This window comes from Stomoxys calcitrans, chromosome 1 (genome assembly GCF_963082655.1).
Source record: "Stomoxys calcitrans chromosome 1, idStoCalc2.1, whole genome shotgun sequence".
Lineage (NCBI taxonomy): Eukaryota > Metazoa > Arthropoda > Insecta > Diptera > Muscidae > Stomoxys > Stomoxys calcitrans.
Window position 1 is genome coordinate 147,359,501 of NC_081552.1, and position 288,358 is coordinate 147,647,858.

The following is a 288,358-nucleotide window of genomic DNA, read 5'->3' on the forward strand; positions in this document are numbered from 1 at the left end:
TCAGCCAATTATTTGTTTTGATTGGTACAAGTATATTTCAAATTCCAAATCCGTCACGGAAAAAAAAAACATTGAGGCACAAATCACTATTGGGTTTTAAAGTGAGTCACTTTTTTATTGAAGCTTGCCGATCGATAGGCTGGTCGAGATTTTCCATTTACTCATTCTGCGCAATCGCCCAATGTGAATTATATACAACCTAATAATTAAATGTGCGAGTGTGCTACTAATATGCTTTGTGACGGTAATCAAAACAGCTGACTTGCACTAACAGCAACAAAAATCAAACAAAATCCCATCAAACCGGCATTTGAGCTCAAGCTCCAATCGACCACCTACCAAATAAAATGCCAATTATTACCCGAGTAAACGCAAGCAGCAAGCAGACAGAGGGGCAAATAAGCAACGATAGGCAGGCCACACAAATCATGCAGGTAAGTACTTCACTGACACCCGGGTTCATGGATGTGCTGGAATTAGTGAGCTTGTGCTAAACGTAAACCTGTCTGCGAAGCACTGTGTGAGAGTTTCATTTAGCCCGGCTTTGTTGACTATGAAAAGATATCTGCTGTTGGTAATGGAGTGTTAGTGAGGTTTGTCGGAGAAAAATATTTGAGCCATGGCCCAAACGCTCGACTCACTAGCTGAAGCGAACTCAGTTTCGATTCAAGACCTGTACGGTGCGGTTCAACACCACGGTTACTTTAGAGAGTTTAATCACCTACACACGTAACGATACGAATTTGCATTTTTTATAGTTGTTTTTTCGGTGTACTATTGCCTTTTTCGGTGTTTGTTTCTATTTTCTGTTATTTCATTGTTTATTGGTAAATTTGCTTTAAAGGTAGGTAGCAAAGTAGAGTGAGTGAGTGACTACTTTGTCTAAAAATGTGCGTCCGTGTCTGAATCCGAGTCTGTCCCAAAGACGCTGTTGTTACCGTTTTCGAAAGTTAACGTGTCCGGATTTAAAAATTTCGCGCCACCATGCTATCGACTACGAATGATTAATTCCAATTTTTACTACATTTTGTCAACCATTTCATTTAGAAATTTATTCCGAAATAAAAAAGAGGAAAACCCCACAACAGAAATAATTTAATTGAGATCAAGCGAAAAGGTTTACAAAAGCCAAAGGAAAATACGCGGCAAAAGTTACAATTGTTTCCATAGAAAAGTAAGAAAAAGTTAACGTGCCTGATTTGTATCATCAACAACAATTCGGACCGACACTACCAGCAGCCACAGCCATTTATCTTTCCCCCGCTTCATTAGCATTCAATGAATTATAGTTAACTGTTTCTTTGCGCTGAAAACAAGGTGAGTAAAAGATTCATTCACACGGAATTCGTAATGACTCGAACAGTTCCTAATGTACGTATGTACATTGGAATGTATGGGGGTTCATGTGCGCATGCGTATGCACGTATGCCAAAAGCATCGCATAATTTCTATGTCAAACATTTCGGCTTGATGCGGTGGAGTCATACAATTCGGCCATAGATTCAGGAAATGGTCCAATGATGTATGCAGCAACATTTTATTCTGATTTGGCGTTAAGCAACAAAAGAAAACGAAGAAGATTGATTAACCAGTTTTATAGCTAGCGTTTTATTGTGAGTCAAGCATTGTGGCTGCCCTTGTTGTTATTCTTGGATATAATTTAAATTTTGGACGAGTTATAATGTCGTGCTATGTACGGCAAACGTAGGGGCGAATGAGGAGGTGAACTATGCAAACTTTCCCGATTTATGGCGCCTTAAAGTTATATCATCACTTAAAATATTGTTGATGGAGAGTTATTGAAGCGCTCTTCTTGCTAAGACCAAGAATCAATTAAGATTTTAACGTGGTTGTGATAAGAAAAACACTTTTTAACTCGTTTTTATCCTGATCCCAACGATAAGAGTTAATATGTTTTTATCCATCAGCACTATGGTTAAGTGGCACAATTTACAAGCCAAAAGTCGGGATGCGCAAAATCCAGGGACAAGAGTTGTGAAGTATACTGTTCGATGTTTTCAAGGAAGTATGATGTAGAACTGGCAAACTGTCGATATTAGCAACATTTGATATTTTCGATATTTCTAATAATATTCGTGATAGAATCGATAGTGTTAAAGTTGTAGTTCCCAACTTTCTCCATTTTCTATATCTGCTCGGGATTACAGCGCATTGTGGGAGTCATACTCCCTTTGCCTTTGTCTTATCTCCATTTACTGACAAACCCATTTTCGTCGATTCACTTTCGATACTTTCAAAGGCTGCAATTGGTCCTTCTGTTGACCGACCCATAATATCAATGTCGCCGGGATAGGCGAGTAGCATATGGCCTTTTGTGAATCGTGTACCATGCCTTTTCACACCTGCATCTCGTATAATCTTCTTCAGCATGGTATTAAAGAGATCACATGATACGCTGTCTCCCTGTCTGAAACCTCATTTGGTAATGAACGGCTCGTAGAGGTTCTTTCCTATTTTAATTGAGGAGCGTGTATAAAAAAGCGTCATCCTGCGAAGTCGTTTCAGTTTTGCAGGAATTCCAAACTCAGCCATGGCTTGAAGTACCATAGAACGCATATAGCTGTCGAAGGCGGCTTTGTAGTCAACTAAGAGACAATAGGTGTCGATTTGTCCTTCTCGGGTCTTTTCCAGGATTTGGTGCAGTATAAATATCTGGTCTATGGTGGACTTACCAGGTCTAATGCCACACTGATAGGACACAATTATGTCGTTGGCATTAGGATTTAATCTTTCACACGATACGCTCGATAGTATCTTGTATGCGATGGACTGCACATACAGTCATGTCCCCTTTCTCGTAAACAGGATTATAGTATGCTGTATCAACAAGTTACCTCTGGATGCTGGAGCTAGTCAGAGAAATTTATTTAATCTGGAATTGAGAGACTGAAACTCTTTTGAATTTGGTTGTATATGTTTTATTTGCTGGATGGAGTCTTAAAGATAAAAGGTGAGGGGGTGTGTTTCGGGGGTACGGTTGCTGAAGGTCGGTTTGCGAGCGGGCACACCCTAACACACGTTGGGCACTGGGGTTCGACAGCCAGTAGGTGACCTATTGCACACCCCCAATACTCGGATGGGCACTGATGGGTGGCTAGAAGGCACACCCTAATGTACGACACTTCACTCGAGCCAGGAGGACACTCTGTTAACACTAGGTACTGGGCGACGAATGGGCGCAGTCTAATATGTTTGAGGCAGTAAGGCACTCTTAGTTCACTCTTCTCACCACGTCTGCAATGATTCCGGCTCCTTCCTTGACTCTCGAGTATTCGTTGCGACTCCCTATTGTATGCATACATCCTGTACTTCGCAATGTACTTGTTTTGAAAAACAACTTGTTTCGAATAACATGTTATTTTTCCCAAACTTGAAAACAAGTAATTCACCAATTTTAAGTAATTCTTCTCCAATTTTAAGTAAACAACTCCCTGTTTTGCTGTTGCAAATAATTTTAGCGAAAACAACCCCCTGTGTTGTTGCAACTTGTACCCAAAAATTGTTAACAACTTTCGATGTCAACAAGTCATTATGTTTTGTTGTTGTTTGCTCACCGGCCGTTGAGGAGAAAACCTACCTTAGTGCTATAGTTTGTTAATCGGCAAACTGGGCTAACTTAACTCTCGTCATATACCTTGATTAACTAATAGCTAATATTCAATATTTTGCTCTTGTGTGGGCGAAAACAGAGCCTGCTGACTTTTGTCGTCACAATGCTGAGATTTCATCATCGGATATGCGTTCTTCTCGCCAAATTGTGCAGACAAGCTGATGCATTCGCTTTATCAGCATGTCGCCTCCGGTATTAAACAATTCAGCCGGCAACCCATTTGCTCCTGCTGCCTTGTTATTTTTCAGCGGGGTTACTACTACGTGGACCTCGTTTTGACTAGGTAGTACAAATTCTATACCAACAACAGGGATTGGTTTTGCGCTATACTCATGGTCATCATCATCGGATACCATCAGCTGGGAAAGGTTTTCTTTCCATATCTTCAGCACACTATCTGTATCAGTTGCCAGATTTCGTTCTTTGTCTTTGCTGTGCCTGTACCAAATCCATCGGTTTGATGTTTATTTCTTTGGTATAATTTTCGCACTTCATTCTGGCTCCTGAATATCTAGATTCGATTTCCTTTTTCTTCTTGCGGAAGAGACGTTTCTCCTCTCTTGCTACTGACTGTAATGTTGGCCTTTATCTCGCATTCTTGACTTCAGTAGCTTTTTTGCAATCCTGATCTTACCATGGGTTCTTTGGGGGAGGCTTTTGGTATCCAAGTACGGATGTGGCGGCTCTTTCCATGGAGTGCGCAATGGTTTCATACACTATCGGGACGAAGAGTTCTTCCCTCAAGGCATAGGGTAGGCGAGTGGAGTATGCCGTTGCCACCTACACTAAGCCGAGTGCAAGTGTCGCCAGGCCCTGATGATGTATCGCCGGTTGAATTACAAGCTGTGTCTGATAGACAGGTTCCCTGACTTAGGTAGATGTACTCTGCTTGTATCAGAATGTCATATATACCTGTGGGATGAAGGGACACAAAGGTTATTTTCATTCCGAAAGCATGAAAACCCTATCTCACGAAGGCGAAAGATTTTCGTCCTATCAGTCTGTCATTCCTTATGCTGAAGACTCTTGAGAGGTTGATAGAAACATATCTTAGGGCAAAGATCACTGGAGATCGGCTGTAGCGGCAGCAGCATGCATATGGTAAAGGCAAATCCACTGAAACAGCACTTCAAGACCTAGTCGGATACATAAAGGTTTCTCTCACTACCGAGGAGTAAACAATGGTAGCATTTCTTGACATTGGAGTTGCTTTTAATAATGTAAAACCCACGTCAATCATGAGTTGGAGTTTCTAGGCATCAACTCTACCATAAAAAAGTTTATTAACAACTTACTTACTAAAAGATGCATTACGGCAGGCTTGGGATCTATGGATCTAAAAAAATTGATCAGCAGAGCAACACCTCAAGGAGGTGTACTGTCTCCTCTACTTTGAAGTATAGCCATTGACAATATATTATTGTCTCTGGAAGAAAAAGGCGTATGCTGATGACGTGGCAACTGCGGTTAGGGGAAAGTTTCCCAGCACTCTAAGAGATATACTCTTCGTGCAACAGCGAAGTGGGCTTCCGAAAGTGGTCTAGGTATAAATCCGTGCAAGACAGAAGTAGTTCTTTAAAGCATGAGATACAAGTTGCCAACAGTGGAACCTGTCTCCTTGGGAGGAGAGAATGTTCCATGACAGAAAACGCAAAACATCTGGTGTTTTGCTGGACAGGAAATTGAACTTCAAGTCCAACATTTTGGAAAGGGCAAGAAAGGCAACTCTTGCTTCATACACCTGCAAAAGTTGGGGGATTAGACCGCGTGTCATGCATTGGGTATATACTGCAGTTGTCAGACATATAATGCTATATGATGTTGTGGTCTGGTGGATTGCGGTTCAAAAGTCCACCTACTGCTCAATACTTAACCGGATCCAAAGGATGGCTTGTTTGTGCATCACAGCCACCCTGAGGACGACACCATCGGATGCACTTATTTAATGCTACATCTTATGTCTCTGGACATTGTGGCTACCCAAATTGCAGCGACCACTGCCGTGAGGTTAAGGGAGCTTTTTAATTGGTGATGTGGCGGCTACGGACACTTTGTTATCCTTGATACAATATCCGAAGTTCCAGGTAGTGAGGAATACAGCCTACCTGAGCCGTTTTTTGATAAAAATTACTGTACCACTATCGATATCCCTTGTATGAGAAGATACATAGACTTCTATAAGGATGGTTCCAAACGTAACGACCAGGTGGGCTTTGGGGCGTCTAAAGATCTAGAACTGGTCATATCGGAAAGGTTACCTGACCACTGCAGTGTGTATCAAGCGGTGATCCGTGCAATTAAGGAAGTGAAATGGCGAAGAAATAATGTCATTACGACGATTGACATAAATATCTTCTCATACAGCCAGGCAGCCATTAAATCCCAGGAGAACGTATTTCTGAACACAAAAACCGTCTTGACTGTCGCAGATCTCTCAACGATATGGCTGAGCAGTTCAAAATTCACCTGTTCTGGGATATCCCAGGGAATTGTAAAGCGAACGAGCTTGCTAGACTAGGATCTACCCTACACATTCCAGGGATACTGGAATCTGTGGTTATGCCTCTACGACATGTAAGATAAGTTTTCAGGACCAGGCCCGAAGGACAACGAATGATAGATAGGTCCCAAAGAGGGTGCTGTGAGCATTCCAAACTATGGCCTAATCTAGACTTGAAGAGGTAGACGTCGCAGTCATTGTGTCCGTCATGACAGGAAAACATCCTGACTGAATGAAGGTCACCAGCAACGACTTTTGCAGAAGCTGTGAGGACTTCGAAGAAGAAGAGACAATAGAACACCTTCTGCGTATGTATGTCTCGCACTAGCAGTCACAAGGAGTTCCACATTAGGAGCTCATTTCTTTGAGAACCTGTCTGGTTTATCGGATGTGAACATTCGCAAGTTATTGGGCTTTTTAAAGGAATCTGGATGGTTCAGCCGTAGGGACTAGAAGGCATATTCCTTCTTCTATTCCTAAACCTAACCTAACCGAACCTAAGACGATTGCGAACCTTTGCTGCAATAAGGTAATGATCCGAATCGATTTTTCCTCGGATCTATCGTAAATCTAACATGCTGGTTGAATGCCTTCCATCTATCACAGCATGATCTATTGATTTCTCGTGTTTTGATCGGGTGACTGTCATGTGGTCGTGTGAATCCTTGCAATGTGGTTCTGCTAACTACCGTATTCTTTGCCGCGGCAAAGTCTATTAGCCTCAATCCAGTATCGGAAGTTTCTTCGTTTAGGTTGGGGCGCAAATAAGGCTGATGTTGAAGAATTTGGCTTTTATGCGGATTGTGGCAAGGTGTTCCAGTCTCGGACTAACCACATATCTACAACTTAATTCATGCCTTGTTTCCTGGCAGCTATTATATAGAGTGTCACCTCTCGGTTCTGTTGTGAAGCACTTCCCGAGCCATCGCGCTTCCTGTATGGCAGTAATGTCTGCCCTGTATTTATCCAATACATCCACCAGTGTGTATACTGCATCGCTCTATAAAGTATACCGACATTTCAGGTGCAGATGCTCAAATCATGGTCCTTAAACGTTTGCGAGGGTCATTATATCCGTTTTTAATCTTCTTCGTTTTTTCAAGTTTTCCGGGTAATAGGCTACTAACCCGACTCCCCAACCCACCTTTTTATCGTTCTACAGGTGAACTCGTAGCAAGCTCAGTACCTTTAACATTCCGTTACCCAGGTGAAACCCCGGAGAGGTTTGTGTCCATATTTGAGATGAAGGCAGACCAAGTTAAGCCTGAATTTTTCCAAGTCAAAACTAATCAAAACCATTGGTTGGTTTCCAGCAACCCCAAGTCACCTGATTCGAACGGTACTTGAAATACCCAACAAGGACAAGGACGATTGAAAAATTTATGATTAGAACACATTCACTATCGGATCGCTAGTTTTTTGTCCAATTTTATAAATAGTGCAACTTTGCAGATAGGACAAATTTCAATCGATATTCAGCCAAATCTAAAATATCGATATTGCCAGCTCCAATATGATGTCCAATAACATTACAAATTGTTATCCCTGTCAGGTTAGGCGCCCTCGTAGACGAGTTGGTAGCGTGCTTGGATTACCAGTGCAGGGGTCGTGGGTTCGATTCTCGCGAGAAGCCTTGGTGTCGCTACTGTGGTATCATAATGGACTTAAAATTGTCTAAGTGAGTCTGTAAAAGGACTGCCAATCTTGCCTTACCTAACCTAATCAGGTTAGGGGTCCTATAGGATACACCTTTGGGCCCTAAATGGGCATAATTTGGAGCTAAAATACGAATTTGAAGTGCATATCATAAATAAGCAGTTTAGCTTAATGTAGAATTTTAAAGACGCGCCACTTCTGTAAATACTCCACAAATTTTGACGGAAATTTTGCACGTGATTTTTTGGTATCACTTCCAACAACTGTGCTAAGTATGGTTCAAATTGGCTCATAACCTGATATAGCTGTCATATAAACAGAAGGCGCAATTCTTATCCGATTTGGCTGAAATTTTGCATGATGTGTTTCGTCACAACTTCCAACAACTGTGCCAAGGATGGTTCAAATTAGTCCATAACCTGATATAGCTGCCATATAAACCGATCTTGAAAATTGACTTCTGGAGCCACTAGAGGACGCAATTCTTATCCGATTTGGCTGATATTTTGCACGAGATGTTTTGTTATGATTTTCTACCGTTGTGCCAAGTATGGGTTAAATCCTGTCCAATTTTGCTGAAATTTTGCATGACGTGTTTCGTTATGGCTTTCAATAACTGCAATTTATGGTTCAAATCGGTTTATAACCTGATGTAGCTGCAACATAAACCGATCTGGGATCTTCACTTTTTGCGCCTCTATAGGGTGCAATTATTATCTGATTTGGGTGAAATTTGTACAACATGACCTTAAACATACGTGTCAAATATGGTCTGAATCGATCTACAGCCTATGGTCTGAATCGATCTACAGCCTAAAAAAGCGTGCTAAGTTCGGCCGGGCCGAATCTTTCCACGGTATCTCTTCTTAGGCAAACAAAGGATAAAAGAATATTGAATATTAGAGACCCTAGTAGAAGTCATTGTGCAAGATTTCAGCCAAATCTAGTAAGAATTGCGCACTTTAGGGGCTGAAGAAGAAGCAGTTGTACAGAATTTCAGCCGAATAGGATAAGAATTGTGCCCTCTAGTGGCTCAAGAAGTCAAGACCCGAGATCGATTTATATGGTAGCTATATCAGGTTATATACCGATTTGAACCATTCTCAGCACAGTTGTTGTAAGTCATAACAAAGCGCGTCGTGCAAAATTTCAGCTAAATTGGATAGCAATTGCTCCCTATTGAGGATCAAGAAGTCAAGACCCCAGATCGGTTTATATGGCAACTATATCAGGTTATGGATCGATTTGAACTATTCCTAGCACAATTTTTGAAAGTCATAACAAAACACCCCATGCTAAACTTCAGCCAAATCGGATAATAATGTCCTCTAGTGGCTCAAGAAGTCAAGACCCCAGATCGGTTTATATGGCAGCTATGTCAGGCTATGGACCGATTTGGACCATACGAGGCACAGATTTTGGAAGTCATAACAAAACACCTCCTGCTAAAGTTCAACCAAAATTGTGCCCTCTAGAGGCTCAAGAAGTCAAGACCCGAGATCGTGGACCGATATAGCCCATTTACAATCCCAACTGACCTACACTTATAAGAAGTATTTGTGCAAAATTTCAAGCGGCTAGCTTCACTCCTTCGAAATTTAGCGTGCTTTCGACGGAAAGACGGACGGACGGACATGGCTAGTTCGACTGGGGTCTTAGACACATGTTTCGAGGAGTTACAAACAGAATGACGAAATTAGTATACCCCTATCCTATGGTGGAGGGTATAAAGACGTTGTTGGGCTTTAGTTATCCTTTGGGCGATTTGATGTTTGTCGTGTTTGAGCGAAATAATAAGTCTGAGTTTTTCCGAATATAAACTTTTTCTTAGACTTTAAATATATTTTAATTCAATCTAGAAACAACGAACTAAAATTTAGAAAATTTTAAAATTTGTATGTGTAGGTAATGTCTAAATCTGATTGGATTTTTAAGAATTTTTTTTTTTCAATCCAATGCGTATCGCTACTTCAAATAAAACACGTCAAGCAAACATTTTGACCATAACCATAAAAGGATATGCGAACTATGTGAGAGGGATTTAGATTTGAACCGATTTTTTTTGAAATATAGCATAAGTTGGGAAGTCAATTAAAACGCCTCATGAACAATTTTGTAAATAACGGAACAAAATCATGGCTACTGAATCCACTTAAGCGCTTATGGATTGAATCCCAACTAAATAAGGTTCTTGTTTGCGCTAAAAAGTGACAAAATATGTACCGACAGACGGACATAGAAAAATCAAATTTAGAAGTGATTTTACGCCGCTCTGTACACAATGAGTGGGTATTTACCCAATAAATATTTTTTTTATAGCCACCACCATAGGATGGAGGTATACTAATCTAGTCATTCCGTGCGTAACACCTCGAAATATTGATCTACGACCCATAAAGTATATATATTCTGAATCATCTCGACTTTCTGAGTCGATGTAGCCATGTCCGTCTGATAGCGGTCGAATACGTAAAGCTAATCGCTGAAATTTTGAACATATACTTACTATTGATGTAGGTCGTTGAGCATTTCAAATGGGCCATTCGGTTTAGATTTGGATATAGCTCCCATATACACCGATCTCTCGATTTGATTTCTTGAGCCCTTACAAGCCGCAATTTTTGTCCGATTTGGTTAAAATGTTGTACAAAGTATTCTGTTATGACTTCCAACAACTGTGCCAAGTACGGTTCTAATCGCTTCATTACGAAGCTTTTATTGTTGCTGGTTTGACACAAGTTTGGCATGGGGAAAAACATTATGCCCTACAACTAAATTTAGTTCCTAAGATATGGCTCGACCGAACTTACCATGCTTTTTCCTGTTGGTTATTTATTTGGGAGTTTATATTTTATACCCACCACCGAAGAATGGGGGTATATTCATTTTGTCATTTCATTTGCAACACATCCAAGTATCCATTTCCGACCCTATAAAGTATATATATATATTCTTGATCGCCGTAAAAATCTAAGACGATCTAGCCATGTCCGTCCGTCCGTCTGTCTGTTGAAATCACGCTACAGGCTCTAAAAATAAATATAATTAGTTAGTTACGGTTAAGTTCGAAGATGGGCTATATCGGACTATATCTTGATATAGCCACCATATAGACCGATCTGCTGATTTAAGGACTTAGGTCCATTAAAGTCGCGCTCATTATCCGATTTCGCTGAAATGTGGCACAATATGTTGCAGAAATCATGATCCACTAACCAGTCAAAGTGTTTTGAACAATAACACACACTTAACTTTTATGAGTTATTTTCTATGCTATTCTTTGAATAGGAAACGTTGAATATGATTTCGAGCTGGAAGATGTTCAAAAAATCTTTTTAACTACAGTCATAGAAGTGAGGACATAAACATTTTAGATTAAGTATTACAAGAGTGCGAATTTGTGGTGTGGTTTACTATTAGCTGTAACATATTATAAGACTGTAGACCCAGAAGAACCTTGAAGGCTTGGAAATGTTTAGTCTTTTAGCCTGAGAAATAAGTTTTCTGATATCAGCAAACACTCTTTGCTGTTTTATAATAACATTTCAACGTTTTGAACTTCCAGACAATAGTTAACGCATTTCCTACATATTTATGCACATTTGTGATGATCATGTGTGCCAAATTTCGAGAAAATCGGTTAACAAATGACCATTTTATTGCAGTATTACTGCAAATCGGACGAACGTATATATGGGAGCTTTATCCAAATCTGAAGCGTTTTTTTTTTTTCAATTTCAATAGGCTTCGTCTCTAGGACAAAAAACACGCCCGTACCAAATTTGAAGACGATCGGATGAAAATTGCGACCTGTAGTTTGTACACAAATTAACATGGACAGACGGACAGACAGACACACAGACGGATATAGCTAAATCAACTCAGAAAGTGATTCTGAGACGATCGGTATACTTATCAATGGGTCTATCTTTCTTCCTTTTGGGTGTTACAAACTAATTCACTAAGTTATAATACCCTGTACCACAGTAGTGGTGTAGGGTATAAAAATACCGGCATTAATCTGAATGAAAATACAGATTTCTACAGATCCTATAGCCCGGAATATCAACTTAGGCGGCAACTCTTGGACGGCGATGATATTCTCTTCGTAGACACTTTTGATTGCTAAACAACAATCGAAATTCTTTTCTAGTCCGTTAAAGCAAAAAACAAGTACCACTTGAAACACATTTCAAAGTATTTTTTAAGAACACAAACCTATGTTCCCTGAACAAACAACATTCTCCAATAGCCATTGAGTTGAGAACTAACAAGAATTCTTGTTTTTTTTTTGTCGTCAATTACTTATCAGCAAAAACCTAGTTGTAACAGAAACAAAAAAAAAAAGATCAGCTGAAAAAAATGCGAATTATTCCGACATTACCACTAAAATCTGTCATTAAAATCAGAGCACAATCGCAGCCAATTCGCTTGATTGATTGATAGTTTAATTAATGGACATTTTCAAACAAAATGAGACATGGTGGACATGTGTATGTGGAGTTAAGACAATTGCACATATGTGCCGGATTGGTATTGTTTAGGGCGTTACTTTTCAAATCATTTGATCCCGGATCAAGAACAACCATTTGACCAAGGTAGCTTTGAAAAAAAAATGTTTCCGTACAACGGCAATCCCCTATCGAGCATTGTGACCGACTATTAAAAAGCGATCATTGAGATTATGAACTCAACGTTTCGGAGCGAAATGCTTTTAAAAATGTTAATTTTTCAACATGTTTGAAATAGTTTGAGTTTGTTGCTAAACTCCAGAAGCAGGGACAGGGTAAGTTGCTAGCTTGTAGTCGGACTTGTAATTCTAAAACTGCAACAATTTTCTTTCCACCGACTTGATGGCAATGGTTTGGTCAATTGAAAAGTTGCTTGTCGAAATATCCGTCTGACAGGTGTTATAAATTATTTGGTGCTAGATGTAGAACGTGCAAGTGCTACTACCATGTTGGACAGTTTCACAATAGAGATGTCTTGACCAAAAACTGTCAGAGAGCGTTGCAGGCGTTTTGATACTCGTGCAGAATTGTTCCGTGTTACAGTTTCACATAGTATTTGCATGTCACATCCGGCTATTGATGAATAATGGTCATGTTGTAATTAGTGGCGTGCAATTAAATTAGCATGTCTACATTTGAATGTAATAATATCTTAGTTACATGTCCATTCTGATTTTATATCTCGCAGAAATTAAGTAGTAGGTATAACTCCTACTATTGTTTCAAAAACACGAAACTCCAAATGTTCCATTTCAAGCACTAACGTATAAAGCCTTCCGTATTGCCTCCAGTTACAAGTTCATTTAATCGTTAGAATCTGCTATGAATCTATATTAACAACTAAAAGGTCAAACACTAGAGGTTGCCCGGTCAAACGCATAAAGCTAGGCGCTTGAAATTTTGCACAGAAACATCTTATTAACGCAGGTCGTTGGGGTTTGTAAATGTGCCATATCGGTTCAGATTAAGATATACATCTACGGTCCAAAAAATAGCAGCACAGAACAGAAAAACCTTTTAACTGAACTGACATTTTATGTCAGTTTATGTTTTACTCTTTAATAAAAGTAAAGAGTTTTACGTGTTCTCAATAACGCCCTAAAATGTGTTAATTATACCCACCACCGTCGGATATATTCATTTAGTCATTCCGTTTGCAACACATGGACATATCAATTTCCGACCCTACAAAATATATATATTTCGGATCATCGTAAAATTTAATGACGATTTAACGATGTCCGTGTGTCTGTACGTCAATCCGTCCGTCTGTGGTAATCACTCTAGAGCCTTCAAAAATTGAGATATTGAGCTAAAATTCGGCACAGATACGTATTTTTGATGCACGCTGGTTAAGTTCTTGAACGGACATAGCTGCTATATAGACCTATTTTCCGATAAAGGGCCTAATGCCCATAAATGCTTCACTTTCCTCCGATGTCCCTGAAATTTGAAACAGTGAGTAGTTTTAGGCCTCCCGATGTCTGACCCAAATATGGTCTATATCGAACTATATTTATATATAGCTGCGGCTATATTTATATACCGAACTGCCGATAAAAGGTCTGAAGCCCATAAAAGCTTTATTTATTATCCGATATCGCTGAAATTTGAAAAAGTGAGTAGTTTTACGGCTCCTAACATAGGACCCAAATATGGTTCAGATCGGACTATAATTAAATATAGCTGCCGTATAGACCGATCTCCCGATTAAAGGTCTGAAGTCCATAAAAGCTTTATTTTTTAAAAGAGGGTTATCTTCAGCCTTCTGATAATTAACCTAAATATGGATCAAATCGGACTATATTTGGGCATAGCTGCCATATAGACCGATCTCCAGATAAAGGGTCTAAAACCCATAAAAGCTTTATTTTTAACCGATTTCGCTGAAATTATAAACAGTAAGTATTTTTAGGCCTCCCGACATCGGACCCAAATATGGTCCATATCGGACTATATTTAGATATAGCTGCCATATAGACCGATCTGCCGATTAAGGGTCTGAAGCCCATAAAAGCTCTATTTATTACCCCATTTCGTTGAAATTTTTAATAGTGGGTAGTTTTAGTCCTCCCGACATCCGTCCCAAATATGGTTTGGATCGGACTTTATTTAGATATAGCTGCCATACAGACCGATATAAAGGGTCTGAAGCGGTCTGAAGCGAATAAAAGCTCTATTTTTTATCCGATTTCGCTGAAGTTTGAAACAGTAAGTAGTTTTAGGCCAACCTCCATCCGACCCAAATATGGTAAAGATCGGACTGTATTTAGATATAGCTGTCATATAGACCGATGTGCCGATTAAGGGTCTGAAGCTAATAAAAGCTTTATTTATTACCCGATTGTGTTGAAATTTGAAATACAAAATTCAACAGTCACTTATATTTCCGGCCGATACGGGATGACTATGAGCACCACACAGGCTGGAACTTTGAGCTCCGTTATCACGGTAAGCTTAGCTGAAAGCTACCGGGCGCGTCCACAGGTTGCGGATGGTGGAAAGCTCCGTTTTTATGCGGAGTAGCTGCAAATGCGGCCGCGGGCAGTCAGCGATTTTCGGGAGGAGAGTCTCAGTGAGGAGTCAGATAGCACTGGCTCTTAATTAAATACTGAGTGCCAATGATACTCGAGATGACAAGGCGAGTTATTGGCGCCTTCAAATAACCAATGGCCAATATCAGCTGTCAGCAATCTGTTCCCAGGTTAGGGGCGGCTGGCAGCTGGCGGCGAGCGTCGGATCTTGGAACAAGCGGCTCGCCACAACGAGGGATACATGCAATCCCACAAAACCCATGCGGTTGGGGCGCTAGGCCACTAACCCGCCCCCGGAAAACATAGAACTACTATGAAAAACAAAGGAATAGTAAAAACGGACCCCCCAACTTTGACGACCCATGCAAACGAAAAAACGACCATGATTTGCGGATCTGCACCTGGAATGTCCGCACTCTTTAAAGAAAAGGTGCAGTATACGCGCTGGCGGATGTATCAGAGAAGTACAAGGCAGATACAACCGCCTTACAGGAAGTGCGATGGACTGGGAATGGCGTCACTACAACACCAGACGGTGACGAACTATACTATAGCTGCCATAACACGAAGCATGAATTTGGCTGCGGATTTGTGGTTAGTCGAAGACTGAAACACCTTGTCTCCAGCTTTACTCCGGTGGATGAGAGGCTAGCCACAATCCGCATAAAAGCCAAATTCTTCAACATCAGTCTTATTTCTGCCCATGCCTCGACGGAAGACAAAGACGAGCAGACCAAGGATATTTTCTACGAGCGCCTAGAGAGAGAATATGACCGCTGCCCCGCCCATGATATTAAAATCGTTCTGGGAAACTTTAATGCGAAAATAGGGAAGAAAGACATTTTTGGTCCAACAGTCGGAAAGTTTAGCCTCCACGAGATAACGTCAAGTAATGGGTTGAGGCTGATAGATTTCGCCGCGGCAAAAAACATGGTAGTTAGTAGCACCAGATTTCAACATAAATATATCCACAAAGCCACATGGCTGTCACCCGATCAAAACACAGGAAACCAAATTGATCACGTTGTGATAGATGGAAGACATTCATCCAGCGTGTTAGATGTACGATCGATTCGTGGAGCGAATATAAATTCGGATCATTACCTTGTTGTAGCAAAGGTTCGCACTCGTTTGAACATGGCGAGGAAAGTACCATCTGACCCTGCACGGAAGCTGGACATTGAAAAGCTGCAAACACAACAAATGGAAGCGGCATACTCCACTCAACTGACCCAACTGCTTCATGAAATCACTCCTTGTTCCGATGATATAATGGCGCAGTGGCAAACTATTGCCCACTCCATGGAATGTGCCGCGAAATCCGTACTTGTTTACCGGAAGCCTCCTCCAAAAAACCCATGGTTCGACCAAGATGCTACTAAAGCCAAGAATGCGGCATATAGAGCAACCCTGCAATCAGTAGCAACGCCCCAGATGAAGGAGAGGTATCGGGAGAAAAGGACAGAGGAGAAACGTCTATTACGCAGAAAGAAAAAGTAAATGGAAAGACGTGAGTGTGACCGAATTGAGATGTACAGGTGTCAGAATGAAGTCCGAAAATTCTACCAAAGAATTAAAAGTCAAACCGATGGCTTTGGTGCAGGCACATCCTCCTGCAGAGACAAAAAAGGAAATCTGGTAACTGACACAGACAACATGCTGAGGATATGGAAAGAATATTTTAGCCAACTGCTAGTGTTCGATGTTGGCGGCGAAGAGGACACCGCAGAACCAATCCCTGATGATGGTATAGAATGTTTACCTCCTAGTTAGAATGAGGTCCAAGTAGCAGTAACCCGGCTAAAGAACAACAAGGCAACAGGAGCCGACGATTTACCCGCTGAACTATTTATGACCGGAGGCAACACGCTGATAAGGCATATGCATCAGCTTATCTGCGCAATCTGGCTAAAAGAACGGATACCCGATTATTGGAACCTCAGCATACTATGTCCCGTACACAAGAAAGGAGACAAGACGGAATGTTCCAACTACAGAGGAATAAGTCTCCTCCCCATCGCATACAAGATACTCTCGAGCGTACTGTGTGAAAGATTAAAACCTAAAGTCAATAAGATAATTGGGCCCTATCAATGCGGCTTTAGACCAGGTAAATCCACCTTAGACCAGATATTCACACTGCGCCAAATCCTGGAAAAGACACGAGAAGGACAAATTAACACCTACCATCACTTTGTTGACTACAAACCCGCCTTCGATACTCCTTTACGTTCAAAGGTATTTCAAGCCATGTCTGAGTTTGGTATCCCTGCAAAAATAATAAGACTCTGCAGGATGGCACTTCTTCTGCAGGATGACACTTGCTGATACGCGTTTCTCAGTAAGTCTCCAAACGAGGTTTTAGACAAGGAGACAGCCTATCGTGTGATCTCTTTAATATCCTGCTGGAGAAAATTATACGAGAAGCAGATGTGAATAGATATGGCACACTTATCACAAGAGAGCACATGCTACTCGCCTATGCCGACGATATCGATATCATATGTCGGTCACCGGAAGTAGTAACTGCAGAAAATGGAGAAAGTTGAATGACACCAGTTTTGAGATAAAGCGAAGAATAATACTGGCAAACACATGCTACTTTGGACTAAGTAAGCAGTTTAGAAACAAGGCCACCTCTCGACAGAAGAAGACTACACTTTACGGACACTGATACTACCCGTGCTGTTATATGGTTCTGAAGCATGGGTACTTGTGAAAGCAGATGAGGCAGTATATGGACCAGTTTGCGTTAACGAAGAATATAGGCGACGTATGAACCACGAGCCGTATGAGCTGTATGACGACGATAGCATATTTACACGCATCAAAATGCAACGGCTGCGTTGGCTAGGTCATGTTGTCAGAATGGATGAAGAAGCTCCTGCAAAGAAGTCTTTTAAAGGCAAACACGGTGGTACACGCAAACCGGGAAGACCAAAAGCCCGATGGAAAGATCAAGTTGTGGGAGACACCTCGAAGCTTGGTGTCAGAGATTTTAGAATGAGCGCAGAAGATCGAGGCGCTTGGAACGCTATTCTACGTTTGGCTAGTGGAACAAATATTCTGTCATAGCCAATTAAAGTAAAGTAAAGTAAGACTTTTATTTATTAGACCACTCAATGTCCGTGTCGAATTTGGGTGCATAAGTTGTCCAATTTTCGACGGATTGTGACGAAAGGGGGTTAACATATATACCCCAGGTGGTGGGTATCAAAAGTTCGGACCGGCCGAACTTAATGCAATTTTACTTGTTTCTGAATTACGGGCGGCCAAAATAATAGCAGTTTTAGTAAATATTGACAAAAAAATTCAAACAACTCATTTTATCTATCTTTTTTTGTTCGAATGTAATCAAATATATTAGTTGTTATAAGCTGGTTATAAGCTGTTATTTTATTGGACAACTTATGCTGCGTAAGACTTCTTCACAAATACGTTCCAGTGAATCTACTACATTTAAGTATAGTTTGTTCGGATGTTTTGCCAGGACCAGGAATATCACGTCAAAACTTATAATTGCTATTATTGGGTTATACTGTGGCCATATCATTTTCGACATCGCACTACAAATTTTCTGTTGAACTAAGATCCGACAGCCATGCAGGTCATTCTTTAAGATCATTATTATTTCCTTTAAACCACCTTATTGCGAAAAGATCGGTGTACTTCGGGTCATAGTCTTCTTTGCACTTAGGGCATACAATTTATTATCACATAATGATCTGCGAATAACTTCCACGCCTTTGGATGGACAAACACTGTATTTAATTATGGTCATAGTCAGTTAGGGATAGCGGGAGCTTAAAAATACTTTTACTTTTTTCTTCTGCCGCTTAGCTGTATGGAGGTATATGATTTTTCATCTCTTGTTTTCATCTTAGTTTTTTGTATAAAAAATTTTGACTTTTTTGTCCAACGACCAAAGTTTTAAGCGGCCTACTTTCGAAAAATTATAATAATATTATTTACAAAAATAACACACGAGTTACTCTCTAACTCTTTTTATTCAATTTAGATTGAAAATAATGAAATGTAAACGATATTTTCCTTATTTTATATTTCACTGCTATTATTTTAACTGTCTTAATATTGCGACATTTTTTAAATAATCATAATAACTCCAACACTTTCAACAAATATACCAATATTATTTCTTATTAAATAAGGCAACCGGATTACAGAAAGTCCGCGTAATGGAATAAAATCAATAAGTATTTATATATTGCCGCACTGCTATTATTTTGACCGCAACTGTAGCTCTCATATAATCCAATCGCCCGATTTGACATATTTAGCCCCTGAACGCCGCATTTGTTATGCTGAAATTTTGCATGTATTGTTCTGTTACGACGTCCAATAATCATGCCACGGTTGAATTCGGTTTTTAACCTGATATAGCTCCCACATAACACCATCTCCCGATTTGACATCTTGAGCCTCTGGAAGCCGTTATTTTTGTCCGATTTAGCTAAAATCAAGCTTGAAGTGTTCTGTTATGACTTCCAACTGTGCTAGGTATGTTACAAATCGGTTTAAAACCTGATTTAGCTCACATATAAACCGATCTTTAGAATTCACGTTTGGGCCCCCTGGGAGCCACAAGTTTTGTCCGATTTGGCTATAATTTTGCAAGTGGTGGTATCTGTTACGACTTCCAATCGGATTTTAACCTAAAGAAGCTCCCAAACTTCCAAACCGATCTCTCAATTACCCTGATTCGGTCCCTTTAAGCTTTAATTCTTGCCTGGATTGGCAGAAATTTGGTACGGTGGGGTAAAATTATGCCTTTTAACAAATTTTATTTTGTGTCAATTTTGTGGTGGTGGTTTGCACAATATTCGGATTACCGAATTAGTTGTACGTGCACCATCTCTTCAACCTAACCTAGCATAAAGGTAAAATTACAATCATTAGGTTCTCTGATGACACTATTTGATGGAACAAGCGCATTAAGTAAAGAGAAAATGTTCACAAAATCCTCACCCAGAGAAATGTGTTAGTAAAAGCAGCAGAAATGTCAACTGTAACAGCAAAACATCGCTGAAAATGGAACAGGAGTATTTTTTTTTTAATAGCAAACATTTTCTACTGTTTTCAAATGATACAAACTTGGGAGTAAAATAGGAATATACCGAATTGATTTTAGATCAGCAGACAGTGTTTGCTGATATCAGAAAACTTATTTTTCTGAGTGCCCCTTTGCAATTCACGATCTTAATCTTCTAATCTTATCTGGATAACTTTCTTGCACAGATAGTCATCAGTAGCTTGCTGGAGGTGGGTATTCTTTGTGTGAAAAGTAGGTTCACTTATTTGGACATTTATTAAACTCAACTAGGAGTCGTTAAGATTACTCCGAAATGCCTCTTTATTGGAAATGATTTTGGACTATTTCAATTAAAAAGAGATCGTCGGCAATTTGAACGAGTTACTGGAGTTTTAGAGTGATATGGAAGATGCGACTATTGTCAGATATGAGTACGAAAGAAATGCGATACTATTTCCTAAACAACCTTACGAATTAGCAAATCGTGGTAGTTGAAGCAACATTTTTTAATATCCACCACCGCACAAGGTATATTAATTGTGGCATTCTGTTTATATCATATATTCCCGATCACCTTTTATTGCATGGGAAAAGTTAGAAGATATATTTAGATATGGCCCCCATATAGCCCGATCTCCCGATTTGAAAACAAAAGCTCATAAATGTCGTATTCTTCGTTCAAATTTTAAAGAATAAATTGTATACAACTCCTCGAGGTCCATCTTGTATCCCTTAAAGGACTTACAGTTGAACCTCGTTTATCGGGGCCTCCAATAACCGGTTACTCCGGAGTAATCTTCTGAGATTCCCCTTTTTATTTTGAGTTAAAGTTGAGTATCAAAACACATTCAGTCTGTAATTGAAAGTTAACCGGTAAAGGTGTTTGTACGAAAAAGGAGCCAACAACAAAAGAGAACGTAAAGTTCTTTCAATGCAGGGAAAAATATATACAATAAATATATATCTCTGTTGGTTCGTTATCTAAAAAATATGATGTAGGCAAAAAAACTTGACAAGATTTATTAAAAACTAATTACCCAGGCATGCTCCGCTGAGCCCTCTTTTACAATACACAAAACAAAAATTGCATTAAATTTGACAATTAAACTTCTAGGTTTCATCGTAGCATCTTGCCTTCAAAGATTTGTATACAGTATTGCTAAAAAGAAATTTGTTGGTAAAATCAACAACAAATTTTTGGAATAACAAAAGATAGTCTACTGGAACTATTTTTTCTTTTAACGGCAAATATTGTCTGCTGTTTTAATTTGTTAAATGTCATAAATACTTTGAGAAGTTCTATACATTTTACCTTATTTTTTATTTTTTTGAGTTTCAAAACTAAATTTTATCAAATTTTCGAAAGCAAAATATCTAGAAAAATCATATTTAAGTTTTAACCCAAAAATTTACGTCTAAAACTGTAACAAATTTACATAAATATGTAGGAAATGCTTTAACTATTATCTAGAAGTTCAAAAAGTTGAAACTGTTTCCTGCAGTATTAACTTTATTTATATATATATAAATTATAAATTTTATTAAAAAATCAGCAAATTACTTCTAAATTACTTTGCTTAAAACCAAAATGTTATGATCGAGTTAAAGGGCAGTTTATTAATATTTTAAGGAGAGGTCAGATACATTACTTTATATGACCAATGTCAGTTCGTACTCTACTCCTAAACCCCTATTATTTGGTACCAAGTTTAACGGTCCTTGAGATAATTGGCCCAAAACGTTAGATATCAAATTCGTACATCGCTCTCAAATATATTGAATTCAAACGCCATAATGTCATAATCAGCTTACATGTCCGCTAAGCCCTTTTGGGGTTAAGCCTCTCTGAATGATGAATCCATAGTTTAATGTTTGGTTTACACCATACTTCTAAACCCCTCTAAATTGAATGCTACTTTATGATGATCGTTGGTTGTAAATGCTTGGATGACCCCAGGCACATGACGCCATATTTCTATGTTAGATTTACTATACCTTCCATTTCAGGCACTTTATTGCTTTGATCACACCTTTCGTCGCACTACCTCTAACAACACCAAAGGCGACCTACCACATATCCTATTTTTCATCACAGAATCATTATTCACTGTGAACATTTCAAGAAAATGGATTACGTCGTCTTTATAGACATACAAACAAAAAAAAAAATGTTTTACATAATAAAGATATGGGCCCATTAAGAATTGCAAAATACTGCATCTTCTTCCCTACTTCTTTAAACTTTCCACCAACTAGTTCATAGTATAGCCTCAAAATTAGTTACTTTGACTGAGCAGAATCATTCATAACCGGCTATCTTTTTATACACACCACCATAGGATGGGCCTATACAAATCTAGTCATTGAAATTCGTAACACCTCGAAATATTCGTCTAAGATCCCATAAAATATATATATTGTTTGTCGTCTCGTCGGTCTGAATCACGATAGAGGTCGAACGCGTAAAGCTAGCCGCTTAAAATTTTGCATACTTTATATCGATGTAGATCGTTGGGGATTGCAAATGGGCCATATGGGTTCAGATTTAGATATAGCTCTCATACAAACCGATCTCCAGATTTGACTTCTTGAGCCCCTGGAAGCTGCAATTTTTGTCCGATTTGGGTGAAATTTTGCATGTAGTGTTCCGTTATGACTTCCAATAACTGTGCCAAGTATGGTCCAAAGTCATTGTGTAAAATTTCAGCCAATTCAAGGAAGAATTGTGCCCTTTAGGGTCTCAGGAAGTAATATAGAGATATTGGTTTATATGGGGGCTATATCAGGCTATGGATCGATTGCCACCATATTTGACACGCATGTTGAAGGTCACGGGGGAAGCCGTTCTACTAAATTTCTGCCAAATCGGGTAATTATTACGCCCTCTGGAGGCTCAAGAAGTCAAGTTCACAGATCGGTTTATATGGCAGCTATATCACGTTATGAAACGATTTAAAACATATTTGGCACAGTCATTGGAAGTATAATAATAACAATACACCTCGTGCAAAATTTCAGCCGAATAGGATAAGAATTGCGCTATCTAGTCGATCAAGAAGTCAAGACCCGAGATCGGTTTATATGGCAGCTATATCAGGTTATGCACCGATTTCAACCATACTTAGCACATTTGTCAAAAGTCATAATATAAGACCTCGTGCAAGATTTCAGCCAAATCGAATAAGAATAGTGCCCTCTAGTGGCTCAAGAAGTCAAGACCCGAGATCGATTTATATGGCAGCTATACCAGGTTATGCACCGATTTCAACCATACTTAGCACATTTGTCGAAAGTCATAATATAAGACCTCGTGCAAGATTTCAGCCAAATCGAATAAGAATAGTGCCCTCTAGTGGCTCAAGAAGTCAAGACCGGAGATCGATTTATATGGCAGCTATATCAGGTTATGCACCGATTTCAACCATACTTAGCTCATTTGTCGAAAGTCATAATATAAGACCTCGTGCAAGATTTCAGCTAAATCGAATAAGAATAGTGCCCTCTAGTGGCTCAAGAAGTCAAGACCCGAGATCGGTTTATATGGCACCTATACCAAAACATGGACCGATATAGCCCATTTACAATCCCAACCGACCTACACAAATAAGAAGTATTTGTGCAAAATTTCAAGCGGATAGCTCTTTTTCTTCGAAAGTTAGCGTGCTTTCGACAGACAGACGGACGGACGGCCAGACGGAAGGACATGGCTAAATCGGCCTAAAATGTAACAACGAACAAGAATATATATACCTTATGGGATCTTAGTCGAATATTTCGAGGAGTTGCAAACAGAATGACGAAATTAGTATACCCCCATCATGGTGGAGGGTATAAAAAAAACAAAGATGAACAAAAACAATTAATATAGGTATAGCTGTTATATACACCCAAAAAAAGTGAACCCCAAATGAATGAAAAAAAATGAACTAAATGGTAATAAAATTGACTAGAGAACGGGTAGATATAACACTTTGAAAATTTTGAATGGTCATAGCGGAGCTGTTAATGAAATATTGCGCAAAATCAATTCTTCATTTGTGGCTCGATTTTCAAATTTTCAATTTGCTGAAATGGAAAATTCTGAATTTTTCAGATAAAACTGTTAAAAAAAATAAAACTTACCCGAAATTTTCAATAAAATACCTAAATACCCATTTCGGGCAGAGATGGTTTCAAAATCGTCTTTCCTTAGTAAGATGGATGTGGATGACTCTAAAATTATTGTAAATTGCAACAAATTTTTAGGAAGCCTGTCTCGCAAACATTATTAGTTGAAAATCCTCTAGACCTGAGGAGATGCTGTAGACATAAGCGGACCTTTTGGTAGGAATTTTTGAGAACTTTCCTCCAGTTATATTGGAAATCGGACCCCAAGATTTAGGTTAGGTTACACATAATCCCGCTAACTTTCTACCCGTTGTCAAACGCCAAATTTTTTAATAGTTCTTTCGATTGTAACCCAATGTAAAGCTCAAGCATAATGAAATTTACTGGATACATTAAATTGCGGATGACGTTCCTGTTTTTTATACCCTCCACCATAAGATGGGGGGTATACTAATTTCGTCATTCTGTTTGTAACTACTCGAAATATTCGTCTGAGACCCCATAAAGTATATATATTCTTGATCGTCGTGACATTTTATGTCGATCTAGCCATCTCCGTCCGCCCGTCCGTCCGTCTGTCTTGTCGCTTGAAATTTTGGACAAATACTTCTTATTAGTGTAGGTCGGTTGGTATTGTAAATGGGCCGTATCGGTCCATGTTTTGATATAGCTGCCATATAAACCGATCTTGGGTCTTGAGGGCGCAATTCTTATCCGATTTGAATGAATTTTGGCACTAAGTGTTTTGTTCTGATATCCTGATATATATGTGTTAAGTATGGTTCAAATCGGTTCATAACCTGATATAGCTGCCATATAAACCGATCTTGGGTCTTGATTTCTTGAGCCTCTAGAGTGTGCAATTCTTGTCCGATTGGAATGAAATTTTGCACGACGTGTTTTGTTATAATATCCAACAACTGTGCTAAGTATGGTTCAAATCGGTTCATAACCTGATATAGCTGTCATATAAACCGATCTTGGGTCTTGACTTCTAGAGCCTCTAGAGTGCGCAATTCTTTTCCGATTGGAATGAAATTTTGCACGACGTGTTTTGTCATGATATCCAACAACTATGCCAAGAATGGTTCAAATCGGTCCATAACCTGATATAGCAGTCATATAAACCGATCTTGGGTCTTGACTTCTTGAGCCTCTAGAGGGCGCAATTCTTATCCGATTGGAATGAATTTTGGCACGACGTGTTTTGTTATGATATACAACAACTGTGCCAAGTATGGTTCAAATCGGTTTATAACCTGATATAGCTGTCATATAAACCGATCTGGGATCTTGACTTCTTGACCTCTAGAGGTCGCAATTATTATCCGATTTGCCTGAAATTTTGTACGACGGATTCTTTCATGACCATCAACATATGTGTTTATTATGGTCCAAATCGGTCTATAGCCCGATACAGCTCCCATATAAATCGATCTCTCTATTTTACTTCTTGAGCCCCCAAAGGGCGCAATTCTTATTCGAATTGGCTGACATTTTTCACAGGCCTCCAACATATAATTTAATTGTGGTCCAAACCGGACCATATCTTGATACCGCTCTAATAGCAGAGCAAATCTTTTCTTATATCCTGTTTTGCCTAAGAAGAGATGCCGGAAAAAAAACTCGACAAATGCGATCCATGGTGGAGGGTATATAAGATTCGGCCCGGCCGAACTTAGCACGCTTTTACTTGTTTTATAATATTTGAGAGTGTTCTAGCCAAAATTTCTTCTTTTTTAGAGCCTTCATCAACTTTGGATAATATAAGACGCTTTTCTTTTTCCATTTTGTTTTTGTCTGTCGTCCGATCACTTCACAACTTATTTCAAACTGACATTTTTACTTTTTTGTTCATAATTTTCAAGTCAGTCATCAGGGCACTTCAAAAATTATTTTACTTTACACACCACTGTTTTGTTTGTTTTTGAAGTTGCAAAGCAAACATAAAGCCTTGCTGGGGCTATACGAGACACTTAATAATCAATATTAAATGAGTTTCGTTTCGTTCTAAATTTTTTTGTGTGTGAACTTAAATAAAAACAAGTAAAAAGTCGTTAAGTTCAGCCGGGCCGAACTTTGGATACTCACCACCTAGGGTATATATGTAAACAACCTTTCATCAAAATCCGGTAAAAATTGCATACCTTATGTCCCATAGCAATTATATCGAAATATGTTCCGATTTGGACCAAATACTAACAAGTACAAGTCATTGTACAATTGTGTATAACAAAATATTGGTCTTTTTAGTAGCTATATCTGAAAATAAACCGATCTGAACCAAATACAACATGGATGTCGAAAAGCCTAACATAAGTCACTGTGTCAAATTTCGGTTAAATCGAATTATAGGTGCTCCTTTTTTGGGGCCAAGACTGTAAATCGAGATATTGGTCTATATGGCGCTATATGCAAATCTTGATCGATGTAGACCAAATTGCAGAAATATGTGGATAGGCTTAACTTAACTCCCTGCCCCGAATTTCGGCAACATCGGACAATAAATGCGCTTTTTATGGCCCCAAGACCCAGAACCGAGAGATCGGTCTATATGGCAGCTATATCCAAATCTGGACCGATCTGTGCCATATTGCAGATGTAAGTCAAGTCGCATAACTCAACTTACTGTCCCAAATTTCGGCGACATCGGCCAATAAATACGCTATTTATGGCCCTAAAACCGAGAGATCGGTCTATATGGCAGTTATATCCAAATCTGGACCGATCCGTGCCATTTTGTAGAAGAATGTCAAGGGACTTAACCTAACACACTCTCCCAAATTTTGGCGACATCGGACAATAAATGCGCTTTTTATGGGCCAAAAACCTTAAATCGAAGGATCGGTCGATATGGCAGCTATATCCAAATCTGATCCGATCTGTGCCAAATTAAAGAATGATTTTGAAGGGCCTGACACAACTAATTGCCCCAAATTTCAGCTTAATCGGATAATAAATGTGGCTTTTATAGCCTAAGACCCTAAATCGGAGGTCTATATGACAGCTATATCCAAATCAGGACCCATCTGGGCCAAATTGACGAGGGATGTCGTAGGGTCTAACACAACTCATTGTCCCAAATTTCAGCATAATCGGATAATAAATCTGGCTTTTATTGGTCTAAGATGGGGGCTATATCAAGATATTGTCCGATATAGCCCATCTTCGAAAACAACCTGCTTAAGGACAAAAAAAGAATTTGTGCAAAGATTCAGCTCAATATCTCTATTTTTAAAAACTGTAGCGTGATTTCAACAGACAGACGGATGGACATGTCAAGATCGTCTTAGATTTTTACGCTGATCAAGAATATATATACTTTATAGGGTCGAAAATGGATATTTCGATGTGTTGCAAACGGAATGACAAAATGAATATACCCCCATCCTTTGGTGGTGGGTATAAAAAAATGGCATAAGAATCGTTAAAGAGAGATTAGTTTGTGTGAGATTTCCAACTTGCGCTTTGAAAACAACTCCTTAGAGATAAGTATTCCTTTTAAAGCAATTCGTTATTGGCAGGTTAATACAGGTGAACAAATTTAAATTTTTATTCGTTACAGAGAACAATTCATTCAAGTTCGTTATAGAGAAGATCGACCAGTGAACCAACAATTTACCAGTGAAAAGCGTATTAAAAATTTTAAAAAGGAGTATAATTTTGCGTAGAAGAAGCACTAACTTCGAGTTTTTTTTAATTATTGAAAGAGGTGTTAAGATGTAACGAAAAATTGTGACTAAGAATTATAATTGTTCTTGAAATAGATAAAAAATCCAAGATCATAATAACTGCACATTTTGGCGCAATATAATGGAGCGTCGCCATTGAATGTTTTCGCTTTGATCGCCCTGTTTATTTGGTTGACGCGTCAGAACGAGTAGTTCAAATCCCTTTTGGCACCTTGGAAAAAAATTTTCGGTAGTGGTTTTCCTTTCATACAGAAGTGCTTTTTCTATGATAAGTGTTGTATTCAGCCATTAAAGACAAGGTGTCGTTAAGCAGCACGCCGTTCGGACTCAGCAATAAGTGGTCCCTGATCATTGACTAAAACTTTAAGCGGACTGCATTCATTGATATGAGTGAAGTCTCTCCTATTCCTTATTGGAATGTTATGGAAACTTTATGCTTGATGAAATAGGCTTGTATGTATAATATTTAAAATGACAAAAATCGACAGCAAAAGTTTCAAAAAGGGTAAAAAGTACTTAGTTTGTCACTTCTTCAACTCAAAAATTGATTGATTCAATAATTTTTTTAATTGAATTTGAACTTTTCAATCAATTACGACTATGATAGAAATTTTTGAAATTTTCAATTAAAAAATTAATTAATTAAACAATTTTTTAATTGAATCTTAAATATTTTAATTATAAAATGTGATTGAAAATGTTATCTTTTTTTCTACTAAGCAATAATTGCTTAATTTTCATTCGAAAAAGAAAAATATATAAGTGGTCTAGACGTTCAATCATTTTTAATGGAATCGGAATCTTTTAAGAACCAGCAACACTGTTATAACTGTCCGTTTTTGAAAAGTCTCGCCACTCGATATTTTGATAAATACTTTCTATATATAGAATATTAAACTCCCCCACAACAGTATTTCGATTACCCTTTTATACCCACCACCGAAGGATGGGGGTATATTCATTCTGTCATTCCGTTTGCAACATAGCGAAATATCCATTTCCGACCCTATAAAGTATATATATTCTTGATCAGCGTAAAAATCTAAGACGATCTAGCCATGTCCGTCCGTCTGTCTGTTGAAATCATGCTACAGTCTTTAAAAATAGGGATAGTGAGAATCTTTTTTTGTCCATAAGCAGGTTAAGTTCGAAGATGAGCTATATCGGACTGTATATTGGAATAGCCCCCATATAGACCGATCCGCCAATTTAGGGTCTTAGGTCATAAAAGCCACATTTATTAATTTTGCGAAAATTTGGGACAGTGAGTTGTGTTAGGCCCTTCGACATATTTCTTCAATTTGGTCCAGATCGGTCCAGATTTGGATATTGCTGCCATATAGACCGATCCGCCAATTTAGGGTCTAAGGCTCATAAAAGCCACATTTATTATCGGATTTTGCTGAAATTTGGGACAATGAGTTGTGTTAGGTACTTCGACATTTTTCTTCGATTTGGCCCAGATCGGTCCAGATTTGGATATATTTGCCATATGGACCGATCCGCCGATTTAAAGTCTTGCGTCCACAAAAAGCGCATTTATTATGTGATTTTGCCAAAATTTGGGATAGTGAGTTGTGTTAGGCCCTTCGATATCCTTCTTCAATTTGGCCCATATTTGATGTTTAGGGTCCCGTAATAGGCGCATTTATTGTCCGATTTCACTGAAATCTGTCACAGTGACTTATGGTTTAGTCGTATATGGTTCATATCGGTTTATTTTTAGATATAGCTACTTAAAAGACCAATACTTTGTTATACACAATTGAACAATGACTTGTACTTGTAAGTATTTGGTCCAAATCGGAATATATTTCAATATAGCTGCTATGCGGCATAAGGTATGCATTTTTAACCGGATTTTGACGAAAGGTGGTTTACATATGTACCCGAGGTGGTGGATATCCAAAGTTTGGCCGGCCGAACTAAACGCCTTTTTACATGTTAAATTTCTAGCCGCAAATCTAATCTTAGTTATGATCAAAATATGCATATTAATGGCATAACGGCTTCTTTAGCATCGATCTAATTATAACATATTATAGTTAAATGTTTTTCTGTTGGGGTTACTTCTCCATCGTTTGTAATTCATAAAGTTGCTTCAATAAATATATATTAATTACTGTTAGTCTATGTCGGTAGCTAGAACTTAACCCGCCTTGCTACTCTTTCTCTTATAATTGGGAAAACCACATTTTACCTTGCATTTTGGGAGAAACTCCCAAACCCTAATTTAAACCTCAAATTCGTGTTCCAGGAGTTTTACATATGACAACCATGTTGGATCGAAATCCCTATACAGCGTGATTTTCGCAAACATTTGCATATTTTCAATTACTTTTTTAATTTGGATATTTCTGATATTTCAATCGATTTTTTAATTGGACCCACTTGGATCAATTAAAAATTAATTTGGAAATGTACTTTTAATTTTAATTGAATTTTTTTAATAAATTTTTCAAAAACTGCGATTGATTTTCCTGATTTAAGCAGTTTAAATAAAAAAAAATATTGAAACAGTTAATTTTGTGATTGAAAGCGATTTTCATTGATTTCTGTCCACAAATTCTCTTCACATTAAGTTAATTTGTGTACGAAGAAGCACAAAATTCAAATTATGTGAATATATGTTAGTTGGCTTTACTGCAGCAAAATGTTCTCCTGAGAGAACATTGACAGTCAATACAACGAAAAAATTCCAATGAATTTTAGAAATTTTGCACAGATACATTTTTTTAATGTGGAGGAGGCCACCGAAGAGCAGATATTAGCATGGTTAGCATGACGCTGAACGCCTGGGTTCGAGTCCTGGCCAGAACATAAGACAAAAATATTCATCGGTGGTTTTCCCAACCTAATGCTGTCGATATTTGTATGGTACTATGCCATGAATAGAAGCCATGTGAAAACATCTCCTTAATGAGGAATCGCACTGCGACACGCCGTTCGTTCAATGTTAAGGGGCTACAAAAAGTATGCCCCTTAACATTGAGCTTGAACTTGAATCGGACAACAATCATTCCTTAATGGGATGTTCATGGGTAAATTTGCACTTTTTTTGATTAAAGTCATTGGGGATTGGAAATAGGCCTTCTCAAGGCTCTAGACGGCGTAATTATTATCTAATTTCGCTGAAATTTTGTGCGTTGGCTACTGTTATGACTTTGAACTCACATGCAAAGTTTGGTCCAATTCTTTCTATAACGCGATATAGCTCCCACATATATTGAATAACCGATTTGATTTCTTGCGCCCCTTGAGTCCGCAATTTTCATCCGATTTGGTTGGTATTTTGCACAATGATTTTTGTTATGACTTTCAAATTACATACCGAGTTTAGTCCTTATCGATTTAAACCGGTATAATAACTTAGTTTGTCAATAGACTTGGTTTACCCAAGACTTTCTGCTCGACGCAGTTCAATGGCGTGGGCGACGAATGCGCTTGTGACCCTGTAGAACAACGAAACGGTCGGTATAACTGCGAAAATCTTATGGGGGGACCCGGATCGTGAGAAGACGAGGCTATAGCAGAAAAGAAGAAAAAAGTGGCCAGTAAAACTTTTATAACGGGACACATAGGACTACGAACTCACTTATGTAAAATCGATGCGGCAAGTGATAGCATGTGTACAGCGTGCGGGGAAGATGATGAGACTTTGGAGCATTTCCAATGGCATTACTTTCGCGGCTTACAGACACCGGCACTTAGGTGGGGACACAATACCAGACATGAAATAACAATTAAGGATTTTGTTAGTAGCATGGAATTCCCAACATAGATTTTCTTTTTACTTTTTTTTAGTATTAAGAGCGCACAACAAGCCTATTACTGGCTTAGAGGTATATCCGTAGTGACATGGGGGAATTAATATCATCACCCTCTTTTCAACCTAACCTAACCGTTAGCTAAAGATGTCTACTACAATGGACATGCTATGACTATACGACCCCCAACCAAAGCTTGATTTTTTTTTTCTTTATTTTATTAAACAACACTTCTCTCCAGCAATAAATTTACATATTATTAGAGATGGGCGATTAGTAAATACCCGAAAGGTATTTACCCGGTAAATTGGGTGAATACCAGGGTATATACCCAAAAACAGGGTATTTATAATATTGCAACAAAAAAGTTCAGAGGGGAACCAAAATGCACGGTTTCAAATTTCATCCAGATCGGATGCAAAATGCTCCTTTTGTGTGCTCAATACTTATATTGGGAGATCGGCCTATATTGCAGCTATATCCAAATATGGTCCGATTTGGACTATGTTCGACAAAAAAGTGGAGAGGCCTATCAGAACTCACTGTTTCAAATTCCATGAAAATCGGATGAAAAATTAAAAATGGTCTATTTATAGCTGGCTAAATAGCTGCTATATATAACTAAAATCGGATCTTATGAGATCAGATGGTTAGGTTTATATACAAAGAATGCGAAATCATCAAAAATTGTTTGGAAAATTTTGTTGGCAATAAAATACAACACTACAACTCAAATGTACTAAAACAATGTTAATAGTATCCATATGTTTCGAACTTCCATTGCGAACATATGTTGTCATGCATTTTTTTTTATACCCTCCACCATAAGATGGGGGGTATACTAATTTCGTCATTCTGTTTGTAACTACTCGAAATATTCGTCTGAGACCCCATAAAGTATATATATTCTTGATCGTCGTGACATTTTATGTCGATCTAGCCATGTCCGTCCGTCTGTCCGTCCGTCCGTCCGTCCGTCCGTCCGTCCGTCTGTCTGTCGAAAGCACGCTAACTTCCGAAGGAGTAAAGCTAGCCGCTTGAAATTTTGCACAAATACTTCTTATTAGTGTAGGTCGGTTGGTATTGTAAATGGGCCATATCGGTCCATGTTTTGATATAGCTGCCATATAAACCGATCTTGGGTCTTGACTTCTTGAGCCTGTAGAGTGCGCAATTCTTATCCGATTGGAACGAAATTTTGCATGACGTGTTTTGCTATGATATCCAACAACTGTGCCAAGTATGGTTCAAATCGGTCCATAACCTGATATAGCTGCCATATAAACCGATCTTGGGTCTTGACTTCTTGAGCCTCTAGCGTGCGCAATTCTTATCCGATCAGAATGAAATTTCGCACAACGTGTTTTGTTATGATATCCAACAACTGTGCCAAGTTTGGTTCAAATCGGTCCATAACCTGATATAGCTGCCATATAAACCGATCTTGGGTCTTGACTTCTTGAGCCTCTAGAGTGCGCAATTCTTATCCGATTGAAATGAAATTTTGCACGACGTGTTTTCTTATTATATCCAACAACAGTGCCAAGTATGGTTCAAATCGGTCCATAACCTGATATAGCTACCATATAAACCGATCTTGGGTCTTGACTTCTTGAGCCTCTAGAGTGCGCAATTCTTATCCGATTGGAATGGAATTTCGCACGACGTGTTTTGTTATGATACCCAACAACTGTGCCAAGTATGGTTCAAATCGGTCCATAACCTGATATAGCTACCATATAAACCGATCTTGGGTCTTGACTTCTTGACCCTCTAGAGGGCACAATTCTTATCCGATTTGAATGAATTTTTGCACGAAGTATTTCGTTATGATATCCAACAACTGTGCCAAGTATGGTTGAAATCGGTTCATAAACTGATATAGCTGTCATATAAACAGATCTAGGGATTTGATTTCTTGAGCTTCTAGAGGGCGCAATTTCTATCCGATTTGGCTGAAATTTTGGATGACGTATTTTATTTTTACTTTCAACAACTGGATCAAATAAGGTTCAAATCGGTTCATAACCTGATATAGCTGCCATATAAACCGATCTGGGATCTTGACTTCTTGACCCCTAGAGGTCGCAATTATTATCCGATATGCCTGAAATTTTGTACGTTGGATCCTCTCATGACCATCAACAAACGGGTTTATTATGGTCTGAATCGGTCTATAGCCCGATACAGATCCCATATAAATCGTTCTCTCTATTTTACTTCGGGAGCCCCAATGGGCGCAATTCTTAACGCAACATATAATTTAATTTTGGTCGGAACCGGACCATATCTTGATATCGTTTTAATAGCAGAGTAACTCTTTTCTTATATCCTTTTTTGCCTAGAAGAGATGCCGGGAAAAGAACTTGACAAATGCGATCCATGGTGGAGGGTATATAAGATTCGGCCCGGCCGAACTTAGCACGCTTTTACTTGTTTTTTTTTTTTTTTGAATCTTCCTTGTTACACATCCTACATTTTGCATTACAGTAGTAATAGACACCTTATGTAATAAACTCTTGATTTTTAACAACGTGCTCTTACTTGTCTTTGGTCCACGCAAATTCCACGAGAGAATAAAACATAACCCCCAACAAAGGTTATGGGCCCAGAGAACCAAAGCACAAGTCTGGTTTCAAGTTTAAAATAATTCAATTGGAATTACTCCGGTTTTGTATTATTTTATCCGGTGTTAAAAAACAAGTAAAATGGCAAGCTCAATTGCAAGCATTGAAAAGCTGAGCGGTGATAACTACTCTACATGGAGTGTCCAGATTAAAAGCCTTTTGGTAACGTTGGATCTGTGGAATATCATTGAAGACAGATGTCCTGAAAAAATCCGGAACGAGCAACATGGCTTCACAAGGATAAGAAGGCACTTGCTACGATAACCCTATGTGTAAGGCCGAGTGAGCTGATCTACATAAAAAAATCACTTACCGCAAGAGGAGCCTGGGATGCCCTAAGCAATGTGTACAACGCAGCATCAACATCAACAGCATCGAGAAAAGTCCAATTATTTAAAAAGGTAGTTCGTTTTAAAATAAACAGCAACGAAAAATTTGGCCCACAATTAAATGAATTTTCTTCGACCGTGGATGAGCTTAAGGAGATTGGAGTCCATCTGAATAAAGATCTGCTAAATATCCAACTTTTGTGATGTTTGCCTGACGAATTAGAAAGTTTTGTTGTTGCCATTGAGTGTCGTGATACTTTGCCTCCATATGAGAATTAAGTGTCCAAAATTCTTGAAGAAGAAATGCGCTAAGGGGACAAAAACAACACACTTGGAGCTGATACTGTTTTTGCGGCGAATTCAAGAAATTATCATAAGACCAACAAAAAGCCCAACAACAACTATGATCGAAGTAAGCAACACAGGTATCCAAGCAATAACACACGCGATGGTAAAGTATACAACAATAACAACATAAAATGTTTTCGCTGTGGAGAAGAGGACACATACGTAGTCAATGCAAATTCAATGATAAACGGGAAGATTTTGTTTCTTCTTTGTTTGAAAGTGATAATGAAGTAAGAGACTCATTTAGGCGTAAAGAGTGTTTTGAGTCGTTAAAAGAACAAAAACAAAAAATTGTCTTGGCTTCTAGAGAGAAAACTGATGCTGAAGGTATTGAAATAATTAAACGTAGACCTCATAACCACTCTCACTCTACAAAACGTATGGTACGTTCCCCAATTACACTCAAATTTTTTTATCGATTACAAAAGTAATAAAGGCTGGTCACTCAGCAATATTTGAAAAGGGTCAAGCACGAATGTTTATCGCAAATGTGGGCATGAACAAAGCAAAAGAATGTTTAAATTCCATCAAAGAGGAATTGGATGCAAAGAAATGGCACCAAAGATTGGGTCATATAAATATGAATGATTTAAAGAAATTGTCGGCAAATAAAATGGTTAAAGGGTTGCCATTGAAATTATCTAAATAGATTGAATGTATGACGTCTGCGATGTGCAACTAGCGTGCAGGCCAAAAGCATTTTGGATTTAGTGCATACTGATTTACGCGGTCCGATGGGTACAAAGTCGGTGGGTGGCTCTTACTACTTCATCACTTTTATTGATGATTTTACTCGGTACATATCTACTTTTTGTTTGAAAAAGAAGTCGGATGCTTTTGAAGCATTCTGCAATTTTGCTGCGATCGCGGAGAAGCAGACAGGCCGTAAAATAAAAGTAGTTAGGAGCTATAATGGGACAGAATTTGTAAATTCCAAATTTAAACAATATTTCGCAAGACGTGATATTGTACATCAGAACACTGTAGCATATTCCCCGCAACAGAACGGTGTTTCAGAGAGGGCAAAGTTTTGGGAGACGTTATCCCGTTCAAAAAATGTTTTGGGCGTACACCATCCATACACTGTTTTAAGATATTTGTGATGCCGTAATTTTGAAGAAAGGCCCAAAACCAATGAGCAGAAAGATTTTACCAAATGATATGAAATTGAAATTTATTGGATATGCAGAGAATATTAAAGGCTACAGGCTATACAACCCAAATACTTGACAAGTAGTAACGGTGCGGGATGATATATTTGTTGAGGAGTCTTTTGAGAAAGTTGTAGATGCAGAGGCCGAGTTTAGCCCATTCTATTGTATATTAAAGTTTTGAAGCCAGTTGAAAACGGAAATAGTAATAATGAAGAAATTATGCAAATATAGTGTGGGGAAAACCCAGAAATGTTTTCTGAAGCAAATGAGAATTCGGATAATGCAGTCAGCGAAGAATCGTCTGAAAATGAAACTGACAGGGAAGAGACAATAGTTATCGAAAACAAAAGGAAAAAAGGAAGCCCTGAAATTGTTAAAACTGGTGGTGTTGGAAGACCAAGGAAGGTTTATTGTACAGAGGCTGGACCTGAAATGTTAAATTAGATTATTCAAAATCCAGACACGATGCTCAAGCTCTAAATTCGGAAAATGCTGAAATGCGGAAACAAGCCATGGAAATAGAATATGGGAATTTAATAAAAAACAAAACGTGAGAGCTTGTACCAAGACCTGTCAATAAAAATATTATCGGCTGCAAATGGGTATTCGCCGTCAAACAAAAGCCTGACGGATCGGTTGAATAATATAAGGCGCGATTAGTGGCTCATGGATGTTCTCAGAAATACAACATCGATTACCAAAAAACCTTTGCACCTGTGGTACGACATTCGGTAATACGATTGCTGTTGGCTTTGGCTGCAAAATACAAATAGTGTGTTAGCCATATCGATATTGCTTCAGCCTACTTGAATGGAACCGTAGAAGACGAGGTGTATATGAGCCAACCGCCTATATTTGAAGATGCCAAAAAGAAAAATTTTGCTTGTAAGCTAAATAAAGCTTTATACGGCTTAAAACAAGCCGGAAGAGAATGGAATAAATGTATCAACGATTTATTAATCCAAAATGGTTTTCAAGGATGTAAATCTGATACTTGTGTTTACATTCGGAGAAAAAATGACTGTTTAAGCTTTATTACAATTTATGTTGACGATATGTTGCTGGCGTCATCCAGTGAGCTGGAAATTAAAGAAATCGTGGAGAATCTGAACAAATATGTGGATGCTGTTGATAAAGGGCCCATCTCATTCTACTTAGGAAAGGAAATAGAAAGAAAAGGTTTAACAGGTGATATAACCATCCATCAAAATAAATATGCAAAAGAGATTTTGGAGCGATGGGGAATGATGAATTGCAAACCAGCAGCTACACCTTGGGTGTACGGAGTGTGAGAAAAACTGCGAAGATTTGGATGTGAAGACTTATCAAAGCTTAATGGGTGCTTTGATGTATCTGGCTGTCATAACAAGACCTGACTTAATTCATGTGGTATCCAAACTATCTCAGTACAACTCGCACCCCACAAGGAGCATATGCAGGCTGCAAAGCACGTTTTGAGATGCCTCAAAAATAATCCAGAGGGTAAAATATCTTATATATCTAAATATGAAAGTTTTAAATGCTTTACAGACTCTGACTGGGGAAATGATACGAGCGATCGAAAGTCCTTTTCAGGACATGTTGTATATTTTGCTCGAGGGCCCATTGCGTAGGAGTCTAGAAAGCAGTCCGTGGTGGCTTTAAGTACAATGGAAGCCGAGTACATTGCACTTTGCCAAGGTACCAAAGATGTCATGTTTTATCGAGGTCTAATGAGAGAGATGGGGTTTGAAGACTATGTTGACCATCCTACTCCTGTCTATTGCGATAACCAAGGAGCGCAATTTATGGTCAGAAACCCAACCGTAAAAAAGAAAAGTAAACATATAGATATACGTTACCACTACATACGGGACAGGTATGAAGATAAGGATATCGATGTTTTATTTGTTACTTCAGATGAAAATGCTACGAATATTTTAACAAAAAGTTTGATTAAGCAAAATCACTTAACTGGTTGTAAATTACTTAAAGTTGAATTATAAAATATTGAATATTTTTGATTCTTTTTGATGAATTTTGGAAAATTTAGTGCATTTGATTTGAGAGGGCGATTGTTGCCAATAAAATACAACACAACAACTAAAATGTACTAAAACAATGTTAATAGTATCCATATGTTTCGAACTTCAATTATGAACATACATATGTTGTCATGCATTTTTTTTAATCTTCCTTGTTACACATACTACATTTTGCATTACAGTAGTTATAGACACCTTATGTAATAAACTATTGATTTTAAACAACGTATTCTTACTTGTCTTTGGTCCACGCAAATTCCACGAGAGAATAAAACATAACCCCCAACAAATGTTTTTGTACCCAAGATATCTGCAAAATTATAAATGTCCAAATAAAAACCCAACAAAGATATTTATTGGGTATTTAAAATCCCATCTCTACACATAAGCACTACATTACCGCAATTATTCAAATTTATTTTAAGAAAAACGAAAATGTGATTTGCAGCCGAAAGCATGACACATAGTCAAAATTAAACTGGCTATTAAAGGCCCCTTCAATATCTAAAAAGGCCGCTATAGTGTACCATTCGTAAAGAGCCGTCTCCACATACCTACCTTTGAGGCAAGTGTGTTGTTCACCATTAAAGTTTCCGGCGTCAGTCCCTCCCTCACCTTCATGTCTATCAGTCTTTCCTGTGTTTTGAGTAAACATACCAGATCTATCTTCATACCAGACCAATGAAGATCAAGACCGCTAATGGTAGAGCTCAGAAAATCTTATCATCGATCATCTGCATTATTTCCGTGGATAGTCTACTTTCAGGATTGCTCTGGTCGAGGATAGCCACTTGTAGTTCAGGTGCTGATGACAAACTGGTCGACTTTTTGGCCCATTTGCCATCAGACGAGGGCGCATCGCCAGATCGTTGCCGTATATTCTATGGATTGGGCCTAACATTTGAGTGAAATAGTCTTGCCGGGAGGACACTCTCCTGGCTTTGGACGCAAAATCAATGAAACTCCTCGTCTTAACAGTTACTCTCTTATCTGGGCCTTGTGATGTTTCGATTTCGTCTAAAGCGTTTGTACAGATTTCGGCCGTGTCACACTTTGGGTAACCACCATCATGGATTTTATGAGGGTATTAAAAACATTTTTTTTTTTTCAAAAAGTCAACCAAAGGGTTTAGCGAAGCGCTGCTGGCCAGCAAGTAAATAAATTAAATAGCTGAAATGAAAACATTGTGAATTTGCCTTTCACTAATGTTTTAAGGATTTAAAGCACCATACGTTGCCCAGGCGCATCGTTGTCTCTTGATTCCATGATCGAAAAATTGGTGTGAGAATTACCGAAAAGACGTTGGACATAGAATAAACTTCTAATATGTTGTACCTGCCTTTATCTAAGACCTTCACCAGTAATATCAAGAGCCCTAATAAATTTTGTTGGAAGCTAAGCGAGGTTTTCGCTCACTTCTATTAGCATCTTGCTGCCTCTTCTTTTCATTATTCGCCAGCCATGAAGATTTTGTTTACATAGTCGTTGTCTGAGTCGGAAGTACCATCTGTATTTACAGCACAGGGGATGAACAAGGTTGTTTCTTTCTGCTTCGTAAGTTTTATATCTTCATGCTTACTTTTTATGATACACCACTACTGTGGTACAGGGTATTATAACTTTGTGAATTTGTTTGTAGCACTCAGAAAGAAGAGTGCTAGGCCCATAGATAAGTACACAGATCGACCCAGAATCACTTCCTGATCTGATTTATCTATGTTCGTTGTCTGTCTGTCCGTCCATGTACAGTTCGCAGTTTTCATCCGATCGTCTTCAAATTTGGCACGGACATATTTTTTGGCCTAGAGACGAAACCTGTTGAAATTAAAAACAATCGGTTTATATTTGGATAAAGCTCTCACATATATGTTCGTCCGATTTGGACTAATACTGCAAAAGTATCGTCATTTGTAAACCGATTGTCATGATCATCATGAACGCAAGGGAGTCTCTTTTGAGTCTCGAAATTACTGGTGAATAAGATAGAAATCGTTTCAGATACAGTTATAGCTCCTAAAATATATCGCCCGCCTTTCACTTTTAGGGTCTTTACAATCAAATTTATGAACCGACCTTCTCAAAACGAGCGGATTTTTGTCGAAACCGGTTCATATTAGGATATAGCTCTCATCAGGGACGTAGCCAGCGTAGATTTCCACGCTTCGTATTTCTAATTTCTAGTTCTACCACATTTTCTTATTTTATCTCAAATAAATTAGAAAACTTTAGGACTTATAAAGACATGATGGAAATGATAAGCATATAAGACAATAGTGTGATGTAATTTTTACCGGACATCTTTTCTATCAAAAAAGGATTTTCGACCAATTTTTGTTAAGTTCGAAGAAGAAATTATAGACATCCTTTGGGCAGAATATAAACGTTTTTTCGTAAAAATTGTTCAAAATTTTTTTTAATATTTAACAACTATAGTTGCCTAATGAAAATCAATAAAAAATTCAGCTCTGTCTTATGACCAAATATCAACGCTGATGGGTCAGTTCCTGCATACAATTGCGACCACAATTAAAAAAAAATTGGGGTATCTTTCCAATTTCACACTAACAGAAGAATTTTGGCAATTTTCGATTTTGAAAAATGTGGAGTGGTTCATATTCAGAAACAGCCCCCATATATATGTCTTAACCAATTTTCACTTCTAGACCCTTTGTCAGCGTATTTTTTTAACAGATTTTCTCTAAACTTTGCTCAATGTCTTTTTCTATTATGTTAACTAAGTATGCTGATTTTGATTAAAATCTGTTGAGATGTAGATATAATTCTCATATTTATTTTCGTCCGATTTTGACTAATATTGCAATAATTTAGTCATTTGATAACCGTTCCTCACAAGATTCGTCACTAAGGATTCTCTTATGTCTGTTTTGATCACTGGTAAATTTCATAGATTTCATTGATTCAGATATAGCTCTCATATATATGTATCGTCCGATTTTCACTTTAAGGCCTTTGCTAACGCATTTATCATCTGATCTACACGATATTTCGCACTACTATTGTTTCTATAACTCCCACAATACGTCCGGGTCGAAATTCAAAATTTCAAATTGAAACAAATTTAAGTTTCGACGACTTTACACGCATACGCAAGTGCCAACTCGATATTCCGTACAGCTATTCCCTGCTCGAATTTATTTTCGACATCACATTATTGACATAATTAGCAAAAAAAGTTTCCTATTTCGGTCAAACAATTTGCATATATAGTTTTATATTTTGAAACAATAATTTTGGTTTATATATTGTCTTAAATACAAGAGCATTTGGCAGATGCCAGATTTTGAGCAGTCACCTCATCTTATGTTATCACGAGCTGAAAATCTATTTTTAAGTGAATCTCATTTTCAATTGTGGTTCCAACGATGAGTCATGGGAAAAAGAGTAGACCTGTCTAAGTTAAAAAATGTTTCGTCACACAATGCACAATCCAAAGGTTCCCACCGAACAAAGATACAGACCAAACCACGCCGATCAACAATACAAAAATCAAGGAAGTTCCCAATGGCATAAGAGAAAAAATCGCAAAAACCCCAAAATCAAGCACAGCAACAATAGCTACAACAATATCTGACGATCACGAGCACATCATCGAGCAAACAAGTTTCACTTAAAACCAAAATAATCATAAAAAAATGAACAACAACAAATAATAAAACTAAAATAAAGTTCATTGCACCAAGGCGACCAACTGCCTGCGCCACGAGCGTCAACAACCAGCCACAACCAAAACAAAAAGAATCCGCAAAAGTAACAGCGGAATCGATTAATAACTGACTGTTAAAAAGGTTGCAATAACAGCCATGTTGGTACGTGTCGCTAACAAATATCTATGTCTGCTAACACTTTAGAGTTTGCTGTACTACAGCTTAAATACAGAGTGCGGTCAAATTATCACCTACCCTCTAAGGCATAGTTATCTACTAATCTGCTGGAATAGTTGCTTTTATATCATAGTAGGCTAAAATTTCTAGCAACGCAATTTCCTGTCAAGTAACCAAGAAAAACTAGACTCAACGGTTCTCATTCCAAGTTTCCTCTTTGCCTCCATAATGGTTACATACAATACATCGATTGCACTTTTACTAAAACCATTAATTACCTCATTTGGAATTAACCCTATGAAAAAATATCGTTTGAAGACTTAACTCACTCGATCAATGGTTTAGGCTTCACCTGGATCAATGGTTTAGGGTTGACTTTGGAATGTAAAACCTTCTCCCCAAAGCTTGCTACATGATCGGGATTATCTCGACTTTATGTGGCCGTCCTAACTCCCGACCATTGGGAAAAAATATGTGAAAATCCCGTCATTTGGAGTCTTTATAAATATGATGGCGACTTTTCAGTCATAGTTGGGCATTCAATTATGAATATTTGAAGCAGTTAAGTGTCCGTCCGTGTGTCTATCCGTCCATCTTCCTGTATATTGGCTCTAAGGACACTATTGGTTTCACAAATAATTCTATCCGATAACGAAGTGTCGAATGATGAGTTGAATAAGCTGCTTCTACACAGTGCCAAGTATGGGACACATAGGTTCAACTTTCGATATTGTCCTCAGAGCAAAAAGAGTATATTTGTCTTCGTTTTCAGAATACATAGGTTCTGTCCATTAGCGAAGACAGCCTCAACCCCTTTGAATAGCAATAAAATAAGAAATTTTTGTCGAGAACAATGTAATTTTGAAAATTTTGGAGGGTGGAGGCGGGCGCGGGCTAAAACATTTCTGGGTGGTGCTTAACCCATCCCTTTCTACGCTTATGTTTCTGTTTTAAATTTAAACATCCGAAAAATGGTTTAAGACCTTACTTACTTTTAATGGCTATGACAGAATATTTGTTCCACAAGCCGAACGTAGAATAGCGTTCCAAGCGCCTCGATCTTCTGCGCTCATTCTAAAATCTCTGACACCACGTTTCGAGGTGTCTCCCACAACTTGATCTTTCCATCGGGCTTTTGGTCTTCCCGGTTTGCGTGTACCACCGTGTTTGCCTTCAAAAGACTTCTTTGCTGGAGCTTCTTCATCCATTCTGACAACATGACCTAGCCAACGCAGCCGTTGCATTTTGATGCGTGTAAATATGCTATCGTCGTCATACAGCTCATACGGCTCGTGGCTCATACGTCGCCTATATTCTCCGTTAACGCAAACTGGTCCATATATTTTAAGAAGAATCTTTCTCTCAAATTCTCCAAGCACTGTCTCATCTGCTTTTACAAGTACCCATGCTTCAGAACCATATAACAGCACGGGTAGTATCAGTGTCTGTCGGGAGGTGGCCTTGTTTCTAAACTGCTTACTTAGTCCAAAGTAGCATCTGTTTGCCAGTATTATTCTTCGCTTAATCTCAAAACTGGTGTCATTCCTTTCGGTTACGGCGGTCCCGAGGTAGATAAAGTTACTGACTATCTCCAAGTTGTGGTTCCCAACTTTCTCCATTTTCTTTATCTGCTCGGTTGTGCAAGGCTTTTTGGGAGTTGAAACCATCCATTTCGTCTTATCTCCATTTACTGCCAGACCCATTTTCACTGACTCTCTCTCGATTCTTTTAAAGGCTGCAGTTACTACTTCCGGTAACCGACCTATTATATCGATATCGTCGGCATAGACGAGAAGCATGTGCTCTCTTGTGATTAGTGTGCCATATCTATTCACATCTGCATCTCGTATAATCTTCTCCAACAGGATATTAAAGAGATCACACGATAGGCTGTCTCCTTGTCTGATACCTCGTTTGGCATTAAACGGTTCGGAGAGATTCTTTCCTATTCTTACTGAGGAACGCGTATCAGCATGTGTCATCCTGCAGAGTCTTATTAATTTTGCAGGGGTACCAAACTCAGACATGGCTTGAAATACCTTTGAACGTAAAGGAGTATCGAAGTCGGCGTTGTAGTCAATTAAGAGTGGTAGGTGTTAATTTGTCCTTCTCGGGTCTTTTCCAGGATTTGGCGCAGTGTGAATATCTGGTCTAAGGTGGATTTACCTGGTCTAAAGCCGCATTGATAGGGCCCAATTATCTTATTGACTTTAGGTTTTAATCTTTCACACAGTACGCTCGAGAGTATCTTGTATGCGATGGGTAGGAGACTTATTCCTCTGTAGTTGCACATTCCGTCTTGTCTCCTTTCTTGTGTACGGGACATAGTATGCTGAGGTTCCAATAATCGGGTATGTGTTCTTCTAGCCAGATTGCGCAGATAAGCTGATGCATACTCCTTATCAGCGTGTTGCCTCCGGTCTTAAATAGTTCAACGGGTAAATCGTCGACTCCTGCTGCCTTGTTGTTCTTTAGTCGGGTTACTGCTACTTGGACCTCATTCTAACTAGGAGGTAAACATTCTATACCATCATCAGGGATTGGTTCTGCGGTATCCTCTTCGCCGCCAACATCGAACACTAGCAGTTGTGTAAAATGTTCTTTCCATATCCTCAGGATGTTGTCTATGTCAGTTATCAGATTTCCTTCTTTGTCTCTGCAGGAGGATGTGCCTGCACCAAAGCTACCGGTTTGGTGTTTAATTCTTTGGTGGAATTTCCGGACTTCATTCTGACTCCTGTACATCTCAATTCGGTTGCACTCACGTCTTTCCATTTACTTTTTCTTTCTGCGTAATAGACGTTTCTCCTCTCTCCTTTTCTCCCGATACCTCTCCTTCATCTGGGGCGTTGCTACTGATTGCAGGGTTGCTCTAAATGACGCATTCTTGGCCTCAGTGGCATCTCGATACTCTTGGTCGTACCATGGGTTTTTTGGAGGAGGCTTCCGGTACACAAGTACGGATTTCGCGGCACATTCCATGGAGTGGGCAATAGTTTGCCACTGCCCCATTATATCATCGGAACAAGGAGTGCTTTCATGAAGCAGTTGGGTCAGTCGAGTGGAGTATGCCGCTTCCATTTGTTGTGTTTGCAGCTTTTCAATGTCCAGCTTCCGTGCAGTGTCAGATCGTATTTTCCTCGCCATGTTGCGAACCTTTGCTGCAACAAGGTAATGATCCGAATCTTTATTCGCTCCACGGATCGATCGTACATCTAACACGCTGGATGAATGCCTTCCATCTATCACAACGTGATCAATTTGGTTTCTCGTGTTTTGATCGGGTGACAGCCATGTGGCTTTGTGAATATTTTTGTGTTGAAATCTGGTGCTACTAACTACCATGTTTTTTGCCGCGGCGAAATCTATCAGCCTCAACCCATTTCTGAACGTTATCTCGTGGAGGCTAAACTTTCTGACTGTTGGACCAAAAATGTCTTTCTTCCCTAATTTCGCATTAAAGTTTCCCAGAACGATTTTGATATCATGGGCGGGGCAGCGGTCATATTCTCTCTCTAGGCGCTCGTAAAAAATATCCTTGGTCTGCTCGTCTTTGTCTTCCGTCGGGGCATGGGCACAAATAAGGATGATTTTGAAGTATTTGGCTATTATGCGGATTGTGGCTAGCCTCTTATCCACCGGAGTAAAGCTGGAGACAAGGTGTTTCAGTCTCCGACTAACCACAAATCCACAGCCAAATTAATGTCTCGTGTTATGGCAGCTATAGTATAGTTCGTTGTTGTTGTTGTTGTAGCAGTTTATTGTGTTCTATCTTTCGTCTGCTTGATTCTGTTGAGTGTCAAGACCCAGGAACTCCGCGACTAAGATGGCATGCGTCCACAGGGATCTGGGTCTGAGTCGAGTGGGTCTGGCCGGGCAGTTAAACAGGTGACGTGTATCGTGCGGTCCCTGGTTACAATCGGGACATACATCTTGCACGTCGGCGTCAATCCTAGCTCTGTGGGAATTGAGGCGGCTGCATATTTCGGAACGTAATTGAGCCAGAACTACTCTGGTTTGCCGGGGGAGGTCGATTTCTTCGGGTGCAATGGGTGGCGATCGTTCTCCAAGGACTACATTCACCCGGTAGCCAATTACCGCATCTGCTACAGTGTCTGCATGAATGTTGTGTAGACCCGCTTGATCTAGAAGTTCTTTCTTGTAGCGCTGAACCTCACGCTCTATATCATGTAGATCTACCTTAAGGCTTCTGGGCTGTGGGTATCTATCCACAAGATGATTATTTTGGATGGTTTCTGCGATAACAGCCCCAAAGGTATTGCTTAGACAGCATGTAGTTATGTCTTCGCACTGGTAGGATCTTTGTGTCCTGATGGAGGTGGTCCACATGAGAACTGAGGAGACATCCCGTCGCAGTTCGGAGAGCGGCATTCGGACAGATCTGAATATTATTCCACTGCGTGTCACAAAGTTGACGTGGCCACACTGGCGCCGCATAACTTACCACAGACCGGCCAATTGCTTTGTTTCTTTGTCTGCACCCCAAGTGCTGCCAGCGAGTGACTTGAGGACCTTGTTTCTACTTTTGACTTTATTGCAGATTGCTGTGGCATGTGGGGAGAAAGTGTAGGAGCTGTCAAATGTGACGCCAAGTATTTTGGGACACTTGACGGTCGGAATCATTTCTCCATGGACCATCACAGTCAGCTCAGAATTCACCTCACGCGTATTTGTAGTGAACAGTGTGTCTGAAGATTTGGTGGCGGATATCTTCAGATTTCTTGCAGCGAAATATGAGGCAAGCTCGTTGAGGTAGACGTTCAACCTATCGCAGATGTCATCAATGGGTGGGGGGCCTGATGCCATGATCGTACAATCGTCCGCATATGATACGATCTCTATGCCGTCTGGAGGAGGTGGGATGGAGGATAGGTAGAGGTTAAACAGAGCCGGAGATATCACCCCACCTTGGGAAACTCCCTGTTTCACTCTACGGTGTTTTGACTTCTTATCCCTAAATTCCACAAATACCTGGCGGCCACACAGATAATTCGCGACCCAACGTTTCAGGCCTGGCTGGAGGGACGTGTTGGCGATGTCCTCAAATAATTTGGCATGGCTGACCGTGTCGAATGCCTTCGATAGGTCCAGTGCCACGAGGACCGTCCTATCACATGGCCTGGGTTGATTGAAGCCACGACAAATGTGTGTGGTGATGGCATGCAAAGCTGTTGTTGTGCTGTGCAGTCTCCGAAATCCATGTTGATGCTCGGCGAATGGAAATTCTCCCACGAGGCTCGGGAGGAGTAATGCCTCAAGCGTCTTTGCCACTGGTGAGAGAAGGGAGATCGGTCTGTACGACTCCCCCAAACTCGGGTCTTTTCCAGGCTTCAGTAGCGGGATCACTCTGCCCATTTTCCAGACATCGGGAACTATAAGAGTGTTCAATGACAGGTTGAGGACAGTGGTAAGGCACCCAACTCCAGGTGAATCCAGATTCTTCAGCATCAATGTAGAGATTCCGTCGGGGCCCAACGCCTTTGAAGGTTTGGCGCTACGGATGACATTCGTAGCTTCGCCCACGGTAAATTATGATGGCTGTTCATCGGCTCGGAGACCACGAATACGGCGAATGGCTCTCCTCCTCTCCCTGTCTCTATCGGGATGCACAATAAATTGACGGTTCAGTCACGGTTATCTCGCCAAAAGTGACTGAGGTCCTGTCGTCCCGTCTACCGGGGTTCGAGAGAAACTTAACAGTGGAGCACAGTTTGCCTGCAACGGTACCTAAGTTACATTGCTCCAAGTGTTCCAGCCACAAATTCCGCTTATGTTCGTTGACTACCCTGTTTATTTCCAGATTCAGCTCGCTGATTCTGGGGTTAGCGGGGTCCATAGCACGAATCCCATCACGCTCGTCTGCGAGTACCACTGCTTGCGGCTGGAAATTGGGTCGCACTTGGGGTATTCGACCGGCTGGTATAAAGCGAGCGGCTGCTGCGTTGATGATGTCTCGGAATTTCCTGTCGGCCACAAGCACATCAGAGGGGAGTGGCAGTTTACTGAAGCGGCGATTGGTATACTCTCTGAAGCCAGTCCAATCGGCCTTCTTATAGTTGATGAACGTCCGGCGCTCAGAGGTTATGATGTCGGGTGGTCGGTCGATGGTGAGAATTATGGGGAGGTGGTCTGACCCCAAAGAGATGACGGATTGCCAGGAGACGTCACTCAGGAGATCAGGGGATGCAATTGAGATGTCTGGCGAGGGGAGAATGTCATGACATGTGATGTGCATTAAAATCCCCCAGAACCAGACGACTATGGCCAGATAGCAACCCACTTATATCGGGGTTGTAAGCCTGGCCATTAATCGGGACACAGCTACCAACCGGCGGTATATACACGTTGTATATCTCTATCTCGGTAGTACCAGACCTGACTGCTACCCCCATACATTGAATGGTGTATAACGAAGGCCAATCCCCCACCTCTATTCCTAGAGCGATCCTTACATGGCAAATTGTAACCGTGACAACTGTGCAAGCTGCAGGTGTTGGTCAGCTTTGTCTCCTGGATCGCTGCGACCGATATGCTCTTCCGACTAATAAAGTCTGCGATCTCATCGATCTTGCCACGCAGTCCGTTGTAGTTTAACTGCAAGAACGATACACTTCCAGGCACTGGCCTGGCAATAGTAGGGCTAGGGTGCTGTCGTTGCATAAATTGCCGTACGGGAGAGGTCGGGGGGGTCACATAGTCCGACGACGAGGACGCCGAAGGCAACGACGGCGACGCTTGTGACCTGGCTATGTTCGCACAGCACCTTGCGACATAGCCAGTATGACTATACTCCCGTAGTGAAGTTAGGCCAAGAACGGAAATGTACCCACACCATGCACCGGTTACACCTCATCGACACCGACCGATGATGAAGGCGGTTCTGGCAAACCGAACAGAACCAGGTTCCGGGGTTCTTTTCAATCCCGGCACGGACCAGAAGCGTGCGGAGAAGGCACTCCGGTATGTGCCTTTCCCATGACGAAAAAAGACGAACACGTACACTCAGGCGGCAGCCCTTGCCGATGAGGATTCCATCGGGTCAATCCGCTGCGTACAACTGGCTGCCATGGGATTGAATATAGTTCGTCACCGTTTGGTGTTGTAGTGACGCCATTTCCAGTCCATCGCACTTTCTGTAAGGCGGTTATATCTGCCTCGTACTTCTCTAATACATCCGCCAGCGCGTATACTGCACCTTCTCTATAAAGAGTGCGGACATTCCAGGTGAAGATCCGCAAATCATGGTCCTTTTTTCGTTTTGTTTAAGACATCTAAAGTTTATATATTCTTAAAGCCATGGTATATCAAGTTTAGAAGGCCACCGACATTAGCATGTTCGCCTATGACGCTGAATGCCTGGGTTCGAATCCTGGCGAGACCATCAGAAAAAATTTTCAGCGGTGGTTTTCCCCTCCTAATGCTGGCAACATTTGTGAGGTACTATGCCATGTAAAACTTCTCTCCACTGCGGCATGCCGTTTGGAATCGGCTATAAGAAGGAGGCCCCTATTATTGAGCTTAAACTTGAATCGGACTGCACTCATTGATATGTGAGAAGTTTGCCCCTGTTCCATAGTGGAATGTTCATGGGCAAAATTTGCATTTGCATATCAAGTTGATTTAGATATGACTGTTCATCCGACTGTTTACCGAAAGCGTGTTAACTTTAGCGGTAAAGCTAGGCACTTAAAATTGTGCACGAATACCTTTTCTTACTGTTAGTCGGTTTGGATTTTAAATGACAATAATTTGACATAGCTCCCATACAAACCGATATCCCTATCTGACTTCTTTGGCTCCATGACGACGCTATTATAATCTGATTTGATTGGAATTTTAGACATGGTGCTCTGCTATGACTTTCAAAATCCATGAACCGATAACCCATTCCACAAAGAAGTGGAAGTGCAAAATTTTTGGACGATTAAACCATTAGCCATGGGAAGTATGTCCTGAAACGGTTTATAACAGGATATATAAATTATAAGTAATCACCTCATTTGTCTACGACAATTTGTTCAAAGAACTTGAGAAATTCGATCCGTGGAGGAAGGAATATAAAATTCTGTCATGCCGAGCTTCGCGAATTTTAGTTTTTAAAAATTCCGACTAATCCCGATTCATAAGATTGAGTTTCCCGACTTACTGCTCTGAGGAGCCTAGTCGCACTACGGCATGCCTTTTGGACTCGGTCCATAAAAAGGAGGCCCTTATCATTGAGCTTAAAACTTGAATCGTACAGCGTGCATAAGACATTCACTTCAAGTATGAATGCCTGGTTCAACGCTGCGATAAGTAGGTCTATGACATGATACACGTGAAGCGCTATAGGACACCGGAACTATATGAGAAATTTCTTTTGGTGATGCGAACGAGCTCAACAACACATTCATTAAAAAAATAGTCAAATTGACGTAAAACCGTCACCTCTGACATCCCTGTGCACAATGACCGTAATTTTGAGTTCCGATGTGATACACATCACGGGAAAGATTCTTGGTTAATACGTATACTTATTCCGCGCATATTATCACATATTACCTACTGTTTCAATACGATACTCCAGCACATAGCCTACTTCTTGGAAACATGCTAGGATTGTGGATATGGAGTTTCGTCCAATTGTGCGCTACCTTTCCAAGGTTTTTGAAACGATCATTCATGGACACATGTCTGAATGTCTCTCGCAGGAATCGTTTTTAACTGATATGCAATCAGTTTTTCGCACTGACCATAGTTGTATCTAAGCCTTGATCGAGGTCTCAGAATCCATAAGGAGCGACGTCGAGACGATAAGGTCTGCTTTCTGGTTCTACTTGACCACTCAAAGGCCTACTACACCATTGATCATCGTAACTTGTGCTTTAAAATCCCGAGATCCAATAGGGGAAGAAAAACTCTGAATCCGAATGACAATTTTATACTTTAATGTGTTTCCCATATGAACAAATTTCGAACCGACAAAGTTTTCACATCTGACCCACTATGATGTTACACATCTGATACAGCATATTGATTTATCACGCCTTGATTTCATACTAAAATTCTAAACAAATCAATTATTACTAATTGACAATTCATTTTCAACATTCAACCATCCTCTTGATTGAATACTGTTTCATTACACCGGTGGCCTACAGCCACAATAGAATAACAGACTCACCGACCACCAGAGTGGTCTTATTAACTAAACCGGCTAGCTGACTTTAGTCGCAAAATAATAAATTAAAAAATCGTGCTAAGTTTGTCAATAATTTATACGTTCTTTAGGCATACAATTGCTGTTTATTGAAACGTGCAATTAAATTGAATGATAGTTTCTGACCGATAAATATTCATTATCACCTGTTACAATAAGCACATTGATGAAGGCAGCTATTTAATCTGCATCACATCAGATTTAATAATGGAAATAATTATAAATTGTGACAATTATAAAATTATAAACTAACTGGGTTAACTACACTCAAAAAAAAAGTTTACTCAAACTTAAAGATTTTGTCCTTCATTTTAGGATTTTGGAAATAATTTCGAGCCAAAGTAATGCAACTTATAAACAAGGATTGCGTCCTAGAATAAAAGACGTGGTGTGGATATAAACCAAGAACACGACGTTTTAAAATAAAAAAAATAATGCATGAATCCTTAACGCAAACAAATGAATGAAATCAAGGTTTTTTGCATTAAAAGGCCAAGGATATGCAGGCTTCAATTAACGATGTTAGTCCCTTAATTCAATAAAAATAATAGATATGTATTAAAGTTTCCTGCAACTTAATAAAAGGATATTGTATTTTTAAGGAAAAGATATACTTCGCCTTAAAAGAAAACCACTCGATTTGAAAATAAGGATGCTGCGATTTCTAGGTAAAATAAGTTAAACTCAACATTAAAAAAGTGTTTTTCTGCTTTTATGAATAAATTAATTTTGATTCTGTGATTTTATTGTTGACTTTTTGGAATTTTATAACTTTGTCTTCTTAGTTTGGCTCGAGGTCATCGAACAATTTACAAAAACAGAAAATGAGAGACAAAACTGAAAAACAAACCTTTCAGAAAGATACAAACAATTGTGCACAAATTTACAGGAATTTGGTACAAAAATACAGAGAAAAATGAGAGAGCTTTAGTCGAATTTGTGCGCTGTGAAAAAAAGGCGACTGTTTTGTTTCAAAATGTAATTATTTTCAAATGTATAAATGTTTTTGTTTTTTTAATTTTTTGTAAAATTACTTGTTTGTTAAATTTATTGTTAAAACCCTGATGAAGATCAGCGGCGATGGTCAAAACATTGGTAAAAACTACAAATAAAATAATTAAATAAAACACCAAAACCTGTTTTTGTAAATTGTTCGATGACTTCGAGCCAAACCAAGACAAAGTTATGAGTTAAGTTTGTTTAATTATATTAAACAGTTGTATATATAAATATTCTTTGTCAAAAAATATTAAAAACAACAAAATATTTATTCTTTTGTCCAACTAAGAGATTATTGTTATACTTGCCATTCACTTTCTAATCGCATTTATAAACGAGGGTTGCCTCTTATATTTCGGGATTAGAGAACACAAAAACAAATATTAATCATCGAAAATCGCTTTGTTGTTTTTCAAAATATTCCCCATCAAGATCTGTACAACTTTGCATGCGTTTGAACCAATTGTCGAAGTACTTTTGCCACTCTGATTGAGGTATCTCTTAAACATGCATTCTGAACGCATAAGCCGCTTCTTCAGGTGTCGAAAAACTTTGACCTCTCATTTTATTTTTTACGTACGGGAATAAAAAGAATTAATTCTGTGCCAAGTCAGGACTATACGGGGGTGACTCACCAAATCGATGTTCTGCAGTTGTTTCGTATGTTCGGAGCATTTCTTTCGACCAATCGACATGAGCCTTTTTTTGAGCGATTGACAAATTCTGTGGGATCCAACGCGAACAAATTAGTTGACAGTCAAAGGTTCATGCAATATTGAATGTATGTATGTATGGATGTATTATACTAATAACTAAGGTTGTCTCCATCTCACGATAGGTCACATGACGATCTTGCAATATCAGTTGGCGCAGAGTCTCAATGGTTTTTGGAACAACAACTGATTTTGAACGACCTTTACGAAATTCGTCTTGGAGAAAACTACGACCGATGTTGAATTCCCCATATTATCGATAAACACTAGTCCTTGATGGAGCTTTATCGCCTAAAATTCAATTAAGTACATCGGTGCACTGTTGTTGAGTTAATCCACGTCGAAAATTGTAAAATATAATCGCAATAATCCCCTCCTAATGCTGGCAACATTTGTGAGGTATTATACCATGTAAAACTTCTCCCCAAAGAGGCTATAAAAAGGATGCCCCTTATCATTGAGCTTAAACTTGAATCGGACTGCACTCATGCGAAAAGTTTGACCCAGTTCCTTAGTGAAATGTTCATGAGAAAAATTTGCATTTGCCTTACCATAGGATGGGGGTATACTAATTTCGTCATTCTGTTTGTAACTCCTCGAAATATTTGTCTAAGACCCCATAAAGTATATATATTCTTGATGGTCATGACATTTTGAGTCGATCTAGGCATGTCCGTCCGTCTGTCTATCGAAAGCACGCTAACTTTCAAAGGAGTAAAGCTATCCGCTTGAAATTTGCACAAATGCTTCTTATGAGTGTATGTCGGTTGGGATTGTAAATGGCCATATTGGTTCATATTTTGATATTGCCGCCACATAAACCAATCTGGGATCTTGACTTCATGAGCCACTTGAGGATGCAATTCTTATCCAATTTGGCTGAAACTTTGCATAAAGTGTTTTGTTACGATTTCCAACAACAATACCAATTATGGCTGAAATCGGTACATAACCTGATATAGCTGTCACATAAACCTATCTGGGGTCTTTACTTCTTGAGCGTCTAGAGGGCGCAAGTTCTATCCGATTTGTCTGAAACTGTGCATGAGGTAGTTTGTTATGACTTCCAACAACTGTGCCAGATATGGTTCAAATCGGTACATAACATGATATAGCTGCCATAAAAACCGATCTGGGATCTTGACTTCTTGTTTAGTATTAAATTATTACATAGAATGGTATTTTACAAAATTCGTTTTCTTGATTTTGAAGCCCAAAAAAAGTTTTATGTTTCCCGATAAAACGCGTTGTGAATAATAGCAATTACATCCATTTACATTTAAATACAGTTAAGCATCGATAAATACAACAAACACATTTTTTTGTTTCATCTATTTTGTGGACTTTTTCATTGCAGGTTTTTTTTTAATTCGGAAGTAATTTGGGTATTTTTTAAATCGGATTTTTGGATATAAACCACTATTGTAGTTTATAAGGCATAGGTAGGTTTTAATGCGTATACATTTTTACTCATTATGAAAAATATGTATTTCTGATCTTATCGCGTATGTACAGTTGATCTTATCGCGGTTAATTAATTGAAATACAAATATTTAATTTTTGTTATTAATTCCACGCTAACGGATAATATACTAAATTAAACTGTAACAAAATTTCATTTGCGTAAACTTGCTTACTTGAAATCACAGTTGACTGTCAGAAAGAAGTGTTGATTTGTACTAACCCAAATGGTAATGGATTCCTTTTAGAGAATTGTATCTACTTTTTAAATTTTTAAACTATAAATAGATAATTTATGTTGTTCTTGTTGTAGCAGTTTATTGTGTTCTATCTTTCGTCTGCTTGATTCTGTTAAGTGTCAAGACCCAGGAACTCTGCGACTAAGATAGGGTGCGTCCACAGGGATCTGGGTCTGAGTCGAGTGGGTCTGGCCGGGCAGTTAAACAGGTGACGTGTATCGTGCGGTCCCTGGTTACAATCGGGACATACATCTTGCACGTCGGCATCAATCCTAGCTCTGTGGGAATTGAGGCAACTGCATCTGCCGGAACGTAATTGGGCCAGAACCACTCTGGTCTGCCGGGGGAGATCGATTTCTTCGGGTGCAATGGGTGGCGGCCGTTCTCCAAGGACTACATTCACCCGGTAGCCAATTACCGCATCTGCTACCGTGTCTGCATGAATGTTGTTTAGACCCGCTTGATATGCCGCTTGATCTAGAGGTTCTCTCTTGTAACCTTAAGGCTTCTCGGCGGTGGATATCTATCCACAAGATGATGATTTGGATGGTTTCTGCGATAACAGCCCAAAAGGTATTGCTTGGACAGCATGTATTGTAGTTATGTCTTCGCACTGGTAGGATCTTTGTGTCCTGATGGAGGTGGTCCACATGAGAACTGAGGAGATAACCCATCGCAGTTCGGAGGGCGGCATTCCGACAGATCTGAATATTATTCCACTGCGTTTCATAAAGTTGACGAGACCACACTGGTGCTGCATAACTTACCACAGACCGGCCAATTGCTTTGTACGTGGTCAACAAGGTTTCTTTGCACCCCAAGTGCTGCCAGCAAGTGACTTGAGGACCTTGTTTCTACTTTTGACTTTATTGCAGATTGCTTTGGCATGTGAGGAGAATGTATAAGAGCTGTCAAATGTGACGCCAAGTATTTTGGGACACTTGATGGTCGGAATCATATCTCCATCGACCATCACAGACAGCTCAGTATTCACCTCACGCGTATTTGTAGTGAACAATGTGGCTGAAGATTTGGTGGCGGATATCTTCAGATTTCTTGCAGCGAAATATGAGGCAAGCTCGTTGAGGTAGACGTTCAACCTATCGCAGATGTCATCAATGGGTGGAGGGCCTGATGCCATGATCGCACGATCGTCCGCATATGATACGATCTCTATGCCGTCTGGAGGGGGTGGCATGGAGGATAGATAAAAGTTAAACAGTGCCGGAGATATCACCCCACCTTGGGGAACTCCCTGTTTCACTCTACGGTGTTTTGACTTCTTATCCCTGAATTCCACAAATAACTGGCGACCACACAGATAGTTCGCGACCCATCGTTTCAGGCCTGGCTGGAGGGACGTGTTAGCGATGTCCTCAAATAATTTGGCATGGCTGACCGTGTCGAATGCCTTCGATAGGTCCAGTGCCACGAGGACCGTCCTATCACATGGCCTGGGCTGATTGAAGCCACGGCAAATGTGTGTGGTGATGGCATGCAAAGCTGTTGTTGTGCTGTGCAGTCTCCGAAATCCATGTTGGTGCTCGGCGAATGGAAATTCTCCTACGAGGCTCGGGAGAAGCAATGCCTCAAGCGTCTTTGCCACTGGTGAGAGAAGGGAGATCGTTCTGTACGACTCCCCCAAACTCGGGTCTTTTCCAGGCTTCAGTAGTGGGATCACTCTGCGCATTTTCCAGACATCAGGAACTATAAGAGTGTTCAATGACTGGTTGAGGACAGTGGTAAGGTACTCAACTCTAGGTGAATCCAGATTCTTCAACATCAATGTAGAGATTCCGTCGGGGCCCAACGCCTTAGATGAATTGGCGCCACGGATGACATTCGTAACTTCGCCCACGGTAAATTGTGATGGCTGTTCATCGGCTCGGAGACCACGAATACGGCGAATGGCTCTCCACCTTGCCCTGTCTCTCTCGGGATGCACAATAAATTGACGGTTGAACAACCTGGCGCATTTCTTCGGATCAGTCACGGTTATTTCACCAAAAGTGACTAAGGTCTTGTCGTCCCGTCTACTGGGGTTCGAGAGAGAATTAACAGTAGACCACAGTTTGCCTACACCGGTGCCTAAGTTACATTGCTCCAAGTGTTCCAGCCACAAATTCCGCTTATGTTCGTTGACTACCCTGTTTATTTCCAGATTCAGCTCGCTGATTCTGGGGTTAGCGGGGCCCATAGCACGAATCCCATCACGTTCGTCTGCGTGTACCACTGCTTGCGCCGGGAAATTGGGTCGCACTGGGGGTATTCGACCGGCTGGTATAAAGCGAGCGGCTGCTGCGTGAATGATGTCTCGGAATTTCCTCTCGGCCACAAGCACATCAGAGGGGAGTGGCAGTTTACTGAAGCGGCGATTGGTATACTCTCTGAAGCCAGTCCAATCGGCCTTCTTATAATTGATAAACGTCCGGCGCTCAGAGGTTATGATGTCGGGTGGTCGGTCGATGGTGAGAATTATGGGGAGGTGGTCTGACCCCAAAGAGATGACGGCTTGCCAGGATACGTCACTCAGGAGATCAGGGGATGCAATTGAGATGTCTGGCGAGCTGCTGCACCTCCTCGTAATCCTAGTGGAGGCATCCTCATTCACCGTGCAATACGTGGAGCTATCAATCTGCTCTGCCAAAGCTATGCCACGCTGTTCGTTACCTAGGGGAGAATGCAATGACGTGTGATGTGCATTTAAATCCCCCAGAACCAGACGACTATAGCCAGATAGCAACCCACTTATGTCGGGGTTGTAAGCCTGGCCATTAATCGGGACACAGCTACCGACCGGCGGTAAATACACGTTGTATATCTCTATCTCGGCAGTACCAGACCTGACTGCTATCCCCATGCATTCCATGTAGGGGTCACTAGCGTCAAGCGCAGGCGAGATAGGTCTATACTGCCCGGAATGGTGAATAACGAAGGCCAATCCCCCACCTCCATTCCTTGAGCGATCCTTACGTAGCACATTGTAACCGTGACAACTGTGCAAGCTGCAGGTGTTGGTCAGCTTTGTCTCCTGGATCGCTGCGACCGATATGCTCTTCCGACTCATAAAGTCCACGATCTCATCTATCTTGCCACGCAGTCCGTTGCAGTTTAAATGCAAGAACGATACACTTCCCGGCACTGGCCTGGCAATAGTAGGGCTAGGGTGCTGTCGTTGCGTAAATTGCCGTACGGGAGAGGTCAGGGGGGCACATAGTCCGACGACGAGGACGCACAGCACCTTGCGACATAGCCAGTATGACTATACTCCCGTAGCGAAGTTAGGCCAGAGCAAGAACGGAAATGTACCCACTCCAAGCACCGGTTACACCTCACCGACACCGACCGATGATGAAGGCGGTTCTGGCAAACCGAACAGAACCAGGGTCCGGGGTTCTTTTCAATCCCGGCACGGAACAGAAGCGTGCGGAGAAGGCACTCCGGGATGTGCCTCTCCCATGACGAAAAAAGACGAACACGTACACTGAGGCGGCAGCCCTTGCCGTTGAGGATTCCATCGGGTCAATCCGGTGCGTACAACCGCCTGCCATGGGATTGATAGATAATTTATGTGTAATATAAGTGGTTGTTGAAAGTAAAAAATGCCTAAAAATTATTTCAATAACGTATTTGCATTTGACGTACGTCGTGTTCACATCCGCTGCCAAAACGGAAATAAAGTTTGTTGAAGTTGCAGCATAATTTTTTTCTTGTAATAGGTAGTTCATCCACTCAATATTTTATTCTTGAGAATTATATTTCAGTATTGCAAATAGGTATTGAGCAATAGGTTCCACTGTTTTATCTTCGACAAAATGTTCTATATTATTTCTTTAAATATTTGTAATTTGATTTAATAATAATAAGTAAAAATAAGTAATTTTTGAGAAACTGCAAAACAATTTTTTCAGAAAAACTAATAGCACTTTTAATGGTCGTTTAAATTAGTTTTCATTAATATAATTTTTTCTTTTTTTAATTTCTTGATTTCTTTTTGATTCCGAGCTTTTCGTAACGATGAATAAGTTATCTTATATATAAAAATCAAATTGTGTTTGTGTGTTTGAAAAACGGCTAAACCGATTTTCTTTAAATTTTCACAGATGGTGCATAATGATCCCGTGGTGAAAGAGGGTACTACATTTTTTGATATCTGAAGGGGGGCGGACCCTCCACCTTACCCTAATTTTCAGAAACGCCAGATCTCGGAGATGGGTGGTGCGATTTAAGCAAAATATTGTGTGCTCTCATATAGTACCCTAAAAATAAAAATTTGGTATCCAAATTTCGGATGGGGTACCTAGGAGGGCTGCCCCACCCTAAAACCTACCAAACATATATTTAGACCAACCACCACAATATGGGACTCAAATGAAAGGTATTTAGGATAAGAAAACGTATCTGATATCCAATTGTGCTAGGGGGACCACCCCAAGCCCCAAAACACCCCTAAATCGGACATATTTACCGACCATGGCAATATGGGACTCAAATGAAAGGTATTTGCGAGGAGAATACGAAACGGATATTCAAATGTGGAACCACGTTTCTGGGGGTCCACCCCTTTCCCAAAACACCCCCCAAACAGGACTTATTTACTGACCATGGGAATATGGGGCTTAAATAAAAGGTATTTGGGGGCCGTCTCTCACCACAAAACATCTCCCAAAGGGGACAAATTTACGACTAAAGCAATATGGTGCTCAAATGGAAGGTATTTGAGAGTAAAGCACGAATTAGATATCAATATTCAGAAGAAGTGTCTATGGGGCCACCCCACCCCAACAACACCACCCAAATAGGAAGTATTTTCTGACTATTGCAATATGAGGCTCAAATAAAAGAGTTTTTAAAGTGAAACACGAATCCTATATATATTTTCAAGGCCAACTCACTGAGTGGCCGCCCATCCCCCAAAACACCCCCCAAGCCGGTCATGTTTGGGGTGCATGGGGAGCAAGAATTGAAACCCATTTTCGGGAACAATTTTCTGGGGGTCAAAATAACCTACAACCAGCAGTTTTTTAGTGATCATCGCAATATGGGACTCAAATAAAGGTATTTGGGAGTAGAATACGAATTTGATATCCAAATGTAGGACCATGTATTTAGGGCATCACCCCTTTTCCAAAACACGCCCAAAGGGAAAAAATTTTTCGACCATGTCAATATGTGGCTCAAATGAAATGTATTTGAGATGAGAAAATGAATTTGATAACCTATTTTGGGGCCATTTGTTGGGGGACGCCTCATCCTGTAAACTCCTCTTAAGCCAATGGCAACATGGGGTTTAAATAAATGGTATTTGAGAGAAGAGAACGATGCTGATATTTTTTCAGGGCCAAGTGTCTAGGGGACCACCTCACCCCCGAAAACACCCCTATATTATACATCATGAGAATATCGGGCTGAAATAAAGTATTTTAGGAATGGAGTACACCTTACATCCAAACTTAAATTCGTAGACCAATAAAGATCATATGGGTTTCAGATAAAGGCACTTTTATTGCTAAACTGTTAGTCAAGTTAGCATGGTATTTCACTAAAAGATCTTTAATTGGCGAAAATAAATATTCCAGGGAAACTTTTGTTCCTGTAAAGTAAAAGAAGGCGCAGCGAAGCGGGCCCGGGTCAGCTAGTATCTATATATTATATACATTTATATTTGTTTAGTTATTTTTTATTTCTTTTATTTATTAAATATTACTTTTTACATATTGGGGCCACCATAGCTCAGGTGTTAGCATGTCCGCCTTTTTTATACCCTCCACCATAAGATGGGGGTATACTAATTTCGTCATTCTGTTTGTAACTACTCGAAATATTCGTCTGAGACCCCATAAAGTATATATATTCTTGATCGTCGTGAAATTTTACGTCGATCTAGCCATGTCAGTCCGTCTGTCCGTCCGTCCGTCCGTCCGTCTGTCTGTCGAAAGCACGCTAACTTCCGAAGGAGTAAAGCTAGCCTCTTGAAATTTTTTATAAATACTTTTTATTAGTGTAGGTCGGTTGGTATTGTAAATGGGCCATATCGGTCCATGTTTTGATATAGCTGCCATATAAACCGATCTTGGGTCTTGACTTCTTGAGCCTCTAGAGTGCGCAATTCTTATCCGATTGGGATGAAATTTTGCACGACGTGTTTTGTTATGATATCCAACAACTGTGCCAAGTATAGTTCAAATCGGTTCATAACCTGATATAGCTGCCATATAAACAGATCTTGGGTCTTGACTTCTTGAGCCTCTAGAGTGCGCAATTCTTATCCGATTGGAATGAAATTTTGCACGACGTGTTTTGTTGTTATATCCAACAACTGTGCCAAGTATGGTTCAAATCGGTTCATAACCTGAAATAGCTGCCATATAAACCGATCTGGGGTCTTGATTTCTTGAGCCTCTAGAGTGCGCAATTCTTATCCGATTTGAATGAATTTTGGCACGTAGTATTTTGTTATGATATCCAACAACTGTGCCAAATATGGTTCAAATCGGTTCATAAACTGATATAGCTGTCATATAAACAGATCTGGGGACTTGACTTCTTGAGCTTCTAGAGGGCGCAATTCCTATCCGATTTGGCTGAAATTTCGCAAGACGTTTTTTATTGTTACTTTCAACAACTATGTCAAATAAAGTACAAGTCGGTTCATAACCTGATATAGCTGCCATGTAAACCGATCTGGGATCTTGACTTCTTGAGCTTTTAGAGGTCGCAATTATTATCCGATTTGCCTGAAATTTTGTACGACGGATTCTCTCATGACCATTAACATACGTGTTTATTATGGTCTGAATCGGTCTATAGGCCGATACAGCTCCCATATAAATCGATCTCTCTATTTGACTTCATGAACCCACAAAGGGCGCAATTCTTATTCGAATTGGCTGACATTCTACACAGGTCTCCAACATATAATTTAATTGTGGTCCAAACAGGACCATATCTTGATATCGCTCTAATAGCAGAGCAAATCTTTTCTTATATCCTTTTTTGCCTAAGAAGAGATGCCGGTAAGAGAACTCGACAAATGCGATCCATGGTGGAGGGTATATAAGATTCGGCCCGGCCGAACTTAGCACGCTTTTACTTGTTATAGTTAGGAAGTTTTAGGACATTTTTAATGCTTGAATAAATTTGAGTGGAATAAAACTATCGCAAAAAGTATATATAAAAAAATTTCAAATTTTGTTATGGTATAACAACCGATGAACATCACAAACAATTTTCATCTGTTGTTATCCTCTTAAACTACTGGCGACACTTATGAGGTATTAACCTTATATAATCAGCCACGAAAACGTCTGTACTGAGTTCTGTCGGTCTGCGGCCAGACGTTCGTACTCGGCAATAAGAATGAGCTTAAACTTGTGTAGGGTAGAACTCATTGATATGTTCTTATAAACATCTAATTAGAGAACCAGAGATTTCTCTTATTTCAGCGAATGCTGTCCAATTCCTGTTTCTAACTCAATGATAAGCGACCTCGTGTTTGTAGCTGAGTCCGAATAGTGCGTTGCTGAGCGAATCCAAAATGTACAGAAGCTTAATATGACTGATCTCACGAATGTCGCCAGTATTAATGAGAACATAGCCACCGGCGTCATAAACAGTACCTGCAAATACCAATTTTGGTTTATTATGCGATAGAAACCATTTGATCGAAATAAAAAAATCCTAATAATGTTTTTACATGATCTTCTATGGCGTAAAATGGACATTGGAGGGAAATGAAAGAATCCCCAAAGAATATAATTCAAATGTATTTTATTGCGCCACGTTTCAAAAAAAAAATGGAAAAGGCGTCCTAAAACTTTAAATAATACCTTTTTTGTAGTTAGGGAGTTTTAGGACATTTTTAATGCTTGAATAAATTTAAATTGAATAAAACTATCGCAAAAGATATATTTAAAAAATTTTCACGTTTTGATATGGTATATTTTCAACTATTTATTTAATTTTACTTTATTTCCGAAATGTTTCGTTGCTAAGCTTCCATACCTTTCTCAATGTATTCCGAATATTACCAATTTATTTTTTTTTTTAATCACCGCATTCGACGATTGAACGTCAATCAATGTATTTTGGGGCATCATTAGCAGCATAGTGTCATGACAGATGTATTGTGTCACACAAATCACACTTTATTGTTATGCGCGTCTCGGTGCGTCCTACATTTTGAACGTACTAAGCTCCTAGAAGCCTTCACTTTTATGCAAAGTTACTTCACTTTTTTATCTTAAAGTAACTATACTGCAATCGCATCTCAAATTAAGCTTAAATATATGCATCTTATGTCTAGGGCGCGATTTTAAAGATGAAATATCCTGGAATGGAATTTCGATTAAACATAATATTTTTAAGGTCAATTAATCTTTATGTTTAAGACCTAATTTTTAAAACCACGCATAAAATCGTAAAAATTAGGAGCATTTACTTGTCCTTCAGGGAAAAATCTTTTATTTAGGACACATTTTTTTCTGTGTAGTTGCATAATCCATGTAGGGGAAATTGTGAAAAGATGATGAAAAGTGGATGGGATTTTTTTTTTTTGGTGGATCTAAGAAAGAATCTACATGTATACGCAGATAATAGTTTATATTTTTATACCCACCACCGAAGGATGGGGGTATATTAATTTTGTCATTCCGTTTGCATCACATCGAAATATCCACTTCCGACCCTATAAAGCATATATATTTTTGATGTGCGTTAAAATCTAAGACGATCTAGCCATGTCCGTCCGTCTGTCTGTTGAAATCACGCTACAGTTTTTAAAAATAGAGATATTGAGCTGAAATTTTACACAGATTCTTTTTTTGTTCATAAGCAGGTTCGAAGTTCGAAGATGGGCTACATCGGACTATATATATAGCCCCCATATAGACCGATTCGCCGATTTAGGGTCTTAGGCCCATAAAAGCCACATTTATTGTCCAATTTTTTTTGAAAGTTGAGACAGTAAATTGTGTTAGGCCCTTCAACATCCTTCTTCAGTATGGCCCAGATCGGTCCAGATTTGGATGTAGCTGCCATACAGACCGATCTGCCGATTTAAGGTCTGAGGCCCATAAAAGCCACATTTATTATCAGATTTTGCCAACATTTGGGACAATGAGTTGTCTTAGGGCTTTCAACAGCCTTCTTGAATTTGGCACAGATCGGTCCAGATTAGGATATAGCTGCCATATAGACCGATTTCTCGATTCAAGGTCTTGAGCCCATAAAAGGCGCATTTATGCATTTATTGTCCGATTTCGCCGAAAATTGGGATAGTCAGCTGTGTTAAGCCCTTCGACATACCTCTGCAATATGGCACAGATCGGTACAAATTTGTATATAGCTGCCATATAGACCGATCTCTCGATTTAAAGTTTTTGGTCCCATAATTGGCGCATTTATTGTTCGATGTCGCTGAAATTTGGGACAGTGAGTTAAGTTTAACCCTTCGACATCCTTCTTCAATTTGGCCCAGATTGGTCCAGATTTGAATATAGCTGCCATATAGACCGATCTCTAGATTTAAGATTTTGGGCAAATAAAAGGCTCATTTATTGTCCGATGTCGCCAAAATATATTACTGTGAGTTGTGTTAGGCCTTTCGACATTTTTCTTTAATTTGGCTTAGATCGGTCCAGATTTGGATATAGCTGCCATATAGACTGATCTCTCGATTTAAGGTTTTTGGCCCATAAAAGGCGCATTTATTGTATGATTTCGTCGAAAATTGGGACAGTGAGTTGTGTTAGGCTCTTCGACATTTTTCTGCAACTTGGCTCAAAACAGTCCAGATTTGGATATAGTTGCCATATAGACCGATATCTCGATATAAAGTCTTGGGCCACATAAAAGGCACATTTATAATCCGATTTCACTGAAATTTGTCACATTTATTCTTCGATTTTTCTGAAATTTGACAATGACTTATATTAGGCTTTTCGACATCCGTATCGTATATGATTCAGATCAGTTTATTTTTAGATATAGCTAAAAAGTGGCCCCACAAATCTTTGATTCAATGCCGAATCATACAGATTTCACCATGGGTCGAAATGTCTCAATATTTCCATCCCGTTTTCGGACTTCTCTGATTGCGTAAACTATCAAAAGGTTTGGATACTAATGTCTCCTGGCTCTATCTCATGGATCAATAGACGAACACCTCATGGAGGAGTACTGTCTCCTCTACTTTGGAATATTGCCATTAACAATATCTTATTGTTGTTGTTGTAGCAGTTTATTGTGTACTATCTTTCGTCTGCTTGATTCTGTTGAGTGTCAAGACCCAGGAACTCCGCGACTAAGATGGGGTGCGTCCACAGGGATCTGGGTCTGAGTCGAGTGGGTCTGGCCGGGCAGTTAAACAGGTGACGTGTATCGTGCGGTCCCTGGTTACAATCGGGACATACATCTTGCACGTCGGCATCAAGCCTAGCTCTGTGGGAATTGAGGCGGCTGCATCTGCCGGAACGTAATTGAGCCAGAACCACGCTGGTTTGCCGGGGGAGGTCGATTTCTTCGGGTGCAATGGGTGGCGGTCGTTCTCCAAGGACTACATTCACCCGGTAGCCAATTAACGCGTCTGCTACCATGTCTGCATGAATATTGTTCAGACCCGCTTGATATGCCGCTTGATCTAGAGGTTCTCTCTTGTAGCGCTGGACCTCACGCTCTAGATCGTGTAGATCTACCTTAAGGCTTCTGGGCGGTGGGTATCTATCAACAAAATGATGATTTGGATGGTTTCTGCGATAACAGCCCAAAAGGTATTGCTTAGACAGCATGTAGTTATGTCTACGCACTGGTAGGATCTTTGTCTCCTGATGGAGGTGGTCCACATGAGAACTAAGGAGACAGCCCGTCGCAGTTCGGAGGGCGGCATTCTGACAGATCTGAATATTATTCCACTGCGTGTCACAAAGTTGACGTGACCACACTGGCGCTGCATAACTTACCATGGACCGGCAAATTGCTTTGTACGTGGTCAACAAGGTTTCTTTGTCTGCACCCAAATGTTGCCAGCGAGTGACTTGAGGACCTTGTTTCTACTTTTGACTTTATTGCAGATTGCTGTGGCATGTGGGGAGAAAGTGTAGGAGCTGTCAAATGTGACGCCAAGTATTTTGGGACACTTGATGGTCGGAATCATTTCTCCATGGACCATCACAGTCAGCTCAGAATTCACCTCACGCGTATTTGTAGTGAACAGTGTGTCTGAAGATTTGGTGGCGGATATCTTCAGATTTCTTGCAGCGAAATATGAGGCAAGCTCGTTGAGGTAGACGTTCAACCTATCGCAGATGTCATCAATGGGTGGGGGGCCTGATGCCATGATCGTACAATCGTCCGCGTATGATACGATCTCTATGCCGTCTGGAGGAGGTGGGATGGAGGATAGGTAGAGGTTAAACACAGCCGAAGATATCACCCCACCTTGGGAAACTCCCTGTTTCACTCTACGGTGTTTTGACTTCTTATCCCTAAATTCCACAAATAACTGGCGGCCACACAGATAATTCGCGACCCAACGTTTCAGGCCTGGCTGAAGGGACGTGTTGGCGATGTCCTCAAATAATTTGGCATGGCTGACCGTGTCGAATGCCTTCGATAGGTCCAGTGCCACGAGGACCGTCCTTTCACATGGCCTGGGTTGATTGAAGCCACGACAAATGTGTGTGGTGATGGCATGCAAAGCTGTTGTTGTGCTGTGCAGTCTCCGAAATCCATGTGGATGCTCGGCGAATGGAAATTCTCCTACGAGCCTCGGGAGGAGTAATGCCTCAAGCGTCTTAGCCACTGGTGAGAGAAGGGAGATCGTTCTGTACGACTCCCCCAAACTCGGGTCTTTTCCAGGCTTCAGTAGTGGGATTACTCTGCCCCGGGAACTATAAGAGTGTTCAATGACAGGTTAAGGACAGTGGTAAGGTACTCAACTCCAGGTAAATCCAGATTCTTCAATATCAATGTAGAGATTCCGTCGGGGCCCAACGCCTTGGAAGATTTGGTGCCACGGATGACATTCGTAACTTCGCCCACGGTAAATTGTGATGGCTGTTCATCGGCTCGGAGACCACGAATACGGCGAATGGCTCTCCACCTTGCCCTGTCTCTCTCGGGATGCACAATAAATTGACGGTTGAACAACCTGGCGCATCTCTTCGGATCAGTCACGGTTATCTCGCCAAAAGTGACTGAGGTCCTGTCGTCCCGTCTTCCGGGGTTCGAGAGAGACTTAACAGTGGCCCACAGTTTGCCTGCACCGGTGCCTAAGTTACATTGCTCCAAGTGTTCCAGCCACAAATTCCGCTTATGTTCGTTGACTACCCTGTTTATTTCCAGATTCAGCTCGCTGATTCTGGGGTTAGCGGGGTCCATAGCACGAATCCCATCACGCTCGTCTGCGAGTACCACTGCTTGCGCCGGGAAATTGGGTCGCACTTGCGGTATTCGACCGGCTGGTATAAAGCGAGCGGCTGCTGCGTTGATGATGGAGCTATCTATCTGCTCTGCCAAAGCTATGCCACGCTGGTCGTTACCTAGGGGAGAATGCCATGACGAGTGATGTGCATTAAAATCCCCCAGAACCAGACGACTATGGCCAGATAGCAACCCACTTATGTCGGGGCTGTAGGCCTGGCCATTAATCGGGACACAGCTGCCAACCGGCGATATATACACGTTGTATATCTCTATCTCGGCAGTACCAGACCTGACTGCTACCCCCATACATTCAATGTATGGGTCACTAGCGTCAAGCGCAGGCGAGATAGGTCTATACTGCACGGAATGGTGTATAACGAAGGCCAATCCCCCACCTCCATTCCTTGAGCGATCCTTACGTAGAACATTGTAGCCGTGACAACTGTGCAAGCTGCAGGTGTTGGTCAGCTTTGTCTCCTGGATCGCTGCGACCGATATGCTCTTCCGACTCATAAAATCTACAATCTCATCAATCTTGCCTCGCAGTCCATTGCAGTTTAACTGCAAGAACGATACACTTCCCGGCACTGGCCTGGCAATAGTAGGGCTAGGGTGCTGTCGTTGCATAAATTGCCGTACGGGAGAGGTCGGGGGGGTCACATAGTCCGACGACGAGGACGCCGAAGGCGACGACGGCGACCCTTGTGACCCAATGCTGGCTATGTTCGCACAGCACCTAGCGACGTAGCCAGTATGACTATACTCCCGTAGCGAAGTTAGGCCAGAGCAAGAACGGAAATGTACCCACTCCAAGCACCGGTTACACCTCACCGACACTGACCGATGATGAAGGCGGTTCTGGCAAACGGAACAGAACCAGGGTCCGGGGTTCTTTTCAATCCCGGCACGGACCAGAAGCGTGCGGAGAAGGCACTCCGGGATGTGCCTCTCCCATGACGAAAAAAGACGAACACGTACAGAAAAATGCGGGAAAAAACAGCGTGCGCTGTTGTGACGTCTATAAGAAACATACTTCAGAAAACTCTAAGTACGACGGCGAAGTAGGCTATCGAAGTGGTCTAGGCGTAAATTGTCTAAGACAGAAGAAGTTTTTCTCAGCAGGATATAAATACAAGTTACCTACAGTTGCACCTGTCTCCTTGGGAGGAGAGAATGTTCCATTTACTGAAAGTAACTGGGTGTTTTACAGGACAGGAAACTGATGTCTATCTACCTACATTGCCTGAGGTGCTTTTGATAAGAAAAGTACTGTACCAGTATTGATGGAATCGATTGGATCTACGATATCCCTGGTTGTAGAAGTTGCATAGACTTCTTTATGGATGGTTCTAAACTAGACGACCTGGTGTGCTCTGGAGTACTCTGAAGAATTAAGATTGGCCATATCGAGAAAGTTACCCGACCACGGTAGTGTGTATCAAGCGAAGATTCTTGCAAATAAAGAAGTGGTGGAATGGCTAAGACATTATATCATAACGACAGCCAGGCAGCCATTAAATCTCTGGGGAATTTATTTCTGAATTCAAAAACCGTCCTCGACTGTTGCAGATCTCTCAGCGGTATGGCTGCAATTCACCTGTTCTTTTTGTCGGGTCACAATGATATCCCAAGGAGTTGAAGAGCAGTCGAGCTTGTGAGATCAGAAACTACCTTACACATTCTAGGGGAACTGGAATCTGGGGGTATGCCTCTAGCGACATGTAAGCTAATTCTTCAGGATCATTCCCGAAGGGCAATGAATGGTAGATGGTCAGAAAGTGGGGATTATGAACACTTAAAAAATATGTAGCCCAACCTAGACTTGAAGACGTCTACCGTTTTGCTGTTGCTGGCTAGAACAGCTGCCTCAGTTATTGTGGTGTCAGTAATCAGTGGTATTTGTTTGATCAGAAAACATGCTGATGGACTTGAAATTGCAAGTAACGACTTTTGCACCAGCAGTTAGGACGTTGAGGAAGAGGAGACTTTAAAATATTCACTGTGTGTGTGTTCCGCACTAGCATTCAGAAGGTTCTTTCTTAGATAATCATCATTTCTTTGATAACTCGTCTGATTTAGCGGATGTGGACATTCGAAAGTTTTTGCGCATTTTAAAGCAATCTGGATGGTTCAACGTGGTTATTGTGGTATCACAAAAGACGAAAACGTGTAAGTGAGTCTGATGGCAGACTGCCACTTAAACCCATGCATTTGGGTACTAAAAAGTACCAAACTGGTACGAATTGGTAAACTTTGTTCAGGGCGAACGGTTGAATGATTGCTGTTATGAAATAAAGGAGGTAGATGGAATATGAAAAAAGGTACTGGAAACGGGAGAAAACGTACGTTTAATACAGCATTTGTTACTTTCCATTTCGTACTTTCCTTACGGATTGAGCTAGAGCTCTAAAATTTGGCACGTAGGTACAACTAGAAATGATATTTTGTGTAACTAAATGATTTTTTCACAAATGGTTCATTTTGGTACCAAAAAGTACGAAATAGTACGAAATTTACTGTTACAGTGAAAGAAGACAGGTAAAATTAAATAATTTGGTAAAAATGATCGTAGTAGTGACAAAAATTCGATAAGCAGTACCAATTACGAAATGCTGTTAGCGAACCAGAAGATGAAGAAAACGTATTTAAGTGCTGCAATTGTCATAATTGGTACTTACTTTGCAGATTGAGCTAGAGCTCTAAAATTATGGATACAAGTACACATTGACAACATATATTGGGCGGCTAAAAGATTTTTTTGAAATGTGTACACTTTTATGCTAAAATATACAAAATGGAACTTCCTTTACGGATTGAGCTAAACTAGAAGATTTTTTTGAAATTCGTGCATTTAGGTACTAAAATGTACAAACTGCGTACTTAATTTATGGATTGAGCAATCATCCCAAAATGTGGAATGCAGTACACGTTGATTATATATATTGATGTATTTGTTTATTTATTAATTTCTGCACAACAAGACAAATATATTATAAATCATAATGCAGTTTCAAAATTATATATAAGAGTTTGAAATTCTTACATTTAAGTATTAAAAAGTAGCAATATAGTACTCTCTTTACGGATTGAGCTAAAGCTCTTAAAATTATGATACATATATTTTGATAAAATATATTTTTGATAATTATAATTACATTAAGGTAATTTTTATAATTACATTAAGGTATTAAATTGTACAAAAGGGTGCTTCCTTTAGAAACTGAGCTTCCCTCGGAGTAAGTTAAAGTAAGTTAATATACTGGGTGACTAGAATTTTTTTTCGAAATTCTCTCATTTAGTTACTAAAATAAAGTCGTACTCCCTGACAGTTACACCTTTCGGTGTATACCGGCTTATTAGAAGATTTTTTTGAAATTCGTACATTTGGACTTCAAACCGTACATCATTTTACTCTTTTCACAGACTGAGCTACAGCCCTGAAATTTGATACAGGAACACCTTGACAGCATAAATTTGGCGGCTACATTTTTTTTAAAGTTCGTGCATTTTCAAGTTTTGTTTATTTCTCTTTCGAGACGAGCTGAATGATCGAAGATGATGGAAAAGGAAAGCCAAAGGTAGCAACACACACTAACCACTATGGGACGCGTTTCGTCCTTGGTTAGAAGACTTTTCAACCATATTAGGTGTGATGGCTTCAAGGGCCGTGCGTTGGTATGTTGTATTTTCATTTAAGTACTAAAACTTACAAAATAACACTTTCTTTACGGATTGAGCTAAAAGTCTCAAAATTGGAATATAGCTATATTTTGTTATACACCGATTGTCGACTGGATTTTTTTTATTGAAATGCATACATTTACATACAACTTTATTTTCTTTTATTTTGGAAAAATACTACCAAACTGGTAAAGAAGGCTTGTTATTATATTTGGTACATTCTTGACGGAAGTGGGCAAATTTCTGGAATTACATACTTAGATATGACAAAAATGCATAATTTTATAAATATGCTACTACCTGGGCTTTCGGAAGTCCAACACTGTCAAAAACACTGGAACCACCTATGAAACGTTCAGGACACCTTTCTTTGCTGTAATCAACATGTGAAACAAAACAAGTAAAAGCGTGCTAAGTTCGGCCGGACCAAATCTTATATACCCTCCACCATGGATCGCATTTGTCGAGTTCTTTTCCCGGAATCTTTTCTTAGGCAAAAAAGGATATAAGAAAAGAGTTGCTCTGCTATTAAAACGATATCAAGATATGGTCCGGTTCGGACCACAATTAAATTATATGTTGGAGACCTGCGTAAAATTTCCGCCAATTCGTATAAGAATTGCGCCCATTGGGGCTCACGAAGTAAAATAGAGAGAACGATTTATATGGGATCTGTATCGGGCTATAGACCGATTCAGACCATAATAAACACGTTTGTTGATGGTCATGAGAGGATACGTCGTACAAATTTCAGGCATATCGAATAATAATTGCGACCTCTAGGGGTCAAGAAGTCAAGATCCCAGATCGGTTTATATGGCAGCTATATCAGGTTATGAACCGATTTGAACCTTATTTGACACAGTTGTTGAAAGTAAAAATAAAACACGTCGTGCAAAAATTCATTCAAATCGGATAAGAATTGTGCCCTCTAGAGGCTCAAGAAGTCAAGACCCAAGATCGGTTTATATGGCAGCTATATCAGGTTATGGACTGATTTAAACCATACTTGGCACAGTTGTTGGGTATCATAACAAAACACGTCGTGCGAAATTTCATTCCAATCGGATAAGAATTGCGCCCTCTAGAGGCTCAAGAAGTCAAGACCCAAGATCTGTTTATATGGCAGCTATATCAGGTTATGAACTGAATTGAACCATACTTGGCACAGTTGTTGGATATAATAACAAAACACGTCGTGCACAATTTCATTTCAATCGGATAAGAGTTGCGCACTCTAGAGGCTCAAGAAGTCAAGACCCAAGATCTGTTTATATGGCAGCTATATCAGGTTATGAACCGATTTGAACTATACTTGGCACAGTTGTTGGATATCACAACAAAACACGTCGTGCAAAATTTCATCCCAATCGGATAAGAATTGCGCACTCTAGAGGCTCAAGAAGTCAAGACCCAAGATCGGTTTATATGGCAGCTATATCAAAACATGGACCGATATGGCCCATTTACAATACCAACCGACCTACACTAATAAGAAGTATTTGTGCAAAATTTTAAGCGGCTAGCTTTACTCCTTCGGAAGTTAGCGTGCTTTCGACAGACAGACGGACGGACAGACGGACGGACATGGCTAGATCGACATAAAATGTTGCGACGATCAATAATATATATACTTTATGGGGTCTCAGACGAATATTTCGAGTAGTTACAAATAGAATGACGAAATTAGTATACCCCCATCTTATGGTGGAGGGTATAAAAAGGATATAAGAAAAGATTTGCTCTGCTATTAGAGCGATATCAAGATATGGTCCGGTTTGGACCACAATTAAATTATATTATGTTGGAGACCTGTGTAAAATGTCAGCCAATTTGAATAAGAATTGCGCCCTTTGTGGGCTCAAGAAGTAAAATAGAGAGATCGATTTATATGGGAGCTGTATCGGGCTATAGACCGATTCAGACCATAATAAACACGTATGTTAATGGTCATGAGGGAATCCGTCGTACAAAATTTCAGGCAAATCGGACAATAATTGCGACCTCTAGAGGCTCAAGAAGTCAAGATCCCAGATCGGTTTATATGGCAGCTATATTAGGTTATGAACCGATTTGAACCATATTTGGCACAGTTGTTGGATATCATTATAAAATACTACGTGCCAAAATTCATTCAAATTGGATAAGAATTGCGCCCTCTACAGGCTCAAGAAGTCAAGACCCAAGATCGGTTTATATGACAGCTATATAAGGTTATGGACCAATTTGAACCATACTTGGCACAGTTGTTGGGTATCATAACAAAACACGTCGTGCAAAATTTCATTCCAATCGGATAAGAATTGCGCACTCTAGAGGCTCAAGAAGTCAAGACCCAAGATCGGTTTATATGGCAGCTATATCAAAACATGGACCGATATGGCCCATTTACAATACCAACCGACCTACACTAATAAGAAGTATTTGTGCAAAATTTCAAGCGGCTAGCTTTACTCCTTCGGAAGTTAGCGTGCTTTCGACAGACAGACGGACGGACGGATGGACGGACGGACGGATGGACGGACGGACGGATGGACGGACGGACGGACAGACGGACGGACATGGCTAGATCGACATAAAATTTCACGACGATCAAGATTATATATACTTTATGGGGTCTCAGACGAATATTTCGAGTAGTTACAATCAGAATGACGAAATTAGTATACCCCCCATCTTATGGTGGAGGGTATAAAAATTACTACCGCAACTTTGATTCCCATCCATTCGTATTGGTTGCTCTTAACTGGAAATTCCATTTTTGATACATTTCACAAAACTGCTAAAGAAAGCACACAAAATTGTTGACACATTTATCAGAGTGGCATCGTCGTGTAGTAATTTACAAATGAATCCGATTAAGATGTATCTAGTTCGAGAGACTTCTTATTTGTTGTCCGTATTTTTCGCAGTTTATAAAACATGTCTTGCTTACAAATTGCACCCATCCGCACAATGTACCCTTAACTTTTCTTAAATTGAATACGGCAAAACCATATTAAGTCACTCCAATCTGCCCACCTGCCCACTTTCACTGGCGCAGACAATAAACTCCAAATAACCGAAGTAGTTTTGTGATTTTTAAGTTTTTGTTTATGTTTCCCATACGAAATGACACCTCACTTTGGTGGGTTTTTTTATTGCATTGAGTAAATTAACACCTTATTTTGTGAATTGTCCGATATCGGGCTTTTTCACGGCGAATGGCGATTGATTGATTTTTACAGATCGACACTATTAATCAATCTTTATGTGAGGCATCAATCGATCATTTCATGGGATATTGGCTTGGATGCGGTCTACACATTTGCATTTAAATATATACCCTCATTGTATCGTAAAATTAATTATTGATATTTTGTTAATTGTTTGTCTTATTCCCAATTTTTTTGTTTAAATTTTAGGTGCCTAGGCGCGAAACGAACCCAAATGCAGATACAACGACGCATGTGTAAACAATGAAGAGTATTATTTGTCATCTTTCTAGTTATAATGGATTTACATTAAATTATGTGGTAAGTGCTGGCACAACGATGCGATTTTTCCTAAAAATAAAATCCAATACAATTGTTCATTACACTGTGGAATGATTTCAGGGTCATGTTCTGGGGAATTGATAATTCCAAATGGGAATGAATGAGTAGAGCAAAACTCTAAAATGGTTTTGAGTTCTCAGTCTAAATGTTTTTAGGTCCCTTTTAATATTGGCCCTATGTGTCTGTCAGTCCGTTAATTGTTAACACGCTACAGCCTTTAAACTTTTTGTTAGAGGGCTGAAACTTGGCCTAGACACGTATATCTTCCATAAACAATTTATGTTCTTAACCGGACAAAATCGAACCATATATAGATATTGCTGCCATATAGAATGATCTCCGTGTATAGGGTATTTAGTCGGTAAGTGACGCATTTATTACCCGAATTCGCTGAAATTTCAAATATACCCTATACTATGTGTACCGATTTTGGTGCAAATCGCTTGAGATTTAGATATAGCCGTCATATATATATGTATGTATATTGCCGACTTCTTTTTATACCCTCCACCATAAGATGGGGGGTATACTAATTTCGTCATTCTGTTTGTAACTACTCGAAATATTCGTCTGAGACCCCATAAAGTATATATATTCTTGATCGTCGCGACATTTTATGTCGATCTAGCCATGTCCGTCCGTCTGTCCGTCCGTCCGTCTGTCTGTCGAAAGCACGCTAACTTCCGAAGGAGTAAATCTAGTCGCTTGAAATTTTGCACAAATACTTCTTATTAGTGTAGGTCGGTTGGTATTGTAAATGGGCCATATCGGTCCATGTTTTGATATAGCTGCCATATAAACCGATCTTGGGTCTTGACTTCTTGAGCCTCTAGAGTGCGCAATTCTTATCCGATTGGAATGAAATTTTGCACGACGTGTTTTGTTACGACATCCAACAACTGTGCCGAGTAATGTTCAAATCGGTTTATAACCTGATATAGCTGCCATATAAACCGATCTCGGCTCTTGAATTCTTGAGCCTCTAGAGTCCGCAATTCTTATCCGATTGAAATGAAGTTATGCACGACGTGTTCTGTTACGATATCCAACAACTGTGCCAAGTATGGCTCAAATCGGTCCATAACCTTATATAGCTGCCATATAAACCGATCTTGGGTCTTGCCTTCTTGAGCCTCTAGAGGGCACATTTCTTATCGGATGTGAATAAATTTTTGCACAAAGTATTTTGTTATGATACCCAACAACTGTGCCAAGTATGGTTTAAATCAGTCCATGTTTTGATATAGCTCCCATATAAACCGATCTTGGGTCTTGACTTCTTGAGCCTCTAGAGGGCACAATTCTTATCGCATGTGAATAAATTTTTGCACGAAGTATTTTTTTATGACATCCAACAACTGTGCCAAGTATGGTTTAAATCGGTCTATAACCTGAAATTGCTGCCATATAAACCGATCTGGGATCTTGACTTCTTGATTCCTAGAGGTCGCAATTATTATCCGATTTGCATGAAATTTTGTACGACGGATCCCCTCATGACCATCAACAAACGTGTTTATTATGGTCTGAATCGGTCTATAGCCCAATATAGCTCCCATATAAATCGTTCTCTTTATGGGCGCAATTATTATTCGAATTGGCTGAAATTTTACACAGGTCTCCAACATATAGTTTAATTGTGGTCCGAACCGGACCATATCTTGATATCGCTCTAATAGCAGAGCAAATCTTGTCTTATATCCTTTTTTGCCTAAGAAGAGATGCCGGGAAAAGAACTCGACAAATGCGATCCAAGGTGGAGGGTATATAAGATTCGGCCCGGCCGAACTTAGCACGCTTTTACTTGTTTTTCGTAATCTCTATTAATGCCTTCTAAAGGGTGATTTTTTTGAGGTTAGGATTTTCATGCATTAGTATTTGACAGATCACGTGGGATTTCAGACATGGTGTCAAAGAGAAAGATGCTCAGTATGCTTTGACATTTCATCATGAATAGACTTACTAACGGGCACCGCTTGCAAATCATTGAATTTTATTACCAAAATCAGTGTTCGGTACGAAATGTGTTCATTCACCGTAACGTTGCGTCCAACAGCATCTTTGAAAAAATACGGTCCAATGATTCCACCAGCGTACAAACCACACCAAACAGTGCATTTTTCGGGATGCATGGGCAGTTCTTGAACGGCTTCTGGTTGCTCTTCACTCCAAATGCGGCAATTTTGCTTATTTACGTAGCCATTCAACCAGAAATGAGCCTCATCGCTGAACGGTGAATGAACACATTTCGAAACGAACACTGATTTTGGTAATAAAATTCAATGATTTGCAAGCGTTGCTCGTTAGTAAGTCTATTCATGATGAAATGTCAAAGCATACTGAGCATCTTTCTCTTTGACACCATGTCTGAAATCCCACGTGATCTGTCAAATACTAATGCATGAAAATCCTAACCTCAAAAAAATCACCCTTTATCTTACTTTGTTATTTAACATTATTTTAGTTTTTAGTGTTCTTTAGATGGTATTAGCCCAGTGGTCAATCCATATAATATCTTATATATAACAAGTAAAAGCGTGCTAAGTTCGGCCGGGCCGAATCTTATATACCCACCACCATGGATCGCATTTGTCGAGTTCTTTTCCCGGCATCTCTTTTTAGGCAAAAAAAAAATGATATAAGAAAAGATTTGCTCTGCTATTAGAGCGATATCAAGATATGGTCCGGTTTGGACCACAATTAAATTATATTATGTTGGAGACCTGTGTAAAATGTCAGCCAATTCGAATAAGAATTGCGCCCTTTGCGGCTCAAGAAGTAAAATAGAGAGATGTATCGGGCTATAGACCGATTCAGACCTTAATAAATACGTATGTTGATGGTCATGAGAGAATCCGTCTTCTAGAGGCTCAAGAAGTCAAGATCCCAGACCGGTTTATATGGCAGCTATATCAGATTATGAACCGACTTGTACCTCATTTGACATAGTTGTTGAAAGTAACAAATAAAACCTCTTGCAAAATTTCAGCCAAATCGGATAGGAATTGCGCCCTCTAGAAGTACAAGAAATCAAGTCCCCAGATCTGTTTATATGACAGCTATATCAGGTTATGAACCGATTTAAACCATACTTGGCACAGTTGTTTGATATCATCTCAAAATACTTCGTGCCAAAATTCATTCAAATTGGATAAGAATCGCGCCCTCTAGAGGCTCAAGAAGTCAAGACCCAAGATCAGTTTATATGACCGCAATATCAGGTTATGAACCGATTAAAACCATACTTGGCACAGTTGTTGGATATCATATCAAAATACTTCGTGCAAAATTTCATTCCAATCGGATAAGAATTGAGCAATCTAGAGGCTCAAGAAGTCAAGACCCCAGATCGGTTCATATGGCAGCTATATAAGGTTATGAACCGATTTGAACCATACTTGGCACAGTTGTTGGACATCATAACAAAACACGTCGTGCAAAATTTCATTCTAATCGGATAAGAATTGCGCACTCTAGAGGCTCAAGAAGTCAAGACCCAAAATCGGTTTATATGGCAGCTATATCAGGTTATAAACCGATTTGAACCATACTTGGCACAGTTGTTGGATATCATAACAAAACACGTCGTGCAAAATTTCATTCCAATCGGATAAGAATTGCGCACTCTAGAGGCTCAAGAAGTCAAGACCCAAGATCGGTTTATATGGCAGCTATATCAAAACATGTACCGATATGGCCCATTTACAATACCAACCGACCTACATTAATAAGAAGTATTTGTGCAAAATTTCAAGCGACTAGCTTTACTCCTTCGGAAGTTAGCGTGCTTCCGACAGACAGACGGGCGGACGGACGGACAGACGGACGGACATGGCTAGATCGACATAAAATTTCACGACGATCAAGAATATATATACTTTATGGGGTCTCAGACGAATATTTCGAGTAGTTACAATCAGAATGACGAAATTAGTGTACCCCCCATCCTATGGTGGAGGGTATAAAAATCAATTCGTGTTTGTTTGTATGTTTGTGTGTTCCTTATAGACTCAGAAACGGCTGAACCCATTTTCTTGAAATTTTCACAGATGGTGCATAATGATCCCGTGGCGAAAATAGGGTACCACATTTTGTGATATCTGAAGGGGGGCGGACCCTCCCCCTTACCCTAATTTTCAGAAACGCCAGATCTCGGAGAAGGGTTGTGCGATTTAAGCGAAATTTTGTGTGCTCTCATATAGTTTTCTAAAAATAAAAATTTGGTATCCAAATTTCGGATGGGGTACCTAGGGGGCAGCCCCCCTAGCTACCCCTACCACCCTAAAACCTACCAAACATATATTTAGACCAATCACGACAATATGGGACTCAAATTAAAGGTATTTAGGATAAGAAAACGTATCTGATATCCAATTGTCGGACCAAGTGCTAGGGGGACCACCCCAAGCCCCAAAACACCCCTAAATCGGACATATTTACCGACCATGGCAATTTGCGAGGAGAATACGAATCGGATATCCAAATGTAGGACCACGTGTCTGGGGATCCACCCCTTTCCCAAAACACCCCCCAAACAGGATTTATTTACTGACCATGGGACTATGGGGCTTAAATAAAAGGTATTTGTATGTAGAATACGAATCTGATATCCAAATATAGGACCAAGTGTTTGGGGGCCGTCTCTCACCAAAAACATCCCCCAAAGGGGACAAATTTACGACTGTAGCAATATGGGGCTCAAATGGAAGGTATTTGGGAGTAAAGCACGAAGTTGATATCAATATTCGAGAAAAGTGTCTATGGGGCCACCCCACCCCCACAATGCTACCCAAATAGTAAGTATTTTTTGACTTTTGCAATATGAGGCTCAAATAAAAGAGTTTTTAAAGTAAAACACGAATCCTATATATATTTTCAAGGCCAACTCACTGAGTGGCCGCACATCCCCAAAACACCCCCCAAGCCGGTCATGTTTGCCGACTATGGAAATATGGGCTTCAAATTAAAGGTATGTGGGAGTAAACCACGTATATGATGTCAACATTAGGGGCCAACTGTCTAGCGGACGTCCCACCACCATAACAACCCACAAATAGGACGTATTTGCTCACCAAGACAATTTGGGTCTTAAAGAGAGTGGAACTAAAAAATTATAGTTTTTAGCGCCAATACCCCAAACCGGACACATTTGCTGACTTTTGCAATAAGGAGTTTTGATGAGATTAGAAAACGAATTTGATATCCAATTTTGAGGCTAATAGCAATATGGGGTTAAATGATATATAGATATATGAGAATAGAGTATGTTGCTGATATATTTTCCGGGCTTAGTGTTTGAGGGACCACCCCAATGCCAAAACACCCCTAAAGCGGGCTTATTTACCCACCATGTCAATGTGGAGCTTCAATAAAAGGTATTGGGGGGTAGAGCAAGAATTGATACCCATTTTCGGGACCAATTTTCTGGGGGTCAAAATAACCCACAACCAACAATTTTTTAGTGATCATCGCAATATAGGGCTCAAATAAAGGTATTTGGGAGTAGAATACGAATTTGATATCCAAATGTAGGACCATGTATTTAGGGCATCACCCCTTTCCCAAAACATCCCCAAAGGGAAAAACATTTTCGACCATGTCACATATGAAAATGTCAAATGAAATGTATTTGAGATGAGAAAATGAATTTGATAACCTATTTTGGGGCCATTTGTTGGGGGGACGCCTCATCCTATAAACTCCTCTTAAGCCAATGGCAACATGGGGTTTAAATAAATGGTATTTGAGAGAAGAGAACGATGCTGATATTTTTTCAGGGCCAAGTGTCTAGGGGACCACCTCACGCCCGAAAACACCCATAAATCAGATATCATGAGAATATCCGGCTGAAATGAAGTATTTTAAGAATACTTCGTAGACCAATAAAGATCATATGGGATTCAGATAAAGGCACTAATATTGTAAAACTGTTAGTCAAGTTAGCATGGTATTTCACTAAAAGATCTTTAATTGGCGAAAATAAATATTCCAAGGGAACATTTGTTCCATATAAAGTAAAAGAAGGCGCAGCGAAGCGGGCCCGGGTCAGCTAGTACATACATAAATGTAAGAATAATTCTTATGGTAATACAAATAATGGAAATAAATCTTGTGGTGCTTTTCGTTTTAGCCATTTAAATGTTTCTTGATTCGACATTAAGTTAGCGGCAAGGGAATTTTGGATGATTGTTAATTCTTGATTTATTTGATGTTAATTGGGATGAAATCTCTTCCTTTACTGTTTTGATGGTTAGTTCCTCATGTAAGCGGGTATTGGTAATGTATTGTATGTTGGGGCATTTGTGATTATCCTTAATACTTTGGATTGAAACTGCAGCAGTTTTATACTGGTATTTGCGGCGGTCCCCCATAATTGGATACCATATGTCCAGATTGGTTTAAGGATGCATTTGTATATAAGGATTTGGTTTTCCAAGGAAAGTTTCGATTAGATATTTCATTTTGTTCAAATGAATATTTAGAGCCTTTCTTTTGCGTTGGATGTGTTTTTTCCAATTAAGTTTTCTGTCTAGTCAGATTCCATGATATTGGGCATCACATCTATGAGGGATCTCAGTTTGGGTTAATTGCACTGGGGGACAAGTGGTGTTTTCCAATGTAAATGTTACTTGGGTAGATTTCGACACATTTGCCTTTATACGCCATTCGTTAAACCACAATGTATTTTTGGAGGGCATTGCTCGCCTTTTTTACGTCTTTGTTTACGGCTAAGACCACTGTATCATCAGCGAAAGTTCCAATAACACCTGAGTTACACCTGTTCGAATATTGTTGATTGTGCTTGTTCCGCCGGCTTTCCGAACAAAGCAATGTCGGTCATTAACGTAGGATTCAATAAACATATAAAAAATTATTAGTAATAGCTTTTTCATTTGTAAAATAGGCCTTTGTGACATACTTTATCAAATGCTTGCTTGATTCAAAGGCGTTGTGGATTGTTTTAACCAAGCGACGAATTTGTTCAATTGTACCATGATTTTTCCTGAATCCAAATTGATGGTTAGGGAATCGGACTATAACTTGATATAGCTCCAATAGCACAATAGTTCTTATTCAGTATTCTTTGTTTGCCTAAAAAGAAATACTGCGCATTGAACTCGACAAATGCGATCCATGGTGGAGAGTATATAAGATTCGGCCCGGCCGAACTTAGCACGATCTTACTTGTTTTATTTGCCATTGGCATTAGCCGTTTTAAAAATAAATATTCAAGAACTTTGGATATTGTCGTCTAATTTTGACTTAAGGCGTCGAATAAGTACTGTATTCGGTTTTCGCGTTGAAACTCAATATAAAACAAGTAAGAAGGCGTTAAGTTCGGCCGGGCCGAACTTTGGATACCCACCACCTCGGGTATATATGTGAACCACATTTCGTCAAAATCCAATGAAAAATGCATACCTTATGCCCCATAGCAGCTCTATAGATATCATCCGATTTAGACCAAATGCTTATAAGTACAAGTCATTGTTCAACCGAAAGATCGGTCTATATGGCAGCTATATCCAAATCTGGACCGATCTGAGCCAAATTGAAGACAAATATCGAAGAGCCCAACACAAGTCATTGTCCCAAATTTCGGCGACATCGGACAATAAATGCGCTTTTTATGGGCCCAAAACTTTAAATCGAGAGATCGGTCTATATGGCAGCTATATCCAAATCTGAACCGATCAGGGCCAAATAGAAGAAAGATGTCGAAGGGCCTAAGGCAAATCACAGTCCCAAATTTCAGCAAAATCGGATAATAAATGTGGCTTTTATGGGCCTAAGACCATAAATCGGAGGATCGGTCTATATGGCAGCTATATCCAAATTTGGACCGATCTGGGCCAAATTGACGAAGGATGTCGAAGGGCTCAACGCAACTCACTGTCCCAAATTTCAGCAAAATCGGATAATAAATGTGGCTTTTATGGGCCTAAGACCATAAATCGGAGGATCGGTCTATATGGCAGCTATATCCAAATTTGGACCGATCTGAACCAAATTGACGAAGGATATCGAAGGGCCCAACGCAACTCACTGTCCCAAATTTCAGCAAAATCGGATAATAAATGTGACTTTTATGGGCCTAAGACCCTAAGTCGGCGGATCGGTCTATATGGGGGCTATATCAAGATATAGTCCGATATAGCCCATCTTCGAAATTAACCTGCTTATGGACAAAAAAAGAATCTGTGCAAAATTTCAGCTCAATATCTCAATTTTTAAAGACTGTAGCGTGATTTCAACAGACAGACGGACAGACGGACGGACATGTCTAGATCGTCTTAGATTTTTACGCTGATCAAGAATATATATACTTTATAGGGTCGGAAATGAATATTTCGATGTGTTGCAAACGGAATGACAAAATGAATATACCCCCATCCTTCGGTGGTGGGTATAAAAATTAACGAAAAAATTTGCCGAAATGTGTTCATTTCGTCATAACTTGTTTTTTCATCTGGGGAAACTTTACATTTCGGGTCGCCCATTGAGAGCACAACTACAGTCGCTGTGCAACAAGTCATTTTCTTACGAAAAATAAACGCGATCGTCAAACTCCTAATTGTAATTGGGTGTTTGTTAGTATTAGTGATGTTGCTCACATGTATTTGCTCTGGTTGGAAAAAAATAAAGTGTTTGTGGATGCAAAAATAAGAAAGTATTTTTTTAATATAAGTAAATATACTCGAAAGAAAAATTAATATTTCTTTCACAACATGCAACTCAATCAATTTGTACGAAATAATAAGGTTTGTGAAAGAATGTGTTGCGCATTTGGTCTTGCTATTACAACAACAATATGTGGATAAAAGTGGAAGATTCTGACAAAGGCTTTTGGAAAGTTGTGCTTATTTAGCTTATAAGAGTGAAAATACTACAAAATCTAATTATGTTTACAAATAAATTTTGCATTTGTCTCTTTTTAAATTGTTTTGTGTTTCATTAAATATTAATTACGAAGGGGTGGGTTTTGGTTGAAATTACAAAAACATACATGCTCCTGAGCAGCTGATAAATTGTTTGATGCCATATTATTTTCTTTTATATCTAAATGGCAATATTTTGGCCAAAAGAAACCCAAAAAAATCAATCTTGTCAAACGACCGAAAGAACGACTTTCGGAAATTTTTCCGTAAAAAAGAACGTAGTACCAGTATTTATACTGCAATAAATTTGTGGTTCCTTTATGACACTTCAGATCACTGGTGAATTTCACATCAATATAAGCCAAGTAAAAATTACATTTCGGAAAAAGTGTAAATACCTTTTATATACCCACCACCATTGAATCTAGTCATTTCGTTTGTAAAACCTCGAAATAATGATCTGGGACGCCATAAAGTATATATATTGTGGATCGTCTCGACATTCTGATTCGAACTTACCCTGTTCGCCATCTGTAGAAATCACGATAGCGGTCGAACGCGTAAAGCTAGCAGCTTGAAATTTTGCACAGATACTTAAAATTGGTGTAGAACGTTGGGGATTGCATTGGGCCATATCGGTTCAGATTTAAATATAGCTCCCACATAAACCGATCTCCCGATTTGAATTCTTGAGCCCCTGGAAGCCGCAATTTTTGTCCGATTGAGCTGAAATTTTGCATATTGTGTTTTGTTATGGCTTCCAATAACTGTGCCAAGTCGGTCTATAAACTGACATATCTCCCATATAAACCGATCTCCGGATTTGACTTCTTGAGCCCTTACAAGCCGCAAATTTTGTCCGATGTGGCTGAAACTTTTCATGTGGTGTTATGTTATGACTTCCAAGAACTGTTTACAAGTACGGTCAAAATCGGTCCGTAACCTGATATAGCGTCCATGTAAACCGGTCTCTCGATTATCTTTGTTCGGTTCCTAGAACCCGAACGAAGATTCTGTAGCCACTTACTAGTAGGTATACCCGCAGTTATACTTTAACATGGGCATGTCCTCAAAAGAAAGCACTTCAGAGTAAACATACCACCAGATGACAAATAATGAAATCTTCGTACAAATACTGAAGTGCTAAAAATAATGACATACCTCTAAACATACCAAAGTATGGAAAATAATAGCTTCAATTTAATAATACTTATTGCTTTAAAATAATGGCATACCCGCAAACATACTAAATGTTGCAAAATAATGAATTACTTCCAAATGTGCTGAATCACCCAAAATAATGACTTCCATCCAGTAATACTTACTTTTCAAAAATAATGAATTTTTTATTTTGGAATATAATTGATTGAAATCAATTTATTTTTATACCCTCCACCATAGGATGGGGGGTATACTAATTTCGTCATTCTGTTTGTAACTAGTCGAAATATTCGACTGAGACCCCATAAAGTATATATATTCTTGATCGTCGTGAAATTTTATGTCGATCTAGCCATGTCCGTCCGTCTGTCCGTCTGTCCGTCCGTCCGTCCGTCCGTCCGTCCGTCTGTCTGTCGAAAGCACGCTAACTTCCGAAGGAGTAAAGCTAGCCTCTTGAAATTTTGCACAAATACTTCTTATTAGTGTAGGTCGGTTGGTATTGTAAATGGGCCATATCGGTCCATGTTTTGATATAGCTGCCATATAAACCGATCTTGGGTCTTGACTTCTTGAGCCTCTAGAGTGCGCAATTCGTATCCGATTGGAATGAAATTTTGCACGACGTGTTTTGTTATGATATCCAACAACTGTGCCAAGTATGGTTCAAATCGGTTTATAACCTGATATAGCTGCCATATAAACCGATCTGGGATCTTGACTTCTTGAGCCTCTAGAGGTCGCAATTATTATCCGATTTGTCTGAAATTTTGTACGACGGATTCTCTCATGACCATCAGCATACATGTTTATTATGGTCTGAATCGGTCTATAGCCCGATACAGCTCCCATATAAACCGATCTCTCTATTTTACTTCATGAGCCCCCAAAGGGCGCAATTCTTATTCGAATTGGCTGACATTTTACACAGGTCTCCAACATATAATTTAATTGTGGTTCAAACCGAACCATATCTTGATATCGCTCTAATAGAAGAGCAAATCTTTTCTTATATCCTTTTTTTTGCCCAAGAAGAGATGCCGGGAAAAGAACTCGACAAATGCGATCCATGGTGGAGGGTATATAAGATTCGGCCCGGCCGAACTTAGCACGCTTTTACTTGTTTTTTTTTAATACAGTTAATTTCTGTACGAATTAAATATATTCAAATGAGATCTAGTCTTTTTTAACTAACACAAAGAATTCAAACTGTCTTTGCTTTTAAAACTAACAAGTAAAAAGGCGTTAAGTTCGGCCGGGCCGAACTTTGGATACCCACCACCTCGGGTATATATGTGAACAAACTTTCGTAAAAATCCAGTGAAAAATGCATACCTTATGCTCCATAGCAGCTATATAGACATATCAAACGATTTAGACCAAATGCTTATAAGTACTTCAACCGAGAGATCGGTCTATATGGCAGCTATATCCAAATCTGGTTCGATCTAAGCCAAATTGAAGACCAACATCGAAGAGCCCAACACACCTCACTGTCCCAAATTTCGGCGACATCGGACAATAAATGCACTTTTTATGGGCCCAAAACCTTAAATCGAGCGATCGGTCTATATGGCAGCTATATCCAAATCTGAACCGATCAGTGCCAAATTGAAGAAAGGTGTCGGAGGGCCTAAGGCAACTCACTGACCCAAATTTCAGCAAAATCGGATAATAAATGCGGCTTTAATTGCCTAAGACCCTAAATCTGAGGATCGGTCTATATGGCAGCTATATCCAAATCTGGACCGATCTTGGCCATAATGATGAAAGATGTCGAAAGGCTCAACACAACTCACTGTCCTGAATTTCAGCAAAATCGGATAATAAATGTGGCGTTTATAGGCCTAAGACCCTAAATCGGAAGATCGCTCTATATGGCAGCTATATCCAAATTTGGACCGATCTGGGCCAAATTGACTAAGAATGTCGAAGGGCCTAAGACAACTCACTGTCTCAAATTTCAGAAAAATCGGATGATAAATGTGGCTTTTATGGGTCTAAGACCCTAAGTCGGCGGATCGGTCTATATGGGGGCTATATCAAGATATAATCCGATATAGCCCATCTTCGAACTTAACCTGTTTATCGACAAAAAAAGAGTCTGTGCAAAATTTCAGCTCAATATCTCAATTTTTAAAGACTGTAGCGTGATTTCAACAGACAGACGGACAGACGGACGGACATGTCTAGATCTTCTTAGATTTTTACGCTGATCAAGAATATATATACTTTATAGGGTCGGAAATGGATATTTCGATGTGTTGCAAACGGAATGACAAAATGAATATACCCCCATCCTTCGGTGGTGGGTATAAAAATGATTAACGTCAAAAATAAATTATAAGGTATTTACAGTAGCGTAAAAAATTAGTACACAAATAAATTCAAGTTCCATAATGATAAAAGCAAGCTTACATTAATCAAATATTCGATCGAATTTGTAATATCATGTTTGGCCAATATTTAAATTTCATATAGTTTTGTATATAAATCGAGTAGAATTAATCAACAGATGGCGAATCATTTTCCTCGTCCGATGTTTTTCTGGTTTTTGATTTCTTAACGCTCTCGTTCTTAAAATGCCGGCAGATGTTGTTGTTGTAGCAGTTTATTGTGTTCTATCTTTCGTCTGCTTGATTCTGTTGAGTGTCAAGACCCAGGAACTCCGCGACTAAGATGGGGTGCGTCCACAGGGATCTGGGTCTGAGTCGAGTGGGTCTGGCCGGGCAGTTAAACAGGTGACGTGTATCGTGCGGTCCCTGGTTACAATCGGGACATACATCTTGCACATCGGCATCAATCCTAGCTCTGTGGGAATTGAAGCGGCTGCATTTGCCGGGGGAGGTCGATATCTTCGGGTGCAATGGGTGGCGGTCATTCTCCAAGGACTATATTCACCCGGTAGCCAATTAACGCGTCTGCTACCGTGTCTGCATGAATGTTGTTTAGACCCGCTTGATATGCCGCTTGATCTAGAGGTTCTCTCTTGTAACCTTAAGGCTTCACGGCGGTGGATGTCTATCCACAAGATGATGATTTGGATGGTTTCTGCGATAACAGCCCAAAAGGTATTGCTTGGACAGCATGTATTGTAGTTATATCTTCGCACTGGTAGGATCTTTGTGTCCTGATGGAGGTGGTCCACATGAGAACTGAGGAGATAACCCATCGCAGTTCGGAGGGCAGCATTCCGACAGATCTGAATATTATTCCACTGCGTTTCATAAAGTTGACGAGACCACACTGGTGCTGCATAACTTACCACAGACCGGCCAATTGCTTTGTACGTGGTCAACAAGGTTTCTTTGCCTGCACCCCAAGTGCTGCCAGCAAGCGACTTGAGGACCTTGTTTCTACTTTTGACTTTATTGCAGATTGCTTTGGCATGTGAGGAGAATGTATAAGAGCTGTCAAATGTGACGCCAAGTATTTTGGGACACTTGATGGTCGGAATCATATCTCCATCGACCATCACAGACAGCTCAGTATTCACCTCACGCGTATTTGTAGTGAACAGTGTGGCTAAAGATTTGGTGGCGGATATCTTCAGATTTCTTGCAGCGAAATATGAGGCAAGCTCGTTGAGGTAAACGTTCAACCTATCGCAGATGTCATCATTGGTTGGGGGTCTGATGCCATGATCGTACAATCGTCCGCATATGATACGATCTCTATGCCGTCTTGGGGAACTCCCTGTTTCACTCTACGGTGTTTCGACAGATAATTCGCGACCCAACGTTTCAGGCCTGGCTGGAGGGACGTGTTGGCGATGTCCTCAAATAATTTGGCATGGCTGACCGTGTCAAATGCCTTCGATAGGTCCAGTGCCACGAGGACCGTCCTATCTGGGTTGATTGAAGCCACGGCAAATGTGTGTGGTGATGGCATGCAAAGCTGTTGTTGTGCTGTGCAGTCTCCGAAATCCATGTTGATGCTCGGCGAATGGAATTTCTCCTACGAGGCGCGGGAGGAGTAATGTCTCAAGCGTCTTTGTCACTGGTGAGAGAAGGGAGATCGGTCTGTACGACTCCCCCAAACTCGGGTCTTTCCCAGGCTTCAGTAGCGGGATGACTCTGCCCATTTTCCAGACATCGGGAACTATAAGAGTGTTCAATGACTGGTTGAGGACAGCGGTCAGGTACTCAACTCCAGGTGAATCCAGATTCTTCAGCATCAATGTAGAGATTCCGTCGGGGCCCAACGCCTTGGAAGATTTGGCGCCACGGATGACATTCGTAACTTCGCCCACGGTAAATTGTGATGGTGTCATCGGCTCGGAGACCACGAATACGGCGAATGGCTCTCCACCTTGCCCTGTCTCTCTCGGGATGCACAATAAATTGACAGTTGAACAACCTGGCGCATCTCTTCGGATCAGTCACGGTTATCTCGCCAAAAGTGACTGAGGTCCTGTCGTCCCGTCTTCCGGGGTTCGAGAGAGACTTAACAGTGGCCCACAGTTTGCCTGCACCGGTGCCTAAGTTACATTGCTCCAAGTGTTCCAGCCACAAATTCCGCTTATGTTCGTTGACTACCCTGTTTATTTCTAGATTCAGCTCGCTGATTCTGGGGTTAGCGGGGTCCATAGCACGAATCCCATCACGCTCGTCTGCGAGTACCACTGCTTGCGCCGGGAAATTGGGTCGCACTTGTGGTATTCGACCGGCTGGTATAAAGCGAGCGGTTGCTGCGTTGTCACTAGCGTCAAGCGCAGGCGAGATAGGTCTATACTGCATGGAATGATGTATAACGAAGGCCAATCCCCCACCTCCATTCCTTGAGGGATCCTTACGTAGCACATTGTAACCGTGACAACTGTGCAAGCTGCAAGTGTTGGTCAGCTTTGTCTCCTGGATCGCTGCGACCTCTCCCATGACGAAAAAAGACGAACACGTACACTGAGGCGGCAGCCCTTGCCGATGAAGATTCCATCGGGTCAATCCGGTGCGTACAACCGGCTGCCATGGGATTGATGCCGGCAGATAGCTCATTGGTGTTTAAGGCTGCCTCTGTTATGAAAAAATAATATATTAAATTTGTAATTTAAAAATCATGCTCACAATTATTTATACTTACTTTCAATATCGTCCATTAGGTTTCTGTAATTTTTTAGGGCTTTTTCCTTGTGGTAACCGTAGAAGTTATAATCAAGAATTAAATCTTGATTTATTATGGCCGTCAACCCCTTTGCAATACCTTTTCCGGCAAGGAGAGATCTTATAGCATTTATCTGAAAATATTAATTTAACAAATCTAATATTTTAATGTCATAATAATATATCATATATACATACAATATGTTATTTATTTATGTCATTATTTAGATCATCCATTGCCTTTAAATTTTTTTCTGTCTCTATCGTGAATTTTAATAAGAAATCCGAGGACATAATGAGGGACGATTTGACTATCGAATTTAAGGTGATATTCTGCTGATTATTTTATTGCTGATTGTTTTATTGTGATTTGTCATGGTCTTCACTACACTACGTCTTAAACCTAATTTAGGCTCTGCAACGTTTTTGCCGATTTTGATAAACGAATTGTAATTTTGCTGTGGGAGGTGCTTGGGCATTCTCACAGAATCTTTTATAGACTGCATGAAGTTTTCAAAACAGCATGCAGAAAAATCGTTCAAGTTACCAAACTCTTTGACGCATTCTGTCAAATGTAGTAGAGAATGGACATAATAGATTACGCTGGATGACCCATAGAAAAGGTGAAACATTTCCACAAAATTTGTAATAAAATTTTGAACATTTTCTATTTGCACATCATTTGGAGAAGACAGTAAAATCCTGTACGCAGAGTGGAGCAGAAGAAAATGTTCATACATTTCAATGGGCAGGCAATCTTTCAATAACACTATCCCAGTGTATAGAACAATCTGTCTAAATTCCGTAGCTTTCCATCTTGAATTTTCTGCAGCAGTTCGAGGCTTACGAGCGAATTCTCTAGGAATAAATTACGTAAGGCAAGTAAATTTTCAGAAAAAGACAAGATGGAATCTGCAGATATGGGCAACATTGTTTTTCTGTCCTTTATCTGCGTGAAGATTTTTTTGACAACTCCAAGATCGATGGCATGCATGCAGTCAATTGGAAATTGTGTTACCATTCTAACACCTACTTTTTCCAAGTTCATTTCCATCACGTTATGGGGGGTTTGTGATAATTTTCATACTTTCTCAATTTAAAGTCTTTATCTGTCCGTTTCGGACCTAAACTTGCAGAGAATGTATTCACATGTTCAATTCTTTGCTCGATTTGCTGACATTTGGGGCAACCATTGAAAGAATTCTGACCCTTTATGCCACATACAAATGACTTCGCATGCGCATCACATACAAATGCTCTTAAATTAAGTTTAAAGTTTTTTTCATTGATCATCAACCCATTTCGTTGAATATCGACAAATCCATTTGTGAAATCGTGAAGGAAGCAGTTGATGTCGTTTGGTTTTTTCTCTCCCACATAAAAACCAATAATAAAGACTTCACTTTCTTTTATATTGTGCAAATGCCCAAGAATAGGTCAAACTTCAATAGGAGAGCTTTTAAAAAGTGATAACCCATCGATGCCTACATCGAGGTAAAGTTCATCCATATTTAGTTGTATAATGTGGTTAATTTTTTGCATCTGGTGCACTAATCCAATCGTACGTTCCGGGAGAAGCAGTTCTCTCAGTGCAAGGGACATATTGTCCCAAAAATCCAATAGGATAGAGGTACGTCCAAAATTTTTCGATTTCAAGATTTTCAAAATACTTTGAGTGCTATTAACTGTAGGTTTGTTTTCTAAAAACCAAATCTTTAGCTTTTCGTACAATGAGTTTTCGCTATATTGCGGCAATGTGTGTTCATTCACGGAAATAGGAACATTGGACATTTCAACACATTCATCATTTAAGCTATTTCGGACAGTTTAAATATCAGATGTTTGTGAAGAACATGTCGTGGAGGTGGCAGGTTCCACAGGATTCTGACCGGGTGCCTTCAAAAGCTTCATAATTCTCTCCATTTCTAATTTAACTTTACGACTATATTGTCGCTTACCAATCATATTTAATGTGTAAACTTACCTGTTTGTTTTTATACCCTCCACCATAAGATGGGGGGTATACTAATTTCGTCATTCTGATTGTAACTACTCGAAATATTCGTCTGAGACCATATAAAGTGTATATATTCTTGATCGTCGTGAAATTTTATGTCGATCTAGCCATGTCCGTCCGTCTGTCCGTCCGTCCGTCCGTCTGTCTGTCGAAAGCACGTTAACTTCCGAAGGAGTAAAGCTAGCCGCTTGAAATTTTGCACAAATACTTCTTATTAGTGTAGGTCAGTTGGTATTGTAAATGGGCCATATCGGTCCATGTTTTGATATAGCTGCCATATTAACCGATCTTGGGTCTTGACTTCTTGAGCCTCTAGAGTGCGCAATTCTTATCCGATTGGAATGAAATTTCGCACGACGTGTTTTGTTATGATACCCAACAACTGTGCCAAGTATGGTTTAAATCGGTCCATAACCTTATATAGCTGTCATATAAACCGATCTTGGGTCTTGACTTCTTGAGCCTCTAGAGGGCGCAATTCTTATCCAATTTGAATGAATTTTGGCACGTATATTATATGAAAATGAAATTGCTGCGCTTTGTAAGTTTGTTTGTCTGTTCCACATAGACTCAAAAACGGCTGAACCGATTTTCATGCAATTTTCACAGATGATAGAGTATGATGGTAGAGCCCCCGGTCAAAATAGGGTACTACATTTTTTGATATCCGAAGCGGAGGCGGACTCTCCTCCATACCACCATTTTCAAAATCTCCAGATCTCGGAGATGGGTACACCGATTTAAGCAAATGCATGCCACCTTATGGTACCCCAAAAATACGAAATTGGTATAAAATTTTGGGGTCAAATAACCTGGGGAGGACGCACCATCCCAAAACCCACCCGAACGGACATGTTTGGGACTATATTGGTATCAAATGAAAGGTATTTAAGAGTAGAGTACGAATCGGACATACAAATGTCACATTAAGTGTCGATGGGGTCCCCACCCCCAAAAACTAAGTACACATCTACCATCTGAGAGACCTCCCCATCCTCCCCAAAACCCCCAGCAGGATATATTTACCGAGTGGGACAATATGGATATTAAATGAAAGATATTTAAAAGTAGAGTCCAATGCTGATATAAAAATTTATTCCTTGGTGTCTGAGGAGCCCACCCCACCCCCTAAAACCCGCCAATAGGACATATTTACAGATTGGGACAGTATGGGTATCAAATGAAAGATGTTTCGAAGTTGAGTACACATCTGTTTAAAGAATTTGGTCCGAGGTGTCTACGGGGCTTCCCCAACCCCAGAAACGGGCATTAATGTCGAATGTCACAAAATTGGTTTCGAATGAAAGGTCTTTGGGAGTTGACTACGAATCTGGTATACACATACCGACCCCCAACTCCCAATAAAAACAACTCCAAACTGTCATGTAGGATCACCGAGGCTATATTGTACTCAAATGAAAGGACGGGCAATCCCCCTCCCCTATCTTACCAACAAAAAAAAAAAAGAATTAAAAACAATATATGAAGGCCGATGAGAATACAATAGAGCAGAAATAAAAGGTCTTTGGTAGTAGAGTACACTTTTTGCCATAAAATTGGGATAGACAGATCCCAAGTGGTACCTTTGAAATATGTTTTGAGTGTAGATAACCAATACAAAAAAAAAATAATAGTGTGGATCTGAACGAGACCCGTAGCCCTGAATATCTTGATAGCCACCTTCAAAATGGTTTACATTATATGGCTCAAACAAAATCGTGCTCAAGCACGATGCTGATATTATTTCACGATCCGCCCTGTTAACTCCCTTCAAACCTGTTATGATTGCCTACTGTGGCAATAAATAATTTTGAAGGTAGAAAACGAACTTGGTATCCGTTTTTGAAGCCAAGGTAAGACGACCCCCAAGTCTTACCCCGAACTCCTTTAAACCAATGGCAATCGGAGCTCAAATAAAAGCGATTAAAAAAATTCGAGATGCTGATATTTTTCAGGGCTAAGTGCGTGGGTGGCCGCCTCACCCTACATACCCCTCAAACTGGACATATCTGTGGATTATGGACATATTTGTAGATTCATGGCCAAGTGTTTCAGGGACGCCTCACCTCATTAACTCCTCCTAAACCACACATATATACCGACTATAGCAATATGTAGCTCAAATGTGTTGGGAGTAGGGTATGAATTTGATATCCACTTTCTGGTCAAAGGATTTGGCTACGCCAATCCAACACCAAAATCAAGAGAATGAAGCAGATCTAACATCCCAACTTGGGCGGGCGGACCCTTCATTACCCTATTTTCAAAAACGCAAAATCTCGGAGATGGGTGGGGCAATTTAAGCGAAATTTAGTTTGTTTATAGTAACTCAAAATCAGAAAATCTGTATCCTTACTTAGAGTGGGATATTCAGGGGGGCCGCGCCACCTCCAAAGCCCACCAAATGTAAATAATGGCAAAATGGTGTTAAATTAAGGGTAATTGAGACTAAAGCACGAATCTGATATATGGGGGGCCACCTCACCCCCAAAAATACCCCTATACTGGACATATTTACCGACCATAGCAATATAAGGCTCAAATGAAAGACACTTGGGATATGATATCCACATTTTAGCGAAATATTTGAAAGGCCATACCAGCACTCCCAAACAGAACTTATTTCCTGACTGTTCGGCCGGGCCGAACTTTGGATACCTCCCACCTCGGATATATATATAAATCCCCTTTCGTCACAATCCGGTGAAAATTAGATAATTTATGCACCCAAACTCGGCACGGACATTGAGTGGTCTAATATATATGTTACTATTCAATTTTGTAGAACAAAATATTGGTCTTTTTGGCAGATATATCCAATTATAAACTGATCTGAACCATATTAAGGTCGGATATCGCAAAGCTAAAAAAAAATCATTGTTTAAAATTTCAGCGAAATCGGGTAATAAATAAAGCTTTAATGTGCTTCAGTCTCCTTATCGGCAGATCGGTTTATATGGCAGCTATATCTAAATATAGTCCGATCAGAACCATATTTAGGTCGGATGTTGGCAGGTTGTAACCTACTCGTTATTTCATATTTCAGCGAATTCGGATAAAAATTAAAGCTTTTATCTGAACCATATTTATGTCGGGTGTCAGGAGCCTAAAAATAACCCATTGTTTCAAATTTTTGCGAAATCGAATAAAAAAATAAGAATTTTTATGGTCTGCCTTTATCGGCAGATTGGTCTATATGGCTGCTATATCTAAATATAGTCCGATCTGAACCATATTTAGGTCAGATGTCAAGAGGCTTAAAATAACCTATTGTTTTAAATTTCATCGAAATCGGATAAAAATTAAAGCTTTTATGACCTTCAGACCCTTTATCGGGAGATTAGTCTATATGGTAGCTATATCTATATATAAGCCTATAGTCGGGAGGCTTAAGATAACCCTCTGTTTCAAATTTCAGCGAAATCGGATGAAAAATAACGTTTCTATGGGTATTAGACCCTTTATCGGAAAATCGGTCTATATAGCAGCTATATCCAAATATGGTCTGGTTTGGCCCATTCATGAACTTAATCTGCGTGCATCAAAAAGACGTATCTGTGCCAAATTTCAGCCCAATATTTCAATTTTTGAAGGCTCTAGAGTGATTACAACAGACGGAAAGACACAGGGACATCGTTAAGTCGTCTTAGAGTTTTACGACGATCCGAAATACATATACTTTGTAGGTTCGGGAATTGATATTTTGATGTGTTGCAAACGGAATGACTAAATTAATATACCCCTATCCTACGGTGGCGGGCATAAAAATTTGGGTCCAAGTACCCAGCGAGCTGCCCTGACAATATGGGACTCGAATAAAGGGTATTCGGAAGTGACTTACGAATACGATCAGGAAGGAGGAATAGGCTGTATAATTTTTTTAATATTGGAAGGGGGCGGACCTCCCCGTTCCCCAAAAACACCACCCAAAATTAAGGTTGACCGATCGGGACAGTAGGGGTATCAAATGAAAGTTATTGGAGAGTAGAATACGAATATGGTATTAAAAGTTGGATCCAAGGAGCCCAGGGGCCACTCCAACCCCAAATGTTCCCCAAACAAACATATTGGACGTACATATCAATATGGGACCCAAATGAAAGCCATTCGGGAGAAGATTACGAATATGACATAACAAATTGTGTCTAAGTATTTGCAGGTCATACTCGATCATAGCAATATAAGGCTCAAATAAAAGGTATTTGGGAATTGATTACGAATACGACAATAATCTTTGGGTCCAAGAGTCAAGGTGGCACTTTACCTCCAAAAATCGCTTCCAATAGATTATTTGACCAATTAAAACAATAGGGGATCAAATGATAGAGATTATTGTGTAGAGTGCGTCATTCAAATATATACTCAGGTGGCAGATGCAGTGTGGCGCACAACCCTCATATAGACTCCCACCATCAAACGGCTGTATACACCATTCATGATAATATGGGGCTAAATTAAAGGTATAAGATTGTGGACTACGAATCTGATATCTTCATTCTGCTCATATATCTAGCGGACCAACTAACCCCATAACAGTCGATCAATCTCAGTGACCTAACAGGACACTGTGTAAAGACCAAACGACGTGCTGCTGGGCAACACTTTTTTGTTCAAAGTTTTACATGGTTTATCTACTATCGCCACCGCACCAAAGATATAGACTGGCAAATTAGTTCTTTACCACACAAAATCGTTTAATATGGCAATTTGATTTGATGTTAAAACAAGTAAAAGCGTGCTAAGTTCGACCAGGCCGAATCTTATATACCCTCCACCATGGATCGCATTTGTCGAGCTCTTGCCATGGTATCTCTTTTTAGGCAAACTAAGAATAAAAGAAAATAATTGCTATGTTATTGCAACAATATCAAGTTATGGTTCATTTCGGACCATAATTGAACTGAATATCAGTCACACTAGTAGAAGTCATTGTGTAAAATTTGAGCCAAATCTAGTAAGAATTACGCACTTTAGGGCGAAGAAGTAAAATAGAGAGTTCTGTTTATAGGGGATCTGTATTAGGCTATAAACCGATTCATGCCATATTCGACACATATGTTAAAGGTCATGAGAGAAGCTGTTGTACAAAATTTCAGCCAAATCGGATAATACTTGCGCCCTTTAGAGTCTCAAGACGTCAAGATCCCATATCGGTTTATGTGGCAGCTATATCAGGTTATAGACCGATTTGTAAAATTCTAAGCACAGTTGTTGAAAGTTATAACAAAACACCTCAAGCAAAATTTCAGCTAAATCGGATAACAATTGCGCCGTCTATTGGCTCAAGAAGTGAAGACCCCAGATCGGTTTATATGGCCGCTATATCAGGTTATGGACCGATTTGAACTATTCTTAGCACAGTTGTTGAAAGTTATAACAAAATACGTCATGCAATATTTCAGCCCAATCAGATAGGAATAGCTCCCTGTAGAGGCTCAAGAAGTCAAGACCCCAGATCGGTTTATATAACAGCTATATCAAGTTATGGACCAATTTAAACTATTCTTAGCACAGTTGTTGAAAGTTATAACAAAACACCTCACGCAAAATTTTAGCTAAAACGGATAACAAATGCGCCGTCTATTGGCTCAAGATGTGAAGACCCCAGATCGGTTTATATGGCAGCTATATCAAGTTATGGACCAATTTGAACTATTCTTGGCACAGTTGTTGGAAGTCATAACAAAACACGTCGTGCAATATTTCAGCCAATGCGGATAAGAATTGTGCCCTCTAGCGGCTCCAGAATCCAAGATCCCAGATCGGTTTACATGGCAGCTATATCAAAACGTGGACCAATATAGCCCATTTACAATCCCAACCGACCTACACTAACAAGAAGTATTTGTGCAAAAATCAAGTGGCTAGCGTGCTTTCGACAGACAGACGGACGGACGGACAGACATGGCTAGTTGGACTTAAAATGTCATGACGATCAAGAATATATATACCTTATGGGGTCTTAGACGAATATTTCGAGGAGTTACAAACAGAATGACGAAATTAGTATACCCCCATCCTATGGTGGAGGGTGTAAAAAGACTAAATGATGACTATTTAATTGGTATACAGTCATTTCATATATCATATAGGCATTTATAGACAAATATCACATGATGATCAATGTTATAGGCGTTAAGACACTCGAAGCGAGTAGTAACACTAACATTTAAGTTAGCGCCATCTACTGGCTGTTTTCAAATGCTGTTTCAAATGGATTTAGTTGATCCAATTGAAAACAGCCAGTAAATGGCGCTATTTTAGAGAAACCAACATGAATAGAAAGTAGGCAGAGTGGTCAAAATCGATCATACAGCATTTATCTTCGTTATGACTTCTATGCGGTTGTTTGTGGTATTAGTTTTTGACTTTCTCACTCTAGGACGGGCCTTCACAATGATTTTCAAAAGCATCAGATATCGGAGATGGACAGGGCGATTTAAGCGAACTTTTGTAGGCACACTTACATTAACCTAAAATAAAAAAATTGGTATCAGAATCTGGGGTGGGGTGCCTAGGAGGACCGCCTACCCCTAAAAGCCCCCAAAACGTATTTATGGACCAATCACTATAATATGGGTATCAAATTAAAAGTATTTGAGAGTAGAAAGAGAATCTGATATCAAAATTTACTTCCACTTTTGAGACCAAGTCTCTGAGGATCCATCACACCCTTAAATAGGACTTTTACTTATTGGGGTTTAAATAAGAGGTATTTGAGAGTAGAAAAATCCATAGGAAAATTGGAATTGAAATTAGGCAGAAATTGGAACTGAAATTAGCCAGAAATTTCCCAATTAGGAGTACTTTTCTCGAACATAGTATTGTCGGGCGCAGCAGAGCGGGCCGGGCTCAGCTAGTCTATCTATCTATCTATATATATAAATAGCTAAATGAGCCTCAAATAAAAGGTATTTGGTAACAAATTCCGAATATGACATTAAACTTTGCGCCAAAGAATCTGGGTGGTGCTTTACCTCCTAAAGTCACCTACAATAGTTTATTGGAGTGAGGCGCCCCCCACTAAACGGCTGTATACACCAATTATGACAATATGGGGTTAATTTCATAGTATAAGGTTGTGAACTGCGAATATGATATCTTTATTCTGCTCATAAAGCTAGCGGACCACCTCACCTCAAAACAGTTGATCAATTATAATGACCTAACAGGACACTGCCAACATACCCCCAAAGTAATGGCCATTGTAGAAAAATACAGAGGAAAATTGGAATACATTTCCAACTGAAATTAGGCAGAAATTTCGAAATTAAGAGTACTCCTCTCCAACTTAGCATTATTGGGTCCAGCAGAGCAAGCCTAGCTCAGCTAGTATTACATAAAAACCCGAAGCAAAATCATTCCAGAGTTATTTCTTAAATTTTTTTTTTTGCAGCTGGAATTTTGTCTGTAAAATATTTAACTTAACGTGGAATGTTTCAAGCATTTTTAACAGACCGTTCGCAATTTTCACAACTGTTTTGTTTTTTGGTGGAAATAGGATACAAACGTTGTGATTCCTTTCCATCGGGATTAAAATTGTGGATTTGATTGACATATTGACATTGAAAATTAAGTTCCCGTTACACTCAAAGAAATTTGTTATTCGAAATACCAAAAATGTTGGCATAAAACAGTTTTTGTCTGCTGAAAATGGGAAAGCAGACATTGCTGCTGTTTCAGCAAACAAAGAGCTGCTGTTTTAGTAAACAATTCCCTCTGCTGTTTCAACTAACAAAATCTGATGTCTCAACTACAAAGTCTGCTAAAACATTAACCACTTTAAAGCTATTTACATTGTGTTATTTGGTCTCTTATTCATAATTCTAACGTTTACAGTCTAATCGGAAGAAATATTATCGAAACAAATAGTACAAATATTTAGCACATGATTATGGTATAGTAAAAAGTCGCATTTCATGATCATACATAGATCACTTGTAGAACTTTATACTTAATGCGGAAATGACGTACAGCAATACTTCAAAGACTTTTACCCTCAAAAAGACATCCAGGCAGCCATTCAATCTCTGGAGAGCATATTTCTGAATTCAAAAAACAGCGCTCTACTGTCGCAGATCTGTCAATGAGATGGCTAAACAGTTTAAAATTCACCTGTTCTGTGTGCCGGGTCACAGAGTTATCTCCAGAAAATATAGAGCAGACAAGCTTGCGAGACTAGGACTTACCTAACATATTACCTACCTGAGATTGTGCGTACTCTCGATGGAAGCGTTTTAGAACACCTGAACTCTTTAATGATTACAAGCGTGCGAGGAATCATACCACTTCTTGTATAAAGACGAAGAAAATAGCTTATTTTAGTCGTAAATTTCAAGAGGCATTGAACACGAAAGATACTTGGAGACATATTAAGTCAATTGGAATAGGAAGTGATAATGCATCAATTGATAGACATGTTGATTTAGATGAGATTAATAGGAGTTTCTTGAACATATCTTTTCCTGAGCCAAACGTACATTTCTACGACAGTGAATTTAGTAACGTAAACCATAGTAGTAACAATACCTCACCAGACCTACGTTTTGATCTTGAGCGTTTTGAACAAAGCGATATCGTTAGCGCTGTAGAATCAATTAAGTCTAATGCCATTGGTTCTGATGGTATTGACCCAAGATTTTTTAGGATAATTCTACCCTTTATTCTTCCGTATATGTGCCATCCTTTTAACAATATTATTTTAAGGAGTTGCTATCCACAGTCTTGGAAACGGGCAAGGATAGTCCCAATACCAAAGAATAACCAGGAATTTAGGCCAATAGCAATACTTCCATTCGTCTCTAAGATATTTGAGACTCTAGTCAACCGGAAAATATCTGAATATATGGCGAATAATTCGCTGCTAACAGATTTTCAATCTGGTTTCCGGCCAAAGCACAGTTGCACTACTGCACTTTTGAAAGTAGTTGAAGATGTAAGGAGTGATATTGACAGCGATAAAGTTGCCTTTCTTGTTCTTTTAGATCATTCGAAAGCTTTTGATTCCGTTGATCCCAATATACTTTGCCTTAAACTGAAACATTTATTTAAATTTTCTGAAAGAACAACGGATCTTATATATTCCTATCTTACGAATAGAAGCCAATCGGTATGTGTTGATAGCCGCTGTTCTAGTTATCTTCCAGTCTCAAGAGGTGTTCCACAGGGGTCTGTATTGGGCCCTCTCCTTTTTTCCTTATATAGCAATGACCTTCCCGGACAGTTGCGCAACTGTGGTATTCATATGTATGCCGACGACGTACAGCTGTATATGAGCTCCTCGCCGGGGAGGTTGATCGATGGCGTACTTCGACTAAATAATGACTTGGATAGGATAAACACATGGGCAAACGCCAACGGACTACTTTAAAATCCAATAAAGTCAAAGTGCCTTGTAATTGGTAGGAATCGGGTGACAATGCCGCCCAATCTTGATGTGGCAATTGCTGGAGCCCCAATTGAGATTGTTTCATCTGCAAGAAACCTTGATTTGGAGTTTGATGATAGACTTTCATGGAAGAATCATGTCAGTATGACAGTGGGCAGGACCTACGGCGTTTTACGAAACTTATATATGAGTCGACAGTATACCCCTTTGTCAATAAGAATGCTTTTGGCTAGGACATTTATTCTGCCGAAACTATTATACTCTTCCGAGGTTTTTTACGGTTGTGATGTAACTCATAGGAATAAATTGCACGTGGCCTTTAACGATGTCGTTAGATACATTTTTGGTTTGCGTAGAAGAGACCGGGTATCTGACTTTGCCAGACAAGTATATGGTGTCTCTTTTAACTCGTTCCTTAAGATACGCTTGTTGCAAATGATCCACAAGATAATTTATACCAATGAACCGTCATATCTGGCTTCTGTTTTGCGTTTAGCTAACTCTACAAGAGGTAAACAAGTAATACAAATACGTCATCAATATCGTGTATCTGAACAACAGTTCTTTTTTAATGATATACGTCTCTGGAATAATCTTCCCAATAGTATTCAAATTATAAGTAATGAACGACAGTTCAAATCTTTGATTTATAATCATTTTAATTAATTATTTGTTTTGTTCTTTTTATAACTATTTTTATACCCTCCAACATAAGATGGGGGGTATACTAATTTCGTCATTCTGTTTGTAACTACTCGAAATATTCGTCTGACACCCCATAAAGTATATATATTCTTGATCGTCGCGACATTTTATGTCGATCTAGCCATGTCCGTCCGTCCGTCCATCCGTCCGTCCGTCCGTCCGTCTGTCTGTCGAAAGCACGCTAACTTCCGAAGGAGTAAAGCTAGCCGCTTGAAATTTTGCACAAATACTTCTTATTAGTGTAGGTCGGTTGGTATTGTAAATGGGCCATATCGGTCCATGTTTTGATATAGCTGCCATATAAACCGATCTTGGGTCTTGACTTCTTAAGCCTCTAGAGTGCGCAATTCTTATCCGATCAGAATGAAATTTTGCACGACGTGTTTTGCTATGGTATCCAACAACTGTGCCAAGTATGGTTCAAATCGGTCCATAACCTGATATAGCTGCCATATAAACCGATCTTGGGTCTTGACTTCTTGAGCCTCTAGAGTGCGCAATTCTTGTCCGATCAGAATGAAATTTTGCACGACGTGTTTTGTTGTTATATCCAACAACTGTGCCAAGTATGGTTCAAATCGGTTCATAACTTGATATAGCTGCCATATAATCCGATCTTGGATCTTGACTTCTTGAGCCTCTAGAGGGCGCAATTCTTATCCGATTAGAATGGAATTTCGCACGACTTGTTTTGTTTCGATACCCAACAACTGTGCCCAGTATGGTTCAAATCGGTCCATAACCTGATATATCTGCCATATAAACCGATCTTGGGTCTTGACTTCTTGAGCCTCTAGAGGGCACAATTCTTATCCGATTTGAATGAATTTTTGCACGAAGTATTTCGTTATGATATCCAACAACTGTGCCAAGTATAATTGAAATCGGCCCATAACCTGATATAGCTGTCATATAAACAGATCTGGGGATTTGACTTCTTGAGCTTCTAGAGGGCGCAATTCCAATCCGATTTGGCTAAAATTTAGCATGACGTATTTAATTTTTACTTTCAACAACTGTGTCAAATAAGGTTCAAATCGGTTCATAACCTGATACAGCTACCATATAAACCGATCTGGGATCTTGACTTCTTAACCCCTAGAGGTCGCAATTATTATCCGATATGCCTGAAATTTTGTACGATGGATCCTCTCATGACCATCAACAAACGTGTTTATTATGGTCTGAATCGATCTATAGCCCGATACAGATCCCATATAAATCGTTCTCTCTATTTTACTTTGTGAGCCCCAATGGTCCGAACCGGACCATATCTTGATATCGTTTTAATAGCAGAGCAACTCTTTTCTTATATCCTTTTTTGCCTAAAAAGAGATGCCGGGAAAAGAACTCGACAAATGCGATCCATGGTGGAGGGTATATAAGATTCGGCCCGGCCGAACTTAGCACGCTTTTACTTGTTTAATTTATTTTATTAGTAACTTTGATTAAATTGTTAAATTTTCTTCAAAGTTTCTTTTTCTTCTTTTTTTTGTTTTGTTTAAACCTTTTTTAATTTAAATATTGTATCAGTAACTTTGCTTAAATTGTTAAATATTTTGTACCAATTATTGTTCTATTTAAATGAAAACTTGTTGAAGTCATTGTATTTATCAATTTACTAACCCATGCTTTAAATAAGACACTGTCTTTTGTATGGGTTTTATCATAATAAAAATAAAAAAATACAAATACAAATATTCTAGGGGAGCTTGAAGCTGTGGGTATGCCTCCAGCAAAGTCTAAAGGCTCAGGCTCCAAGGGGAACGAACGATAGATGAGCATAAGGGAGGATCTGTGAGCATTCTAAATTAATGTGGCCTAAGCGCAGCTTTAAGATATCCCCTCTATACTCGCAGCTCATAATTTGTTTGGGTGGACCCCCTTCAGAGTTCAACACATGTTCGAAAACCAGATGCTCCACTTGGAACCGATGATCTGGTGGAATCCTACCGGATGCACTGCCGATATCGATGACGTCATAAGTCATCTCAACTCTGTTGTGCTTCCTTGACACTCTGGCGTAAAAGGGCGGCTCCTTACCATTCTCAGCGATCATCTTCTCCTTTTGTTATTGCTGTGGCACCCTTTTGGAAGTCATAGTCCTCCATGAAGTCTCAGGGGCCGTGCACGTTCCTTTATTACTGTTCCTATTCTGTCTACCCCCGCAGTGTCCGTAGAAGTGCCTCGAATATCAGTTCTATTCCTTCCAGCATCCTGCATTTTCCCTCGATTGCTCTGCCGGTGCTCCGGATTGCTTTCTCGTTCTTCTTGTGATCCTTTCAAAACCCTTGCTCACTTCTGCCGCACTGCGCTGCTGAAATTGAATCGGAACACCACCTTTACTTAGAGGCTAAGGACGAACTGTTCATGCCTCTGGTTTATCCGTCTCTTCGACATTAGATAGTCTGACGACTTGCGCTTGAAGCATTTCTCTCGACTACATGTGCCAAGGGACCCACACCAACAGGAAGGGTGGACAACATGTTACGGTCTGATGCCAACACCGCAGCTGTTGGGTCTTTGGAGCTAATTTTGAACCTACCCCGGAAAGGCTTTAAAACTTTTTCGTAAAAGGTACCTATTCCGAGATACGAATATTTTTTTTGAGGAGCGAAATGAAAGCACGCTCTACTCAAAGTTTACTTGACTTTGAGTCGAGACTACGAAACACCAGCTCCGTGTGTTTACACTGGCAGTCAGATGGAGTTCACCATTCTCAAATTATTTGAGGATGTTTCAACGGCAGGATCTAGAAGACATATTTTTTTTTCGTTCCTGTGGTACCACAATGGAAGAAAACTTTTAAGTGAATCTAATGGCATACTGCCACATAAACCTAACCTAACATATTGTAATTTAAAGTTAAATAAAACTAAAGTAAAATTATATAACATAAAAAAAATCTATATATATATGTATATAAATCAATTTGTGTTTGTTTGAAGGTTTGTTTTGTTTGTTTGTATGTTCCTTATAGACTCAGAAACGGCTGAACCGATTTTCTTGAAATTTTCACCACCATCTGTGAATCCCGCTGTGAAAATAGGGTACTAAATTTTTTGATATCTGAAGGGGGGCGGACCCTCCCCCTAACCCTTATTTTCAGAAACGCCAGATCTCGGTGATGAGTGGTGCGATTTAAGCGAAATTTTGTGTGCTCTCATATAGAACCCTAAAAATAAAAATTTGGTATCCAAATTTCGGATGGTGTACGTAGAGGGGCCGCCCCACCCTAAAACCTATCAAACATATATTAAGACCAATCACGACAATATGGGGCTCAAATGAAAGGTATTTGGGATAAGAAAACGTATCCGATATCCAATTGTCGGACTAAGTGATAGGGGGACCACCCCAAATCCCAATTTGGGTCTTCAAGACAGTAGAGCTCGATATTCATAGTTTTTAGGGCCCATACCCCAAACCGGAAATATTTGCTGGCTTTTTCAATAAGGGGTTTAAGTGGATGGTATTTGAGATTAGAAAAAAATTTGATGTCCAATTTTGAGGCCAATGGCAATATGGGGTTCAAATATATGAGAATAGAGCACGTTGCTGATATATTTTCAGGGCTTAGTGAGTGGGGGACCACCCCACTCCCCAAAGCACCCCTAAATCGGGCATATTTACCGACCAAGTCAATGTAATGAAAGGAGTTGGGGGTAGAGCAAGAACTGATACCCACTTTCAGGACAATTTCCTGGGGGTCTACCCCTTTCCCAAAATGCGCCACAAACAGCAATTTTTTACTGACCATCACATTATAGGGCTCCAATAAAGGTATTTGAGAGTAGAATACGAATTTGATATCCAAATGTAGGACCATGTATTTAGGGCATCACCCCTTCCCCAAAACACCCCCCAAAGGGTAAACATTTTTCGACCATGCCAATATGTGTCTCAAATGAAAGGTATTTGAGATTAGAAAACGAATTTGATAACGTATTTTGGGGCCATGTGTTTGGGAGACGCCTCATCGCGTAAACTCCCCTCAACCAATGGCAATGTGGGGTTTAAATAAATGATTTTTGAAAGAAGAGCACGATGCTGATATTTTTCAGGGTCAAGTGTCCGGGGGACCACCTGACCCCCGAAAACACCCCTAAATCATATATCATGAGAATATCGGGCAAAAATAAAGTATTTTAAGAATGGAGTACACCTTATATCCAAACTTAAATTCGTAGACCAAAAAAGATCATATGGGCTTTAGATAAAGGCACTTCTATTGTTCAACTGTTTTTCAAGCGATATACTATTTTCGTGGCATGGTATTTCACTAAAAGCTCTTTAATTGTCGAAAATAAACATTCCAAGGAAACTTTTGTTCCATATAAAGTAAAAGACGGCGCAGCGGAGCGGGCCCGGGTCAGCTAGGAATACCATAAAATAAATATAGAAATATACCATTAAAACCACAAAAAAATGTTTTTCATAAAAACGAAACACAAAAGGATGCCTCCACAATATGGTTTATAAATTCCATAATATGTGCTTCAATGTTCGCCCTTAATTCCGAATAATTTGTTTGCTATAGGAGGAAAAATTTATTGCCTGTTCAGCAGAAATAGGTGATCACAACTTAAGGAGAATGTTAAGTCGAGACATCAGGTTTTGTAAATTAAAATAACAAATTGAAGAGATTGCTGATTCAACCGCCTTATGTTTGCTAAGACCGCAATCAAAGGTTTGTATTATTTACCTTATTCGTATGGAGAAAATGCTTACTAAGCGGCTTGCCATATGCCCGTCCCATTTTTGCAGACTAACTGTTGTTTTACCAAACATTTTTGCTATTTTGCATAACAAGTGTATAAACACAGTTAAGTGTATAGACACAGTTAAGTCTTATAAAAAAGACAGTGTACCTACAGGGTGGCTGATGAATATTGCTACAATGATGAATATTGCTACATTTTTTTTTCGGTGTATGGAATACATTTTTCTTTTATTCATGTTAAATTAAATTATTAAATTAATTATTAAATTATTATTAATTAAATTAATTAATTAATTAATTAAATTAATTATTAAATTATTATTATTAAATAGAAAAAAAGTTATTACATTTTTTTTTGGTAGCGGCTTTCATCAGCCACCCTGTATATAAAGTTTCAGCATTCTTGCCCCTCCCGCAAAGCATGTACCAAGTAGTATCAAATTTAGGAACCCACCGTAGAGCAGATGTGGCATGTTCGCCTATGGCATGGCGTGAACATCAAAAAAACTTGTCACCTAATGCTGGCGACATTTTTACGGTACTGAACCATTTGATATGGCAGCCATGCAAAAACTCCTCCCCAAGGGGGTGTCGCACTGCTGCACGTCGTTCGGAATCGGTTTTGTAAAGGACCTCAGCTTAAACTTGAATCGGACTGCACTCGTTGATATATGATAAGTTTGGCTTTGTTCCTTTCAGAAATGTTCATTGGCAAATTGGCGTCTGCAGTATTAAGATTAGAATGTAGTGTTACTGAATGATATTCGCCCAGAAGAAGGAACGAAATTTGACTAGATTTTTAAAAATTCGAACTAGAACATACCAAAATTAGTAAATTACTTATCATAGCATTGTTGATGACTTTAACTTAAGACTTATTTGTTTGTGCTAATGCAAAGCCATATTAAAAGGCTAAAGTCGTGTATTATATAATCGATATTATACCCTACACCATCGGGTGTACCTACTACTTTTAATAAATAGAACCTACGTCTAAATCTTGTCAGACTTTATTTTTTTGTACTTACTGAAACATCGCTCTGTTGCAGCGATCATATTGCCTTAATTCGGAAGCCATGGACGACCCGGAACAAAGTTTCTGGACTGAACCATATCAACTACCACTTATTATCAGCTAACGCTGGTTCTCGGCCTAAGACGGCCGGCGCTGAATCCGATAAGCTTCCGGAATAAGTTGAAAACCAACTGGACAAAATTCGGAAGACTACTCAGAAGAAGACTTGTGCAAGATAATTTAAATTGTCGAAGCACAGAAGACATTGACGAAAATGTTAACAGGATTACGACTGCATTGGTGGGGTCTTTCAAAGATAGTTGTCCTCTTCGCGAAAGGAAATCAGCCCAAGAAATACCCTGGATGGCCGGAGAGATTCGCAATATTGGGAAAGTGGTCCGCTTACTTTACAACAGAGCACGTCGTTAAAAAGCAGAGGTTTACTGGGATGTGTACTACACACGGCTCAAGGACTACAATACGATTACCATGGCGGCAAAACGTGCCTCCTGGAAGCTTTCCTGCGAACAGGTCGATAGCGTTAATGACGCCACCGAGATAAAAAACGGTCTTTCAAAAACCCATGGCCAAACTGAAACTTTACTAGACGATATGGGAGTGAGAGCAGAGACAACGGAGGACATGTTGAGGCTTTTGATGATAACCCATTTATAATTACAGAATTTATAGTCACTCGGACCTGATGGAATATTTCCGGCGTTAGTACAGAAGGTGGCAGACTCTCTGGAGCCCCACCTGGCCAATATTTTGACAACATTCCTGGGACTTGCATATACTCCGAAATCTTGACAGGAGGCAAGGGTGGTATTTATACCCAAGCCCGGCAAGGCAAGTTATGCGACACCAAAGGCCTACAGACCTATAAGCCCTACGTTCTTTCTACTCAAAACCACAGAACGTATTGCAGACATCATTATAAAGAGTAGAACATCCATCGAACTACTCAAATACAAACAGCATGTCTATGTGAAGGGAAGGTCGGTGGAGACTGCCCCGCACGAGGAAGAATCCTTCGATGCCAAAACGTACACACTGGCGGTGTGCATTGACATGGAGGGGTTTTTAACAATGTGCGGACCGATACACCGATCCAATCCTTACACCAGTACCGGGTGGTCCCGGTCCTTAGAGACTGGATAAAACACATGCTAAAGAAACAAGTGGATAAATTGTGTGTCCCATGACATGAATATAAGGTAGAAAGTAGCACAGGGCACGCCATAGGGAGCATGTTATCGCCACTCCTATGGGTGACCACCATAAATGACCTATTACGGTTGCTGACTGAGGAGGGATTTGAACCCGTATGCTACGCAGACGATGTTATAATACTTCTAAGAGGTAAGGATCCGAACGAGCTATGCAGAAGGGCCGAAAGGGTCTTGCATATGGCATATGACTGGGCTAGACCCAAAGGTCTCAATGTTAACCCAGAGAAGACTGAAATATACCTGTTCACGACGAAGACGAGGGCCAATTTAACGCACCACGTTTCCTCAATAAGACGATTTCGATATCTGACAAGGTCAAATACATAGGTGTGATCTTGGACAGGAAACTGAATTGGAAGTGTCACATTCAGGAGCGTACTGAGAAGGCTCACAGGTGTTGGGCACTATGTAGACGGGCAGTAGGCTCAAAATGGGTCCTGAATCCGAGGATAGTCTACTGGCTCTACAAGAGCGTGATTAGACCAATACTTACTTGCGCCTCAGTAGATTGGTGGACTGTCATGGAGAAAAAGTGCAACATAAGGACCATACAACAGGTTCACAGAACATATTGTCTTGGCGTAGGCGGAGCGATGAGGACCACGCCCACTGGTGCACTGGAGATTGTTCTAGATATCCGACCCTTTGATATATCAATGAAGTATGGCGGTGGGAGAATGGATTGAGGATGGGAGCAGCTCATACCATCGCGGTATAATTGAGGCGACGATAAGAAACCTGGAAGGAAGGGAAGAGGTTTCCGATCGGATACCTGAAATGAACCTTGAGGTCGAGTGCGAGGTACTGCTGCCAGTGGCACAGTCTTGGATTGACGGAACACTAGTATTGGAAGATCATATTACACGGATGGATCAAAGCCAGAAGACAGAGTGTGCCTGGGGGAGTGGAGATCCGGGCGTTCACGGAATGCACGAGGTGGTGTGGTTCTAACGCGAGGACGTCGAGTGTGAACATCTTAACGAACAGTAAAATTGCCATAAGGGCAATAATAACCAGGACGGCGAAGTTACGAACAGTATTGCAGGTAAAAAGATGACTTACGTCTGCTCTGAGGGTGCTAAAATCCGCATCGCTTTGGGTGCCGGGCCCTAACGGAGTAAGGGGGAATGAAAGGGCAGATTTGGCGGTGAAGACCAGAGGACTGCCGTCAATAAACTTGGTTAACCCGAAGCCTTTCGGGTCGACGCAGTCCGAGTTCAGAGAGTGGACGACGATTGCGCATGCAACATTGTGGAACAGCGAAACGGTCGATAGGACGGAGAAAATCCTATGGGGAGATCCGGATCGTGGAAAGACAAGGCTATTACTGAAGGGAAGCAAGAAGGAGGTCAGTATAGCTATTGGTATCATAACGGGACACATAGGACTACGAGCTCACTTATGTAAAATCGGGGCGGCAAGTGATAGCATGTGTAGGGCATGCGGGGGAGATGATGAGACGTTGGAGGGTTTCCTTTGTCATTGCCCGGCTATCGCGTCTAACAGATGCAGGTACTTAGGTGGGGACACAATATCAGACATGAACCAACTTAGGGGAGTGGCATTGAAAACAATTAAGGATTCTGTAAGTAGAACGGAATTCCTAACTTAAAATTTTCTTTTTAGAGGTTACTTTAAAGTGTTTAGAGCGCACAACAAGCCGATTACTGGCTTAGGTGTATGTCCATAGTGGCATGGGGCGAATTAATATCTGCACCCTCTTTTCAACCTAACCTAACCTATTTCACGGGAAAATTGTTTTTAAATAGTTTAAGTCGCCTAGTTCCCAGCTGGAGCTGGAATTTGTATAAGATAGCTCTATTTTTGCGTAATTTTCAATCCATTTGTATTTAATGGGTTGGTTACATTTTCTTTAAAGACCGAATCACCCAGTTTAATTTGCATTTTAAAATAATTATTTGGAATGAAACCATTTCGTTTTTTCCTTGGAATTTCATTATTCGCAATACAGTAAAATGCAAATTTTGCCCATGAACATTCCGCTAAGGAACAGGGGGAAACTTCTCACATATCAATGAGTGCAGTCCGATTTAAGTTTAAGCTCAATGATAAGGGGCCTCCTTTTTATGGCCGAGTCTGAACGGCGTGCCGCAGTGCGACACCTCTTTGGAGAGAAGTTTTACATGGCATAGTACCTCACAAATGTTGATAGCATAAGGAGGGGAAAACCACCGCTGAAAATTTTATTTCTGATGGTCTCGCCAGGATTCGAACCCAGGCGTTTAGCGTCATAGGCGGACATGCTAACTAACCTCTGCGCTACGGTGGCCTCCCGCAATACAGTATTTAAGTCAATTGATACGGAGCTCATAGTGAGTTAGGATGGAAATCTATCAGTCAATAGCAAGCAGTGTTGATTCTAGTACAAATTTATTAGTTATGTAGGCTTTGACAGTAGATTTGGAAACAGTGAAATATTTTTTAAAAAATTTTAAAATTTACTTTTGGTTGAAATTTTGCATGAGGTGTTGTGGTACCATTTCCAATAACTGTGCTAACTATGGTTCAAATTGGTTCTTAACCAGGTATAGCTGCTTTATAAGCCGATCTTAGATCTTGCGTTCTTGATCCGCTAAAGGGCGCAGTTCTCATCCGACTTCCAACAATTGTGTTAAGTATAGCGCAATTCGGTACATAACCTAATATACCTGCCATATAAACCGATCTGGGATATTGACTTCTTGAGCCTCTAGAGGGCGAAATTCTAATCCGATTTGACAGAAATTTTGTACAATGTCTTCTCCCATGCGTGTCCTGTTCAATATGGTCTAAATCGATCTATAACTTGATACAGCTCCCATATAAACCGACCTCCCGTTTTTGCTTCTTGAGCCCCTTCAAGGCTCATTCTTATCCGAATGCACCAGAATTTTACACAATGACGTCTATATTGGTCCGAATATATAATTTGATATAGCTCAAATTGCATATTTTCATTATTCTTTGTTTGGCTAAAGAGATACCGCGCAAAGAACTCGATAAACGCGATCCATGGTGGAGGGTATATACGATTCGCCGCAGTCGAACTTAGCACGCTCTTACTTGTTGGTTCTACCACCTTTTCTTTTTTTATCTCCAACTAGCCGACCCAGGCCCGCTCGGCTCCGAATTCTTTTACTTTGTATGAAACAAAAGTTTCCTTGAAATATTTATTTTCGACAATTAAAGAGCTTTTAGTGAAATACCATGCTACGAAAATAGTATATCGCTTGACTAACAGTTTAACAATATAAGTGCCTTTATCTGAATCCCATATGATCTTTATTGGTCTACGAATTCAAGTTTGGATGTAAGGTATATTCCATTCTTAAAATATTTTATTTCGGCCCGATATTCTCTTGGTATCAGATTTAGGGGTGTTTTCGGGGGTCAGGTGGTCCCCCAGATACATGGCCCTGAAAAAATGTCAGCATCGAGCTCTTCTTTCAAAAACCAGTTATTTAAACCCCATATTGCCATTGGTTTAGGAGAGGTTACACGGCATCGCCCAAACACATGGCCTCAAAAAAGGTTATCAAATTCGTTTTCTAATCGCAAATATCTTTCATTTGAGCCATATATTGGCATGGTCAAAAAATTTTTACCCTTTGTGGGGTGTTTTGGGAAATGATGGCCTAAATACACGGTCCTATATTTGGATATCAAGTTCGTATTCTACTCCCAAATACCTTTATTTGAGCCCCATATTGCGATGGTCAGTAAAAAATTGCTGTTTGTGGGGTATTTTGGGAAAGAAGTAGACCCCCAGAAAATTGGTCCCGAAAGTGGGTATTAATTCTTGCTTTACCCCCCAATAGATTTCATTTAAGCTCCAGATTGACATGGTCGGTAAAATTGCCCGATTTAGGGGTGTTTTGGGGATTGGGGTGGTCCCCCAAACACTAAGCCCGGAAAATATATCAGCAACGTGCTCTATCCTCATATATCTATATATCATTTATTAGAACCCCATATTGCCTTTGACCTCAAAATTGGATATCAAATTCGTTTTCTAATCTCATTTAAACTCCTTATTGCAAAAGTCAGCAAATATGTCAGATTAGGGGTATTGGCCCTAAAAACCATAAATATTTAGTTCCACACTCTTAAAGACCCAAATTGTCTTGATGAGCAAATACGTCCTATTTGGGGGTTGTTATGGTGGTGGGACGTCCCCTAGGCAGTTGGTCCCTAATGTTGATATCAGATACGTGGTCTTCTCCCAAATACCTTGAATTTGAGCTCCATTTTTCCATAGTCGGCAAACATGACCGGTTTAGGGGGTGTTGTGGGGGATGGGGCGATCACTCAGTGACTTGGCTTCAGGGGCCGCCCCAACCCCAAAACCCCCTAAAATATGTGTAATGGACGATTATGACAATATGGGACTCAAATGGAAGGTATTTGGGAGTAGATAACGAAAATGGTCAGGAAGGAGGAAAGGGCTTTTTAGTTTTTTTTTGATATTGGAAGACGACGGACCCTCCCCCGTTACACCACCTAAAATCAAAAGTGGACCAATAGGAACAATATGGGTATCAAATGAAAGGTACTGGGGAGTAGAAAACGAATATGGTATGAAAAATTGGTATCAAGTATGCAAAGGGTCATCCAACCCCAAAACCTACCCCAAACAAACATATTGGACGTAGATATCAATATGGGACTCAAATGAAAGGTATTCGGGACTAGACTAAGAATATGACATAAAATATGAGGTCCAAGTAATTGGGGGTCGCCCGACCCTCAAATGGGAATATAATATGATCCTAGCTAGATGAGCCTCAAATTCAAAGCATTTGATAGCAGAATTCAAATATGACATTAAACTTTGTGCCCAATAATTTAAGTGGTGCTTTACATCCCCATTAAGGCAATGGGAGATCAAGTGATAGATATTTTTAAGTGGAGTGCGTCATTCAAATTTGTGCTCAAGTGGCAGATGGAGTGTGGCGTCACCCACGAAACGGCTGTGTGCACCAATTATGACAATATGGGGTTAAGTTCAAAGTATAAGGTTGTGGACTGCGAATATGATATCTTTATTCTGCTCATATATCTAGCGGACCACCTCACCTCGAAACAGTTGATCAATTATAATGATCAACAGTTTCGAGTTGATCATTATAATTGCCGCCGCACCCCCAAAGTTATGACGTTCAGTGGCAGCCATTTTTAGCTCATCGCCAAGGAGCCTTCTTTTCCTAGACAAGTCCAAACAACGTGCTGCTGGGCAACACTTTCATGTTCAAAAGTTATACATGGTTAAATTACTAAGAACTTTCGCCATCGCACCTAATATAAAGACCGGCAAATTAGTTCTCTACCACTGAATATCGTTTAATATGGCAATTTGATTTGATTTCAAAAAGACTAAGTTATGACTATTCAACAGGTAGTCATATGGTCAGTTATAGACAACTATAACATTGATTATAGACGCTAGGCCGCTGCAAGCGGGTAGTAGCATAGACAAAGGAAATTTATAGATTCATAACATATGCTCAAAAAGCTCTAACAGATGGGAGAAATGTGAAATTCTCAGTCGTTTATATGTGATTGCGCAAGCATCCTGGGCGACATGGAACAGAGAACTTTTAAATTATTTTGTTAACATTTTGGGTATTAAAGTCTAAACCTTTCCCTTATCGATGGCAGCTCTAACATTTAAATAAGCGCCATCTATTCTGTTTGCAAATGGATCAATTGAATAGAGACGCCACCACGAACAGAGAGAGGGCAGAGTGGATAAATTGATCATGCAGCATTTATCATTGTTATGGCAACCTATCGGTCCGTAAAATAAAGTAAATAAAGTTTAGGAATTTCATTGCAATTGTTTGCTGTAGTATTTTTTGCAAATTTCCCACCCTAAGATAGATAATTCAGGTATTTTATGTGGCTATCTTCGCCGTAGATAAAAATTTATTTAGTAGAGTGCGAATATCCAAGTTTGTGTTAGACTGTTAGAGGGGGAGGCTCAACGAACGTACACAGAATCAGAGCTGTTGGAGAGTAGGTTACGTTACAGAGGTGACTTTCTTCAAAGCGAAAGCTCAGTGGAGCGGGTTTGATTGAAAATTTAGCTGAAAGATAAGAAGCCTTCTTTTTATAGTCGAGCCCAAGTGGCATGCCGATGAGCACACATTTTTTTCGTTTTGTCACTCGATTCGTTCATTGAAATTGAAAACAGCTGATTTTATAAAGGGAAAATAGCTGTTTTCAATGACTTGGCGAACGAATCGAGATACAACAGTAAGAGCGGGAAAAGTTCGGCCGAGCCAAATCATACATACGCTTTACCATGGATCTCATTTGTCAGTTTTTTGCCCGATATCTCTTTATAGGCAAACAAAGGATAATGGATATAAATTGCAAAGCTATTGGAGCTATTTCAGGTCATCAACCAATTCGGAACATGCTTGGTTTGGCTGTTGGAGACCATAAATGTCATTGCGCAAAATGTCAGCAAAAAATTGGATTAGAATTGAGCCCTATAGTGGCTTAAGAATTAAAATCGGGAGATCGGTTTATATGGGAGCTATATCAGGTGATGGACGCATTCAGACCATATTTGGCCCGTGTGTGGAAGGTCTTAGGAGAAGTCGTTAAAATATTGTTTAGCCAAATCGTATAATAATTGCGTCCTCTAGAGGGTCAGAGAGTCATATTAGGAGATCGGTTTATATGGGAGGCACATCAAGTTTTAAACCGGTTTGAAGCATACTTTGCGAAGATGTTGGAAGTCATAACAAAATATCTTATACAAAATTAGATACAAATCGGATAAGAATTGCGACGTTTTGGGGGCTCAAGAGGTCAAGATCCAAAATCGGTTTACATTCAGGAGCGTACTGAGAAGGCTCACAGGTGTTGGGCACTATGTAGACGGGCAGTAGGCTCAAAATGGGTCCTGAATCCGAGGATAGTCTACTGGCTGTACAAGAGCGTGATTAGACCAATACTTACTTGCGCCTCAGTAGTTTGGTGGACTGTCATGGAGAAAAAGTGCAACATAAGGACCATACAACAGGTTCACAGAACATATTGTCTTGGCGTAGGCGGAGCGATGACGACCACGCCCACTGGTGCACTGGAGATTGTTCTAGATATCCGACCCATTGACATATCAATGAAGTATGGCGATGGGAGAATGGATTGAGGATGGGAGCAGCTCATACCATCGCGGTATAATTGAGGCGACGATAAGAAACCTGGAAGGAAGGGAAGAGGTTTCCGATCGGATACCTGAGATGAACCTTGAGGTCGAGTGCGAGGTACTGCTGTCAGTGGCACAGTCTTGGATTGACAAAACACTAGTATCGGAAGATCATTTTACACGGATGGATCAAAGCTAGAAGACAGAGTGTGCCTGGGGGAGTGGAGATCCGGGCGATCACGGAATGCATGAGGTGGTGTGGTTCTAACGCGAGGACGTCGAGTGTGAACATCTTTACCGACAGTAAAATTACCATTAGGGCAATAATAACCAGGACGGTGAAGTTACGAACAGTATTGCAGGTAAGAAGGTGACTAACGTCTGCTCTGAGGGTGGTAAAATCCGCATCGTTTTGGGTGCCGGGCCCTAACGGAGTAAGGGGGAATGAAAGGGCAGATTTGGCGGTGAAGGCCAGAGGACTGCCGTCAATAAACTTGGTTAACCCGAAGCTTTTCGGGTCGACGCAGTCCGAGTTAAGAGAGTGGGCGACGAATGCGCAAGCAAAATTGTGGAACAGCGAAACGGTCGGTAGGACGGCAAAAATCCTATGGGGGGATCCAGATCATTAGAAGACGAAGTTATTACTGAAAGAAAGTAAGAAGGTATCATAATGGGACACATAGAGCTACGAGCTCACTTACTTCAAATTGGTGCGGAAAACGATAGCATGTGTAGGGCATGCGGCGAAAATGAAGACGTTAGAGCATTTCCTATGTCATTGCCCGGCTTTCGCGTCTAACAGACTCCGACACTGTGGTGGGGACACAATACCAGACATGAACCAACTTAGAGGAGTGGTATGGAAAACAATTAAGGATTTTGTAAGTAGCACGGAATTCCTAACTCAGATTTTCTTTTTCAAGGTTACTTTTTATACCCTCCACCATAAGATGGGGGGTATACTAATTTCGTCATTCTGTTTGTAACTACTCGAAATATTCGTCTGAGACCCCATAAAGTATATATATTCTTGATCGTCGTGACATTTTATGTCGATCTATCCATGTCCGTCCGTCTGTCCGTCCGTCCGTCTGTCTGTCGAAAGCACGCTAACTTCCGAAGGAGTAAAGCTAGCCGCTTGAAATTTTGCACAAATACTTCTTATTAGTGTAGGACGGTTGGTATTGTAAATGGGCCATATCGGTCCATGTTTTGATATAGCTGCCATATAAACCGATCTTGGGTCTTGACTTCTTGAGCCTCTAGCGTGCGCAATTCTTATCCGATCAGAATGAAATTTTGCACGACGTGTTTTCTTATGATATCCAACAACTGTGCCAAGTATGGTTCAAATCGGTCCATAACCTGATATAGCTGCCATATAAACCGATCTTGGGTCTTGACTTCTTGATTGAAATGAAATTTTGCACGACGTGTTTTCTTATTATATCCAACAACAGTGCCGAGTATGGTTCAAATCGGTCCATAACCTGATATAGCTACCATATAAACCGATCTTGGGTCTTGACTTCTTGAGCCTCTAGAGGGCGCAATTCTTATCCGATTGGAATGGAATTTCGCACGACGTGTTTTGTTATGATACCCAACAACTGTGCCAAGTATGGTTCAAATCGGTCCATAACCTGATATAGCTACCATATAAACCGATCTTGGGTCTTGACTTCTTGACCCTCTAGAGGGCACAATTCTTATCCGATTTGAATTAATTTTTGCACGAAGTATTTCGTTATGATATCCAACAACTGTGCCAAGTATGGTTCAAATCGGTTCATAACCTGATATAGCTGTCATATAAACAGATCTGGGGATTTGATTTCTTGAGCTTCTAGAGGGCGCAATTCCTATCCGATTTGGCTGAAATTTTGCATGACGTATTTTATTTTTACTTTCAACAACTGTGTCAAATAAGGTTCAAATCGGTTCATAACCTGATATAGCTGCCATATAAACCGATCTGGGATCTTGACTTCTTGAGCTTCTTGAGCTTCTAGAGGTCGCAATTATTATCCGATATGCCTGAAATTTTTTACGATGGATCCTCTCATGACCATCAACAAACGTGTTTATTATGGTCTGAATCGGTCTATAGCCCGATACAGATCCCATATAAATCGTTCTCTCTATTTTACTTCGTGAGCCCCAATGGGCGCAATTCTTATACGAATTGGCTGAAATTTTACACAGGTCTCCAACATATAATTTAATTGTGGTCCGAAGCGGACCATATCTTGATATCGTTTTAATAGCAGAGCAACTCTTTTCTTATATCCTTTTTTGCCTAAGAAGAGATGCCGGGAAAAGAACTCGACAAATGCGATCCATGGTGGAGGGTATATAAGATTCGGCCCGGCCAAACTTAGCACGCTTTTACTTGTTAGTTTTAAGAACGCACAACAATTGGAATGGAGCAGATTAATATGTGCACCCTCTTTTAAACCTAAACTACTGAAATAACGAATAGAACAGCAGGATGTTTTAAAGGCAAATATCGGCAAAAATATGGATTCTTGTTTGAACCGCTGAGTGGAGCAGACGTTTTTAGTTATTTAGCTTCGCAAGAATTTTTCTGTAACTAGAACAGGTCATTATTTCATTATATTTAATTTAAATCACTCAAGGATAGCTACGATTGTGGTATCCATTAGGCGGATACCACTATCGTTGTACCTTGGAGCTACATGTAAATCTAGGCACTCCGGTAGCCGAGTTGGAAGCGTTCTCGATTTGCCAGAGTGGCGGTCGTGGATTCGACCACTTCACTGTGTTTCGAAATCAAAAAAGTTCCAAAATCCTTCTACAAATGTGAAATGGATAAAAACCTTTAAAAAATGTTTATGGACATATTTAGTCATTAATGGGTCCAGAAGACTCATGACAAATTTAAAAAAAAAAAAAAAATTATTACAATTTTGTCTATAGAAACAATTTAATTGGAGTTATATATGTTTTCATTGTGATTTTGTCTTTAAAATAATTTCCTTAAAATTTGTTTTTAGAAAAACTGGCATTCAAATTTGTCTATAAAAAATATTTCATTAAAATTTTGTCTTTATACCTTTTCATTATAATTTTGACTTTAACAAAATAATTACGAGAGAATATTTTATTTTGTTAAATAAAGTTTTTAGAAAATTTTATTGCAATTTTATATTTAAAAATACTGAATATTTGTTTTCAGTGAAATTTTTTGTTTGAAATCTTTATCTTTAAAAAAATTTTTTGTCATGTCCTTAGAAATAAATTTATTAAAAGTTTATCTTTAAAACAAATTATGAAATTTTGTCTAAATTAAAATTTTTATAGAAAGCTCGTCTTACTTTTTATAAATTTTGCCTTTGGTATTTTTTTTTTTTTTTCAAAAATTTTTCCTTTCTTATTTTAAGAGAAATTTTCACTGAAATTTAGTCTTTAGGAATTTATTACGTTCGCCTTTCGCAATAATTTTTCGATAATAGATTTGAAAGCAAAAAAAAAAACCCAATGATTTCATTCAGTAGAACATTCTGTCAATACTTAGGTTAAATTTTATTAAAATTGTTATTATCTTATCATTAAAATATTTGTAGTGTTCCCAAAAAGGAATCACAAAAATTGGTTCTCAGTGGTAAAAAGCGAATATAGTTCCAGCCTTTAAGAGAAAATTTCATTGAAATTTGGTCTCTAGAGCAAATTCCATTAAAATATTTTCTTTGAAAAAAAATTTTATAGAAATTTTGTGTTTATGGAAACTATCAGTAAAATGTTGTCTTTAAAAAACTAATGTCAAGGTAGCCCGGGCAAAGGCCAAATTTTGTCTTAGAGTTTTTCCCTGTAATGTAGCCTTTAGAAAAAAATTATTCAGATTTTGTTTATAGAAGAAATTGTAGAAATAATATCATTGAACGATTTCTCGGAATTTCTTCTCGGCAACTAGCACAGTTCATTGAGGCGGCGATTCTCTGAAGCCGACCCAGTCGGCCGTCTTCTGATTGATAAACGTGGTCTGATCCCAGGATACGTCGTTCAGAAGATCAGGGGTGCAATGGAAATGTCTGGCAAGCTGCTGCTTTTCTGATGTTTAAGCCGAGGTTTGAACTCAAGCGTTCGTCGGATGTGCGGTATATATATTTGGGTCGTCTAGACATTCTAAGTCGATTTGCCATGTCCGTCCGTACGCCTGTCTGTCGAAAGCACGCTAACTCTCAAAGGAATAAACCGTGAAATTTTCCACAAATATTTCCTATTAGTGTAGCTCCGTTGAGATTGTAAATGTGCAATATCGCTCCATATTTTGGTATTGCTGCCATATAAACCGATCTTGGTTCTTGGCGCAGATCTTATCCGATTTAGCTGAAATGTTGTATGTTTTGTTATGACGTCTAACAACTGTTATTGGTATGACTAAATCGTTTAATAACCTGATAAGATATATAAACCGGTCTCGGATCTTGGATCTTGACATCTTGAGTCTCTGCAGTGTGCAAATATTTATTATCCGATTTCGCCGAAATTTTGCATGAAGTCTTTGGTTTTGACTTCCAACAATTATGTCAAATGTGGTCTGAATCCATTCATAACCTGATATAGCTGCCAAATAAATCGATCTCCCGATTATACTTCTTGAGCTTCCATGGGCGCAATTTTAATTCGTTTTAGCCATATTCTTCCGTATGTGCGTCTGTCTGTCGAAAGCACGCTAATGTGGTTCGAATCGGTTAATAAACTATATAGCTCCCATATAAACTGATCTACCGATTTTGAGCCCATATAGGGAGAAATTATTATGCGATTTATCTGAAGTTTTGCACAATAACTTTTAATATGGTCACTAACATCTAAACCAAGCATGGTGCGAATCGGTCCATAAGCTGATATGGCTCCAAAAGCATGGCAATTTTGATCCATTATCCTTTGTTTGCCTATAAACAGCTACCAGACAAAGAACTTGAAAAATATGATCTATGGTGAAGGGTTAATAAGGTTCGGCCCGACCGAACTTAGCACGCTTTTACTTGTTGCGGCCTATTTTGGAGCCAATTTGGGGTTTTCCACAAGTAAATTGGGGCACATTTTCATTTTACTTTGGGGTCTAATTCCATTATTAAGGGACTCCCCATCAAACACAAAATTGTTTTTTCCACTGTGTTAGTGTACGCAACACTGCCCTAGCTCATCTCCTTCTTAGGTTTGCAAAAAAATGCATAAAGTTATGACACTCGAACACAAAATTGACACCGTATGGCGCCAATGGTATTAATAGCAAAGCAACACCGTGAATTAGTACCAACACATTACCATATGTTATTTATAATGCCTTACATCATCCATGCCATACGGTATTGTTTTGATATTACTTTACAGTATTGATTACTGTTGGTATCAATTTTTCGTTCGGTGAACATAATGGTGCAATGTATAAATATGCTATATTTCCTTTAATGATTTAAGAAGAACAAAGACATGACTTGATATTTTAACAGATACTAAGTGTTAATGTTTAATAAAGTTAGGGTTTAGTGGCAATCTACCATCAGACTCACTAACACGTTTCCATTGTGATACCATAGTTCTACCGTTGAACCATCCAGATCGCTTTAAAAAGTCCAATAGCTTTCGAATTTTCACATCCGCTCAATCAGTCAAGGTCTCAAAGAACTGAGAAGCGGAACTAATTCTGACTGCCAGTACGCGTAACATACACACAGCAGATATTCTATAATCCCTTCTTCCTCGACGTTCTCACAACTTCGGCAAAGTCGCTACTGCCAACCTCCAGCCTGTGAGCATGTTTACCTATAAGACAGTGACCTGCCATGACGGCCACAATGACTGAGTCGTCCATTCTAGCCAGCGACAGAAAAACGGAAGATCTCTTCAAATTTAGATTAGGCAACATAACTTTGGAATGCCCATAACTTCCCCTTTGTGACCATCATACGTTAGACTTCGGGCCTGATTCTGAAGACTTATCTTACATGCCGCTAAAGGCATACCCACAGATTCCAGTCCCCCTGTAATGTGTAAGGTGGTTCCTAGTCTCGTAAGCTCGTCCGCTTTACAATTCCTTGGGATATCTTTGTTGCCCGGCACCCAGAACAGGTGAGTTTTGAACTGTTCAGTCATCTGCGGCAGCGAGAGCGGGTTTTTAATTCAAAAATATTTATATTCATATACATTTAAGCCAATCGTCGTTATGACATTACGTCTAAGCCTTTCCACCACTTCTTTAATTGCAAGGATCACCGCTTGATACACACTGCAGTGTAGTAGTAGTAGTACCTCTTTATTTATAAAAATAAAAGTGCCTTTCAAATCCATATAATGTAAGGCTTAAAATTTAAAATACAATATAAAAAGAAGAGAGATATTACGGCTCACGTCGTTTGAATGTCTGTTTCCATTAAGAAGTATTAGATCGCACCTTGCTTTAAATAACCATGTTATTTCTTTGGTATTGTACTGGCTATTAAATTAAAGTTGTCCTATTGTGAGGTTCAGGTATTTATATATTTTTGTATTACTCTGGAGGGCCTTGTTTAAATGACTAGCTTTGCTTTTTTCATCCAAACTTTCTTTCAGCTTATTGACTGCGATTATATGAAGTCTGTGTTATGTTGCTCTCTATTGGCTGTAGGTCCAATTCAATCAACATGTCCTGCTTAACCCAGAAAAGATTTTTTTTCTATTAGAATATATGTCAGTTTATTTGGTAAACTTTCCTGACCATATTTAAAAATTGTTCTTTCGATATAATTCAAATGCAGCTTGAGTATGTAAATGTCCATCTTCGCGGCCAGTTTCAATTGCTAACGTATAGCTTGGGGTAGATTCCGGCAGTCGCAAAACTTTTGTTTAGGAAGAAACCGTGTAGCTTATCGACCTCCTCAAATTTCCCGCAGCCCCAGACCTGGGCTGCGCATGACTGATTAAAACTGCAAACTGCCTTGTAAAGGTTCCACTTTTGCTCCATATTAGTTTCGTCCTTCTTAAGAAAATTATTCCAAGTAACTTTTACCGCAATTTTTGATTGGGTGTTTCTACTTTGAATGTTTCAGAAATTTCATTTGGGGGATAATCACACCAACGTAATTACATTCGGATACAATTTCAATCTCCTCCCCTCGAAATTTCCATCCCTCCTGTTCGGACAGTCTTCCCACCTTTCGAAATACAACTATCTTTGATTTTGCGGTAGTAACCATAAGATTCCACTTGTCGTAGTGGTTTTACAAATTTTAGATCATGTTCTACAGTACTACTTTGTCTTCTGCCAAGATAACAATGTCATCTGCATACAATAACAATCTTATGTTTATTCCGTTGTCGTTAACGTATATAGCAAACAACAGTGGTGAAAGCAAGCACCGTTGTCTTACCCCAGAAGAAGTTTCAAAGTAGTCGGATAGTTCCTCTCCTGTCCAAACCGCCGACAGTGAATTTTGATAAACGTTTTCAACCATTCGAACAAATTTGTGTGATATGCCTAGTTGGTACATTTTATAGACCAGCAGTTCATGCGCAACCATGTCAAATGCGGCTTTAAAGTCGATAAAAAATGCGTAAATCTTTTTTACTTCTGCCATTTTGATGTTAACAATAGATGCCAGCGAATATACAATACATATCCACAGTTGAATAGTTCCTCCTAAAGCCAGCCTGGTATTCTAGTAAAATATTTGTATTCTCCGCCTACTCTGCTAATCTTTTATTTAAAATTCCCATGAAGATTTTTGTAATACAGTAAGTAAACGATATTCCCTATAATTCGAAACTTCGTTTAGTCTACCCTTTTTTGTGTAAAGGAAATATGACAGTTCGTGTAAACGCCTGATGAATTTCATAAATCTTATTGTATTTGATGGTGAGTTGTTGAAGAAAATTTTCCGTAGAGTTGATGAAAATTTCATATGGCACAGTGTCTTCTCCTGGTGCCTTATTCAACTTAACTGTTTGTAACATTGACTTTATTTCTGGCACTGTCCCCGTCAAACAAACTGTCAGTTTTGAATAATGGCGCATAAAGGATACTAGATGATTTCTGATCCAGATTCAAAAATACTTGGAAGTATTCGAAAAATTTTCGGCAGATATTTGTGTACATATTTGGAATTCTTGGTTATTTATTTCCTTAGTTAATGCCCACCACTCTTTGCCGTTTCTGATATTATTTAATCTTAAAGTAATGATCGATATTAGCAGTCCAAAATCTTGAGAGTACATGCCAAAGCCCACCTGGTCGTCTAGTTTGTAACCATCCGTATAGGAGTGTATGTAGCTGCTATTACTAGGGATATGGTAGATCAAGCCTATTCCACCAGGAAAAGTGGTACAGTACTTTTTATCGAAAAGCGGCTCAGGCAATTTGTAATCCACATACCCTGGAATATCGGACATTGTATCAAGAATAACTCAGTGTCCATAGCCGTCACATGACAAACGAGAAAGTTCCCATAGCAGTGGTCGCAGCAATATGTCTCGGCAAAATGTCCAGAGGCATTAGGTGTAGCATTCATTTTAGTGCATCAGATGGTGCAGCTGTGATGCACAAACAAGCCATCCTTTGGATCTGGTTGAGTATTGAACAGTAGGTGGACTTCTAAAGCGCCGTACAACATACCACAACATCATATACAGTGACTCACATACGTATTCATTTTTCTGTTTTCTGCAAATATTTTTGATTTTTTTTTTTTTTTTTGTAAAAATATTTTTTTCGGGGTGAGGTATATAATGAAGCAAACTATGCAAAAAAAATTAAAAAATATCTAGATTGTATCATTTCTAAGGATTACTTGATTTATTGGGTTGCCCAAAAAGTAATTGCTGATTTTTTAAAAGAAAGTAAATGCATTTTTAATAAAACTTAGAATGAACTTTAATCAAATATATATTTGCCATTTTGTTCGATAACCTTTTGCCATCTTCCTGGCAAATTTAGTATTCCACGTTCATAGAACTTCTGGCCTTTATCTGCAAAAAACTGAACCAAGTGCGATTTTATAGCCCCATCATTGCCGAAAGTTTTACCATTTAAGGAGTTCTGCAAAGATCGAAATAAACACAGGGCTATATGGGGGTGCATCAAAAATTCCCAGCCAAGCTCACTCAGTTTTTGGCGAGTGACCAAAGATGTGTGCGGTCTAGCGTTGTCCTGGTGGAATATGACACCTTTACGTTTGATCAATTCTGGTCGCTTCTCCTTGATGGCTGTATTCAATTTGTCCAATTGTTGACCGTAAACATCCGAATTAATCGTTTGGTTCCTTGGAAGCAGCTCAAAATATACCACACCCTTCCAATCCCACCAAACAGACAGCATAACCTTCTTTTGGTGGATATCAGCTTTTGAAGTGGTTTGAGCTGGTTCACCATGCTTGGACCATGATCGTTTTCGACTAACGTTGTTGTAAACAATCCATTTTCCATCTCCAGTTATGATTCGTTTTAAAAACGGATCGAATTCATTGCGTTTAAGGTGCATATCACAAGCGTTGATTCGGTTTGTTAAATGAATTTCTTTCAATACATGTGGTACCCATATTAAAATTGACGCCAAACAAACAAATGTAAACAAAAATTCGCGCACTTTTTTTCTAAAGCAAGCTAAAAGTAACAGCTGATAACTGACAGAAGAAAGAATGAAATTACAGAGTCACAAGCCGTTAAAAAATTTGTCAACGCCGACTATATTACCGACAATTACTTTTTGGGCAACCCAATAAAATTTGCTTAAATCTGATTTTTGAGAAGATTAATAAATGGGTTACCAAAGGCCTTGTAAGTGAATATGGGAAGATACATACATATATATATATATATATATATATATATATATATATATATATATATATATATATATATATATATATATATATATGGGAGCTTTATTTAAAACTAAACAAATTGCTATTAAATTCATCAGTCATTAGAGAGTTGTGAAGGCCTTTTAACAAATAACAAAATTATTGAGTATTCTTCAAAATCAGACGAAAATATATGCGGGATCTAAATCTAAACAGATTTTTACTAAATTCAATAGCTATACCGGGAGTCATAAGGGAATGCTTTGTGCCAATTTTCGTGTGAATCGGATAACAAATGACCAAATTATTTCAATACTAGTCCAAATCGGAGGAACATATATATGGGAGCTATATCTAAATCTGAACCGATTTCTATGAAATTCACCAATAATGTTGAGACTTATAAAAGAACTCGTCGTGCAAAATTTCGTAAGAATCGGTTTACAAACAACGATTTAATTGCAATTTTAGCAATTTCTAAATCGAAGGAACGTATATATATGGGAGCTATATCCAAATCTGAGCCGATTTCTATGAAATTATCTAAAGTATTGAGACTTATAAGGGAAATCTTCGTGCAAAATGTCATGAAAATCGATTTAAAAATGTCTATATAATTGCAATTTTAGTCCAAATCGGACGAGCATATCTATATGGGAGCTATATCCAAATCAGAATCAATTTTTTTCCAATTTCAATATGCTTCGTCTCTAGGTCCAAAAAAAAGCTTGTGCCAAATTTGAGGACGATCGGATGAAAATTGATACCTGTACTTTATACACAAATTAACATGGACAGACAGGCAGAGAGACGGACATAGCTGAATCGAATCACAAATTCACTAAGTTATAATACCCTTCCGTCCATTTTTCCATCAATAAAAACTATATATCCAACTCCTAATGCCGCCAAACAACCCCAAACCATTGTTGAACCACCACCATGCTCAACTGTTGACAGAGTCGCACCGATTCGCGCATAATAATAGTGTGATTTGCGTGACAAGATATATCTGTCATGCCGCTAAGCTGCATATAATGCGCAAAAATACATTGTTCAATCGTCGAATCAACAAATACAAACAAGTTTTGCCCACGAACATCCCACTAAAGAACAGGGGCAAACTTCTCACATATCAATAAGTGCAGTCCGTTTCAAGATTTAAGCTCAATGATAAGGGGTCTCCTTTTTATAGCCGAGTCCGAACGGCGTGCCGCAGTGTGACACCTCTTTGAAGAGAAGTTTTACATTGCATAGTACCCCAAAAATGTTGTCAGCATAAGGAGGGGAAAACCACCGCTGAATTCACCAGGATTCGAACCCGGGCGTTCAGCGTCATAGGCGGACATGCTAACCTCTGCGCTACGGTGGCCTCCTCCTCAATCGTCCAATCACCACATTTAAAATAGAGAAACTGATAATATCCGGTAGTCACTGAGAAAAGTATGAAGGCATCATGTCTTGTGTTTTAATGTCTTGCGAATTTCATATGCAGGAGAGCTTGGCAACGAATCATTTAGGAATTACAGGAAAAAATCCTAATTAGATAAAAATATGTTTTATAATGCCTTTGTCCTTTTTTCGAATGTATGTTTAACGCTTATAAGCAACAGGTAAAGTACATTCTATGGGTTTTCTCTTTTTTCCCTCCAATGTCCATTTTATGCCATAGAATAGCAGATAAAAACATCATTTGAGTTTTTTGTTTTTTTTTTTTTATTTCGCTTAAATGTTTTCGATCGCATAATAAACAAAATTGGTATTTTTGGGCCTTTGGTAGGGATGCATGTCCGCTTATGGCGCCGAATGCATGAGTTTCAACCAGAAAAATTTTTCAGCGGTGAGACAAGTCATGTTAAACTTCTGTACATTTTGGTTTCGCTCAGCGACACAATATTTGGAATCAGTTACAAAAACGAGGTCGCTTATCTTTGGGCTAAAAACTGTAATCGGACAGCCTTAATTAAAATAAAAGAGATCTCTTGTTCACTAAAGAGAAATTTATAAGCAAATTTTTCAACTTACAAGAACTTTTACGGTTTTGCTCATAAACATGGTGGGAGATTTCTCTCATATCAATGAGTTCTGTCCAAGTTTACGCTTAATGATAAGAGACCTCCTTTTTATTGCCAAGTTCGTCTTACCGCAGACCGTTTTTTCCGGCCGAGTACATAAGGTAGCAGGGGATAACCACCGCTGAAAATGTTTTCTAATGTTCTCGCCGGGATTTGAAAACGTGAAAGGCGAAGTTTTTTTTTGCGTTTCTTTGGCCAAAATGTTGCCATTTACATATAAAAATTAATATAGCACCAATCAATTTATCAACAGCTTACGTGAATGTTACACACAAATGTGAGTATGTGGACCGTTCTCAAATTCATATATGTCGTTGTAATTTCAACCAAAACCCACCCCTTCAAAATAAATAAATAATGAAACACAAAACTATTTAAAAAGAAACGAATGCAGCTTTTATTTGCAAATATAACTAGATTTTGTAGTATTTTCATTGGTATAAGTTAAATAAGCACAACTTTCCAAAAGCTTTTGGCACCATCTTCGACTTGTTTCAGAACAATGTTGTTGTAATTGTAAGACCAAAACACAACACCATCTTTCGCAATCGCTTGCTAAGAAAACTTGATGAGCTGATGAGTAATCCTAAACCAAATTACGAAACGCGACCCATAGTGGTTGGTATGTGTTGCCATCCTTTTCCATTTGCAAAAAAAAAAAAAAAAATAACGTATCCAATAATTGAGCTCATCTTGAAAGAAAAAGAAACAACAAGTAAAAGCATGCTAAGTTAGGCCGGGCCGAATCTTACATACTCTCCACCATGGATCGCATTTGTCGAGTTCTTTTTCCGGCATCTCTTCTTAGGCAAAACAGGATATAAGAAAAGATTTGCTCTACTATTATAGCGATATCAAGATATGGTCCGGTTTGGACTACAATTAAATTACATGCTGGAGACCTGTGTAAAATGTCAGCCAATTCGAATAAGAATTTCGCCCTTTTGGGCCACAAGAAGCAAAAAAGAGAGATCGATTAAATGGGAGCTGTATCGGGCTATAGACCGATTCAGATCATAATAAACACGTATATTGATGGTCATGAAAGGATCCGTAGTACAAAATTTCAGGCAAATCGGATAATAATTGCGACCTCTAGAGGCTCAAGTCAAGATCACAGATCGGTTTATATGACAGATTTATCAGGTTATGAGTCGATTTGAACCTTATTTGACACAATTGTCGAAAGTAAGAACAAAATACTTCATGAAAAATTTCAGCCAAATCGGATAGGAATTGCGCCCTCTAGAAGCTCAAGAAGTCAAGTCCCCAGATCTATTTATATGACAGCAAAACATGTCCTGCAAAATTTCACTCCAATCGGAAAGGAATTGCGCACTCCAGTGGCTCAAGAAGTCAAGACCCAAGATCGGTTTATATGACAGCTATATCAGGTTATGGACCGATTTGAACCATACTTGGCACAGTTATTGGATATCATAACAAAACACGTGCAAAATTTCATTCCAATCGGAGAAGAATTGCGCACTCTAGAGGCTCAAGAAGTCAAGACCCAAGATCGGTTTATATGGCAGCTATATCAAAACATGGACTGATATGGCCCATTTACAATACCAACCGACTTACACTAATAAGAAGTATTTGTGCAAAATTTCAAGCGGCTAGCTTTTCTCCTTCGGAAGTTAGCGTGCTTTCGACAGACAGACGGACGGACGGACATGGCTAGATCGACATAAAATGTCGCGACGATCAAGAATATATATACTTTATGGGGTCTCAGACGAATATTTCGAGTAGTTACAAACTGAATGACGAAATTAGTATACCCCCCATCTTATCGTGGAGGGTATAAAAATTATAAAAATTAATGATATTTCCCTAACTGGCAAACAGGTTTAAAAAAAATTAAGAAATATTAATGTTTGTAATTGTGGATTGCAAATGATCTAAATCGGTTAAAATATGGATGTACCAAGTCGGATGAAAAAAAAAAACATAGTCGCCTGGGGCCTAAAGAAATAAAATCGGGATATCAATTTATATGGGACTATATCGATCAATGAATTTTTCGCATGGGTATTAGAAGACATACACATTCTTAACGCAACTGATTTCTGTCGAATTGAAAAAATTTTTAGTTTTAACGACTCAAGAACTTAAACGATCTATATCATTAATAGGTATGTATTGATACAAAGAATTCAGTCTTGTCTTTATTGAAGTTAAATATGGAATGAATATGACAATAAGTTTACAGAAAGCAAATGTATGTAGTTTTATAAATAATTTGTTGGTGTACAGTAATAATTACAACATGCCTCCTCAACATAATTGATTTTATAACTACAATCATTTCAAACATTTTAAAAAATTAAATTCGTAACTATTAAAGTTAATGCCAATATTGTTTGAACAAAAATAATGTTTAGGCTTTGGCACAGGTTTCGTGAAAAAATCGGCCACCATTTTGTCTGTTGATAAATATTGTAGTTCAACAAGTCCTCGTTCAACAATATCCTTTATGAAATGGAATTTATAATGAATGTGTTTGGTTCTTGAATGATGAGCTCCAAACTTAGCCATTTGTTGTGCACTTTGAGAATCTGTGTATATAGTGATCGGTTCTTCTTTTGAAAATCCTAGTTCTTCAAGGATATAGTTTAAATATGATGCTTCTTTTGCGGATTCTGTTAGAGCAAGATACTACACTATTTGCCAACATAAAACAAAATCCAGATTGAGATTTTCGATTATTCACGTCTTGAGCCCAACTGGCATCACAAAATCCGATAATAGGTTTTGAGGTCTTTTTGTACGTTATAACTGCGTTGCTTGTGGTACTGAGATATTTTAGTACTTGAAAAGCAGCGTTTAAATGTTGCTTCCGTGGATTTTTGGAAAATTGTGATAACATGCTAACAGCACATGCTATATCTGGCCTACTGTGAAGGGATATGTAAAGCAAATATCCAATCAATTCCTGATATGCTTTCTCGTCCACTTTGTCTGCCTCTTTTTCAAAAATGGGTTCGCTCTCCAGTTTAATGTTAGCAGCCATTGGTATTCGTACCGGTTTGCAATTTTCCAAACCATACTTTTTCACAAGTTGTTTTATGTATCCCGACTGTGATATAGACACCTCCTTAGGTTTCACATCAACCTCAAGACTAATACAATGTTTAGGGATACCTAAATCGCGAATTTCAAAATTCGATTGTAACGCCTGGACAAACTCGTTCGTATATTCCATACTATTACTCGCAATGACTATGTCATCTACGTACAATGCAACAATCATAATTGTGTTATTTTTATGTATATAGTATATACACTGGTCATATTTCGATTGGTTAAGCCCAAAAGTTTTGATTACAGCATCTATGCATTTGAACCACTGTCTTCCGGATTGCTTTAGCCCGTATATAGATTTTTGAAGTCTACATACTTTATTACGACTTGCCTCCTGTACAAACATTTCGGGTTGTTCCATGTATATCTCTTCATCTAACTTCCCATTTAAAAAAAGCTGTGGACACATCAAGTTGTCGGAGATGAAGGTCATATTCAACAGCTAAAGCGTAAAGTAGCCCCAACGATGTTTGCCTTACAACAGGAGCATAAGTATCCATGTAGTCCAAACCAGGTACTTGGGTGTATCCCTTTGCTACTAATCTGGCCTTTCTTTTCTGTATTGTTCCGTCCGGTTTAATTTTTGATTTAAACACCCATTTACATCCCACTGGTGTTCGCCCTTCTGGTAAATCGGTTAAATACCAAGTATTATCTTTCATTAACGACGAATATTCGTCTTGCATTGCTTTATACCATTGTTCTGCTTCATTCGAAGTCACCGCTTCATGTACTGACTTGGGGTCCATTAAATTTTCAGATACATTGTTGGAAGATTCATTTTTATTTCTAAAAGCCCAGGCTCTCAGCCTTTCTCTAATTGACTCACCCTGTACAGTGGGTTGCACAGAGATATTTGGTAATCCAACAGCATTTTCTGCTTCTAAACCACTTATAGAGTCAACAAAATCATCTTCACAATCCAACATCTCATTATTTTGCCCTCTTCCGGATTCATTAATGGTATTGTCCTGAATTTCCGAATTACCAACGTCATCCGATGTTCTTGCTTCTACATTGTTGGGTTTCGCACATTGAAGTTCGTAAAACATTTGAACATCTGTGTTGTCTTGGGGTTTATACAATTCGTCCTCAATAAATCTAACGTCTCTACTCTTTATGACAGTTTTTGTTCCGGGTTTCCACAATCTATAAGCCTTTGACTCATTTGAATATCCGACTAGTGTATATTCAGCGCTTCTGGCATCAAATTTAGACTTATTTTTCTTATTAAGCGCATATACTTTGCATCCAATCTGTCGCAAATGCTTCACACTCGGTTTTGCTCCTGACCACAATTCTTCAGGTGTTTTTGTATTATTTAAATTCGTAGGACATCTATTTCTAATAAAAACAGCAGCACTTATCATTTCTGCCCATAAACTAACTGGAAGATTTGCTTCTAGCATGTAGCATCGACCCATTTCCACTAAAGTCCGATTCATGCGTTCTGCAACTCCGTTTTGTTGCGGCGTATGTTCAGCAGAAAGTTGCCTTTTTATCCCATTATCCTTCAAAAACTTTGAGAACTCAGTGCTTACCAATTCTTTAGCATTGTCACTACGCAATGTCTTAATTTTCTTGCTAGTTTCATTTTCAGCCATCAATTTGAATTCTTTAAACTTTTCCAAATATTGATCCTTACGTTTCAAAAAATAAACATACGTTTTACGTGAAAAATCATCAATAAACGTTGGAAAATAGTAACTTCCACCCAACGACTCACATTTCATGGGACCACAGAGATCTGTATGAACTAACTGCAAAATTTTTGTTGATGATTTTTCGTTCTTATGTGGAAAAGGAGTTCTACTTTGTTTACCACGAATGCAAGTTGTACAGTCTATATTCGCATTCCTTATATTTGGCAACCCGACGACCATTTCATAAGACGACAATTTAATTAAATCTTTAGCATTTAAATGTCCAAAACGCCCATGCCATAATTTAAAGTCTTTTTCTCCGGATGCTTGCACTGATTTGGTTACCTCGCTACTCATGCGAACTACATAAATGTTATTTCGCTTATAACCTTCTGCCAAAATATTCTCATTTCTGCAAATTATCGCTTTCGAGCCTTTCATCCTTATTTCACAGCCTAAGTCAGTTGCTTTACTTGTTGATATAAGACTATGTTTCAATTCCGGGACAAATAGTGCATTTTCTAAGTAAATTGATTTACTACGACCATTAACTGTGACGGAAATTCCGACTTTCCCTTTGCCCTTTATATCAATCTCCGTATCATCTGCTAACTTGACTGTCCCTCTATAACTTAAGTCAATTTTGACAAATAACGATTCTTGATTGCACATGTGAGAGGATGCCCCGCTATCTATTATCCAATCGTGACAAGATATTGCAGAAAAAACGTTTTCTGTGGCTCCAAAATTATTTGCATCTTCTTCAAATCGTTCATTTGATGGCTTCTCAACGGATAAATTTGTTCTACAGTCTTTGGCCTTATGTCCCTTTTTCTTACAACGATAACATTTAATAACATTCTTGAACATACCTTCTTCTCCATTTCTTTTATTGCTAGAGGATCCATACTGCTTCTTTTTGCCATAATGATTTACCTTCATTGCAGAATCTTGATTTGTTTCATCCTTATCTCCGATTTCAAGCAGCCTTGATTTCAAAACGGAAATTTTTGGAAATTCATTCGCTGTATCCACTGCAGCTTTAATCGCCGAAAACTTTTCTGGTAACTCATCAACCAAAACAACCGCCAGCAAATCTTCATCAAGTTCGACACCCATTTCAATAATTGAAGATACACAAATGTCAAATTCTATTATGAATTCTGACACATTTTGGTTATCTGACATTTTGAAATTCAAAAGTTTTCTATAACATTCGATTTTCTTTCTTGTTGATTTGCGGTCAAATGTATCTTGCAAATAGCTCCACATTTCTTTCGATGTTTTGATGTTCCTTACCATGTTCACAATGTTCGGTTCCAAGCTCAGCAAAATTTCAGCCCTTGCATCCATGTCTCTCTCCTTGAAATTTTGGACTTTTCTTTCAAATTCTATCTTTTCATCATTCGTTGCAGTCGATGTCAGACTCTTGCTTTCTGGAGATTTTTCTATTCCCGAAGTGATGTTCAATAATCTGTTTTTGTGCAATATCGCTTCCATCTGCGTCTTCCATGTTGCAAAATTATTCCCGTTCAACAGCGGAATTCGACCATTGTACGTGGCCATGTTTTCTTCAATTTACCAAATCCTTAGACAAACATTATTCCGAAAATAAATTTTTGTCAATACGCAGCAAACCAGCTAGCAGCAAAATCTCGTTACTCTGACACACAGGATAACTGGAATAACCAAACGCGAATCTCTTTTATCTTTTAGCAATTTCAAGTTATGAGTCTGGGCCCATAACCTATTGATACAAAGAATTCAGTCTTGTCTTTATTGAAGTTAAATATGGAATGAATATGACAATAAGTTTACAGAAAGCAAATGTATGTAGTTTTATAAATAATTTGTTGGTGTACAGTAATAATTACAACAGTATGATGCATAATTCCAAGCGCATAGCTTCGCAGACGGACGGACAAAGATGTCTATACATATCAAGTAAGATTAAGATCAAAACTATAAAGAATATACAAACTTACATATATACTCTATAGGATTGCAGAACAATATTTCTTGGTGCAAAAAACGGATTGGCTATTAGTATATGAATGCAAAAGACAAAAATTTTAATTAAAATTTTTATTACGAAGAAGCAAAAAAATACAAATACATCATGCGAAATGCTGACCATTTGAAAGGCACACTAGAAGCTTAAAGAAAAACTTTGGTCTTTGCTGTACCCTTTTTACAGGACCATATTCTCTCTCTTTTTCGATCTTTAGCTAATAATTATACCCTCCACCATAAGATGGGGGGTATACTAATTTCGTCATTCTGTTTGTAACTACTCGAAATATTCGTCTGAGACCCCATAAAGTATATATATTCTTGATCGTCGTGACATTTTATGTCGATCTAGCCATGTCCGTCCGTCTGTCCGTCCGTCCGTCTGTCTGTCGAAAGCACGCTAACTTCCGAAGGAGTAAAGCTAGCCGCTTGAAATTTTGCACAAATACTTCTTACTACTGTAGGTCAGTTGGTATTGTAAATGGGCCATATCGGTCCATGTTTTGATATAGCTGCCATATAAACCGATCTAGGGTCTTGACTTCTTGAGCCTCTAGAGTGCGCAATTCTTATCCGATTGGAATAAAATTTTGCACGACGTGTTTTGCTATAATATCCAACAACTGTGCCAAGTATAGTTCAAATCGGTCCATAACCTGATATAGCTGCCATATAAACCGATCTTGGGTCTCGACTTCTTGAGCCTCTAGAGTGCGCAATTCTTATCCGATCAGAATTAAATTTTGCACGACGTGTTTTGCTATGATATCCAACAACTGTGCCGGGTATGGTTCAAATCGGTCCATAACCTGATATAGCTGCCATATAAACCGATCTTGGGTCTTGACTTCTTGAGCCTCTAGAGTGCGCAATTCTTATCTGATTGGAATGAAATTTTGCACGACGTGTTTTGTTGTTATATCCAACAACTGTGCCAAGTATGGTTCAAATCGGTCTATAACCTGATATAGCTGCCATATAAACCGATCTTGGGTCTTGACTTCTTGAGCCTCTAGAGGGCGCAATTCTTATCCGATTAGAATGGAATTTCGCACGACGTGTTTTGTTATGATATCCAACAACTGTGCCAAGTATGGTTCAAATCGGTCCATAACCTTATATAGCTGCCATATAAACCGATCTTGGGTCTTGACTTCTTGAGCCTCTAGAGGGCGCAATTCTTATTCGATTGGAATGGAATTTTTTGTACGACGTGTTTTGTTATGATATCCAACAACTGTGCCGGGTATGGTTCAAATCGGTCCATAACCTGATATAGCTGCCATATAAACCGATCTTGGGTCTTGACTTCTTGAGCCTCTAGAGTGCGCAATTCTTATCCGATTGGAATGAAATTTTGCACGACGTGTTTTGTTGTTATATCCAACAACTGTGCCAAGTATGGTTCAAATCGGTCCATAACCTGATATAGCTGCCATATAAACCGATCTTGGGTCTTGACTTCTTGAGCCTCTAGAGTTCGCAATTCTTATCCGATTGGAATGAAATTTTGCACGACGTATTTTGCTATGATATCCAACAACTGTGCCAAGTATAGTTCAAATCGGTCCATAGCCTGATATAGCTGCCATATAAACCGATCTTGGGTCTTGACTTCTTGAGCCTCTAGCGTGCGCAATTCTTATCCGATCAGAATTAATTTTTGCACGAAGTATTTCGTTATGATATCCAACAACTGTGCCAAGTATGGTTGAAATCGGTCCATAACTTGATATAGCTGTCATATAAACAGATCTGGGGATTTGACTTCTTGAGCTTCTAGAGGGCGTAATTCCTATCCGATTTGGCTAAAATTTTGCATGACGTATTTTATTTTTACTTTCAACAACTGTGTCAAATAAGGTTCAAATCGGTTAATAACCTGATATAGCTGCCATATAAACCGATCTGGGATCTTGACTTCTTGACCCCTAGAGGTCGCAATTATTATCCGATATGCCTGAAATTTTGTACGATGGATCCTCTCATGACCATCAACAAACGTGTTTATTATGGTTTGAATCAGTCTATAGCCCGATACAGATCCCATATAAATCGTTCTCTCTATTTTACTTCGTGAGCCCCAATGGGCGCAATTCTTATACGAATTGGCAGAAATTTTACACAGGTCTCCAACATATAATATAATTGTGGTCCGAACCGGACAATATCTTGATATCGTTTTAATAGCAGAGAAACTCTTTTCTTATATCCTTTTTTGCCTAAGAAGAGATGCCGGGAAAAGAACTCGAGAAATGCGATCCATGGTGGAGGGTATATAAGATTCGGTCCGGCCGAACTTAGCACGCTTTTACTTGTTTTTTGTTAATGTTTCTACCCTTCTTGTGTTTTCAGATATTAGTTTATACAACATTTATAATCTGCAGCTTTGCACACTCGCCACCTCCCTGTGGACTATACGGTGCACCACCATGTCGATTTCTACCGGCACCACCAGGTCAAACGCCTTCATGTGCACGGCCGGGCAAAACCTATTGCGAGCACATAGACAACTACCCAACGTAAGTAAAAAGTGCGTTTATGAGTTATTTATTCAAATGGAAAATACGCTTAATTTTATTTTTATCTTCGAATCACATCATGTCTTGGAAATACCTAAAAATAGACACAATCAAACCGCACAAGCTGTGTGACACATCTACGCTCATCACTCGATGCTTCCTTAACCGCAAAGCAGTAAATTTCATGTTTCCCATATACATGAGTACAAGCAAAACGCTAGCCAGCTCCCACATCAGTGAGCTTAAGGCCGTTTTATTACCAAAAAAAAAAAAAGTCATGGGCCAAACTTCCATTTACGAAATGGCCAGTCAACTTCATTTTGTCGTTGTCGCCTCTATAAAGAAGACATTAAGACAATGTGATAAATGACCTACCTGACCAGCAGCAACAATAAACGTGTTGTTCGTGCAACTCGTTTTGGGCATTTCGACACAGTCATCTATCGATCGATCGAACCATCGTCCGAAATATAAGTCGTTTGACTAAATTCAAAAACCGATTTGTTATGTTGTAAGTTAATTTGCATACGTAGCGGGCGCATAACTTACCGTTCTGAGTCAGTCAGTTTCCGACAATTCTAATACTGGCCAGTGCCACCAATGAAATCGCACCGTTCAAACCAAAAAGTCGGGAAATCCAATACGATATGTTGGGATTGGTGGGTGGGGATTTTCGAGAATTCAATCATTATTGACAAAACAAGTAAATAGGCATTACACTGAAAAAAAGAGTACCGCGTTATGTAGTAAAAAATTTAGACAAAATTAGTACACAAATTTTTGCAATTAGTTCATATACTCAAAGCGGGAATGGAAATTTCCCGAACAATTTTCCTTATAACCAGTTAAAAAAAATAAATTTATGTTTTGAAATACCCCTAGAAGGGAAAATTACATCCTAAATTGTAATCTGTGACATACAAAACGATTTTTTAGCAAATTTTTACTGAAGCTCATGGCATTGATTTTGATGGAATGCCAGTATGAAGTCCACCACATTATTAGAACAAGTATAATATAAAATTTTTTAGTTTGTGGGGAATTGAATATGCTATACCTGATCCTTTAAATATGTAACTTCACTTTTCAGACTTTTTAAAATATTTGAAATATACTTTACACAACAATCAGCATATTTTGTAACGATTGTTTTCATACATTTTCCTTAACGAAACTAATTTAGTTTGTTGCGTGGGGCGGTAACAGACGGGGATACTAATAGAAATGAGTCTACTGGCTTGAATGGATGTGTTTTTCCAATCCATAAAAACCGCGGACTGAGGCGTTTGCCCACACCCACTTTATGTTCCTTGGAATGTGTTGCGGGTATGTCGCATATGGGCTCAGAAGGCGTCGCCACGAGTTTATGATTTTTCCAAATGTATTTTTTTTTTTTTTTTTGACTGGGAGATGTGTGCTTGCTGGTGGTTGGCCACTAATGGCGGTATACTTGGCAACGACTTGACGAAAAAGCGTCTGGCTGGAAAACAGAATGACAGCGATTTTGTGGGTTCTAGGGTAAACATGTGAACACAAAATAAGAGGGAAAGTGAGTGAAAACATGAAAAGCGTGTAATCACCCAGAAGAGGTGAACTTTATATTTATGTCAGTCGTCGTAGTGACATTATATCTTGCCCATCCCACCACTTCCTTAATTTCAAGGATCTCCGCTTGATACACACTGCAGTGGTCGGGTAATCTTTTCGGTATGACCAGTTCTGGATCTTTAGAGTACACCTCAAAGCCCACCTGGTCGTTTAGTTTAGAACTACCCGTATAGAAGTCTATGTAACTTCTGTTACCAGAAATATCGTAGTTCCAACCGGATCTATCAGGAATAGCGGTACAGTACTTTTTATCGAAAAGCTGCTCAGGTAGGGTGTAATCCACTCTGCCTCGAACATCGGATAACATAGTGTCCGTAGCCGCCACATGATCAATTAAAAAGCTCCCTTAACCTCACGGCAGTGGTCGTTGCAATTTGGGTAGACGCAATGTCCAGAGGCATGAGGTGTAGCATTAAGTTCAGTGCATCAGATGGTGTCGTCCTCAGTGCGGCTGTGATGCACAAACAAGCCATCCTTTGGATCCGGTTAAGTATTGAGCAGTAGGTGGACTTATGAACCGCCGTCCACCAGACCACAACACCATAGGTCTGACAATTGCAGTATATACCCAATGCATGACACGCGGTCTAAACCTCCAAATTTTGCCAATGGCTCTCTTGCAGGTTTATAGGGCAAGAGTTGCCTTTCTAGCCTTTTCCAAAATGTTGGATTTGAAGTTAAATTTCCTGTCCAGCAAAACACTTTGGTATTTTCTGTAAAATGGAACATTCTCTCCTTCCAAGGAGACAGGTTCCATTGTATGCAACCTGTATCTCCTGCTGAAAAGAACCACTTCTGTCTTGTACGGATTTATACCTAGACCACGTTCGGTAGCCCACTTCGCTGTTGCACGTAGAGCTTCCTGAAGTATATCTCTTAGTGTGCTGGAAAACTTCCCCAAACCGCAATTGCCACATCTCCAGCATACGCGACCACCTTCCAGAGACAATAGCTTATTTTATAAGTCTATATTCCAAAGTAGAGGAGACAGTTCACCTCCTTGATGTGTTCCTCTGATGACCCATCTTTTAAGATCCACAGATCCCAAGCCTGCCGTAATGCATCTTTTAGTAAGTTAGTTATTAATAAACTGTCTTATGGTAGAATTGATGCCTAGAAACTCGAACTCCTTCATGATTGACGTCGGTTTTACATTATTGAAAGCACCTACAATGTCATTGCAGTAGCAAGAAAAACCACTATGTAGACCACTAGGTCGTGAAGGGCTGTTTCGGTGGATTGCAAATGCAAATTTTGCCCATTAAACATTCCACTAAGGAACAGGGGCAAACTTCTCACATATCTATGAGTGCAGTTCGATTCAAGTTTTTAAGCTCAATGATAAGCGGCCTCCTTTTTATAGCCGAGTCCGAACGGCGTGCCACAGTACGACACCTCTTTGGAGAGAAGTTTTACATGGCAAAAAAGGGGAAAAGCACCGCTGAAAAATTTTTTTCTGATGGTCTCACCAGGATTCGAACCCATGCATTCAGCGTCATAGGCGGACATGCTAACCTCTGCGATAAGGTTGCCTCCGGTAGATTTGCCTTTACTAAATGCGTGCTGCTGCTGAGACAGGCGATCTCCAAGGATCTTTGTCTCAAGATATATTTCTATAAACCTCTCATAGAGGATGACAGACTAATAGAACGATTATAATTCGCCTTCGTGTGGTAAGGTTTTTCTGCTTTTGGAATGAAAATAAATTTTGTGTCTCTCTATCCCAGAGGTATATTTGACACGAGTATATCTTCCTTATCCAAGGAACCAGTCTATCAGAGACAGCTTGTAATTCAACCGGTGATACATCATCAGGGTCTGGCGACTTAAAGGAGTCGAAACTACTTATCACCCAAAGGATTTTCGACTCAGACATAATTTCCCTTATAACATCCGACAAATGCATACCAACCTCATCTGGCGCCACGTTGTTCGCTGGAGAGTTTCCCCGGAAATGTGTATCAACGAGTTGTGCTAGTGTTTCCTCACTAGACATTGTCCACTCACTAAACATTGTTCGAGGACGGAATCTTCCTTACCCAAGAGGACTCAGCCTTATTGATGTCCCAATCGTGTGGTGCTCTTGTGGCTTTTGCCCTATTGAAGAGTTTTCTGCAGTCCTTCCTTAGACCAACCAGCTCTGGGATCCACCATGGCGGTCGCTGTTTCACCCTTCGCTTGGCACTAGAATATGCTGACTCAAGCGAGTCATTCAGGGCCTTCGTTATCCGCTTGACCATTACGTCTATATCCTGCGCAGTTGTCACTTCCTTTTCCGGTCCAGAAGAGATAGACGTACAGAATTTGTGCCGAAAGCTATCCCAATCCGCCTTTCTTCTGTTTAGCCGAGGGACCACTTCGCCAAGGCTGAATTTAATGCAATGATCAGAGAAGCTGTGGTTATCCAACACTTCACAGTCGCATGTTCTTGCGTTATATCCTCCAATACAAAGGTAATATCTAGTAACTCTTGCCTGAGGCTCTTTTTCCAGCAGAAGCGGCGCCAACCAATCGTGTGCCATATATAGGAAAGCCAGCCAGTAATGAGACTTAGAAAAACATTTGGACTACTATTTGCAAGAATACAGACTATGTGTCTTCCATTCCCCGTACCCTTGAGTAGTTTAAATCCCGGAATTTTTAGTGCACGAACCATTCCTCCACACACCAATGGTTCCTGGATAAGAAACACGTCAAATCTCCTGCCATCAGGAGGACTTTTAGTGCCACTGGAGCGAAGATTTATCAGTCCAACTCAATAACCCACCCGCACAGGACTTGTCGGGTCCCGTTCCGATGCCTTCCCCGCCTGTTTCGATCGTGGAAGGGGGATTTTCAATCTCCCGCAATCCGCCAGACCTTAGCGATGTGGACAATAGTTCCTCAGGCAAGTGTTCAGCAAAAACTGCCTAGACGTCTCCTGATTCCCCAAATCCCCCGCTTCTTTAGACCTTCAACAAGTTGAAACTGTAGGAAACAAATCCTTCAGACTTGGTGATATCTGCGAGACAGCTGGATACTGCATGTCTCCGGTCATCATCAGTCTTATCCAATCTTCCTGTCGGTGGTTGACAGATTGGGACTACATTCCCTTAGTTTTCCAAGTATGGATTCAGGATCTGAGGAAATCCTAAAGCGTGCGCCATTGGTCTAGAAGAAATATCTTCCTTCTTGACTAAATCAAGTGCTGTGCCTGGCCAGATTTCACCAATCTTTTAGGGTGCAACGATACATTTCAATTGAGCGTTGATCCCGGAAGGCAATTAGTCAGTATCTGCCCCAATACTAGCCTACATCGTCACAAACTGGAGGAATCCCAGTTTGTGGCGATAATAATAAAAATAAGAAATGTACCAATATATTATTATGAGCGTTTGAAATGGCCAAAATAAGGTACAAATGGCTAGGATGTAAAGATCTTTAGCATCTAGTTAGTCGACATGTGAGGCTACTTCAACATGTTACGAACTTGGGAATTGGTGATTTGCGATTTGAGAAATTTGAGGAGAAAAAATGTTTGCCTAAAAATTTTAAATTTTGGGACGGAGTTACCATATGTATTGATTAGTCAAATTTTTTACAGCATTATTCGCTTCTACATTTTGTCTTTTTTAAAACATAAAAAACAAAATAACACCTAGTGGAGGAACAAAAAGTTTCGAAGGAAATAATCATGTAATATTTTTTGCAAAAAAACCTCCACCATAGGATGTGGGTATACTAATTTCGTCATTCTGTTTGTAACACCTCGAAATATGCGTCTAAGACCACATAAAGTATATATATTCTTGATCGTCTTGTCATTTTAAATCGATCTAGCCGTGTCCGTCCGTCTGTCTGTCGAAAGCACGCTAACTTTCGAATAAGTAAAGCAATCCGCTTGAAATTTTGCACAAATAGTTTTTATTAGTGTAGGTCGGTTGGTATTGTAAATGGGCCAAATCGGTCCACGTTTTGATATAGCTGCCATATAAACCGATCTTGGGTCTTGACTTCTTAAGCCTCTAGAGGGCCCAATTCTTATCCGATTTTATTGAAATTTTGTACGTAGTGTTAGTATCACTTCCAACAACTACGCTATGTATGGTTAACATCGGTCCATAACCTGATATAGCTGCCATATAAACCGATCTTGGGTCTTGACTTCTTCAGCCTCTAGAGGGCGCAATTCTCGTCCGATTTTATTTAAATTTTGCACGTAGTGTTCTGGTGGCACTTTCAACAACTACACAAAGTATGGCTTTAATCGGTCCATCTTTTGATATAGCTCATCCGATTTAACTGAAATTTTGCACGTAGAGTTTTGGTATCACTTTTAACAACTGTGCTTAGTATGATTCAAATCGGTTCATAATCTGGTATGGCTGTCATATAAACCGATCTTGGATCTTGACTACTTGAGCCATTAGAGCGCGCAATTCTCATCCGATTTGGCTGAAATTTTGCATGAAGTGTTTTGTTATGACTTCCAATAACTGTGCTAAGTATGGCGTAAATCGGTATAGAATCGAATTTAGCTGCCATATAACCCAATCCGGGATCTTGACTTCTTGAACCTCTAGAGGGCGCAATTCTCATCCGATTCTTCAACATACGTGTCTAATATGGTCTGAATCCATCAAAAGCTTGATACAGCTCCCATATAAACCTATCTCCCGATTTTGCTTTTTGAGACCCTACAAAGTGCAATTCTTATCCGAATGTACTGAAATATTACAATGTTCAGCATTCATTTATGGTCCGAATCAGACTATAACTTGATATAGCTCCAATAGCATAACAGTTCTGATTCAATATTCTATGTTTGTCTAAAAAAAGATACCGCGCATAGAACTCGACAAATGCGGTCAATGGTGGAGGGTATATAAGATTCGGCCCGGCCCAACATAGCACGCTCTTACTTGCTTTTTTTATACCCTCCACCATAAGATGGGGGGTATACTAATTTCGTCATTCTGTTTGTAACTACTCGAAATATTCGTCTGAGACCCCATAAAGTATATATATTCTTGATCGTCGTGACATTTTATGTCGATCTAGCCATGTCCGTCCGTCTGTCCGTCTGTCCGTCCGTCCGTCCGTCCGTCTGTCTGTCGAAAGCACGCTAACTTCCGAAGGAGTAAAGCTAGCCGCTTGAATTTTTGCACAAATACTTCTTATTAGTGTAGGTCGGTTGGTATTGTAAATGGGCCATATCGGTCCATGTTTTGATATAGCTGCCATATAAACCGATCTTGGGTCTTGACTTCTTGAGCCTCTAGAGTGCGCAATTCTTATCCGATTGGAATGAAATTTTGCACGACGTGTTTTGCTATGATATCCAACAACTGTGCCAAATATAGTTCAAATCGGTCCATAACCTGATATAGTTGCCATATAAACCGATCTTGGGTCTTGACTTCTTGAGCCTCTAGCGTGCGCAATTCTTGTCCGATCAGAATGAAATTTTGCACGACTTGTTTTGTTTCGATACCCAACAACTGTTCCCAGTATGGTTGAAATCGGTCCATAACCTGGTATATCTGCCATATAAACCGATCTTGGGTCTTGACTTCTTGAGCCTCTAGAGGGCACAATTCTTATCCGATTTGAATGAATTTTTGCACGAAGTATTTCGTTATGATATCCAACAACTGTGCCAAGTATGGTTCAAATCGGTTTATAACCTGATATAGCTGCCATATAAACCGATCTTGGGTCTTGACTTCTTGAGCCTCTAGAGTGCGCAATTCTTATCCGATTGGAATGAAATTTTGCACGACGTGTTTTGCTATGATATACAACACCTGTGCCAAGTATGGTTCAAATCGGTTTATAACCTGATATAGCTGCCATATAAACCGATCTTGGGTCTTGACTTCTTAAACCTCTAGAGTGCGCAATTCTTATCCGATTAGAATGGAATTTCGCACGACTTGTTTTGTTTCGATACCCAACAACTGTGCCCAGTATGGTTCAAATCGGTCCATAACCTGGTATATCTGCCATATAAACCGATCTTTGGTCTTGACTTCTTGAGCTTCTAGAGGGCACAATTCTTATCCGATTCGAATGAATTTTTGCACGAAGTATTTCGCTATGATATCCAACAACTGTGCCAAGTATAATTGAAATCGGCCCATAACCTGATATAGCTGTCATATAAACAGATCTGGGGATTTGACTTCTTGAGCTTCTAGAGGGCGCAATTCCTATCCGATTTGGCTAAAATTTTGCATGACGTATTTTATTTTTACTTTCAACAACTGTGTCAAATAAGGTTCAAATCGGTTTATAACCTGATACAGCTGCCATATAAACCGATCTGGGATCTTGACTTCTTGACCCCTAGAGGTCGCAATTATTATCCGATATGCCTGAAATTTTGTACGATGGATCCTCTCATGACCATCAACAAACGTGTTTATTATGGTCTGAATCGATCTATAGCCCGATACAGATCCCATATAAATCGTTCTCTCTATTTTACTTTGTGAGCCCCAATGGTCCGGACCGGACCATATCTTGATATCGTTTTAATAGCAGAGCAACTCTTTTCTTATATCCTTTTTTGCCTAAGAAGAGATGCCGGGAAAAGAACTCGACAAATGCGATCCATGGTGGAGGGTATATAAGATTCGGCCCGGCCGAACTTAGCACGCTTTTACTTGTTTTATTTTAGATTCTGAAGCAAAAAACTTTTAATGGGAACAGACAAATTTTTTAACCTTTCCATCGATGTAAAAAAACTTCGTTCGGTTCACAAATGATTCCACAATTTCACAAATACCAAGGATACCTTGACCAAAGTTTTCAAAAAAGTATTTGTTGTAAGTCCGATAACTCATAAACCGTTAAAAATATACTGGAGATTTCAGAATAGATTTTGTAGGATTCAAGCCGGTCGGTCCACAACTGACTGCTCGAGGTGACCAACTTTCAATTCCCATGGATTAGCCTCTGGACCTGCTAGGGCCCCAAATTTTGCATCCTTATTAGAAAACACCTCAACATTGACTATGCTTAGTTCCGTCCATATCTCTATCCGTTTAAAGTTCCAGAATTGTTTCCAAGATTTTTCGATTTGGCAACACTGAGCGAAGGAAGGATATACTAATCTCGTCATTCCGTTTGTAACACATCGAAATATTGATCTCAGACCCTTCAAAGTACAATATTCTTGACTGTCTTGAAATTCTAAATTGATTTTGAAATTTCATTAACACTTCTTATTAGTGTAGGTCAGTAGGGATTGTAAATGGGCCATATTGGTCCATGTTTTGATATCTTGGATCTTCACTTCTTGAGCCTCAAGACGCACAATTCTTATCCGATTTGGCTGAAAATTTTTTTTTAGGTTTCTTGCTATGACTTTCAGCAACCGTGCTATGTATGGTTCAAATCTGTTCATAACCTGATTTAGCTGCCATATAAACCGATCTCGTATCCTGAGCTTCTTGAGCATCTAGAAGGCTCAATTATTATCCGATATGGCTGAAATTTTCACAAAGTGTTTTTTTCCTAGTTATACCCTCCACCATAGGATGGGGGGCATACTAATTTCGTCATTCTGTTTGTAACTACTCGAAATATTCGTCTGAGACCCCATAAAGTATATATATTCCTGATCGTCGCGACATTTTATGTCGATCTATGTTTTATGTCCGTCCGTCTGTCTGTTGAAAGCACGCTAACTTCCGAAGGAGTTAAGCTAGCCGCTTGAAATTTTGCACAAATACTTCTTATTAGTGTAGTTCGTTTGGTATTGTAAATGGGCCATATCGGTCCATGTCCATGTGGGCTGTCTTTCTTTGGTCTTCAAATCCTATTGAGATACCATTGCAGGATATTGTCCAGCTATAGACCATTTTGTGTAATGCTTTTTATTCAAAGAATATTACAGCAAAAAACTCTCATAAATAAGGCAATGTGCATGATGTTGTTTAAAAAGCATTTGAATGGCTATGGTGTAGCGATTTCTGATTCGCCATGAAACTTCAGCTGGATTCGTCAAGCGGATCATGGTGCTCTACATACCAATCCAATTAGAGTAGGTTGTATGGCACACATACTTACACAGGAGGTGATAAGCACTGCCGAAAAAATGTCTTTATAAGTCCTAAAGTTTTCTTAATTCATTGGAGATAAATAAAGGAAAGGTGGTTGATCTAACTAAAGATTAGAAATACAAGGAGGCTTCTACGTTATGCAGTTGTAAACTTTTTTCTCTCTTCGTCAAGTTTATTTACGTTTTAAATTTTATTTTCGTCAAAGCATGCGTCCTTGAGAAGAACATTGGATCACGATCTCATCTCCGTAGCCTGCCCCATGCATTTGTAACACACCACATTTTGCCTTACCTTTTAAAACACCTATTATTTTGCTTTCTATTCTAAAAAGAAGCAAGGTATTCAACCATAAGATGAAAAAACTAAAATAAAAAGTAGCGAAAAAACTGGTCTTCGAAATATTTTTGTGAAACATCTTAGAAATATTTTTGCCTTAGAAATATTTTTGTTAAAATTTCTTGGAAAAAATCGGATGAAGATTTTGGCTTAAAGAAATTTTTAATAAATTGTTGTTTAAAACAATATCAAAAAAAAATTCTTTTGAAAAAGTAAAATTTCAATTCGGTCTTTAAAAAAATTTCATTAAAATTTTGTCTTCAAAAATAAAGGGTGATTTTTTTGAGGTTAGGATTTTCATGCATTAGTATTTGACAGATCACGTGGGATTTCAGACATGGTGTCAAAGAGAAAGATGCTCAGTATGCTTTGACATTTCATCATGAATAGACTTACTAACGAGCAACGCTTGCAAATCATTGAATTTTATTACCAAAATCAGTGTTCGGTTCGAAAAACATTTAAAAGTTAGCAAAAGTGTGTTATTGCTAGAAACATTTGACCGGCTATCCGTATCGCGATTTCATTTTCACGAAGAAATATTATCAGCGGACGCTGTCAAATGGATCATGGTACTTTACATACCATCTGGCACGGTGCACTACTATCAAAACTTGTCGCATTTGGTGTCGGTAATGGCTTCGTTCGATTTATTTCGAGCTTTCTCATAGATCGCAGTATTCGAGTCGTTATAGATGGGTTCTCATCCAATTAACATAAATTGACCGCAAGTGTACCCCAGGGCTCTGTTCTTTCTCCTTCTCTTTTTCTTATTTTCATCAACGATCTGTTGGGTCAGACATCGAATCAAATCTACTCATTTGCGGATAACATAAACTCTCTGTCATTCGTACTCATTTAACCATAGGCCGAATCTTCGAGAGATTGAGAACAAGAGGCGGGTTATGGACGATACACTCTACCAGGATTTGGTGGCAATTTTCATAAGGCCGAAAATGGAGTAAAACTCACATGTATGGGCTGGAGCTTCAAAATCATCCCTGGAGCTGCTGGACCGTGTACAGAGGAGAGAGATGGCGTTGATTGGGTACAGTGGAGTGTCCAACAATATTGCCTCCCTTCATCATCGTCGCAATGTGGGTTGTTTGGCGCTGTTCTATCGGTTCTTTCATGGTGTGTGTTCGCATGATATTCGTCTTCTTATTCCTGATGTAAGAATGTATGACAGGGATGCTAGACACTCCAGAAACTCACACCCGTTTGTAATTGATTGGCCAGCGGACCGCACAATGCATTATAGAGAGGTTTTATTTCGCCCGAACCGTTCGTATGTGGAATTGACTTTAGGCTAATATTTTCCCACCCACATTGACATCCAAAGATTCAAGACAAATGTCAATAAGCACTACATCCTTTTTCCATCTTCATTCATTCATAGTGGACATCCCCTGCGTGTTGGTTGACAGAAAAATAACTAGAGTAGGTTGCAAAGCACAAATCTGAAATTGATGTGTGCACTGTAACCCCCTGGCTACGTCCCTGGTATCCCATCATAACACCGAAGCTATACTGATCTCCTTACTTCCCCTAAGTAAAAGCCTTGTCTTCTCACAATCCGGATCTCCCCATAGGATTTTCGCCGTCCTTTCGATTGTTTCGCTGTTCCACAGTGTTTTATGCGCCCTCGTCGACCACGACCTTATCCCGGACTTGCTCGACCCGAAAGGCTTCGGATTAATCCTCTAGCTTTCTCTGCCAAATCTTCTGCTGTTTTATTCCCCCTTACTCAGCTATGGCCCGGCACCAAATAATGCGGATTATTCCAACTTTAACTAACCTTAACGTCCCACATCACTCATTTCGTGATCGCCCGGTTCTCCGCCAGGAGGACCCAATTATGGTTTGGAAGTCGGAAACAGATCTCAGCCCCAGGGTTCTCAGTGTGGATCCCCAGGCCACACCAGTCGTTTTGTTTTGATCCATCCCTGTAGCATAAGCTTCTAGATGGCAATACCACTCATTCTAAGAATGCGCCGCTGGCAGGAATGCCGTGCACTCGACCTCTAGTGTCGTGTCAGGCATCCGAACGGAAACCTCTTCCGTTCCTTGCAAGTGGGCGTGGTCCTCATCGCTATGCCTATGCCAAGACAACATGCTCTCTGAGCCTGTTGTATTATCCTTACGTTTCCCTTTGTCTCCGTCGCAGTCCAACAAACTACTGAGGTTAAGTAAGTAGGGTCACTGGACATATGGGGCCAGTGGATTATCCTCGAATTCAAGTGCCCAACATTAGTAAACCTTCTCGGTAAATTCCCGAATATGACACTTAAAGCTCAGTTTCCTGTCCAAGATCACAGCGTTCTTCTTCTACCTTCGACTTTTTCGTGAATAGGAAAATTTCAATCTTCTCAGTCTTAACATTCAGGCCTAGCCCAGTGGCCAAGGAATCTGCAAGACCGTTTCGGCCATCCTGTACAGCTGATTCGGATCCCTAGCCCAGCTACACCCCTTTTTTGGAGAAATTATTTTATATCGTCAGTTTATATTATTGTTGTCGCAACAAATGCCGTGATAACAATATATATTGCAACAACCAACGCAATTTCAGAATATGGTCAAAATTTAACAAAATGGTATAGTTGTCGATTGACACACTTTTTATACAATACACCACTACTGTGGTACAGGGTATTATAACATAGTGCATTTGTTTGTAATACCCAAAAGGAGGAGAGATAGACATTGATAAGTATACCGATTGACTTAGAATCACTTTCTGATTCGATTTAGCTATGTCCGTCTTTCTGTCCGTCTGTACACGTTAAATTGTGTACATGTCGCAGTTTTCATCCGACCAAGTTTAAATATGGTACAGGTATGTTTTTCGGCCTAGAGACAAAGCCTATTGAAATTGTATTTTGCGTCCTCTAGAAGCTCAAGAAGTCAAGTCCCCAGATCTGCTTGTATGACAGCTATATCAGGTTATGAACCGATTTGAACCACAGTTGTTGGATATCATAACAAAATACTTCGTGCAAAAATTTATTTATAATCGGATAAGAATTGCGCCCTCTAGAGGCTCAAGGAGTCAAGACCCAAGATCGGTTTATATGGCAGCTATATCAGGTTATGGACCGATTTGAACTATACTTGGCACAGTTATTGGACATCATAGCAAAACACGTCGAGCAAAATTTCATTCCAATCGGATAAGAATTGCCCACTCTAGAGGCTCAAGAAGTCAAGACCCAAGATCGGTTTATATGGCAGCTATATCAAAACATGGGCCGATATGGCCCATTTACAATACCAACCGACCTACACTAATAAGAAGTATTTTGCATTTTGCGCCCTCTAGAAGCTCAAGAAGTCAAGTCCCCAGATCTGCTTGTATGACAGCTATATCAGGTTATGAACCGATTTGAACCATATTTGGCACAGTCGTTGGATATCATAACAAAATACTTCGTGCAAAAATTTATTTAAAATCGGATAAGAATTGCGCCCTCTAGAGGCTCAAGGAGTCAAGACCCAAGATCGGTTTATATGGCAGCTATATTAAAATATGGACCGATATGGCCCATTTACAATACCAACCGGCCTACACTAATAAGAAGTATTTGTGCAAAATTTCAAGCGGCTAGCTTTACTCCTTCGGAAGTTAGCGTGCTTTCTACAGACAGACGGACGGACGGACATGGCTAGATCGACATAAAATGTCGCGACGATCAAGAATATATATACTTTATGGGGTCTCTGACGAATATTTCGAGTAGTTACAAACAGAATGACGAAATTAGTATACCCCCCATCCTATGGTAGAGGGTATAAAAAGTGGAACAAAGCAGTGTTTACAAATAAAAAGTGTTAAAAAACAGCCGTATGTAATTGGGAATTTAACAAAACGCACAAATTAAAAATAATTACAAAAACAAAATAATTTAACAAAATTTTAAAGCAAAATTTAATGAAATTGAAAATGAGAAAAATTGAACAAACCGTTTTTCGTGTTGCTGATGCATTGAATATCGTGTGGCAGATTATTCCAAAGATTTATGTTGCTAATATAAAATTGTCGTTCAGACATAAGACTCCGTCTTCTAAAAGGTATTAACTTTCTTCCTCTATCAGATTGGGCAAATCTCAGTCTCTCGAACAAATATCTGGGTTTCTTTTCCACAATAATCTTATGTAAAAATATTAATGATCTGGTATTTAGAAGATTGTTGAAACCAAGTTCAAATAGAGAATCTAAATATTGTGAAACATGCTGACTCCTTTTTAAACCATACACGGACTATGCTGGTAAAAGCTATATTCAATTTTCGGAGGCTGGAAGAATCACAATTGGAAAAAAGTTCACAACCATATATCTAACCCGGAACTAGGAATGTTTTCGCCAGAAGAATTCGGATATTTATGGGTGTAAAAGAGTATGTGATCCATAAAGCACGAAGCTTTGCATAAGTCTGCCCGGCTAAATGTTAGCATGATCGGACCAGCTCAAAGAAATGTTAAAAACCACGCAAAAATTCTTCGCACTAGAAACAATATAAATCCTCTGACCATTAACGTAAATAACCGGTTGTCGCATGTTGAAATTCATGTTTTTGTAAAAAACCAAACATTAAGACTTACTTGGATTTAACAACAAACCATTTGCAGTCGCCCAGTCATAAATGCGATGTAGGCTCGCGTTAAGTTTACATATGCAGTTGTCTACTTTGTCCACAAAGGCGCTTTGAAAAATCTGCACGTCATCTGTTCGCATACAATGAAAAAAGAAGTGGACCTATAATCGAGCCTTGAGGAACCCCCTAAGGTACGTACAAGGGGTTAGATAATATATTCCCTGCGCATACAGACTGCCGTCTATCGCTCAGATACGACATAATCAGACTCGTTGCCGTTGATGTGAAGTTAAAAACATTCTGTAGTTTCATGCACAAATTCAGGTGATCATCCGTGTCGAAAGCTTTGGAGTGAACCAAAAGAACCAGAAAGCCAATTTTGTTCTCATCAATGTCATTTCTCATCGATTCAGCCACTTCAACCAATGCAGTAATGCAACTATGATCAGAACGGAAGCCGGACTGTATTTCTGACAACAGGGACTCTGGGTAAAGATATACCGACATCTATCCATTAAGAATTTCCTCGGCCGATAATCAACGTTGGATTTGGGAGTGGGAATAATCTTTGGATGCTTCGAAGTAATAGGATACACACTGGAGCTCAAAATTTAATGAAAAAGGTACGTAAAGTACGTTAGAAGATATGAAAGTAACATTTGTACAAATCTCGGATCAACTCTGGTGAATTTCTTAGAAATCGGTTAAGATGTAGATACCATAAATTTAAATGCCATATATATATATATATATATATATATATATATATATATATATATATATATATATATATATATATAGAGTTTACACGATGACCCTTTAGGGAGCGTTTTGGGGAAGGGGTGATGCCCTAAATACATGGTCCTACATTTGGATATCAAATTCGTACTCTACTTTCAAATACCTTCATTTGAGCCGCGTATTGCGATGGTCAGTAAAACATAGCTGTTTGTGGGGTATTTTGGGAAAGGGGTAGACCCACAGAGAATTGGTGCCGAAAGTATGAATAAATTTCTGCTCTACCACAGCATACCTTTCATTTAAGCTCCACATTGAAAGGGCGGTAAATATGCCCGATTTAGGGGTGTTTTGGGGATTGGGGTGGCCTCCCAAACACGAAGCCCGGAAAATACATCAGCAACTATTCTCATATATCTATATATCAGTTATTTGAACCCCATATTGCCATCTGCTTCAAAATTGAATATCAAATTCGTTTTCAAATTTCATTTAAACTCCTTATTCCAAAAGTCAGCAAATATGTCCGGTTTGGGGTATTGGCGCTAAAAACTATAAATATTTAGTTCCACTCTCCTTAAGACCCAAATTGTCATGGTGAGCAAATCCGTCCTATTTGGAGGTTGTTATGGTGGTGGGGCGTCCCCTAGGCAGTTGGTCCCTAATTTTGATATCAGATATGTGGTGTACTCCCAAATACCTTTAATTTGAGCCCCATATTTCCATAGTCGGCAAACATGAATGGTTTGGGAGATGTTTTGGGGGATGGGCGGCCACTCAGTGAGTTGGCCTTGAAAATACATATGGAATTCGTGTTCTACTCCAAAAACCCTCTTATTTGAGCCCCATATTGCAATAGTCAGCAAATACTTCCTATTTGGGTGGTGTTGTGGGGGTGGGGTGGCCCCATAGACACTTTTCTGGAATATTGATATCAGATTCGTGCTTTACTCCCAAAGACCTTTCATTTGTTTTTGGGGAGAGGCGGCCCCCAAAAACTTGGTTCCATATTTGGATATCAGCTACGAATTCTACGCTCAAATACCTTTTATTTGAGCCCCATATTGTCATGGTCAGTAAATAAGTCCTGTTTGGGGGTGTTCTGGGGAAGAGGTGGACCCCCAGAAACGTGGTACCCCATTAGGATATTAGATTCGTATTCCACTCGCAAATACCTTTCATTTGAGTCCCATATTGCCATAGTCGGTAAATATGTCCGATTTCGGTGTGTTTTGAAGTTTGGGTGGTCCCCCTAGCACTTGGTTCGACAATTCGATATCAAATACGTTTTCTTATCCTAAATACCTTTCATTTGAGTCCCATATTGTCGTGATTGGTCTAATTATATGTTTGGTAGGTTTTAGGGTGGGGCAGCCCCCTAGGTACCCCATCCGAAATTTGGATACCAAATTTTTATTTTTAGGGTACTATATGAAAGCACACAAAATATCGCTTAAATCGCACCACTCATCTCCGAGATCTGGCGTTTCTGAAAATTAGGGTAAGGTGGAGGGTCCGCCCCCCCTTCCGATATCAAAAAATGTATTACCCTTTTTTCCCCCCGAAATCATTATGCACCATCTGTGAAGCCGTTTCTGAATCTGTAAGGAACACACAAACAAACAGACAAACACAAATTGAGTTTTATATATAAGACTAGCTGAACCCCGCAGCGCTTCCTTTTACACCATATGAATTACAACTTTCTTTTCAATTACTCTTCTTTGCATTCACTAAGTAAGGTATATATTTTATGGCCATGTTTTTATAGAACTTTTGGACTATTGTGGAAGCTTGTCCCCGGGTGGGAGGGTTGAACAAAAAATACCAAAAAAGACAAAGGTTAGTTCCATTATTTTATTTATTCGAAGGACAGACAACTTGTCAAAACAGTAGTGAAAAGCAAATGATCAACTTTGAACATACTCTCCTGTACCTCTCACGATCTTTTTCATTGTTCGGATTTGTTCGGATCTCCCAATAGATGGCGCTGAAGTTATTGTTGGTGATGCTCGGTGTTGTTTCCAAGCACATTTAAATTCAATCGAATTTCCACTTTTTTTCGGCCTTTCTAATGTCACCGTTGCGCATGAAAGCATCTTCGGCTTACCCATGTCAAAAATATCAAAAAACAAGTAAAAGCGTGCTAAGTTCGGCAGGACCGAATCTGATATACCCTCCACCATGGATCGCATTTATCGAGTTCTTCTCCCGACATCTCTTCTTAGGCAAAAAAGGATATAAGAAAAGATTTGCTCTGCTATTAGAGCGATATCAAGATATGGTCCGGTTTGGACCACAATTAAATTATATGTTGGAGACCTGTGTAAAATGTCAGCCAATTCGAATAAGAATTGCGCCCTTTGGGGGCTCATGAAGTTAAATAGAGAGATCGATTTATATGGGAGCTGTATCGGTCTACAGACCGATTCAGACCATAATAAACACGTATGTTGATGGTCAAGAGAGGATCCGTCGTACAAAATTTCAGGCATATCGGATAATAATTGCGACCTCTAGGGGTCAAGAAGTCAAGATCCCAGATCGGTTTATATGGCAGCTTTATCAGTTTATGTACCGATTTTAACCTTATTTGACACAGTTGTTAAAAGTAAAAATAAAATACGTCATGAAAAATTTCAGCCAAATCGGATAGGAATTGCGCCCTCTAGTAGCTCAAGAAGTCAAATCCCCAGATCTGTTTATATGACAGCTATATCATGTTATGAACCGATTTCAACCATACTTGGCACAGTTGTTGGATATCATAACGAAATACTTCGTGCAAAAATTCATTCAAATCGGATAAGAATTGTGCCCTCTAGAGGCTCAAGAAGTCAAGACCCAAGATCGGTTTATATGGCAGCTATATCAGGTTATGGACCGATTTGAACCATACTTGGCACAGTTGTTGGATATTATAACAAAACACGTCGTGCAAATTTTCATTCCAATCGGATAAGAATTGCGCACTCTATGGACCGATATGAGCCATTTACAATACCAACCGACCTACACTAATAAGAAGTATTTGTGCAAAATTTCAAGCTGCTAGCTTTACTCCCTCGGAAGTCAGCGTGCTTTCGACTGACAGACGACGGACATGACTTGATCGCGACGATCAAGAATATATATACAATACTTTATGGGGTCTCAGACGCATATTTCGAGTAGTTACAAACAGAATGACGAAATTAGAATACCCCCCATCCTATGGTGGAGGGTATAAAAATTTGAGCACTGGATATTTCTTCAATAATAGTTGCGACAATAATCATTATCCATTTATGACTTCAGTACAAAAACTTACGACCTAGAGCACTAAATTTGGTTTTTCTTTTTGTACCCTCCATCATAATCTAATTTCGTCATTCCGTTTGTAAAGCCTCGAAATATTCATCTGAGAACCAACAAAGGATATATGTATATTTTTGATCGTCTTGACATTCTAAGTCGATTTAGCCATCCCGGTCCGTCCATCTGTCCAAAGCATGCTAACTTTCAAAGGGATAAAGCTAGGCGCATTAAAATTTTGCACAAATGGGTCATATTGGTCTATGTTTTGATATAACTGCCATTTAAACCGATTTTGGATCTTGACCTCTTAAGCCCCCAAAACGTCACAATTCTTATCCGATTTGTATCTAATTTTGTATAAGATATTTTGTTATGACTTCCAACATCTTCGCAAAGTATGCTTCAAACCGGTTTAAAACTTGATGTGCCTCCCATATAAACCGATCTCCTAATATGATTCTCTGACCCTCTAGAGGACGCAATTATTATACGATTTGGCTAAACAATATTTTAACGACTTCTCCTATGACCTTCCACACACGTGCCAAATATGGTCTGAATGGGTCCATCACCTGATATAGCTCCCATATGAACCGATCTCCCGATTTTAATTCTTAAGCCACTATAGGGCTCAATTCTAATCCAATTTTTTGCTGACATTTTGCGCAATGACATTTATGGTCTCCAACAGCCAAACCAAGCATGTTCCGAATTGGTTGATGACCTGAAATAGCTCCAATAGCTTTGCAATTTATATCCATTATCCTTTGTTTGCCTATAAAGAGATATCGGGCAAAAAACTGACAAATGAGATCCATGGTAAAGCGTATGTATGATTTGGCTCGGCCGAACTTTTCCCGCTCTTACTGTTGTATCTCGATTCGTTCGCCAAGTCATTGAAATCAGCTATTTTCCCTTTATAAAATCAGCTGTTTTCAATTTCAATGAACGAATCGAGTGACAAAACGAAAAAAATGTGTGCTCATCGGCATGCCACTTGGGCTCGACTATAAAAAGAAGGCTTCTTATCTTTCAGCTAAATTTTCAATCAAACCCGCTCCACTGAGCTTTCGCTTTGAAGAAAGTCACCTCTGTAACGTAACCTACTCTCCAACAGCTCTGATTCTGTGTACGTTCGTTGAGCCTCCCCCTCTAACAGTCTAACACAAACTTGGATATTCGCACTCTACTAAATAAATTTTTATCTACGGCAAAGATAGCCACATAAAATACCTGAATTATCTATCTTAGGGTGGGAAATTTGCAAAAAATACTACAGCAAACAATTGCAATGAAATTCCTAAACTTTATTTACTTTATTTTACGGACCGATAGGTTGCCATAACAATGATAAATGCTGCATGATCAATTTATCCACTCTGCCCTCTCTCTGTTCGTGGTGGCGTCTCTATTCAATTGATCCATTTGCAAACAGAATAGATGGCGCTTATTTAAATGTTAGAGCTGCCATCGATAAGGGAAAGGTTTAGACTTTAATACCCAAAATGTTAACAAAATAATTTAAAAGTTCTCTGTTCCATGTCGCCCAGGATGCTTGCGCAATCACATATAAACGACTGAGAATTTCACATTTCTCCCATCTGTTAGAGCTTTTTGAGCATATGTTATGAATCTATAAATTTCCTTTGTCTATGCTACTACCCGCTTGCAGCGGCCTAGCGTCTATAATCAATGTTATAGTTGTCTATAACTGACCATATGACTACCTGTTGAATAGTCATAACTTAGTCTTTTTGAAATCAAATCAAATTGCCATATTAAACGATATTCAGTGGTAGAGAACTAATTTGCCGGTCTTTATATTAGGTGCGATGGCGAAAGTTCTTAGTAATTTAACCATGTATAACTTTTGAACATGAAAGTGTTGCCCAGCAGCACGTTGTTTGGACTTGTCTAGGAAAAGAAGGCTCCTTGGCGATGAGCTAAAAATGGCTGCCACTGAACGTCATAACTTTGGGGGTGCGGCGGCAATTATAATGATCAACTCGAAACTGTTGATCATTATAATTGATCAACTGTTTCGAGGTGAGGTGGTCCGCTAGATATATGAGCAGAATAAAGATATCATATTCGCAGTCCACAACCTTATACTTTGAACTTAACCCCATATTGTCATAATTGGTGCACACAGCCGTTTCGTGGGTGACGCCACACTCCATCTGCCACTTGAGCACAAATTTGAATGACGCACTCCACTTAAAAATATCTATCACTTGATCTCCCATTGCCTTAATGGGGATGTAAAGCACCACTTAAATTATTGGGCACAAAGTTTAATGTCATATTTGAATTCTGCTATCAAATGCTTTGAATTTGAGGCTCATCTAGCTAGGATCATATTATATTCCCATTTGAGGGTCGGGCGACCCCCAATTACTTGGACCTCATATTTTATGTCATATTCTTAGTCTAGTCCCGAATACCTTTCATTTGAGTCCCATATTGATATCTACGTCCAATATGTTTGTTTGGGGTAGGTTTTGGGGTTGGATGACCCTTTGCATACTTGATACCAATTTTTCATACCATATTCGTTTTCTACTCCCCAGTACCTTTCATTTGATACCCATATTGTTCCTATTGGTCCACTTTTGATTTTAGGTGGTGTAACGGGGGAGGGTCCGTCGTCTTCCAATATCAAAAAAAAACTAAAAAGCCCTTTCCTCCTTCCTGACCATTTTCGTTATCTACTCCCAAATACCTTCCATTTGAGTCCCATATTGTCATAATCGTCCATTACACATATTTTAGGGGGTTTTGGGGTTGGGGCGGCCCCTGAAGCCAAGTCACTGAGTGATCGCCCCATCCCCCACAACACCCCCTAAACCGGTCATGTTTGCCGACTATGGAAAAATGGAGCTCAAATTCAAGGTATTTGGGAGAAGACCACGTATCTGATATCAACATTAGGGACCAACTGCCTAGGGGACGTCCCACCACCATAACAACCCCCAAATAGGACGTATTTGCTCATCAAGACAATTTGGGTCTTTAAGAGTGTGGAACTAAATATTTATGGTTTTTAGGGCCAATACCCCTAATCTGACATATTTGCTGACTTTTGCAATAAGGAGTTTAAATGAGATTAGAAAACGAATTTGATATCCAATTTTGAGGTCAAAGGCAATATGGGGTTCTAATAAATGATATATAGATATATGAGGATAGAGCACGTTGCTGATATATTTTCCGGGCTTAGTGTTTGGGGGACCACCCCAATCCCCAAAACACCCCTAAATCGGGCAATTTTACCGACCATGTCAATCTGGAGCTTAAATGAAATCTATTGGGGGGTAAAGCAAGAATTAATACCCACTTTCGGGACCAATTTTCTGGGGGTCTACTTCTTTCCCAAAATACCCCACAAACAGCAATTTTTTACTGACCATCGCAATATGGGGCTCAAATAAAGGTATTTGGGAGTAGAATACGAACTTGATATCCAAATATAGGACCGTGTATTTAGGCCATCATTTCCCAAAACACCCCACAAAGGGTAAAAATTTTTTGACCATGCCAATATATGGCTCAAATGAAAGATATTTGCGATTAGAAAACGAATTTGATAACCTTTTTTGAGGCCATGTGTTTGGGCGATGCCGTGTAACCTCTCCTAAACCAATGGCAATATGGGGTTTAAATAACTGGTTTTTGAAAGAAGAGCTCGATGCTGACATTTTTTCAGGGCCATGTATCTGGGGGACCACCTGACCCCCGAAAACACCCCTAAATCTGATACCAAGAGAATATCGGGCCGAAATAAAATATTTTAAGAATGGAATATACCTTACATCCAAACTTGAATTCGTAGACCAATAAAGATCATATGGGATTCAGATAAAGGCACTTATATTGTTAAACTGTTAGTCAAGCGATATACTATTTTCGTAGCATGGTATTTCAGTAAAAGCTCTTTAATTGTCGAAAATAAATATTTCAAGGAAACTTTTGTTTCATACAAAGTAAAAGAATTCGGAGCCGAGCGGGCCTGGGTCGGCTAGTTGGAGATAAAAAAAGAAAAGGTGGTAGAACCAACAAGTAAGAGCGTGCTAAGTTCGACTGCGGCGAATCGTATATACCCTCCACCATGGATCGCGTTTATCGAGTTCTTTGCGCGGTATCTCTTTAGCCAAACAAAGAATAATGAAAATATGCAATTTGAGCTATATCAAATTATATATTCGGACCAATATAGACGTCATTGTGTAAAATTCTGGTGCATTCGGATAAGAATGAGCCTTGAAGGGGCTCAAGAAGCAAAAACGGGAGGTCGGTTTATATGGGAGCTGTATCAAGTTATAGATCGATTTAGACCATATTGAACAGGACACGCATGGGAGAAGACATTGTACAAAATTTCTGTCAAATCGGATTAGAATTTCGCCCTCTAGAGGCTCAAGAAGTCAATATCCCAGATCGGTTTATATGGCAGGTATATTAGGTTATGTACCGAATTGCGCTATACTTAACACAATTGTTGGAAGTCGGATGAGAACTGCGCCCTTTAGCGGATCAAGAACGCAAGATCTAAGATCGGCTTATAAAGCAGCTATACCTGGTTAAGAACCAATTTGAACCATAGTTAGCACAGTTATTGGAAATGGTACCACAACACCTCATGCAAAATTTCAACCAAAAGTAAATTTTAAAATTTTTTAAAAAATATTTCACTGTTTCCAAATCTACTGTCAAAGCCTACATAACTAATAAATTTGTACTAGAATCAACACTGCTTGCTATTGACTGATAGATTTCCATCCTAACTCACTATGAGCTCCGTATCAATTGACTTAAATACTGTATTGCGGGAGGCCACCGTAGCGCAGAGGTTAGTTAGCATGTCCGCCTATGACGCTAAACGCCTGGGTTCGAATCCTGGCGAGACCATCAGAAATAAAATTTTCAGCGGTGGTTTTCCCCTCCTTATGCTATCAACATTTGTGAGGTACTATGCCATGTAAAACTTCTCTCCAAAGAGGTGTCGCACTGCGGCACGCCGTTCAGACTCGGCCATAAAAAGGAGGCCCCTTATCATTGAGCTTAAACTTAAATCGGACTGCACTCATTGATATGTGAGAAGTTTCCCCCTGTTCCTTAGCGGAATGTTCATGGGCAAAATTTGCATTTTACTGTATTGCGAATAATGAAATTCCAAGGAAAAAACGAAATGGTTTCATTCCAAATAATTATTTTAAAATGCAAATTAAACTGGGTGATTCGGTCTTTAAAGAAAATGTAACCAACCCATTAAATACAAATGGATTGAAAATTACGCAAGAATAGAGCTATCTTCTATCTACAAATTCCTGCTCCAGCTAGGAACTAGGCGACTTAAACTATTTAAAAACAATTTTCCCGTGATATAGGTTAGGTTAGGTTGAAAAGAGGGTGCAAATATTAATTCGCCCCATGCCACTATGGACATACACCTAAGCCAGTAATCGGCTTATTGTGCGCTCTAAAAACTTCAAAGTAACCTCTAAAAAGAAAATTTTAAGTTAGGAATTCCGTTCTACTTACAGAAACCTCCCCCGCATGCCCTACACATGCTATCACTTGCCGCCCCGATTTTACATAAGTGAGCTCGTAGTCCTATGTGTCCCGATATGATACCAATGATCTCCTTCTTGCTTCCTTTCAGTAATAGCCTCGTCTTTTCACGATCCGGATCTCCCTATAGGATTTTCTCCGTCTTACCGACCGTTTCGTTGTTCCACAATGTTGCATGCGCATTCGTCGTCCACTCTCTTAACTCGGACTGCGTCGACCCGAAAGGCTTCGGGTTAACCAAGTTTATTGACGGCAGTCCTCTGGTCTTCACCGCCAAATCTGCCCTTTCATTCCCCCTTACTCCGTTAGGGCCCGGCACCCAAAACGATGCGGATTTTACCACCCTTAGAGCAGACGTTAGTCACCTTCTTACCTGCAATACTGTTCGTAACTCCGCCGTCCTGGTTATTATTGCCCTTATGGCAATTTTACTGTTCGTTAAGATGTTCACACTCGACGTCCTCGCGTTAGAACCACACCACCTCGTGCATTCCGTGATCGCCCGGATCTCCACTCCCCCAGGCACACTCTGTCTTCTAGCTTTGATCCATCCGTGTAATATGATCTTCCAATAGTAGTGTTCCGTCAATCCAAGACTGTGCCACTGGCAGCAGTACCTCGCACTCGACCTCAAGGTTCTTCTCAGGTATCCGATCGAAAACCTCTTCCCTTCCTTCCAGGTTTCTTATCGTCGCCTCAATTATACCGCGATGGTATGAGCTGCTCCCATCCTCAATCCATTCTCCCATCGCCATACTTCATTGATATATCAAAGGGTCGGATATCTAGAACAGTCTCCAGTGCACCAGTGGGCGTGGTCCTCATCGCTCCGCCTACGCCAAGACAACATGTTCTCTGAACCTGTCGTATGTCCTTATGTTGCACTTTTTCTCCATGGCAGTCCACCAAACTACTGAGGCATAAGTAAGTATTGGTCTAATCACGATCTTGTAGAGCCAGTGGACTATCATCGGATTCAGGCCCCATTTTGAGCCTACGGCTCGTCTACATAGTGCCCAATACCTGTGAGCCTTCTCAGTACGCTCCTGAACGGGACACTTCCAATTAAGTTTCCTGTCCAAGATGAGACCTAAGTATTTGACCTTGTCAGATATCGAAATCGTCTTATTGAGGAAACGTGGTGCGTTAAATTGGCCCACCTTCGTCTTCCTCGTGAACAGGCATATTTCAGTCTTCTCTGGGTTAACATTGAGACCTCTGGGCCTAGCCCAGTCATATGCCATATGCAAGACCGTTTCGGCCCTTCCGCATAGCTCGATCGGATCCTTACCTCTTAGAGGTATTATAACATCGACTGCGTAGCAGACGGGTTCAAATACCTCCTCAGTCAGCAACCGTAATAGGTCATTTATGGTGGTCACCCATAGGAGTGGCGATAACATGTTCCCTGTGGCGTGCCCTGTGCCACTTTCTACCTTATATTTATGTCATGGGGCACACAATTTATCCACTTGTTTCTTTAGCATGTGTTTTATCCAGTCTCTAAGGACCGGGTTCACCCGGTACTGGTCTAAGGATTGGATCAGTGTGTTTCTCCGCACATTGTTGAAAGACCCCACCATGGCAATGCATACCGCCAGTGTGTACTTTTTGGCATCGAAGGATTCTTCTATTTTATGCACATCCTGGTGCAGGGCAGAGTCCACCGACCTTTCCTTGACATAGGCATGCTGTTTGTATTTGAGCAGTTCGCTGGATGTCATACTCTTTATGATAGTGTCCACAATACGTTCCATAGTTTTAAGTAGAAAGGACGTAAGGCTTATGGGTCTGTAGGCCTTTGGTGTCGCATAACTTGCCTTGCCGGACTTGGGTATAAATATCACCCTTGCCTCTTGCCAGGCTTTCGGAGTATATGCAAGTCCCAGGCACGCTGTGAAAATTTTGGCCAGACGAGGCGCCAGATAGTCTGCCTCTTGCCGTAGTAACGCCGGAAATATTCCATCAGGTCCGGGTGACTTAAATGATTTGAAGCTCCTCAAGGATTCCTTCACCATAAATTCCGTTATTATAAACCTTCGATTAACGTCATTATTACAAGATTCTGGTGTCTCCGTTAGTCCCTTCGTATCCTGTGGAAAATGGGGTTTCATCAAAAGCCTCAACATGTCCTCCATTGTCTCTGCTCTCACTCCCATATCGTCTACTAAAGTTTCAGTTTGGACATGGGTTTTTATGAGAAACTTTTTTATCTTGGCGGCGTCATTAACGCTATCGACCTGTTCGCAGAAAAGCTTCCGGGAGGCACGTTTTGCCGCTCTGGTAATCATATTGTATTCCTTGAGCCGTGTGGAATACACATCCCAATAAACTTCCACTTTTTTACGACGTGCTCTGTTAAAAAGTCTTCGGACCTCTTCCCAATATTGCGAATCTCCCCGGTCATCCAGGGTTTTTCTAGGTCTGATTTCCTTTCCCGAAGAGGACAACTATCTTCGAAGGATCCCACTAGTGCAGTCCTAATCCTGTTGACATTCTCGTCAATCTCTTCTATGCTTGGGCAATCTAAATTCCGAATTTTGTCCAGTTGGTCTTTAATTTATTCCGGAAGCTTATTGGATTCGGCGCTGGCCGTGCTATTCTAAACCTAATATAGCGATGGTCAGAAAAAGAGTGTTCCATGGAGACCCTTCAATCCTGAACCTCATCGATCAGATTTTGGGAACATATTGTCACATCTAATACCTCCTCCCTAATCCTACTAACAGAGGTAGTGGTGTTACCAATATTAAGTGTTAATAGGTCATTAGTATTCTAGAACTCTACCAGGGCTTGGCCCCGCTTATTAGTGTTGGTGCTACCCCACGAAATGAGGTGAGAGTTCGCATCGCACCCTATTAGCACCTTGTTTCCTGTCTGTTTCGCTTTCCTCACCAGCCGTTGCAGCTCCGACGTTGGTGGCGGTGTCGGAGAGTCGAAAGGCAGATAAAGTGATGTTGCAAGGTCTCCCTGACTGTTGCATCCGACGTTGAGAACTCTGGGGAAAATATATAATTCAAATTTCTATGACAAATAACGCAGGTCCTCGGCCGAGTACCATAATAGCATAGAATAATTGGTAGTTGATATGGTTTAGTCCAGAGACTTTGTTCCGGGTCGTCCATGGCTCCTGAATTAAGGCAATATGAATCTTGCCCTTGCTGATTTTCTCCTTCAGAGCGTGTATAGCAGTCTCGCTCCAGTGGAGGTTTATCTGGATTACCTCAAGCATTGGTCCTCCAGTATCCTCCCAATCTTGAAAAAGACAGCTTTGCTCCCGTAGTGCGCCATGCCTTTAGTCTTAGCCAAACTCGTCACGGAGATTAATGATTAATGCCAACTGTAAAAGACCTCCCACTTCTCTGCGACCAAACCTTGGTTTTGCTTGTCCAAGAATCCCAACATGCGTTCCGTTGCAAACTTACTGCCCCATCCCTTGATGAAGACCGTAGACTTTGTGAGCTGGGGGATATCCATCTTTCTCACAAGATCGAGCTTTGCGCCCTCCCAGGGAGCGTGAATACCTCTGACGAGCTGTTTGACGGTATCAATACATTCCGTCGACGCAAAACGCAGCGTAAAGATGTCCCCTCTACAATCACAGCTCATCATTTGTATGGGTGGACCCTCTACAGAGTTCCACACATGTTCAAAAATCCGATCGTTAACCAGATCCTCCACTTGGGACCGATGATCTGGTGGAATCCTACCGGATGCACAGCCGATATTGATGACTGCATAAGTCAGCTCATCTCTGTTGTGCTTTCTTGCCACTCTGGCGTAAGAGGGCGGCTCCTTACCATTCTCAGCGACCATCTTCCCCTTCCGTGATGGCTGTGGCCTTTTGGAAGTCACAGTCCTCCATGAAGACTCAGGGGCCGTGCGCGCTCCCTTCGTTCCTATTCCAACTTTGTCCACCTCCGCAGGCCACAGTCTGGAGTCTCCATTGCGGGATGGCTGGCTTGGTTTTCCCAGAGTACTTGAAAGCGGGGAGCTCTTTTTCTTCTTCAGTATATTAGTAGTGTTATGCTCTTCGGGAGATCTGATTCTTTTTCCAGCTTCCTTAGAAGTGCCTGGAATGTCAGTTCTATCCCTTCCAGCATCCTGCACTTTTGCCCGATTACGCTGCCGGTACATACTCCTCTGTCTCCGTTGTCGTGTATCGGATCGCTTTCTCGGTCTGCTTGTGAGCTTAGCAAAGCCATCGCTCACTTCTTCTGTCATCCCGATGCCCTCATCTCTCGATTCGGCTGCGATGACTGTTTCATTGACACAGTCGCTGTCTGAATCCGAGTCAGAAACTCCACCTTTACTTAAAGGCTAGGGACGAACTGTGCATCCCTCTGGTTTATCCGTCTCTTCCTCATTTATTAGTCTGACGACTAGTTGTGCGCTTGAAGCATTACTCTCGACTACAGGTGTCAAGCCACCCACACCTATAGGAGGGGAGGACAATATGCTGCGGTCTGACGCCATCACCGAATCATTTCCTGATTCGATTTAGCTATGTCCGTCTGTCTGTCCATGTATTCTTGTGATCCAGGTACAGGTCGCATTTGATGTCCGATTTTCATGAAATTTTGCACCAGTCCCTTTTTGGTTCAAGGACGAACGTTATTGATTTTGGAAAAACTCGGTTCAGATTAAAGCTCCCATATTTATCTTTCATCCAATATGGCCTGTAAAAGCCACAGTTTTGGTCCGATCTTTGCAAAATATAGCATGAGGTGTTTTATTTTACGTCCTCATATGTGTGCAAAATTTCTTCAACATCAGAGCAGATTTAGACATAGCTCCCATATATATTTTTAGTCCGATATGGCGTTTTAAAACTGCAGAAGCCACAGTTTTTGTCCGATCTTTACAAAATTTAGCACGAGACATTTTATTTAACGTCCCAATACGAGTGCAAAATTTAATCAAAGTCGGTCCAGATTTAGATATAGCTCCCACATATATCTTTCATCTGATATCGCCCTTTAAGATTGTAGTAGCCACAATTTATGTCCTATCGTAAATCTTATATGTTTCAATTTAATATTTCTATAGGTATGCAAAATTAAAGTCTGACTAGATTTCAACATTAGTTTCATTGATTAAAAGTAGTATGTATGTAGACTTGGTCCGACTCCGCCCGACTTTTGCCTTTCCTTCAGGTTTTTTGTTTTAAAATATGGTAAAGATTTAAAATATTATTTTTAACGAAAAAATTGCTATACTATTATTAATATTGATAATAATATTAATTTTGTGGTTAAACATCTCAGTTTTACTTACCGTTTTGCAAACCCAGGTTGAAATCCTGCAGCCGGCCAATTTTTTTTTTAATTTTTTTTATTTAAACTATTTTTAGGAAATTCTTCGTAAAGAATATGTATTTCTTATAAAAATTTTGTTTAAAAAGTGTTTTCTACATATGTTTAATTTAGTTTAATCGACAAACTATTTGGTGTGCTGTAATGCTTATTGCGTTATTTCGTCTTCAAGTAAGTGATGTCGGTCGGCTAGATGTTGCGTAACAACTATTAGATCATGAGTTCAAATCTCCTCAACCACCGATAGATAAATCTAATAAAATTGTTCAAGTGTAGTACTAGGAGAGCAGCAAAGCAAGCAAGAAAAATAACGAACAAATGGTGACTGACAAAATATACCATATTTAAATTTCAACTTGGTCAAATTTGAACATAGTATGTACGAAAATTGACAACACATATTGTTAGAAAATTAAAATACTATGGTTAAATTTGACAGTATTTTAAAATCAATTAGCACTGCAGTTTAAACAAATATATTGTGCAATATTTCATATTTTGTGATAATCAAATGTTTATCATAATATATATATAGAACGATCCTCGGATTTCGAGCCTTAGACCCATAAAAGCCACATTTATTATCCGATTTTGCAGAAATTTGGGACAGTGAGTAGTGTTGGACCCTTCGATATCCTTCGTTAATTTAATTTCGATATCCTTAGATCGGTTCAGATTTGGATATAGCTGCCCTATAGACCGATCCTCCGATTTACGGTTTTATGCCCATAAATGCCACATTTATTATCCGATTTTGCTGTCTTTTGTCTTATTTGTATTTGTATTTTTATTTTGTATTTATTTTTACTGTGATAATACCCATACAAAAGACTAGGTCTTATATAAAGTATGGGTCAGGTAATCGTACAGTTTTGATTTGCAACTTAGTTATAAAGTAAAAATTAAGTAATATATTTTAATTTTAACAAATTGACGGCAGCAATGAAAATTCAGAGATCAAATTAATAAAAGAGAAAGAAAAAAAATTATAAATTGTATAAAATAACTATATAGTAAATTTTAAATACATATGCATTTCGCATTTTAACAATGTGTATCAACAAAAGGGGTTAAATTAAATAAATAAATTTGCTCAAAAAATTTTTTTAACTTATATAACAAATGGTTAAACTAATTATATTTGTTCATAAATTGTTTAGAAAATGATTTATTAAAAATCGAAGATTTAAACTGTTTTTCGTTACTTAAAACTTGGATATTATTGGGAAGAGTATTCCAGAGGCGTATTGTACTGATAAAAAACTGTGGCTCCGATATGCGATATTGGTGTCGTATTTGAATCACTTGTTTGCCTCTACTAGAATTAGCATAACGAAGTATAGCAGACAAATAAGACGGCTAATTTGTGTATATTATTTTATGCAGTGCCAGCAACGAACGTATTTTAAGGTATGAATCGAAAGTGACACCATATAACTGTTTGGCAAAGTCCGATATCCGATCTCTCCTACGCAAACCAAAAACATATCTAGAAACATCATTAAAGGCCCATGATAATTTATCATCAAAAACTACGCCAAGATTACTCGCTGAGGTCATCATTTCGATTGCAGAACCATTAATTACAATATTAATATTAATATTTAGCGACAATATTGTGCGATTTCTGGAAATGGCTTTGCATTTTGACTTCGAGGGATTCAATTGAAAGCCATTCGCATTCGCCCACGCATTAATATTGTTAAGGTCGTTTTTCAGACGATCTATGGTATCATTTAGGCCCTTCCACATCTTTCTTAAATTTGGCCCTAATCAGTTCAGATTTGGATATAGCTGCCATATAGACCGATTTCTCGATTTAAGGTTTTGGGCCTATAAAAGGCGCATTTATTGTCCTATATCGCCACAATTTGGGAAAGTGAGTTAAATTAAGCCCGTTGACATACTTCTGCAATATGGCACAGATCGGTAAAGATTTGGATATAGCTGTCCTAAAGACCAATCTCTCGGCTTTAGGTTTTGGGGCCATAAAAACCTTTCATCAAAATCCGGTGAAAATTGCATACCTTATGTCCCACAGCAGTTATATCGAAATATGTTCCGGTTTGGACCAAATACCAAAAAGTACAAGTCATTGTTCAATTGTGTATAACAAAATATTGGCCATTTTAATAGTTATATCTAAAAATAAACCAATCTGAACTATATAAGACACGGATGTCGAAAAGCCTAACATACGTCACTGCGTCAAATTTCAGTGAAATCGGATTATAAATACGCCTTTTATGGACCCAAAACCATAAATCGGGAGATCGGTCTATATGGCAGCTATATTCAAATCTGAACAGATCTGGGCCAATTTGAAGAAGGACGTCGAAAAGCCTAACATAACTCTCTGTCCCAAATTTCAGCGACATCGGATAACAAATGCGCCTTTTATGGCCCCAAAACCTAATGCCGAGAGATCGGTCTATATGACAGCTATATCCAAATCTTTACCGATCTGTGCCATATTGCGGAAGTATGTCAAGGGACTTAACCTAACCCACTGTCCCAAATTTTGGCGACATCGGACAATAAATGGGCTTTTTATGGGCCCAAAACCTTAAATCGAGAGATCGGTCTATATGGCAGCTATATCCAAATCTGAACCGATCTGGACTCACTGTCACAAATTTCAGCAAAATCGGATAATAAATGTGGATTTTATGGGCATTAAACCCTAAATCGGACTATCGGTCTATATGGGGGCTATATCCAAATCTGAACCGATCTAAGTCAAATTAACGAAGGATATCGAAGGGTCCACCACAGCAAAATCGGATAATGAATGTGGCTTTTATGGGCCTAAGGCCCTAAATCGGTCGATCGGTCTATATGGGGGCTATATCAAGATATAGTCCGATATAGCCCATCCTCGAACAAAACCTGCTTATGGACAAGGAAAGAATCTGTGCAAAGTTTCAGCTCAATATCTCTATTTTGAAAGACTGGAGCGTGATTTCAACAGACAGACGAACGGACATGTATAAATCGTCTTAGATTTTTACGCTGATCAAGAATATATATATTTTATATATTGCAAACGGAATGACAAATTGAATATACCCCCATCCTTCGGTGGTGGGTATAAAAATGACAATATACTTACAACCAGTGTTGCCACTCAAAAAAGTTATTTCCCACCAAAGTTTGAGAAAAATCCTATCAAACCCGACCAAAATCGACCAAATGTTCTACAAGCCAAAACTGTATATGTTGTCATAACGATCCCTTTTTAACGACCTTCCGATAAGAAATCCTGAGTTCATAATGTCGTATTTTTGTCCCGATTTCAATGAACAACCGTGCCGACCGTGGTTAAAGCGATCTGTCGATTTAAGAGTTTGAGCCCAGAAGAGCTCTTTTACTACCCATTTTTGCCGTTACAGTGAGTTGCATGGACCCTTCAACATTTGAATGTGGATCAGATCCGACCATTTTTGTATGCAGTTGCCACATAGCCCTGTGTTCCGATTCGAGGCATTGAAAGCACAAAAGCCGCAGTTACAATCAATATCAGAACTTACACCCTTTTTTCAGTGAGAAACCTAGTAAAAGTATTTGGCCACTCGACATCCATGGTTTTGTTCTGCACTCTTAAAGAATACAGTGAATTAATTTTTAGTTATCCCCCGAGAATTTTTTAGTAATTAACTTGGTATTTGGACTCTTGTTTCAAACTATAAGTGGAGCGGACGTTTTGTTATTTCACAACGCAAGAATTTTCCTGTAACTCGTAATAGGTCATCATTATTTAGTTGGGAGAAAAATTTAAGTCACTCAAAGATAACTGCGTTAAAGGTATCCATTAGGCGGTTGATGATCTGCGTCTGTTTCCAGTGGAGCAGCAGATCTAGAGCCCCGGAGTAGGCTTTGAATGGACTCCAAAGACCCAATAGCTGCGGTGTTGGTATCAGGCTATAGCATGTTGTCTGCTACTGAAACCTCGACTGGTGGAGGGGCTGCTCCAGGCTGCACTAGCCAACAGACGACTGGTCAGTAGGGGCTTTTGACGAAGACACCTGGTTGGAGTTTTAAGAACAGGGCTGACCCTATTCTTTCTTCGCATGCCTATAATTTGCCTAGGCCATTGGCCTTCCTCGGTCTTTAAGAGGTTGGAATAATAGAAGACGCATCGCTCTCAAGTTTATTGAGAGGCTTGGTGCGAATGATCCTAAGACTCTCACTAATAAGGAGAGAGACTCCCTAAATTGGGCTCGGGAATTCGCTGCACAGTCTACCCCAAAGACTACACGTCTAGATTCGGAAACTGCGGAAGACTGCGGTCACCTGAAGGGCATCCCATGCCTAAAAGAACTAGGGCAAACAGTAGTAAGATGGGTAGAAGAACCTTTGCTAATGTCGCTAGGCACAGTTGGGTTATGGCAATTGTCGACAAGGGAGAACAGGGCTGCATACCTAGGAATAATTGGAGTGAGACTGTCCTAAGTATACACCGATGTCCCTGCAGAATTTCCTGGGTCTCCTCCAGTTTGTGACGATGCAGGCTGGCATGAATTCGATACATACAATTGAAATGTATCGTTGTGCGCTAAAAAGATTGGTGAGATCTGGCCAGGTGCATCACTAGATTTAGTCAAGAAGGAAGATTTTCCTTCTCGACCAATGGCGAATGCTTGGACACTAAGGCTTCCCTTAGATCCTAAATCGATACTTGGAAGACTAAGGGAATGTAATCCCAGACATGCAGTATTCGTACTAAACTCTGGCTGTCTCGCAGACCTCAACAAGTCTGAAGGGGTTGTATTCTACGGATTTAACAAGTTGAAACTGAAGGTCTATAGAAGCGACGGGAGAATCAGCAGACCACTCAGCAATTGTTGCTAAACATTTGCATGAGGAACTATCGACCACATCGCAAAGGTCTGGCGGATTGTAGGAAAGTGAAAATCCCCCTACCACAATTGAGTCAGGAGGGGATGGCATCGAAACGGGACCCCACAAGCACTGTGTGGGTGGGTCAAAAAGATGTACTGGGCTCAAGGTGTGCGCCAGCGGGGAAGCACGGAACTTAAAAAGCACTTCGACATCAGCGTTTATTGGGTAGAGTGGTTCCACAGCTTTCTCACCTACCCCTGGATGCGTGCGGAAACTCACCATGACAAGTTCTAACGAATCGTGCGAGGATGAACTTCTGGTGGAATCAGAAGACGAGGCTAACACAACGGTGGTGGAAGTTCTGAATCCTGACCATGATCCGGTTTCTACAGATAAATCTCCACTATTGTAAGGCCGCTTTTGCGGCACTAAAGGTCCACCTGATGGCAGGGGGATTTGACGTGGTTGACGTGAAACCATGGGTGTGTGGAGGAATAGTTCGTGGACTAAGAATTCCGGGATTTAAACTTCTCAAGGGTACGGGGAATGGGAGACACAGAGCCTATTTCTTGCAAAGAGTAGTCTAAAAGTTTTTCTTCTTCTGTCGCTAAGCACTGAAGATTTAGTAGTAGCCAGCCTTGAAATAAACAGGTCTCATTACTGGCTGTCTTCCCTATATATTGCACACGATTCAGAGATGCCGTCTTCAAACCTTAATTCGCTGGTTGAAGCCGCTTATGTAGAGAAGAAGAACCTCATTGTAGGAAGTGATGTTAATGCACATCGCCCGATAGGGGGAAGTTCGGATGTCAACGATAGGGGTGAGCTGCTTATTGAATATATTTTAAGTTGCAATCTGGCAATTTGTAATAAAGGGGATAAGCCGACCTTCATTACCATGAACAGGCAGGGGGTACCAGATATTAACTTTGTATCGGAAGATATAAGTGGAAGAATATACGACTGGGAAGTTTTGGATGACCACAGCATCTCTGATCGTCGTTATATTAGTTTCAGCTTTGGAGAAAATACTGAAGTTGTGGTCCCTCGGTTAAACAAAAGAAAGGCGAATTGGGATAAAATTTGCCAAAATTCTGCACGTTTATCCCTTCTAGACCAGAAAAGGAAACTACGGAGGATATTGACATAGTGGTGAAGCGGATCACGAAATCCCTGAATGACTCGCTTGTGTTAGCATACCCAAGTGCCAAGCCAAGCGTCAAACAGCGACCGTCATGGTGGATCCCAGAGCTGGATAGACTGGTTCCCTGGCTTAGGGAGATATACTCTGCTTGTATCAGAATGTCAAATATACTTGTGGGATGGAGCAGGAAAACTCCACTACACGAATGCGAAAGATTTTCGTCCTACTAGTCTGTCATCCTTTATGCTGAATACTTTTGAGATGTTGGTAGAAACATAAAGATCTAAACTAAAGATCGCCTGTCGCGACAGCAGCATGCATATAGTAGAGGCAATTCCACTGAAACAGCCGTTCACGACCTAGTCGGCTACATAGAGGGTTCTCTCGCTGTCAATTAATATACAATGTTGATATTGAAGATGCTTTCAATAATGTAAAACCGACGTCAATCATGAAGGAGTTGGAGTTTATAGGCATCAACTCACCGTAAGAAAGTTTATTAATAACTAACTTACTAAAAGATGCATTACGGCAGGTTTGGGACTTTTGGATTTAAAACGATGGGTCAGCAGAGAAACACGTAAAGGAGGAGTGCTATCTCCTCTACTTTGGAATATAGCCATTAAGAATATATTATTGTCTTTGGAAAGAAAAGGCGTAAAAGTTGTCGCGTATGCTGATGACATGGCTATTGCGGTTAGGGGAAGTTTCCCAGCACACTAAGAGATATACTTCAGGAAGCTCTACGTGCAACAGCGAATGGGCTACCGAACGTGGTCTTGTAAATTCGTACAACACAGAAATAGTTCTATTCAGCAGGAGATACAAGTTACCATCAGTAGCAACTGTCTCCTTGGGTGGAGAGAATGTTCCATTTACAAAAAGCGCAAAATACCTGGGAGTTTTGCTGGCTAGGAAATTGAACTTCAAATCCAAAATTTTTGAAAGGACAAGGAAGGCAACTCTTACCCCATACCATTGGCAAAAGTTGGGGGTTAAGACCGCGTGTAATGCATTGGGTATATACTGCAGTTGTCAAACATAAAGTGTTGTGGTCTGGTGGACGGCGCTTCAAAAGTCCACCTACAAAAGTCCACGCACCGAGGACGACATCATCTGATGCACTGCATTTAATGCTGCACCTCATGCTTCTGGATGTTGTGGCTACCCAAATTGCAGCGACCACTGCCGTGAGGGAGTGGTTAATACAATATCCGATGTCTCAGGCAGTGTGGATTACACCCTACCTGACCCGCTTTTTGATAAAAGATACTGTACTACTATTCCTGTAGAACCGAACTACGATATACTGGTTACAGAAGTTACATAGACTTCTATACGGATGGTTCCAAACTAAACGACCAGGTTGGCTTAGAGGTGTACTCTAAAGATCTAGAACTGGTCATATCGAAAAGGTTACCCGGTAGTGTGTATCAAGCGGAGATCCTTGCAATTAAGAACGTGGTGATATGGCTAAGACGATTATTACGACGATTGCCATAATATTTGTTCAGACGACCAGACAGCCGTTAAATCCCTGGAGATCGTATTTCTGAACACAAAAACCGCCCTCGACTGTCGCAGAAGTCTCAACGAGATGGCTTAGAAGTTCAAAATTCACCTATCCCAGAGAATTGTAAAGTGGACGAGCTTGCGAGACTAGAAACTACCCTACACATTTCAGGGACGCTGAAATCTGTGTATGCCTCTAGCAAAATGAAAGCTAAGTTTTCAAGACCAGGCCCGAAGGACAACGAATGATAGATAGTCACAAAGAGGGGACTGTGAGCATTCCAAAACTATGTGGCCTAATCTAGACTAGACCGCTTTGCTGTCGCTAGCTAGAACAGACGTCTCAGTTATTGTGGCCTTCATGGCAGTTCATTGCCTAATCGGAAAACATGCTAACAGACTGAAGGTTGCCAGCAACGACTTTTGCAGAAGCTGTGAGGACATCGAAGAAGAAGAGACTATAGAACACATTTTGTGTGTGTCCCGCACTAGCAGTCAGAAGGAGTTCCACTTGTTGTTCTCATTTCTTTGAGAACCTGTCTGATTTAGTGGATGTGAACATTCGCAAGTTATTGGGCTTTTTAAAGCGATCTGGTGGTTCAACGATAGGAACTAGAAGGCATCTTCCTTCTTCTGTTCCTGTGGTATCACAATGGACGAAAACATCTAAGTGAGTCTGATGGCAGACTGCCACTTAAACCTAACCTAACTTGGTATTTCTATTTTAGAAAAACCTACCAAAAATTGAGGTCAGCCTATCAAACTGCCAAGAGAATAAAAACCTACCAGTTTTGGTAGGAACCTACCGAAAACGGCAACACTGCCTTCAACATACATTAGCTACCCAAAATATGGTTACCTCAACCATATTTTTTTCTACGTTTTTATACCCTCCACCATAGGATGGGGGTATACTAATTCCTTCATTCTGTTTGTAACTCCTCGAAATATTTGTCTAAGACTTTATAAAGTATATATATTCTTGATCGTCATGAAATTTCAGGTCGATCTAGCCATGACCGTCCGTCTGTCTGTCGAAAGCACGCTAACTTCCAAAGGAGTAAAGCTAGCCGCTTGAAATCTTGCACAAATACTTCTTATTATATATCGGTCCATGTTTTGATATAGCTGCCATATAAACCGATATTGGGTCTTGACTTCTTGAGCCTCTAGAGTGCGCAATTCTTATCCGATTGGAATGAAATTTTGCACGACGTATTTTGTTATGATATCCAACAACTTCGCCAAGTATGGTTCAAATCGGTTCATAACCTGATATAGCTGCCATATAAACTGATCTTGGGTCTTGACTTCTTGAGCCTCTAGAGTGCGCAATTCTTATCCGATTGGAATGAAATTTTGCACGACGTGTTTTGTTACGATATCCAACAACTGTGCCAAGTATGGTTCAAATCGGTCCATAACCTGATATAGCTGCCATATCAACCGATCTTGGGTCTTGACTTCTTGAGCCTCTAGAGTGCGCAATTATTATCCGATTTGCCTGAAATTATGTACTACGGATCCTCTCATGACCATCAACATACGTGTTTGTTATGATCTGAATCGGTCTATAGCCCGATACAGCTCCCATATAAATCGATCTCTCTATTTTACTTCTTGAGCCCCCAAAGGGCGCAATTCTTATTCGAATTGGCTGACATTTTACACAGGTCTCCAACATGTAATAATATAATAATAGCAGAGCAAATCTTTTCTTATATCCTTTTTTGCCTAAGAAGAGATGCCGGGAGAAGATCTCGGCAAATGCGATCCATGGTGGAGGGTATGTAAGATTCGGCCTGGCCGAACTTAGCACGCTTTTACTTGTTTTTTTTTTTCTTCCAGATTTTTTAAATGTCATGCTTATATGAAATTTTCTACTATATGGCCTACGTAACATTTAAATGCAGCAAAATTGTGATTTTAGTCAAAATTACAAAAGGGCCCCCCACTAAATGTATAAAAAAATTAGCAATAGGTGGTATCTCTTTGGGTTTGCGTGGCCTAAAAACACCAAAATATCTATGTTATGTGTTGGAACACTTGTAGTGATATTTGTGTAACCCTTTCATCAATCTCATAATGGCATAAACTTTTTAACCGTAAAGCACTGTGCGGAAAATTAGACACTTCTCTTATTTAGTCTTCCTTGACCCACTAAACTTGAATTGACAGCTCAAAGAAATATGGCATTAGTGTTTGTTGTTTTCCAAATATATAAGCAGAGCTGGGTTTTTTCTCTTCTAATTGCAGAGTGTTCCTCCACATGTCAGTTAAGCGTAGGCACTAATCCAAGCAACCACGACAAACCATGTTTTTCTCCATATGACTGTATAAGTTATCAGATGGGATTGTTTCTACCCATAAACCTAAAACCAGTTTTAATTTTCGGTCACATTTTTAATCTCGCTCAGAGACAAAATTCAAAGAACGTCGGGTAAAGTGTGGCAGATATTCTAAGGCAGACTATCGAATTGATTGGTTATTACTTAATATCAGCATTTAGATATGTTTTTGATGGGCAGACGGCAGTCAGGCATCCCTCCAAGCAGTCATGCGGTATGTATGAATCACGGGCATGGCTTTAAGCACTTTGTTGGCCATCGGTATTTATTCGAATCAATTTGGTACATGACATGTTTACGATTTGTTTTTGTCGACTGCTTTTGTTTGGATTTGCATAAAACGTCAATGGAATTCCAGACCAGTATTGAGGTATGTGGGCACACGCCTGCGTAGGTACGGGTTTGTAAGCCCGAAATGCCGAAAGATAAAAATAGATATAAAATTAATAAATTCTTCTTCTCTGGCTTATTATCGTGGAACACAGTCGCGTGTTTTTGGAAATGCCTCCTCTGGTGGAATGCAGTGGAGCTGGATCATCCCGGTGTTTATTTAAATGACCATAAAATACTAATGGAAATGTTACAGTATGGGCTATACCGAATTACGCACAGCTGCACCCATGGAGGTCTAATCTCGATTAATTGCCTGAAATAAAATCGCTTTGTGTGTTTTAGGGAGTTCAGTCGATGATTGCCCACTTAGCTGCTGCATATGGCCAACGATAACCGAGAAGGGATTCAATCATATTTTCATTAAATGTAGGTATTCCTTGCTGATGAAGAACACAGCATGAGCCATTGTGTTTGGGCCCTTCACTCTTGTATTCACGAAATACAGTTACAGTTGATATAATTAACAAATTTCTAACCAATATCTACAAAAAACGGTGAGAAAAGCAGGTGTAAATTCGACCATTGTAAATTATGAGACGACGTTCAGTTAAAATTAAGACAAAATGTATTTGCTTGTTTGTAATGTATGTAAAGTAGAGCTGGCAAAAAATCGATCGTTACAACCGATGTTTTATTTATTGGCTGAATAACGATTGATATTTTTATAGCCCTCACCACCAGCGTAGCACAGAGGATAGAGTGTCCGCCTATAACGCTGAACGCCTGGGTTTGAGTCCTGGCAAGAACATCAAAAAAAATTTTCAGCAGTCGTTATCCCCTCCTGATGCTGGCGATATTTGTCAGGTACTATGCCAGTTGAAAAAAGTAAAAGTGTGCTAAGTTCAGCAGGGCCGAATCTTATATACCCTCCACCATGGATCGCATATGTCGAGTTCTTTTCCCGGTATCTCTTTTTACGCAAACAAAGGATAAAAGAAAATAATTGCTATGCTATTGGAGTTATATCAAGCTGTGGTCAGATCCGGACCATAATTAAATTGTAAAAAATTGCGCCCTATAATGGCTCAAGAAGTCAATATCCAAGATCAGTTTATATGGCAGCTATATCAAAACATGGACCGATATGGCCCATTTACAATTACAACTGACCTACACAAATAAGAATGATATACTTTGTGTATTTGATTGCAACGCTTAGGAGGAGAGGTGATTTACATATCTTTAAGTATACCGATCGACATAACGACATAACCTTTGACTAACCCGCATAACATAATCTTGTAAGCAATCTGAATCTGTATATGAATTAAAAATTGGTCAACAAATGCTTTGGTAAATCTAAAAATACGATGTCAGACTTCAAGATTTTTAGAAACTTTTCAATTGAGCTTAGGTTTGGTTAGGTTTAAGTGGTAGTCGGCCATCAGACTCGCTTAGACGTTTTCGACTATTGTGTTACCACAGGAACAGAATCTGAACCATCCAGATCGCTTTAATAGGCCCAATAACTTGTGAATGTTCACATTCGCTACATCAGACAGGTTCTCAAAGAAATGTGAACCAAAAGTGGAACTCCTTCTGACTGCTAGTGCGGGACACACACACAGAAGGTGTTCTATAGTCTCTTCTTCTTCGTTGTTCTCACAGCTTCCGCAAAAGTCGTTGCAAGCAGCCTTCAATCTGTCAGCATGTTTTCCGATAAGACAGTGCCCTGTCAGGACGGACACAATAACTGAGACGTCTGTTCTAGCTAGCAACAGCAAAGCGGTAGACCTCTTCAAGTCTAGATTAGGCCACAATGTTTTGGAATGCTCATCGCTCCGTTTTTTGTGAGTATCTATCGTTCGTTGCCCTTCGGGCCTGATCCTGAAAACTAAGCTTACATGGCGCTAGAGGATTACCCACAGAAATGTGTAAGGTAGTTCCTAGTCCTACTTCCTAGAGATCTGCGAGAGTCGAGGGCGGTTTTGGTGTTTAGAACGTTCTCCAGGGATTAAATGGCTGTCTGAAAAGATATTTATGCCAATCGTTATTATGACATTATATATTAGCCATTCCACCACTTCCTTAATTGCAAGGATCTCCGCTTGATACACACTGCAGTGGTCGGGTAACCTTTTCGATATGGCCAGTTCTAGATCTTTAGAGTACACCCCAAAGCCCACCTGGGCGTCTAGTTTGGAACCATCCGTATAGAAGTCTATGTAATTATTATTACTAGGAATATCGTAGTTCCAATCGATTCTATCAGGAACCGGAAAGTACTGTACCACCGTACAGTACATTTTATCAAAAAGCGGCTCAGGCAAGGTGTAATCCACACTGACATAATATCAAGGATAACACAGTATCCGTAGCCGCTACATGACCAATGAGAAATCTGCCTTAACCTCATGGTAGTGGTCGCTGCAATTTGTCTAGCCACAATGTCCAGAGGAAATAGATGTAGCCTTAAATTCAGTACAACAGATAGTGCGGCTGTGATGCACAAATAAGCCATCCTTTGGATCCGATTGAATATTGAACAGTAGGTGGACTTTTGAAGCGCCGTCCACCATACCACAACACCATATAGCATTATAGATCTGACAATTGCAGCATATACCCAAAGCATGACACGCGGTGTAAACCCCCAACTTTTGCTAATGACTCTCTTGCAGGTGTAAGGTTGTCTTCTTGCCCTTTCCAAAATGTTGGATTTAAAGTTAAATTTCCTGTCCAGCAAAACACCCAGGTATTTTGCGCTTTATGTAAATGAAAATTTCTCCACCCAAGGAGACAGGTTCCACTGTAGGCAACTTATATCTCCTGCTAAAAAGAACTTTTTCTGTCTTGTACGAATTTACAACTAGACCACTTTCGATAGCCCACTGTGCTGTTGCACGTGGAGCTTTCTGAGGTATATCTCTTAGAGTGCTGGGAAACTTTCCCTAACCGCAATAGCCACGTCATCAGAATATGCGACCACTTTTACACCTTTTTCTTCCAGAGACAATAATATATTTTTAATGGCTATATTCCAAAGTTGTGGAGACAATACACGTCCTTGAGGTGTTCTCTGCTGACCCATCCTTTTGGATCCACAGATCCCAAGCCTGCCGTAATGTTTTTTTTAGTAAGTTAGTTATTAATAAACTTTCTTACTTTCTTAAGGCATGAACTCAGTCTAGAAACTCGAACTCCTTCATGATTGACGTCGCCTTGTAATTCAACCGGTGATACATCATCAGGGCCTGGCGACTTAAAGAAGTCGAAACTACTTATCGCTCATTTTCGGCTCAGACAAAATTTCCCTTCTCCGGCGAATGCATATCAGTGACAACCTCTTCTGGTGCCACGTTGTTCGCTGGAGAGTTCCCTGGGAATTGTGTTTCAACGAGTTGTGCTAGTGTTTCCTCACTAGACATTGTTCATACACTACACAATACGAAGGTTTATCTGCAGAAACCGGACCATAGTCAGGATTCAGATTTTCGTCTTTTGATTCCGCCAGTAGTTCAGGCCCACAATATTCGTTAGACCTTGTCATAATGAGCTTCCGTACGCATCCAGAGGCAGGTGAGAAAGTAGTGGAACCACTCTTCCTCAGGACACTCTACACTTATGGTGAGGACGATTCCTCCTTTGATGCTTCACTAGCTGCTGCTGTCGAAGTCCTTTATGAGTTCCGTCTTTTCACGCTGGTGCACACCTTGAGCCCAGTCCAACTGGATGACCCACCCACATAGAACTTGTCGGGCCCCGTTTCGATGCCATCCCCTCTTGTCTTGATTGTGGCAGGGGGATTGTCAGTCTCCTGCAAAACGCCAGGCCTTGGGAATGTGGTCAATAGTTCCTCATGCAAGAGTTCAGCAACAACTGATGAGTCGTCTCCTGATTCCCCAAATCCACAATTTCTTTAGTCCTTCAGTTTCAACTTGTTGAAACTTTAGGATACAATTCCTTCAGACTTGTTGAGGTCTGCGAGACAGCCGGATACTGCATGTCTCCGATCACCATCAGTATCATCCAATCTACCAATCTCCCTATCGGTGGTTAAAAAATTGGGATTACAGTCCCTTAGTCTTCTAAATACGGATTCAGAATATGAGGGAATATTTGTTATTCATGCGTGCGCCATTGGTCTGGAAGGAACATCTCCTTCTTGACTAAATCCAGTGCTGTGCCTGGCCAGATCTCACCAATCTTTTAGGACGCTGCGATTTATTTTAATTTAACGTTGATCCCCGAAGGCAATAAGTATCGGTCCCGATACCAGCCTGCATTGTCACAAACTGGAGGAATCCCAGGAAATTTCGCAAGAACATCGCAGTGTACTGATGACAGTCTCACTTCAAATATTCCTAGGTATGCAGCCCTGTTCTTCTCCCTTGTCGACAACTGCTATAACCAAACTTTCCCTAACGACATTGGCAAAGGTTCTTGGACCCATCTTACTATTGTTCGCCCTAGTTCTTTTAGGCATGGGATGCTCTCCAGGTGACCGCAGCCTTTTGGCTGACTGCGGTGCAGTTTCCGAATCTAGACATGTAGTCTTTGGTGTAGCTTATGTAGCGAATTCCCGAGTCCTTTTTAGGGAGTCTCTCTTCCTTTTAGTGAGAGTATTAAGATCTTTCGCACCAAGCCTCTCAATAAACTTGAGAGCGATGCGTCTTCTATTATTCAAACCTCTTAGGGAGCTTTGGTGAATTAAGGTTAGCAAAATGCAAATAAAATTAGGAGGAGAACGTTACAACTTTTATACATGTATTATACATATAAGGAAAGGAGGGAACGACTTAGAAATAAATAAATTGCGAGGAAAAATCCGCAAATAAATTATATATTTGGGGCAAAATCGAAAAAATAATAAATTTTTTTTTAAATGACATGTAATTTTGAGGAGCTATTAAATATTGGATATAGGATAGGATAGGAACGGATAGATATAACATTTTTTAACAGCTTATAGACAATGTAGTTCTTTTAAGCGTTCGAAATGGCAAAAAAAGGTACAAACCTCACTTAAATTAGCCTTTTTACGAAACTATCAGTTTCTAACACCTTTATGGCTTGGATGTTAAAAATTTTTTTCATTTAGTTAGAACTTGGTAATTAATGATTTGCGATTTGAGAAATTTGAGTAGAAAAAAATGTTTGCCTGAAAATTGTTAATTTTGGGACGGCGTTAACATATATATTTGAAAGTCAAATCGGAACTTTTACAGAATTATTCGCTTCTACATTTTGTTTTCTTTAAAGCATAAAAAATAATATTACACAAAAACAAACAAAAAGTTATGAAGAAAGTAATTATGTTAATTTTTTACAAAAAAATGCAAAATTTTGTTGGTTTTTTGGAAATTTTAGATTTTGAAGCGAATAACTTTTAATGGCAACACACAAATTTTTTTCTTTTCTAACGATGTAAAAATTTTCATTCGGTTCACAACTAGTCCCACAATTTCAGAAATACCATTGATACCTTGACCAAGGTTTCCAAAAAATATTTGTTGTAAGTCCGATAACTCATAAACCGTTAAAAATATACTGGAGATTTCAGAATGGTTTTTGTTGGGTTTTACATATCTTTATCTTTATTCAAGCCGATCGGCCCACAACTGACTGATTGGCAAGCAATTAAAAATTCGACGTGCTCGAGGTGACCAACTTTCAAGTCCCATGAATTAGCCTCTGGACCAGCTTGGGTCCAAAATTTTGCATACTTATTAGAAGATACCTCAACATTGACTATGCTTAGTTCCGTCCATATCTCAAGGTTTCAGAATTATTTCCAAGATTTTTCTATTTAGCAACACTGAGCGAAGGAAGGGTATACTAATCTCGTCATTCCGTTTGTAACACATAGAAATATTGATCTCAGACTCTACAAGCTATATATATTGTAGATCGTCTTGACATTATAAGTCGATTTAACAATGTCCGTCCGTCTGTCGATAGCACGCTAATTTTCGAAGGAACAAAGCTAGGCGTTTGAAATTTTCATAAAAACTCCTTATAAGTGTAGGTCGGTAGGGACTGTAAAGTGGGGCATATCGGTCCATGTTTTAATGTAGCTGCCATACCGATCTAGGATCTTGACTAGCCTCTAGACGGCGCAATTCTTATTCGATTTGGCTGACATTTGTTTTGAGGTGTTTTGCTATGATTTTCAACAAGTAAAAAGGCGTTAAGTTCGGCCGGGCCGAACTTTGGATACCCACCACCTCGGGTATATATGTAAACCACCTTTCACCAAAATCCCGTGAAAATTGCATACCTTATGTCCCCTATCAGTTATATCGAAATTTCCAAATTTCCAACATATCCCCTATCAGTTTTATCGAAATATGTTCCGATTTCGACCAAATACTAATAAGTACAAGTCATTGTTCAATTGTGTATAACAAAATATTGGTCTTTTTAGTGGCTATATCTAAAAGTAAGCCGATCTGATTCAAATACAACATGGATGTCGAAAAGCCTAACATAAATCACTGTGTCAAATTTCGGTTAAATCGGATTATAAATGCTCCTTTTTGGGGCCAAGGCTTTAAATCGAGGTATCGGTCTATACGGGAGCTATATGCAAATCTTGATCGATCTAGATCAAATTGCAGAAATATGTGGAGGGGCTTAACTTAACTCTCTGTTCCGAATTTCGGCAAAATCGGACAATAAATGCGCTCTTTATGGCCCCAAAACCTAAAACCGAGAGATCGGTCTACATAGCAGCTATATCCATATCTGGACCGATCTGTGCCATATTGCAGAAGTATATCAAGGGGCTTAACTTAACTCACTGTCCCAGATTTCGGCGACATCGGACAATAAATGCGCCTTTTATGGGCCCAAAACGTTAAATCGAGGGATCGGTCTATATGGCAGCTATATCCAAATCTGATCCGATCTGGGCCAAATTAAAAAAATTGTCTCAAATTTCAGCGAAATCGGATAAGAAATGTGGCTTTTATAGGCCTAGACCCTAAATCGGAGGATCAGTCTATATGGCAGATATATCCAAATCTGGACCGATCTAGGCCAAATTGACGAAGGATGTCGAAGAGCCTAACACAACTCACTGTTCCAAATTTCATAAAAATTTGGATAATAAATGTGGCTTTTATTGGCCTAAGACCCTTAATCGGCCTATCGGTCTATATGGGGGCTATATCAAGATATTGTCCGATATAGCCCATCTTCGAACTTAACCTGCTTATGGACAAAAAAAAAGAATCTGTGGAAAGTTTCAGCTCAATATATCTATTTTTAGAGACTGTAGCGTGATTTCAACAGACAGATGGACAGACGGACGTACATGTCTAGATCGTCTTAGATGGCTAAAATTTTGCACAATGACTTCTGCTATTGTCTTCAACATCAAAAGCGAATGGTCGAATGGGCCTGTATGGCCCAATAGCATAGCAATTATCCGCTGTTTGCATATAAAGAAATACCAGCGAAAGAACTTGAGAAATGCGATCCATGGTGATGATATATAAGATTCGGCACGGCCGAACTTAGCACGCTTTTACTTGTTTTATTATATAGTTTTACATATTCTAAGTTATTTGAGTTTAAACAAGTTAAAAGGCATAAAGTTCGACCGGGCCGAACTTTGGATACCCACCACTTCGGGTATATATGTAAACCACATTTTGTCATAATCGTATGAAATATGCATTATTTATGCAACCATAGCAGCTATATCGAAATATGGTCCCATTTGGACAAAATTCGCCACTGACATTGAGTGGTTTAATTAATACAAGTCACTCTCCAATTTTGGTTCAAATATTGATTTTTCTGACAGCTGTATCCAAATATATAGCGACCTGAACCATATAGGACTCGGATGAGGAAAAGCCAAAATTAAGTCACTGTGTAAAATTGCGGTGGCCTAACCCAACTCACTGTCTCAAATTTTAGCAAAATCTGATAAGACCTTAAATGGGCAGATCGGTCTATATGGGGGCTATATCAAGATATAGCCCATTTTCGAACTGCGTGTGGACAAAAAAAGAATCTGTGCAAAGTTTTAGCTCAATATCTCCACTTGTAGACCGTCTAAGATTTTACAATGATCAGGAATATATACTTTATAGGGTCACAAGTAGATATTTCAATGTATTGCAAACGGAATGACGAAATAATTGGACCCCCAATTATTTCGTCATTCGTCGTTATGTATATCGGTGAAAGATATATATGGGAGCTATATTTAAATATGAACCGATTTGAAAAATATATTAACACATTTGTTTAAACATTTAATTTTACTTCTCAATCTTAAAATTATTGGAGAAAGCTATAAAAGCAAATAACGGATGAAAAATGTATCTACAATATCTATATGGGAGCTGTATCCTAATATTGGGTTGCCCAAAAAGTAATTGCGGATTTTTCATATAGTCGGCGTTGACAAAATTTTTCACAGCTTGTGACTCTGTAATAGCATTCTTTCTTCTGTCAGTTATCAGCTGTTACTTTTAGCTTGCTTTAGAAAAAAAGTGTAAAAAAAGTATATTCGATTAAAGTTCATTCTAAGTTTTATTAAAAATGCATTTACTTTCTTTTAAAAAACCCGCAATTACTTTTTGGGCAACCCAATATAAACCGATTTTGATGGAAATTTGGCAGATGTAATGAGACATCGAATAGTACATCTTTTACTAAATTTGGTGATGCTCGGACTAAAATTATGGCTACTACATAGAGCTAGTAAACTATCGTTACTCGCAACATTCGCTATTTTCGATATATTGTATATAATAATAAATATCGATAGTATCGTCACCATCGTAAATTTTCTATCACCTACTAAATTTTTCAGGGGCTCAAGAAGTTAAACCGGGAGATTGGTTTGTAACGGAGCTATGTCAGGTTGTAAATCGATTTGAAACGTACTGAACACAGTTGCTGGAAATCATAACAGAACACTACTTTTAGCCAAATCGGACAAAATTTTAGCCAAATCGGACAAAAACTGAGGCTTCCAGGGGATCAAGAAGTCAAATCGGGATACCGGTTTATATGGGAGCTATATCTAAATCTGAACCGATTTTTTCCTATCGAGGCAACGATAGAATACCTGGAAGGAATGGAAGAGGTTTCCGATCAGATAACTGAGACTTCGCTTGAAGTCCGTTGCAAGGCACTGCCGCCAGCGGCACAGTCTTGGATTGACGGGACTCTGGTATAGCCATCTGGAAGATTATGCTACACAGATGGATCAAAGCTAAAGGATAGAGTCGGCCTGGGGGTCTACATAGAGAACCCAGGGACTACCTGCTGACCATAATACGGTCCTGCAGGACAGCAAACTGAGCATCAAGGCAAAAACAACCATAACGGTGGGGTCACGAACAGTCTTGGAGTGTAAGAAGCAGATTACCGCTTTCTCTGAAGATGGGCGGCGATTTGGCAGTGAAGGCCAGAGGACTGCTTTCTTTAAACTTGGTTAACCTGAAGTCTTACAGTAGATGCAGTCCGAGTAAAAGGCGTCGGCGACTAACGGGCATGTGACACTGTGGAACAGTGAAACGGTCAAACGGAAGGCGAAAATAATGTGGGGAGGGCCGGATGGTGAGAAGACGAGGCTATTACTGAAAGGAAGTAGGAAGGAAGGACTCGGTATCATAACGGGACACAAAGGACAATGAGCTCACTTATGCAAAATGGGTACGGGCTATGACTATAGCATGTAGGGAAGATGATGAGATGTTGGAGTATTTCCTATGTCATTGTCATGCTTAGGCGGGATATAATACTAGACATGCACCAACTTAGGGGCGTGTTAATCTAGCCATTCCGTTTGTAACACCTCGAAATAGTGGTCTAAGACCCCATAAAGTACATATATATTCTTGATCGTCTCGACGCTCTAAGTCGATCTAGCCATGTTCGTCCGACCGTCTGTCGAAATCAAGACAGCGGTCGAACGCGTAAAGCTAGCCGCTAGAAATTTTGCGTATCAATTTAACATTGATGTGGGTCGTTGGGGATTGCCAATGAGGCATATCGGTTCAGATTTAGAAATAGCTCCCATATAAACCGATCTCCCAATTTGACTTCTTGAGCCCCTGGAAGCCGCAATTTCGTCGTTTTATTTTGTATAAATTTTTAGCAGAATCCATGGTGGTGGGTTCCACCTAGCATTCTTTAAATATTTGTACTGCGGTTTAAACAAAATTTCTAATTATGAGGGAGTGTGATTCCCGTCATCCATACAGGCTGTAAGCTGTTCACACGTAGCACATTTTTGTATTTGATCCAATCGAAGTCATACTGAAATCTTGTACTATGTGCTCATTGCATTGTTATGCAAACTATTCGCTCGGAGTTATAACTATCCAATTACTTTGTAAACTTGTGGTAATATATAACCACCTCCCCTGAGGTTAATATGTACTCAACTATTTGTGCTATGTTTTATGTGCGGAAGACAAGCAAGTTAATTTTGTATAAAACAATTTAACTGCTGTCCAAATGTCTAGGTGTCTACCTTTCTTTAGGTAAACTGTCGACACGTGCCTTGAATAAACTTTTAAGGTGGACGGGTTATGATGGCGAAGAAAGATGGCAGATAAAAAGACATTTCATTTGGCGTTTTCTCTCGACTGCTAATCGTTTCGGGGAAATATTTTATTTTATTTATGAACCCACTCGATGGTGGCCGACCAAGTTTGATCATAGTCTTAGCCATAGGTGTGACCAATTGATTATATTGTCTAATAATAAGAGACTGATTTCCTTTTACAGATATGTGATTAAACACCTTGTCCACAAGTGGGGATACGAGGCCAAAAATTTACTCGTCGATGAGACGTGGGACGACTTTGCAGCTGTGGCGTGGCATGATACGCCGGTGTTTTATGACCCAGCTTACATATTCCCCCAACACAATCATGGCAAAGACTTCAATGGTTATAACTATGAGACACCGCCTTTCGGTGCCAGCGGTGGAAGTGGCAGCAGTTCGAGTGGCGTCGGTTCCACAAACAATTACAATGACGACCATTATCAGTACACCAAGTCGTCTTCCACAACAGAGGGTCCCACGTGAGTGATTTCCACAAAGACCCTGAGGCTAAGACAACTTAGGTATCTCCAAAAATCTTTTAAAATTCCATTACAGATTTCTGTTGTATACGTCGGCAGGTCAACGTTTAAACTTCAATAAGAATCAAATGTCTTCATTCGGCAGCAGCAACTCGAAGACCACACCCAACAATCCCACCTTATGGTTAAAGCGAATTGTTCGGGACATAGGCAGAAAAGCCACAGACAACGGGGCTAAGAAATCGCTCATCATCGATACAGTGGATGGTGCTGAAGCTTCGACTCATCAATTATCGACACGTGATGTCTCTCTCAATATGGATCTCTTAGATATTGTGGGCGTCGACAGAGGCCTAAGGTCGCGCGTGCGCCGACAAAGTCCAGGCCGCACTTCTCTCTGTCCAACCACATCTCAATTTATTACACCACAAGCAGCACTTAACAGCAAAGGTAAGTGATCGATTATGTGATCTACAGATATAGGGCAACGACATTTTTATTTGCAGGTAATTGGATGTTTGTGGTGAATGAAGCCAGCACTGCCCGTCAAATGGTTAAGGCTGAACTATGCGCGTAAGTAATTTTGATATAATTTAATATTTGGTGTGGTAAAAATTGTCTATCTTTTAAAAATCGCAATAGTTTAATTAAAAAAAATTGCTTAGTAATTTTGTTAAGAGAGCAACTAAGTATAGCTCATGAAAGCCGCAATTATTACTCGATTTTTCTGAAACTTTTAAGCCTTAATGGTTCAGATCGGACCATAATTAGATATACAGTGTTGTGCAAAACAAAAGCAACTCTTTTAACATCTGAAATGAACTTTTTGTAGTTAGAAGTTTACTTAACACAGATCAATGGAGGACTTCTGCACCAATGGAAGTTTGCATCTCTATTGTACATCTGTTTTCCAACGTTGTAGCTATGTTGGCCTTTAGATATAAAACAAGTAAAATGGCATTATGTTCGGCCGAGCCGAACTTTGGATACCCACCACCTCGGGTATATATGTAAACTCCCTTCCCTCACAATCCGGTGAAAATTAGATATCTGATGCAGCCAAATTCGGCACGGACATTGAGTGGTGTAATAAATATAAGAATTTTGTATTTCAAAATTCAACAAAATCGGGTAAAAAATAAAACTTTTATGAGCTTCAGACCCTTAATCGGCACATCGGTCTATATGACAGCTGTAACTAAATACAGTCCGATCTTAACCATATTTGAGTCGGATGGCGGGTGGCCTAAAACTACTTACTTTTTTAAATTTCAGCGAAATGGGATAAAAAATAAAGTTTTTATTCGCTTCAGACCCTTTATCGGGATATCGGTCCATATGGCAGCTATATCTAAATATAGTCCGATACGAACCATATTTGGGACGGATGTTGGGAGAACTAAAACTACCCACTGTTTAAAATTTCAGCGACATCGGTTGATAAATAGAGCTTTTATGGGCTTCAGATCCTTTATCGGCAGATCGGTGTATATGACAGCTACTGTATATACAGCTGTATATATAAATATAGTCCAATCTGAAGCATATTTGAGTCCTATGTTAGGAGGCGTAAAACTAAAACTGAAACTTATTGTTTCAAATTTCAGCGAAATCGGATGAAAAATAAAGCATTTATGGGCATTATACCCTTTATCGGAAAATAGGTCTATATAGCAGATATATCCAAATATGGTCCGATTTGGCCCGTTCATGAACTTAACCAGCGTGCATCAAAAAGACGTATCTGCGCCACATTTCAGCTCAACATCTCAATTTTTGAAAGCTGTAGAGTGATTACAACAGACGGACGGACAGACACACTGACATCGTTAAATCGTCTTAGAATTTTACGACGATCCGAAATATATATATTTGTAGGGTCGGAAATTGATATTTCGATGTGTTGCAAACGGAATGACTAAATGAATATACCCCCTATCCTATGGTGGTGGCACTCAGTTTATAAGATTATGAAGTGTTGTTATACTTGCGTATAAAATTTTAGAAATAGGACCCTTTCTGTAAAGCAAGAATTAAATGGTACCAAGAAGAACAATACATCGGAAAAATCATTAAGTCCCCAATATATATTGTAAAGGTATATATGAATCGCAATTTTGAGCACTTTAGCTCAATTTGTAAAGAAAGTGACATTTTGTATGTTTAGGTACCTAGTTTGCACTTTTTGGTAACAAAATGTACGAATTTTGAATGGATCATTTAGTCACCCATTCCAAATTTCGGAATGTATGAACATATAAACAGAAAGTACCAAATGGTTCTCAAATGTACGGATTTTAATAGAATATTTAGTCACCTATCATATAGTTCTTATTTGCACCTACATGGCAAATTTAAGACCTCAGATCCATCTGAACAGAAAGTACAAAATTGTAACAATTTTGGATCCAAAATGTACGAATTGTAACAAGTAAAAGCGTGCTAAGTTCGGCCGGGCCGAATTTTACATACCCTCCACCATGGATCGCATTTGTCGAGTTCTTTTCCCGGCATCTCTTCTTAGGCAAAGCAGGATATAAGAAAAGATTTGCTCTACTATTAGAGCGATATCAAGATATAGTTCAGTTTGGACCAGAATTAAATTACAGTCAGCAAATTCGAATAAGAATTTCGCCCTTTGGGGGCTCAAGAAGTAAAAAAGCGAGATCGATTTATATGGGAGCTGTATCGGGCTATAAACCGATTCAGATAATAATAAACACGTATGTTGATGGTCATGAGAGGATCCGTAGTACAAAATTTCAGGCAAATCGGATAATAATTGCGACCTCTAGAGGCTCAAGAAGTCAAGATCCCAGATCGGTTTATATGGCAGCTATATCAGGTAATGAACCGATTTAAAACTTATTTGACACAATTGTTGAAAGTAAGAATAAAATACTTCATGAAAATTTCAGCCAAATCGGATAGGAATTGCGTCCTCTAGAAGCTCAAGAAGTCAAGTCCCCAGATCTGTTTATATGACAGCTATATCAGGTTATGAACCGATTTGAACCACACTTGGCACAGTTTGTTGGATATCATAACAAAACACTTCGTGCAAAAATGCATTCAAATCGGATAAGAATTGCGCCCTCTAGGGGCTCAAGATGTCAAGATCCAAGATCGGTTTATATGACAGCTATATCAGGACCGATTCGAACCATAATCGGATAAGAATTGCGCCCTCTAGGGGCTCAAGATGTCAAGACCCAAGATCGGTTTATATGACAGCTATATCAGAACCGATTTGAACCATACTAGGCACAGTTATTGGATATCATAACAAAACACGTCGTGCAAAATTTCATTCTAATCGGATAAGAATGCGCACTCTAGTGGCTCAAGAAGTCAAGACCCATGATCGGTTTATATGGGAGCTATATCAGGTTATGGACCGATATGGCCCATTTACAATACCAACCGACCTACTCTAATAAGAAGTATTTGTGCAAAATTTTAAACTGCTAGCTTTACTCCTTCGGAAATTAGCGTGCTTTCGACAGACAGACGGACGGATGGACGGACGGACAGACGGACGGACATGGCTAGATCGACATAAAATGTCGCTACGATCAAGAATATATATACATTATGGGGTCTCAGACGAATATTTCGAGTAGTTACAAACATAATGACGAAATTAGTAGACCCCCATCTTATGGTGGAGGGTATAAAAAGATCATTGTACCTGCATGTTAAATTACAGACCTCTACCTCCATCTGTAAAGAAAGTACGAAATGGTACCAATTATGGTACAAAAATGTACGAATTTTGAATACATTATATAGTCACCCAACATATATTTCCTAGTTGTATCTAGATGCCAAATTTCAGACCTCTAGCTCCATTTGTAATGAAAGTATTAAATGGTACCAGTTGCGGTACGTTTCCTCCCGTTACCAGTACTGATTTTACACCCACCACCGTAGGATAGGGGGTATATTCATTTAGTCATTCCGTTTGCAACACATCGAAATATCAATTTCCGACCCTACGAAGTATATATATTTCGGATCGTCGTAAAATTCTTAGTCGATTTAACCATGTCCTTGTGTCTGTCCGTCCATCCGTCTGTCCGTCTGTCTGTTGTAATCACTCTAGAGCCTTCAAAAATTGAGATGTTGAGCTGAAATGTGGCACAAATACGTCTTTTTAGTGCACGCTGGTTAAGTTCTTGAACGGGCCAAATCGGACCGTGTTTGGATAAATATGCTATATAAACCGATTTTCCGATAAAGGGTATAATGCCCATAAATGCTTTATTTTTCATCCGATTTCGCTGAAATTTGAAACAGTGAGTAGTTTTAGGCCTCTTGACATTTGACCCAAATATGCTTCATATCCGACTGCATTTATATATAGCTGTCATATATTCCGATCGGCCGATAAAGGATCTGAAGCTCATTAAAGCTTTAATCATTTCCCGATTTCGCTGAAATTTGAAACAGAGAGTTATCTTACACCTCCTGATATATGACCTAAATATGGATAAAATCAGGCTATATTTAGGTATAGCTGCCATATAGACCGATCTCCAGATAAAGGGTCTAAAGCCCATAAAAGCTTTATTTTTTAACCGATTTCGCTGAAATTGGAAACATTGAGTACTTTTACGCCTCCTAACATAGGATCCAAATATGGTTCAGATCAGACTATATTTAGATATAGGTGACATATAGACCGATCTCCCGATTAAGGGTCTGTAGCCCATAAAAGCTTTATTTTTTTGACCGATTTCGCTGAAATTTGAAACAATAAGTAGTTTTACGCCTCCTAAAACAGGACTCAAATACGCTTCAGATCGGACTATATTTAGATATGGCTGTTATATAGACCGATCTGCCGATAAAGCGGTTGAAGAGCGTAAAAGCTGTATGTATTTTCCGATTTAGGTGAAATTTTAAACACAGGGTTATTCTAAGCCTTCTAATATCTGACCTAAACATGGATCAAATCGGACTATATTTAGGTATAGCTGCCATATAGACCGATTTCCAGATAAAGGGTCTAAAGCCCACAAAAGCTTTATTTTTAACCGATTTTGTTGAAATTTGAAACATTGAGTAATTTTACTCCTCCTATATAGGACCCAAATATGGTTCAGATCGGACTAAATTTGGGACAGCGATTTAAGTTAAGCTCCTTGACATAATTCTGCAATATGGCACAGATCGGTAAAGATTTAGATATAGCTGCCATATAGACCGATCTCTTGGTTTTAGGTTTTGGGGCCATAAAAGGCGCATTTATTGTCCGATGTCGCTGAAATTTGAGACAGTGAGTTGTGTTAGGCTTTTCGCCATCCTTCTTCAATTTGGCTGAGAGCGGTCCAGATTTGAATATAGCTGCCATATAGACCTAACTCTCCATTAATGGTTTTTGGGCCCATAAAAGGCGCATTTATTGTCCAATTTCGACCAAATTTGGGACAGTGAGTTGTGTTAGGCTCTTCGACATTTTTCTGCAACTTGGCCCAAAGCAGTCCAGAGTTGGATGTAGCTACCATGTAGACCGATATCTCGGTTTAAAATCTTGGCCCCATAAAAGGCGCATTTATAATCCGATTTCACAGAAATTTGACACAGAGACTTATGTTAGGCTTTTCGACATCCGTGTCGTATATGGTTCAGATCGGTTTATTTTTAGATATAGCTACTAAAAAGACGAATATTTTGCTATACACAATTGAACAATGATTTGTACTTATTAGTGTTTGGTCCAAATCGGAACATATTTCAATATAACTGCGATGTATGCAATTTTCTCCAGATTTTGATAAAATGTGGTTTACATATATACCCGAGGTAGTGGGTATCCAAAGTTCGGCCCGGCCGAACTTAACGCCTTTTAACTTGTTTTTTACAAAATTTGTGGTAAGTTATTAAAAAAGAATAATTTGTAGCAAAGTACCTAACTTTTTTTCAATATTACTTAAATATATATTAAATAAGCATGGACCATTACTTTTTCGAAATGAAGCCCTGAACCGCAACTCAAAAAGATATGTTGGTACAAGATCGCGGAAAGTGGATGAAATTGAAAGCTTTGAGTATAAAATATCCGAATCTGGGGTCAGAAAAATTATTGCTTTGTATAAAATAAGGAAGTCAAAAAAAATTTAAAAAAATATGTGGCTGAAAACGTTAGACGACGATGATCATATTGAGGATGATCATATTACAATTGTAGCAAAGAGGAAATCTTTTACGACAGCCCGAATCATTTTGGAATAACCTCGTTTGGACAGACGAGTCAAAATATGAACTAAAAAATTGCAAAAAATCGGAAAACAGTGAGGTGTGAACCAACACAAAGGCTGAAATCGAAAACCTGATACATACTGTAAAACAGGGTGAAGGAAGACTCATGGTGTGGGGATGTTTTTCCTTTTCAGGAGTTGGTAGGCTTGTAAAAATTTACTCTTAAATGACTGGAGAGCACTATGTAATTATTTTAGAGGGAAATCTTTATAGTAGTGCGGAGGAAATGGGCTTGGGGGAGTTCATCTTTCAACAAGACAACGACCCCAAGCACACGAGTAAGGTCGCTAAAAAATATTTTGTAGAAAATAATGTTGAAAAATTAGAATGGCATGCTCAAAGCCCTAATCTAAACCCCATAGAGCGTCTTTAAAATTGGAGCGAAACTAAAAAAGTACAAACAAGTAAGAGCGGTCTTACTTGTTTGTACTTTTGGCCGGGCGGAATCTTATATACCCTCCACCATGGATCGCATTTGTCGAGTTCTATGCGCGGTATCTCTTTTTAGGCAAACAAAGAATATTGAATAAATCTGCTATACTATTGGAGCTGTATCAAATTATAGTCCGATTCGGACCATAAATGAATACTGAACATTGTGTAATGTTTCAGTTCATTCGGATAAGAATTGCGCCTTGTAAGGGCTCAGGTTAGGTTAGGTTGAAAAGAGGGTGCAGATATTAATCCGCCGCATGCCACTATGGACATACATCTAAGCCAGTAATCGGCTTGTTGTGGACATCTACTTACAAAATCCTTAGTTGTATTCAATACCACTCCCCTAAGTTGGTTCATGTCTGGAATTGTGTCTCCACCTAAGTGCCGGTATCTGTTAGAAGTGAAAGACGGGCAATGACAATGGAAATGCTCCAACGTCTCATCACATTCTCCGTATGCCTTACACATGCTAATTGCCGCACCGATTTTACATTAGTGAGCTCGTCCTATGTGTCCCATTAAGATACCAATAGCTATACTGACCTCTTTCTTAATTTCTTTCTGTAATAGCCTCGTTCTTACGATTTGGATTCCCCCATAGGATTTTCGACGTCCTATCGACCGTTTCGCTGTTCCACAATGTTGCATGCGCATTCGTCGCCCATTCCCTTAACTCGGACTGCGTCGACCCGAAAGGCTTCGGGCTAATTAAATTTATTGACGGCAGTCCTCTTGTCTTCACCGCCAAATCGTCTGCCTTTTCATTTCCCTTACTCCGTTATGGCCCGGCACCCAAACGATGCGGATTTTGCTATCCTCAGAGAAGGCGTTAATCTCCTTCTCACACTGCAAGACTGGTCGTGTCCTTACCGTCCTTGTTGTTATTACCCTTATGTCAATTTTACTGTCGGTAAAGATGTTCAGACTTGACGTCCTCGCGTTAGCACCACACCACTTCACGCTTTCCGTGATCGCCCGGATCTCCGCCTGCAGGACCGTATTATGGTCAGGCAGTCTAAAACAGATGTCAGTCCCTAGGTTTTCAATGTAAACCCCCAGGACCACTCTGTCCTCTAGCTTTGATCCATCCGAGTAACATGATCTTCCAGATGGCAATGCTAGGGTTCCGTCAATCCAAGACTGTGCCGATGACAGCAGTGCATCGCACTCGACTTCAAGGTTCATCTCAGGTATCCGATCCACTTCCTTCCAGGTTTTCTACCGCCGCCTCGATTATACCGCGAAGGTATGAGCTGGTCCCATCCTCAATCCATTCTCCCATCGCCTTAAGTCTCATAGCCGTAGTGGCTGCCTCACACTTTATCTGTATTTCAATGGGTCGTGTACGTAGAATAGGTGTAAGTAAGTATTGGTCCAATCACGCTGCTGTAGAGCCAGTAGACTTTCATCGGATTCAGGCCCCATTTCGAGCCTACGCCCAGTCTACATAGTGCCATCTGTGAGCCTTCTCAATACGCTCCTGAATGTGACACTTCCAATTCAGTTTCCTGTCCAAGATCACACCTAAGTATTTGACCTTGTCAGATATCGAAATCGTCTCATTGAGGAAACGTGGTACGTTAAATTGGGCCAACTTCGTCTTCTCAGAAACAGACATACTTCCGCCTTCTCTGGGTTGACATTGAGACCTCTGTGTCTAGCCCAGTCATATGCCATATGCAAGACCCTTTCGGCCCTTCTGCATAGCTCGTTCGGATCCTTACCTCTTAGAAGTACTATAACATCGTCTGCGTAGCAGACGGATTCTTATCCCTCCTTATGGGTCTGTAGGCTTTTGGTGTAGCATAACTTGCCTTGCCGGGCTTAGGTATAAACACCACCCTTTTCTCCTGCCAGGCTTTGGGAGTATATGAAAGTACTAGGCACGATGTGAAAATTATGGCCCGACGAGGCGCCATATAGTCTGCCTCTTTCTGTAGAAAAGCTGCCAGGAGGCACGTTTTGCCGCTCTGGTAATCTTATTGTATTCCTTGAGCCGTGTGTAATGCACATTGCAATAATCTTCCGCCTCTTTAAGAGTGCTCTGTTAAAAAGTCTGCGGATCTCTTTCCCAATATTGCGAATCTCCCCGGTCATCCAGGGTTTATCTTGGGCTGATTTCCTTTCCCGAAGAGGACAACTATCTTCGAAGGATCCCACCAGTGCAGTCGTAATCCTGTTGACATTCTCGTCAGTCGTCTATGCTTGGACCATCTAAATTAACTTGCCCAAGTCTTTTTCTGAGTAGCCTGCCGAATTTTGTCCAGTTGGTTTTCAACTTATTCTGGAAGCTTATCGGATAATGTAGCGATGGTCAGAGAAAAAGTGTTCCATGGAGCCCCCTCCAATCCTGAACCTCATCTCCCGGTAGCGGTGTTACCAATATTAAGTGTTATTAGGTCGTTAGTATTCTAGAACTCTGCCAGGGCTTGGCCCCGCTTATTAGTGTTGGTGCTACCCCACGAAAAGTGGTGAGAAATCGACTCCGACGTGGGTGGCGGTGTCGGAGAGTCGAAAGGCAGATAAAGTGATGCCAGGTGTGCCTCAAGGTCTCCCTGTCTCACCACTGTTGCATCCGACGTTGAAAACTCTGGGGAAAGTATATAATTCAAATTTCTATGACAAATAACGCAGGTCCTCGGCCGAGTACCATAATAGCATAGAATAATTGGTAGTTGATATGGTTTAGTCCAGAGACTTTGTTCCGGGTCGTCCATGGCTTCTGAATTAAGGCAATATGAATCTTGCCCTTGCTGATTTTCTCCATCATAGCGTGTATAGCAGTCTCGCTCCGGTGGAGGTTTATCTGGATTACCTCAATCATTGGTCCTCCAGTAAATGGGCATCTTGGGAGTAGGTGATAATCTCATAGTCTGCTCACTGTTCTTTAGACTGCATTGACTTTCCATCGCTTGGTCCCTGTTCGTTAAGCTTTATTGGGTTTCCATTCCCTGTTCTGCCTGATGTTTCAATACTAGGATCTTTGCCTATCTTAGCCTACCAAGTCTTAAGTAAATGGGCTTCTTGGGAGTAGATGATGGTACCATCATCGGCTCCCTGTTCGTTTGGGTTGCATTGAGTCTCCTGTAGCTGCGCTGCCTAATTTTTCAATAATGTTACCTATCCCAGTATTCCGAATCTTTAAGTCGGTGATGGGTCTGTCGTCGGGTTCCTGTTTCTTAGGCTGTGTTGGGTCTCTCGCCACTGCACTGTCTGATATTTTAGTATTAGGATCATTGCTTCTCCTAGTCTTTCCAATATTGAGAGATGCCGTGATTGTCTCGTTGTCGGCCCCCTGTTTGTTGGGCGGTGTTGAGTCACCTGCCACTGCACGGCCTGGTGTCGCAGAATGAGAATTTCTGCCTATCCTAGTCTTCCCAATCTTGAAAAAGACAGCTTTGCTCCCGTTGTGCGCCATGCCTTTAGTCTTAGCCAAACTCGTCACGGAGACTTGATCAATACCAACTGTAAAAGACCTCCCACTTCTCTGCGACCAAACCATGGTTTTGCTTGCCCAAGAATCCCAACATGCGTTCCGTTTCAAATTTACTGCCCCATCCCTTGATGTAGTCCGTAGACTTTGTGAGCTGGGGAATATCCACCTTTCTTACAAGGCCGAGCTTTGCGCCCTCCCAGGGAGCGTGAATACCTCTGACGAGCTGTTTGACGGTATCAATACATTCCACCGACGCACAACGCAGCGTAAAGATGTCCCCTCTACAATCACAGCTCATCATTTGTATGGGTGGACCCTCTACAGAGTTCCACACATGTTCAAAAATCCGATCGTTAACGAGATCCTCCATTTGGAACCGATGATCTGGTGGAATCCTACCGGATGCACAGCCGATATTGATGGCTGCATAAGTCAGCTCATCTCTGTTGTGCTTCCCTGCCACTCCCTGCCATTCTCAGTGACCATCTTCCCCTTCCGTGATGGCTGTGGCCTTTTGGAAGTCACAGTCCTCCATGAAGACTCAGGGGCCGTGCGCGCTTCCTTCGTTCCTGTTCCAACTTTGTCCACCACCGCAGGACACAGTCTGGAGTCTCCATTGCGGGATGGCTGGCTTGGTTTTCCTAGAGTACTTGAAAGCGGGGAGCTCTTTTTCTTCTTCAGTATTTTAGTAGTGTTATGTTATGGAATGTCAGTTGTATCCCTTCCAGCATCCTGCACTTTTTCCCGATTACGCTGCCGGTACATACTCCTCTGTCTCCTTCGTCGTGCACCGGATCGCTTTCTCGGTCTGCTTGTGAGCTTAGCAAAGCCAATCCATCCCAATGCCCTCATCGTTCGATTCGGCTGCGATGACTGTTTTATTGACACAGTCGCTGTTTAAATCTGAGTCAGAAACTCCACTTTGACTTAAAGCATGGGGACGAACTGTTCATCCCTTAGGTTTATCCGTCTCTTCCTCATTTATTAGTCTGACGACTAGTTGTGCGCTTGAAGCATTACACTCGACTATAGCATTACTCACACCTATAGGAGGGGAGGACAACATGCTGCGGTCTGACGCCACTGCAGATGTTGAGTCTTTGGAGTCCATTTCTAACCTACTCCAAAACGCTTTAAATTTTTTTCGTAATAGGTAGTACCTATTCCGAGATACGAATATTTATTTATTTATTTGAGGAGCGAAACAAAAACACGTCCGATTCACTCAACGGTCGATTCATACTATGATCGATTCATACTATATTGAACACGAATGTTGAAGGTCATAAGAGAAGCCATTGTACAAAATTTCTGCCAAATCGGATGAGAATTGCGCCCTCTAGAGGCTCAAGAAGTCCCAGATAAGTTTATATGGCAGCTATATCAGGTTATGTACTGATTTGCGCTATACCTAGCACAGTTATTGGAAGTCATAACAAAACACCTCATGCAAACTTTCAGTCAAATTGGATGAGAATTGCGCGCTCTATTGGCTCAAGAAGGCAAGTTCGGGTTTATATGCGGGCTATATCAGGTTATGAGCCGATTTGAATCATACTTAACACAGTTTTTGGAAGTGATGCCAAAACACCACGTGCAAAAATTCATTCAAATCGGACTAGAAATGCACCCTCTAGAGGCTCAAGAAGTCAAGACCCAAGATCAGCTTATATGGCAGATATATTAAAACATGGACCGATTTGGCCCATTTACAATCCCAACCGACTACACTAATAAAAAGTATGTTTGCAAAATTTCAAGCGGCTAGCTTTACTCCTTCGAAAGTTGGCGTGCTTTCGACAGACAGACGGACGGACATGGCTAGATCGACTTAAAATGACATGACGTCAAGAATATATATACTTTATGGGGTCTCAGACGCATATTTCGAGGTGAAACAGAATGATGAAATAAGCATACCCCCGTTGTATGGTGGAGGGTATAAAAAACAAAAAACCTATTATACAATATTAACTACTTATTTGTAATTTTTCATATACTTTGGTGATTGAACGTGTGGTTCATTGCAATCAAATCGTTGCGGTAAATCGAAAGTTATGCGCATTTAAGTATTAAAGAAATCACTACAGGCAAAGTATGACCCAGAATACCACACCCTACACAGAAAAAAATAACACTTAGAAAAAAAAACTTCCAAATTTGTATGTAAAACTTTAAATTCTCAACGAATTTTAGCAATAAATCGAAGGCGTTATTTGTTGAAGTCCGTAAGTAAGTCTCTATAAGAGACTTGACAGACAAAATTATTGAAATTTTATTGACTTTCAACAAATTCTTTAGTTTTAGGAAATTCGGCTTAAAACATATAAATTTCGTATTCAGAAAAAACAAGTAAAAAGGCGTTAAGTTCGGCCGGGCCGAACTTTGGATACCCACCACCTCGGGTATATATGTAAACCACCTTTCATCAAAATTCGGTGAAAATTTCATACCTTATACTCATATACCTCATACCGATCTGAACTATATAGGACACGGATGTCGAATAGCCGAACATAAGTCACTGTGTCAAATTTCAGTGAAATCGGATTATAAATGCGCCTTTTATGGGGCCAAGACTTTAAATCGAGATATCGGTCTACATGGCAGCTATATCCAAATCTGGACCGATTTGGGCCAAGTTGCATAAACATGTCGAAGAGCCTAACACTGAGCACTGTCCCAAATTTCGGCGAAATCGGACAATAAATGCCTCTTTTATGGCCCCAAAACCTAAAACCTAGATATCGGTCTTTATGGCAGCTATATCCAAATCTGGACCGATCTGGGCAAAATTGAAGAAGGACGTCGAAGAGCCTAACAAAACTCACTGTCTCAAATTTCAGCGACATCGGACAATAAATGCGTCTTTTATGGCCCCAAAACCTAAAACCTAGATATCGGTCTATATGGCAGCTATATCCAAATCTGGACCGATCTGTGCGATATTGCAGAAGTATGTTAAGGGGCTTAACTTAACTCACTGTTCCAAATTTCGGGGACATCGGGCAATAAATGAGCATTTTATGGGCCCAAAACCATAAATCAAGAAATCGGTCTATATTGCAGCTATATCCAAATTTGAACCGATCTGGACCAAGTTAAAGAAATATGTCAAAGGGCCTAACACATCTCACTGTCCCAAATTTCAGCAAAATCGGATAATGAATGTGGCTATTATGGCCCTTACACCATAAATCGGAGGATCGATCTATATGGCAGCTATATCCAAATCTGGACCGATCTGAGCCAAATTAACGAAGGATGTCGATGGGCCTTACACAATTCACTGCCCCGAAATTCATCAAAATCGGATAATAAATGTGGCTTTTGTGGGCCTAAGACCCTAAACCGGAGGATCGGTCTATATGGCAGCTATATCCAAATCTAGACCAAATTAAAGAAACATGTCAAAGGGCCTAAGACAACTCACTGTCCCAAACTTCAGCGAAATCGGACCATAAATGTGGCTTTTATGGGCCTTAGACCCTAAATCGGAGGATCGATCTATATGGCACCTATATCCAAATCTGGACCGATCTGAGCCAAATTGACAAAGGATGTCGAAGGGCCTAACACAACTCACTGTCCCATATTTCAACAAAATCGAATAATAAATGTGGCTTTTATGGGCCTAAGACCCTAAATCGGCGGATCGGTCTATATGGGGGCTATATCAAGATATAGTCCGATATAGCCCATCTTCGAACTTAACCTGCTTATGGACAAAAAGAATCTGTGCAAAATTTCAGCTCAATATCTCTATTTTTAAAGACTGTAGCGTGATTTCAACAGACAGACGGACAGACGGACGTACATGGCTAGATCGTCTTTGATTTTTACGCTGATCAAGAATATATATACTTTATAGGGTCGGAAATGGATATTTCGATGTGTTGCAAACGGAATGACAAAATGAATATACCCCCATCCTTCGGTGGTGGGTATAAAAAATTAGAGTGGTTTCTCCCTTTTTATACCCTACACCATAAGATGGGGGGTATACTAATTTCGTCATTCTGATTGTAACTACTCGAAATATTCGTCTTAGACCCCATAAAGTATATATATTCTTGATCGTCGTGAAATTTTATGTCGATCTAGCCATGTCCGTCCGTCCGTCTGTCTGTCGAAAGCACGCTAACTTCCGAAGGAGTAAAGCTAGCCGCTTGAAATTTTGCACAAATACTTCTTATTTGTGTAGGTCGGTTGGTATTGTAAATGGGCCTTATCGGTCCATGTTTTGATATAGCTGCCATATAAACCGATCTTGGGTCTTGACTTCTTGAGCCTCTATAGTGCGCAATTCTTATCCGATTGGAATGAAATTTCGCACTACGTGTTTCGTTATGATATCCAACAATTGTGCCAAGTATGGTTCAAATCGGTTCATAACCTGATATAGCTGTCATATAAACCGATCTTGGGTCTTGACTTCTTGAGCCTCTAGAGGGCGCAATTCTTATCCAATTTGAATGAATTTCTGCACGTAGTATTTTGTTATGATATCCAACAACTGTGCCAAATATGGTTCAAATCGGTCCATAACCTGATATAGCTGTCATATAAACCGATCTTGGGTCTTGACTTCTTGAGCCTCTAGAGGGCGCAATTCTTATCCAATTTGAATGAATTTCTGCACGTAGTATTCTGTTATGATATCCAACAACTGTGAAAAATATGGTTCAAATCGGTCCATAACCTGATATAGCTGTCATATAAACCGATCTTGGGTCTTGACTTCTTGAGCCTCTAGAGGGCGCAATTCTTATCCAATTTGAATGAATTTCTGCACGTAGTATTTTGTTATGATATCCAACAACTATGCCAAGTATGGTTCAAATCAATCCATAACCTGATATAGCTGCCATATAAACCGATCTGGGATCTTGACTTCTTGAGCCTCCTCGGTCTATAGCCCGATACAGCTCCCATATAAATCGATCTCTCTATTTTACTTCTTGAGCCCACAAAGAGCGCAATTCTTATTCGAATTGGCTGACATTTTACACAGGCCTCCAACATAAATATAATTTAATTGTGGTCCAAACCGGACCATATCTTAATATCGCTCTAATAGCAGAGCAAATCTTTTCTTATATCCTTTTATTTTGCCTAAGAAGAGATGCCGGGAAAAGAACTCGACAAATGCGATCCATGGTGGAGGGTATATAAGATTCGGCCCGGCCGAACTTAGCACGCTTTTACTTGTTTTAATATAATTAATCGAGACACTTTTTATTGTGGAGTAGTACTTATTGATTTACTCCATCATAAAGAAGGCTAGAGGATGCGTGCAAGACTACCAAACATGAGATCATGAGTTCAATACCCTGCGGCACTAAAATTATTAAAATTAGTTTTAATGGTAAAATTTAGTAGAGAGTGACAGTATGATGAAATAATTAAATAAGTACTGCTGCGCAATAATAATTGTCTCAATTTATTAAATTTAAAAAAAATTAAAAATAGCTCTAAAATGTTTATTGTTGAATACGAAATACCAAAATAAATTTAATGAAAAAAAAATAAAATTTTTTTGACCGACCGAGGGACAAGGCAAGTCATGAATGGCATGCGAGTTTTGTACGCTACATGATAGTACGCTTATTTTTATACCCTCCACCATAAGATGGGGGGTATACTAATTTCGTCATTCTGTTTGTAACTACTCGAAATATTCGTCTGAGACCCATAAAGTATATATATTCTTGATCGTCGTGACATTTTATGTCGATCTAGCCATGTCCGTCCGTCTGTCCGTCCGTCTGTCCGTCCGTCCGTCTGTCTGTCGAAAGCACGCTAACTTCCGAAGGAGTAAAGCTAGCCGCTTGAAATTTTGCACAAATACTTCTTATTAGTGTAGGTCGGTTGGTATTGTAAATGGGCCTTACCGGTCCATGTTTTGATATAGCTGCCATATAAACCGATTTTGGGTCTTGATTTCTTGAGCCTCTAGAGTGCGCAATTCTTATCCGATTGAAATGAAATTTTGCACGACATGTTTTGCTATGATATCCAACAAGTGTGCCAAGTATAGTTCAAATCGGTCCATAACCTGATATAGCTGCCATATAAACCGATCTTGGGTCTTGACTTCTTGAGCCTCTAGCGTGCGCAATTCTTATCCGATCAGAATGAAATTTTGCACGACGTGTTTTGTTATGATATCCAACAACTGTGCGAAGTATGGTTGAAATCGGTTCATAACCTGATATAGCTGCCATATAAACCGATCTTGGGTCTTGACTTCTTGAGCCTCTAGAGTGCGCAATTCTTATCCGATTGGAATGGAATTTCGCACGCCATGTTTTGCTATGATGCCCAACAACTGTGCCATGTATGGTTTAAATCGGTCCATAACCTGATATAGCTGCCAAATAAACCGATCTTGGGTCTTGACTTCTTGAGCCTCTAGAGGGCACAATTCTTATCCGATTTGAATGAATTTTTGCTCTAAGTATTTCGTTATGATATCCAATAACTGTACCAAGTATGGTTTAAATCGGTCCATGTCCTGATATAGCTGTCATATAAACCGATCTTGGGTCTTGACTTCTTGAGCCTCTGGAGGGCGCAATTCTTATCCAATTTGAATGAATTATGAATTATGATATCCAACAACTGTGCCAAATATGGTTCAAATCGGTTTATAACCTGATATAGCTGACATATAAACAGATCTGGGGCTTGACTTGTTGAGCTTCTAGAGGGCTCAATTTCTAACCGATTAGGCTGACATTTCGCATGACGTTTTTTGTTGTTACTTTCAACAACTATGTCAAATAAAGTACAAGTCGGTTCATAACCTGATATAGCTGCCATATAAACCGATCTGGGATCTTAACTTCTTGAGCCTCTAGAGGTCGCAATTATTATCCGATTTGCCTGAAATTTTGTACGACGGATTCTCTCATGACCATTAACATACGTGTTTATTACGGCCTGAATCGGTCTATAGCCCGATACAGCTCCCATATAAATCGATCTCTCTATTTTACTTCTTGAGCCCTCAAAGGGCGCAATTCTTATTCGAATTGGCTGACATTTTACATAGGTCTCCAACATATAATTTAATTGTGGTCCAAGCCGGACCATATCTTGATATCGCTCTAATAGCAGAGCAAATCTTTTCTTATATCCTTTTTTTTTGCCTAAGAAGAGATGCCGGAAAAAGAACTCGACAAAGCGATCCATGGTGGAGGGTATATAAGATTCGGCCCGGCCGAACTTAGCACGCTTTTACTTGTTTTTTTTTTTTTTTTCTTTGTTGAAAGTCCACAAAATTTCAATAAATAATATCTTCGATTCAATGCTAAAATTCGTTGAGAATTTTAAGTTTCACCTACAAATTTTGTAGTTGTTTTTTTCTAAGAGTTTTTGTGTTCTGTGTAGAGAGAGTGACAAAGAAAAACCCGAGAGCTACATTAAAACGAACGAGACAAAGCAGCACGAGCCGGAACAAAGAAAATAAAGACACCACCCCCCGAAGCAAAACACATGCGCTGGCTGATGAGTGTTTTTATACCCGCCACCATAAGATGGGGGGTATACTAATTTCGTCATTCTGTTTGTAACTACTCGAAATATTCGTCTGAGACCCCATAAAGTATATATATTCTTGATCGTCGCGACATTTTATGTCGATCTAGCCATGTCCGTCTGTCTGTTCGTCCGTCCGTCCGTCCGTCCGTCTGTCTGTCGAAAGCACGCTAACTTCCGAAGGAGTAAAGCTAGCCGCTTGAAATTTTGCAAAAATACTTCTTATTAGTGTAGGTCGGTTGGTATTGTAAATGGGCCATATCGGTCCATGTTTTGATATAGCTGCCACATAAACCGATCTTGGGTCTTGACTTCTTGAGCCTCTAGAGTGCGCAATTCCTTTCCGATTGGAATGAAATTCTGCACGACGTGTTTTGCTATGATATCCAACAACTGTGCCAAGTATGGTTCAAATCGGTCCATAACCTGATATAGCTGCCATATAAACCGATCTTGGGTCTTGACTTCTTGAGCCTCTAGCATGCGCAATTCTTATCCGATCAGAATGAAATTTGGCACGACGTGTTTTGTTATGATATCCAACAACTGTGCCAAGTATGGTTCAAATCGGTCCATAACCTGATATAGCTGCCATATAAACCGATCTTGGGTCTTGACTTCTTGAGCCTCTAGAGTGCGCAATTCTTATCCGATTGAAATGAAATTTTGCACGTGTTTTGTTATTATATACAACAACTGTGCCAAGTATGGTTCAAATCGGTCCATAACCTGATGTAGCTGTCATATAAACCGATCTTGGGTCTTGACTTCTTGAGCCTCTAGAGGGCACAATTCTTATCCGATTTGAATGAATTTTTGCACGAAGTATTTCGTTATGATATCCAACAACTGTGCTAAGTATGGTTGAAATCGGTACATAACCTGATATAGCTGTTATATAAACATATCTGGGGATTTGACTTCTTGAGCTTCTAGAGGGAGCAATTGCTATTCGATTTGGCTGAAATTTTGCATGACGTATTTTATTTTTACTTTCAACAACTGTGTCAAATAAGATTCAAATCGGTTCATAACCTGATATAGCTGCCATATAAACCGATCTGGGATCTTGACTTCTTGACCCCTAGAGGTCGCACTTATTATCCGATATGCCTGAAATTTTGTACGACGGATCCTCTCATGACCATCAACAAACGTGTTTTTTATGGTCTGAATCGGTCTATAGCCCGATACAGATCCCATATAAATCGTTCTCTCTATTTTACTTCGTGAGCCCCCAATGGGCGCAATTCTTATACGAATTGGCTAAAATTTTACACAGGTCTCCAACATATAATTTAATTGTCGTCCGAACCGGACCATATCTTGATATCGTTTTAATAGCAGAGCAACTCTTTTCTTATATCCTTTTTTGCCTAAGAAGAGATGCCGAGAAAAGAACTCGACAAATGCGATCCATGGTGGAGGGTATATAAGATTCGGCCCGGCCGAACTTAGCACGCTTTTACTTGTTTTTTTGTCTTGCTTATGGATATACTGTTGTTGTTGTTATATGTTGGCTTGCAAAGAGTGCCTTTCAACAACAAATTTGTGTTTCGGATCGTTGAGCTTCAAGATAAATTTTTGCAGGAAAATAAACAATTTTCGAAGTTGATTTTTCGACCAAAGTTGTTGTTTTTCAAAATTATTTTTATCAGCGTATATTATAAGCAGGTTGGCCAATTCGAGCATTTTCTGAATGCCTATATCCTCTTTTACACACCGTTCAAAATTTTCAAAACGGTCAGCTTTCTAGTTTCAAAGTCATAAAAACTACAACTAAAAATTAAACGCTGAAATAGTTTTGGCCGGAAAAACAGGCAGTTGAGACCATAGTGCACCGTAGCGCAGAGATGACCATGTCTGCCTATGACGCTTAACGCATGGCGATGTATATAGAGCAGGCAAAGTATCAAAAAAAAATAAGTTCGGCCGGGCCGAATCTTATATACCCTCCACCATTGATCGCATTTGTCGAGTTCTGTGCGCGGTATCTCTTTTTAGACAAACATAGAATATTGAATAAGAACTGTTATCCTATTGGAGCTATATCAAGTTAGTCCGATTCGGACCATAATTGAATGCTGATTGACATTGTAGAAGTCATTGTGTAATATTTCAGTTCATTCGGATAAGAATTGCGCCTTGTAAGGGCTCAAGAAGCAAAATCGGGAGATAGGTTTATATGGGAGCTATATCAGGATAGACCGATTTAGACCGTACTTGGCACAGCTTTTGAAAGTCACAACAGAACAATATGTGCAAAATGTCAGCCAAATCAGATGAGAATTACGCCCTCTAGAGGTTCGAGAAGTCAAGATCCCAGATTGGTTTATATGGCAGCTATATCAGGTTCTATATCGATTTACGCCATACTAAGCACAGTTATTGGAAGTCATAACAAAACACCTCATGCAAAATTTCAGCCAAATCGGATGAGAATTGCGCACTCTAGAGGCTCGAGAAGTCAAGATCCAAGATCGGTTTATATGACACCTATACCAGATTATGAACCGATTTGAATCATACTCAGCACAGATGTTGGAAGTAATACCAAAACACTACGTGCAAAGTTTTAGTTAAATCGGACGATAATTGCGCCCTCTAGAGGCTCAAGAAGTCAAGACCCAAGATCGGTTTATATGACAGCTATACCAGATTATGAACCGATTTGATTTGAACCATACTTGGCACAGTTGTTGGATATCATAGCAATACACGTCGTGCAAACTTTCATTCCAATCGGATAAGAATTGCGCACTCTTGAGGCTACAGAAGTCAAGACCCAAGATCGGTTTATATGGCAGCTATATCAAAACATGGACCGATATGGCCCATTTACAATACCAACCGACCTACACTAATAAGAAGTATTTGTGCAAATTTCAAGCGGCTAGCTCTACTCCTTCGGAATTTAGCGTGCTTTCGACAGACAGACGGACGGACATGGCTAGATCGACATAAAATGTCGCGACGATCAAGAATATATATACTTTATGGGGTCTCAGACGAATATTTCGAGTAGTTACAAACAGAATGACGAATTTAGTATACCCCCCATCCTATGGTGGAGGGTATAAAAATACACTATTGATAGCCTAATTTTTGCGCCGTTCTGAATCGTCTATAAACAGGAAATTCTATTAATTGAGCTTAAACTTAAATGGGACAGCACATATTGATATTTGAGAAGTTTGCCCCTGTAGATAAGGATGATGAGTCTATATGGAAGTTACATTCAAAGATCTCAGTCTGGACCACACTCGCCACGTATGTTAAGGAGTCTAATACTGTTTCGAAAATCTCTGTTCCAGATTTCAACAAAAACGGTCCAAAAAGGTTTAATTTGATGAGCTTTGTTTGCCATTGTTCCTTAATAGAATGTTCATGAGTAAATTTACATTTGCATAGCATGGTTTCAGCAGACAGACATGATAAGATATTCTATTAAAATCACATACTATATATAAACTTTGAAAGTTTGGGAATGGATAATTTGAAGTGTTTCAAATGGAAAGACAAAATAAATATTCCCAAAACTTTGGTGGTGCATATAATATGTTGCATTGTTTTGCCTCTGGAACATTTGTTGCTTGCAGAACATTTTGGTATGATTTTTCTTTTTTTTTAATTTTGGTAGGATATAATTTTCTTGAGTGGCAACACTGATTATGATTCTTGTTTGAACCGTTGAGTGGATCAGACGTCATTATTTTGGAGGAAAAGTTTAAGTAACTCAAGGATAGCAACGATAGTGGCATCCATTAGGCGGTTGATGATCTGAGTTTTTTTCAATTGGAGCGGCAGATTTAGAGCCCGAGAGTAGGTTTCGAATGGACTCCAAAACCCAATAGCTGCTGTGGTGGTATCAGGCCCCTCCAGGCTCCACTAGCCGACAGACGACTGGTCAGCAGGGGCTTTTGACGAAGACACCTGGTTCAAGGACAAGGCCGACTATTCTATCTTCGCATGTCTATGCCATCGGTCTTCCCCGGCAAAACAACACGCTCTTAAAGAGGTTGGAATAATAGAAGACGCAGCGCTCTCAGGTTTATTGAGAGGTGCGAATGATCCTAAGAGTCTCACTAATAGGAAGAAAGACTCCCTAAATTGGGCTCGGGGATTCGCTGCATAGGCTACCCCAAAAACTACACATCTACATTCGGAAACTGCACCGCAGTCATCCAAAAGGCTGCAGTCACCTGGAGGCCATCCCATGTCTAAAAGAACTAGGGCGGACAATAGTAAGATGGGTCCAAGAACCTTTGCTAATGTCGCTAGGGAAAGTTTGGTTATGGCAGTTGTCGACAAGGGAGAAGAACAGGGCTGCTTACCTAGGAATAATTGGAGTGGGATATTCAATGGACTGGCATCATTTCATCATTTCCTGGGTATCTTCCAGTTTGTAACGATGCAGGCTGGTATCGAGACCGATACAGACTAATTGCCTTCCGGGATCAACGCTCAATTAAAATGTATCGTTGTGCGCTAAAATAGATTGGCGAGATCTTGCCAGATGCAGCACTAGATTTAGTCAAGAAGGAAGATACTCCTTCTCGACCAATAGCGCATGCTTGGACACCGAGGCTTCCCTTAGACCCTGAATCGATGATTGGAAGACTAAGGGAATGTAATCCCAATCTTTCAACCACCGACTGAAAGATCGGTATATTGGATGAGGCTGATGGTTATCGGAGACATGCAGTATTCGTACTAAACTCCGGCTGTACGTCAACAAGTCCGAAGGAGTTGTATCCTATGGATTCAACAAGTTGAGACTGAATGTCTATAGAAGCTGTGGGGTTGAGGAATAAGGAGACGACTCAGCAGTTGTTGCAGAACACTTGCCTGAGGAACTATCGACACATCGCTAAGATCTGGCGGATTGCAGGAGACTGAAAATGCCCCTGCCACAATCGTTACAGGAGAGGATGGCATCGAAACGGGACCCTACAAGCCCTTTGTGGTTGGGTTATCCGGTTGGACTGGGGCAAGGTGTGCGCCAATGGGGAAGGATGGAACTCAAAAAGTACTTCGACAGCAGCAGATAGTAAAGCGTCAAAGGAGGGTTCGTCCACACCGCAAGTGCCCAGTGTCCTGAGGAAGAGTGGTTCTACTGCTTTCTCACCTGCCCCTTGATGCGTATGGAAGCTCATCATGACAAGATTTAACGAATCTTGTGGGGACGAACTCCTGGCCGACTCAGAAGACGAGGCTAACGCAACAGTGGTGGTTCTGCATCCTGACTTTGGTCCAGTTTCTGCAGATTATTCTCCGGCATTGTAGGGCCGCTTCGGCGACACTAAAGAGCCTCCTTATGGCGGAGGGATTTGACGTGATTCTTATCCCGGAACCAGAAGAGCGAATCCATAGCGGAAGGTGCGAGTAAGAAGGCGAAAGACATGCCTGCCTTAACATAAGTGGGACCCTGTGTTTTTCATTTCCATCCAGAGCTGGTTTGAAATTTGAATTTTTGGTCACCTGTCTCTGGACATGGTGTGTTGGCAAGAACCGCGCCCCAGACTGAGCCACAGCCGGAGCTCTAACGCCAACAGCCAGCGCTCGCCAGCACACTATGTCCCCTTTCTCCGCTGAGACAGTTCGGACCCTCCGGGGTCCACGACAAGAATGGCGACAATAATATATTGTTAATGGCTATATTCCAAAGTAGAGGAGACAGTACACAAGTCCTTAATGAGTTCCTCTGCTGACCCATCTTTTTAGGTCCACTGATCTCAACCGTGGACTAACAATTCTGGAATTTAAACTACTCAAGTGTACGGAGAGTGGGAGAAACAGAGCCTGTATTCTTGCAAAAGGTAAATGTTTTTCTATTTCCGTCGCTAAACACTGAATATTCAGTAGTAGCCAGCCTTGAAATTGATAAGTTTCATTACTTGCTGGCTTCTTATATATGGCACACGATTCGGAGATGCCGCCTTCTAACCTTAAGTTGTTCGTTGAGGCACATTTTCCCAGCTTCTGCAGGGAAAATGTGCCTCATTGTTGGTAGTGGTATGGGAATGTCCGGATGTCAACTAAAGGAGTAAGATGTAAATCTAATATATTATAAGCAACAATCTGGCGATTTGTGATAAAGGGGATAAACCGCCCTTTATTACCAGGAACTGGCAGAAGGTACTAGATATTACCTTCGTATCGGAAGATATAAGTGGAAGAATATGCGACTGGGAAGTGTTGGCTGACCACAGCTTCTCTGATCATTGCTATATTAGTTTCAGCCTTGGAGAAAATCTGCAATAGTGGTCCCTGGGCTTAACAGAAGAAAGCCCCATTGGTATAAATTTCGGCACAAATTCTGCATGTCTATCCCTTCTAGACCAGAAAGGGAAGTGAAAACTACGCAGACATATTGGCCAAGCGGATCACGAAGGCCCTGAATGACTCGCTTGGGTCTTCAACAGAGCGAAGGCTACTACATCACCACACGATTCGCACATCTATAAGGCTCAGCTTAAAAAATATAAGGGCGAGCTGAGAAAGGCTCAGAACAAATCCTAGGTATAATTCTGTAGCTTCGTGGAGGATACGTCTGAGGCCTCTAGGCTAAGGAAGATTATGTGCTCGAGACCTATCACAGTGGGGTATATTCAGAAGTCAGAGAATGTATGGACAATGTCTAGTGAGGAAACATTAGAACAACTCGTTGATACACATTTCCCGGGAAATTCTCCTGCATACAACGTGGCGCCATAAGAGGTTGTCACTGGTATACATTCGTCGGAGTTTATTAGGGAAATTGAGTCTGAACCGAAAATCCCATGGGCGATAAGTAGTTTCGACTCCTTTAAATCGCCAGGTCCTGATGATGTATCACCGGTTGAATAACAAGCTGTGTCTGATAGATTGGTTCCCTGGCTTAGGGAGATATACTTTGGTTGTATCAGCATGTCATTTATACCTGTGGAAAGGAGGTACACAAAGGTCATTTTCACTTCGAAAGTAGGAAAACCTTACCACACAAAGGCGAAAGATCGCTGTCGCGGCAGCAGCATGCACATAGTAAAGGCAAATCCACTAAAACAGCCCTTCACGTCGTAATCGGCTACATAGTGGGTTCTCTCGCTATCAAGGAATATACAACGGTTGCATTTCTTGACATTGCTTTCAATATGTACAACCGACGTTAATCATGAAGGAGTTGGAGTTAGTAGGCATTAACTCTACCGTAAGAAACTTTATTAATAACTTACTTACTAAAAGATGCATTACGGCAGGGTTGAGATCAGTGGACCTAAAAAGATGGGTCAGCAGAGGAACTCATTAAGGACTTGTGTACTGTCTCCTCTACTTTGGAATATAGCCATTAACAATATATTATTGTCTTGGGTAGGAAAAGGTGGTCGCGTACGCTGAAGATGTGGCAATTGCTTTTAGTGGAAAGTTTCCCAGCATTCTAAGAGAGAAGATACTTCAGGAAGCTCTACGTGCAACAGCGAAGTGGGCTACCGAAAGTGATCTAGGCGAAAGTGATCCGTGCAAGACAGAAGTAGTTATTTTCAGCATGAGATACAAGTTGCCTACAATGGCACCTGTCTTCTTGGGAGGAGAGAATAATCCATTTACAAAAAGCGCAAAATACCTGAAATACGCAAAAATGAAATTCGAATCCAACATTTTGGAAAGGACAAGAAGGCCACTCTCGTCTTATACACCTGCAAGAGAGCCATTGGCAAAAGTTGGGGGTTTAGACGGCGTGTCATTTACTGGGTATATACCATAGTTGTCAGACCTATAATACTATATGGTGTTGTGGAGTGTGGATTACACCCTGCCTATGTGGCTTTTTCACAAAAAGTACTGGATTGGAACTACGATACCCATGGTAATAGAAGTTACATAAAAGTCTATGTAGCTTCTATTACCATGGATACACATGGACGAGCTTGCGAGACCTTACACATTCCAAGGAAACTGGAATCTGTGGGTATGCCTCAAACGACATGTAAACTTAGTTATCAAGGCCCGAAGGACATCGAAGATGGTCGCAAAGAGGAGAACAGACGTCTCAGTCATTGTGTCCGTCATGAGGTTGCCAGTAACGCCTTTTGCCGAAGCTATGAGAACATCGAAGAAGGAGAGACTATAGAACACCTTCTGTGTGTGTCCCGCACTAGCAGTCAGAAGGAGTTCCACTTTAGGTTCTCATTTCTTCGAGAACCTGTCCAATTTAGCGAATGTGAACATTCGCAATGTGTTGGGCTTTTTAAAGCGATTGGGATGGTTCAACGGCAAGAGCCAGAAGGCATCTTCCTTCTTCTGTTCCTGTGGTATCACAAAGGATGAAAACATCTAAGTGAGTCTGATGGAAGACTGACACTGAAACCCAACCTAACCTGATACTGATTATAGTTGGTTAATGTCTTCAGTTTGTTTGCGTAAAATTGTATGGAAATAAAAATCATTTAAAACCAATTGATCGGCACAAACGATAACCTATTGAAATTGTGAAAATTGTTTGAGAGCAAATTAAATAGAGCGCAAAAGAAAAATTTTCGACAAAATACCGAAACCTTTCCTTAGCTTACCTTTCCTTTGCGCCATCGTCTTTTTTTTTCTGGGTGGCCGAGGAGAACATTATGGTGCCGATGAGGACCCTTACCAACCTTAGAAACGTCCGCCAATGGTGTGTTTGTTCTCTATCTGATCCGCCTGTGTTTTCATTTTCTGGGAAGCCTAAAGAAAACATGATGGTGCCGTTGAGGGGCCCTTACCAACCTCACAAACGTCAACCATTGGTGAGTCTGCGCTGTGTCTGATCCGCATGTGTATCTTGCAATTTCTTTTCTGTGATATTCATTCTCATGGCCAAATTGCCCATAGCTCTCTCCTTTGAAAGAATAATGAAAGATCAAATTTTATTTGTCAAAATAATCAACTTTGTTTGCTGTACAAATGAACAAATTGATTGCTGTAGTAGAAAATGTGTTTTTCGATTCAACAGGAATGCGTTCAATATATTTTGAATATCAAATGTTGTTGAGTATAAATGGGTTAAAAAGCAATCGTTAAATAGACCACCCTTTAGATATGTATTTTCCCAATTGACTACTTGATCCCCAGAGGCCTCCACATTTCTACTCTTTAGCCGGAATAAAGTATGAAAACTACATACGTTTTCCACTCCAAGGTATGATATTTTACTTCTCTTTAAAATGTTTGGAGTTGTTCCCCACTAGTATACCCCAAATTAAATTACACTCACATCTCTTCATTTCCAGCAAAATCATATTTATATAGCATTAACTTCTACTACCGCTTTATTGTCATGGGCTAGAATAGTCTCAGTCATTGTGCCCGTTATGACAGGTCACTGTCTAATCGGAAAATATGCTGACAGACTGAAATGACCTTCTGTGTGTGCCCCGCGCTAGCAGTCAGAAGGAGTTCCACTTTAGGTTCTCATTTTCCACTTTAGGTTCTCATTTCTTTGAGAACCTGTATGATTTAGCGGATGTTAGCATTCGCAAGTTATTGCGCTTTTTAAAGCGATATGGATGGTTCAACGGTAGGAACTAGAAGGCGTCTTCCTTATCTTGTTCCTGTGGTTTCGCAATGGACGAAAACGTCTATGTGAGTCTGATCACAGGCTACTTTTTAAACATAACCTAACTTAACTACTTTGCTGGATATAAAACTAGTAAATGGTCGAATATTTTTGGGATCACATAAATTGAAAACACATGAAGAACAAGTAAAAGCGTGCTAAGTTCGGCCGGGCCGAATCTTATATACCCTCCACCATGGATCGCATTTGTCGAGTTCTTTTCTCGGCATCTCTTCTTAGGCAAAAAAGGATATAAGAAAAGAGTTGCTCTGCTATTAAAACGATATCAAGATATGGTCCGGTTCGGACCACAATTAAATTATATGTTGGAGACCTGTGTAAAATTTCCGCCAATTCGTATAAGAATTGCGCCCTTTGGGGCTCATGAAGTAAAATAGAGAGAACGATTTATATGGGACCTGTATCGGGCTATAGACCGATTCAGACCATAATAAACACGTTTGTTGATGGTCATGAGAGGATCCGTCGTACAAAATTTCAGGCATATCGAATAATAATTGCGACCTCTAGGGGTCAAGAAGTCAAGATCCCAGATCGGTTTATATGGCAGCTATATCAGGTTATGAACCGATTTGAACCACAGTTGTTAAAAGTAAAAATAAAATACGTCATGCAAAATTTCAGCCAAATCGGATAAGAATTGTGCCCTCTAGAGGCTCAAGAAGTCAAGACCCAAGATCGGTTTATATGGCAGCTATATCAGGTTATGAACCGATTTGAACCATACTTGGCACAGTTGTTGGGTATCATAACAAACCACGTCGTACAAAAAATTCCATTCTAATCGGATAAGAATTGCGCCTTCTAGAGGCTCAAGAAGTCAACACCCAAGATCGGTTTATATGGCAGCTATATCAGGTTATGGACCGATTTGAACCATACTTGGCACAGTTGTTGGATATCATAACAAAACACGTCGTGCAAAATTTCATTCTGATCGGATAAGAATTGCGCACGCTAGAGGCTCAAGAATTCAAGACCCAAGATCGGTTTATATGGCAGCTATATCAGGTTATGAACCGATTTGAACTATACTTGGCACAGTTGTTGGATATCATAGAAAAACACGTCGTGCACAATTTCATTCCAATCGGATAAGAATTGCGCACTCTAGAGGCTCAAGAAGTCAAGACCCAAGATCGGTTTATATGGCAGCTATATCAAAACATGAACCGATATGGCCCATTTACAATACCAACCGACCTACACTAATAAGAAGTATTTGTGCAAAATTTCAAGCGGCTAGCTTTACTCCTTCGGAAGTTAGCGTGCTTTCGACAGACAGACGGACGGACGGACGGACAGACGGACGGACATGGCTAGATCGACATAAAATGTCGCCACGATCAAGAATATATATACTTTATGGGGTCTCAGACTAATATTTCGAGTAGTTACAAACAGAATGACGAAATTAGTATACCCCCCATCTTATGGTGGAGGGTATAAAAATTGTTTGAGTTGTTATTAACACTTCATTTCGGTCATTTGCTCTAACACTTTTATTGTAAATCAATCCGAATCGTCCTGGCGTATCCGTCCGTCTGTCCTTTAATCTGCCAAACGGATTTTATAATTATAAGAATAAAGCAATAAATGTTTCAAATTTATATGTGTCGGGTGGAACTGCAAATGGGCCAAATGATAGCTGTCATATACAAGGATCTGTAGAATTGACTTTCTGTCTTGAGCACCTGGGGAAAACAGTTGTTGTTTGATTATATTTACTTGTCTTATGTTTGTGATTTTTTAACAGATAAAGTCGAATGCAATATCGATTCTTTTTGCCCATAGGCTTTTTTCTTACTGTGTGCAACTGTGCTTATTAATATATAATTTCTTTTATCTTTTCAGTTCAAATACATGTACGAATCTATGTCAACTACCGAATGGTTACAATTCTCGTTGTGAGCAGAAATTTGTACAAAAACGTCTAATTGCCTTGCAAGGCAATGGTCAAAATCTGTATACGGATAGTTTTTGGTTTCCCAGCTGTTGTGTGTGCACAATATCCGCCAATTAGTACCAAACTATTTAAGAATAATTAATGTGCATTTTTATTAGTATCATTATTTTTTTATTCTCATACTCCATTGCATACGATCAAGTCAGAGAACAAAGTCAACTGATCTTGAATTAATTCGATTTTTGGCATTTACTTAACATGAAATTTATAAACCCAACTACGAAAATCCTCATTAAAATTAAAATAAAAGTCCATATCATTTCCATTTGTACTTACTTTTATTCCCAATGCTTGTCAAATCAGGTTGGTTATAGTTTTGGGCATGAGAATTTTTCGTGATATCAAAGCACATCTCGCTATCTTCGATGCAGCAACAAAAATGTATGCACATCCACCCTCCATCAAACCAATGTTAATGTTTGGCAATATCTATCATTGAAGTGACCCCTAACTTAAGAATTTTTATTAAAATTTAAAAGCGCGAATGTTTAAACCTATTATAATTTATAAAAATTTTACATTTAAAAAGGTGTATAAATGTGGTAGGGAATGGTTTTTATGGAATAACCTTTTCAGGGTGGCAGCACTGGTTAATAAACGCAATCTATGAAAATAAAAGTGTTGTGTATACGTTGCGATTTAATCATGGAGTATCCCCAAATGAGCAACAACTGCAAAACGTTCAAATTTATAACCAAAATTCGTGCTTTCTTAGAATCGTCGATGCAAGTCCAAATTTTTATCGAAAACATTGTGTTCAGTGATAAGGCCAATTTCTATATAAATGGATACATTAACAATCACAACTGTTATATGTTGAGCAGCCACATCTTCTTATATATAACAAGTAAAAGCGTGCTAAGTTCGGCCGGGCCGAATCTTATATACCCTCCACCATGGATCGCATTTGTCGAGTTCTTTTCCCGGCATCTCTTCTTAGGCAAAAAAGGATATAAGAAAAGAGTTGCTCTGCTATTAAAAAGATATCAAGATATGGTCCGGTTCGGACCATTGGGGCTCACAAAGTAAAATAGAGAGAACGATTTATATGGGATCTGTATCGGGCTATAGATCGATTCAGACCATAATAAACACGTTTGTTGATGGTCATGAGAGGATCCATCGTACAAAATTTCAGGCATATCGGATAATAATTGCGACCTCTAGGGGTCAAGAAGTCAAGATCCCAGATCGGTTTATATGGCAGCTGTATCAGGTTATGAACCGATTTGAACCTTATTTGACACAGTTGTTGAAAGTAAAAATAAAATACGTCATGCAAAATTTTAGCCAAATCGGATAGGAATTGCGCCCTCTAGAAGCTCAAGAAGTCAAATCCCCAGATCTGTTTATATGACAGCTATATCAGGTTATGGGCCGATTTCAATTATACTTGGCACAGTTGTTGGATATCATAACGAAATACTTCGTGCAAAAATTCATTCAAATCGGATAAGAATTGTGCCCTCTAGAGGCTCAAGAAGTCAAGATCGGTTTATATGGCAGATATATCAGGTTATGGACCGATTTGAACCATACTGGGCACAGTTGTTGGGTATCGAAACAAAACAAGTCGTGCGAAATTCCATTCTAATCGGATAAGAATTGCGTCCTCTAGAGGCTCAAGAAGTCAAGACCCAAGATCAGATTATATGGCAGCTATATCAGGTTATGAACCGATTTGAACCATACTTGGCACAGTTGTTGGATATAACAACAAAACACGTCGTGCAAAATTTCATTTCAATCGGATAAGAATTGCGCACTCTAGAGGTTTAAGAAGTCAAGACCCAAGATCGGTTTATATGGCAGCTATATCAGGTTATGGACCGATTTGAACCATACTTGGCACAGGTGTTGGCTATCATAACAAAACACGTCGTGCAAAATTTCATTCTGATCGGACAAGAATTGCGCATGCTAGAGGCTCAAGAAGTCAAGACCCAAGATCGGTTTATATGGCAGCTATATCAGGTTATGGACCGATTTGAACTATACTTGGCACAGTTGTTGGATATCATAGCAAAACACGTCGTGCAAAATTTCATTCCAATCGGATAAGAATTGCGCACTCTGGAGGCTCAAGAAGTCAAGACCCAAGATCGGTTTATATGGCAGCTATATCAAAACATGGACCGATAAGGCCCATTTACAATACCAACCGACCTACACTATTAAGAAGTATTTGTGCAAAATTTCAAGCGGCTAGCTTTACTCCTTCGGAAGTTAGCGTGCTTTCGACAGACAGACGGACGGACGGATGGACGGACGGACGGACGGACGGACGAACAGACGGACGGACATGGCTAGATCGACATAAAATGTCGCCACGATCAAGAATATATATACTTTATGGGGTCTCAGACGAATATTTCGAGTAGTTACAAACAGAATGACGAAATTAGTATACCCCCCATCTTATGGTGGAGGGTATAAAAATCAATAGGTGTTTGTGTGTCACATTGTTTGTTTGTTTGTCAGTTTGTTTGTTTGTGTGTTCCTTATAGACTGAAAAATATCTGAACCGATTTTCTTGAAATTTTCACAGATGGTGCATAATGATCCCGTGGTGAAAATAGGGTACTACATTTTTTGATATCTGAAGGGGGCGGACCCTCCCACTTACCATAATTTTCAGAAACTCCAGATCTCGGAAATGGGTGGTGCGATTTAAGCGAAATTTTGTGTGCTCGCTTATATTGTAGTAACCTAAAAACAAAACATTGATATCCAAATTTAGGATAGGGTACCTGGGGGTCCACCCCACCCCCAAGACCTGCAAAATATATCTATAGACCAATCACGACAATATGGGACTCAAATGAAAGGTATTTAAGATTAGAAAAGTTATCTGATATCCATTTGTCGGACCAAGTGTTTGGGGGACCACTCCAACCCCCAAACACCCCTAAATCGAACATAATTTTGACCTTGGCAATATGGGACTCAAATGATATCCAAATATGGAACCAAGTCTCTGGGAGTCCACCCCTCACCCAAAACACCTCCCAAACATGACTTATTTACTGACCATGGCAATGTGGGGCCCAAATAAAAGCCATTTGAGTGTAATATAAAATATACAATTTATAAAAATTTTTATCAAATTTTAGTGCTTTGGTTGGGCGCCCCGGTACCCGTTTGGACGGTTGGTAGCGTGCTCGGATTACCAGTGCGGGTGTCGTGAGTTCGATTCTCACCAGTGCCATTGGTCTGTCGCTACTGTGGTATTACAATGAACTTAAAATTGTCTACGTAAGAGAGTCTGTAAACGACCGCCACTCTTATCTGACCTAGTGTATTTAAAACTAGCTGAACCGGGCCCGCACCGTCGCGCCTTCTTTTACTTTATATGGAACAAAATTTCCTTGAAATAAATTTTTTTAACAATTAAAGAGTTTTTAGTGAAATACCATGCTATGAAAATAGTATATGTTTATCGCTTTACTAAACGTATAACAATATAAATGCCTTGATCTAAACCGCTCGGTAGTTAAGGGTCATCTAAGTTTGAATGTTAGATGTACTCCATTCTTAAAGACTTAATTTGAGTCCGATATTCTCATGGGGATTTTGGCAGTGGGAGCTCCATATTGCCATGATGGGTAAATGTGTTTGTGCGATTTAGAGGTATTTTCGGGGTTGACGTGGTCCCCCAGACACTTGGCCCTGAAACCATATCAGTATCGTGTTCTTCTCTCAAATACCATTTATTGTATTTAAATCCCATATTGCCATTGGTTTCAGGAGAGTTTAAAGGATGAGGTGTCCCCCAAACACTTGGACCCAAAACCTGGTTTCACATTTGAGTATCAGATTAGTATTCTACACGCAAGTACCTTTCATTTGAGTCCCATGCTGTCGTGATTGGCCTATAAATATATTTGGTGGTTTTTGGGGGTGGGCGGCCCCCCTAGGTATCCCATCCGAAATTTGGATACCAAATTTAGGTTACAAAAAAAAAAGCACACAAAATTTCGCCTAAATCACACCACCCATCTCCGAGATCTGGCGTTTCTAAAAATTGTGGTAAGGGGGAGGGTCCCAAAGAATTTAGTACCCTATTTTCACCATGGAATCATTATGCACCATCTGTGAAAATTTCAAGAAAATCGGTTTAGCCGTTTTTGAGTCTATAATGAACACACAAAGAAACACAAATTGATTTTTATATATAAGAGATAAGAGATAGGGAAAACCTATGCCTAAAAAATAACCCTTTATTGTATTCAATAAATACGAGGTGAAATTTCATTCGGTCACAGTTCGTTAAGTCAGGTGTTTTTGCAATCTTGGATCGGGATAATATAACAAAAAGGAAAATAAACTTAGTGATCTTTTAAAGTTCGTGTTCAACTTATATTCTTTACCTCAGTTGGTCATTACAGAAAATTTATCACTTTAGCCGAACGTAAAATATATTTCCAAGCGCCTCGATCTCCTTCGCTGTTTCTCCAATCTTCGAGATATATTTCTCCACTCAGACAGTCTATTGGAGTTTTGGTCTTTCTACTTTGCGTTTTCTATACTGGTCCCCTTCAAAAGACTTCTTCTCTGGAGTTTCTTTATTCATTCCGACACGTGACGCAGCCATCGCAACGGTTGTATTTTGTTGCTTTAACAATGCTATGCGAAGATAAGGAAGGAAAATAACTTTGGTCCAACAGTCCGAAATTTAGCATCCGCGATATAACGTCCGATAAGGGTTGAGGCTAATAGATTTCGCCGCGTAAAAAACATGATATTTTGCAGCACCAGATTTGAACATAAAAAATTCACAAAGCCACATGGTCCCCAGATCAAAAAGTAAGGAACCAAATTCATGACGTTTTGATAGATGGAAGCCATTCATCCATCGTCCGTGGAGCGAATGGCTTCTATCTATCAAAACGTCGCACACCACTATGGCCAAAATGGCCGATCCAACGCTTCAAGCCTAAATTTTTACTTACTTTACTTTAATTGGCTATGACAGAATATTTGTTCCACTACCCGAACGTAGAATAGCGTTCCAAGCGCCTCGATCTTCTGTGCTCATTCTAAAATCTCTGACACCATGTTTCGAGGTGTCTCCCACAACTTGATCTTTCCATCGGGCTTTTGGTCTTCCCAAATTGCGTGTACCACCGTGTTTGCCCTCAAAAGACTTCTTTGCTGGACCTTCTTCATCCATTCCTACATCATGACCTAGCCAACGCAGCCGCTGTATTTTGATGCGTGTAACTATGCTATCGTCGTCATATAGCTCATACAGCTCATGGTTCATACGTCGCCTATATTCCCGTGAACGCAAACTCGTCCATATATTTTACGAAGAATTTTTCTCTCAAATACTCCAAGCACTGCCTCATCTGCTTTCACAAGTACCCATGCTTCGGTGTGATCTTCGTCTGTCGAGAGGTGGCCTTGTTTCTAAACTGCATACTTAGTCTAAAGTAGCATCTGTTTGCCAGTATTATTCTTCGTTTAATCTCAAAACTGGTGTCATTCGTTTCGATGACGGCGGTGCCGAGGTAGATAAAGTTACTGACTGTTTCAAAGTTGTGGTTTCCAACTTTCCCATTTTCTTTATCTGCTCGGTTGTGCAAGGCTTTTTGGGAGTTGAAACCATCCATTTCGTCTTATCTCCATTTACTGCCAGACCCATTTTCATTGACTCTCTTTCGAATCTTTCAAAGGCTGCAGTTACTACTTCCGGTGATCGACCTATGATATCGATGTTGTCGGCATAGGCGAGTAGCACGTGTTCTTTTGTGATTAGTGTGCCATATCTATTCACATCTGCATCTCGTATAATTTTCTCCAGCAGGATATTAAAGAGATCACACAATAGGCTGTCTCCTTGTCTGAAATCTCGTTTGGTATTAAATGGTTCGGAGTGATTTTTTTCTATTCTTACTGAGGAACGCGTATCAGCAAGTGTCATCCTGCAGAGTCTTATTAATTTTGCAGGGGTACCAAACTCAGACATGGCTTGAAATACCTTTGAAAAGGAGTATCGAAGGTGGTTTTGTAGTCAACAAAGAGTGGTAGGTGTTAATTTGTCTTTCTCGGGTCTTTTTCAGGATTTGGCGCAGTGTGAATATCTGGTCTAAGGTGGATTTACCTGGTCTAAAGCCGCATTGATACGGCCCAATCATCTCATTGACTTTAGATTTTAATCTTTCACACAGTACGCTCGAGAGTATCTTGTATGCGATGGGGAGGAGACTTATTCCTCTGTAGTTGGCACATTTCGTCTTGTCTCCTATCTTGTGTACGGGACATAGTATGCTGAGGTTATAATCATCGGGTATGCGTTCTTCTAGCCAGATTGCGCAGATAAGCTGATGCATACTCCTTATCAGCGTGTCACCTCCGGTCTAAAATAGTTCAGCGGGTAAATCGTCGGCTCCTGCTGCCTTGTTGTTCTTTAGTCGGGTCACTGCTACTTGGACCTCATTCTGACTAGGAGGTAAACATTCTATACCATCATCAGGGATTGGTTCTGCGGTATCCTCTTCGCCGCCAACATCGGACACTAGCAGTTGGTTAAAATGTTCTTTCCATATCCTCAGCATGTTTTCTGTGTCAGTTACCAGATTTCCTTCTTTGTCTCTGCATGAGGATGTGCCTGCACCAAAGCCATCATCTTGGTGTTTAATTCTTTGGTAGAATTTCCGGACTTCATTCTGACTCCTGTACATCTCAATTCGCTCACACTCACGTCTTTCCATTTCCTTTTTCTTTCTACGGAATAGACGTTTCTCCCCTCTCCTTTTCTCCCGATACCTCTCCTTCATCTGGCGTGTTGCTACTGATTGCAGGGTTGCTCTAAATGACGCATTCTTGGCCTCAGTGGCATCTCGATACTCTTGGTCGTACCATGAGTTTCTTGGAGGAGCCTTCCGGTACCCAAGTACGGATTTCACGGCATTTTTCATGGAGTGGGCAATAGTTTGCCACTGCGCCATTATTTCATCGGAAGGAGGAGTGCTTCATCAAGCAGTTGGTTCAGTCGGCAGCGGCATACTCCACTTCAGTGGAGTATGCCGCTGCCATTTGTTGTGTTTGCAGCTTTTCAATGTCCAGCTTCCGTGCAGTGGCAGATCGTACTTTCCTCGCCATGTTCAGACGGGTGCGAACCTTTGCTGCAACGAGGTAATGATCCGAATCTATATTCGCTACACGGATTGTAACGACCCTCATTAAACAGATTCTGTCTCTTTCCCGCGTTTGCCTCCTATTGTCTCGGCCATGCTCAGGTCATTGGGGGTGTCTTGCTAAAAGAAACAAACCTCGGTCAATTACAAAAACAAATAAGTTGTAGGTAGCTATAAAAAAAGAGTTAATGATGACCATTTTGTATAATATATAGTTAGATATGGATGAAGAAATTAAGGTGGAATTCTTTCTTCATCAATAGCCGTGTCCCGCCCTACCTGGCCGACTATCATTTAAATCTGTCAGCCCACATGATCTGTGACCAGACTATTTCATTTTCGCGGAAATTATTTAAAACTGCTTAGCAATTCATATCTACTAATTCAAGTTTAATTAAACAAATATATCACATACATTAGTGAACATAAAAAAATAATAAAATGGTGGGGAAAATAACAAAATTGTTATAAGTGATATATGTAAGTATATGATAAGTTATAAGCTTATGTAATTCATTTACGTTAAACATTATAGATAGTAAAAGTGAAATTAATTATAGGTTAATATTTGTCTCAGTGTAGTATTGTACACAAATATAGGTATACTCACGGGTTTTACCTCCAAACATTGACAAGCGCTTGCAAATATTGATGAGGGGTCCAAAACCTTTTCTTGAAATATGTAGATGTGATGTATAACAAAACGATGTAGTTGGTAAAGTTAATATATGTAATAACAATAATGGGTTAAATCAGTTTATAAGATACAAAAAAAAATTAGCGTTTGAGAGTGATGAAAATCCTTTGGTCGATGCTGCAATGTTGATGATTTTGGTTTTAATGTAATTTTACATCAATCAGCTTAGATTTTTGCACAGCTCAGAATTCGAAAACGTCATTTAATCTCATCTAGGTTCTTCCTAATGCGTTGAATTGGTGGTTTTCATTTATACAGAGATATCTTGTAATTATGCCTTAATTTGAATGGAAGTCCTTAGAAACGATGCATGTCACTTATAATAAAAACAGCACCCGTTATGCAATTTCTGCATATTATGTCAAATAATTAGTGGTAACACAAGGGTAAGATATTGTAATTGTGGGATTTTCTCCCACAGTCAATGAGTCCTTGTATGTCCTTTGGAAATCTATGGTTTTCCACGATAAATAATCCATTCACAGCTACGAAGAAAAACGCCACTCCGAAACGATTGAGTCACACGAAAACAAAATCAAAAATGTTGTAGCCAATTTCCAATCTATATTCTTTTTCTTTTTTAATAATTAAAATTTTCCGACAATTCGTTCTGTCGTACTACAATAGAAAATTTTCTTAGAATGAAATGTTTTCAAAAGCAACTACACAAACAGTCAAAACAAATAAAATATTTGAAATAATGTGAACTATCAGAAAATCACAGTACTTCCTGGCACAGTGGAATACTAACCATTATACAGAAACAAGACTTGTGAGACCTCACAAATTTATACCGAGCTCTCCACCGAAAAACCATTCTTGACAATTAAGACCAAATATCCTTAGCATGATACACTCCAGTGTTGTCGCTATCTAAATCCTTCAAATCATAATAAACATGTCCTAGTTTATGTATAACCACAGCTTTTATTCCAAGTGGTGCCAACTTTGCACTGTAACAATCTACTTTCGAACCTTGCCTAAAATTTCTTCTAAAGATAACTTGCCTTTTTCAAACGATTTCGACCTCGTCCATAGATTATAAATGTGTCGATTTTTCTCATATGCTGCTCGCATACACTCCTTAACTGAATCTCTAACTAACTGAAACTCATCTTCGCGTTCATTTTGCGTATCACTTTCTGACAAAAGCTGCAACTTCCTTAGTATCTGGTAATCTTGTCCGTGCCTTATCATGGACTGTCCGTAAAGGAACTGGTAAGGAGTTTTCCCTGTGCTATGATGAACACTATTTCTCAAAGAGCAGTTAATGCTGCCTATATGGCATAACAGCCAAATATATCTGTACCCAAATATTCTAGTATCGGTTTTGAAGGAAGTTTTTTCAATCGTTTTAGAATGGCAAATTTGGAAAAATGGTCTAAAACAATTCAAATCCCAACAAGTCCAGACTTACTTCGTGGTAGCGGTCCTATAACATCCATATAAAGGCGTTGGAATGGCCTCTTTGACCCATTATCGGCTTTGTTAATGACGTAGGTGCTTTAGACGTTTTACACAACTCACAATTAAGCACATAAGCCTTGACATCTGATACCATTCCGGGCTAATAGAAAATCCGTCTTATCCTCTCCAATGTACGCGCTATTCCTCCATGAGATGAATTTGGAATATCATGTGCGGAGAAAATCCGTCTTATCCTCTCCAATGTACGCGCTATTCCTCCATGAGATGAATTTGGAATATCATATGCGGAGTATATTACCTTGTTGCGTAAACCACTCGAAACCAATAATTTCCATAAATCTGACTCATCAACCTGACCAGACGAAAAACCGGTTCGTTTATAGATATAATTATCTATTACTTTTAAATCAGGTAAGTTGATCATAGTATACTCTTTTCGTAAATTCGCGTACTCAGCGCCATTAAACTCCCCCGAGTCAAGTTCAATAGCAGGTAAAACCTCCAATTGGACTGCTTCAATCAAGGTATCGCCCTCATATACTCGAGACATGGCATCCGGAACGACATTGTCCACTCCCCGACGATGTTCAATAGTGAAATTAAAACCTTGTAATTTCAAAGACCATCGTGCCAAACGTCCCGTCAAGTCCTTTTGCGACATAAGCCACTTAAGGTTTGCGTGATCCGTCAAAACCTTAAATTCGTGCCCTTCTATATAAGGTCTGAACTTTATAAAAGCCATCAAAAACGCTAAACATTCAAGCTCAGTGATTGAATAATTTCGCTGATTCTTACTAAGCTTGTGCGACATGTAGGGTATCGGTCTTTCGTTTCCTTGATCGTCCTTTTGCGGCAAAACTGTACCTACTCCAAATGTGCTGGCATCGCTTTGAACTATAAATGGTCGATCATAATCAGGGTGTACTAAAACAGGCGCTGTCGTCAACAACCTTTTAAACTTATCAAACGCAGATTGAGCTTCTGTATTCCACTGAAAAGGTTTCTTCTTAGAGATAAGTTCTGTTAAGGGAAATGAAATTGATGAAAAATCGCCTATGAACCGGCGATACCAGCTCGTCATTCCTAAGAAACGACGCAATTGCCTTAAAGTCTTAGGAATTGGAAATTCGCTAATAGCCTTAATCTTATCCTCGTCGACACTCAAACTACCGTTTCCTACTACATATCCTAGATATTTGACCCTTTTCAAAGCAAAGCTACTTTTATTTAGATTAATTATAAGACCAGCCTTTCGTAATTGAGTAGCGACCTCCTTTAAATGAGTTAGATGTCTTTCGAAATCGGTAGACATGACTAAAAGGTCGTATAAATATACAAATAAGTGCGATTTCAGCTCATATGGTATAACCATATCCATCAATCTACACAATGATTGGGGGGCATTGCACAGGCCAAATGGCATACGTGTAAATTGATATAGGGGCCTATTTGGAACAGTGAAAGCAGTCTTGGATTTAGATGTTTCGTCCAACTTAACTTGCCAAAAGGCAAAAATCGTATCCACATATAACATCTTGTTTTATTGAAGGTACCACCAGAAAAGTAAATTGCTTAGATTCACCTTGAAATTTGACGTCCATCACAATAGATCCTGCCACACTTTGTTTTTGTCCATCAGCTGTCTTCACATTAAATGGACATCTCTTAAAACCAATGTTTTCTTGTACTATAAGTGCTAATGTACCACCCAAAACACTTGTATTGAGACCACTATCAAGTAAAGCGAAATATATTTCCTCATTTATACATATCATAACATAAGGTCTATAATCAAAATCTTTATTTACAATAGTCGATATCGTAAATAACCTATACGCTTTAAGTCGACGATAATATTCCTTAATTCGTTTTGATGATCTTTTCTTTCTCAAGTTTGCCTGTAAAATTTCTATTATCCGGGTTCTGTTATATTCATTTACACGTCTATGAAGTGGTCTAAGAAGGGTGTCATGTGTCTCACTCAGGGTATTATCGAAAGACTTTGATTGAAATTCAAAACAAAAAACAGTTCTTGGACCTTCGCAGTCAATATAGGTGTGGCCAACTATACCACAGTTCCAGTTTTCGTGTTTCCTAACTTCTCTTATAAGTTGTGACACACTTGTTATTTGCACATGCAATAGTTCATGACGAATCTCGGGTCTCAAGTTACGTAAAACAGTCTCACAGATATCTATGTCTGAAAGAGGGTTTCTCAACCTATCGGTCATTGATGATAAATGTCCAAATAGTCATCAATTCTTTCGTCAGCCTTCTGTTTGCGCTTCTTTATATCATCTAGGACATCATAATCACTTATGTCGTCCTTGTATTGTGCCTTCAGAGCCTCTGTCATCTCCAGTACCAGTCTAGAGCCTTACCATCGAATAAAACATGGGCATGTCTTCCGAGTAATTGAAAGTCACCTCCGAGGTTATTTGACTTAAGCACATTGATTCGGTAAATATATTCATATACCGACATATTATTTGAAAATCCGGTAAATTTAATTAGCCAATTTCTGATTATACCTAATACCTTGCCTGTGTCCAAATTACTTGAAGATCCACCAGATCTTGCATTTCCTATGGCTGCAACAGAATTCGAATATCCTAACTCCAGCCCATTTGCGGATGAATCTGTAGCTCTATGTGTATTCGCGTTCATGTTCCCCATCATAGTTCGAATCTCTTCAACCAATTCAGACCTCAAATCCCTTATTGATTCATTCAACATAGTTCTCAATTACGTACCTCGTTCATTTGTTTGCAATGTGGAAGCCTGATTCCGGCGTCTGAGCTCTTGATTTCTAGTAGTCACTCCAACTCTATCTAAGCTGTTATCATGCTCGTCATCAAAATTAATATTTAAACTACAATTTCTTCTTTCATCTTCATTCAAAGCGTTTAAATTTTCATTACTTCTCGTTAAAGGCATTTTTTATATATTTAATTTACAATTAAAACCACACTCTTTTATTTGAAATATTTCCACTACTCAGGAAATAGTTTGGCCAAAAGCATAATCATTTCGGTTAATATGATAATATTGAATATTAAAAAAAAATATTATCCCTTTACAGGCGGTAATATATCGTTCATGAAGAACAATAGATATATCCAATCCTAACCATAAATAAGACAACTGATAAAATAAAACTTAAATAAATAGGCTATTGATCCTGCAAGTAAAATTCCGCTTTTAAACAGAACTGAAAATCGTCACAGGCGTCAAAAACGCACACAAAAAAAAAAAATAAATACCTCTCAAAATTTTAAAAGGAACAATTTCACCTCAACGTGCCTAATCGCTAATCCGTCATTGAAAAATTTAAAAGTACGAAATAAAAGCAGCCAAAAACAAAAAAAAGTAAATAAAACAAGTAAAAGCGTGCTAAGTTCGGCCGGACCGAATCTTATATACCCTCCACCATGGATCGCATTTGTCGAGTTCTATTCCCGGCATCTCTTCTTAGGCAAAAAAGGATATAAGAAAAGAGTTGCTCTGCTATTAAAACGATATCAAGATATGGTCCGGTTCGGACCACGATTAAATTATATGTTGGAGACCTGTGTAAAATTTCAGCCAATTCGTATAAGAATTGCGCCCATTGGGGCTCACGAAGTAAAATAGAGAGAACGATTTATATGGGATCTGTATCGGGCTATAGACCGACTTTAAATCGAGATATCGGTCTACATGGCAGCTATATCCAAATCTGGATCGATTTGGGCTAAGTTGCATAAAAATGTCGAAGAGCCTTACACAAAGCAATGTCCCAAATTTCGGCGAAATTGAACAATAAATGCCTCTTTTATGGTCCCAAAACCTTAAATCGAGAGATCGGTCTATATGGCAGCTATATTCAAATCTGGACCGATCTGGGCAAAATTGAAGAAGGACGTCGAAGAGCCTAACCAAACTCACTGTCTCAAATTTCAGCGACATCGGACAATAAATGCGTCTTTTATGGCCCCAAAACCTAAAACCGAGAGATCGGTCTATATGGCAGCAATATCCAAATCTGGACCGATCTGTGCGATATTGCAGAAGTATGTCAAGGAGCTTAACTAAACTCGCTGTCCCAAATCAAGAAATCGGTCTATATGGCAGCTATATCCAAATCTGAACCGATCTGGACCAAATTGAAGAAAGATGTCGAAAGGCCTAACACAACTCACTGTCCCAAATTTCAGCAAAATCGGACAATAAGTGTGGCTTTTATGGGCCTAAGACCCTAAACCGAGGGATCGGTCTATATGGCAGCTATATCCAAATCTGAACCGGTCTGGGTCAAATTATCGAAGGAAGTCGAAAGGCCTAACTTACTGCCCCAAATTTCAGCAAAATCAGATAATAAATGTGGCTTTTATGGGCCTAAGACCCTTAATCGGCGGATCGGTCTATATGGGGGCTATATCAAGATATAGTCCGATATAGCCCATCTTCGAACTTAACCTGCTTATGGACAAAAAAAGAATCTGTACAAAATTTCAGCTCAATTTCTCTATTTTTAAAGACTGTAGCGTGATTTCAACAGACAGACGGACAGACGGACGGACATGTCTAGATCGTCTTAGATTTTTACGCTGATCAAGAATATATATACTTTATAGGGTCGGAAATGGATATTTCGATGTGTTGCAAACGGAATGACAAAATGAATATACCCCCATCCTTCGGTGGTGGGTATAACAAGTAAGAAAAGACTACAGTCGTGCGGAGCCGCTACGTAATGCGTTACACCTGCATGACATGTATATGACAACTTTATCCAAATCTGACTAACTGACTTTTTTCGAACAGATCGTTTGAAAATTGTTGTTGCCATATAAGTGCAAATCCGGCGATAAATATACATATATGGGAGCTATATTCAAATCTGAACCGATTTTGATGAAATCTTGCAAATATGTTAAGATTAATAACAAAACAATCCGCGCCAAATTTTGTGCAGATCGGTTGAAAGTTGTAGTAAATGCGGAAATTTAATTGCAAATCGAGCGATGGGAACTATATCTGAATCGTAACCGATTTTGATAAAATTTTGCAGATATATTAAGATCAGTAGCAAAACAACCCGAGCAAATCCAGATCGGTTGAAAATTGTAGTTACTACTGTCATTTAAGTGCAAACCAGGCGATATATATATAGGAGCCAGGAGCCACATTTTTTCAAAATCGAAAATTCTAGTTACTTTCAAATTGGTGAAGATACCTCAAACTTTTGTGGTCGCTACTGGTTGGCCCATCGGCGTTTACATTTGGTTAAAGTCAGAACTGAACTTTGTACTGCTTGCCAACACATTATTTATAGACCGATCCTTAATTTTCAAAGCCTTTAAAATATGCTTGTCTTTGCTAATATATAAGTTTTATAGTGATAGTTTGGCGAATCAGCTTCAGTATTTTGATGACATTTTTCTTTTGGCTCATTTTGATTTGCTCTCAAACTAGTTTTATGACTTCAACAGGATATTGTTTGTGTTGGTCTTTTTTAATGCCTTAAGTATCCATAAAATTTAACGCAAACAAATTTGAAAATTAAGCAACTATAAATGTTAAATATTTAAAAAAATAAATAAATTCTAAACAATTTTTACGACGAGCCATCTACGTTCTGCTTAAAAGATGCCGATAATTTAATTAATTAAATTAAAGGTGGTCTCATTTCTAAAACAACCACAATTCATATGGTGCAATCCACCATCAAGTTGATGTCATTTTAAAATTGGCATTGTTCTCAACACAACCAGAAACTTGTCCTCGTTTGTTTACATGTGCAAGTTAAATGGGAGAAAGATAAACTCAAACAAAGAGAACGTGCAGAAACATGGGTTGGCTGTGAATGTAAACAAAGAACTGACATCTTAATACCGTCGAACTGACCGGCTGTTCGCGCAAAACCACCTTTATTAATTCACCTTGTTCTTCTCCGAACTTAATTAAATTCTAGAAATAAAAAAAAAAAAAAAAAAAAATACAGAATAATTCTGCTTGCTATTAACTGATAAATTTCGATTCTAACTCACTATGAGCTTCGTGTCAATTGCCTTAAATACTATATCGTGATTTATGACGTCTTCGTGAAATACGACGTTTTTTAAAGGCTAATAAAGATATTTTGATTTTGCCAGCAGATAAAGGAGGCGAAACAGCATGGCATTGCAAAAAAATTACTACGATATAAATATGCGAAGCATACCAAGGGACATGTGTACATATAAACGTCTAAAAAGGGATCCCGCCTCAGGACTGCAGGCAAAAAATAACAAGTTAGTAGACAAATTATTCATATGAATATAATAAGCAAAACAAACAAGAACCTGTTGACGAATCATACCGCGATTGCCCCAAGAATTTATGGCTTACCTAAAATCCATAAGAAGGGAACACCACTCAGGCCGATTTGTTAATCAATTAATTCCCCCAACATATGGACTATCAAAATGTCAAACAGAATAAAATACAGAATAATGCTGCTTGCTATTGACTGATAAATTTCGATTCTAACTCATTATGAGCTTCGTGTCAATTGCCTTAAATACTATATCGTGATTTATGACGTCTTCGTGAAATACGAAGTTTTTTAAAGGCTAATAAAGATATTTTGATTTTGCCAGCACCCAACGACGGGTTAGGTGTCGTACGGAAACGTACGATGTGGCACTCAATGTGTTAATGTACTATGTGCATATGTATTTATTTATATACATAGAAAGATACCCATCCTTAAACTATTTCGTTCATCGAATACATAAGACGGCCAAACAATGAAACACCGTGACTGATGGTGTCTTTTGTATTTCCACTTTGATTTTCACTCACAATACGTCTGTTGCCTAAGTTGTTCTTCCCTTTCACAGGCACACTATAATTAACCCTAGGAAGGGCAGATTGGTCTGGGCTGTCTATCAGACCTCAATTAAGCGTAGGGGTTTTTGAATCAGGAGATGACTCAGTTCTTGCTAAACACTTGTCTGAGGAACTATCGACCACATCTTTAACCACAACCTTAAAGGGCGTCGAAACGGGATCCGACAAGCCCTGTGTGGGTGGGTCATACGGTTGGAGTGGGCTCAAGGTCTACGTCAGCGAGGAAGGATGGAACTCAAAAGGCATCACAGTCGCACTAAGGACGATACCATCTGATGCGCTAAATTTAATGCTACACACAATTCCTCCGGACATTGTGGCGAGACAAATTGCTGCATCCACTGCTGTCAGGCTAAGGGATCTTTTTCTTTCGTCATGTGGCGGCTACGGACACTGTATTACCCTTGATACAATTTCCGATGCTCCAGGCAGTGTGGATAACACCCTGCCTGAGCCGCTTATTGTTTAAAAGGACTATACCACTATTTCTGATATAACCGAATGGAACTACGATATCCATGGCAAAAGAAGTTACATAGTCTTCTACACGGATGGTTCCAAGCTAGATGACCAGGTGGGCTTTGGGTTATACTCTGAAAAACTAGAACTAGTCATATCGAGAAGATTACCCGATCACTGCAGTGTGTATCAAGCGAACATCCTTGCAATTAAGGAAGTGGTGGAATTGCTAAGATAAAATGTCATAACGGCGATTGGCATAAATATTTCCTCAGACAGTCAGGCAGCCATTAACTCCCTGGAGAACGTATTTCTGAACACAAAAACCGCCCCCGGCTGTCGCAGATCTCTCAACGTGATGGGCTGTGACTTGAAGAGTTCTACCGCTTTGCTGTTACTGGCTAGAACAGAAGCCTCAGGCCACTGTCTGATCGGAAAACATGCTGACACACTTAAGGTTGCCTGTAACGACTTTTGCAGAAGCTGTGAGGACGTCGAATTTCATTGAGAACTTGTCTGATTTAGCAGATATGAACATTAACAAGTTGTTGGGCTTTTTATAGAGATTTGGAGGCATCTTCCTTCTCCTGTTCCTGTGGTTTCGCAATGGACGAAAACGTCTAAATGAATCTGATGGCAGACATGAAAGTATGACGACTGTTAGCATAGCCAAAAGAATCAAATTACGACGTTGGTTAGATATTATCAGAATGAATGAAGAAGCTCCAGCGAAGTAGTCTTTTGAAGGCGATCGAAGTAATTTCCAAACCGAGACGATCAAAAGACCGATGGGAAGACCAAATGCCGAAACGCATTTCGAAACTTGGTATCTGAAATTTCAGAAGAAGCGTAGAACGGTAAAGTTGCTGGCTCTTTGTTTCCCTCTTATTAATTATTTTATGTTAATTCTCTTTCGATTCTTTTAAAGACTGCAACTACTTCTTCCGGTGATCGACCCATAATATCAATATCGTCGGCATTGGTGAATAGCATATGTTCTCTGCATCTCGTATAATCTTCCTCAGCAGGATATAAGCCTCCATGTTTGAACACTCGTTTGGTATTGATTGGTTTGGAGAAGTTATTTTCAATTGTAACTAAACACTCTATCTGAATTTTTGCAGGGATACCAATCACAGGCATGGCTTGAAACACCTTTGAACATATAGGGCTGTCGAAAGCGGGTCTTGGGTCTTTTCAGGATTTAGCGCAATGTGAATATCTGGTCTATTTTTAAAGCCTTTCAGGAATAGGCTCGAAATGGACTCCAAAGATCCAACTGCCGCGGTGGTGGCATCAGATCGTAGATGAGATGACTTATGCAGTCATCAATATCGGAAGTGCATCCGGTAGGATTCCACCAGATCATCGGTCCCAATTGATGTATCTGGTAAACGAACGGGTTTTCGATCATGTGTTGAACTCTGATGGGGGTCGACCCCAACGTATTATGAGCTGCGAGAATAGAGGGGACATCTTAACGCTGCACTTTGCGTCAGCGGAATGTATTGATACCATCAAAAAGTTGGTTGGAAATATCCACACTCCCTGGAGTGCAAAGCTCGACCTTGTGAGTGATCGAGTACCCTCAGTTCACAAAGGCGAAGGTCTTCATCAATGATGAGTACGACGAATTCGCGACGGAACACATGGTCCTTAACAAGCAAAACAACGATTTGGTCGTGGAGAAATGGGTGGTCTTTCAGAGAGAGGAGAAGGAGAAAGGAATCCTCCTTGTGGTAAACATTGATAAAGTCTCCGTGACAAGTTTGGCTTAGACTACGGGACCAAGGGCATCTATTCAAGATTGGAAAGACTAGGATATGTAAACATCCTCGAATTGAACCAACAGGCGGTGCAGTGGCAGGACTTCAACCTAGTCTTCCTATTCGGAAGACTAGAAAAGGTACAGATACTAGTATTGAAATATCAAGCAGCGCAGCGACAGAAATCTCAATGCAGCCTAACGAACATTTACTTAAGATTTGGAAGACCAGGACAAGCAAAGGTTCTAGTATTGAAGCATCAGGCAGTACGGGGCGGGAAACTTAATACAGCCTAATGAACAGGGACCCGACGATGGAACCATTACTTTTAATAGATTCGGGAGACTAGGATAGGCAAAGAACCTAATACTGAAATATCAGGCAGTGCAGTGGCAGGAAAGTCAATGCAGCCTTATGAGCAGAGAGCGGACGATGAGACCATCAATCACTTCCAAAGAACCCAATTAATGGAAGACCTATGATTGAGGAGATCCAGATAAACCTCCACCGGAGCGAGACAGCTACACACGCTCTGATGGAGATAATCAGCATGGGCAAGATTCATGCCTTAATTCAGGAGCAATGGACGACCCGGAACAAAGTTTCTGGACTGAACCATACCAACTACCAACCTGCGTTATTTGTCATAATAATTTGGAATATATATTTTCCCCAGAGTTGTCAACGTCGGATACAATAGTGATGAGACTGCGAGCATACCTGGCTTCACTTTATCTGTCTTTCGACTTTCTGACACCGCCACCCACGTCGGAGCTGCAACGGGTGATAAGGAAGGTAAAACTGTTAGGAAATGAGGTACTAATAGGGTGCGATGTGGACCACCACATTTCGTGGGGTAGTACCGCCATTAATAAGCGGGACCAAGCCCTGGCAGAATTATTGAATACTAACGACCTAATAACACTTTATATTGGTAACACCGCTACCTTTGTTAATAGGATTAAGGAGGAGGTTTTAGATGTGACAATATGTTCGGAAAACCTAATCGATGAGGTTTAGAATTGGAGGGTCTCCATGGAGCATGCCTTCTCTAACTATCGGTTCATAAGGTTTAGAATAGCACGGCCAGCACCGAATCCGATAAGCTCCCGGAATAAGTTGAAAACCAACTAGACAAAATTCGGAAGACTACTCAAAAGAAGATTTGGGCAAGATAATTTAGATTGTCGAAGCATATAAGGCATTGATGACAATGTCAACAGGATTGCGAAGATAGTTGTCCTCTTCGGTAAAGGAAGTCTACCCAAGAAGAAGCCTGGAAGACCGATTCGCAATATTGGGAAAGAGGTCCGCAAACTTTATAACAGAACACGTCGTAAAAAAAGTTTATTGGGATGTGTATTACACACGGCTCGAGGAAAATAATAAAATAACCAGAGCGGCAAAACATGCCTCCTACAAGATTTTCTGCGAATAGGTCGATAGCATTAATGACTGCGCCATGAAAAGATGAAAAATTTTCTCTTAATAACCCTTGTCCAAACTGAAACATCAGTATACGACATAGAAGTGAGAGCAGTGACAATGGAGGACATGTTGAGGCTTTTGATAGAAACGCATTCTACACATGATATGATGGGACTCACGGGGACAGCGGAATCTTGGAATAATGAGGTTGATCAAAGAGCTATTATTACAGAATTTATGGTAAAGGAAGCCATGAGCAACTTCAAACCATTTAAGTCATCCGGACATGATAGAATATTTCCGGCCTTTCTACAGAAACAGGCGAACTATCTGGCGCACCATCTGGCCTGTATTTTCACAGCTCAAAACTGCTCAAATACAAACAGCATGCCTATGTCAAGGGAAGGTCGGTGGAGACTGCCCTGCACGAGGTGCATAAAATAGAAGAATCCTTCGATGCCAAAACGTGCACACTGGCGGTATGCATTGACATCGAAGGAACTTTTAACAATGTGCGGACACACTGATCCAATCCTTAGACCAGTACCGGGTGGACCCGGTCCTTAGTGACTGGATAAACCATATGCTATGGAACAGGTGGATAAATTGTGTGTCCCATAGCATGAATGTAAGGGAGAAAATGGCACAGGGCACGTCAAAGGGGGGCATTTTATCACCACTCCTATGGGTGACCACCATAAATGACCTATTATGGATACTGACTGAGGAGGGATTTGAACTCGCAGACGATGTTATAATACTTCTAAGGGTAAGGATCCGAACGAGCTATGCAGAAGTGCCGAAAGGGTCTTGCATATAGCATATGACTGGGCTAGACCCAGAGGTCTAAGACCCGGTAAACCCAGAGAAGGCTGAAATATGCCTGTTCACGAGGAAGACGAAGGTGGGCCAATTTAACGCTCCACGTTTCCTCAGTAAGACGATTTCGATATCTGACAAGGTCATATACTTTGGCGTTATCTTGGACAGGAAACTGAATTGGAAGCGTCACATTCAGGAGTGCTGAGAAGGCTCACAGATGTTGGTCCTGAATCCTAGGAAAGTCCGCTGGAGCTCTACAGGAGCGTTATTAGACCAATACTTACTTACGCCTCAGTAGTTTGGTGGACTGCTATGAAGAAAAAGTGCAACAACAGGAACATACAACAGGTTCAGAGAACATGTTGTCTTGGCATAGGCGAAGCGATGAGGACCACGCCCACTATGGCACTGAAGACTATTCTAGATATCCGACCCATTGACATACAGATTAAGTGTGAAGCAGCCACTGCTGCTATGAGACTTAAGGCAATGGAAGAATGGATTGAGAATGGAGCAGCTCATATCATCGCGGTATACTCGAGGCGACGATAGGAAACCTGGAATGAAGGGAAGAGGTTTCCGATCGGATTCCTGAGATGAACCCTGAAGTCAAGTGCGAGGCACTGCTGCCATCGGCACAGTCCTGGATTGATGGAACCTGGAAGATCATGTTGCACGGATGGATCAAAGCCAGAGGACAGAGTGGGCCTGGGGGTTTACATTGAGAACCCATGGATTGACATCTGTTTTAGAATGCCTGACCACAATACGGTCCTGCAGGAGGAGATCCGGGCGATCACAGAATGCGTGAAGTGGTGTTGTGCTATCGCGAGGACGTCGTGTGTGAACATCTTCACCGACAGTAAAATTGCCATAAGGGCAATAACAACCAGGTAAGGTCACGAACAGTCTTGCAGTGTAAGAAGGAGGTTAACGCCTTCTCTAAGGATGGGGAACTCTGCATCGTTTGGGTGCCGGGCCATAACGGAGTCAGGGGAAATGAAAAGGCAGACGATTTGGCGGTGAAGGCCAGAGGACTGCCGTCAATAAACTTGGCTAACCCGAAGCCTTTCGGATGCAACATTGTGGAACAGCGAAACGGTCGATAGGACGGAGAAAAACATATGGGGGGATCCAGATCGTGAGAAGACGAGGCTTTTACTAAAAGGAAGCAAGAAGGAGGTCAGTATAGTTATTGGTATCATAACGAGACACATAGGACTACGAGCTCACTTATGTAAAATCGGTGCGGCAATTAGCATGTGTAAGGCATACGTGGAAGATGATGAGACGTTGGAGCATTTCCTTTGTCATTGCCCGGCTTTCGCGTCCAACAGATACCGGTACTTAGGTGGAGACACAATATCAGACATGAACCAATTTAGAGGATTTTGTAAGTAGCACGGAATTCCTAACTTAAAATTTTCTGTTTCGTGGTTACTTTTTGGTCTAGTATTTACAGCGCACAACAAGCCGACTACTGGCTTAGGTGTATGTCCATAGTGGCATGGGGCGGATTTATATCTTCACCCTCTTTTCAACCTAACCTAATCCAACCTATGTCAAGGGAAGGTCGGTGGCGATTGCCTTGCACGGTGCATAAAATAGAGAATCCTTCGATGCAAAGACGTATACACTGGCGGTATGCATTGACATTGAGCGGGCTTTTAGCAATGCGCGGACAGACTCACTGATCCAATCTTAGACCAGTACCGGATTGACCGGGTCCTTAGAGACTAAATAAACTACAAGCTAAGGAACAGGTGGATAAATTATGGGTCCCATGGCATAAATATAAGGGAGAAAGTGGTACAAGGCACGCCACAGGAGGACACATCATCCCCACTCCTATGGATGACCACCATAAATGACCTACTGATGCTGATGCTGACTGAGGAGGGATTTGAACCCATATGCTACGTAGACCTCAGTCTTAATCTCTCAATTTTAACCCAGGAAAGACCGAAATCTGCTTATTCACGAGGAGGACAAAGGTGGGCCAATTGAACGCACCACATTTCCTCAATAAAACGATTTCGATAGCTGACAAGGTAAAGTACTTAGGAGTGATTTGGACAGGAAACTGAATTTGAAGTGTCACATTCAGGAGCGTACCGAGAAGGCTCACAGATGTAAGGCACTATGTAGACGGACCATAAGCTCGAAATAGGACCTGATTCCGAGGATAGTCCACTGTCTCTACAGGAAAGTGATAAAACCAATACATACTTACGCCTTTTTGATGGACTGCGATGGAGAAAAAGGACAATGTTAGGATAATGCAACAGAGAACATATTGACTTGGCACAGGCGGAGCGATGAGGACCACGGCCACTAGGGCACTGGTGACTATTCTAGATATCCGACCCATTGACATACATATTAAATGCGAGGTAGCCCAGCGGATATGAGACTTTAGGCGATGGGAGAATGGATAGGTCATACTATCGCAGCATAATCGCGTCGACGATAGGAAACCTGGAAGGAATGGAAGAAGTTTCCGATCGGATACCTGAGTATGAGGCTCCGATGCCAGCGTCACCGTCTTGGATTGATGGAACCCTAGTATTGCCATCTGGAAGATTATGTAACACGGGTGGTTCAAAGCTAGAAGACAGAGTGGGACTGGGCATCTACATTGAGAACCCAGGGACTGAGATCTGTTTTAGACTGCCTGACTATAATACGGCCCTGCAGGCGGAAATTCGGGCGATCACGGAATGCGTGAGGTGGTGTTGCACTAATACGAGGACATCGAGTGTGAACATCTTTACGGACAGTAAAATGGCCATAAGGAAATAACAACCAGGATAGTAAGGTCAAGACACAGTCTTGAATGGCATCCTTTGTGTGCCGGGTCATAGCGGAGTAACTGGGAATGAAAAGCAGACGATTTTGCAGTGAAGGCCAGAGGACTGTCGTTAATTAATTTGGCTAACCCGATGCCTTTCGGGTCGACGCAGTCTAAGTTAAGAGCGTGGGCGACGAACTCGCATGTAATACTGTTAAACAGCGAAACGGTCGGTAGAACGATAAAAATCCTATGGGATCCGGATTGTGAGAAATGTGGCTGTTACTGAAAGAAGGGAAGCAGGAGGTCAGTTAAGCTTTAAGTACCATAGCAGGACACATAGGACTACGATCTCACCTATGCGAAATCGGTGAGGCAAGTAATAGCAGGTGTAGGGCGTGTGGACAAAATTATGAGACGTTGGAGCATATCCTAAGTCTGTTATTTGGAAAAGGCAGTTTAATTAAGCCCATCGACATCCAAAACTTAGATGGTTCATATCAGGCCATATTTACATATAGCTACCATACAGACCGATCTACTGATTTGGATCTAAAGGGTGATTTTTTTGAGGTTAGGATTTTCATGCATTAGTATTTGACAGATCACGTGGGATTTCAGACATGGTGTCAAAGAGAAAGATGCTCAGTATGCTTTGACATTTCATCATGAATAGACTTACTAACGAGCAACGCTTGCAAATCATTGAATTTTATTACCAAAATCAGTGTTCGGTTCGAAATGTGTTCATTCACCGTAACGTTGCGTCCAACAGCATCTTTGAAAAAATACGGTCCAATGATTCCACCAGCGTACAAACCACACCAAACAGTGCATTTTTCGGGATGCATGGGCAGTTCTTGAACGGCTTCTGGTTGCTCTTCACTCCAAATGCGGCAATTTTGCTTATTTACGTAGCCATTAAACCAGAAATGAGCCTCATCGCTGAACGGTGAATGAACACATTTCGAACGGAACACTGATTTTGGTAATAAAATTCAATGATTTGCAAGCGTTGCTCGTTAGTAAGTCTATTCCTGATGAAATGTCAAAGCATACTGAGCATCTTTCTCTTTGACACCATGTCTGAAATCCCACGTGATCTGTCAAATACTAATGCATGAAAATCCTAACCTCAAAAAAATCACCCTTTACAACTGCTGTTTGTCGATGCCAAGCTGTCAGTATCCGCCGAAAAAGCTGGAATCTGGGATTTGCATTTTCAAGCTATAGTGGTATCTCTTCCGATGATCGTGCAAGTTTGAAGTATTTTCGCTTTGCAAACTTTTTGTCATCTAACCTTTTTTTGTGTTCGCCTCTCCGTCGCCAAATCTTTCTTCAAAGGGAGCTCCTACGTTTACCTTAAATTCAACACATAGTCAGGATACATCATAACTTTTTGAGAGTAGACATTATTATTTTTGTGACATGCGCGTACATTTTATAGGAAAACAAGTAAGAGCGTGCTAAGTTCGGCCGGGCCGAATCTTATATACCCTTCACCATGGATCGCATTTGTCGAGTTCTATGCGCGGTATCTCTTTTCAGGCAAACAAATAAAATTGAATAAGAACTGTTATGCTATTGGAGCTATATCAAGTTATAGTCCGATTCGGATCATAAATGAATGCTGAACATTGTAGAAGTCCTTGTGTAATATTTCAGTTCATTCTGATAAGAATTGCGCCTCGTAGGGGCTCAAGAAGCAAAATCGGGAGATTACGTGGGAGCTGTATCAAGCTATTGATCGATTCAGACTATATTAGACACATATATTGAAGGTCATGAGAGAAGCCGTTGTACAAAATTTCTGAAAAATCGGATGAGGATTGGCTCAAGAAGTCAAGATCGCAGATCGGTTTATATGGCAGCTATATCAGATTATGTACCAATTTACGTCATACTTAGCACAGTTATTGAAAGTTATAACAAAACACCACATGAAAAGTTTCAGCCAAATCGGAAGAGAATTGCGCGCTCTATTGGCTCGAGAAGTCGAGATCCAAGATCGGTTCATATGATAGCTATTACTGATTTGAATCATACTTAGTACAGTTGTTGAAATGGATGACAAAACACTACTTGTAAAATTTCTGTCAAATCGGATGAGAATTGCGTCTTCTAGAGGCTCAAGAAGTCAAGACCTAAGAACGGTATATATGACAGCTATATCAGGTTATGAACCGATTTGAACCATACTTAGCGCAGGTGTTGACCGATTTGGCCTATTTATAATCCCAACCGACCTACACTGCCAGCGGCTAGCTTTACTCCTTCGGAAGTTAGCGTGATTTCGACAGACAGACGGACGGACGGGCGGACATGACTAAATCGACTTAAAATGACATGACGATCAAGAATATATATACTTTGCTAGCTGACCCCGGCCCGCTCCTCTGCGCATTCTTTTACTTTATATGGAACAAAAGTTTCTTTGGAATATTTATTTTTGACAATTAAAGAGCTTTTGGTGAAATACCATGCTACGAAAAAAGTATATCGCTTGACTAACAGTTTAACAATATAAGTGCCTTTATCTGAAACCCATATGATTTTTATTGGTATACGAATTTAAGTTTGGATGTAAGGTGTACTCCATTCTTAAAATACTTTATTTCAGCCTGATATTCTCATGGTATCTGATTTAGGCGTGTTTTCGGGGGTGAGATGGTCCTGAAAAAATATCAGCATCGTGCTCTTCTTTCAAATACCATTTATTTAAATCCCATATTGCCATTGGTTTAGGGGTGTTTACACGATAAGGCGTCCCCCAAACACATGGCTCCAAAATAGGTTATCAAATTCGTTTTCTAATCTCAAACACATTTCATTTGAGCCACATATTGGCATGGTCGAAAAATGTTTACCCTTTGGGGGTGTTTTGGGGAAGGGGTGATGCCCTAAATACATGGTCCTACATTCGGATATTAAATTCATATTCTACTCCCAAATACCTTTATATGAGCCCCATATTGCGATGGTAAGTAACAAATTTTAGTTTGTGGGGTATTTTGGGAAAGGGATAGACCCCCAGAAAATTGGTCCCGAAAATGGGTATCAATTCTTACTCTACCCTTCAATACCTTTCATTTAAGTTCCACATTGACATGGTCGGTAAATATGCCCAATTTAGGGGGTGTTTTGGGAATTGGTTTGGTCCCCCAAACACTAAGCCCGAAAAATATATCAGTATCGTGCCCTATATATCATATATTTGAACCCCTTATTGCCATTGGCCTCAAAATTGGAAATCAAATTCGATTTCTAATCTCATTTAAACTCCTTATTTCAAAAGTCAGCAAATATGTCCGGTTTGAGGTATTGGCCCTACAAACTATAAATATTTAGTTCCACTCTCTTTAAGACCCAAATTGTCTTGGTGAGCAAATACGTCCTATTGGGGGGTTGTAATGGTGGTGGGACGTCCCCTAGACAGTTGGTCCCTATTGTTGATATCAGATACGTGGTCTACTCCCAAATACCTTTAATTTGAGCCCCATATTTCTATAGTTAGCAAATATGACCGGCTTGGGGGTGTTTTGGAGCATGGGCGACCACACAGTGAGTTGGCCTTGAAAATATGTTGGATTCGTGTTGTGGGGGTGGGGTGCTTTACTCCCAAAGACCTTTTTTTGAGCCCCATATTTCTATGGTCGTAAATTTGTCCCTTTTAGGGAGAGGCGATCCTGCAAGCACTTGGTCCCATATTTGGATATCAGATTTGTATTCTACACTCAAATACCTTTTATTTAAGCCCCATATTCTCATGGTCAGTAAGTAAGTCCTATTTGGGGGTGTTTTGGGGAAGGGGTGGACCTCCAGAAACGTGGTCCCACATTTGGATATTAGATTCGTATTCTACTCGTAAATAACTTTCATTTGAGTCCCATATTGTCATGGTCGGAAAATATGTCCGATTTAGGGGTGTTTTGGAGCTTGGGGTGGTCCCCCTAACACTTGGTCTCTTTAGGTTACTATATGTGTGCACACAAAATTTCGCTTAAATCGCACCACCCATCTCCGAGATCTGGCGTTTCTGAAAATTTGGGTAAGGGGGAGGGTCCTCCTACGAGATGCAGAAGTGAATAGATATGGCACACTAATTACAAGAGAGCACATGCTACTCGCCTATGCCGACGATATCGATATCATAGGTCGGTCACCGGAAGTAGTAACTGCAGCCTTTGAAAGAATCGAGAGAGAGTCAGTGAAAATGGGTCTGGCAGTAAATGGAGATAAGACGAAATGGATGGTTTCCACTCCCAAAAGGCCTTGCACAACCGAGCAGATAAAGAACATGGAGAAAGTTGGGAACCACAACTTTGAGATAGTCAGTAACTTTATCTACCTCTGTACCGCCGTAACCGAAACGAATGACACCAGTTTTGAGATTAAGCGAAGAATAATACTGGCAAACAGATGCTAAGTAAGCAGTTTAGAAACAAGGCCACCGCTCGACAGACGAAGACTACACTTTACAAGACACTGATACTACCCGTGCTGTTATATGGTTCTGAAGCATGGGTACTTGTGAAAGCAGATGAGGCAGTGCTTGGAGTATTTGAGAGAAAGATTCTTCGTAAAATATATGGACCAGTTTGCGTTAACGGAGAATATAGGCGACGTATGAACCACGAGCTGTATGACGACGATAGCATAGTTACACGCATCAAAATACAACGGCTGCGTTGGCTAGATCATGTTGTCAGAATGGATGAAGAAGCTCCAGCAAAGAAGTCTTTTGAAGGCAAACACGGTGGTACACGCAAGCCGGGAAGACCAAACGCCCGATGGAAAGATCAAGTTGTGGGAGACACCTCAAAACTTGGTGTCAGAGATTTTAGAATGAGCGCAGAAGATCGAGGCGCTTGGAATGCTATTCTACGTTCGGCTAGTGGAAGAAATATTCTGTCATAGCCAATTAAAGTAAAGTAAGACCAATTGGCATAGACTTTGAAAGCCATAACAAAAGTCTTTGTTCCAAATTTCAGCCAAATCGGATGAGAATGGAAGCTTCAAGGGCGCAAGAAATAAAATCGGGGGATCGGTTTATATGGAGGCTATATCTATATCTGAACCGATATGACCAATTTGCACTCCCCATTGACCTTTATCAATAAGAAGTTTCTGTAGAAATTTCAAGTGGATAGCTTTACGCGTTCGACCGCTGTCAAGGTTTCGACAGACGGACGGATGATACAACATTTTAGAAATTTCGATCCAAAGTGTTGGATTTTTATAGCCTCCACCATAGGATGGGCGTATACTCATTTCGTTTGTAACACATCGAAATATTGATCTCAGACCGTACCAAATATATATATATATATATATATATATATATATATATATATATATATATATATATATATATATATATATATATATATATATATATATATATATTCTTGATAGTCTTGACATTCTGAATCAATTTAGCTATGTCCGTTCGTCAGTCCGTCTGTCCGACTGTCTGTACGATTTTACAAAGGTGACCTCGTAGTCCTATGTGTACCTTTATGACACCAAAAGCTATACTGACCTCCTTCTTACTTCCTCTCAGTAATAGCCTCGTCCTCTCACGATCCGGATCACCTCATAAGATTTTCGGTGTCCTACCGACTGTTTCGGTGTTGCACAAGGTTACATGCACTCAGCCAAATTTGTTATTCAAAACAGCAAAAATATTTGATAAAACAGCAGTTTTTGTCTGCTGAAAATGGGAAAGCAGCCATTACTGCTGTATTAGCAAACATTTCTTACTGCTGTTTCAACTAGCAAAATTTGCTGAATTGAGTACACAAGTCTGCTGAAAAAAAATGTGCATGCTACTTTTTATGGTTGCCTTTTTTTTCACGTAACCAAGGCGCAGGTTAATTGCCAACGCACTGCACAGCATATATAGAGGACATATGCTGTGCAGTGCGTTGGCAATTAAAAAAGTAAAGGGTTAGAGGGGGAAAGAGGGAATAGTGTTTATTGATATTCGTCTTAAATTTCTGAACGGTAATGTAGGTGGGAAAGGGCGAAAAATAAATTTTCTCGGTTCTGTCGACTGAGGCACTTTTTAGAATTTTTTTGGAAGAAATGATTTTAATTTGTGGAATATTATTGTATTGGTATACATTTCAAAATGTGGCTGAGCTAGCTCGCCTTTTTGTTATAGCCTGCTAATGTGAACATGACTGGCGTGGTCTTTTGTGTCTAAATTTAAAGAAAAAAAGTAAGAGCGTGCTAAGTTCGGCCGGGCCGAATCTAATATACCCTCCACCATGGAACGCATTTGTCAAGTACTACGCGCGTTATCTCTTTTTAGGCAAACAAAGAATATTGAATAAGAACTGTTATGCTAATGCAGCTATATCAAGTTATAGTCCGATTCGGACCACAAATGAATGCTAAACATTTTAGAAGTCATTGTGTTATATTTCAGCTCATTCGGATAAGAATTGCGCCTTTGGGCACAAGAAGCAAAATCGGGAGATCGGTTTATATGGGAGCTGCATCAAGCTATAGATCGATTCAGACCATACTAGACACGTATGTTGAAGGTCATGAGAGAAGGCCTCGTACAAAATTTCAGCCAAATCGGATGAGAATTGCGCCCTCTAGAGGTTCGAGAAGTCAAGATCCCAGATCGGTTTATATGGCAGCTATATCCGGTTCTATATCGGTTTGTGCCACACATAGCACAGTTATTGGAAGTCAAACAAAACCCGTCGTGCAAAATTTCAACCAAATCGGATGAGAATAGCGCGCTCTATTGGCTCAAGAAGTCAAGATCCAAGTTAGCGTGCTTTCGACAGACAGACGGACGGACATGGCTATAAAACATTATGGAAAGTATTCATTCAGTGGTGATTATAAATATCCATTGAAACGCATATTACCATATGTTTTCTATATCTTCTTCTAACATCGCCTTCATAAATAAGCAGCAGTACTACTGACGTAATAGCAGAACTACTGCTACAATAGCAAGAACATTAACTACTAATATTCAGCAGACAGTGATTGCATTTTCAACAAACTTTTTTCTATGAGTGTTTTCATAGTCCACGCCTTTAAGTAGGACTGCGTCGACCTGAAAACCTTCAGGTTAACCAAGTTTATTTACTACAGCCCCCCGGGCTTCCCCTTACTCCGTTATGGTCCGGCACCCAAACGATGCGGATTTTGCCATCCTCAGAAAAGGCGTTCATCTCCTTCTTACAATGCAAGACTGATCGTGACTTTTCCATACTGGTTGTAAGTGCCTTTATGGCAATTTTCGAAAGGAGTGAGCTTCTTATCGAAAATATTATAAGTTGCAATGTGGCGACTTGTGATAAAGGGGATAAACCGAACTTTATTACCTGGAACAGGCAGGAGGTACTAGATATTACCTTTGTATTGGAGAATATAAGCGCAAGAATATGCGACTGGGATGTGTTGGGTGACCACAGCTTCTCAGATCATCGCTATATTAGTTTCAGCCTTGGAGAAAAAATACTGCGGTCCCTCGGCTAAACAGAAGAAAGGCGAATTGGGATAAAATTTGCCAAAATTCTGCACGTCTATCCCTTCTAGAGCAGAAAAGGAAGTGGTAGCTACGGGGGTTATATACATAGTGGTCAAGCGGATCACGAAGGCCTTGAATGACTCGCTTGTGTCAGCATGTACTAGTGCGAAGCTAAGAGGCAAACAGCGACCGCCATGGTGGCGCCAAGAGCTTCATGGTCTAAGGAAGGAAACACTAGAACTACTCATTGATACACTTTTCCAACGGGCAACGTGGCGTCAGAAGAGAAGAAGTTGTCACTGGTATTCATTCGTCGGAGACTATTAGGGAAATTGTGTCTGAGCCAAAAATCCATTGGGCGATAAAAAGTTTCGACTTCTTTAAGCCGCCCGACGCTGATGATATATCGCCTGTTGAATTATAAGCTGTGTCTGGTAGACAGGTTCCCTGGCTTAGGTAGATACCCTCTGCTTTTATCAGAATGTCATATATATCTGTGGGATGGAGGGACACAAAGGTCATTTTCATTTCGAAAGCAGGAAACCCCTACCCCCTAAAGATTTTCGTTCTATTAGTCTGTAATACTTTATGCTGAAGACTCTTGAGAGGTTGATAGAAACATATCTTAGGGCAAAGATCCCTGTCGCGGCAGCAGCATGCATATAGCAAAGGCAAATCCACTGAAACAGCCCTTCACGACCTAGTAGGTTACATAGAGGGTTCTCTCGCTGCCAAGGAGTATACAATGGTAGCTTTTCTTGACATTTAAGGTGCTATCAATAATGTAAAACTCACGTCAATCATGAGTTGGAGTTTCTAGCTCAACTCTTCCATAAAAAGTTTATTTACAACATACTTACTAAAAGATGCATTACGGCAGGCTCTGATGTGGATCTAAAAAATTAGTTATCAGAGGAACACCTCAAGGAGGTGTACTGTCGTCTCTACTTTGGAATATAGCCATTAACTATATATTATTGTCTCTGGAAGAAAAAGGCGTAAAAGTGGTCGCGTATGCTGATGACCTGACAATTGCGGTTAGGGAAAAGTTTACCAGCACTCTAAGAGAAATACAACAGCGAAGTGGGCTACCGAAAGTGGTCTAGGTATAAATCCGTCGCTGTTCGGACTCGGCTATAAAAATTGAATCAGACTGCACACATTGATATGTGAGAACTGATCATAAAGTTCTAGAACTGGTCATATCGAGAAAGTTTCCCGACCACGGCAGTGTGTATCAAGCGGAGATCCTTGCAATTAAAGAAGTGGTAGAATGGCTATGATATAATATTGGGTTGCCAAAAAGGCAACTCTGTAATTGCATTCTTTCTTTTGTCAGTTATCAGCTGTTACTTTTAGCTTGCTTTGGAAAAAAAGTGTAAAAAAGTATTCTAAGTTTTATTAAAAATGCATTTACTTTCTTTTAAAAAATCCGCAATTACTTTTTGGGCAACCCAATATCATTATGACGATTGACATAAATATCTTCTCAGATAGCCAGGCAGCCATTAAATCCCTGGAGAACGTATTTCTGAACACAAAAAGCGCCCTCGACTGTCGCAGATCTCTCAACGAGATTGCGGAACAGTTCAAAATTCACCTGTGCTGGGTGCCGGACCACAGAAATATCCTGGGAATTGTAAAGCGTACGATGTTGCGAGACTAGGAAGTACCCTACACGTTCCAGGGATACTGGAATCTTTATGTATGCCTCTAGCGACATATAAGCTAAGTTTTTAGGACCATGCGCGAAGGACAACGAATGATAGATGGTCACAAAGAGGGGGCTGTGAGCATTCCAAAACTATGTGGTCTAATCTAGACAAGTAGAGGTCTACTGCTTTGCTGTCATTGGCTAGAACAGATGTCTCAGTTATTGTGTCCGTCATGAAAGTTCACTATCTAGTCGGAAAACATGCTGACAAACTGAAGGTTGCCAGCAACGACTATTGCAGAAGCTGTGAGAACATCGAAGAAGAAGAAACTAAAGAACACCTTCTGTGTGTGTGTTCGGCACTAGCAGTCAGAAGGAGTTCCACTTTAGGTTCTAATTTCTTTCAGAACCTGTCTGATTGAGCGGATGTGAAAATTCGCAAGTTATTGGGCCTTTTAAAGCGATCTAGATGGTTCAACGGTAGGAACTAGATGGACGAAAACGTCTAAGTGAGTCTGACGGCAGACTGCCACTTAAACCTAATCTAACCTATGCCAATTTTACTGCCCGTAAAGATATTCACACTCGACGTCCTCGCGTTAGCACCACACCACTTCACATATTCCGTGATCGCCCGGATCTCCGCCTGCAGGACCGTGTAATGGTCAGGCAGTCTAAAACAAGTCTCAGTCCCTGGGTTTTTAATGTAGACCCCGAGGCCCACTCTGTCCTCTAGCTTTGATCCATCCGTGTAACATGATCTTCCAGATGGGCGTGTTCCTCATCGCTGAACCTTATGTTGCACTTTTTCTCCACCGCAGTCCGCCAAACGACTAAGGCGTAAGCAACAGTCAGTCTAATCACGCTCCTGTAGATCCAGTGGACTATCGTTGGATTCAGGCCCCATTTCGAGCCTACGACCCGTCTACATAGTGCCCAACACTTCAGAGCCGTATCAGTACGCTCCTGAATGTGACACTTCAAATTTTCCTGTCCAAGATCACACCTAAGCGTTTGAATTTGTCAGCTATCGAAATTGTTCTATTGAGGAAATTTGGGGAACAGGCAGATTTCAGTCTTGTCACTGGGTGATGTCAATGCATACCGCCATTGTGTGCATTTTGGCATCGAAGGATTCTTCTATTTGTTGCACAACCTTGTGTAGGGCAGTCTCCACCGACCTTCCCTTGACATAGACATGAGCAGTTCGCTGGATGTCATACTCTTTATCATGGTATCCACAATTCGTTCCATGGTTTTGAGCATAAAGGACGTAAGGCTTATAGGTCTGTTGGCCTTTGGTGTCGCATAACTTGCCTTGCCTGGCTCGGCTATAAATACCACACTTCCTCCTACCAGGCTTTCGAAGCATATGGAAGTCCTAGGCACGCTGTGAAATCTCGCCCAAATGGGGCGCCATATTGTCAGCCTCTTTCTATAGTAACGCCGGGAATATTCTCACGTCCGGGTGACTTACATGGTTTGAAGCTCCTCAAGGATTCCATCACCATAAATTCTGTAATGAGAAGCTTTCGTATCCTGTGGAAAATGCGTTTTTGCCAAAAGCCTCACCACATTCTCCGTTGCCTCTGCTAATGTTTCAGTTTGGATATGGGTTTATGAGAGAAACTTTTTCATCTTGGAGGCATCATTAACGCTATCGACCTGTTCGGAGGTATGTTTTGCCGCTCTGGTAATTTTATTGTATTCCTTGAGCCGTGTGTAATACACATCCCAATAAACTTCCGTTTTTTTACGACGTGCTCAGTTATAAAGTCTGCGGATCTCTTTCCCAATATTGCGAAGAGGACAAAACCACTAGTGCGGTTGTAATGCTGTGAAAAATGTTGGGGAAGGATTTAGGTATGAAGTCTTTTTTTGGTGAATGGGCTCTTGGAAGGTTGGCCGAAGATCCATTTTTTTATGGACAAATTGTGTTCAACGACGAAACTATTTTTTGGCCCAATGGGTACGCAAGTAAGCAGAATTGTCTATTTTGGCATCATTGGACCTTACTTCTTCAAAGATGATGCGAATCGTAACGTTACGGTGAAAGGTGAGCGCTACCATGAGATGATATATCACTTTAATTTGACCAAAATGCAAGAGCTGGACTTGCATGACATGTATTTTCAACAAGACGGTGCCACATGCCACAAAGCACACGTAACAATGGACTTATTGAGAGTCGAGTTCGGTGAACATTTTATTTTACGTTCGGGACCAGTCAATTGACACCTAGATCGTGCGAATTAAAGCCTTTACACTATTTTTTGTGGGGCTGTGTTATAGCTCATGTCTATACAGACAAGCCCGCCTTACTTGACGCATTGGAAGACAACATTGAAGCATTTAACCGCACAAATTCTTCATATTGATGTAGGTCGTTGGGGATTGCAAATGTGCCATAGCGGTTCAGATTTGGATTTGACATCTTGAGCCCCTGGAAGCCACAATTTTTGTCGGATTTGGCTAAAATTTTGCACATTGTGTTCTGTTATGGCTTCCAATAACGGAGCCAAGTATGGTCAAAATCGGTCTTTAACCTGATATAGCTCACACATAAACCGATCTCCCGATTTGACTTCTTCAATCCTTACAAGCCTCAATTTTTGTCCAATTTGGCTGAAATTTCGGAATTGGTGTTTTATTTTGACTTCCAAAAACTGCGCCAAGTATGGTTTGAACCGGTCAAGAAAATTAAATTAAAATTTGGCATATAGTGTTCTGTTATGACTCTCAACAACTGTGCCAAGTACGGTCCAATTCGGTCTATAACTAGATATACCTCCCATATTTTAGCAGTATCCATGGTGGTGGGTTCCCAAGATTCGGACCGGCTGAACTTAGCACTCTTTTTATACCCTCCACCATAAGATGGGGGGTATACTAATTTCGCCATTCTGTTTGTAACTACTCGAAATATTCGTCTGAGACCCTATAAAGTATATATATTCTTGATCGTCGTGAAATTTTATGTCGATCTAGCCATGTCCGTCCGTCCGTCCGTCCGTCTGTCTGTCGAAAGCACGCTAACTTCCGAAGGAGTAAAGCTAGCCGTTTGAAATTTTGCACAAATACTTCTTATTAGTGTAGGTCGGTTGGTATTGTAAATGGGCCATATCGGTCCATGTTTTGATATAGCTGCCATATAAACCGATCTTGGGTCTTGACTTCTTGAGCCTCTAGAGTGCGCAATTCTTTTTCGATTGGAATGAAATTTTGCACGACGTATTTTGTTATGATATCCAACAACTGTGCCAAGTATAGTTCAAATCGGTCCATAACCTGATATAGCTGCCATATAAACCGATCTTGGGTCTTGACTTCTTGAGCCTCTAGCGTGCGGAATTCTTATCCGATCAGAATGAAATTTTGCACGACGTGTTTTGTTATGATACCCAACAACTGTGCCTAGTATGGTTTAAATCGGTTCATAACCTGATATAGCAGCCATATAAACTGATCTTGGGTCTTGACTTCTTGAGCCTCTAGAGTGCGCAATTCTTATCCGATTGGAATGAATTTTTGCACGAAGTATTTCGTTATGATATCCAACAACTGTGCCAAGTATGGTTGAAATCGGTCCTTAACCTGATATAGCTGTCATATAAACAGATCTGGGGATTTGACTTCTTGAGCTTCTAGAGGGCGCAATTCCTATCCGATTTGGCTGAAATTTTGCATGACGTATTTTATTTTTACTTTCAACAACTGTGTCAAATAAGGTTCAAATCGGTTCATAACCTGATATAGCTGCCATATAAACCGATCTGGGATCTTGACTTCTTGACCCCTAGAAGTCGCAATTATTATCCGATATGCCTGAAATTTTGTACGACGGATCCTCTCATGACCATCAACAAACGTGTTTATTATGGTCTGAATCGGGCTCTAGCCCGATACAGATCCCATAAAAATCGTTCTCTCTATTTTACTTCGTGAGCCCCAATGGGCGCAATTCTTATACGAATTGGCTGAAATTTTACACAGGTCTCCAACATATAATTTAATTGTAGTCCGAACCGGACCATATCTTGATATCGTTTTAATAGCAGAGCAACTCTTTTCTTATATCCTTTTTTGCCTAAGAAGAGATGCCGGGAAAAGAACTCGACAAATGCGATCCATGGTGGAGGGTATATAAGATTCGGCTCGGCCGAACTTAGCACGCTTTTACTTGTTTATCCTAGAGACGAAGCCTTTGGAAATTTTAAAAAATCGTTTCAGATTTGGATGTACCCCGATATAAATGTTCGTCCGATTTGGACCAATACTGCAATAGTATCGTCATTTGTTAACCGATGTTCATGAAATTTGACACGAGGGAGTCCCTTATAAGTCTCGGCATTACTGGTTAATTTAATAGAAATCGGTTCAGATATAGCTCCCATATATATCTATAGCCCGATTTTTACTTCTTGAGCCTTTCCAATCACATTTATCAACCGATCTTCTCAAACCTTTGCACTAGGCTTTCCTCTACGACTACCACAAAACGTGTGGATTTTAATCTATTGTATATTCGTACGATTTGAACTAATATTGCAACTACGTGGTCATTTGTTAACGAATTCACATGCAATTTCACACAAAGAATTCCCTTGTGTCTCCCGATAAAGCCCCCATATATATGTTTCAACCGATTTTTACTTTTAGAGCCTTTGTCAACGTATTTCTTAACAGATTTACTCTCAATTTTGCTCAATGTTATTTTCTATTATTTTAACTGCATATGCTGATTTTGGTTAAAATCTGTTAAGATTTAGATATAGTTCTCACCAAAGACGTAGACAGGATTTTATTTTGGAGGGTGCCCACCCCACATTGTTTCAAAATCGTAAATTGCCAAATTTCATGGTACTGGCTAATTGGTAAAAATACCTATTTTTTTTTTTTGAAAATTGTGGTAGCTATTGGGTGCTGGAACTGACACATTTGGTCATAAAATCAGAGCTGAATTTTACACTGATTGCCAACACAGTGCAAATATGTTTTGGAAGTTGTATTAATGGCTTCGAACGCTAGACAACGGCAACGGCTCTTGCTGCTGCTCCGTGTGCCGAGGTTCGCTTTAACAACGAAAAATACCAAAGAATAGAGCTGCCTTAGAAAAATTCTAGATCGAGTTGGGAAAGATGTATCGGTATGAAATATGGATTGGCGTAAAGTAGACGATTGGCATAAAGTAGACTAAAACCAGTTACAAAAATTTTTTCCGTCATGTTTTGGGGGTAAATTGACTTGTCAAAATTCGGAAATGTTTTATATCCCAAAAATCAAACGAAAACATTTCTCAAAATTCTTAGGATTGAGATTTCTGGAATCCGTTTTAATATCTTGCTGCATTTGATGTTTTATATAAAAAATAAATTTATGGCAATAATCCTACTTCTTTGGACAACAGGTTATATTTTAATGCCAAAATCATTAAATCCAGCTTTCTTCGCTAAATGGTCATACATTTTCTTAATAAGAAAATGATTCTTTTTTTTGTAGGGGCTTAGAAATAAAAAGATTTTTTTTTTTAATTCAAAATATTTAAAACAAGTAAAAGCGTGCTAAGTTCGGCCGGGCCGAATCTTATATACCCTCCACCATCGATCGCATTTGTCGAGTTCTTTTCCCGGCATCTCTTCTTAGGCAAAAAAGGATATAAGAAAAGAGTTGCTCTGCTATTAAAACGATATCAAGATATGGTCCGGTTCGGACCACAATTAAATTATATGTTGGAGACCTGTGTAAAATTTCAGCCAATTCGTATAAGAATTGCGCCCATTGGGGCTCACGAAGTAAAATAGAGAGAACGATTTATATGGGATCTGTATCAGGCTATAGACCGATTCAGACCATAATAAACACGTTTGTTGATGGTCATGAGAGAATCCGTCGTACAAAATTTCGGGCAATTCGGATAATAAATGCGACTTCTAGAGGCTCAAGAAGTCAAGATCTTAGATCGGTTTATATGACAGCTATATCAGGTTATGAACCGATTTGAACCTTATTTGACACAGTTGTTGAAAGTAAAAATAAAATACGTCATGCAAAATTTCAGCCAAATCGGATAGGAATTGCGTCCTCTAGAATCTCAAGAAGTCAAATCCCCAGATCTGTTTATATCACAGCTATATCAGGTTAAGGACCGATTTGAACCATACTTGGCACAGTTGTTGGATATCATAACGAAATACTTCGTGCAAAAATTCATTCAAATCGGATAAGAATTGTGCCCTCTAGAGGCTCAAGAAGTCAAGACCCAAGTTCGGTTTATATGGCAGCTATATCAGGTTATAAACCGATTTAAACCATACTTGGCACAGTTGTTGGATATCATAACAAAACACGTCGTGCAAAATTTCATTCCAATCGGATAAGAATTGCGCACTCTACAGGCTCAGGAAATCAAGACCCAAGATCGGTTTATATGGCAGCTATTTCAGGTTATGGACCGATTTAAACCATACTTAGCATAGTTGTTGGGTATCATAACAAAAGACGTCGTGCGAAATTCCATTCCATTCGGATAAGAATTGCGCCCCCTAGATGCTCAAGAAGTCAAGACCCAAGATCGGTTTATATGGCGGCTATATCAGGTTATGGACCGATTTGAACCATACTTGGTACAGTTGTTGGATATAATAACAAAACACGTAGTGCAAAATTTCATTCCAATCGGATAAGAATTGCGCATTCTAGAGGCTCAAGAAGTCAAGACCCAAGATCGGTTTATATGGCGGCTATATCAGGTTATGGACCGATTTGAACCATACTTGGCACAGTTGTTGGGTATCATAACAAAAGACGTCGTGCGAAATTCCATTCCATTCGGATAAGAATTGTGCCCTCTAGAGGCTCAAGAAGTCAAGACCCAAGATCGGTTTATATGGCAGCTATTTCAGGTTATGGACCGATTTAAACCATACTTGGCATAGTTGTTGGGTATCATAACAAAAGACGTCGTGCGAAATTCCATTCCATTCGGATAAGAATTGCGCCCCCTAGATGCTCAAGAAGTCAAGATCCAAGATCGGCTTATATGGCAGCTATATCAGGATATGGACCGATTTGAACCATACTTGGCACAGTTATTGGACATCATAGCAAAACACGTCGAGAAAAATTTCATTCCAATCGGATAAGAATTGCGCAGTCTAGAGGCTCAAGAAGTCAAGACCCAAGATCGGTTTATATGGCAGCTATATCAAAACATGGACTGATATGGCCCATTTACAATACCAACCGACCTACACTAATAAGAAGTATTTGTGCAAAATTTCTAGCGGCTAGCTTTACTCCTTCGGAAGTTAGCGTGCTTTCGACAGACAGACGGACGGACGGACGGACAGACGGACGGACATCGCTAGATTGACATAAAATGTCACGACGATCAAGAATATATATACTTTATAGGGTCTCAGACGAATATTTCGAGTAGTTACAAACAGAATGACGAAATTAGTATACCCCCCATCTTATGGTGGAGGGTATAAAAATTGCTACGTCAACACAAATTCTCTAAATTATGAATATACTACCATATGCCCGGTCGCATCGCTGCCCCCGATGGTACACCCAATATCAAGGTGTAACTGTATCGCAATTTTAATAGATTTAGCCTTATCCGTAAATAAAGAACATTTTGAAAGTTTAAGTGCCTAAATGTACGGCCGATAATTACTGCCAAGATGTAACAGTATCGCAATTTTGAGATCTTTAGCTCACCGTAAATAAAGTACCATTTTGTACGTTTTAGTACCTAAATGTAAAAATTTAAAACAATCTTCTTGTCATTCGTTACATACGGCCAAGATGTAACTGTATCCCTAATTTCACAGATGAAGATCAGTCTGTAAATAAAGTACCACCTTGTACATTTTAGTACCAAAGAGAACAATAATCAAAACAAGTAAAAGCGTGCTAAGTTCGGCCGGGCCGAATCTTATATACCCTCCACCATGGATCGCATTTGTCGAGTTCTTTTCCCGGCATCTCTTCTTAGGCAAAAAAGGATATAAGAAAAGAGTTGCTCTGCTATTAAAACGATATCAAGATATGGTCCGGTTCGGACCACAATTAAATTATATGTTGGAGACCTGTGTAAAATTTCCAATTCGTATAAGAATTGCGCCCATTGGGGCTCACGAAGTAAAATAGAGAGAACGATTTATATGGGATCTGTATCGGGCTATAGACCGATTCAGACCATAATAAACAACGTTTGTTGATGGTCATGAGAGGATCCATGGTGCAAAATTTCAGGCATATCGGATAATAATTGCGACCTCTAGGGGCCAAGAAGTCAAGATCCCAGATCGGTTTATATGGCAGCTATATCAGGTTATGAACCGATTTGAACCTTATTTGACACAGTTGTTGAAAGTAAAAATAAAATACGTCATGCAAAATTTCAGCCAAATCGGATAGGAATTGCGCCCTCTAGAAGCTCAAGAAATCAAATCCCCAGATCTGTTTATATGACAGCTATATCAGGTTATGAACCGATTTGAACCATACTTGGCACAGTTGTTGGATATCATAACGAAATACTTCGTGCAAAAATTAATTCAAATCGGATAAGAATTGTGCCCTCTAGAGGGTCAAGAAGTCAAGACCCAAGATCGGTTTATATGGTAGCTATATCAGGTTATGGACCGATTTGAACCATACTTGGCACAGTTGTTGGGTATCATAACAAAACATGTCGTGCGAAATTTAATTCCAATCGGATAAGAATTGCGCCCTCTAGAGGGTCAAGAAGTTAAGACCCAAGATCGGTTTATATGGTAGCTATAACAGGTTATGGACCGATTTGAACCATACTTGGCACTGTTGTTGGAAATAATAAGAAAACACGTCGTGCAAAATTTCATTTCAATCGGATAAGAATTGCGCACTCTAGAGGCTCAAGAAGTCAAGACCCAAGATCGGTTTATATGGCAGCTATATCAGGTTATGAACCGATTTGAACCATACTTGTCACAGTTGTTGGATATCATAACAAAACACGTCGTGCAAAATTTCATTCTGATCGAATAAGAATTGCGCACGCTAGAGGCTCAAGAAGTCAAGACCCAAGATCGGTTTATATGGCAGCTATATCAAAACATGGACCGATATGGCCCATTTACAATACCAACCGACCTACACTAATAAGAAGTATTTGTGCAAAAATTTCCAGCGGCTAGCTTTACTCCTTCGGAAGTTAGCGTGCTTTCGACAGACAGACGGACGGACGGACGGACGGACGGACGGACATGGCTAGTTCGACATAAAATGTCACGACGATCAAGAATATATATACTTTATGGGGTCTCAGACCAATATTTCGAGTAGTTACAAACAGAATGACGAAATTAGTATACCCCCATCTTATGGTGGAGGGTATAAAAATCGTCTAGTCCCTCGGAACAAAACTTCACAGCTTTTACTCAATCCATAAAGAAGGTGCCATATTGTACGTTTTGGTACCAAAATGTATGAATATCAACAAAATCTTTTAGTTGTCCGGTACAAGATGTGCCAAGATGTGTGTGTAAGATGTGCCTGTATCCTAAATTTCAGATCAGTAGTTCAATCTGTAAAAAAGTACTAAATAGTACCAATTACGGCACTTAAGTAATTTTTATTCCACTCCTGGTACGATTTCAACATTTTATATTTGGTACAACTTATCGTATGTTTGTCGAGACATGGATAATTTTAATCAATTTTTTTATATCCTCCACCATAGGATGGGGGTATACTAATTTCGTCATTCTGTTTGTAACACCTCGAAATATTCGAATTATATATTATATATATATTCTTGATCGTCACGGCATTTTAAGTCGATCTAGCCATGTCCGTCCGTCCGTCCGTCTGTCTGTCGACATCACGCTAACTTTCGAAGGAGTAAAGCTAGCCGCTGGAAATTTTTGCACAAATACTTTTTATTAGTGTAGGTCAGTTGAGATTGTAAATGGACCAAATCAGTCCATGTTTTGAATTCGTTGCCTTATAAACCAATTTTGGGTCTTGACTTCTTGAGCCTCTAGATGGCTGAAATTTTGCACGTGGTATTTTGGTATCACTTTCAACAACTGCGCTAAGTATGGTCCATGTTTTGTTACATTTGCCATAAAAACCGATCTTGGGCCTTGATTTCTTGAGCCTCTAGATGGCGCAATTCTCGTCCGATTTGGCTGAAATGTTGCACATACTTAACAACTATGTTAATTATGATTCAAATCGGTTCATAATCTGGTATAGCTGTTGTCATATAAACCGATCTTGGATCTTGACTTCTTGAGCCAATAGAGCGCGCTATTCTCATTCGATTTGGCTGAAATTTTGCACGACGGGTTTTGTTTGACTTCCAATAACTGTGCTATGTGTGGCGCAAATCGGTATATAACCTGATATAGCTGTCATATAAACCGATCTGGAATGTTGACTTCTTGGGCCTCTAGAGGGTGCAATTCTCATCCGATTTGGCACGAATTTTATACAACGGCTTCTCTCATGACTTTCAACATACGTGTCTTATATGGTCTGAATCGATCTATAGCTTGATACAGCTCCCATATAAACCGATCTCCCGATTTTGCTTCTTGAGCAACTACAAGGCGCAATTCTTAAACTAATGAACTGAAATATTACACAATGACTCCCAAAAAGTTCAGCATTCATTTATGGTCGGAATCGGACTATAACTTGATATAGCTCCAATAGCATAACAGTTCTTATTCAATATTCTTTGTTTGCCTAAATTAATTTTACCCTTCTTCGTTCACCGAAAAGTAAATAAGCTATTTCGTACTTTTTGGTACCACAATGTATGACTTATTCAAAATTACTTAGTCAGCCAATATATATTTCCTAGTAGAATCTATATGTTAAATTTTTTCGAGACGCTCTTTAATTTGAATTCAACAACTTGATTCTAGCCCCATCCGTTCGCGCTGGGATAAAAGTCACCATTTCGTACTTGTTAGTAGCTAAACCTACGAATATCACAATACCCCGTCTTATCACGCGCCAACGACCGAAGACGCACATTCGTGCAAAATTGCATAGCTATAGCTTTAGCCGTTTGGGCTGGGAGTTGATCATTCAGTCAGTCAATCAAGCGTCTCTTTTATATATAGAGATAAAATTTCATCAAAGCGGACAACGGAATCGAGGATTAGGCATTATGGGTTAAAATTTTGTCTTTATTGACATTTATTGAAATTTGTCCATTGAGAAAATTTTAGGAAATTTTTGTTTGGATAGATAAGCATAGTATAAATACTTTAAAACTGTTTATGCAAATTTTTGTTTTAAAAAATAATCTCGAGGCTAGGTTGTCTTTAAAGAAATTTTGTCTTAAAAAAATAATTTCGAGCCCATGCTGAAGTTAAGCCATAAAAGAATATTACGCTGAAATTTTGTCTCGACTTTCTCCCAGTGTGCATTGTCGCATTTTCCTCAACACTCATAGGGATTGTTTTATTTACCAGTCTAGCGGATTCGTTAGCTTATGTATATATAAATCGCTCTTCCCGCACAATGCTTTGTACTTTAACGTTGGCAGTACTGACACACATCCGAAATAGTCAAATATGATAAAAAAAAACAAATTAAGTCATTTGGATTTTAAATAAATGTCTCTCGGAGTTCATATATATGATTTTATTACAATCCTAAGCAAATTTGCCTCCCAGAACGTTTAATCGTTGAATACATATGTTGCATTATTCCTCTATTAGTTTTGTCATTCAAATTGATCGATGGCACCATATATTTTATTAAAAAGCGATAGTAAGCGGCGATAAGATTAGCCGCTTAGCTAATCGGGGGTAGCAATTTTCCACACAAAAACTTAGCGAGAAAATCCTATTAATGGGTAAATAAAACAACTTCCTGATACAAAGTCAAAACGTTTTAAATTTTCCGTATGGTAGGTTAGGTTGTTGGTGACAGTTTAATTCCAATTCAAGGCAGTTCTTACTAGCTTGTTTAATATAATTATGAAAACATAACAACTCGCAAAACTTAGGTTTTAAGTTTTTGTCATGCATGAACAGATTCTTAGTGCTCAAAGACGATTCCGTTGTGAAAATTTTTCAACATGTCCAACAGATATTGTCCATTCTTATCAAAACTATTCAAACGAAAAGATGTCAAAAAGATCAAACATTCCATGATAACATCAAATTAAATCAAACAAGTAAAAGCGTGCTAAGTTCGGCCGGGCCGAATCTTATATACCCTCCACCATGGATCGCGTTTGTCGAGTTCTTATCCCGGCATCTCTTCTTAGGCAAAAAAGGATATAAGAAAAGATTTGCTCTGCTTTTAGAGCGATATCAAGATATGGACCGGTTCGGACCACAATTAAATAATATAATGGAGACCTGTGTAAAATTTCAGCCAATTCGAATAAGAATTGCGCCCACTGGGGGTTCAAGAAGTAAAATAGAGAGAACGATTTATATGGGAGCTGTATCGGGCAATAGACCGATTCAGACCATAATAAACACGTTTGTTGATGGTCATGAGAGGATCCGTCGTAAAAAATTTCAGGCATATCGGATAATAATTGTGACCTCTAGGCATCAAGAAGTCAAGATCCCAGATCGGTTTATATGGCAGCTATGTCAGGTTATAGACCGATTTCAACGTTATTTGACACAGTTGTTGAAAGTAAGAATAAAATACGTCATGCAAAATTTCTGCCAAATCGGATAGGAATTGGGCCCTCTAGAAGCTCAAGAAGTAAAATCCCCAGATCTGTTTATATGACAGCTATATCAGGTTATGAACCGATTTGAACCATACTTGGCACAGTTGTTGGATGTCATAACAAAATACTACGTGCCAAAATTTATTCAAATCGGATAAGAATTGCACACTCTAGAGGCTCAAGAAGTCAAGACCCAAGATCGGTTTATATGGCAGCTATATCAGGTTATAGACCGATTTGGACCATACGTGGCACAGTTGTTGGGTATCACAACAAAACACGTCGTGCAAAATTCCATTCCAATCGGATAAGAATTGCGCACTCTAGAGGCTCAAGAAGTCAAGACCCCAGATCGGTTTATATGACAGCTATATCAGGTTATGGACCGATTTGAACCATACTTGGCACAGTTGTTGGATATCATAACAAAACACGTCGTGCAAAATTTCATTCCAATCGGATAAGAATTGCGCACTCTAGAGGCTCAAGAAGTCAAGACCCAAGATCGGTTTATATGGCAGCTATATCAGGTTATAGACCGATTTGAACCATACCCGGCACAGTTGTTGGGTATCGTAACAAAACAAGTCGTGCAAAATTCCATTCCAATCGGATAAGAATTGCGCACTCTAGAGGCTCAAGAAGTCAAGACCCAAGATCGGTTTATATGGCAGCTATATCAGCTTATGGATCGATTTGAACCATACTTGGCACAGTTGTTGGATATCATAACAAAACACGTCGTGCAAAATTTCATTCCAATCGGATAAGAATTGCGCACTCTAGAGGCTCAAGAAGTCAAGACCCAAGATCGGTTTATATGGCAGCTATATCAGGTTATAGACCGATTTGAACCATACGTGGCACAGTTGTTGGGTATCGTAACAAAACAAGTCGTGCAAAATTCCATTCCCATCGGATAAGAATTGCGCACTCTAGAGGCTCAAGAAGTCAAGACCCAAGATCGGTTTATATGGCAGCTATATCAGGTTATGGATCGATTTGAACCATACTTGGCACAGTTGTTGGATATCATAACAAAACACGTCATGAAAAATTTCATTCTGAGCGGATAAGAATTGCGCACTCTAGAGGCTCAAGAAGTCAAGACCCAAGATCGGTTTATATGGCAGCTATATCAAAATATGGACCGATATGACCCATTTGCAATACCAACCGACCTTCACTAATAAGAAGTATTTGTGCAAAATTTCAAGCGGCTAGCTTTACTCCTTGGGAAGTTAGCGTGCTTTCGACAGACAGACGGACGGACGGACAGACGGACGGACATGGCTAGATCGACATAAAATTTCGCGACGATCAAGAATATATATACTTTATGGGGTTTCAGACGAATATTTCGAGTAGTTACAAACAGAATGACGAAATTAGTATACCCCCCATCTTATGGTGGAGGGTATAAAAACAGAGTAGAATACATCACACAAATAATTGGCGGATTTTCTAATTCAGAGCTTGTCGAATATTGACTGATGCTGGCAGTGGAAACAAAGTAAAATATTTCCAAGTACTTACTACACACAAGAATGGGGCTTTTTGCGATATCATTGGCTGTGGCAATCATAACAATTTGTGCAAGTTACAAGAGTATTTATTTTCTGATAAATTGTCTTAAAATATATCTATTTTGCAGCCATCCACGACAATATCGCACTCAAACTTTGGAGAGTTTCAAGAAGGTGTTGAAAGTCTCTACGAGACTTTGCAAAATGTCATTCCCCTGATGCAAAGCATGGTACAACAAACTCTCGACAATATACCCGAAACCGATGAATATGGGAGGTATCAGAAAGAGTTGCATGCATATTTAAAGGACGTTGAGAATTACAAAACGAAACGGGGGCTTTGTATGGAGAAGACTCTACGAGTTTATACTCATTTTGAAAAATTTGAAGAACGTTGTAGAAAGGATAATGCCCCAGCAGAAGCCAAAAAAGTGCTGAATTTATTTAACGAGAATGGCTACGGAAATATTCAAAACGTCTTTTCAGAATGGTCAACGAAATATGGGCAAGCCGAAATATTGGCTTATTTACATGACCCGGATACAACCGATTCCATACGAATGATGCCGATGGCTTTAAAAGTTTGCTAAAAAAGAACCACCATTTACATTTTTATATACAAAGAAATAAATGATGAATGAGTTCTGGTTTTATTGTAACTAAGTAAAATTATCCTCTAATGTTAAAAGCTAGTGGTAAAACCGTAATTTTGTTCCATTTCTTTCATAGGTAAATCGAAACTTCTTTTAAGACAATCAATCACAACTAGTAAAAGCGCGTTTGTCGGGTCGTGTCGAATCAAACGATGTCAAATCAGAAGATCGTTTTATTTGTAGAGAGCATTATATCCCCAAGAGAACTAAGGCGAACAATATGCTAATATCCCAATGGTGATGGCGGTTATTAATACACCAAACGTCCCATTTGTTTCACAAGTTAAAAAGTATTAATTCGGCTGTGCCGAACTTTAGATACCCGCCATCATGGATACATTCATCATTCTATTTCATTATAACCCCACTACCCTATAAATAATTATATTAAAATATGACCTGCTCGACATATAATAGGCTTAGGACCTTAAGTCGGTCCAATCTTCACAATATTGGAATCGGATGACGGGAGTCTTAACACTCGTACAACTACTACTACTAAATTTCTCATGAACATTCCATTAAGGGACAGGGGAAACTCACTCTCCCTCTCTTTCTCTCATATCAATCAGTGCAGTCTGATTAAAATTTAAGCTCAATGATAAGGGGCCTCCTCTTTTATGCCGAGTCTGAACGGCATGCCGCATAGCGATACCACATAGTAGAGAAGTTATAACATGGCAGGATACCTTATAAATGTAGGCAGCATTAGCAGGGGGATAACCATATAAAATGTAGGCAGCATTAGCAGGGGGATAATTGAGCCATCTATGGTCTTTAGACCCTATTAGCCCAACTAACTGTTCTAAATTTCAGCAACATCGGAAAATAAATGAGGTTTTTATTGGCTTAAGACCGTAAATCGGCGGATCGATCTACATCTAAATAAAGTTCGATCTAGAGTATATTTGAATTGGATGTCGGAAGTGGTTATACAACTCACTGTTTTAAATTCCAGCAAAATCGAAATCCAGCAGACGGTCGGTCTATATGGCAGCTATATCAAAATATAATCCGATGTTGACCATTTCCAAACAACCGAAAGCCTAGTCGGACCCTCCCCCTTACCCTAATTTTCAGAAACACCAGATCTCGGAGATGGGTGGTGTGATTTAAGCGAAATTTTGTGTGCTCTCTTATAGTACCCTAAAAATAAAAATTTGGTATCCAAATTTCTGATGGGGTACCTAGGGGGGCCGCCCCACCCTAAAACCTGCAAAACATATACTTAGACCAATCACGACAATATGGGACTCAAATGAAAGGTAATTATGATTAGAAAACTTATCTGATATCCAATTGTCGGACCAAGTGTTAGGGGGACCACCCCAACCCCCAAAACACCCATAAATCGAACATATTTACCGTACTTGACAATATGAAACTCAAATGAAAGGTATTTGCGAGTAGAATACGAATCTAATATACAAATGTGGGACCACGTTTCTGGGGGTCCACCCCTTCCCCAAACAGGACTTATTTACTGACTATGGGAATATGGGGCTTAAATAAAAGGTATTTTAGTGTAAAATTCGAATCTGATATCCAAATACGGGTCCAAGTGTATAGGGGGTCGCCTCTCCCCAAAAACATCCCCCAAAGGGGACAAATATACGACCATAGCAATATGGGGCTCAAATGAAAGGTCTTTGGGTGTAAAGCACGAATCTGATATCAATATTCGGGAAAAGTATCTATGGGGCCACCCCACCCCCACAACACCACCCAAATAGGAAGTATTTGCTGACTATTGCAATATGAGGCTCAAATAAGAGAGTTTTTAGAGTAGAGGGTTTTAGAGTAGGATATATATTTTCAAGGCCAACTCACTGAGTGGCCGCCCATCCCCCAAAACACCCCCAAGCAGGTCATGTTTGCCTACTGTGGAAATATGGGGCTCAAATGAAAGGTGTTTGGGAGTAGACCACGTCCTAACCCCCAATAGGACGTATTTGCTCACCAAGACAATTTGGGTCTTAAAGCGAGTGGAACTAAATATTTATAGTTTTTAGGGCCAATACCCCAAACCGGATATATTTGCTGACTTTTGCAATAAGGAGTTTAAATGAGATGAGAAAACGAGTTTTATGTCCCATTTTTAAGGCCAATGGCAATATGGGGTTCAAATAAATGGTAACTAGATATATGAGAATAGGGCACGTTGCTGATATATTTTCCCAGCTTAGTGTTTGGGGGACCACCCCAATCCCCAAAACACCCCTAGATCGGGCATATTTCCCGACTATGTCAGTGTGGGGCTTAAATGAAATGATTTGGGGGGTAGAGCAAGAATTGATACCCACTTTCGGGACCAATTTTCTGGGGGTCTACCCCTTTCCAAAACAGTTATTTTTATTGACCATCGCAATATGGGGCTCAAATAAAGGTACGCGGGAGTAGAATACCAATTTGATATCCAAATTTGCGTGGAATGGTATTTTACTACAAGCTCTTTGTCAAAATTAAATATTCCAAGGAAATTTTCGTTCCATATAAAGTAAAAGAAGGCGAAGTGGAGTGGGCCCGGGTCAGCTAGTCTTTTATAAAATTGAATTTGTGTTAGTTTGTTTAGTTGTCGTTTTGTTTGTTTCTTTCGTATAGACTCAAAAACGGCTGAACCGATTACATTGAAATTTTCACAGGTTGTGTAGGTTGATCTGGAAGGAAACCTAGGCTATATAATTTTTTGATATCGGAAGGAGGGCGGACCCTCCCCCTTACCCTAAAAATACTACCCAAAAATAAAAGTGGACCGATCGGGACAGTATGGGATTCATATGAAAGGTATTCAAGTGTAGAGTACGAATTTCATAATAGAAGTTGGGTCCATGTACGTGGGAGGCCGCCCAGCCCCAAAACCCCTTAAAATAGGTTTATTTGACGATCATGACAATATGGAACTCAAATGAAAGGTATTCGGGAGTAGATTACGAATATGGTCAGGAAATAGGAATAGGCTTTATAATTTATTGATAACGAAAGGGGGCGGGCCCTCCACCGTTACCCCAAAAACACCACCCAAAATCAAAAGAGGACCGATAAGGACAATATGGGTATCAAATAAAAAGTAGATAACGAATCTGGTATACAAATTTATGTCGAAGTATAGGGGGTCGCTCCAACCCCACAAAAACGCCCAAAATGGGCACATTAGCCAATCACCGAACCGATTTTCTCGAAACTTTCGCATATTGTGTAGGTTGGTCTGGAAGGAAACATAGGCTATATATTTTTTTTATATCGGAAGGGGGGCGGACCCTCCCCCTTACCCCAAAAGTACTACCCAAAAATAAAAGTGGTCCGATCGGGACAATATGAGACTCAAATGAAAGATACTGAGGAGTAGAGTACGAATTTCATATTAACTGGGGGGCCGCCCAAACCCAAAAATCCCCTAAAATTATTTTTTGATCGATCATGACAATATGGGACAAATGAAACTTATTCGGGAGTAGAATGCGAATGTGGTCAGGAAGGAGAAATAGGCTTTATAATTCGTTGATTTCGGAAAGGAGGGACCCTGCCCCTTTACCCAAAAACACCACCCAAAATCAAAAGTGGACCGATCGGGACAATATGGGTATCAAATGAAAGGTATTAGAAAATAGAATACGAATATGGTATTAAAATTTGGGTCATAGTACCCATCATGCCGCCCCAACCCTAAATTCCCCCAAATAGACATATTGAGCGTTCATGTCAATGTGGGCCTCAAATGAAAGGTGTTCGGGAGTAAATTATGAATCTGGCATACAAAATCAGATCGAAGTATAGGATGTCACCCTATCCCCCACAAACGGATTAAGTGGGCATATGACCCATTATGACTTTATGGGACCCGGTTTTTTGCTTGTTCCGTAAAATCAAAAACGACTGAACCGATTTTCTTAAAATTTTGTCTGGAAGGAAACATGGGCTACATAATTTTTAGATATCGGTCCATCCCCCTACCCCAACAACGCCATCCAAAACCAAAAGTGGACCGATAGGCACAATATGGATATCAAATGAAAGGAGACTAGAAAACGGATATCGTATTAAAATTTGGGTCCAAGTACCCAGCGGGCCTCCCCAACCCAAAAACTCATCTAAACATATATTTTTGACGTTCATGTTAATATGGGCCTTTAATGAAAAGTATTCAACAGTAGATTTCACATATGGCATACAAACTTAGGTCCAAGTAATGGGAGATGGCCCCACCCTCAAGTACCCCCAAATGGGCATATTAGCCGACCATGTCTATATGGGACTGAAATGAAAGGTATTTGGGAGTAGATTGTGAATATGACATTAAAATTTGTGTTCAAGTCTAGGTGGCGCTTTTCTTTCGAAAAATAAGTCAAATAGGTTGATTGACCCATTATGACAATATGGGACTCAAATGAAAGGTATTGTAGAAAACGAATTTGCTATCCAATTTTGGAATCAAGTATTTGGGGGTATGCCCTAAAGCGCCCCCTAACTTCATTTCCGATTATGGCAATATGGAGCTCAAATCAACGGTATTTACTGACCATGGCACTATGGCACTCACATTAAATGGATTTGGGAGTGCAGCACAAATTTGATATCCACATTTGAGACAAAATGTCTGAGTGCCATCCCTCCCCTAAAAAGCACTCATTTTCGGGACAAAGTCCTTTGGGGATCATATAATTTTTTTTTTTTTTTTTTGAAAGTAGAGCACGAAGCGTATATTTGCATTAAGGGTCAAGTGTCCCTCTAAACCATAAATATTTACCAATACGATATTATAGGACTCAAAAGAAAGGTATTTGGGAGTAGAGTAAAAATTTACCCAGGAACCCAGAAGGTGCACACTTCTCACACACCAATTAAAGCTTTTCGATTCAAGTTTAAACTCAATGATAAAAGACTTTTTTATAGACGAGTCCGAATGGCGAGCCGCAGTGCGACATTTCTTTGGGGAGGATTTTTTACACGACCATGCATGGCAAATGTCTCCAGCATTAAGAGGGGATCACCACCGCTTTAAATTTTGTCCGATGTTATTGCCAGGATTTGAACGCAGGCGTTCAGCTTTATAGGCGGATATAGGCTACAGTGGCACGAATTCAATTTACACATTCAAGGCGCAGTATCCCAACCCTAAAAATATATTAGACAGTTAAAGAAGGCGCAGCGGAGCGGGTCCGATTCGGGTAGTCAGTCTATATGACAGCTATATGATGACAGGAGGCTTAACATATCTCACTGTTTCCAATTTCAACGCTACGGGTAATAAATGGCGATTTTATGGATTTAAGACCCTTAACCGACAGATGGGTCTACATGGAAACTACATGTAACAAATAAAAACGTGCTTAATTCGGCCGGGTCGAATCTTGGGAACCCACCACCATGGATTCTGTTGAAAATGTATACAAAATAAATTTAGTTGAAGGCATAATTTTATCCTGAATATCAAACTTTAGGCAATCCAGCAAAAATTAAAGCTTCTACGAACCGAAAAAGGATGATATGGAGACGGTTTACATGGCAGTTATATCAGGTTTGGCACAGATGTTGGAAGTCGTAACAGAACACCGCATTCAAAATTTCAACCAAATTGGACAAAAATTGAGGCTTGTAAGGACTTAAGAAGTCAAATCGGGAGATTGGTTTATAAGGGAGCTATTTTAGCCAAATCGAATAAAAATTGCGGCTTTTAAGGGCTCAAGAATTCAAATCTGGTGATCGTTTTATATGGGAGCTATATCTAAATCCGGCCGATACGTGATGACTATGAGCACCACAAAGGCTGGAACTTTGAGCTTGAGCCGACTTGTGTGGTGCCCATCGTTATCACGGGAAGCTTAGCTGAAAGCTACCGGGCACGTCCACAGGTTGGTTGGTAGAAGCTCCGTTTTTATGCGGAGTAGCTGCAAATGCGGCCGCGAGCAGACAGCGATTTTTGAGAGGTGAGTCTCAGTGAGGAGTCAGGTGGCACTGGCTCTTAATTAAATACCGAGTGCCAATGATACTCGAAATGACAAGGCGAGTTATTGGCGCCTTTAAATAACCAATGGCCAACATCAGCGTCTGTTCCCAGGTTAGGGACGGCTGGCGGCGAGCGTCGGATCTTGGAGCAAGCGGCTCGCCAAAACGAGGGATACGTGTGCAATCCATCAAAACCCATGCGGTTGGGGCGATGGGTCAGTAACCCGCCCCCGGAAAACTGAGAACTACTATGAGAAACAAAGGAATAGTAAAAACGGACCCCCCAACGTTGACGACCCACGCAAACGAAAAAACGACCATGATTTGCGGATCTGCACCTGGAATGTCCGCACTCTTTATACAGAAGGTGCAGTATACGCGCTGGCGGATGTATTAGAGAAGTACAAGGCAGATATTACCGCCTTACAGGAAGTGCGATGGACTGGTAATGGCGTCACTATAACACCAAACGGTGACGAGCTATACTATAGTTTGGTTGTGGATTTGTGGTTAGTCGGAGACTGAAACACCTTGTCTCCAGCTTTACTCCGGTGGATGAGAGGCTAGCCGCAATTCGCATTAAAGCCAAATTCTTCAACATCAGCCTTATTTGTGCCCATGCCCCGACGGAAGACAAGGACGAGCAAACCAAGGATATTTTCTACAAGCGCCTAGAGAGAGAATATGACCCATGATATTAAAATCGTTCTGGGAGATTTTAATGCGAAAATAGGGAAGGAAGACATCTTTGGTCCAACAGTCGGAAAGTTTAGCCTCCACGAGATAACGTCCACTAATGGGTTGAGGCTAGATTTCGCGGCGGCAAAAAACATGGTAGTTAGTAGCATCAGATTTCAACATAAAAATATTCACAAAGCCACATTGCTGTCACCCGATCAACCAAGTTTATCACGTTGTGATAAGTGGAAGGCATTCATCCAGCGTGTTAGATGTACGATCGATCCGTGGAGCGAATATAGATTTGCAGCAAAGGTTCGCACCCGTTTGAACATGATGAAAGCACTCTTTGTTCCGATGATATAATGACGCAGTGGCAAACTATTGCCCACTCCATGGAAAATGCCGTGAAATCCGTACTTGGGTACCGGAAGCTTCCTCCAAGAAACCCATGGTACGACCAAGAGTGTCGAGATGCTACTGAAGCCAAAAATGCGGCATATAGAGCAACCCTGCAATCAGTAGCAACACGCCAGATGAAGGAGAGGTATCGGGAGAAAAGGAGAGAGGAGAAACGTCTATTCCGTAGAAAGAAAAAGGAAATGAAAGACGTGAGTGTGAGCGAATTGAGATTTACAGGAGTCAGAATGAAGTCCGGAAATTCTACCAAAGAATTAAACATCAAACCGATGGCATTGTTGCAGGCACACCCTCATGCAGAGACAAAGAAGGAAATCTGGTAACTGACACAGATAACATGCTGAAGATATGGAAAGAACATTTTACCCAACTGCTAGTGTCCGATGTTGGCGGCGAAGAGGATACCGCAGAACCAATCCCTGATGATGGTATAGAAGTTTACTTCCTAGCCATAATGAGGTCCAAGTAGCAGTAGACCCGACTAAAGAACAACAAGGCAGCAGGAGCCGACGGGTTACCCGCTGAACTATTTCAGACCGGAGGTGACACGCTGATAAGGCATATGCATCAGCTTATCCGCGCAATCTGGCTAGAAGAATGCATACCCGATGATTGGAACCTCAGCATACAATGTCCCCTACACAAGAGAGGAGACAAGACGGAATGTGCCAACTACAGAGGAATAAGTCTCTTCTCCATCGCATACAAGATACTCTCGAGCGTACTGTGTGAAAGATTGAAACCTAAAGTCAGTGAGATGATTGGGCCGTATCAATGCGGCTTTAGACCTGGTAAATCCACCTTAGACCAGATATTCACACTGCGCCAAATCCTGGAAAAGATCCGAGAAGGACAAATCTGCACCTATCATCTCTTCGTTGACTACAAAGCCGCCTTCGATACTCCTTTACGTTCAAAGGTATTTCAAGCCATGTCTGAGTTTGGTATCCCTGCAAAATTAATAAGACTCTGCAGGATGACACTTGCTGATACGCGTTCCTCAGTAAGAATAGGAAAGAATCTCTCCGAACCATTTAATACCAAACGAGGTTTCAGACAAGGAGACAGCCAATCGTCTGATCTCTTTAACATCTCCTGCTGGAGAAGATTATACGAGATGCAGATGTGAATAGATACTGCACACTAATCACAAGAGAACACATGCTACTCGCCTATGCCGACGACATCGATATCATAGGTCGGCCACCGGAAGTAGTAACTGCAGCCTTTGAAAGAATCGAGAGAGAGAGAGTCAGTGAAAATGGGTCTGGCAGTAAATGGAGATAAGACGAAATGGATGGTTTCAACTCCCAAAAAGCCTTGCACAACCGAGCAGATAAAGAACATGGAGAAAGCTGGGAACCACAACTTTGAGATAGTCAGTAACTTTATCTACCTCGGGACCGCCGTAACCGAAAGGAATGACACCAGTTTTGAGATTAAGCGAAGAATAATACTGGCAAACAGATGCTACTTTGGACTAAGTAAGCAGTTTAGAAACAAGGCCACCTCTCGACAGACGAAGACTACACTTTACAAGACACTGATACTACCCGTGCTGTTATATGGTTCTGAAGCATGGGTACTTGTGAAAGCAGATGAGGCAGTGCTGGAGTATTTGAGAGAAAAATTCTTCGTAAAATATATGGACCAGTTTGCGTTAACGGAGAATATAGGCGACGTATGAACCACGAGCCGTATGAGCTGTATGACGACGATAGCATAGTTACACGCATCAAAATACAACGGCTGCGTTGGCTAGGTCATGTTGTCAGAATGGATGAAAAAGTTCCAGCAAAGATGTCTTTGAAGGCAAACACGGTGGAACACGCAAACCGGGAAGACCAAAAGCCCGATGGAAAGATCAAGCTGTGGGAGACACCTCGAAACTTGGTGTCAGAGATTTTAGAATGAGCGCATAAGATCGAGGCGCTTGGAACGCTATTCTACGTTCGGCTAGTGAATCAAATATTCTGTCGTAGCCAATTAAAGTAAAGTAAGTATTTAAATCTGAACCGATAAGGCATATTTGCAATTCCAACGACATCAATGTTAAGTATCTGTGCAAAATTTCAAGCGCCTAGCTTTACGCGTTCGGCCGTTATCGTGATTTCGACAGACGGACGGACAGACATGGCTAGATTGACTCAGAGCATCTAGACGATCAAAAATATATTACTTTATGGAGTCTTAGACGAATATTTCGAGGTGTTACAAGCGGAATGATTAGATTAATATACCCCCTTCCTATGGTGTTGTGTATAGAAATGGATCGGTATGGACCATATTCGGTTCGGATGACGGGAGGCCTAAAACAAGTCACAGTTTCAAATGTCAAAGAAATCGGATAATAAATGCGGCTTTTGTTTGCAAAAGACCCAAATTGGGCAGATATATGGCAGCTATATCCAAATATGCTTCGGTTTGGCCCGTTCAAGTAATAAACCTGTTTGTATCAAAAATACGGATTTCAGCTCAATTAATCAATTTTTTAAAGCTGCAGCGTGATTACAACAGATGGACGGCGAAACGAACAGGGCAGACGGACGGACAGACATACGGCGTTCTGAAATACTGTCAATCAAATAAATATACGTACACATGTGTCTAGCAAATAAAATGGTTATATTCTCACCATTAGTATATATGTAGGAGGCCACCGTAGCGCAGAGGTTAGCATGTCCGCCTATGACGCTGTACGCCTGGGGTCGAATCCTGGCAAGAACATCAGAAAAAAATTTCATCGGTGGTTTTCCCCTCCTAATGCTGGCAACATTTGTGAGGTACTATGCACTGCGGCACGCCGTTCGGACTCGGCTATAAAAAGGAGCCCCCTTATCATTGAGCTTAAACTTATATCGACCTCCACTCATTGATATGTGAGAAGTTTGCCCCTGTTCCATAGTGGAATGTTCATGAGCAAAATTTGCATTTGCAGTATAAATATAGGTATTTAATAACTGAACTCCAATGGAAAATAGATCATTTCATATACTATAACCGGATTCCTACGATGTTTAATTCATGAGAAGGTACAAATACAGCGAAAACCTCGAAATAGTCGGAAATTCATATCAAAAATTAGGAAAGCTTATACCTATTTTTATACCCTACTCCACCACTGTGGTACAGGGTATTATACGTTTGTGCATTTGTTTGCAACGCTAAGAAGGCGAAGAGCTAGACCCATTGATAAGTATACCTAGCGGCTTAGAATCACTTGCTGATTCGATTTAGCGATGTCCGTCTGTCTGTTTGTCTGTCCATATATTCTTGTGATCAAGGTACAGGTCGCATTTATTGTCTTGAAATTTTGGACGTGTCACATCTTTGGCCCGAGGACGAACGCTATTGATTTTGAAACAAGTAAAAGGCATTTAGTTCGCCCAGACGAACTTGTGATACCCACCACCTCGGGTGTATATGTAAACCACCTTTCATCAATATCCGGTGAAAATTGCATACCTCTATGTTCCATAGCAGTTATATCAAAATATATTCCGATTTCGACCAAATACTAATAATAATTGTTCAATTATGTATATCAAAATATTGGTCTTTTTAGTAGCTATATCGAAAAATAAACCGATCCGAACCAGCCTAACATAAGTCACTGTGTCAAATTTCGGCTAAATCGGATTATAAATGCTCCTTTTTTGGGTTAAAGACTTTAAATCGAGACAATATTTATATGGCAGCTATATGCAAATCTTGATCAATCTAGACCAAATTGCAGAAATATGTGGAGAGGCTTAACTTTACTCTCTGTCCCAAATTTTCGCAACATCGGACAATAAATGGCCCCAAAAAACTTATACCGAGAGATCGCTCTATATGGCAGCTATATCCAAATCTGGACCGATACGTGCCATATTACAGAAGTATGTCAATGGGCTTAACTTAACTCACTGTCCCAAATTTCGCGACATCGGACAATAAATGCGCCTTTTATGGGCCCAAAACGTTAAATCGAGGGATAGGTCTTATGGCAGCTATATCAAAATCTGATCCGATCTGCGCCAGATTAAAGAAATATTTTGAAGGGCCTAACACAACTAATTGTCCCAAATTTCAGCTAAATCGGATAGTAAATGAGGCTTTAATGGCCTAAGACCCTAAATCGGAGGATCGGTCTATATGGGGGCTATATCAAGATATAGTCCGATATAGCCCATCTTCGAACTTAACCTGCTTATGGACAAAAAAAAAAAGAATCTGTGCAAAGTTTCAGCTTAATATCACAATTTTTAAAGACTTCAGCGTGATTTCAACAGACAGACGGACGGTCATATCTAGATTGTCTTAGTTTTTTACGCTGATCAAGAATATATATACTTTATAGGGTCGGAAATGGATATTTTGATGTGTTGCAAACGGAATGGCAAAATGAATATACCCCTATCCTTCGGTGGTGGGTATAAAAAATCGGTTCAGATTTAGATATAGCTCCCATATATATCTTTAAGGCTGTAGAAGTCATAATTTTGGTCCGATCTTTACAAAATTTGGCATGAGGTGTTTTATTTGACGTTCACATATGTGTGCAAGATTTCATAAAAATCGGACCAGATTTAGATATAGCTCCCGTATATATCTTTCATCCGATATGGACTTTTAAGGCTGTAGAAGCGACAATTTTAGTTCGAGCTTAAAAGACTTTGCGCGAGGTGTTTTATTTGACGTTCTAATATGCGTGGAAAATTTCATGAAAATCGGTCCAGATTTAGATATAGCTCCCATATATATCTTTCATCCGATATGGACGTTTAAGGCTGTAGAAGCCACGATTTTGGTCCGATTATTACACAATTTAGCATGAGGTGTTTTATTTGACGTCTACATATGTGTGCAAAATTTCGTCAAAATAGGTCCAGATTTAGATATAGCTCCCATATATATCTTTCATCCGATATGGAATTTTCACGCTGTAGCAGCCACAATTTTGCATGAATTTAGCATGACACGTTTTATTTGACGTCGCAATACGTGTGAAAAACGTCATGGATATCGGTGCTGATTTAGGTATAGCTCCCATATATATCTTTCATCTGATATGGACTTTTAAGGCTAGAGAAGACATATTTTTGTTCAATCTTTACAAAATTATGCATGAGTAGTTTTATTTAACGTCTTAATATGTGTGCTAAATTTCGTCAAAATTATTTTATCCAATATGTCAATATTTCAAAGGGTATGCAAAATTAAAGTCTGACTAGATTTGGAGATACGTTTTATATACTAAAGCAGTACGTATACAAGGTGGTGTAGGGTATTATATATTAAAAAGGTTTTACAGGACTTTTGTACTTTGTGGAACCCCCTTTAGATACGAATATTGTTCCCAATAGTCTAATCACAATTTTAACTTTGTGTCGATTTCTCCTGTATGGGCTAACTCTTCTCATAAAATAGGTATTTAAAAGTAGAGTACAAATCTGATATAAAAATGTATTCCTCTTTGTCTTAAGGACCTCCCCACCCCCCAAAACACCCCAGCAGGGCATATATACCAATTGGGACAATATGGATATCAAACGGAAGGTAATTAAAAGTAGAGTAAGAATCTGATATAAAAATTTATTCCTTGATGTCTGACGCGTCTCCCCACCCCCCAAAACTCCTCACCAGGACATATTTAAAAATTGGGACAATATGGGTACCAAATGAAAGGTATTTGGAAGTTGAGTACACATCTGTAACAAAAATTTGGTCCAAGGTGTCTACGGGGCCTCCCCAACCTTAAAAATACCTAAAACGGGCATAAATGTCCACGTCACAAAATGGATATCAAATGAAAGTTCCGTGTGAATCTGGTATACACTTTTGGCAGAGTATGGGACCTGCTTACCCACTAAATACCCTTCAATAGGACGTGTAGTTCCATAATATGGGAATTTAAATAAAGCTCTATGACAGAAGAGTTCGAATCTAATGTTTATATAAGGAAGGCATGGGGGACGACAGAGAACATTTTGTACACAGTTGAAAGGACATGTCAGAGGCAATCCCCCTCCCCATCCTAACCAAAACAAAAAGGAATTAAAAATAATGTATGAAGACTGATCAGCATAGAATAAGACAGCAATAAAAGGTCTTTGGTAGAAGAGTATACTTTTTGCCCTAAAATTGAGATCGACACAGGAAGGATATGCTAGCTTTGAAATATGATTTCGAATGTTGATAACCAATACAAACAAAAATTAATTACTGTGAATCTGAATGAGACGCGTAGCCCTGAACGTCTTTATCATCAACTTCAAAATGCTTAAAGAAAAATTTATTTTCAAAAAGCCATTTTATGGTTTAACGAAGCACACCGGGCCAGCTAGTAATATATAAAGTTCGAATATGGCCTATATCTTGATATAGGCCCTATATAAACCTATCTCCCTTAACGGCTTTTTAATGTCATAAAAGTCGAATTTTGCGCAGATTTCGTTTTAATTTGCAACAGTAAGTCCCATTAGATCCTTCGATAACATTTAGACCGTAAAGTACTGAACGCTATAAGGCACATTTATAACATTACTATTACGGAAAATTGGAACAGTGAATTGTATTAGATCCAAAAATACTCATACTATTATTGCACATTACTGAGTACGTACATAAGATAAAGTCCCATATAAGCCCATGGGCATACATACTGGTTACTGATACAGACACATTCTTACACACTCGGAAATTCATACATTTTAATGTTTCACCAGGTACAAAAATGCTGGTATGTCCAATGACAAAAATCATTATAACAAGGGACAAATGGCTGACAGGTACAACATCTTACAACAAAAATGTGTATGGCAAATACATTATTTGATAATATTAACGCGATAAAGAAATATCCATCCCAAGGGTATTTTAAAGACCGAAAACGACAATTCCAACAACGGATGAAACTTAGATATAGGTCCCACATATATGTATCGAAAGATTTTCACTTCCAAAGCCTTTGCAAAGCGCATTTATTAACCAATTTCCCCAAATAATGCTTTCCTCTACGACTACCAAAAAAACTGAGGAGTTTGGCCTAAATCGGTTCAAAATTATATATATATATATATATATATATTCATCCGATTTGGAGTAATTGGGAAAAATGTTGTCATTTGTCAGCCAATTGTCACGGAAATTGGCATACATAATTCTTTTATAACTGTTGACATATCAATGAGTGCTGTCCGATTCAAGTTTAAGCTCAATGATAAGGGGCCTCCTTTTTATAGCCGAGTCCGAACGGCGTGCCGCAATGCGGCACCTCATTTGTGGAGAAGTTTTAACATGACATAGGAACTCACAAATGTCGCCTGCATTAGGAGGGGATAACCACCGCTGAAAATTTTATTTCACATGTTCTCGCCAGGATTCGAACCCAGTCGTTCAGCATCTGAAACGGACATGATAACCTCTGCGCTACGTTAACGCCTCGAATAATTTATCTGCGACCCCATAAAGCATACATATTCATTAACGTCTGGACATTTTGAGGCGATCTAGCCATGTCCGTCCGTCTGTCGAAATCACGGTGGCGGTCGAGCAGCTTGAACTTGTGCACAGATATATCTTATTGATGAAGATCGTTGGGGATTGTAACTGGGTCATTTCGTTTCAGATTTGTATGCACTAAATACTAAATTTCTCATAAACATTCCATTTAGGAACAGGGGATACTTCTCTCATATCAATGAGTGCAGTCCGATTAATGTAAAAGCTCAAAAATAAGGAGCCTCCTTTTTTATGCCGTGTCCGAACGGCGTACCGCATATCGACACCACTCGGTAGAGAAGTTTTAACATGGCACGATACCTCACAAATGTAGCCAGCATTAGTAAGGCGATAACCACCACAGAAAAAATTTCGGATGTTCACGCCGGGATTTAAACCCAGTCTTTTGGCGTCATGGCCAGATATTCTAACCTCAGCGCCACGGTGGCCTTTGGATATAGCTCCCATATAAACTGATCTCCCGATCTTGAGCCCCTGGAAGTCTCAATTTTTCCCCAATTTGGCTAAAATTTTGCTCGTGATATTCTGTTACAACTTCGAACAACTTTGTCAAGTACGATTTACATGGTTTGGCAGATATTTGGTGCGTAGAATTAAATTATGCCTTTAAACTAATTTTGTTTTGTGTCAATTTTTCGCAGAATCCATGGTGGTGGTTTTCAAAGATTCGGCCCGGCCGAACTTAGCACGGTTGTACTTGTTTTTTTCTTAAAACATTTCGCATACGACTGCACAATCAACTAATAAGCCCGGTAGCATACTTTCCGTAATATGAAAAAAAGTCCGCAAATGTTTTTTACGAATAATTGGTATTGATACAACTTTTGCGAAATAACTGTGTACATTTTATTTAGATTTGTAATGTTATAAGTTTAAATAAATTTCAGGCCATGTGAAGAATTATGTATTATTTTTGCCTATTCCTCTTGGTGCTTTTCGTGTTTTTGGGTAGATTTTCCAAAGAGAAAAAATAGATTACAATTTCTGTTAAATAGGATTTAGAGAATAACATAGTCGTTAGTGCAAAAGATTTTTTTGTCGACAAATTTAACTATTGTAAATGATTTTCGTTACAGAATTTCGGTACAGATATGAACAGAGCAAGTGCTCGATAGTCTCCTCCTCACTCTCATCAAAACAACTCCTGCAGAAGTCATTGTGCGGCATTCCCATGCGCGCCGCGTATCATAACATCTAAATAAATCCAAATAAACTCTGAAAGAATTGGAATTACCTATTGATATCTGCTTATAATTGGTAAACATTTGAGTTGAGTTGAATTAAGCTACAACATTAAACATAGATAAACAGTTTGCATCGTTGGCATTTTCTAAATATGCATTATTTCCTTTCCCGTGAAGGAAACTACGGCGTAATGCACTTATATAGGGTTTCGGCTGTCGTAACTTCCGCTACACCCAGAGAAATCATTGGTTGGAGATCAATTATAAGAACAACAAGTAAAAGCGTGCTAAGTTCGGCCGGGCCGAATCTTATATACCCTCCACCATGGATCGCATTTGTCGAGTTCTTTTCCCGGCATCTCTTCTTAGGCAAAAAATGATATAAGAAAAGAGTTGCTCTGCTATTAAAACGATATCAAGATATGGTCCGGTTCGGACCACAATTAAATTATATGTTGGAGACCTGTGTAAAATTTCAGCCAATTCGTATAAGAATTGCGCCCATTGGGGCTCACGAAGTAAAATAGAGAGAACGATTTACATGGGATCTGTATCGGGCTATAGACCGATTCAGACCATAATAAACACGTTTGTTGAAGGTCATGAGAGGATCCATCGTACAAAATTTCAGGCATATCGGATAATAATTGCGACCTCTAGGGGTCAAGAAGTCAAAACCCCTGATCGGTTTATATGGCAGCTATATCAGGTTATGAACCTCATTTGACACAGTTGTTGGATATCATAACGAAATACTTCGTGCAAAAATTCATTCAAATCGGATAAGAATTGTGCCCTCTAGAGGCTCAAGAAGTCAAGACCCAAGATCGGTTTATATGGCAGCTATATCAGGTTATGGACCGATTTAAACCATTCTTGGCCCAGTTGTTGAATATTATAACGAAATACTTCGTGCAAAAATTCATTCCATTCGGATAAGAATTGCGCCCTCTATAGGCTCCAGAAGTCAAGACCCAAGATCGGTTTATATGGCAGCTATATCAGGTTATGGACCGATTTAAACCATACTTGGCACAGTTGTTGGATATCATAACGAAATACTTCGTGCAAAAATTCATTCCATTCGGATAAGAATTGCGCCCTCTAGAGGCTCAAGAAGTCAAGACCCAAGATCGGTTTATATGGCAGCTATATCAGGTTATGAACCGAATTGTATTTTATTTGACATAGTGGTTGAAAGTAAAAATAAAATACGTCATGCAAAATTTCAGCCAAATCGGATAGGAATTGCGCCCTCTAGAGGCTCAAGAAGTCAAGACCCAAGATCGGTTTATATGGCAGCTATATCAGGTTATGGACCGATTTGAACCATACTTGGCACAGTTGTTGGATATAATAATAAAACACGTCGTGCAAAATTTCATTTCAATCGGATAAGAATTGCGCACGCTAGAGGCTCAAGAAGTCAAGACCCAAGATCGGTTTATATGGCAGCTATATCAGGTTATGGACCGATTAGCCCATTTACAATACCAACCGACCTACACTAATAAGAAGTATTTGTGCAAAATTTCAAGCGGCTAGCTTTACTCCTTCGGAAGTTAGCGTGCTTTCGACAGACAGACGGACAGACGGACGGACATGGCTAGATCGACATAAAATGTCACGACGATCAATAATATATATACTTTATGGGGTCTCAGACGAATATTTCGAGTAGTTACAAACAGAATGACGAAATTAGTATACCCCCCATCTTATGGTGGAGGGTATAAAAAGATAATAATGTCAAAACAATTTCAATTGTTTGAACCACAGTTTGGTTATTTTTATAGTTCAGTAGCTATCTTAACCACGATACAATAAATCGGGTTAAAAGAAGATTCTATTTAGCGGTATATCAGTTCCGTCAATCATTTCCATAAAAAAATAAATTAATTTTGCTTCTGCCAATTTATTCAACAACGTTTTACTTTCAGCAGTACCACCAAAGAGTTAGCACAACACCTTTACGGTAGTTTTGCTTATTACCCTATCGGTAGTTGTGCTAACTGCCATATCGGAGTTCTAACTATTCTATTTATTATTTTTTTTTTGTTTTTTTTTTCTTTTTAACTAATTCAAGAAAATTCCGCTTAAAAACACATATATTTCTTATTAAACATTTTTTTAAAAAATGGTTTTTACATTTTTTTTAATTTTAATTTAATTGAAAAAATTATTACTATACCATTATGCATATTTCCCTGTATCATCATTAAGAAAATGATGTCGTTAGGCTAGAGGATGCGGCAAAGATTACCAAACATGACATCATGAGTTCAAATCTCCCCTTGACCACCGACAAAACTAATAGAATTAATTTGAAAGCGTTATAAGTCGAGAAAGAAAACCCCGTGGGAGAGCAGCTGCAAGCAGAAAAAAAACACGAATAAGCGCAGCGCACCCGAACGACGACGCATGCTTGCTTAAAGCAACAGCAAAGTTGAGGTTGGCAAAAAAAATCGGTTGGTCTGTTTTCAGGGTGTATGTGTACATATCTTTCTTTTCTTTTTGCTGTACATTTGATTTTTTTAATATTTTCGTCGGAGCTGCTTCCCTTGAAGAAAAATAAAATAATTACGGACACCTATAAGCTTGATATTTGCTGTAAAATTTCGAAAGCACAAAAATTTCCCTGTTACTTCAATCCTCTTTGCATTTTATAAAACTTTATATCCTTTTCAATATGCACAATCTAATTCAAAATTGAAAATAAAATAAGGCTTCTATCATTGCACAGCTCACAATTTTGTCAGTAGGTCAAAATGGACTGATGATGAAGCTTAGTAGCTTCGAAATCGGGATCACCATAGCCTGCCCAATACATTAATAGCAACCAAATTTTGCGCTAAACTAAAAAAAATCCAACCACAAAATGAATAATCAAAATAATATCTAGCCACATATCTGTAAGATCTCTAACAAAACAATCCGGGAAAAATTTTTTGCAGATCGGTTGAAAATTGTAGTTACCATTTAAGTGCAAATCGGGCGATACATATATATGGGAACTATATCCAAATCTGAACCGATTTTGATGAAATCTTGCCGGTATGTTAAGATCAGTAACAATATATACATCTATTTGGGAGCTATATCTAAATCTGAACAGATTTTTACCAAACTCAATAGCGTTCGCCCTTGGCCAAAAGATGGCATGTGCAAAATTTTGTGACGATTAGACAACAAATACGATCTCTATCCTGATTACAAGAATTCATGGACTCACCGAAGGCAATGGGTAAATCAAATCAGAAAGTTATTCTGAGTCGATCGGTGAACTTATCAATGGGTCTAGATCTTTTCCTTCTTAGCGTTGCAAACAAATGCACAAACTTATAACACCCTGTACCACAGTGGTGATGTAGGGTATTAATAATATACATATATATATAGGCGTGATGTAAAATTAATTTATAAACAAGTTAAAGCATGCTAGGTTCGGCCCGGCTAAATCTTGGGAACCCACCACCATGGATTCGGCAAGAAAATGATACAAAATAAATTTAGTCAAAGGGCATAACTTTATTCTACATACCACACTACTGTCAAACCAGCAAAAATTAAAGCTTCTAGGAAGCGACCAAGGATTATCGAGAGCAATATCAGGTTATAGACTGATTTAGACCGTTTCTGGGACAGTTGTTGGAAGTGGCAACACAACACTATGTGCAAAATTTCAGCCAAAACCGACACAAATTACGGCTTGTAGGGATTCAAAAAGTCAAATCGGGAGATCGGTTTATATGGGATCTATACAAGGTTATAGAAAGATTTGGATCGTACTTCACACAGTTGTTGGAAGTCATAACACTACATCCAAAATTTTAGCCAAATCGGACAAAAATCGCGGCTTGTAAGGGCACAAGAAGTCAAATCAGTAGATCGGTTTATATGCGAGCTGTATCAGTTTATAAACCAATTTAGACCGTTCTATGCACAGATGTTGGAAGTAATAACAGAACACTACATGCAAAATTTCCGCCAAATCGGACAAAAATTGCGGCTTCCATGGGATCAAGAAGTCAAATCGGGAGATCGATTTATATGGGAGCTATATCTAAATCTGAAATCGGCTTGTAAGGCTCCGGAAGACAAATCGGGAGATCGGTTTATATGGGGGCTATATCAGGCTATATACCGATTCAAACCGTACTTGGTACAGTTGTTGGAAGTCATGGCAAAACCCTATCTGCAAAACTGTAGCTAAATCGGACAAAAGTTGCGGTTTGTAGGGATCAAGAATTCAAATCGGGAGATCGGTTTCTATGCGAGCTATATCAGGTTAAAAACCGATTCTGACCGCACTTGGCACAGTTCTTGGGAGTCATAACAAAACACTATATGCTCAATTTCAGCCAAATCACACAAAATTGCGGCTTGTAAGGGTTCAAGAAGTCAAATCGGGAGATCGGTTTATATGGGAGCTATATCAGGTTAAAGACCGATTCATACGGTACTTTGCACAGTTATTGGAATTCATAACAGAACACTACATGCAAAATTTCATCCAAATCGGACAAAATTGCGGCTTCCATGGGCTCAAGAAGTCAAATCGGGAGATCGTTTTGTATGGGAGCTATATCTAGATCTGAACCGATATTGCCCGTTTGCAATCCTAAATGACCTACATCAATATAAATAGCTGTGCTAAATTTCAAGCGGCGAGATATACGCCAATTCCTAATAAATTAGGAGGAGTAATTGCTTTAGTTTTATCAATTGCAATTTAAGCTATTCTACCATTTTATCATTTAAGAAAATTCCGAGGAATTCAATTTTACCCAATTAATAAAATCATATTTTGAATTATAGTAGTTACAGTAATTTTATTAACATGAATTGGAGCACGACCTGTTGAAACTCCATATGTATTAGTAGGGCAAATTCTTACTATTATTTATTTTTTAGATCGAGTCAAAACGTCGAGACGATCAAGTATATATATATATACTAAGTGGTATACCAAGATGCGATGGTGGTGGGTATAATAAAGAAAAACAAGTTAAAAGGCGGCCGGGCCGAAATTTAGATACTCACCACCTCGGGTATATATTTATATAAACCTTTCACCAAAATCCGGTGAAAATTGCATACCTCATGTTCCATAGCAGTCATATCGAAATATGTTCCGATTCGGACCAAATACAAATAAGAACAAGACATTGTTCAATTGTGTATGACAAAAGACCAATCTTTTTAGTACCTATATCTAAAAATAAACCGATCTGAACTATATAAGACACGGATGTCGAAAAGCCTTATATAAGTCACTGTGTCAAATTTCAGTGAAATCAGATTATAAATGCGCCTTTTATGGGGCCAAGACTTTAAATCGAGATATCGGTCTACATGGCAAGACTTGGAACTACAATATCTTAGAATTCCTTTTCGTGTTGCTGTGGTATCACAATAGACTAAAGTTTTTAAGAGTATCTGATTGCAAAATGCCACTTAAATTTCACCTAAGCTATATCAGGTTATGGTTTTTACGCAGTATAAAAAAAATGCCAAACCTCATTGTATAAAATTTTGCGAAGTTAATACCCCTTTTAGTGGACTTCTACCCATCGAAAACGATGTGAAGAAAGTTGAGTGAAAACTTTCTGTTTAGGCAAAACTTATCCTGCAAAGACGCGCCGACGTCAGAGAATAGAAAAAAATCTACTAAATATCCTAACTACCAATGTGGGAAATTATTGTCTTTGGCCTAGAGTGGATATAGAGAAATAAAAAACAGACCAAGTTGTGTTTTGAGACAAGTACTATATTTTATTTTCACCTTCCTTTCATATGAAGTTGTTTATTCTGCTGAAGTTTATAAAAGAGACCCAGTCTAGTATGGTATAGAGGACAATAAAGTAAAATTGCGAACAATAGTGCCAAGTTACAATACATATTTAGTTTACAAGGATGATATCTAAAGAAATAAGAATATTTAGATGTGACGGTAATGTATGTCGTCATTACTATTTTTCATGTAAAGAACTTTAACGCTGTTCCCTCCAACTTAGACATTTAAATATTTAAAAAATATCAAAAAATCTTCTTCCAATTTTGCTTTTGATTTCTCACTTTCCAAGTCAATGGTAAATTGACACAATTGCAGCAGAGCAATTATTAATTTGAATTTTATTTGTGTGTTTATTGTAAAAATTCACACTTTCGTAACACGAATCCATACATATATGTTCTTACATTTAACAAACTGCAAACATCATGCCAAGAAGTTGGAAGCCCACAGCATCCGAATCAACTTCATTCGAATCTTGCTCCACCATTGCATCCATTTTTTTCACATATTCTTCAATTTCGCTTTCCAATTTCTCGCTGTTATAACTGTTGAAGAGTTCGTCAACTTTTTTGGCCTCGGTGGGGGCATCTTCCTTTTCGTATTTCTCCACTAAGTTGCTGAATTTCTCTAGCAGTTCGGTAGATTTTTGGAAACAAAGTCCCTTCTTCGTTTTGTATTCGTTAAATGCTTCCAGATATTCCTCCAGTTCTTTCCTGTAAGGGGCAAAAGCATCGGTTTTCGGTACCTGGTCTAAAACGGACGTCACAAGAGGCCCTGTGGCTGCAGATAATCGTTTGAAAAGTTCAAGGGTTGAATCCAAGCCTTCTTGGGTGACATCACGTCTGAAGCGGCCAAATACACCGGCCAATGATACCTAATGTATTCAAAATTCCGTAAAAGCAGATATTTTAAATGCACTTCCATATTTACCTTGCTCATCAAAGCAATGGATAAAAGGAAAAGTACAAGTTTCATGCTGCGCTTCCTTGCTAATACCCCAACGAGAACTTATTGAATGTATCAATTACCGAAAATTGAACAGTTCTGTTCAATTTATAAGAAAATACGCGGCGAATTCAGGCATTATAGCGTATCACTGAATATAAATATATAAATGTGAGACACTTCTTTATATGCTATTTGTAAGAATGAAAGACCCCAAGTCGACCTCTAGTGTACTGATAACTAATATATTCGCACTAAATATAAAGCTAAGATCCCACATTATCACCAAACGATTATTGATATCAGTTTCAATATTTCATTAATTCTTATTAAACAATTCTTGAAACTTAAAGAAAAACGGTCTAAAACCAAATCGGAAATTTGTTTTTTTGTGGGAAAGGTTTTAATGTAAGCCATAACAGGCTACACTCAACGAAATTTGTTATTCAAAATAGCAAAAATGTTTGCCTAAACAGCAATTTTTGTCCGCTGAAAATGGGAAAGCTGACACATATCGCTATTTCAGCAAAAGTAGGGCTGCTGTTTTAGTAAACGTTTAAAGATACTCAATTTTTTTTTTTGCTGGGCCCGGGAAATGGCCCATCGACGGTAAAATTTGGGCATAAAAGATTTTCGCTTCACACTCGCAGAATTTTTGGTCGATTTTCCCTTTACAGTTTCTATGGTCAATTTTTCTATGCCGACTTAAAGTTGCGTTTTTCGTATTAGTTTCCAAGATATTATGAAAATCCCATTTTATAAATCGATTTAAAAACATTGAAAAAATTGAACGTACAATAAACAAGTAAAAAGGCATTAAGTTCGGCCGGGCCGAACTTTGGATACCCAACACCTCGGATATATATGTAAACCCCATTTCGTCACATTCCGGTGAAAATTGGATAACTTAAGCACCCAAATTCGGCATGAACATTGAGTGGTCTAATATATATGCCACTATTCAATTTTGTAGAACAAAATATTGGTCTTTTCGGCAAATATATCCAATTATAAACCGATGTGAACCATATTAAGGTCGGATGTTGGGAGGTCTTAACCTACTCACTGTTTCGAATTTCAGCGAAATCGGGTAATAACTAAAGCTTTTGTGGGCTTCAGTCCCCTTATCGGCAGATCGGTTTATATGGCACTAATATCAAAATATAGTCCGATCAGAACCATATTTAGGTCGGATATTGGGAGGTCTTAACCTACTAACTGTTTCAGCTCCATATCTCAATTTTTGAAGGCTCTAGAATGAATACAACAGACGGACGGACAGACACACGGACATCGTTAAATCGTCCTAGGATTTTACGACGATCCAAAATATATATACTTTGTAGGGTCGGAAACTGATATTTCGATGTGTTGCAAATGGGTGATATTTCGATGTGTTGCAACACCTCGGGTATATATGTAAACCCCATTTCGTAACAATCCGGTGAAAATTGGATAATGTAAGGACCCAAATTCGGCACGGACATTGAGTATATATGTACTTTGTAGGATCGGAAATTGATATTTCGAAGTGTTGCAAACGGAATGACTAAATGAATATAACCCCTATTCTACGGTAGTGGGTATAAAAAGGGAATAAAATTCGCTGAAGACGGAATAGAAACAAGTAAAAAAGCATTAAGTTCGGCCAGGCCGAACACCTCGGGTATATATGTAAACCCCATTTCATCACAATCCGGTGAAAATTGGATTACGCTAAGTACCCAAATTCGCCACGAACATTGAGTGGTCTAATATAAATGTCAATATTCTATTTTGTTGAACAATTTATTGGTCTTTTTGTCAGATATATCCAATTATAAACCTATTTGAACCATATCAAGGTCGGATATCGTGAGGCTCGGAAAAACTCACTGTTTCAAATTTC

General features: G+C 39.7%; 3 protein-coding genes across 6 annotated transcripts; 2 read left to right on the forward strand and 1 right to left on the reverse strand.

Moving 5' to 3' along the window:
- Positions 1 to 663: 663 nt before the first annotated feature.
- LOC106094435 (protein spaetzle 5) lies at positions 664 to 216,810 on the forward strand. Of its 4 annotated transcripts, none has more exons than XM_059360803.1 (8): positions 664 to 844; positions 1,048 to 1,317; positions 73,913 to 74,023; positions 136,399 to 136,565; positions 187,011 to 187,310; positions 187,387 to 187,760; positions 187,817 to 187,883; positions 216,434 to 216,810. In XM_059360803.1, exons 3-8 carry the CDS (start codon positions 73,967 to 73,969, stop codon positions 216,600 to 216,602), a joined length of 1,134 nt encoding a protein of 377 aa, XP_059216786.1. In that variant the 5' UTR covers positions 664 to 844; positions 1,048 to 1,317; positions 73,913 to 73,966; the 3' UTR covers positions 216,603 to 216,810. The 4 variants fall into 4 exon arrangements, with proteins under 4 accessions (XP_059216786.1, XP_059216787.1, XP_059216788.1 ...); XM_059360804.1 differs by having other exon boundaries at positions 664 to 827; XM_059360805.1 differs by lacking the exon at positions 1,048 to 1,317.
- Positions 216,811 to 263,271: 46,461 nt separating this feature from the next.
- Positions 263,272 to 264,003, forward strand: LOC106081639 (uncharacterized). Its single transcript, XM_013243743.2, has 2 exons — positions 263,272 to 263,413; positions 263,473 to 264,003. Exons 1-2 carry the CDS (start codon positions 263,366 to 263,368, stop codon positions 263,932 to 263,934), a joined length of 510 nt encoding a protein of 169 aa, XP_013099197.1. The 5' UTR covers positions 263,272 to 263,365; the 3' UTR covers positions 263,935 to 264,003.
- A 21,474-nt stretch (positions 264,004 to 285,477) lies between these two features.
- LOC106081636 (uncharacterized) lies at positions 285,478 to 286,562 on the reverse strand. The gene is made up of 2 exons (XM_013243739.2): positions 286,456 to 286,562; positions 285,478 to 286,399 (listed from the first exon to the last, which is right to left on the reverse strand). The coding sequence occupies exons 1-2, from the start codon at positions 286,498 to 286,500 to the stop codon at positions 285,932 to 285,934; spliced, it is 513 nt and encodes a 170-aa protein (XP_013099193.1). The 5' UTR covers positions 286,501 to 286,562; the 3' UTR covers positions 285,478 to 285,931.
- Between the last annotated feature and the right edge of the window lie 1,796 nt (positions 286,563 to 288,358).

Bases quoted from the DNA above. Each gene is read 5' to 3' on its own strand.
- LOC106094435 (XM_059360803.1), top strand. From the start codon at position 73,967: ATGAAGAGTATTATTTGTCATCTTTCTAGTTATAATGGATTTACATTA. The intron at 187,311-187,386 runs GTGAGTGATTTC...ATTCCATTACAG, and splicing joins TCCACAACAGAGGGTCCCAC to ATTTCTGTTGTATACGTCGG. The intron at 187,884-216,433 runs GTAAGTAATTTT...TTATCTTTTCAG, and splicing joins GTTAAGGCTGAACTATGCGC to TTCAAATACATGTACGAATC.
- LOC106081639 (XM_013243743.2), top strand. From the start codon at position 263,366: ATGGGGCTTTTTGCGATATCATTGGCTGTGGCAATCATAACAATTTGT. The intron at 263,414-263,472 runs GCAAGTTACAAG...TCTATTTTGCAG, and splicing joins TGGCAATCATAACAATTTGT to CCATCCACGACAATATCGCA.
- LOC106081636 (XM_013243739.2), bottom strand. From the start codon at position 286,500: ATGAAACTTGTACTTTTCCTTTTATCCATTGCTTTGATGAGCAAG. The intron at 286,400-286,455 runs GTAAATATGGAA...TGAATACATTAG, and splicing joins CCATTGCTTTGATGAGCAAG to GTATCATTGGCCGGTGTATT.